The sequence below is a fragment of the Pinus tabuliformis genome, chromosome 9 (genome assembly GCF_031772625.1).
Source record: "Pinus tabuliformis cultivar Carrire ecotype Pingquan chromosome 9, CPIR1, whole genome shotgun sequence".
NCBI classification, from domain to species: Eukaryota; Viridiplantae; Streptophyta; class Pinopsida; order Pinales; family Pinaceae; genus Pinus; species Pinus tabuliformis.
In genome coordinates this window covers 1,207,749,348-1,208,037,705 of record NC_142307.1, presented here as the reverse complement: position 1 = coordinate 1,208,037,705, position 288,358 = coordinate 1,207,749,348, and the positions used below count along the sequence as shown (strand labels likewise).

Sequence of the window (288,358 nt, the reverse complement as noted above, 5' to 3'; positions counted from 1 at the left end):
ATCATGTCATGTTTCCTTAAGGATCTTTCATCCTACTACATGGACATCATGGGTGGAAGATATCCATAGATCTTCCCTTGTCAGCTCTGCACAAGCCCGTCTATATATTTGTTCAAAAATAAGAAATGAACACTTAAATCAAAATTACCTTTGTGATGGTCTTCCATCACGACATCTCCTAATTTGCATTGGCATCCTGCATATGTGTTGACACATCTCCAAAAGATATATACTACCAAGGGTCTCTTTCTTTTCCAGACTTCATCAGAGTCTTCATATCTTTCATGGAGATATCCTTGTCAAATCTTCTAGTCCTTGGATGTTGATTTCCTTTTCCATGGTTGCATATTCCACGATCTCTTCCTTCCTTTCTTCATGTTGGAAAATCATAAAGGAAGTAAAGATTTTATTGATCTTGATAATTATTTTTGATGTTTCTTATTATTACAATTCTTTATATCTTCTTTCTTTGGTTCATCAAGAAATTACCAAAAGCAGCATCACATAAAACAATGACACAAGATGTAGGCACATGCCATGGAAAAACCCCCTCGAGGGAAAACCCAGTCAAATTAATCCTCCCTTACAATAGTATTCTTTGAGACTCTTCACCTTAGACCAAGACCAAACCTTCCCTCCACACCAAGTCAGCCTCCAGAAGTTTGAACTCTTCCCATCAACTTCGACTATGCAGCAACTTACGGCAACTGGCAACTTCCAGTAGTAGTCCAACTTGGAAGCCTTCGGTCTCCCAATCCAGAGCATGAAACATAGAGAGACCACCACAAAAAATTTTATTTTCCTTGTCTCCTTAGTCTCCCCCAAACTTGCATTCACTTTAGCTTCCTGACAACAGACTTCCCACCTTTTCCCAGCTACAAGAGAACTTTGCACTTTTTCCTAGTAATAAGAGAGTTTGAACTTGATGAGAGAGAGATGCTCCAAATGAATTCGATGTTCTTCCTTTTATAGGCTTCTTGTGGGGTCGAATGGGTCCTTATGCCAACTTGATCTTCTTTTAGGCCAACATGGTGTAGAGGTTCCATAATTCATATCTGACTCAATACTAAACCTTTTTACATGATTCAAAAGCCCAAGAAGGGTCTCTTTAAATGTACAATAATTCTATAGACTCAGAATAAATCCTAGAATTCCTCAATGGTAACTTTGACCTAAAACATGGTGACCTAAGCATGAAACCCATGCTTTAATAAGTCACAATAATAATAATTATTATTATTTTCTTTATTCTTTTGACAAGTACATTACATAATGACTCAAGTACATTATTGAAGACAAAACATGGTTACATTTTCCACCACTCCCTCTTAACTAGGGAGGTATTCATAATGTACATATACAATGGAAGATCTCAAACTATATGAACCATGAATAACTTTCGGCACTGCAATTCCATGGACTAGATTCCTGACCAGGAAAATCTATCCAAATAGTCACTCAACAGTTTAGGCACCACAATGCCAAGGACTAGATTCCTAACCAAGGCAATATATCCAGGTGGGACTAAGATGGATTCAAGCTTTCAGCCCCTCTAGGTACCATCAGGCTTACTTGATAACCATCAACCCCAAAAAATCCAAGTGTGTATCCAAAACATAGCTATTTTATTAACACCACCTTTCCAACTTCGAGACCTAGATATCAGCACTAATTTCTAGCCAGATGTCTACCCATCCAATGATTCACTCCAAAGCCTCAACATCCCTAGATCCAGCAAATCAAGAATGTCCAATCTCTCCCAATCAAACTAATTGGTAACCAACATGCTTTCAAATCCTTTGAGAGATTCACTTGTACAAACACAACTCCAATTAATAATATGCTTTTACATGTACATAATCGAAAACAAACCTCTGGGGTCTTATAGACAAATTGATGTTGCTTCTCAATTTTTCATATTAGGACTATCAACTGAATCTTTGACAGAAGATTCCTCAATCATATGTTTTCCTTCCTACTTCTCATGCAGCAACATATCCTCCAAAATTCATTCTTCAATTAACATCAAGCTAAGCCCTCCCTCTCAACCAGGAAGCACCTCTTTATCCAGACTCCCTCTGAATCTCAGGGAAATATCCTCTATTCATGCTTCCTCCAGGAGATCAGCTTCTTCCTTTTCAACATTGGAGAATCTTTCATGGATTCCAACCATTTAATCATAGTTATTATCATCCCCATTATGCTTATCACATCAATGAACATCATTAAGTTGAAGATTGTGTACCTGCACAACTTCAATAGCAAGTACAACCAAAACTATAGAAGCATGATGTTATCCATATCAAAATCACGAAAGTATTTCATATATATATCAGATACCCAAACTTAATTATAAACAAGAGACATATACTCTTCAACATCTTTTCTAGGGACTTTGTCATACACCCTAGACTACTTCAACTTTCATTCCATCTAGAGTTTCAATGTTACTTCCAAAGGTATGACATACCTTCCTTCAACATATAATAAACCCTAGAAACAATTTCACAAATATAGATCTACAAAGTATCTAACAATCTTTCAAAATACATATGTTAGACTTCTCACTAGGGATTCATATAAATCCTAGATTTCATACAAACAAATCAATCAAAGTCAATCACAACTTAGTCATTAACTTGACCAGCTTCCACTAGGGTTAGTTCTAACTCCTAGATTTCTAACCAATCATCAAACTCAACCAAAAATTCAAATTTCAATAATCTCTCCACAATTCTCAAATTATCATATAGTCAACATTCATCAAAGATTTCTACTTCGACTAAGGTTCAACTCCAAAACCCTTGAATTCCATTTTCACAAATTCAACAATATTATACAAATCTCAAATCATCATATTCCAAATATTTTACTTTGACTAAGGTTTAACTCAAAACCATATAATTCCACAATATCAACAATCATTAAATACATAGATCTCAGATTGTTATATTACACATTAAACAATGTCACTACTAGGATTTAACTCCAAAACCCTAGAATTTTTTTATATCATCATCCTAGAATATCAAACAAGGACTTCCATTAAATCCTAAAACTCATGACCATCAATGACTAGGTCCACACATATCAAGGAATTCATAACCATACATAAGCATATCATATGTCCAACAACATTAATACATCTTGACCTAGACCAACCTAGGATTTAAACCAAAAGGACATATCTATATATGCCTAGATTTCATCATCATGCAAATATATTTCATATCATGTGATAGTCAAAGCCAATTTCTAAATAATATCAAATAAGAGTTAGACACACATACCAAAGAAAACATTGTTAAGACAATGTAAGGGTCTTGCTCACACATTCCACCAAACCCCAATGAACTAGGGTTCCAATGTAGAATCACACATTCCACCAAACCCTAATGAGCTAGGGTTCCAATGTAGAAACATAGAAAACCCAACATTACCAAAACTTCAAAGGTTCAGGATTTTAGACCTCATCATTCAACCCTAACAAGTTAGGATTTCCATATCACACCAAAATCCCAAACAAGACATCATCAATAAAAATTCAACTAGCATTTCACAATCACCCTAAGCAGCTTAGGATTTCAGACATTCACATTAGCATACCCTTCGGTTGGGATTTTCCAGAACCCATTGATGGTTCTACATAGTCAATCAATAATATGAGTGGGGTGGGTACATTTATCAAAAGATGAATCACCCAAACAAGAATCCCTAAGATTCAATATAGCTAGTCATAACAAAGTTAGTAATAGATCATCAAATGAATAATCTTGTCAATCAATGTATTCAAATCGTACCTTTGTTCCTTGACTAACCTTTTCTTGAGAGATCCTCTGTCACACGGAATAAGTCGATCTTGCGGACAAGATAGACCTTCCTAGAATCTAAAGAAGACCTAATCACAAGCAAACCAACCAGACACTATCTTTCTCTAAATACGCTTTTATAAACAAAGGCAAACAAGTGTTTTTAGGGCCTACCTTAGGTCCAACGCAAGTTTGTGGATGCCCTCGCTCCTTCGATCCAAATGAGCTCCTTTGTCGCGAATCTACAAACACAAACAAGGCAAACAAATTAAATAGCACCTGAAAATCCAACATCATAAAACATATTTAACATGAAAGTCAAGGAGTCCATGAAACAAATAACATGAGATACTTGTTGAGAAAAATGAGTTTGATTATATTAATTCAAAAGAAGAAGAACTTTAAAACCTGTGCCTTGACGTTGTACAAGCTCCTCCCAGGGTCCAGCAAGAAGTCTCCTCTACTTTGACAAGTTTCACTCTCTTCCCAATGAAGCCAAAAAGGTATGTGATCTCTCCTCTTAAGCTCAACTAGGAAGTATTAATTTCACCAGCATTTACCCTCAAAAATATTCAGCTTCTAACCTCCTCAGCAACCAGCCCAATGCCTGAATTTATAGTGCAATGGAGGGAGGTTACTAGGTCCTCCTTCAAAGGGATAGCTCCTCTCATCAAGGGATTAGCTCCTTCTCTTTTGGGATGCATGAACCACCTCAGAGCGAACAATCCACGTCAAAATTCCTTCTAGAATCCTCTAGAACTAACCCAAAGTGAGTTTTTTAAGATAAAACTTGCACCTTTTGACTTTCACAGGGGTCCGCAGCCACACCTTTAGGGACAGAGCGGGCAGGACCGCAGTTTTTGTAAACAGAAGGTGCGGGACCGCAGGTAAGAGTGAGAGAAAGTGCGGAACCAGAGTTTCATTGATTTTTAATGTCTTTCTCCCATTTTCAAAGCTTGACTTGAAGAGCTTAGGTCTGAGACTTGCTTATGAGGACAGTACAAGTGATGATAGACCCATACTGACTGCAAATAATCATGGTGACGATATTTTTGTGTAACAGATTTCCCCCTAAAGTGCGAAGTCTGTAGTAGATGAGGATTTCATTTATCATTTAGGAAGAGTGAAGTACTTTATCATTTCGAGGATCATCTTGTGGAGAGCCCGGTTGGAACCTGTAAAAACATTCAATGCAAGATATATATATGAGATCATATCATCGCTGAGGTAGGCATTCCCATACTCAGATCAAAACTGACTTAGAAAACTAACTACTGCTCTGATACAGGAATGATCTTGTAAAACATCACAAGTATAGACTCATGTGGACATAGTATGGACGCAGCCATTTGTTTATGAATAGTCCATTATATAATGAATACAAAATTCTTCGCAGACTGGATTGTGGAAACTAGATCCAGGGTCTTCATTTCTACTTCCCAAAACAGTACGATTCTATCCATGCGAATGAATGTGTTGATGTCGAACATGGTAGAAACCACTTGATTACCAGTCAATGATGTAAATTGTTAACAAGTGTGAGAGAAACCACCAGTGATGTCAATGGCTCTCAAAGTACCCAGTACAATCCATGAGATGCGAATAAATGTGTTGATGTCGAACATGTCACGGAATCCTTTGATCGAAGGTCAATGATGCAACCTGTCATCAAAGGCGAGAAACCTGCCATTGAGGCATGCAAATCTCAAGGTACTGACGATTTCCAGATCATCTTTCTAAATAATGAGCTGAAGTCGATAGAAAGTGATCCGTCGTAGGCAAGCCCACAACACGAAATCATAGATCAAGTCGAAGAAATTTAGTTGCAAGGACTGACTCAAGGATGGTCAAGATGGATGACAGATATTTTGCAGATGAATGGCTTATTGGCAGTGACCTCTTAAACACATAACGACACGACAGATGGTTTGGTGACAATTGACCCAAAGTTAATACCCAGAAACCGGCTGAAGACTTTCAATGTGGTTTGATCCACTGTTAGGCAAAGGATTTCCCAACCCAGGTGAATAAAAGTGTCGTGTTCAAGAGCGGTTACAAAGTATGACAAACAGGCTCATTTTTCTCTCTTTTCCCCCACCATTTCTAGCAAGTACCTCTTTATTTTTGACAAGCTTGAGGAGGATAACATTTGCTTGATTATAAGCTCATCCTTCGGATGAGTCCAACTTAGTTTAAATTCGAACCCTAAGAAGGAATGGTTCGTTCCTGTTTGTAATTGAACAGGTCCTTTACTGTGAAATTTTAACGAGTCCAGTATAGAAGAAACTCGGCGTTTTTCAATTTTAGAGAGTCTGAAAAAACTTAAGAAAACTCCAAGGTTGACCTTTTTCGTAAGTTTGTGTCTCCCAAGCCCGAAAAAGTATAAAATAATACTTGAGAGAACCGCTTGATCTTTTACGACCAAGGAGTAATTTTCATCATTAGTGCCCTTGATCCGAAAAAGTAAAAAAGCGATCAACGACACGTCGTTTTATAACCAATATCGAATTTGAAACAACAAAAATCCGGCAACCTTTTCATGTTTTTACGGTCAGAAAAGCGCTGTAAATGGACCGTCTTTTAATTCCGTTTTAACAAGTTTAAAAGAAAAACTCGGCGATCTTTTCATATTTTAGGAGTCAGAAAAGAGCTTAAAGGTGACTCTAAATGTTTTTCCGTTGAAAACGATAGATTTCGCCTGAATAATCCGTTATCCTGAACAAAAACGCAAACATTACTCATACCTGTTTGAAATGGATAAAAATGTCGCAAAAATACCTTTCCAAAGTGAAACATAAACAAATTTGCAATTTATTTACTCAAAAAACTTATAAAAAGGGCCTTCGTCAATTCATTTTTACCGTTTGAGTTTTGGGTGAGAAAATAGTGCTTTTGTTCAGAAAACTTCCCGTGAAGATTGCGGAAAATCCAACCGTCGGAATCGAACGTCGTCTTCTCCAGGTAATCCACATCATCTTACTCTTCATTTTTTACCGTTTCAATTTTTGTTTTAGTCATTCATTTCATTTTTTGGGAGGGTTTTTAGGCTTAAAACCCGCGTGCGGGGGCCTACAGGTTTACCACTGCTGGCCTGCGGACCCCGACTTTTTCTCCATTGGGAAAAAGCCAGGGGTTCGCACCTTCCATGTAGACAAGGTGCGGTCCCACGCACTGTGTCTAACCCGGAGGGTGCGGTCCCCGTCGCAAGGGTTTTTAACCCAAAAATTCTCAAAATTGGACCAAACAAAATAATTTCTAGCATTTTAATTTATCTTTATACTTGATGCAGAGAGTACATCATGCTAGATTGGCGTGAACGAGAGCATGAGGACGTGGATGCTGCCGCATGGAATCATTAGCCTTCACTTGATGCTTTGAGGGCGTGCGGCTTGTACAAATTCTGGGCCATTCCTGGCATGAGGGCTCAGGTGGATTTCTTACAGTGGTTGGTTGACAGATGGAGCATACAGGACTAGTGCTTCTTCATTGGTGGCCACCAGCTCGAAATCGAGCCAGCAGACATATATTTCTTGACTGGTTTGCCTAAGAGAGGCGAAGACTTGACTCTATTTGGGGCTAGGCCAGGTGGCCAGTCTGTCGATAGCCTCCGGCTAGAGTTCTGCAACAGCCAGGCTAGAGACAAAGGGATAGACATAAAGACCATATCCCGTCCTGAACTCATGGTGATTGCGTTTACAGTCACCAGAGTTTGCGGGGTTTCCGCATTACATATTGCCACCGGATCCCAGATGCGTATGGCAGTTGATTGCTTTCGAGGCACCATCTTCAACTGGTGCGATGCTGTGTTGGCCAATCTGAAAGGCCAACTGACCAGGGCCAAAAATGGACAACTAAAGACCTTTGGTTATGGGGCTTTGGTTGTGAGCTTTGGCCTGGAGAGGGTTCCCATGTTGATCCCGCGGCACCTTACTGTTGGAGTTGGGCTTCCTCGAGAGCCCAAACTGATGCGATGGGTCGCAGTTATGGCCAGTCACCTGGACGAGATGACAGAGGTTGCTCGATTCAAACCTGAGTATTTCCAATGGTTGGAAAACCAAGTCTTTTCTATTCAGGACTTCCCTTACGCTGGGGTAGATTTTCGTGGTGACCCAGACATGGCTCTTCCACCAGGAGAGCAGTGGGATGACTCAGGTAAAATCATTTTCAACATTTTTCCTATTTTAATTTTTTTATTATTTTTCCATCGTCTCAAAACTGATAGCAAAAGTTTCAAATGCAGATGTGGGTCCACAGCAACCAGCCGCTCTCCGGCCTTACAAGAGGAAACAACCAGTTGCAGCTGCGCCAGCCCCACAGGACGAATCAGCAGAGGTTTTGGCCGAGTTGGAGGGTCATCTCGAGCGTTTGACAGGAGATATTCCGGAGACCACTATAGATGACATTCCTCGTCGACTTCAGCGCTATGTGATTGGGGTCTCGGGACCTTTTAGGAGGTTCCTTTGCAAGGTGGCCCGTGCAGTGGTTTCTTATCGAGATCATCTGATAGGATGATCGCCTATTGTGGGCACATATGACATTTTTGTTTTTTGTACTTATCATTTTTGCCGATCATAAGGTGTTTTTCAACCTATGATCGAGGACGATGTATTTTTTGACACACTCCTATATATATATATATCACTATTACCAGCTTATCTTGTAAATCATGTTATGGAATGGTTTTAAATTTACATGTATGATTATTGCAAATGTCTATTTAACATTCGAGAAGCAATTGCATCTGCTAATGTATTTAAAGATCTTGGAATATGCTGATATTCAATATAATCAAATTCACGTTCCAAGAGACGCACTCTCAAAAATAATCTTAATAACACTGGATTTCTAATGGCATACACTCTATTAAGCTGTAATACAATGAGTTCAGAATCTAACCTCACTATCAAACTCTGAATCCCAAATGAAATAGATTCAGATAATAACTCAATCACTGCACTATACTCGGCAATGTTGTTCGTTGTTTGACCGAGGCTTACCCCATGCATAGATACTAACTCGTCAGAGGGCGAATAGATAACCCAAGCTGTGGAAGAAATGTTCCGTGTATTACGACAAGCACCATCAGCGAAACCAATGTATGTTTGGAGAGGCATCGACATCTGCAATATCAAGAGTAAAACCAAGATAAGCAGGAATAATGACAAAAAAACACTCTCTAAGCTAAGCACATTGTTTAAACTAAAACACACCAGCTAGAAAGAAAAACTATCCTAACTAAAAATCTCCATACCCATTCTTTAAGCATAATACCTCTTTAAGTAAAGACCATTTCTGGGTTTACCCAAAGAGTCCCCGTCAAAGTCTACCAATTCATAGGCCCCTTTTGCTAGCTTTCGCTTGACAACATAGGGACCATGCCACATAGGAACGAATTTTCCAGCGCCTAATTTATCATTAGCTTGATCGTAAACTAAGACTAGATCTCCTTCCGAAAAATTTCGAGGGGTCACATTTCGATCATACTGAGCTTTCATGCGTTTTGCGTGAGTCTCGATCGCCAATGCAGCATCACGTCGATTCTCATCTAATTGAGCCAAGTATAACAAACGCTTTTCCTCTTCGAAAGTGGCTGGAAGTAACTCGATGGCCATTTGCAGTGACGGGATTTCGCATTCAATGGGTAACACAGCTTCCAAACCATAGACTAGTTGGAAAGGAGTGAACCCTGTTGATGTTTTTACTGAAGTTCGGTACGCCCAAAGCGCTGAAAATAGCATGTTATGCCAATTCGACCGATGAATCCCAATGATTCGTCGGATCATGATAACTAAAACTTTGTTGATGGATTCAACCAGACCATTAGCTTGTGGATAATAAGGGGTTGAACTATCGTGACGTAAACCAAGCTGGCCTGTAAGTTCGGTCATCATAACGTTTCGAAAATGATGCCCATGATCAGTGATTATCACTTGCGGGACACCAAACCTAGCAATTATATGATTGAACACGAAAATTGCAGTTGTCTTGCCGTCTGCCTCAAATGTAGGCATCGCCTCGGCCCACTTGGTAAAATAATCTACCGCAAGGATGATATATGCATGCCCCCCGGCCGAGTGAGGGTTACATGTAATAAAATCGATACCCCATTTGGCAAAAGGACCAACGGCAATTATAGGGTGGAGAGGAGCAGGTGGAGCGCGCATCTTTCGATCAAAAATTTGGCAGTTGTGGCATTTTCGGACCGCCGTAATACAATCTTTAAATAAAGACGGCCAGAAGTAGCCAGCGCGCAATATCTTTTGGGTTGTGGCATACCCAGACATATGACCGCCACACGCTCCAGAGTGACAGTCATTTAGAACCCTTTCAGCTTCCTCGTGAGTTAAGCAACGTCGAAAAACAGAGTCCGCCCCACGGCGATAAAGAGTATCTCCAATAATCCTGAATTGTTGGGACTGGAATCGAATTTTTCGACGTTCTGACCTTGAAATTTCTGGCCGAAAGGATTGGGTCTGGAGATAAACGATGATATCCCCATACCACGGATCTAAAGTGCTGATTAGAAACAAGGATTCGTCCGCAATGGGCTCCTCCGCCACAGTTTCCGTGTCAGCACGCGGGAAGTCACACATTAACTCCGCAAAAACTAAAGATTTCTTAGACTTGGATTTCTCAAATTCCAAGTCGAACTCCTGCAGGATAACAATCCATTTAGAGTACTTGCCCCCTAGCAATTGCTTGGTCAAAATGTAGATCATAGGGTTGCAATCCGAAATTACTGTAGTTTTACGTAGTAAAATGTAGTGACGAAAACGTTGGACAGCTTGAACAGCTGCCAATGCCAATTTCTCCACATGTGAGTATTTTAGCTCAGTTGGATTTAAAGTTCGACTAAGGTAATATATCACATGTTCAGTTCCGAATTCATCTTCCTGAACTAAGACCATTCCAATGGTGGAATGAGAGGCGGCGAGATACAAGAAGTAATCCTGGTTGTAGTTGGGAGGATGCAATAACGGTGCATGGGTCAACGCGTGTTTGAGTGCATCAAAAGATTTCTGAGCTATCTCATCCCAATAGAATGGAGTATTCTGTTTCAACAACCGGGTAAAACCCTTTGTAACCTCGGCGTAGTTAGGAATGAATCGTCGTAAAAAGTTTGCTTTCCCTTGCAAACTTTGGAGTTGGCGAAGACTCGAAGGAGGAGGCAATTTGACAATAGCTTCGACCTTCGAGGGATCGACGCGAATGCCGGCTTTCGAAACTACAAACCCCAGTAATCGACCCGTTTCTATACAGAAAACACATTTGTGTGGGTTCAACCGAATCCGATAATGCCTACACCTCATAAAGATTGCTCGTAAATGGACGAGGTGATCAGCTCGATGTAATGAATGAGCAGGCAAGTCATCGAGATACGGTTGCACAATGTGCTTGATGTCATGAAACGCATAAGACATGGCCCTTTGAAAAGTTGCTCCGGCATTCTTAAGCCCAAAAGGTAACTTGCAATAAGCAAATGTCCCCCATGGACAAATGAAAGTCGTTTTTGGTTGATCGGCAGGTAGAATATTGATTTGATTGTATCCGGAAAAACCATCCATGAAGGAGAATATTTCGCTGCCGGCACAATCATCAATAATTTGATCGATATAGGGAGTTGGGTAATTGTCCTTTGGACAGGCTCGATTAATGTCCCTATAATCGATGCATATTCTTATTGTTCCCTGCTTTTTGTTAACCGGAACAATATTCGATACCCAATCCGTTAACGGGATCGGATAAATGAAACCTGCTTTGAGTAATTTTTCAACTTCTGCTTTAATTGCAGCAGCTTTTCTTGGGTGAATCTGACGCAAACGTTGCCGGACGGGTTTAGCGTCCGGGTAAGTCTTGATCTCATGAACAACAATCGCGGGATCAATTCCTGGCATTTCCTCATAGGACCAGGCAAACACGTCGCGAAATTCTTGAAATAGGGCCTTATATATTTGAATTTCATCATCTGTACACGAGGCACCTATATGAATGTTCTCAACAATTCCAGGCTTAACCGAAATGTCAATAGGAATAGTTCGAGAGATGTTTCCCAAATTTAACTCTGAATCAGGATGTTTCATTGGATTCTGAGGTTCCTTGACATATTCAGTCGTAAAAATTGATGAGAAATCATTTTCAAAACGATCATTCTCGGGTAAAAACGAAGATCTGTGATGGAGATCTTCCCATGGTAAATCATCTACACATAGGATTTCACGAATTTGCTCATCAGAGTGAACAAGTTCAGAAAACGTGATTAAATCCGAGCTTGATGTGAAAAGTGATTCCTCACGGACCACATTCATGAAGTCATTTTCGGTTGAAATGGGTCGGTAAACGATTGCACGGCCTCATACGCAATTTCATATGGACTCAAAGGCATGACATCACCAAATGAGTCTATCTCAGATTCAGAAGGAATGATCCAAGGATCATCATAAACAATGGTGTCTGATGTAATCATATGAATGGTTGCAAATGAAGATGATGCGTTGATCGGAGGAAAAGGAAAAGTTCCCAGTAAACCGGCATCTTTAACTAGTCCTACTCCAACATCCTTATATGGGATAGTCGTTTTACCGACATGCTGAATACTCTCAGAAGAGGCTGGGTCGGATGAAAAGTAAGCCAGCTGGTCTATTGTTACGATCTTTCCATTATGAGGAAACTTTATAACCCGAAAGACCGATGAAACGACCGTTGTCATAGCGTAAGACCAACTTCGACCCAAGAGAAGGTTGTAATCTAGAGGGGCATCAACCACCTCCACATCTAGACTAACGGTTTTTCCTTCAACCCCTATAGGCAAATCCTGTAGAATGCCAAAAGGATGAAACCCACGGCCATCAAAGGCCTTTAGAATCGTCGGGGATTGATTTAGTGAAGGAGAACCAAGCGATCTCCAACACTGTATCGACATAATACACGTTGAGGCTCCCTCATCAATCACAGTCCGATGAATAGGCCTGTTTTTTACTATCACTGGAATCTGGAAAGCCATTTGATGAGGCAAACGCGGTGTACTATTTTCTAGATCGAAAATTATTAGGTTCGAGTCCTGAACGTCAACAGCTCCTATAGCCGACAAAAGTAATTTACGCTGTGCTGGACATGATTGCAGCACTTCCAAAGCCGACATTGCTGAGGGTGAAACAGCTAAATCCTCAACAATGTTATAATTCTGAGCCGCTCTCGCATGTGGATTGAAAGCTGACTTTCGAAGTATACCCTTGGCGGGCGGTTTGATTACCAAGTCTGGATTAGGTTTCTCGATCTGTAGTGGATCGGAACCAGGAGCTGAGGTTGATGAGTTAGAATGAGAAGATTCTGCTTCTTTACCATCAACAGGACTTTTACTACCATGCGATCGAGTCGCAATCCTAACATGGGACATCATCAGTATGGGTTCTTCATTGGCACTCGAGGACGAACCTATCATCTTACTGTCTTGAGCTGGAAAAGGATCCTTCAAAACAGCAGGAGTTTGGGAACCTTTGACAATCTTCGCAACCTCTGCACGATGAGGGCAGTCTCTTGTAAAATGTTCATCGTCACAAATGAGACAAGGATAACGAGGTTTGCGCTTTTCATCATTGGATTCCGATTTTTCAGGTTTCTCCTTTGAATTTTTGTCCGTTTTATTCTTCTTCTTTCCTTTCTTCTTCCCACCGGATTTTGATTTGGCTGTAGATGACTCTACAACGTGAATATCGGTGGAAATCTCTGCAGAAGAATCTCCTGTTGGGGAATCAGGCAAGGTTATGATAGGAGAAGAATTCTTGGAAGATTTCTTCTTACTTTTAGTGTTAACCGTACCAATCATACCATCGATGGCATGAGATCCCGAAGGAGCTGCAGTGATTTGATTTTGCTTGGGAAGATCAGGGATTTTCTTGTGTAACGTACCTGACTGAGTATAGACCAAGTCAAGGTACTGTGCTTGAGCAATTACTTGCTCCTCAGTAACAACTCCGGCTTTAGCTACATCTTCAGTGATCTTTGGCAACAAAGATTTTACAAACCACTCGGCCAAGATCTGATCCGGAATAAAAACCTTCACTAAACGCCGTCGACGTCTCCACTCATGAATATGATCTGAAATGTAAGTGGATGTCGATTGTTTTAATGAAGTTAACAATTTTGTGCCATTGTCATATCGGACTGGCAACTGAAAATGAGTTAAAAACGAGGTAGCTAACTGACTAAAATTATAAAAAGTGCCTCGCGGTAACTCAATGTACCACTTGGCCGCGAGACCAATTAGAGTGCGCTGGAAAAGTCTAAGATGGATTGAATCATCTGAAATGGAGTTAGACGCACACCAGAGGTGGTAAGTCATCACATGGTTCGACGGGTCCTCTCCTGATTTACCTTCGAACTTAGGAATGTCACTGGGCAACTTATTCGGCATTGGCGGCCAAAACGGAAGATAATTAATGGGATCGTTTGTTAGGCGCGACAAGTCAGGTAAGTCCAAAGTTGCGATAAACGGTAACTGACGATTAGGGTCCCTAAAACTCTGGGTCATGAGACCAGCCCCAGGAGGAGGATATCCAGGATAACTAGGAATAGGAATTGCATTTGGGATATTGTATCCTCCCGGAAAACCAGGATTAACCGGACCGTACTGGGGTTGTTGAGGTTGTTGATAAGTGTACCCAGGGTACGGTTGATACTGATAGACTGGCTGCTGCACAGCAGGACCGAATTGGTACTGTCCCTGGTACGGTTGATAAGTAAATTGTGGTTGACTTGTGACAACCGTACTTGAACCAGGTTGTCCTACAGGCATCTGAACCGAAGTTTGAATCGTAGATCCAGACGGTGGTAAAGATGTCTGAGGAGTAGATACAGGAACAGTAGAAACCGGAGCTGTCGATACTCCAGAAGTAGGTGGGGTAGATTGAACAGATGTTGCGGCAGTTGTAGCAGTCGTTTGAGGCGGAGTACGAGGTGTACTAGGCCCAGGCTGAGAAACTACCGAAGGTACAGAAGTTTGAATGTTAGACTGGACTGGTTGCTGGGGTGTACCAGAAACTAAGGGTTGTCCAGTTTGAGATGACAACTGTACATTTGGCTGCAACACCTGTTGAGTTTGCGATGGATCCCACACTATATTCATTCCGGGGTACTGACCCATAACAGGTTGAGAATATTGAGGACCATAACCGGGTTGAGGGTAGGATTGATAATTTAAAGGTACATTTCCCATTCCTTGAACATACGTTTGACCAGAGGGTGGTTGGAAACCTTGGTTCGAGTACTGACCTTGGGGTTGATACCCTTGAGGCACGTACTGATACTGGGGTTGACCTTGAGGTATAAATTGATACTGGGGTTGACCTTGGGGTACATATTGAGTCTGGGGTTGACCTTGAGGAACGTACTGTCCCGTAGGTATGTACTGTCCTTGAGGTTGCCCCCCAGATGCAAATTGGGTACCTTGAGGTTGCCCCCCAGGCGATAATTGAGGTTGCCCCCCAGGCGGTAACTGGCCACCTTGAGGTTGAGGATTGGGAATAGAACCTGACATCATGAGAATGTCTTCTACGCTCAACGGCTTAGTACCATTGCTTCCAGTTAATAACCCTTGCTCAATGGGTTGAGGAGATGCTCCCGAAAAAGTACCAGAAAGTGACTGATACCCAGAGGGAACAGAAGGACCGTCGTACAAAAAGGATTCGGGCGATTGAGTAAACATGGACGACTGCCTTGACATATTTAACGAAGGATAATAACCTCTAGGTGTTGGGTGATAAGGAACGCGAGGTGGTGAAAAACTTAACCCTGGGTTTTCTAAGAAATTAGTCAAAGAAAGATACCAAGTACTGCTCCTAGGTGGACTGTAAAAAATTGATTCACGCTCCCTTAGCTCAATAACAGGTTGATTTTCAGGGATAGGGATGCCTACTTCTTCTTCCGGAGTAGCAAGTTCTTCAATAGCAATAAGTCCAGAAGGAAGATCTTGGGTGATTACTCTTTCTACCCTAGGTGAACCAGGACCACTAGAAGTTGGAGAAGCAAACCCCGATGTCGGAGTAGCAGCAAATTCACTTTCAGGCTCGGATATTTCAGGTTCCTCACCTATATCACTAGTAGATGAAAAGCTACCAGTAACTTCGGAAACAGACACTGACTGTGGATTATAATCTGCTACTAACACTTGAAAATCAGGATGTACTATCAAAGAAGATTCTCCTTCTTCAGGTGACCCAACTCTACTGTCTCTAGGAGTTACGAGGACTTTCAAGCCTTCAAGCTAGCTCGGTGAAAACTCAGGAGGTTGGCCCCGAAGTCTACGGGACTTCCTCGGTAATTCAGCCACAGTTAAAAACTTTTAACTACTTCACACGCAAACAAAGTAAAATCTCAATGAAAACCACCTAAAGCCTCTAAAGAACCAAACAAATTTGAATCACATGCCTAAAGAATCTAGGAGATCAAACACACACAAACAGTAACTTTCCGTACTGAAAACACTAGTTGGTGATGAAATCCAACGTCGCAGAGTTCAATACAGAAATGGCGGTTGGAACAGTTACCCCGGCAACCTGCTTAATGAATAGACTGGCACAAGTTCCTCCACTTAACCGTCTCGAGTGAAGAGAACCCCCCAGAAAATCCAAGTGAGTCTAGCCGACGTCTGCTCCAGGTACAGTGGGATCTTCCCACCACTGTCACCTTAGGAAGAATCCTAAAGAATATGGCCACTAAGGTTACCAACTGAAACAAATATACCTGGGGGAACAGTCTACGATCCGATACGCATGCAAGGGCAGAGTAGCAAGCTCAATCCCCTTGAAGGCTCCTTGACATAATCCAAGGTTTACCAACAAGTGACCCCAGGCTCCTCGACAATGGTTAATCCGAGGTTTACCGTTTTTAATACGTGAATATCTGGCATCGTTCCCAATGAGGAAGGATTGATTCCCACACTGGTTCGGACACGATCTCGTGCTTCTCCTTTAAGAGGAGCTTTCCCAGAGCATAAATGCAACAATTGGATTTCTTCCCTACCACAAGATACAGCTACTTGTTTGTTTTTACTGTCTTGGAGAGTTAATTACTCTCCTACTCCAAGACACTAGCCTAAGCTAAGTTGGTGTATCAGAGCCCTAGAAATAAAAATGTTACTAGATGAATTTTACTTTAAGCGTTATTTTTATTGGTTTTTGTTTAAGTCAAAAGGTGCGGAGATGAAACTCGTGGTATGAAGACTCGACTCAAAATCACTAAAAATGCACCTAAGATGATTTAAACAATCTTTTTCTCTTCGATGAACTTCTAAACTAAGAAAGAGTTTGAGAATGCAAATACTTTTGTAAACACAAATCTTTCTTAATCAAACAAATTAAAAGAAGAGCTTTTTCCTTTCCAATGCACTCAAAACGAGACAACTAGTTATTTCACAAAAATTTCCCTTTTTCGTTTCAAAGCACTCAACCACTACAAAAACAAACTTTTTTCCAAAAAGATTTTTATTTTTTTTATAAAACACTCAAAACTATGGAAATGACTAACTTTGAGATCTATAAATTATAAAAACCTATTTGAAGTCAAAGCCTACAAGATGTCTTTTTTAAGGATGTTTTACTTAGCTAGATGTAAGCTAAGGACCAATTTATGCAGAATCACAAATCAGTCAAGAACAACCAATTTTGTTTTCTTTTTGAAAATGAAAATCCAAACTTTTAAACACAAGCTTTTCGAAATTTTGTAAAGAGAAAACTCAAAGCGGATTCCTCAACAAGGGGAGATTTCATAAATGGTCAGACTCATAAGAAGGCTGGTAGACACCAAGGTGATCTGAAGTCCCTACAACTTCTAAGCTCAGAGCCACTACACAACCAAAATGAAAAACAAGCCCAACAAGCAAAACTCCTAGGAATTTCACCTAAAACCCTAACACTAATGAAATCAACCTAAGGAAAGCTTCTGACAAGTTATATGCAGGTCTGGGCAGTGGATAACAATTTCTAAACAAAAACTAAGCTGACTAACAGAGGAAATCTTAGGTTTTTCAAAATTTTGACAGGGTCCGCAGGCCCACAGTTAACACAGGTGCGGTCCCACTCTGTGCTAAAAGCAAAGGTGCGGATAGGTACGCACTGTGTCAAAAGGCTAGGGTGCGGTCCTCTCCCAAAGCTATGAAAAATGAAAAATAACCCTGGATCTACAAACTCTACCCAATTTTACACACAACAAGCCAAAAACAGAAACAAAAACACAGTTTCTCAGGTCAAAGTAAAAACAAGGAAAACAATCAAGTCCCCAATGGAGTCGCCATTTTGTCACACGGAATAAGTCGATCTTGCGGACAAGATAGACCTTCCTAGAATCTAAAGAAGACCTAATGACAAGCAAACCAACCAGACACTATCTTTCTCTAAATATGCTTTTATAAACAAAGGCAAACAAGTGTTTTTAGGGCCTACCTTAGGTCCAAAGCAAGTTTGTGGATGCCCTCGCTCCTTCGATCCAAATGAGCTCCTTTGTCGCGAATCTGCAAACACAAACAAGGAAAACAAATTAAATAGCACCTGAAAAGCCAATATCATAAAACATATTTAACATGAAAGTCAAGGAGTCCATGAAACAAATAACATGAGATACTTGTTGAGAAAAATGAGTTTGATTGTATTAATTCAAAAGAAGGAGAACTTTACAACCTGTGCCTTGACGCTGTACAAGCTCCTCCCAGGGTCCTGCAAGAAGTCTCCTCTACTTTGACAAGTTTCACTCTCTTCCCAATGAAGCCAAAAAGGTATGTGATCTCTCCTCTTAAGCTCAACTAGGAAGTATTAATTTCACCAGCATTTACCCTAAAAAATATTCAGCTTCTAATCTCCTCAGCAACCAGCCCAATGCCTGAATTTATAGTGCAATGGAGGGAGGTTACTAGTTCCTCCTTCAAAGGGATAAAGCCCTCCTTCAAAGGGATAGCTCCTCTCATCAAGGGATTAGCTCCTTCTCTTTTGGGATGCATGAACCACCTCAGAGCAAACAATCCACGTCAAAATTCCTTCTAGAATCCTCTAGAATTAACCCAAAGTGAGTTTTTTAAGATAAAACTTGCGCCTTTTGACTTTCACAGGGGTCCGCAGCCACACCTTTAGGGACAAAGCGGGCAGGACCGCAGTTTTTGTAAACAGAAGGTGTAGGACCGCAGGTAACAGTGAGAGAAAGTGCGGAACCAGAGTTTCATTGATTTTTAATGTCTTTCTCCCATTTTCAAAGCTTGACTTGAAGAGCTGAGGTCTGAGACTTGCTTAGGACGACAGTACAAGTGATGATAGACCCATACTGACTGCAAATAATCATGGTGATGATATTTTTGTGTAACATCCTCCTTGCAGATGTTTTCCCTAACCAAGACAACAGAGGGAGAAATGTGATTAGTATTTAATATAATCAAAACTAAATGAGTACATGAACCCAAAATTGAAAAGACATGAGATACTTATCTTTGAGATTTGTTGGGAGCTCCCTCCAAAGATTGAGGGAAACTTATAAACTTAAAGGAATACAAAAATGTATTTTCCAAAGATATGTTAAAAACATATAAATTCTAAAATATATAAAACAAGTTATGTAAAGAAAATGACCTAATAGTGTAAGTCCTTAATGTCAGATTATTTAGGCTTGAATTTCTTTGAGTCTCCTTCTTTAGCAAAGTTGGCTTGATTTCTTCCTCTCTTCTTATTCCTTGGATTCTCAAGACAGTCACTCTTGTAGTGACCTTTCTTATGACATTGATAGCACTCTATCTTAGACATGTCAACTTTCTTCCTTGGTCCCTTCGATCTTTTTCCTTTATGATGAGAAATATAAGCATTTGATACTCCTTCAAGATTGGCAACCATTGAGATCATTAATTCTTCATGACTACATGCGGTCCATAATTCTTCAAAGGTGGGACCTACCTTCCAACTATTGAGACCTGAAGCAAATGCACCCCAAGAGGGTGGAAATCCTAATATATCAGTGATCACTAATTCTTTGTCTGGAACAATATCATCGATGGCCAAAAGATTATCCCTTAGTCTAGCTATCTCCAAAAATAAGGTTGCTACAGTATCTTCTTTAGTCATCTTCGTATTCCTCGGCTCATTCTTCAAACTTGCTACTTGACCAATGTTCTTAATAGTGAACAGCTTCGACAAGGCTTCATGCATCTCCTGAGCATGATCGATGTTAGTTACGAATGGGACAAGATTGTATTTTATCCCTTATACCATTAGAGTCATAGCCACCAATTCTAAATCCCTGAATTTCGCTTTGTCAGCATCACTGTAACATTTTGTAGGTTTCTTTACATTTCCTCTTATTAAATCCAATACGTTGTTCTTCTCGAGGATTAGGTCAATCCTCTTTTTCCAAGATCTGAAGTTGTATGTACCTTGTAGTATACCTAGGGGGAATAGTATGGGGTACAGAGGGAGGTACTCAAGGGAATAATGTAAATTATGATGCGATGGGCCATAGTAATAAATAAGGTGGTTAACCCGTATCATGTAAGGGACCACAAGTAGTTAGCAATAATGTAATAATCCCATGGTATTAGATAGATGGTATTGAGGGAAACATGGTAATGACCCATGGTATTGTATGTATGAGGCCTATATAGAGGCTAGAGACTCCCCATTGAGAGATGTCAAGGAATATTGTATGGACAAGCATATGGCTTGTGGAGTGTTCTCCTTCCTTAAGGAGTGAATGTATGGTGTTGCCCTACCTTAAGGGTTTGATCAATAAAGAAGCATTTCTATCTATATTCAGATCTTTTTATTTCTTGGGTTTATTTCTATTATCATATTTTTTGGGTCAAATCTATAACAAGTGGTATCGGAGCACTTTCTTGGGCAAAGTAAAAAAATTTATTTTATTTTTTTTCCGAGGAAATTTTTGGGGCGGCGAGTTTTCAGATCAGATTTGTATGTTATGGTGCAAAATCTATAGAATATAATTGTATATCTGGGTTCCTTGCAAAAAAATACCAAAGTTAAAAAAAAAATCGGCTGAATCGGAGTCTGGATGAGGGAGAAATCATTGACTTAAAAATCAGTTGTGTTGCAGACATTTTTCAAGGCGGCGAGTTTGCAGATCAGATCTGTACGTTGTGGGGAAACATTTGCATAATCTAATTACAGATCTAGGTTCTTTATGAAAAAAATATCCGATTTCAAAAAAAAAGGTCGAATCGGAGTCCGGATGAGGGAGATATCGCTGATTTAAATTCAGCTCTTTTTTCAGAAATTTTTGTGCCAACGGGACAGTGGCAGCGCAAATCTGAAATTCCAATGCCTAGATCGGGATTTCTATCACATGGGACGATGTAGAATGGCTGATCCATTTCCGAAAACATGTCATAATAAGGATTCTGAGCAATATTGATGGAACTGTGGCCATTTGAAATTTTCGCCAAGCAAGTGATTTTTTTTCAAAACCCTCTTCATGGCTTTTATAGGGAAAGATAATGGTCCTACTATTGAAAAAGTCATCAAAGCTCTTAAGAAAAACCATCCGAAATATTGGAAAAAAATTTCTAGCTTGGTTTGAAAGATGAAGCTGCCATATGGTGGAGCTCACTTGACAAAGAGAAGTTGAACAAACTTTCGGATGAAGAATTTGAAAAACTCCTTTTAAACAAATGGTATCATGCAAGAAAACAAGATAATGAGAAAAGTGTGGGGTTATTTTCTATTGGTATCTCCTTATTGCAGGTTCATGGATGTATTCAGAAGGAGAAGATCATTAAAAAGTGCAAGGACCCGACAGGGGGCTCGACTGATAAGGAGAGGAAAGCCATTCAATCAGTTTGGCAGGCAGGAGAGGCTAGGTGAGACACATAAACAGCGGGACAGAGCGCTTTGCTAGTTGTTCAATAAATGGATGGCTGGGTGCGACAGCAGGCTCGACCAAAAGGGACGGAGTCACTCACTATTCATATGGTGAGGGTTTTAACGCTCACTCATCATATGGGTGAGGGCCCTTACTTCTTCATAGGGACGGAGTCACTCACTATTCATATGGTGAGGGGCTCGACTGTTAGCCCCCCCACCCAATAAGTAAATTGAAACTTGAGTTGCTCGACCAACGGGAGAGGATAGCACACTCGACTGCTCCCCTGAGCAGGTCATCTTGAGCAGAGGGTATAGCGTCAACTACCTTCTTTCTTTCTATCTTATGGGGTGAGCGTGCTTGCCTTCTTTCTTTCTTGCCAAGCGCTATAGGGTAGGGTAGTTCTCCCTGCAGGGATTCGCCGAGAGCTAGACTTGCCTTCTTTCTTTAACTGGAAGTATGCTGTAAGGCGCCATATGCTTGAAGTATGCTGGAAGGGACCATTATCGGACCCATGACCGTTTGGCTTGAACTGGACCTTGATCCCTTGGGAGGTTGGCTTGGCCTTGACTTCCCTTTCAACAGAAAAGTTGTACGAAATACGGGGTTTCCAGCAAAACACATTGAAAACACACAAGTTGATAATGAGGATGTTCAAGTTTATAAAGATTTGAAGTTTTCTATGAATAAGTATGCGTTGCATTGTGATTTTTATACTTCAGATATGGATAATGTGGATGTTGTTTTGGGATACCCTTGAATGGAATCTATGGGTACTATCAATATTAATGTGCAGAAGAAATTCCTGAAGCTTTGGTATAAAAAGAAGAAAATTACATTACAGGATATTTCCATCAATAAACAGGTAGATTCTAAGGAGGCTGAAGCAGAAGATGTTCCAGGGACTGACACATCAGATGATGAGCCTTTGATGGTCGACAACCAAACACAAACATCAAACCAGGTACGAGAAAAACAGGTAGAGTCCAAGGAGGTTGAAGCAAAAAATGTTACAGGGACGGATACATCAGATGAGGAATCTGTGGTTGAAGTAATATTGGAAGACAAGCAACAACAGCAGGGACCACAACATGTACTAGATACCAATCAAGCTCCATTAGAGGGTGAATTAAAGAAAGATACATTGTTGGTTAAAATTTCAGCATATCACCACCCACATCACCCCACAATAAAACAACCAACAAGATGGAAACAAATCAGCAACAAGGACAACCACCCCCGCATGACAGATAGAGAGGGGCAACGATCCACCCACAACTCAGCAATGCAGAAGAGCCGCCAGGGTCAACTTCCATCTCAAGCGAGAGAAGCACCATCTAAATCAAGGGTTCACCTTTCTCTGGGATGTCTAGAAGCACGTGCATGGTACCAGTGGACTACTCTTTTGAGTAAATCTTATTATTTGTGTTCTTCTTATGTTTCGGGGACAAAACATGTTTAAGGGGGGTGGAATGTAGTATACCTAGGGGGGATAGTATGGGGTACAGAGGGAGGTACCCAAGGGAATAATGTAATAATGAGATGGGCCATAGTAATAAATAAGGTGGTTAACTCGTATCATGTAAGGGACCATAAGTAGTTAGCAATAATGTATTAAGCCCATGGTATTAAATAGATGGTATTGAGGGAACCATGGTAATGACCCATGGTATTGTATGTATGAGGCCTATATAGAGGCTAGAGACTCCCCATTGAGAGATGTCAAGGAATATTGTATGGACAAGCATATGGCTTGTGGAGTGTTCTCCTTCCTTAAGGAGTGAATGTATGGTGTTGCCCTACCTTAAGGGTTTGATTAATAAAGAAGCATTTCTATCTATATTCAGATCTCGTTATTTCTTGGGTTTATTTCTATCATCATATATTTTTGAGTCAAATCTATAACACTCCTTCAAGTTTGTTCTCACCCTTGGTTGAATTAGACATCTTCCTTGAATACAATAGACTCTTTCCCTAAGATAGTGCCTATGAATGGATCTGCCTTTTTCTTCTTTCTTCGCCAAAGCTCTGAAACCATGTTGGAAAATCAAAAAGGCAGTAAATATTTTCTTGATATTGATAATTAATTGTGATTTTTCTTATTATTATGATTATTTATATCTTCTTTCTTTAATTAATCAAGCAATTACCAAAAGTAGAAGCACATAAAACAGTGGACACAAGAAGTAGTCGCATGCCAGGGCGAAACCTCCCTCGAGGGGAAAACCCAATCAAAGTAATTATTCCTTTCAATAGTTTTCTTTGAGACTCTCCCCCCTAGACCAAGACCATACCTTCCCTCCACACCAAGTCAGCCTCCAAAAGTTCATCCTCTTCACAGCAACTTCGACTATGCAGCAACTGGCAGCTTCCAGCAATAGTCCAATTGGAAGACTTCAATCTCCCAATCCAGAGCACGAAACAAAGAGAGACAACCACCAAAATTTTGATTTTCCTTGTCTCCTTAGACTCCCCCAAACTCACATTCACTTCAGCTTCCCGGAAACAGACTTTGTACCTTTTCCCATCTACAAGAGAACTACGCACTTCTGCCTATTAACAAGAGAGTTTGAAGTTGATGAGAGAGAGATGCTCCAAATGAATTCGATGTTCTTCCTTTTATAGGCTTCTTGTGGGGTCGAATGGGTCCTTAGGCTGACTTGATCTTCTCTTAAGCCAACATGGTGTGGAGGTTCCATAATTCTTATTTGACTCAATACTAAACCTTTTTACATGATTCAAAAGCCCAAGAAGGGTATCTTTAAATGTATAATAATTATATAGACTCGAACTAAATCCTAGAAGTCCTCAATGGGGAATTCGACCTAAAACATGGTGACCCAAGCATGAAACCCATGCTTTAATAAGTCACAATAATAATAATAATAAATTGTTTCTTTATTATTTTGACAAGTACATTACATAATGACTCAATTACATTATTGAAGACCGAACATAGTTACATTTTCCAACACTTCACACATTTCATTCCCAAGAAGTTCCAATCAAAGTTCCTCCAATTATTGTAAACCACCTCATATTACATATGAGGACATATTATGTTGATTTCATCTCGTGAATGTGTGACCAATGCCTTCCTGCATTCTTTTGAAGGAGGAGATCCTTGATCATGCTCTCAAGATAGAGAATTTATCCATGTTTACTGCAAGCATATGACATGACTCTACAATATCGAATGTAAGCATACATACCTAATTTTTCTTTATGTCATCCAGACTTCCTTCAGCAGCTTCCTTGATTGAATGAACTTCAATCCCTTGATATGCTTCACTTCTTTTGTCATCATACCATTATCCCATGAATTCCACAAGTTTGTAATTCTTGATGAAACCCTTGCTTCCTTTTGATTGGTGAACCTTTCGACAAAGATTCCAATAAAGGAACTTGAGTATCCTCATCCAATAGATGTTTCCTTTTGACAGATGTATGATGAGCCTTGTACTAGATGACCTTTTCCTTGTTTTCCATAAGTACCACCTATGTTACAAATGAGGTTTCCAAGAGCTATATCCTTCCATGGGTGATTGCCATAGACTTCAATTTTAACCATCTTTCATGTTTTTCTATGACGATGTCATGAGATATTGATTTCAATGCTTCTATGATGCCATGATGCATCCCATATTTTTTCTTAATGAATCAGGATAGCCATATCTTACAACAGAAGACTTAAGAACAGGGACTATGAAAAGAACTTAGGTGAGCAAGACTATCTCAGTTATAGTAGAGATCTCTTACTTCCCCTTTCTTGGACTTCTTCTTTTCAACTTCCTCCACTTCTTCAGTGATATGGGATTCTTCTCTTCCTCTTTTGATATTGTCCTTCTTGATATTAGGAAAATCTCTCTTGTAATGCCCATATTCTTGACACCCATAGCATTGAATCTTAGCCATGTTTTCTTGAGAACCGAACTTACCTTTCTTTTTAGGAAATGTTTGACCCCTTTCATTTGGTCCTTCATCACTTTTTTCCTTCAACATGTCTTCTTTTATCTTGCATAGAAACCACAAGTTATTGAATGGGATAGAATTCTTATCCTTACAGGCATTTGATACGAGGTTACCTTGTTCTTTAGTTAATGCATTTAGAACAATGGAGACCATTTCTTTATCAGATAGCATTTCTCCTAGATCTTGTAGTTGAGTTATTATTTGAGATGCTTTTGAGAGACATGTAGATATCCCTTCATCATTTGATACCTTCAATTTGAATATATCAGATCTAAGTGATATGACCTTTCTTATCGCATTTTCAAAGAATAGTTCTACCAGCTTATCATATATCTCTATTTATGTCTCTAGTTCTGCTATATAGGGAATGAGGGGATCTTTGACAGGCTCCATAAGAATATCTTGGAACCCTTAGATCCCTTTCCATGAATTCAGATAGGGCTTGACCTTTGGATGGTTTGGATACTTTTCCATTGACATGATCGATGACTTCATTTTCTTTGAGGACTATTTCTATCCTCCTTTTCCATGCAAGGAAGTTCTATGACCCAACCAACTTATAGATTTCCTTGCAAAATGAAGTCATTTTACTAGATTATATTATAGAAGAAAATATACTTACTTGTCAAGTGAAGATGAAATCTTCAACTTGATCCATTTGATTATGATGATTTATGAAGATGTCTTAATGCCTTTTAAATGATCTTCTTCTAGATGAAATCCTTGCTTCAATAAAAAGGATATTTCCCTTTTGATGATGACAACGCCTTTTGATCTAGCTTCCTTTGGATGAATAGTCTTCAAGATACTTCAACTTCAAAATGATTGAGAGCGGATCCTAGGAATGCTTCTTTGATTGATAAAGGGTTTTTACTTTCTTCAAGATGATGATGTGATCTTGATCTTGAAGTGCTTCTCTTGGATGAATAAACTTCAAGCTACCTTGATTCGTAGATCTCTTCAACTTAATGAGGGTCTTTGTGGTCTTTTGATGATGACTAGAGGTTCCCAAGACTTCCTTTTAATGTGGACCTTTTCTTCAACTAGGGTTTTGCCACTTCCTTGTGGATCTTGACTTCTAGATTCGTTTTGATGCCTTCCTTGAGATTTGAACCTTGAGTGTCCCTTAATAAGATGCCCTTCCTTGACTTTGTCACCTTAGCTCTGATTCCATGTTGAGAAATCTACGGCAAAGTAATTAGTGATTTCTCTAGAAAGATAACTGCTTGTAAATGTTTATTACTTATTAGGTTATGATCTTATTTTACTTATGTTATTATAGTGTTATTCTTCATCAAACAGTTACCAATGCATAAACCATAAAGAGACAAGAGACACATAATGTAGGCTATCAGCCAGGGCCAAAACCTCTCCCACTTGAGAGGAAAACCTAAATGAATTCTTCTTCTTATGGAAACTTCAATTGACGAATACCAAGACCAAGACTGTTGACCTATTTGCCTTTCCAAGGCCAAGTCACAAAAATTCATCTTCTATTATTGAGTCAACGATAGTCAAACCCTTTGCTTCTTCCTCTTTCTCGGCTATCCTTCAGAATTTCGGCCCCTTGATTCAGGTCTGCAACTTTCGGCTCTAAATCAGAAACCCTAGCTCATATAGTTGACCAACTTTGACCCTTAACTATCCTCACTTTAGAAGGAGACTTCTTCTTGATAATTCAGCTTCCCTTTGACTTGTCCTTCTCCCATTTGGTTACCTTAGATGATTGTAACCTTCTCGGCCTTCTTGCAGCAGATGATCCCTCTTTTCTTTGCACGTGTGATAGAAGAACAGCCCTAAAACAGGCCCAAAACACCTTTGCTCTTCCTTCCTTCTTTTCGCTAGCTATGAGACTTCTTTCTAGGTGATTTTCGTACTTCTCCTTATTTCAGACCTTGAACAAATTGCTTGCTTATGAAATGAGGCCAAGATACCTATTTAGAGTGGTTTGCCAAGGTAAATAAGTTGACTTAACAGTGTCCGGAGCAACATGTCATTTGGAGAGGTTTCATTATTCCTTCTTAAAGTCGACTTGAAGAAGGTGCTTGAGCTTGGTCTTGGAGGGTCTTTAGACTCTTTCAAAGACACACAAAAATGTAACATGCCCAAGAAGGGTCCTTCATACATGACATTGACTCAATTTGACTTTTATGACTTGATGAAAAAACCTAAAGGTTCTCAATGGGAACCTTAACTAAAAATAAATTCCTTGATCATGAAACCCATGATTCAAGTAATACAAAATAATTTTATTTTCTTCTTTACATCAATTACATAAATCACAATTACACATCATTATGAAGACTGAACCTAGTTACACTTTTCAACGGGATGAACTCTGTACTTAGAGAGAGCAGACAAGATCAGCCTAATTGAAGCATGTTTTGATCCATGATGTAAAGAAGTCAATTGTGACTTCCAATATGAAGATGATTAGAGTGATGTTGATCCAAATTTGTTGAAGATGAGCCTGTGACTTTTCTGCTATGTTTCTGACAAGGGCTGAGGACCTCTTCAATGTAAGAGGGAGTTGATTGAAGAATTGTAAGATTGAAAGTGTGGCACAAGCCTAGTGAAATCCTTGTTGAGGTTGTGGCATAATGGACTATGAGTCCATGGACACTTGCTTGAGGAAAATTTGAAGAAGCTGCGAGAATTTGTTGTTGATTTGATGAATCCTTCTGATTAGATCATTGAACCACCTAGTGCATGGAATTGTTGGATTGGATGTATTAAAGAAAGAAAGAGAATTTATGGGTGTTGTGTTGATCTGAATAACACAAATATTTATGTTTCATATTCTGATGTTTTCCTCTATGAGAAGTCACATATTGATTGTCGGATTCAACCATGGCATAATTTTATGTTGATTGAGCAGGTTGTTGATGTTTGCTTCTATGAGAAGTCACATATTAACTGTTGGATTCAATCATTACATACTTTTCTATTGATTGAGCAGGTTGTTGATGTTTGCTTCTATGAGAAGCCCTGGATGAAGCTGAATGAATAGCTAGATGTTGTTGTCTGCTGGAATGTTTGATCAATTGTTGAAATCCACCATGGCTACCTTTTTGTTGTTAAGCAAGACATTGATGTTTTCTTATGTAAGAAGCCTAGAATGGCTGAGAATTCCTCTTGGAGAGGGAGCATTGATTATATAGCATCATGAATCTTCCTTAGGGTATGGCTGTGAGATCAATGGATTGATCTGAAAGAATGTCACTCCCTTAGGTCAGTTGGCCATAAGACTAGTGAGTTTGGTTGGGGAGATTGGTTCTGAGGCATAGAGTGATCCCATAGGTCATGATAACTATGAGACTAGTTTGGTCGGGGACACTAAGTTTGTGATATCTCCCTTAGGCATTTGTTGTGAGACCTATGGATTGGTCGAGGAGGAGATAGATATTGAGTTCTCTCCCTTAGGTCATGGAACGTGAGGAGACTATATAGTCGGGGATTGAAATGGGGATTCTTCCCTTGGGTTGTGGGCCATGAAACATTGTTTGTGGTCGGGGAGATGTACCTCGTGTATATGGTTGGTTTGGCCTCATTGATTGATCCCACTAGTTAGTTGGGCATTGACCTCGATGTCATCGGATTTTGGCTTTTGGGATGTGTTGGATGTTATGTATCTTTATTTATGATGAGACTATTGATCTCTCCCTTACATTGTGGTTGTGAGACCTATGGATTGGTCGGGGAGATCGATCTTGATAGAGAGAAAGACTTGTACTTGTGATCTCTCCCTTAGGTTGTGGTCGAGCCCTGTGATTTGGTCATGGAGATTGATCTTGAGAAAGAGAATGAAAAGTACCTCTCTAGCTAAGAGGGAGTGTTGGAAATATGGTTAACAATGTAAATTTTGAAACGGGAACTGATACAATTACCAGTTTTGTTGATGTAGCAAAAAAGTGACCCGACTTTGAAAAGTGGTGATGCAGAATACACATTTTTTTAGCATAGTTTTTGACACTTTAAATTTTTTATGTACATTAATTTTTAGAATGTTAGTGATTTGCACGCTGATTTTAAAAAGTGTTGATTCTGCGTCAAACCCTTTTTTTAAAAGACCTAATTTTTTACTTTAAATTTTCTAATGTATTAAATGTGAATAATTATTTTCTAAATTTAACAATTTTTGAAGTGGTCTTCTTCTTCATATTTTCTTGTTTTTATTTTAATTTTTTTTTTTGTAGTGAGGCTTTTATTTTTTTGCATAGTTAAAAAAGAAGGTCGATATTTTAAAGTTTCGATATTCTACATATTTATATATCGTTAATTAACAACAATTTTTAACAATTAACATAAAAATAACCATTTTGAACATAAATATAACTAAAAAAAATACACATTTTAATAATTTTTTGGTTGAAATGACATGTCAAAATCACAATTTTTATAAGAAAAATTTAACAAAAAATGGTTAAATAATAGTTTTTCTATGAATTTCATGTCAAAAAATAATAATAATCATTTTTTTTCAAAAAATAATGATTCACATAAGAATTAAAGCGAAAATCACATAATACAAATATTGAACACATAACAACATTAATTGAATGCTTTTTCTTCTCATAAAATGTCAAAGTCAAAACTTTACAAGTATAACTAATTGATAGTTACAAAAAATGAGCTTGATTTCCAGTGATAACTTAAATTTAATCAACAATATCACGTAATCCAAACTCTTCGTATTCTAGAGTTTCATCATTGTCTTCTTCCACAATATTTTCTGTTTCATTTTGCTCATTTTCCTCTTCTAATGGATCTTTGATGTCTGTGAATCTCCCAATGTATGCGTTTCCGGTCATTCCATGTAATGGTGGTTGAAGTTCCTTTGCCTTTTTTGCCACGCGTGATTCACCAAAATCCCCTTTCTTCAACCAAATTTCTTGCATTGCATCTGGAAGAAATTAAAGAGCATTAATTCTTTGCTGAATAAATTTGCACTGTACTGGATCTTTTTCAATGGCAATGTAATTTCTTCCTTTTTGTAGACAACATGCTTGTGTTGTACCTAATTATCAAGCACAAAAGAAATAATGAAGTAAATTAGTATAATGACATATAAATTAAAAAAGAAGATATTGAAATTCAATTCTATATAATAAAACTTACCTGAGCCAGAAAATAAATCCCAAACCCAATCTCCTTCATTTGAACATATGTCTATAACATAGTTAATCAACGAGTGTCGTTTTTGATAAATTAATTATTTCTCTTTTTGCTTCTTTGTCTTCATATATTAGTTTTTTCACAACAACATCATAAACCAATACTTGGCTATGACTCTTTCTATCTACCCGATTAAAAAGCATAGACATATAGCTATCATATTTTGTTTAACTATCAATATGGATGAACTCACAATCATTTATAAATGGTTGATCTTCACAGTTAAAAAGATTTGACTTTTTCTTGTAACATGAAATAGTAAAACTTCAATTAACTTGTACATAAATGAATTTTTTAACATTAATCAAACATACATTCTCAACGTCTTACCATGTAAGCTGCATCCTTGAGCTTGTTTTTCCCTTCAAGCTTGACAATAACATTTCCAATTGTGTGTCTAAATGAAATGTCACAAATCTCCATAATGGTGATGTTGTGACTTCTACAAATCCTGCAACCACTTTATTAAGATCTTGATAAATATAAGGGTCACTATCATAGTCAATGTTTTGGATATTGAAACCATGGAGAATATCTACAATAACTAGGGAATAATCTCTTTTAAGTATGAGTTTAGCAATGTCTTCACAGTCGCCTTGCATTACTTGATATTGAATAGTGTCAAGCCCATTCCAAATAAAATGAGTAAGGGTTGGATCAAGTTCAACATTCATAAGACGTTGCTTCTTCAGTCTTTTAGTGTTAATTTTTTCAATAAAGGGTCTGAAACTATCTGGTGCTCCATTTGCATCCTTCCTTATCTTTAATAAAATAAAAAATATATGTATAAGTTATAAAATAAAAATAGTATATAGATGAATAAAAATGAATGTATAAATCAACATACCTTTTTAAATGCAAGATAAAAATATTTTAGTGTTGATGTAGAACTTGAATCTAGATAGTTGCGTACAACATCATCCCAACTATCTTCATTCAAAAATTTAACCATTTGTTCTTGTATTTTCATGTAAACTTTGTGATTAAATAGATAAAGTAAAAAAAGTTAATATAATGATATGTATAACAAATACTACCAAGAACAATATGTTATATTTAAAAGAAAATTATAATCTAGAAATAAGTAAAAATAATTCAACAAACTTACTTTTGAAATTCCTCAGACATTTCCTCCAATGATAATTCCCCTAACTTCACACGAGATAATATTGCTTTGACAAGTTTTTCATCCTTCACTCCTTGCAATGCTCTCCAAGGTGTGATAGTCATATCTTCTAGAAGTTGTTTCATTTCAGGACCTGATTTACTGTTGCTACATATCAATGGTTTAGACCTTTTGACCTTCTGGTTTTTAATGTCAATGGTCTCCCACACGCTAAAAATCTCATTAATCAATTCCCATATATCTCCAATTCTAAATGCCAATTGGAAAATGTTATCAATACTTTTGAATATATCAGTATTTACTCTACCGCCTTTTGAATTGATTTTCTCAATTTGATAGCCTATTTCCATACAACATTCCTTTCGGAATTCTACAGTAACATTTATCTTATCCCCACCACATTTTTCTTTAAATTCACTATGAATAAATCTAACCCTTTAGATGAAAGTGATAGACATCCTATATTCATTATCTGAATTATGATTCCATGCCAATAACTTTATTTTTGTATCAGATAAACCAGCATAAATGATACATTTCAGTGTTTCAAAATGTGCGTTATTTGGATATTCCTCCATCAATTTCCTTTGGGCTTCTACAGAATGGTTCCCCCGAAGCACATAATAATTGTATTCAAAACATTTTTACTTATCAAATGCTTCTTTGTTGGGAACTTGAGCTGGATCAACAAGAAGCACATAATTAACCACATGAGCATATGGATTGTACCTCATCAATGTCTTCAAGTTGTGAATATGCAGGTGGTGTGGCTTTCTTATATGATATTTGCATTGTCCTTCACTTGGCTTATATATTTTTCTCACATTAAGTTGAAATGTACGACCACCGTCAATTAAGTTTCTCTTTGTCAAGTTCTGTCGAATGGCATTTTGTTTTGTTTTAATAATTCCATCCTCTAAATCAGCTCCTGGTGTAAGGATTTCCCTGCTTTCTTTTGAATTTTCACTAGAATCTTCACTATTGGTAATGACTACTTGAGAATGTTAATTTTCTTCCTCCTAACATTCCCATCATTAACTAGAACGGAGACATTCCTGGGCATTGTTACTTTTGGTATTTTATGGCTCTTCTCATTTCTAACATCAATTCTAATGTCATTCTCAATAACGGCAACATATTCTTCAGTTTCAGTTTCAACTTTTTCATCTTCAAAAGTAACTTGTCTACCTTTGCTAGATTTATCCACTAGAGGCATTTTTTTTCTGATCCCTTGGATGTAGTTTTGTAGCATCATGAATTACTAATTTTTGCTTGTTTTCCATATCTTCTTCTGACCCTGAGTAGAAACTGCTGACAACATTCATAATATCTTGCTCTATGAAATGAATGCCTCCCAACATAATTGAAAGATTTTCAATAAAATTCTGTCAAACAAAATATCATATGTCAATAAAAACTAAGTTATAAAAATATAATGAGACAGTTACAATAACGCAAAACAAAAATATAAATAACAATACTTACGATATCTTGTGAAATATCATTTACGATTTGTTTACACAACTTTGTTGATACCTTTGTCATGTCATACAATGACAATGATAATTGATATTTAATCTTGTCATGTGACCTGGGCGGTTTTGTAAGTATATAAACAACTTCAGTGTCTAGTATCAAACACGTCTATCACCTTTCCCAGCACCTCATAAATTCCACTATCGTTAGGGATACCAACATATAGATATATCTGAACATCTTCGCCTTCTCTTTCTTTCATGTTTTCTAGAAGCTTCACTTCTTTTGATTTCTTCCAGTATGAAATCGTCTTTTTATCGTTTGAGGCACTTTATAGATTTGGAGTTATCAGCTCAAGTTTGGTTCATTCAACATTGTTTTTTGAGGATCCACCTTTAATTTTAGCAGTCTTTGGTCCAGAAAGATTCACAGAAATCTTCTTTGATGTCATTTTCCTGCAAAAAAATACACATTTATAAATCAGTGAATTACAAAAAAAATAATAGCTTAAATTAACAAACAAAACTATAAATGATAAATAATTTTGTAAAACATAACCTTATATATATATATATATATGTTTAAAAATGCAGCCCCCCCCCATATATATATATATGTTTAAAAATGCAGCCTCCCCCCCCCCCCCCGGCCCCACTCCCACGGCCTAATGGGCCACCGAGGGTGGAGGCCTGATTCTGAGCAGCCCCTCGAAGGGGGTTGCACGCAGCCCATCCCCCCCCACCCGACAACCCCATGCAGCCCTCGGAGGGGGTTGCATGCAGCCCTTCCCGCCCCACCCTGGCAGCCCCACGCAACCTCTCCCGCCCCACCCTGACGACCCATGAAAATCGGGCCTCCACCCCCGGCGGGTCATTGGGCTGCGGGGGTGAGGCGGAAGGGTTGGGCGCTAGCCCCTCCGCCCCACCTGCCACCCCCGGTGGGCCGTTGGGCCACGCGGGTGGGGAGGAGGGGTTGGCGCCCATCGCCTCCGCCCCACTCGCGTGACCCAACGGGCTGATTAGACCGCCGGGGTGGGGCGGTAGGGGCTGCGTGCAGCTCTATCCCACACCTCCCCCACATGCCCAACGGGCCCGTTGGGCCGCTAGGGTGGGGCGGGAGGAGTTGCGTGCAACTCCGTCCCTCGCGGGCCCAACGAGCCAGGGGGTTGGGTACCGCCGGCAAGCACGAACGGGCCCACCATGCCCACTGCGGACGTAGTGGCCTTCTGCCTACCATGAGCTTGTTGGGTAAATCCGGTTCATCTAAATTTTTAATTTCTAAAAAAAAGAATCATTAAACTTATTGAATTTTAAAACTTGCACACAGAAAAAGGGAAACTAACCTTTCAAATGTGATAATCTTCCATTGAATATGTTGTTGATAGCAATGCAGCTACTCAATTCACTCCAAGTTTTTTAAGAACCTCGAAAAACCTTGGTGTAATGTTAGGAATAGCGATAATGAAATTTATGATATAGCAGAAATTACGGAATTGTTTTACCGCATGGTTAATGTGGGATTAATTTGTTTTTATAAAAACTTTAACATGTAAATTTTGTTATGGAAATATAGGGAACTATGATAAAACGAACATTACGGAACATTACGGAATTGTTTTACCGCACAATGAATGTGGGATTGATTTGTTTTTATAAAGACTTTAACATATAAATCTTGTTATGGCGATATAGTAAATTATGATAAAGTGAACATTATGGAATTGTTTTACCGCATGGTGAATGTGGTATTAAAAAAAAAAATTATAATAACTTAACATATAAATCATGTTATGGCGATATAGCTAAAATTTTAAAAAAGCATTCAATTGTCTAGTAAATGTTATATAGTTTAAGTAAAAAAATAATTTAAGTAAAAGATTTAGTTTACAATTTTAATTTAAAGATTTAGTTTAAAATATTAATTTCATAAGAAAATTATGGAGGAAAATGCATGAAACAAAATTTTTGGAGGGAAAAAATTCGGTGAAAATTTTTGGAGAGAAACTTTGGAGGGAAATTTTCATTTTTTAAGCTATATATTATCATTAGGAGAGAGTGCATTTGTATCATCCAACCTCTTCTATTTGAAAGGCATGGATTTTTCTGATAGTGAAGTTTCGTTTTGTGAAGCATCAACATCTTCGTCGCGTAACAACTCTATTCATATTGATGAATATAATAGAAATTCTTCCACTATGAATAAAGAGTTAAATGTTCCACTTAGTCCTAATCCTAAGGACTATGAAAGCAGCATTGATGAAAGACATGATGAAGAAGTTCAAATAAATAAAAAGTCACGGTTTCCACTTAGTCCTAATCCTATGGACTATGAGAGTAGCAGTGATGAAGAGCATGATGAAGATTTTCAAATAAATAAAGAGTTGCGGTTTCCACTTAGTCCTAATCTTATGGACTATGAGAGCAGCAGTGATGAAGAGCATGATGAAGAATTTCAAATGAATAGAGTGTCATGGTGTCCACTTAGTCCTAATCCTATGGACTATGAGAGTAGCAGTGATGAAGAGCATGATGAATAATTTCAAATGAATAGAGTGTCACAGTGTCCACTTAGTCCTAATCTTATGGACTATGGGAGCAGCAACGATAAAGAACATGATGAAAAATTCCAAATGAATAGAGTGTCACAGTGTCCAATTATTCCTAATCCTATGGACTATGAGAGCAATAGTGATGAAGAACATGATGAATTATTTCAAATGAATAGAGTGTCACAGTGTCCACTTAGTCCTAATCCTATGGACTATGAGAGCAGCAGTGATGAAGAGCATGACGAAGATTTTAAAATAAATAAAGAGTCGCAGTTTCCACTTAGTCTTAATCACATGGACTATGAGAGCAGCAGTGATGAAGGTCAGGATGAAGAATTTCCAATAAATCGAGAATCACATTTTCCACCTAGTCCTAGTCCTAAGGACTATGAAAGCAGTAATGACGAAAGACAGGATGAAGCACTTAGTCCTAATCCTAAGGACTATGACAGCAACAGTGACGAAGGGAAAGATGAAGAATTTTCAGTGAGTAAAGAGTCACATGTTCAACGTAGTCCTAATCCTATGAACTATGAGAGCAGCACTGACAATGCACATGATGAAGAATATCCAATAAACATTGAGTCAAATTTTCCATTTAGTCCTAATTCTAAGGACTATGAAGGTATCATTGAAGAAGGGCAAGATGAATAATATCCTCCAAGTCAGTATTTCAAAAGCATAGATGATCATAGTGAGGATAACATTCCTCATAATGATGATGAAAATGCTTATACAAATGATGATCCAATGATAGAGATGTTGCTAGGAAATATTGTATTGAGGAGTAGGAGCAGACCTTTTCGTATCAATCCAAGATGTTCTACTTATACAAGGGGTAGAGGAGAATATCTGACGAGAAGAAGTTCTATCAGTGCTCTCATTTCAAGAGAATGTTGTCAAAAAGATTGCTTGAAACATATGGGTTTCAAGTTTGCATTGGAGAAAAGAAAGAGATATTTGTCAATGAATAAAAGCATGCAAAATTCAATTTTGTGGGGTGCATGCACTCTACATTGTCAGGTTATGATTATCATATTGGGTCTTTATTTATCTGTAGAAAGGCTTTCAAAATGTTTCATTCAATGGGAAATTTTCGTCTGTTAAGAATTCAAGAAAATTTGGAAAAGGATCCCACATTTTATTCAAAAGTACGTCATAAACAACAGTTTGCGTCATTATCACATATTGCAATGTCATGGATGAAAGATTTCTTTCCAAATCATGGAGAGTGTATGTCAAATAGAGAGACAATACATATTCCAGATAATTTCTCAAGACGAGAAATCTACAACTTATACAAAGAATATGCAAAAAGTGCTGAGGGATATGGTCGATTTATTACATATCAATATTTTGTGAAGATATGGAAGAAAGAATTCAATAATGTTTGTATTCCTAAGAAGACAAGGATGGGAATTTGCAGTACATGTGATTCTCTTAAATCAAAAAGGGATAAATGTGAAGGGTCAGAAAGAGGTAAGCATTCATAACTTTAACTTTTAAAATTGTATAGTCATCAACCATGAAAACATATTTCTTAATGACTTTATTTTATGTTGTGTAGATTCCATTGTCAAAGCACTTCAAGAGCATCACGAACAACAAACAAGTGAAAAGAAAAAGTTGTACAAACATCGAAAGAAGTGTTTAATAATCTAAGTAAATATTTGGATTTGATAATTGATGGTATGGACCAAAAGAAAACACTTCTACCACATTTTGTTCGCACACCCAAAAATTTATAGGAGGAAAATTTTATTCAGTATCATTTCGTTGGTTGTATGGTCTTCAATGGGAAAATGTTGCTGAGGGTATACTTCACAGCTCCAAATATTCATAATGATGCAAATTTGACAATAACCATAATTCATGATGTGCTTTCTCATTGGTATGGTAATCTTCCTGAAGTTTTGTATCTACAATTGGATAACACTTGTCGTGAAAACAAAAATCAGATTGTTTTTGGATATCTAAACATGCTTGTTGAATTAAGAATTTTTCAAAAGGTAAAGGTTGGTTTCTTTCTTGTTGGGCACACTCATGACCATATTGATCAGATGTTGAGTATTTTTTCAGTCACATTGAGGAGAAAGGAAGTTGGGAGTTGGCCATCATTAATTGAATGTATTAAGAAATCATTCATGCTAGAGCCTACTTTTAATGTGTTGGAAGAAACTGTTGACATGCGAAGGTTTATTCTGGGATCGCATGGTGAGGAGAAATGCATTGAACAACTTACTAACATTAGCTTCCAACATCAATTTTATATCAAAAAAATTGATTGGAAAACACTAATATGGGACAAGAAGTATTCAACTACTGCAGAATGGACACCGTAATCAGGTTTGGCATTTTTGAAGTTCATTCCAAATCATTCAATATTTGCATCAAATGTATTGTTATTACAATCAGTTGTTGAATTTCATAGTGCACGCAGTCAAAATAAAGATATAAAGTATTCTGATTGCCTAAAAGAAATTAAAAAATTATTAAATATACATATGAGTACTTTGATATTGTTGATTCAGTTTGGTGGGAGTCTTTTTTCAATAATCAAAGTGATATCATTTCAAGAACAACAAATGAAGATATACCTTTGAAAAATCCATTTATTTGGCCACAAAATGTGTCAAATGAACATGATAAAAGAAACATTATTGAACAACAACAATCTCAAGGTATTATTAATTCTTCACACACAGAGGAAAGAGAAATGTATATTGGTTCCAGAAGATCTCGTGCACAACGTGAAGCCATGGAAGACCTTTACAAGGGTTTAGTACAGGATATTAAAGAGGATTGCATGATCCCAATGCTAGCAGATGGAGATCCCAATCGCTATCCATTCTGAGTTGTTAAGGTTATCAAGATCATTACAGAAAATGAAGATTTTGCAGGTTTTGAAGTACATTGGTATGCCACAAATACACACCCATTCAATGGTGTGTATAAGTCAGAGATGGTAGTTGATAAAAAAATGGTCGTAAAGAGAAAAAGAAAGGGTACAAATATAAATCGTCACCGCACAAACCTCTTAAAATTGGAGGATGTTGGCATACTTGTTTATGACTTCAGTTTAACAAAGAGAGGAGCTCTTCGCTTCAAGACGATAAGAGATTCTGAAGAGGTTGTTACCAGAAGGAATAGTGTTGAGATGGGAGTCTGTTGAAACCAGTCGTAGATCCAAAAGAATTTTGAAACCTGAAATGGTGGGCATGCATGTAGACTCAGATGGGGCACTAGTTAATGAAAGAGAAGAATATGGAACATCTTCATCTGCATGAAGTCATTCATCTAAAGATGTAATTCTGATGGTGTTCAAGAAAATATGAGTGATTTTGAATAATTATCTAAGACATTTTATATAATTAATGTTTGCATCATATCTTGAAATTAAAAAAAAAATGATTTCCATATGGTGTTAAATGAAGTTATGAGTCATTTTTATGTTTGTTGGATTATATGTTTTAATTATGATGATTTTTATTGTTTAGAATATCTACAATGCAACAATAACTTAGAGATATAATGTATGTTTCATTCAATCTACAAGTAATGACATTTTGATTAATTTAGTCATGTAATTTGTTCATAATGTCATGGTTTTTTAATTTTATGGTTGAAAATTTTCCAAATTTTTTTGTATCTTTAATGTTATGGTTGAAAACAATTAGAATTTTAGCGATCTTTACTGTCATGTTATTATATGTTTAACAACATGGATGAAAACTGATAGAATTTTAATGTGTTTCAAATCCCATTATTTTATCTTTATCGTCATTACTAAAAAATGTTGAAATTATACCTAGGAAAAAAAATGTTATTCTACCAAAAACATTAGTGTGTTTTTTTCCTCAAAAACAGTTGTTTTTTGCACAAAAAAAAATCGGTTTTAATGCCATTTTTTTTAAATGTTGAAAATTGACCCTAAAAAAAATCATCATTCCAGTATACACACTTTTCGTTTTTAACACTGTTTTTCATGTTTTTTTGGGGTTTTTCGGCTAGAGTTCCCGTTTTGAGTTTATAGTTCTCGTTTCAAAGATTACATTGTTGGTAGTCGTGGTCGGTATTTTCATCATATGAAGAAATAAAGAAATTCAAATTTAAATTTTGCCTCCTAAATTGATCAAGTCAGCGTCATATTGTTTAAGTCAGTTGGGCCCCTTGGAGGCACCTGTTCGACCCCTTTGGAAGACTATAAATATGTGAGCCTTCCTCCTCATTTGATATATCCATGATCTATTCGTTTACCTCTAATGTAGTGAAGGAAGGAAGAGGAGGTTGAATTTCAGGATGAGAGGACACTTGGCATTTATGGAAAACTCTTGTATTGGTCAATTGTTATATTTGATGTCTTGTTTCTAGATGTATTGATGAACTATGAACTCTCTCTCTCACATAGAAATATTTTTGGGTTTTCCCCTTGTGGCTTTTGCCTTGGCCTCAAGCCTAATTTATTGGTTGATATTTTCTTTTGTATAATTGCATAATGATATTGAATGAATTCAATGTGGAATTAATGCGGAAGTAGTTATTTGTTGAAGAAAATTTGTTCTAGCTTGTGTCTTAGGAATATCAACATCTCCTTGTTAAATATGTGAAGTGCCTTTGCTAAACAACTCTCTTGGAACTATTCATCGAAAGGAATTAGTCCATAAAATTATTTAAAAAAATCAAATGTGGACCTGCATATCTCTAAATTTTCCAAGCAAATTAGTCTTTCTAAAATCAGTCTTGCATGGCCTTTTGGTGTATCTTCTCTCTATGTTAGTGGTGCCCAAAGGAATCCTCAAATCCATCAAGATTATCTAGAGATCCTTTCTCTAGGGAGGTGATATGCGAGAAAGAAAATAGGCCCTCATACCTTGGGATAAATTATGCCTTCCTAAAATGGCAAGAGGTCTTCATCTTTGTGATCCAAAATTTCTAAATAGCATTTTGGGGGGAAATTTATGGTGGAGGTGAATCCAAGGTGGTCAGGCGTTATGGAGGAAACTTTGGACTAGGAAATACAACCCCTCTCAATCATGGCAACAGTGATTGAGAGCTCAAAACCCTATTCCACAATCTTCAATATTGAATGTAGCCAATACTAATAAATTCATCGTATAGAAACATTGTTTCTGGGAATTTTGAGAGGAAAGGATGTCTTGTTTTCGACGGACACGTGGTAGTAGTATCCAAAGCTTGGCGGTAAGGGGAAATTTCTTGCTACAAAAGAGCTTATGAAATCTAGAGGGCCCTTGGCAGTGGCTGATTATTGGTACCAGACAACGGAGTGCACCTCGTGGAGAGAACGAAAAAATAAGGTTGACCTCTAACTCTCGATCAAGCCAATATGGACACATTAATGGAAGAAATTCACAAACAAAAAAAACCACTCTGAGGGACAAGACAAACTCCAATGGGGTTATAACCAAAAAGTCAAGTTCACAATCAAAGAGGATATCAACTAGCTGCAGGTCACCAATATTCCTCATCAGCTAATTTGGAAATAGGCTTGGGATCAAAACTTATGGCCCGAAGTTGCCCATTTTATTTGGTTGTTAGTTCATAAAAGAACCCTTTCATGGGATGAAATCATCTGCAAAGGATTTGAAGGCCCTTTCCTCTCTTTTTTTGTAGATCGGATGCAAAGGACATGGAGCACTTGCTTAATACATGTGAGTTTTCTAAAACTCTATAGTCTTAACTCTTCAACTTCTTTGGACAGTGATACAAGAATAAGAATGGCATCATAGAAACGATTGAAGGTTGGGGATCCTCTATGAAAAAATCCTATTGTAAATTGAGTTTGGGCCCTCATTATAGGGTTTTTTTTATGGACATTTGGAAGGAGAGGAACAATCGCATTTTTAAACATCGATCATCAAAAGGGGAGGTAATATGTGAAAAAGCATTATAAAGTGTCCATCAAACATTACTACACCCTTAATCATCATTAGACTAAAAATTTGAAGGTTTGGATGCCACAATTTTGCGTAATCTCCAGTTGTTTGTCTCCTATCGATCCTTTGCCTCCAAGAAGCCCATCTTCTAGTCCTCTGTCCTTCTAGAGCCATCATTCCCATGGGTTCCTTCAACTTAATTTAGACGGCGCATCTAAAGGAAATCCAAATTCTATTGGTGTTGGAGGAATGTTTTGTGACAACCAATGTCCCTATTCGCAAATATTATGGGACATTCAAGTAACAAAGTAGCCAAAGTTGCAACGACGGAGATTGATCTTGTTATAACATCATCGCAAGGTTTCTCCAAGTTGACTGTCAGGGGTGATTCTTAGCGAGTAATCTCAAGAGTAAATAAATTGATCAATGGAGCTTCTCCATAAAAAAAAATCCATAACTCGAGATTGGAAAAATATATCAAACATATTAACCATCTGATCCATATTATTTCCAACCAGTATTTCTTCTCGCATTAAGAGAATAAGCAATAAGGTAATGGGCCTTCTAGCCAACTTGGGTTGCAATGACATTCACCTTCATCTTTTGACAAGCTAGTACAGTGACTTATGGGAGGACAAGAGACCAGAACTTATCGATCTGATAAACAAATATTGATAAACCTTGTTGAAGATGGAAGAACATGAAAAATTGGCTAGCATTGAAGAGCAACACTGAAACAAACCAAAACTTGCACTCCAATCAATGGTGCGGCTCACAAGATATCTAAAAAGAATTGAACAAATGAGAGTAAGTAGATGGCCTAATGTTATCTTCAATGAAGGCATCAATGAAAGAAAGAAAACATGGATGAAACAAAACTACACATGGATGCAAAAATGGAATATCTACCTCAATGTCTGTCCCACAAATAGCAAGGAGCTAAAGAATTTTGTTATGGAAAAGTTTCGTAAAAAGATATGGGGAAAAGAGTTGGGTTGAAAGAAGAAATATTACATTGAGGAATTCAACCCTACGTGTGATTTACAACAAAAAGAATTCAATGGAGCTAGCATTTCGTGGAGGGCAAACGTTCTTATTGCTCAATTAAAGACCAACTCACATCAACTTCGGTGTGAAACGGGACGGCGGAAAAGGCCTAAAGAAGCTTGGGAAGAACGAGTGTGTACATTTTGCACATCTGGGGTTGTGGAATCGGAAAAAAAAAAAAAAAAAAAATTCATTTTGGAATATGATGCATTCAAAGACATCAGAGAAAGTTATGAGAACATGTTAGCATCAGTTTCTTGGCATTTTCTTTTTAGCGAGGGGATTGTTGGTAGGTAGGGTCAGCTCATCATCAATTTGAATCGGAAAATGACCGAATTGCAAAGAGTGAAAAGCAAGGAACTAATGGCCTGATAGACTATTTTTAGTCTCATGGACCTTAAAATATCATTTCATTTCAATCTAGTCATTCCAAGCACCATTCATATTTCCACATCCTCTTGATGGTTTCAATTAACTTATGGTTATTCTACTTTACTTGGCATTTACTAGTACTATGGCATAATCTATTGCATGATGAAGTCTTGGTCAAAAAATCATTTTGTATGTATTTGATTAGTATATGGGCATTTGGGATCAAAGACATTAAATTTTGTTGTTGGTCTAGTTTTCAATCTAGAAAACTACATAAACAAAATTTTAATATCATATAATCTTATAACAGTTTAATAAACACACACACATATATAATGGAAGAGATGTTATAATGAAGCATTAGACGAGAGGTTATAGTAAAGCATTGAACCAAAAAGTAATAATTGAGTCGAGAAACTCATTCTACAATCTAGTACAAGGGACGTGTAAGTATGTCACGTCCTCAAAAAAATAATTCTACAATCCAGTACAAGGGACGTGTAAGTATGTCGCGTCCTCAAAAAAATAATTTTAGCTCATGTCGGCCAAACAAAAAAACAAAAAATAAATAACCATATAAATAAACAATTAAAAATCCATCAACACAACAATTAACTCGGATGTTGATATTTCACATTCATTCTAGTTGGTTCTTTGATATTTGACATTCACTCTTCAAGTAATAAATAAAATATTTGGATGTCTACTTTAAATAATATAAACTTATATAACTTCACATAGACAAAGTAATTTTATATATATAGTAACTTAAATAAAATATTTGATATCCATAGTAACTTTCTCTCTACAAAGTGTGTTTATATGTGTGTGTGTGTGTTAAACTTAGCTCGAAAGGAAAAAGTAATTAAAAGTAAAATAACGTAGTTATTAGGAAAATGTGTAACCCATTCAATTTTTTATATAAAATATTAATAATGATAAAATATCCAAAAATACAATTTCAACAATGAAAAATTACCACTATAGATTTATCTTAATCACATATTAACCAAACACTAAAAGGGATTAATTGACGTATAAATCTTTTTTCAAGTTTGAGATTTGATCCTCTCAGCTCTTTGTAGATCCATAGTAATACAACATAATGTTGACCCATGAGGTGTAGACCAGTTGATTTGTGTGGGGAAGTCTACAGGCCACAAGTTCAAACCGCATGGGAAGGGGTTGAGGATGGAAGCCACTTTATAAGAAATAAACTTCCCAAGGGGCATTCATGCTCAACCAAGGCTCATACAAAAAAGTATTAAATAATAAAATAATAGTCATTTGATTTCAATTTGTTATATTGCAGTTTTATTTTGTTCATAAAATTACAATTTCTTATTTATAAACTTGATAATATGCCTATTACATTGAAAATAAAAATAAATAATAATAATAATACTTACATTCTACAAATGCATGTCCAACATGTATTAATGTATGTAGATCTGTCCAAAAATGAGCAAAAAGCCATCTGAGAACTGTTACAAGAACAAATTACACTTTCTTATTTATAAACTTGATAATATGCCTATTAGTGTATGTAGATCTGTCCAAAAAGGGGCAAAACGCCATATGAAAACTGCTACAAGAATAGATATCCATCCAAGTCTACTCTGTAATCTATCCAAAAAATATAATCACTTATAATGTGCTAATACAAAAAAAAACATACAAGTGTTGTTTTAGTCCGATATATATAACATTGTGTACATCTAACGCTGTGCTATTTTATAATTTCATATTTCAATTTATTTTATAAACATAGAATTAAAAATAAGAAAATTTGTACATATACACGAGCCTCCCCCTTACAAACCATTAGCGAGTAATTATAAGTGGTATGGTTTTCCTTGAATAACAATGATGGGTCAACCTACATTTGCTGATAGCAATCAGCCATAATTGTCCCCACTACTGGTTTGACAACTTGGTTATGATAGATTTTCCCACTATAAAAAAATTAGCGTTGATTCATTAACTTAAAATTTACCAAGAGCTAAAAATCAAATATCTAGATGTAAAATCTTTACACTTCAAAAAAAATTACATATTACATATTGAGAAATTTAATTCCTCTACGCAGACTAAATTTGAAATTAGATAAATCTATATTAATTAGTAAATTTGAAATTCCCATAATTACTATTTCATAAAATAACGTAAATTTCATTTATGTTGAAATAAAAACAAAAATATCAAAAAAAAATTAACATATTTTAGAATTGAATTTAAATTAAAACATATGAGTTGACTATGAAAATAAATTAATTAATTAAAACATATAATTTAGTTAGGCTTATGCAAATGTTAATACCAAAATTAAGAATAATGCTTGTGTGAATTTTTAACCTAAAGCTTCTGTATCTATTTCATTATAATCCGCATGTGTGTAACTTTTGAAACCTACAACTTCGCAAGTGACATACATGAAACCATGCTTCACTAATCGAACTCTTTAAATGAACTTTTCACATTTGAAGTCTCGACATAACAAACATGCTCCGAAAATTTATCGGACTGGACACGCTTCTGAGTGATTTGTGACCTCGTTATTCTGACTGCGGGAAAGTGATGAAGATTAATTAGTTGCCCAACCTGATCCCAGCCCATCAATAAAGCCTCAATCAACTGAAAGTTGACGAAAGCACAATGTATATGTCTGTGGGAGAGCAGACAAAAAAGTTCTGAACAATGTTACAAAAATTATTGGCATTTACTGCTCTCATCTCTAATTTTGCAGATTAAGAAAGAGATGTCAGATTCTGAAAACCATAAACACATCAAAATGACTACGACACAACAGCATCTAAGCCGAATAAACTTAGTTATTTTCAGAATTTGCCTTTAAAATATAATCCTCGGCAAAACTAATTCAACTTGCTATATGTTAATAGGCATAATAGAGAGTGAACTTCATATTCCTAGTTCATATTCCTCAAATAAGGTAGCTTAAACTTCATATAGTGCTCTTCTATAGGTAGCCCCAAGGATAGCTCAGTGGGTCGAGTTTCTGTGGCTAGGTACCTTGTTTATAGGGAGGTCACGAGGTCAAATCTCCTCGACGCCCTTGGGGTTGGGCTTTGCTAGTTTGGCCGACAGATAGATCCCTTCGGGTTGATCTACTTGGATTTTCCCGTGGCGACCACTCAGTTTCCGTGAACCACCTTAAAAAATCCCAAGGGATAGCTCAACTGGTCAAGCTCCTGTTGCTAAGTACCTCAGCTACCAGGAAGTCATGGGGTCAAATCTCCTCGATGCCCTTGGGGTTGGGCATTGCTAGGTTAGCTGACGGCTAGATCCCTTCAAGTTGATCTACTTGGATTTTCCCATGGACGTAGTGGATGTAGCGGCCACTCAGTGCCCATGAACAACCCTAAAATAGTGTTCTTCCATAGGCTGCTGAGTAGCCATTTTCCTGCCACCAAATTCTTCAATTAAAATTATCCGGATTCCAAATGAAACAGTTTCAGCAGTGTGCACAATACTCAATGTTCACTGAAAATATGCGTGCATCTGAGTATTAATCCTTGTTGCGGTAAATGCCATCATGCGTTGGGGAAAATATAACGAAAAAACGAAAGTAGGAAAAAGATTTAATTATAAAACTCCGTTAAGAAAATGAGGCAACCTTTGTACATCAACTAATGCGAGGAAAATGTCTTTTAAAAGATACGTCAGATGGTGTAACACAAGCAACATTCAAAATTGTGAGCATTCACTGTACAATATACCAAAATTTTGCAACCTTAGTGCCCAATATCAACCCTAGTGATAAATATCTGCAAGTATTTTGCATGTCTTGAAATATTACAATTATACATATGTTAGTATTGGTTTAGTATTGGTTATATCTACAACAAAATTGGAATCATCCTAAACAAAGACGAATCATTTTTGCCTTGATTTTTTTGACTTTGCATCTGATGGGCATGTTACTATTTTGGAGGGCGTGATATTTGATTTTCCCTTTTTCTTTGAAGGGAAATCGTCGTCGTCGTCATCATTCCCATCTACAAATTTGCCCTTTTGCTGCTTTCCATTTTGGACAGTATAAATTGAGACCTTGTGAGTTCTTTCATTGGTCGTCTCATCAGAATCAATCTCTTCTTTTGGTCGCCAAATGAACAAAGATCTGTAACCCAATCAAGCAGTGGTGGAAAATTAGAAAGACAAAAAAAAAACAAGTTTTTACAGTTAGTCAATACATGTGTAGCTGACGGGCATTATTTTATTGCCATCAGTGTTGATGAAAAAGAAAAAACTAAAATTAGATTTTAAAAGAAAAGAATAATAATAAAGTACAGTTCAGCAATAAAGGGAAGCCTTGAACATAATCATAATAATAATAACAATAATCCATGAAAAACTGAAGTGGAATGCACGAATATATGAACTCAGAAAGTGAACCTGGAGCTTCCCGATGCCAAAATATCTTCTCGAGGATGCAATTTATTCACAGGGGTGATCGTTGTTATATTTGGATCCATTACTTCAGCAACAAGCTGTCCATTGCTTGTATCGATGAAATCAATTGGATGCAAAGCTATGCCATTGAAATTATCACTTATGTAACGACCAATAACTGCAAGGCACTCGGACGGATCCTGCACACCCCACACTCAATTACAATTTGCAAAAGGAGATAAAAAACAAGCGAGACCTTTTAGTTGTCAAACCTGAGAATGGAAAGGAAAGCAAGTTAGCAAAGAGAGACCTTTGGATCCCATTCGGCACGAAAGCAGGTCAAGTGACGATTAAAATCATGACTATGGACGATCTCACGGCTTGGAGAGCTCAAATCACCAAAGATAGAATCCCATACACGTATCCGATTATCTTGGCAGGTAGTCATGATTTTACAGCCAGTTTTTGGCGAAAAATAAGCAGAGTTCACAACACGTGGGTGTTTCAACTCTCCCAGGAAGGTCCCCGCTTTTAATTGGCGAATATCCCAAAGACGAGCCTACAACAAACAACAAAACTACCCTATATTTATCCAAAATCCTTTTAAATTGGGGTCAAGACTCAACCAGAACAAAGACAAATGGAAATGATAGATAGTTTCTTCATACAACAAGCATCTAATGAATGCAACCAACGTACATATGTGATACTGAAGGAAGGAACACGAGCATAAAACAATTTACTTTACAGACTTAAAAATCAATGAAAAGAAAAATAAAAGCAGCTTTGTGACAGCATTCCTTGTTTAATCAATGGTTCCAATGATGAAAAGGTACTTACAAAATGATCATTGCCACAGCTGATCAGAAGATCTGGATTTAATGGATTGAAATGAAGTCCCACAACTTTAGAACCCTTTTTGTGGATTAGAATGGGTTCCTCTGTTTTCTTATTTGATCGAATGTCTATCCTGCATGAAAATAAGTGTAATGTTAGGACACATTTCATTGCACAAATGGATGAACACATGCATATCCAAAAAACTATTTATGCATATCATAGAAACAAGTTATTTTTGATGTCAAAAACTACAGCCCCATCCTCAGAAAAACCTGATGACCAGAGAAGATGGAACACTCCACAACATGATCAGCACAACTTCAAATCAAAAAACTCCCTTCTTTCCCCGACACAATTTTAATGTTGTCATCCTTCATATATAGATATGCAATGAGACAAAACAGCAATAACCCATCGCCAAGGGTTAGCTCAATAGATGGATGCTTTAGTGCTAAGTCCACAGAAGTCTTGACAGAAAATCTCATCAGGTCCTCTATGGTTACCAGCTACCTATGTGGCTAGCAGTTGATCCGACTTCCACATCCAGAATTCCAGGAAAGAAGGGGAGAGCTACACGAGACCTGGCACAGTTCCATCAACCCCAATATTTGCTTAATTGTGAGGGTGGGGTGCAATTATTCCTTTGAAAAAAAGAACAGCAAAAATCCAAACCAATGTCCAGGAGAGCTTAAAGTGTCTCATCCTTGGAACCAAATGTAGAACATCAGAGATTCAAACATATCAGCAACTTTACAAACTGCAAGAGTACATAAACCTTACCCATTGGTTGGGATAAAGCAAGCTTGACGACTTTTGAGATTTTCTGTGATAAACTAGATAAGTGGTCATAGGAGATGGTGGAGATCCAGATGTAACTAGCAATGGGGTAAAGAAGACATGCATGGAAGATTACTGCATGTAACACTACATAAGAAAACCTTTCACGTTATTCTGAGTAAGGTTGGTATTCTAATCTCGCAAGATTTACCAGCACTTTTTGATACTGAAAGCCATTCAATCAGTTATTACTCCAGTAACTTCAGGGGTTCTGGATTAGCATGAATTGATGATAGCTGGCCCACATCCCAATGGGTTCACAATGTATTTCTTCTAAAGCTGTTGGCACATCATAAAAATTGATTTTATAAAAATGTTGCAATACATCCAACAATTAGAAAGAAACGGAGGAGGCACAAACTTGACCTTCATAGCTCCCATTCACAAGGAAATCAATCCCCCCTTCGCCAGGTTCCAAGTTCCAACACATCTCTCTATGCAATGTTGCATACAAATCATGACTAAAATCATAGAAAATGAACATAAGAAATCACTGACAAAGATTATTTCAGATAACAAAGGAGGATTCATGGAGAACACAATTATGGTGCAAGAAGCCATCAACTCTAGTTGTTTGCGAAGGGCCAAGGGCATTATCATTAAGCTAGAGATGGCCAACGCTTTTGACGGTGTCCGTAATTTATTTTACCTAGATGCCATGCATAAATTTGGCTTCAACGCACTCTTTATCAGATGGATCTCAACTTGCATTAGCAACCCATGGACTGCCCTTCTAATCAACGATCGATTGATAAGTTTTTTCAGAACCAACAAGGGTCATAGGCAAGGATGTCCTCTATCACCCTATCTTTACATTATCATGGTAGAACCTCTCAGCAGAAAGCTGGAAAGTGAAAGAGTAAGAGCACATCTACCTGGAATCAAGATCATGCGAGGAACGAAGAATATTAACCATTCCCAATTGTTAATTTTAGTTAACAATGGTATGTTCTATGCTTGCAACGATTACTTCAATGTCCTTTAGTTAGCCCAATGACAATTTCCAATTTAATTTCCAATAGCAATCACATTGACAATAACTGTAGATAGAACATGAACAATAAAAGCAGAAGACAAGCCAAGACAAGAGAACACAAGGATTTGGCGAATGCCAGGGAAAAACCCCAAGATGGGGAAAACCCTTTGATCAATTCTTCTTATTATAAATATCAAATGTTCAGCAGAGAGAGAGAGTACAATAAAATCAATATTGACTTGCCAATAGATGATCAAAACCACTGTCCAAAACAGCCCAGTCAATTTGTGATTTTCCTGCTTCCAAATAGCAGCAGTCAACAGCCCTAACCAGAAAGTCAACACTGGTCAACGCAGCAGCAAATAGTACTCAATGTAGCTTGGTCAAACCCAGTCAAACTCAGCCTCCTTTGCTGGTCAAAGTCAGCCCAAAACAGTCAACAAAACAGTGGTCAAACAGTCAACACAAGTCAAACAGCCCAGAAAATCTTGGTATTTGTGCCAATGAATGTGGCCTGCCCAAACAAAAAGTTTCCCACAAAAATCGCAGTCAAACTCAGTCAAATAGCCCTTGGTCAACGCTGGTCAAACCCTGCATCAGTTCTGAAATTCGTCCTCTTTCAGCCACACATGTGAGAGAAAAAGAGCTGCTTCTGCAATTTGTATGACCCAATCAGATGAGAGAGAAATGATGAGTTGTGATGATGCCAAATGAGGTTGGAGGTCTCTCTTATTTATACAAGTCGTTGAGGGTCAAGAGACATGTCCATTGGGCTTCATGAGCCTACATGATGATGCAGCCGGCCTTTACAATTTGCACGTGTGGGTTTGGCCTCAAAAACATATTTCTCCTTGTCCAAATTTGATGATCTTTAGGTCAATTTTCGTCCTCTCGAAAAGAGGAATTTAATACAATAATCATCTCCATCAAATGAACTGTCCAAAGTGGAATTTGGCCCTAGTTGTCAATTTTAACACTCCCTCTCAACTAGGGAGAATTCCATTTGCCAATCCATCATGCCAACCTGTCATAATGATCCATCTCTACATCTTGTCTCAACTCCATTGAACATTAATACAGAAAATGAAGAAGAATCGATCGAGAGTGAGGCACAAGTCCTTACCACTCTCCACTGACAAAAGTCAGTCCACATAACTAGGGGTAGAACCCCAATCAAACTTGATCCCAAGTGATCAAGTTGTTGAACACCATGCAATCCTAGACATAGGGGGTACGGAAGCACATGATGTGTCCATCTGTAGTGCTATGGTCCCTATCTGCTTTTCCCAATTCATTGGCCATATGAGAAGTACTTCGCATGAATCTCGGACTACATGGGTAGGATGTATGTTGGGGCATCCATAGGAAAAGGTGAACCACTCATCCTACTCATATGTCATATGAGAAGATGAACCACTCATCCTATGCATATATCATCAGCTATAGGGGAAGGTGAACCGCTCACCCTATGCTCTCATTATATCATCATGGGTATCACAGGGGAGGGTGAACCACTCACCCTATACATAGCATACCTATAGGGGCAGGTGAACCACTCACCCTATGGTTGCTCATAGCTCCAAGTACCCCAAGCCCCTAGGGGCTCCCAGAGCTTAATGTCCAACTCAAGAGGGACCCTCATGGGACAGTCCTTCTAAGACTCCAAGTCTTTCTCAGAAGGCTAGTTATTTGACCTTCCCCAAGGGCTTCGTGAGGATGTCAGCAACTTGCTCATCAGTTTTGATGTGTTGGAGCCTTATTGCTCCCTGTTGTATCATATCCACGATAAAGTGGTACCTGATATCAATGTGCTTGGAGCGGTCATGGAACATGGGATTCTCTAAAAGGCAAATCCCACTCTGGTTATCGCAATAGATAATGGTGGTATCCAGCAGGTGCTCAAACAGCTCACTGAAGTGCTTCCTCGACCAAATAGCTTCATAGCAAGCCATACTAACTGCAACGTATTAGGCCTCGGTGGTGCTTAGAGAAACTAATTTATGCTTCTTGTTCATCCAATAAATTGAAGCAGATCCCAATGAGAAGAACATCCAGACGTGCTCTTTTTATCTACCACAATGTCAACCCAATTAGCATTAGAATATCCACATAGCCTCAAATTCCCGGCAGTGTATCTCAACCCATAGTTGATTGTGCCACGGAGATATCTCAAGAGATTCTTAGCAGCAATCCAATGTATGTGATAAAGCTCAACCATAAATTGACTCAAAGTATTTACAGCGAAGCATATGTCCGGACGAGATTTTACCAAGAACATCAGGGCCCCCACAAGTTGTCTATATTCAAAAGGGTTTGCCAATTCAGGCCCAGCAACACTTCCACATAGCTTCTTGAAGTTGAGTTCAATCGGAGCAGACATAGACTTGCGCTCCACCATCCCACATCTCTCTAGCAGCTTCACAATGTATTTTCCATGAGAAAGGAAAATCTCCCCTGGCTTTTCCCAGACCTCCAGGCCTAGGAAGTAATACATCAAACCTAGGTCATTCATCTCGAACTCAGAAGTTAACTCCCTCTTGCATTGATAAATGAGAGGGTTTGCACCAAGTGAGAAAGAAATCATCAACATAAAGGACCAAAATGAGAGGCATGTCCTTTTCAACCTTGAAGTATAGGTTTATATCAGCATAGCTCCTCATACATCCCAGCTTCATACAATAACAGTCAATCCTTTCGTACCAAGCCCTAGGGGTTTGCTTCAACCCGTAGAGGGATTTCTTCAGCCAACAGACATGTGTCTATTGATGGTGCTAGGCCCGCCAACATTCAGGGGATCACCCCGGTATGAAGTCCCAACTAGACCTCACACCGTTTGGTGTTGGAGTCCCATCCGATACGATGGCCCAGTTGCCATTATCTTAACGATTTGCCTCAACTCTTGCTTGTTAGCACAAGAGAGTGGTCTGCTTTGTCTTCAAGAAGTGAGGTTCGCGTGCCTGGTGGGTGTAAGTGTCACTTGTGTCAATGGTTTTTTCACTGTCGAGGGAGTGGATGAGAGTGAGTCCCAAGTTAGTTGGGAGAAGTCCCAACGCTGCTAGGAACACACAACACAACAGGACGTGCACAACTTCTGGTGGAGCAGTCCACACAGATGCGGCAGTCACAACACACAAGGGAAGATAACACGTATAACACTCAGTGGATTAGCCCACACGAGTGCAATGATTGTTTACAACAAGTTTTATGTGAAAGGTTTGTCTGATGTCCGGGAGAGTAGTCTACACGGCCGAGAGCGTTAACAGCATATACAACACATTTTCATTAATAGATTATGTATTACAACAAGTGAAATAGTTCAAATGTGAAACACAGGTTAAAGCAACATGCATCACAAGTGTTAAAGATTAGTCTTACAACAGTTACAATACATGTGTGAAAACATGTTGCCCTGTTAGCAGGCTTCTGAATTAAGCGAAAGTTCCAAGACACATCGTTACACCATACATCACTAACCCTGTGTGAGGGGCATTGGAGCCACTACTTACTCCTCAAAGAAAAGATTACAAACTCTCTTGGCTATGTGGGAGGAGCTGAGGTGAAAAGTCCTTTGCATGTACAAATGAGGGGGTATTTATAGCCAAGGGTGAAACTAACCCTTGTGGTTGTTTGACTACCCTCATGACTGTTTGACTTCCATGACTTTTCGACTTTACATGACTCTTTGTACAACAAGTGGGTCTCTTGGACTTCCACGTTACATTACATTGATAGACAGTATGGCCCACAGTAGAGATGTGGATGACATGACTCGACATGACAGTGCTGGTACATTCGTGTTGCTGCTGGTGTGCATGTCGAGCTGCAATGTTGTTGGGTGATGGATGTCCTCATGGTGTGTCACAGCTTCACCTTCGCATGGCAAAGTGCGCAGAGTCTTCGATGGTCGTTGGTTCGCTTGATGTTGCTTTTGCACGTTGCTCCTTGCTTGTATGTTGGAAGGCTTGACAGGTTCGTCTGTTCACGAAAGGTGCATGTTCGTTCGCTTGTCCGTCTGCGAGCGCATCTTGCATGTTTGTTCATTCGTCCGTCCGCGAACACATCTTTGCATGATCGTCCATTACAGACACATCTGTTTGCATGCATCATTTGTTCGTCTATTGGTGAACCTATCCCTTTGCATGTGCTCCCCTTCGTTCATCTCGTTCGTCGTCGCGCCATGTTTGTTTGTGTACATGTTCCTACAGTCACTCATGACGAGACGACATCAAATACAAAAACCTCCTAGTCTACCATGATACATGATCATTCCATGATCATTCCGGATGCAGGTGACTGGGAGAGGCGAGAAGGTTGTGAGGTGGGACGTAGGCTCTGGGCACTGCTGATGAAAAATGCGCAAGAATCACTGGGTGATGGAGATGGGCCATCCAGATCGACAGTGACTATCTGCGAGGTTTGGCCCGGCTGGAGGACAAAACTGCACAGTTTTTTAGGGGAGCAGTCCGGGTTACAAGGAGGCTAGGCAGGCAAAATCTGTGTAGTTTCCAGAACGAGCACTGCACAATTTTTTGGAGGAATAGGTTAGGCTGTAGGGAGGCTTGGCAGACAGAAATTGCGCAATTTTTTGGAGGAACCGGCCGGGAGCTTAGCAGCCAAAACTGCACAATCCCTGGAGGGAACTGGCAGCATGTTGTTGGGTCATTGGCAGCCAAAACTGCGCAATTCCTGGAGGGAACTGGCAGTCATCTGCCAGGAGTTTGGCAACTGAAACTGCGCAATTCCTGGAGGGAAATGGCAGTCTGCTGCTAGGAGCTGCTGACGAGGGAAATTGCACTCGTGCTGGGAGGTCGACCTGCTGATCATCTTTGCGCAATTTTTGAGCTCTGAGCGCACTGTTGGGCAACAAAGGGAATGCTCATGAAAACTGCGCAATTTTTTGGATGAGCAATCGGTCGACTGTCGGGAGAAAAAATTGTGCAATTTCCTGAGCGAGACAGGGACGGGCACTGAGTGTTTGTCCGGCCTATCTGCGCAATTTTCTCAGTCAACAGAGCAGGCAATGCTTGAAGCCTCTGCTCAATTTTTCAGGGGAGTCAATGTCGGGGTGGTTGTCGGGTCAAACTCTCCGATTCACCAACATGGACACTGATTGATTTGCTTGCGGGCAACACAGCTTGAAATAGTTTGCTTGGTACTTCTGCACTGTTTTGGGTGACAATCGATCAAGTCAATGGAGGGGTGATGGTCCAGTTGTCAGAGGGGAGTCCGGTCGTCAAAACTTCAGCAAAATGACTAAGTGTGTCAACGAGTGAAAGATGCATATGTGATCTTGCAAACACACACTTGCATGACTCGACGACGAGACGACTCAAACCATCCAAACACACATGTACAACATGACTGACCAACACTGTAAGCGACAAGGGCGACACTTGTGATTCATCGTTGGTTGACCGTGACGATGCTTGCACGACAGCGAATGTGACTCTGTGTGTGAGTGCGACTGATGTTTTCATAGTGAACACAACAAGCACACACGAAGCGAAGACTTTGAACATAACCAGAACATGATCGCAAGCATGACTCTGACATCAACATGCAAGACTTAGTGAAATGAACAAGCAAGGCGAATGCGAAGACTCAGACGAACTCACGAAGTGAACCCGAGTGTGTGCAGTCATGAAGTGAAATTCTCAAGGGAGGCTCCGTAATTGGGTGCAAGCCAAAATTTTGGAGGGTGGTTGTAGCCGCTACAACACTTGACGACACACTGGTAGAATTCCAGCTTCTCTGTTTTGGTTCATTGACAACACAGGGCCTTGGTCTTTCAAGGAGTATTGAATCATTGAGCGGGTTACTTCGGCTTTCCCATTTACCCCATGGACATACATGGTTCACCTTTTGCCAACTCAGTCAAACACAATCAAAAGTTCAGCCTGATCACAGCGTTTCGAATTCAGAAAGGGTATTTTAGCTCGCAAGTTGAAGATTTTCAGAGTATAAGTTTTCATCTTTGGTGTTGCTCCGCTGCAAACAGGCCTGGACATTACCCCGGTGGAGTCACGCAGGAACACACGCATCGCTCCACTGCCAGCGAGCCTAGTCAGTGCCCCGGTAGAATTGCATGCTTCACCTCTCTGAAGCAAGAAGCCTTTCTCTTCTTTCGCCTTTGTATTTTTTTCGAGAGGACTATGCATAGGCACTTATTTATTTTTGGGGCAGAAAAGGGATCTCGGCTTATTGAGAGCAGAAGAGGTTGTTCCTTCAAAGAAGCATGTAAGACCTCTGACATAGGTTTGCTCGTTTAAATTTTCCCCTTCTCCATTTCTACTAGTTGGATGAGCTTGACACACAAAGTAGAAGGTTGGGTGTAGGCATGAGGCTTCCTAGTGTGGACACAGGCTCGTGGTTGGACCAAAACTTCCCTTGCAGACGGCTCGTATTTTCCATCAAGACTTCATTGGCCGAAGGTTGTAACCAAGCATAGAGAAGACAGACACAAGATTGGCCAAGTGCTGCAATGTCACAAGTCTCTTCATATTTTAGCCACATACTCTATTCAAAAGACAGAACGTAGTAGTTGGCAGCACTCATTTCCGATAACAAAAATAGTAATATATCAAGCAAACAAACACACATAAATGAAAATAGCAAGCAGAACAAACAAAGTGAAAACAAAGATAGTAAGCAAAGCAAACAAGATGAAAACAACAAGCAGCAAGCAGACTATGTACATGGCACGGGGCGCGGCCCAGCCTACTAGAAGTAATGCTTGAGATCTTGGCTGTTGACAGGAAGGTTGTCAACCCTCCCGTCAAGTGATTGCAGACGGCATGTGTGTGTGCCAAGTTTCTCATGGACCAGTATAAGTCCACCGAGTTTCACTACCAGAACCTGGTGGTATTCCAAAAGACCTTTAAGTGAAGATGACACCACTGCTTCAGATACTACGTGCAACATAGGCTCAGATGATGGCACGGGGTAGTTGTTTTTATTCCGGGAGCGGTTCAAGTTCCTGAAATCAATGCATAAGCGGATTTCCCCAGATTTCTTACGTGCGAAATTTAAATTAGAAACCCAAGTATGATGACGAACTTTGCAAGTAATCCAATCATCCAAAATCTTAGTCAATTTTTTCTGTATAAGGAGTTCAAACAACATATGTGTTTTACCTGGCCTTTGCTGCAACGACTTGACTCCTCCTTTACCTGGAATCTCGTGTTGGATTGCTCGCGTGTAGTGTGTACTCAGGTCATCATCTGTCCGTGTAGACACATCCCGGTACCGTTCGATCAAGCGGTCAAAGACTTGCCGTTGGTGTGGTGTGTAATTTATACCAAGGCTGGCTACCTTCGAATTATGATCGGTTCCCAGGTTGCTTTGTTTGTTCGTAGTGGTGGCCCTGTGGGTTCTGCTATTTCTTGGCCCTCAACAGAAGTTCTACAAATCATATAGCTCGTTGAGGGAAATCACACCCTTGGGGGTGGGGTCACCTTTCTTGCCCTCAGCTGCAATTTTCAAGTGTTGCTCGTGCTTACCTTCATCAGTTGTTATGTCCTTGAAAGCATCAACACTGTCTGCGGGGTGTAGTATCACTTTGAATGCAAGCACGTTGAGGTTGATGGTCCTTTGTAAGCTCAACACGAGTGCTTCATACTCAGCAACGTTGTTTGTGCACTAGAACTTCAAACAGCTTGAAATCATGCATTTTTGGTTATTTTGGGCGACTGAGATACATCCGGTCCTTGCACTGTCATGTTGTCTTTAATTCGTCAAAATCCATGGCCCACTGCTTGTCTGTACACGGACCATCTGGCATGCTAGTACTGTTGCTGCTACTGCTACTGCTACTATTGATACAATGCATTGTACATGTTTCATTACCATCAGTTGAGCAAGGAAGGAGTCCCCACTGCGTGTCTGGTGAGGTTGGAGCTGGCCGTGCAGGATAACATCCAATGTTATTTCTAAGAGGCAGTTGCCAAGCATGAGTTCTACGAAGGCCAACGGTTCATTCTCACCGTTAAGGGGGGTAACATTGTGCTTTATATACCTCTCGGACAATACCCGGATTTGGTTGCATTTTCCCTTGTACTGAAGCCACATGTAGGACCAGTCTGTAGCAAAATACCTATCCAGCATGCTAGACTAGTCTCTTTCGAGTAGTAGGCCGTATGCTTCCGGTATGTCCACAACAACTATGTTGGTGCATTGGTGGACTCGATTGTCATGAGATAGTCGGATGATCACGTCTCGCAGTTCACCAATGGTTGGTACCAATGTTCGATCAAGTTGGATGATTCGCGCGGACATTTCGCTCCATTGTGCATTGATCTGCTTTGCAATGGAGAGTGGCATAACGTTGGCGGTCACGCCAAAATCAACCAAGCAGTTGTGAACATTGTAGTTAAAGATTTCAAAGGATAGCAAGAATGGAGGGCAACCTGAGTTTGCTTCTTCCATCCGGAGTGTGTTGAGCACAGTAGAAAGCAATCCGGGAGGTGTGCTTGCTCCCTTGCTGGTAGAGGTTACGTTGTCTGTTGTTGTCTGTCCCAATGCGCGCAACAAGATGTCTCGTTGACTCTGGATCTTAGCTAACTCGAACAAACTGATGTTCGCCTGATTTTTCTTCATGTCATCAACAATGTTGTAGTCCAGAGGTGGTAGACTCACCGAGGTGTCCGGGGTAGAACAGATGTTCGTGTCATCTGGCGGAGTGTTCTGCAGCTTGCTGCTCATGGATGTATTCTTGTCTGTCGCTGTCTTCCCAGACTTGTTTTGTGTTTTCTGCTTTGGGGCGGCCGGTGGATCAACCTTCCTCATCAGCAATCTCATTTTCTCTTGTGCTTCCCCAAGTGTAAGGGGAGCCCCTTTACTCCTAAGATTGTAACGATCATTTTGCTTTTGGGGCTGCTTCTCGGTGTTTGTCTTCGGCATTGCTTGCGAGCACTGATACACATTCACCACATGCCCAGAACTTGATGGTTCATCAGGTGCAACCTCTTCGTCGTCATCAGTGTCTTCCGACTGCTCCTGCATATTGTTTTCTGCATCGAGTGTATGACTACATACAGAGTTTGCGACTCGCTTCCAGTCCGAACAAGAGTTTTCAAGGATGTTCTTCATGGAATGAGCAGAACTTGGGATCTGCACACTTTTCGACCTGGAACACAGATTTCTGCATAGTTTTTGAAGCAAACCGGTTGTTGCCTAATGAGCTGCTTGCCTGCCTCTGCCTGGGCGGATGGCTACTTGCAGATGTGTCTGTTTCCATTGTTTGAGCTCGGACACTTCTGTGGTCAAGTTCTTGACGAGGCGAGTGAGGGTTTCAATATCAGTTGCTTCCTTGTCTCTACCCTTGCTCGCCATTGCTTGGGACTTCCTGCTCGCATCTTTGGAGTCCTTTTCTGGTTCGTCATCCTTGATGACTCCAATTGAGCGCAGGTCTTTTTCAACAGCAATAGCCTCATCAACAATGTTGTAGTCCAGAAGTGGTAGACTCACCGAGGTGTCCGGGGTAGAACAGATGTTCGTGTCATCTGGCGGAGTGTTCTGCAGCTTGCTGCTCATGGATGCATTATTGTCTGTCGCTGTCTTCCCAGACTTGTTTTGTGTTTTCTGCTTTGGGGCGGCCGGTGGATCAACCTTCCTCATCAGCAATCTCATTTTCTCTTGTGCTTCCCCAAGTGTAAGGGGAGCCCCTTTACTCCTAAGATTGTAACGATCATTTTGCTTTTGGGGCTGCTTCTCGGTGTTTGTCTTCGGCATTGCTTGCGAGCACTGATACACATTCACCACATGCCCAGAACTTGATGGTTCATCAGGTGCAACCTCTTCGTCGTCATCAGTGTCTTCCGGCTGCTCCTGCATATTGTTTTCTGCATAGAGTGTATGACTACATACAGAGTTTGCGACTCGCTTCCAGTACGAACAAGAGTTTTCAAGGATGTTCTTCATGGAATGAGCAGAACTTGAGATCTGCACACTTTTTGACTTGGAACACAGATTTCTGCATAGTTTTTGAAGCAAACCGGTTGTTGCCTAATGAGCTGCTTGCCTGCCTCTGCCTGGGCGGATGGCTACTTGCAGATGTGTCTGTTTTTCATTGTTTGAGCTCGGACACTTCTGTGGTCAAGTTCTTGACGAGGCGAGTGAGGGTTTCAATATCAGTTGCTTCCTTGTCTCTACCCTTGCTCGCCATTGCTTGGGACTTCCTACTCGCATCTTTGGAGTCCTTTTCTGGTTCGTCATCCTTGATGACTCCAATTGCGCGCAGGTCTTTTTCAACAGCGATAGCCTCTTCACAGCTTTCTAAGAGTGTTGGTTTTGTAACTCGTTTGACGAACTGCGCAATGTTGGTTGGCAGTGCGGACATGTAGTAATCAACGGTGATGGAGTCATGAGGTTTAGTGTCCACTGCAAACTTGTTCAATATGTGTGTAAACCTCTGATTGAAGTCTTTTACTTTTTCTTTTCCCTCCATCCATAAGGTTCCCAATTCTTTAAGTAGCATGGTTGGGGTCTTATCATCAGCAAACTTTTCAGTGGAAGGTTGTGATACCATGCAGCTGCGCGACTATCCAAGGTACATGGAAACAATCTACATGCTACGTCGTCATACCGTACCTCAAGGGTCTACAGCTACAAGTAGAAGTTGTCCAAGTGATCTTACGCCTTCACTGTGTTGTCAAGGTTAAACTTGATGTTCATCCTCTCCGCTCACTTCGGCATCTTGTGCAGAACAGCCAGGAGAGCCAAGGGTCCCTGAGTCATCCACTCCAGATTTGGGTAAGCCATCTCTTCTTCTTCTTCGTCCTCCTCCTCTCTTTCAGAATATGATGGTTTCGGCTCTGAGTCCGTTGGTTCATCTCCGCCTCCACCTCCTTTGTTGCCTTCCCCTCTGCCTCCTATACTAGAGTCAAATCTCAAGATCACAAGAGTGTCTTGCTCGCCTTGCTGAAAGACCAGGGGTTCCTCTCCATCTTCAATAGCTTCTGCCAGACCTTCAAGTGTGGCAAGGGCTACTTCTTCCACCAATGATACAACAACTCCTGTAGGAGTGGCTTTTGGCTTTCTTGAAGCGTATGGAAGATGTTGTATGCCTGGGATCAGTCCGACTGCTTTCGCACACTGGCGAGTGATGGAACAGACAGAGCGAAGTTGATGATACAGAATCTCGTGTTCAATCCTGGGAGATGAGGAGTAACCAACTGCAAAGTCGCATGTAGGTGAGGGGGAGTGCGAGTTACTGGCTTGACCAGATGGTTGATGAATGAGTATCAAAGGATGTTCAGCCATATACAATCGGCTGCCATTCTTCTAGCGCCAGAAATGTTGACGGTGCTAGACCCGCCAACATTCAAGGGATCACCCCAGTACGAAGTCCCAACTAGACCTCACACCGTTTGATGTGGGAGTCCCATCCGGTACGATGGCCCCGTCACCATTATCTTAAGGATTTGCCTCAACTCTTGCTTGTCAGCACAAGAGAGTGGTCTGCTTTGTCTTCGAGAAGTGAGGTTCGCGTGCTTGGTGAGTGTAAGTGTCAATTGTGTCAATGGTTCTTTCACTGTCAAGGGGTAAGAGTGAGTCCTAAGTCGATTGGGAGAAGTCCCAACGCTGCTAGGAACACACAACATAATAGGACGTGCACAGCTTCCGGCGGAGCAGTCCACACGAATGTGGCAGTCACAACACACAAGGGAAGATAACACGTATAACACTCAGCGGATTAGTCCACACGAGTGCAACGGTTGTTTACAGCAAGTTTTATGTGAAAGGTCTGTCTGATGTCCGGGAGAGTAGTCTACACGGGCGAGAGAGCTTTAACAGCATTGTGTATTACATGTAATGAAATAGTTCAAATGTGAAACACAGGTTAAAGCAACATGCATCACAAGTGTTAAAGATTAGTCTTACAACAGTTACAATACATGTGTGAAAACATGTTGGCCTGTTAGCAGGCTTCTGAATTAAGCGAAAGTTCCAAGACACATCGTTACACCATACATCACTAACCCCGTGTGAGGGGCGTTGGAGCCACTACTTACTCCTCAAAGAAAAGATTACAAACTCTCTTGGCTATGTGGGAGGAGTTGAGGTGAAAAGTCCTTTGCATGTACAAATGAGGGGGTATTTATAGCCAAGGGTGAAACTAACCCTTGTGGCTGTTCGACTACCCTCATGATTGTTTGACTTCCATGACTTTTCGACTTTACATGACTCTTTGTACAAGTGGGTCTCTTGGACTTCCACGTTACATTACATTGATAGACAGTATGGCCCACAGTAGAGATGTGGACGACATGACTCATGACATGAATTAACATGACAGTGTTGGTACATTCGTGCTGCTGCTGGTGTGCATGTCGAGCTGCAGTGTTGTTGGGTGATGGATGTCCTCATGGTGTGTCACAGCTTCACCTCCGCATGGCAAAGTGCGCGGAGTCTTCAATGGTCGTTGGTTCGCTTGATGTTTCTTTTGCACGTTGCTCCTTGCTTGTATGTTGGAAGGCTTGACAGGTTTGTCTGTTCGCGAAAGGTGCATGTTCGTTCGTTCGTCCGTCCGTGAGCACATCTTGCATGTTTGCTCATCCGTCCGTCCGCGAACACATCTTTGCATGATCGTCCGTTCATGAGCACATCTCTTTGCATGCATCGTTTGTTCGTCTGTTGGTGAACCTGTCCTTTTGCATGTGCTCCCCTTCGTTCATCCCGTTCGTCGTCGTGCCATGTTTGTTTGTGTACCTATTCCTACAGTCACTCATGACGAGACGACATCAAATCCAAAAACCTCCTAGTCTACCATGATACATGATCATTTCGGATGTAGGTAACTGGGAGAGGCGAGAAGGTTGCGAGGCGAGATGAAGGCTCCGTGCACTGCTGATGAAAACTGCGCAAGAGTCATTGGGTGATGGAGATAGGCAATCTGGATCGACAGTGACTGTCCTCAAGGTCTGGCCCGGCTAGAGGACAAAACTGCGCAGTTTTTGAGGGGAACAGTCTGGGTTGCAAGGACGCTGGGCAGGGAAAATCTGCGCAGTTTCCGAAATGAGCGGACTGCTAGGCAGCAAAGGGCCTACTCATGAAAACTGTGAAATTTTTTAGATGAGCAGTCGGTCGACTGTCGGGAGGGATGCAAAAAAAATTGCACAATTTCCTGAGAGAGACAGGGATGAGCACTAGGTATCTGTCTAGCCTATCTGCGCAATTTTCTCAGTCAGCAGAGCAGGCAATGCTTACAACCTCTGCGCAATTTTTCAGGGTAGTCAGTTCCGAGGTGGCTGCGGGCTCAAACTCTCTGGTTGACTAGCATGGAGACTGATTGATTTGCTTGCGAGCAAAGCAGCTTGAAATGGCTTGCTTGGTGCTTTTGCACTGGTCTAGGTGACATTCGATTGAGTCGATGGCAAGGTGATGGTCCGGCTATCAGAGGGTTGTCCGGTCGTCAAAACTTCATCAAAATGACTAAGTGTGTAAACGAGTGAAATCTTGCAAACACACACTTGCATGACTCGACGACGAGACGACATGACTGACCGACGGTGTAAACGACAAACACGACACTTGTGATTGATCGTTGGCTGACCATGACGATGCTTGCGCGACAGCAAATGTGACTCCGTGTGTGAGTGTGACAGATGTTTTCATAGCAAACACAACAAGTACACACGAAGCGAAGACTTTGAACATAACCAGAACATGGTCGCAAGCATGAATTTGACATCAACATGCAAGACTTGGTGAAATGAACAAGCAAGGCGAATGCGAAGACTCACACAAGCTCACAGAGTGAACCCGAGTGTGTGCAGTCATCAAGTGAAACTCTCAAGGGAGGCTCTAAAATTGGGTGCAAGCCAAAATTTTGGAGGGTGGTTGTAGCCGCTACAACAGTGTCTTTCAATCTTGTACTTCAAACCCCTGAAGTTCTTCCAAGTAGACTTCCTCCTTAAGCGAGCCATGCAAGATAGTAGTCTTGACGTCCATTTGATGTAGGCTCCATCCTTGATTGGCAGCGAGAGCAATAATAGATCGGATAGTATTATATCGAGCAACCAATGCAAATATTTCGTCATAGTCCACTCCTTCCTTTTGAGAGAAGCCACGAGCAACGAACTTAGCCTTATATTTTTCAGCACTCCCATCAGCTCCATGTTTAATTTTGTAAAGCCATTTTGAGGTGACCACAGACTTGTCCTTAGGTCTAGGCACCACGTCCCAAACATCATTCTTCATGATCGATTCATATTCCTCATTCATCACATCTTTCCATACTTGGTGCTTTACGGCTTCTTCGAACGTGCAAGGTTCAACTTGAACAATAGTACTCATAGCAGCCAAATACCCTTGATACCTGTTCAGCTTCTTACTTTCACGAAATGTCCCTCTTGGAGCAATATGTCTTTCAGCATCTTTGAGAGTATCTTTGAGCCATAGTGGTCTTTTCCTTGAGGTAGAGGGATCACTAGGAGGTGGATCAATAGGATCCATCAAACCATCAACATCGAGCATAGGCTCATCCGTCGAAGGTTCATCTTGTTTTTCGATAGCATCATCATCGTCCTTCCTTGGGATAGGGAGATCTTTGGCTTTCCCAAGGGCAGTGTCTTCATCAAAGGTAACATCATGGCTTACTTCCACATCTCTTTGACCAAGTACATATATCCTATATGCTTTTGAATTTTCATTGTAGCCAACAAATATTCCTTTCTTCCCGGAAGCTTCCAACTTATTCCTTTTCTCTTTAGGCACATGAAAGTATACCAGACAACCAAAGATTCTAAAATGAGAAACATCAAGTTTCTTACCAATGAAAACTTCCTCAAGTGTCTTGAAATCCAAAGCTTGATGCGGGCTCCTATTTTGAACATATACGGCAGTGTTGGCAGCTTCTCCCCATAAGAACTTCAGTAGACCTTGATCATAGATCATGGCATGGGTGGCTTCCATAATCGTTCGATTCTTCCTTTCAACAACGCCATTTTGCTCAAGAGTGTATGGAACAATTGTCTCCCTCTTAATGCCAACCTCTCTGCAAAAGTCATTGAATTCATTTGATTCATATTCGATTCCATTATCGGTCCTCAACGTCTTGATCTTCTTCCTTATTTGATTTTCCACCAATGCCTTGAAATAACAGAACCATTTGAACACTTCATCCTTCCTCTTCAAGAAATAGATCCATGTTTTGCATGACTAGTCATCCACAAATGTTGCATAGTGTATATGTATTCTCTCAATGAGGTTACAAGCAGGGCACCAGATAGGTCAGAATGGACCAATTGAAGAATATCGGTCGTCTTTCTTTCGCTAGAAAGGAACGATTCCTTTGTATGTTTCCTAGTTGCACAACCCTGACACACTCCATGGTTCATATTAAACTCTGGCATACCTATGACCATCTTCCTTAACCGAGGTAAAGCTTTATAGTGTAAGTGGGCAAATCTCTAGTGTCATAATTTACATTGAAGAAAAGTATCACTCGCCAAAGCTCCCAAAGGACTTCCACCAACTTGATAGAGACCATCAACCCTAAATCCAAGAGTAAATGCATCTTTAGGGTTTCTATGCCATATACGTACCTTTCCATCAATGAATGCTACCTTGAAGCCTTTATCTTCCATCGCAGAAATAGACACCAAGTTCTTCAAATCGGGCACATACAATACTTCTTGTAGATTAATGGTTTGACCTTGATTCAAGTGAAGAGTCAAAGTTCATATCCCTTTCACAGGCTCGGTGGCATTATCTTCAAGTGTGATCTTTAGATTTGTCTTCTTTTCAACGAAATTTGAGAGGGCCTTCTTGTATCCAGTGAAGTGCCTTGAGGCTCCACAATGAATCAACCAAAGATCCAAAGTTTCTGAAGGAGAGGCAGTAGATAGAGCAGAAATAAGATAAAACTCATCTTGTTTTTCTACAACATTACTTTCATCATACCTGGCATTTCTTGTCCTTTTGGGAGGTCGACCATTTCCATTTCGAGTAGCGGGAGCATTCCTCTTTCCTTTGTTGTTGAACCTATTGTTCCTTTGATTGCCACTGCCTTTGAAATTGTTGTTGTTGTTGTTGTTGTTGTTGTCATCCCTTGGAGTATTCTTCTTGTGAGGGCACTCTCTAGCATAGTGGTTGAACCTGTTGCAATTGTAGCACCTTCTTTTTCTTCCTTCTTTGAATCCCTTCTTAGATCCTTGACCCTGTCTCCTTGAACTAGAATTAATCTTCCTTTTTGCATGAACAGAGAAGGTAGTAGGTTCACTCACATTGGAGGGCTTATCCCTCTCCATTATCCTAGTCTCCTCTTGAGAGCATCTAACCAATAACTCATCAAAACCAGGTATCCTATCATTGTTAAGAATGGTGGTGGTAAATACATCCCATGGTCTTGAAAGACTTCCAAGTGCAATGAAAGTGAGCTCCCTGTCAGCAATAACTTCTCCAATAGCTAGTAGGTCATTCTTGATTTGGGTCATTCTCATGAAGTAGGATTGAATAGACTCCCATTTATCCATCTTGATATCCTTCAACTTGTTCTTGAGAAAAATTATTTGACTTGCATTTTTCACTTTGAACATCCCAACCAACTTATCATATATTTCCTTAGAGGTTCCCAAATCAAAAATATAGGCAACCAAATGCTTTTGAATGGAGTCAATCAAAATTTTCTTAGCTTTGACCTCATCTTTTCGATACTTCGGTCTAGCAGCAGCCAATGCATTTGAAAGAGGCTCCACCACTTTCCCTGCAATCAGTGCAATACTTCATGCTCCTCCAAGGTCAAGTCCAAAGTCATCTTCCATTCATGATACTCAGATTTTAAATTGAGCTTGTCTTCGGTCTTGAAGCAGGATGTAGAAGCCATTGAGACTTGTCCAATAATCATTGACCAACAAATGTCTTAGTGATTGCTTTTCTCTCTTGCTTGGGCTTTGTCTTCACCTGGGCTCTAATTCCATGTTAATTTTAGTTAACAATGGCATGTTCTATGCTTGCAAAAATTACTTCAATGTCCTTTAGTTAGCCTAATGACAATTTCCAATTTAATTTCCAATAGCAATCACATTAATCTTCACATTGACAATAATAGTAGATAGAACATGAACAATAAAAACAAAAGACAAATTAAGACAAGAGAACACAAGGATTTGGTGAATGCCAAGGAAAAACCCCAAGATGGGGAAAACGCTTTGGTCAATTATTCTTATTATAAATATCAAATGTTCAGCAGAGAGAGAGAGTACAACAAAATCAATATTGACTTGCCAATAGGTGATCAAAACTACTGTCCAAAACAACTGAGTCAATCTGTGATTTTCCTGCTTCCAAACAGCAATAATCAACAGCACTAACCAGAAAGTCCACGCTAGTCAACACAAAAGCGAACAGTCCTCAATGTAGCTTGGTCAAACCCAGTCAAACTCGGCCTCTTTTGCTAGTCAAAGTCAACCCAAAACAATCAACAAAACAACGGTCAAACTTGGTAAACATGAAGTCAACACTGTGGTCAAAAAGGTCATGGGTTAATGAAAGTCAAACAACACAGAAAATCTTGGTATTTGGGCCAATGGATGCAGCCTGCCCAAACAAAAATTTTCCCACAAACATCACAGTCAAACTCAATCAAACAGCCATTAGTCAATGTTGGTCAAAGCTTGCATCAATTTTGAAATTCGACCTCCTGAAATTTGTCCTCTTTCAGCGACATGTGTGAGAGAAGAAGAGTTGCTTCTGCAATTTGTATGACCCAATTAGACAAGGAGAGAGAAATGATGAGTTGTGATGATGCCAAATGATGTTGGAGGTCTCTCTTATTTATACAAGTCGTTGAGGGTCAAGAGACATGTCCACTGGGCTTCATGAGCCTACATGATGATTTGGCCAACCTTGACAATTTGCACACGTGTGAGTTTGACCTCAAATACATATTTCTCCTTCTCCAAATTTGATGCTCTTTAGGTCGATTTTGGTCCTCTCGAAAAGAGGAATTTAATGCAATAATCATCTCCATCAAATGAGTTGAGCTATCCAAAGTGGAATTTAGCCTCAGTTGTCAATTTTAACACCAATTCACAGAGAATACTTTATTGTTAGGTAGAGCTTCTTCCATTATTGCATCCAAGTTTAAATTTGTGCTAGAGTTATTTGCTCGGGTCTCGGTTGGTCTAATCAACCACAATAAAGCTCAAATTTTCACCTAAAACGCCTCCAGGGGAATAATGCTCTTCATATCATAGATCTTAGGGTTCAAATATTATGGAATAATGGAGTTCCTTCAGATACCTTGGCATGCAAATCAGCGTGTGCTCCTTGAATTCAGAGTCTTGGCAATCTATACTCAACAAAGTCAAAAGCAAATTTGCTCAATGGGGCACTCATTGGTTAAACCCCTCAAGGATACTAGTGTTAATTAAAGCAATCCTTTCAACACTTCCAATCTTTTAATTTTCAACCTTGCCTGCTCCCTTTTGTGTTAAACATGTCTAAATTTGGGACATTCGGAAACTCTTATGGTACGAGGGTAAGTCTCAAGCCACATCTCATAGAGGGCTTGGCATTCAGGACCCGACTAATGAATATTGCCATAAGAGCTAAACTTCTCTAGAGACTAGTCACGTGTCGCAAAGAGTGGTGGAAAAAGGGCTTGCGTAAAAAATATCTATCATTAGAGAAAGTGTTGTCTCGATCATTCCCCACAAGGCAATAAGGGATCATCAATTTGGAATCTCCTCAAAAAGGCCCTACCTTTGCTACCAAAACACCTATCTTAGATCCCTAGGAATGGAAAAGGCATCAAGTTCTCGCAAGACAATATCCTAGGAAATCCTCCTCTTCATAATCTCCTAAGGTTGACCCCTTTAAAGCGATGGTTAACTAATGAAGTAGAACTCTCTATATGACATCCCTCCATGGGATTAAAGCTTGGGAAACTAAGAAGAATGGCATTTTGGAAATAGCCTGTACTGTCCTCGAGAAATTAATTGTCCAAGAGACGAAATAACCTATCGATCCTTGTAGGCTATAGTCCTTGATAAAGGGGAAAACCCCAATGTACCCAATGTTTGGGTGGCGAAAGACAAGTTTTGGGGCAGTTGGGCAAAGAAACCCAAGTTGAGGTTTTGAGTGAACCTCACTCAATAAATTAAGGAGAAAAATCCCTTCAAAGAAATCTATAAATACGAGAGGGCTAGATTCATTTGGGACATCATTGAATTGGATCATTTGTCTTTGTTCTTCTTTAACCCTGAGGCTCTGAGGGTCTAAGACCCCTTTTCCTCTTTACTAGTTTCAATGGAGGTGATCCCACCCTACCTAGTCTCTTTCTTCTAATTTCAATGGTGAAAGATTCCACCCTAAATAGTTTTTTTCCCTCTTTCTACTTTGTTCGCGCACAAGGAATTATCTTTTTGAGGAAGGACCGAAGCTTTTCAATCCCAATATGTCTCTTTTTTAATTATTCTAGCTACAAGTAACCTACTCTTTGAAGAGGCAGTGAAGGTCATGTACAAGTCTAGATTGGAAATTTGTGGCAAATCAAAGCTCTGAGCAGTTTCCCCCGTGAAACAAGTGATATGGGGTAGGGCAGAACTCTTCTGAAGCTGGACGACACTGCCCTAAGGCCATCCAGGTGAATAGACCAAACCTGTGGCAGATCAGAGTCACCATAAAAAAAATTCAAGGCAATACATGTCAAGGCACTTGTACAGGGGTACAGATGTAGGGTCTAACCCTCCAGTGAATGCATGAGGGAAAGTACCGAATTTTAGAATGTACGAGATTGTCCTGAAACCACCAGTAGTGAATCTCTCCCAACAGGTCAGGATTCTCTGGAATAAGTCGTCGAGCATTATCTAAGGCAATGTGGGTTTGTCTGAGGCATAAGGCAAAAATTCACTGAAATAGATCGAACCTCTTAAGATTACCGTCGGTTATTTCTACTAGACAGTATTCCTAAAAGTCACACGACTATCCTACGGTGGTAAGCGTGGGAAATTCTTGGAGCATTCCACAGTACTTCTAAGTCTATTAATCACAGGACTTGCACGGAGATTTCTGAAGTAGCTCCTCTCCTAAAGCAGATTAATTCTAAAGGGGTCACGTAATTTAAAATAGTATAGTTCGGTTGTTTGATTAGCAGTAGCGAACTATTTTCTACCTATGTTAAATTCGAATTGCTACACTGGAACAAACTGATCAGTTTGGGTTACATTATTATTGGTGAATTATTGGATAATTAATCATGCACTGATTGGACAGAATTGTTTGTTGAAGATTACGTTTGTGCTAGAATGATTATTTATTTTTGAACAGTAAAAAAAAGTTTATTTGAAAACCCTAGTTGCTAAGTCACCAGATTCACTCCCCCCACATGTCATGAATCCAACGTGTTGGACACGATTCTCGAGGGACACATCTCTGATTCGAGGCTAGAGCATGTCACGAAATCGAGATTCGTGTCCCACAGTTGTCTGATTTGCTCCCACAGTGATTGCGATTTTCGGACATGTGTCTAGCAAAAAAACTACTCGCGGGCTTGATTAAAGTCAAAATTGGGCCACTTTTGCTCATTTGCAATTGTGGTTTTGGAGTTGTGGGACTGTGGCAGCAATCAACAAAGGAGATAGGCGTGTTTTGGAGGTGATTCAAGCTATAAGTATGTGGATTTCCCTCCCATTTTTTAGTTTTGCTACAACAGTTTTCCCGTCATTTTGTTTACATTTTTTATTTATTTTTATAGCAGTCGTGGATCAATCAAGGGCAGCAAGGAAGGGGTAAAAAAAGGGAAGGAATATCCCCATTAGTAATGCCCCCCTCTTTCAATTTCAGTAGGGTTTGCTAGGGTTCCATCTATTGGAAGTGGGGTTGCAACAACTTCTTCAATTGTTGAGATAAACATCAATTTAGCAAGACAAGAAGCTCAAGAAAGTGAATATTCCTTGTGGAAGTATTTTACAAGAGATCAAGGGCAAGGCAACAAGTTAAAAAGAGGAGGTAATGTTCTTTGGAAATGCAACTTTTGCAACACTCAATTCAAGAGCACCTATTTCTATGTGAAAGCACATTTGTTGGGCTTACCATCTTGTTGAATTGGAGCATGTTTGCGAGTGATAACATCTAAGAGGAAAAAATAAGAAAGAGAGGCCAATGTTGGTGTGGCAATGGTGGTTGCATCATCTACAAAGAAAAAGGATGAGGAACCCTTTCATTCTTGAGGAAAAGCAGTGCCAGTTATCCATTTGGGGGTTTTGGTGGGGTTGCAGGTCAAGCAACAAAAAGGAGGGCACTTGGTCCAATGGACAAGATATTTCAACAGAAGGGGCGAGAAGAGATTGATATCACCATTGCCTTCTTTTTCTATCTCAACTTCATATCATTTAATGTTGCATGATCACCTTTATTTATTGATATGTGCCGAGCTCTAACTCAAGGGGCTCCATCAAGGTATGTGCCTCCTGGGTCAAAGAGGCTTAGAACTACATTATTGAGTACGGCAAAAGAGGCAGATAAAATGTTTGAGCCTATTAAATCAGCATGGCCAACATCTAGGATTACTATTGTTTTTTATGCATGGACAAATATAGCACACCATCCACTCATCAACTTCATGGCGTCTTCCTTGAATGGACCAATTTTCTTGAAAGCAGTGGATGCTCTTGGAAAATACAAGGATGCACAGTATATGTATGAGTTGTTCATTAAAGTTATTGAAGATGTAGGTGTTGATTTTGTTGAAAAGTGTAACTAGGTTCGGTCTTCATAATGACATGTGTAATTATGATCTTACGTAATTGATGTAAAGAAGAAAAATAAAATTATTTTGTAATGCTTGAATCATGGGTTTCATGATCAAGGAATTTTATTTTTAGTTAAGGCTCCCATTGTGAGCGTTTAGGATGATTCATCATGTCATTAAAGTCTATTGAGTTAATGTCATGTATGAAGGACCCTTCTTGGGCATGTTACATATGTAAATGAGTCATTGTAAGAGTCAAAAGGCCCTCCAAGACCAAGCTAAAGCACTTCTAGCAAGTCTTCCTTTAGATGGAGAAATGAACCTACACCAAGGAGACATGTCGGCATAGAACCCAATCAAGTTGGCCTACAAGATGAAAAAAGAAGCCTATATATAGGGCACTCTGCCTCATTGAAGGAACACACATCAAGCACAACAAGAAGTTCGATTAAGGGGTCAATAGAAGCCTTATATCCAAGCGACAGAGAAAGATCAATATCGAAGGAAAAATCAAAGAAATTGCAGGTCTATTTTGGGCAAAGTCTGTCACACGTGCGAGGAAGGGTTAGGGCATACACATATTGCAGAGAAGCCGAATTGCAGAATTTCAAGAGTCTGAGTTAAGGCAAGAAACTTATCTATACTTCATGCCAAGTTAACATAGAGATCCTCTCTCGTTAAGCGAAGAAATAAAGGACAAATTTTACCCTAAATCTGTCACGCGTGCGAGAAGAATAGTCCACTGTAGAAGGCCGAAGATCAATGAAGGAGGCCGAAAAATTCAGATCTATGTTGGAGGAGTGAAGGCTAAACATTGAAGAAGAAATTGCAGCTGAATCATCAAAGGATTAATTTTCACTTGAAGTAAGTTGACTTGGCCTTGGAGAGGTTGTTGAGTCAAGGGCCTTGGTCTTGGTATTCATCAATTGAAGTCTATATAAGAATAAGAATTCGTTTGGGTTTCCTCTCAAGTTAGAGAGGTTTTGGCCTTGGTTGATCGCCTACATTTTGTGTCTTGTCTCTTTATTGTTTATGCTTTGATAGTTGTTTGACGAAGAAGAACACTATAATAATCTAATGAAAGACAAGATCCTAATCTAAAAAAGTAAAAAGAATTCACGAGCATTTATCATTATAGAGAAATTATCTAATCAGTATGCCCTAGATTTCTCAACAGATTCTTGTGTGCAAATCATTACAGACAATGCACCTGTTTGCAAGGTTGTTGGCATGATTGTGGAAGCTAAATATCCACAAGTATTTTGGACACCTTGCATTGTCCATTCCTTCAATTTAGCACTGAAATCTATTATTTTTTATGTACCTTGGATTGAAACTCTTATTGAGGATGCAAGGCATATCCACAACTTTGTACAAAATCATACCAATGCCCTCACAATCCACAAAGAGTACACACACCTATCATTGTTGAAGATTGCAGATACATTGTTTGCCTCTGCATTCATCATGCTGAAGAGGTTGAGAAAGGTCAAGACCGCTCTTGGGTTCATGCTTATTCAAGTGTTTTGGTCTTTTTGGAGAAAGAGATATCAAGCAACCTCAAAAAGAGTCAAGGACACAGTTTTATATGATGCTTAGTGGGAGAGGATAGATCTTACTATTGAGATCATGGACCCTATCATTATTTTGTTGCAATTCGCGGATACAGACCAACCATCCCAGGAGAGGTTTATGAGGGATGGAATTCCATAATTGAGTTCGTGAGGACCATTAATTTTCAGAGTGAGTGCCCTAAGTATGAGTCATCAACTGAGGCTTTCTTCACCACTATACAAGATTGGCTCACTCATTGAATCCAAAATACTACAGCCACGAGTGGTTGAATGGTGGACCTTCATGCAGAGTCCCACCTCGCATGGATGGTGAGATTTCACAAGGGAGGGAGGATGCATTGAGATGAATATTTCAGGATAGAACAAAACTTGATGAGGTGGAGGATGCCTTTGCAGAATTTTCCACTAGCATTGGGTCATTTGCAGGCTATGGTGTTATTAGAGACAGGGGGGCTAAGAAGCCCTATTCTTGGTGGGAAACTAATAGGCCAACATGCCCTCCTCTATATCAGTTAGCCATGAGGATCTCTCTCAGGTTACTTCATCCTCCTATTGTGAAAGGCATTGAAGCACATATGGGAATCTGTATAGTTTGAAGAAGAGCTGGCTTGAGCAATTTAGGGCAGAGACAATGGTGTATGTGAACACCAACCTTCATCTTATTTACAGGCAGAGGGAGGAGCGGTTGAAGGGAAAGACAAAGATGCGGGATGTGTTTCCTGATGACATGGGTTTGGACAACAGTGTTGCAATGGCATTGGCCAACTTGGATCTTAATGACTCAATGCTAGAGCTTGTCACTTTTGATGATGGCAATACTCTTGAGGGGTCATCCTCCACACTAGCAAATGCAGAGATTAAATTGGATACAGAGGAGGAGGATGCTAAAGAGAGCAATGGGGGTATTGATGTTGATGGCTTTGAGCTATAGGCAACAGGCTACAACCTATGAGATTCTTCCTTCCTATATTACGATTTTGGGTTCTAGTGTCTACCTTGTTTTGTATTTTCTATTTTCCATTGGCATTCCTAGTCTAGAATCTTCAGGACTCAATACCTATGTAATACATTTTGATTTTGATGACTTAATGAGAAAACTGCAGTTTATGGTTAATTTCTAGTTGTAAACTTGTATCATTGATGAATCATGATTGTATGCATAATGTTACAAACTTACAATGTACATGTATGAATCTATGATTGAATTTGTTACTTGTATCATCATAAGAATTTGTGTAATATCATAATATGATGTATCTATTAATTTTTTTAATATATTAATATCATAATATATATATATAGTATATAGTGTGTCCTGTTCCAGGGGGTCTCTGTGTCCAATGTCGGACTCTCGTATTTTCATGTCCTTCATGTCCTGTGTCCTCGTGTAAGGTGACTTAACCTAGTTGTGTAAGAAAACCTAGGGCAAAATTTTGTTGGAACCTTACATAGCCCTCCTCACCTGGTTCATATAGCAAGTCATCTTGAACAAAATTTGCAAAGTCGCAATCCAACAAAATTGACCATCTCATACGCATGAGGCTAGGTTAAATTGAACTATATGTTTTAAACTTTAAACAAGGATATTCACAACTGCTTTCCAAATATCCTATTCATTTGAAATACTCAATCTAGAATAACATCTAGTGCATCGATGGATTAACCAAGATTAACATCTTTTGTTGGATGATGGTCCAAGACAAAACCCTATCAGAAAATCTAAAGAAAAAAAAGCTTTCCTAGACCCAATGGGTGTCCACATTACCTCTCTCATTAAAAAACAACTTCCCATATGTCTGTAGATTGTGCCTTTATAAAACAAGTCTAGTCATCCATGTGGGGCATTTTGGTGCAAAGCTTAAACAAAGCCATTACCTTTGAACAATTCTTTGAAGTGTGGCAATGTCAATATGCAAGAATTCCTTGATTGCAAATACTGGATATTATTCTCCTAACTATTAACAATCTAATTATTTACAACAATTAATGAATAATTCACAATTGCAACCAATATTTTTGGACTGAAAAGTCCCCAGAAAAACCCCCAAATGGAAAACTGGTGCAGTAGATGAGAGTTTATTTTATTATGCAGCAAATATAGATAATTACAATCTGGATGCCTAAATGGCAACCCTCCAACAATATATCTCAATTGGAAAACAATCTAGGAAATATTTTTCCCTCACAGCAACTGGATCTGACCCTCTCTGGCAAATTCACACTTCTCAGCTAATACGCACAGCTCGACTGGAAATGCGCACTATCTGCTCAGAATAATTCGATCTGGATATTATTCTCCTAACTATTAACATTTTTTTATTTACGACAATTAATGAATAATTCACAATTGCAATCTTCACCATAAAAACGTTGCAGAAAATAAAATCAGAAACTAATAAATAGATGCACACAATAAAAACGACACCAATGTTTTTGCATTGAAAAGCCCCCGGAAAAACCCCCGAATGGAAAACAGGTGCAGTAGATGAGAGCTTATTTTATTATGCAGCAAATATAGATAATTATAATCTGGATGCCTAAAGGGCAACCCTCCAGCGATATATCTCAGTTAGAAAACAATCTGGAAAATATATTTCCCTCACAGCAACTGGATCTGACCCTCTCTGACAAATTCGCACTTCCTAGCTAATTCGCACTGTTGGACTAGAAATGCACATTATCTGCTGAGAAATAATTCGATCTGCCTCTGAATCACTTCCAGATGAGCCATCTTGCCCTTCTCTATCCCTAGATCCAATTTGATTTGCTTCCGGGATGTAGATCCATGATCCTACACTTCACTCCAAATCTTGCACTCACACTTTCTAGGCAACTCGCACTACATATTTTTGGCCTCCCTGTTAAATAATTCGACCTCCCTTTCCTAGATCTTGAAACTAGAAAACCCCTTGAGAATTTCTCCGGAAATTCTCCCCGTTGCAAACCCCTGCTACTCTCCTTCCCTAGCTCGAACTACCCCCTCACTAAATCTGCGAACTGGGGAGCTCGATTTGCCTTGATCACTCTAATGCAACTAATGATATCTCCAAGCCTTTCGACCTGCTCTTATAATCTCTTATTGAGTCTTCAATGACCACGATTTAATCTCCATCGACGACTAAGATCAATTAGACTTCATCAATAGAAGTCTCTAGAGAAATCTTGAACAACCTTAATTAATTCACTTTAATTTACCATTTTTCCTAAGTTAAACTTAGGAAATATTTTAATTATGGCAAAGTAATTTAATTAAGGTATTTCTCGAGCTTATCTCGCAAAACCTTTTTTAGGTTTTGGAGATCCAGTGTTCCTTAGCCTCTTAGCCTGAGACTAGAACACCTATCTGATGCTACCATAAACTAATACAATACACAAGACCTTGTACCAAGAAGCCTCCTCTTTAAAAAAATTGGGTAGCTATGCCCAAATATATTTGTTCGAAAGTTTGGCTTGCAAGAAATCATGATATTTTTCGACACACGAAGTCCACACCATAACAAATTGCATCTAGAGCTAAAATCCTCCTCTTAAAGATTCTTACCTCGAAATGGGTACATCTCAATCCTAATTCTGCTCTCAATCAATCAAGGTCCGTGTGTATTCAAAACTTCAATCTCTTTTCCTCCAATTCTTCAATTTCACCTCAATATCAATCTCATCGCCCATGCTGGTAGCTTCATCTCTCTACTCGAGACTTCTAGAAATGGAAATCAAAGCAACCTCTCTTCTCTTTTTTTATGAAGTTTCAAAAAGGAACCCTCAAGTGGCAAGTGCGAGTGTGGTTCTCACAGATCCAAGAGGTACAATCAAGTGCATGTATGCTTGGAGCCTAGGAAGCCTCTCAAACAATCTAACAAAAGCCTACACCCTCTTTCAAGGCATTCAAATGCATCCTTTCCCCAAATCCCCAAGTTGATCATACTGGGAGATTTGCTAATAATAATACGACATATGATCCTTGAAACTATCCGAAACGACTAGAGGGTGTTGAGAAATCTAGGACATTAGAATTAATTGATTTCTCTTCTTTGGTCACTGCTTGTCAATGCTTTTTACTTGATTAGATTAGGATCTTCTTTACGTTAGATTCTTAGTCTTTTTTTTCATCAAACAGTAACTAAGGCAAGAACATAAATAGACAAGAGTGAAGCATGTAGGTTATGAGCCAGGGCCAAAACCTCTCACTCTTTGAGAGGAAAACCCGCACAAATTCTTCTTCTAGAGATTCCAATTGACGAATACCAAGACCAAGACCCTTGACCTATTAGCCACTCCAAGACCAAGACACTGCTTCTCTTGATTGTCTTTTCTTCTTCGTGATTCTTCCTTCGCTTCGACCTTCTATGCATCATTGTCTTCAAGATCTTCTCATCACTGCCTTCAAGATCTTCTTCTCGTTGTCATGGCCTTCATAGTACCGAAATGTATGACTGTGGTACCCTACGAACTGTCTCATCTTCTTCGCTGCTACTGAAATACGAACTGTAGAGATATCTGAATTCCTTTAGACACCCAAACTCTTCCTCTGTCTCATAGACCGAGTTCTGTTCTCATATCTGAATCCAGAGATGTTTCACTTCCAACTGTAGCCTCTACCGAAACATAGATGATCTGAATTCCTTTGCTGTCTCATTTCACCGAAATTTCAGAGATGCAAAGTTTTGGACTTCCCTTCACTGCCTTTTGTTCTCCAAAATCACAAAAAGACCACCGAGCTTCTTCGCTGCCTCTATTCACCTGAAATCTCAGAGGGATGTCCAAATTCACTGCTTTTGTGGAACAGGCCGAGGTCCCTTTATATAGTGGTTAGCCTATGTATATAAGCCAACATGATCATTACGAATGGATGTGTCTATTGAAGTGAGCCGACATGAGATCTTCCATACAGTTTGGAGGCCGACTTAGAAGAGGATGGCAAGTGCTTGTCGTTGGAGGGTTATCTAGACATATTCATAGACTCATACATTTTACATATGCTCAAGAAGAGCTCTTCATATATGACATTAATTCATTGACATTAATGATAAATCCTAAGGCTCTCAATGGGAGCCACCTAAAATAAAATCACTTGCTCATGAAACCCATGAAGCAAGGCTTACAAAACAACAATTGTATTTCCTTTATTACATCAATTACAAAAGTCTCAATTACATGTCATTATGAAGAACGAACCTAGTTACACTTTTCAACACTCACTCTTAACTAGGGAGGTATTCATAATGGCTAATTTCTCATAAGAAGAATTCGAATTTGTAACTCATTTGTATAGCATCATATCAACCAGCATTGTTATATAGCAAGGCCTTGACTAACAAATCCATCTCTCCACAAGATCAAAGCACAATGCTGGTGAGACCAATGATTTATAGACATATTCATCATTGTCTCTCTAGGAACATACCCCACCCGAGTTCACTTAGGATATGCTACATAAGGACTATTATTTTCTTGGACTCCCCAGTCCCACAAAGAATATTGGTCCTCCACGACTACTCTTACTGTTGGATGCCCTATCTCATCCTCGAAGAGCATCGAATGCCAAATGATTACACAATCCTCCATTTTGTCGTCCCGGGTGAAAAACAAAATGACGTGTCTATCTCTCCTTTTCAAACCAGGAGATTTTATTCCATTAAAGGAGTGTACTCATTCCTAGCACAAAGGAATGTACCTATGCTTCCTGCTTAGGAATTTCCCAAGTTTATTCCAAGGAAAGAAACTTCTTCTCAGGGTCCCTCTTAACCAGGGACCTATCGCAGCTCCTTATGTGGAGATCCTGAAACAACCAACTGCTTGAAGAGCTTTTTCTTTCGATGTCATAAATTTCTTTTCTGTTAAGGAGTCTTCATCTTTGGGAACTTCTATATAGGGCACAAATCATCCATCACTTTATTCATGAATTAGTCATGTCTTCAACTCATCAGAAAGTGATCCATCAAAAGTTCTATCTGGCTTTGCTTCATGTCATTCAGCTTTCATACCATATTTTCAGAGGGACATTACATCCTTTTATATGGTCTGCCTGGAGGTCATCCATGGATATTCCCTTTAATAGTCCTACATAAGCCCAACCAGATGTTAGTTCAAAAATAATCAATGAACACTTCAAATCAGACTTACCTTTGTGATGATCTTTCACCATGACATCTTCCTGTAAGTATCAGCATCCTGCATGTAGATTGACACATCTCCCATAGATATTCAGTGTCAAGGGTCTCAATCTTTTTCCGACTTCCATCAGAGTCTTCCCATCTTTCCGAGAGATATCTTCTTTGACTTCGGATGTTGAATGCCTTCTACCATCGTTGCATATTATCACGATCTCTTCTTGTCTCTTCACACACTTCATTCTCAAGAGCTTCCAATCAGAGTTCCTCAATCGTAGTCAACCACCTCATACTTCATATGAGGACATATTATGTTGATTTCATCTAGTGTGACTCATGCCTTCCGACATTCTTTCATAGGAGGAGATTCCTTTCCTTTGATCATGCTTCTCAAAATAGAAGTAGTGATCCTTGTTACCTGCAACCATACGACATGACTTTATAATATTAAATATAAGCATACATACCTCATTTACCTTTAGGTCATCTAGGCTTCTTTCAGCAACTTCCTTGATTGAAAAGATCTTCAACCCCTTGATCTATTTCATCTCTTATGTCATCATACCATCATCCCATGAGCTCCACAAATTGGAGTTTCTAATGAAACACTTGTTTCTCTCTCTAAATCAGTGAATCCTCCAATGAGGATTCCATCTCACATATCCTTATTCAGCAGATGTTTCCCTTTTAAACAGATGTATGATGAGACTTGTCCTGGATGACTTCTTCCTTTGATCTTTCAATGGGGTCACCAAGAGTTATATCCTTCAAAATTAACTATCAGAGATCCTTCATGATTCCTATGGTGATGTCACGAGCTCTTGTTTATAATGCTTTCATGATGCCACGATGCATCTTATTATTTATTATAGCCATATCCTATAAGGTTTAGGAGCTATGACAAGAACTTTTGTGAGGGAGACTATCTCAGTCGAGATCTCTTACTTCCTCTTTTCTTGGACTTCCTTTCTTCAGCTTCCTCCACTTCTTCGGTGATATGGGCTTCTTTTCTTTCTTTTGATATTGTCCCTTTAGGACAATCTTTCCTGTAAAGTCCATAGTCTTTACTTCCATAGCATTGAATCTCAGTTATGCTCTTCTTTCTTTTCTGAGGACCAGAATTTTCCAAACTTCCTTTCCTTCCAGCAAATGTTTGAGTCCTTTAACCTTCAACACTTTTGCCCTCAGCTTGTCTTCTTATATCTTGCATAAAAACTGCAAGTTGTCGAATGAGGTATTTGTTACCTTGACCATTAGTTAGTGCATTTTAGAACAATGATGATTATCTTCTTATCATCTCTCCCAGATCTCATAGATGAGATCTTATGAAGATATCCTTCATCCTTTGATACCTTTAATTTTTGTGTAGATCAGATCTAAGTCATGTGACCTTCTTTACCTAATCTTTAGAGAATATTCTCACGAGTTTATATACATCTCTTTGATGTCTCCAATATTGCTATATGAGGGGACCTTTCATAAGAATCCCTTTCCATGAATTCAGAGGAGACCTTTCCATTGATATGTTCAATGACTTCACTTTCTTCGAGGACTATATCTATCCTCCTTTTCCATGCAAGGAATTTTGATGACCCATCCAACTTATAGATCTCCTTGCAAACATGAAGTCATTTTACCAAATTGATTAAAGAATGAAAGATACTTACTTTGACAAGAGAAGATGAAATCTTCTTACTTCGATGATGGTTGAAGAAGATGTATTTGTTGCTTCCTTGGATGATCTTCTTCAAGGGCAAGGAGAGGATCCTTGCTTGCTTTATAACCTTGAAAATTATGACAATGCCTTCTCGCCTTCAATATACTTCGACTTCTCTTGTAGTGTAGATCATAAATGCTTCTAGGGTTTCGACTTTCTCCAAGATGATGTGATCTTCATTTTTAAAGTCCTTCGAGCTATCTTGCCTTGTAGACAACTTGATGAGGGTCTTTTGTCCTTTCATGATGACTATAGAAACAAAATCTCTTGTTGTTGTAGAGTCTAGACTGCTTCTTTGATCTAGGGTTTGATTCTTCAATGTAGATCTTGATCTTTTGCTTTGGTAACCTTCGACTTGCTTCGATGCCTTTCTTGAAACTCGATCCTTGAGTGTCTATTTGATTAGATGCCCTTCCTTTGACTTCAGCGCCTTAGCTCTAATACCATGTTGAGAAATCTATGGCATTAGAATTAATTGGTTTCTCTTCTTTGGTGACTGCTTTTGAATGCTTTTTACTTGATTAGATTAGGATCTTCTTTACGTTAGATTCTTAGTGTTCTTTTTCATCAAACAGTAACCAATGCAAGAACATAAATAAACAAGAGACACAGCATGTAGGCTATGAGCTAGGGCCAAAACCTTTCACTCTTTGAGAAGAAAACCTGCACAAATTCTTCTTCTAGAGATTCCAATTGACAAATACCAAGACCAAGACCCTAACCTATTAGCCACTCCAAGACCAAGACACTGCTTCTCTTGACTGTCTTTTCTTCTTAGTGATTCTTCCTTCGCTTCGAACTTCTATGCATCATTGTCTTCAAGATCTTCTCATCACTGCCTTCAAGATCTTCTTCTTGTTGTCATAGCCTTCATAGTATCGAAATGTATCACTGTGGTACCCTATGCACTGTCTCATCTTCTTCGCTACTACTAAAATACAAACTGTAGAGATATCTGAATTCCTTCAGACACCCCAAACTCTTCCTCTGTCTCATAGACCGCGTTTTGTTCTCATATCCGAATCCATAGATGTTTCACTTCCAATTGTAGCCTCTACCGAAACAAAGATGATCTAAATTCCTTTGTTTTCTCAGTTCACCGAAATTTTAGAGATGCGAAGTTTTGGACTTCCCTTCACTGCCTTTTGCTCTCTGAAATCAAAGAAAGACCACCGAGCTTCTTTGTTGCCTCTGTTCACTCGAAATCTCAAAGGGATGTCTAAATTACTGCTTCTATGGAATAGGCCGAGGTCCCTTTACATAGTGGTTAGCCTGTGTATATAAGCTGACATGATCATTACGAATGGATGTGTCTATTGAAGTGAGTTGACATGAGATCTTCCATACAGTTTGGAGGCTAACTTAGAAGAGGATGGAAAGTGCTTGTCATTGGAGGGCTATCTAGACATATTCATAGACTCATATACATTTTACATATGCTCAAGAAGAGCTCTTCATACATGACATTAATTCATTGACCTAATAAAATCACTTGCTCATGAAACCCATGAAGCAAGGCTTACAAAAAAATAATTTTATTTCCTTTATTACATCAATTACAAGTCATTATGAAGACCGAACCTAGTTAAACTTTTCAACATAGCGTAGCATCAATTCTCACCCAAACTAGACAAGTGTTGTAGAGCATCCCAGAGGTAAAGCTTTTCCACACTTATCTAGAAAATAATAATAAAATGGATATCCAAGCTAATCTAGCTATCAAGGAAAAAGAAGGTTTTATTAAACTCAATGGCAAGCTTAATTACTAGTTAATCCCCTAAGTATTAATTGTCTCACAAATAGTGTCACATCACAATTTAAAAACCATTTGGCACCCAAGCAACACCATGAATGGCACTTCAATAGCTTAGGAGTGATGCAGCAACCTCACACCTTCAACCTCATGCCAATTCAGTGTCTTAATTATGAATCCAATGCCCCTGGCTCACAAGATGCAGGACAATGCAACTCATCAACCCAAAGAATCGACTAGCCTGATTTATGATTGGAACTAATCAGAATCATAATAACTATGGATAAGGGAGAGGCTTACAAATTGACCGCATGCAACTTGACCTTCTATGTACTCCCCTCGTTTCAAGTTCTCTTCCCTCGTGGTTTGCTTAGTGCACTCTTTCCTCGTCTTCTACATCTTTTTGTGCAAGTACTTTGGTGGGTCTCATTATGGTGTCTTCTCTGTTTGGTGGCTTCCGCAATGGTGTCTCATCGATGGTTCACAGTGGTGGTTTCTCATTTTAGAAGTTTGCTCGGAGGTGGCTCAACAACTCAGTGTCTTCTGGTCACAAATAGTCAACACATGATAGTGTACATAAATCCTCAAACACTGCCTCTTTATGGCTATATCCTTTGAGCCACTCACCTTCATTGGTGCTAGTACCACAGTTATTATCAAACAGGGTTGAAAAACCGAGTAATATTGTTGCCTTCAATGTTGTCTGACCAATCGTCAAAAGACAAAAGCTCAAGTGGAAGCTAGTGGGTTTAATTCCCCCTCCACCTGGGTTCTATTCTCCAGAGACATGTTAGCTCGTGTAGCAAAAAAATTGTACAAGTTCAACAATCGTGAACAAGTTGAACATCCGTGTTGAGAAAAAATCCTATAAGCCCGAAAGGGCAGGAATCTTTGAATATCTTGAAATTGAGGTGAATAGTAGCAAGCGGTGTGATTTGATCCCGAGTCTTGCCCAAATTAGTCCTCCGAACTTCGAAGTTACTGATTCACTGGTTAAAAAACAAAATATGTCTGACCAATCACTACATTAGCCTTCAAAAATTAGTATCAGAAGTTGATTTAGAATAGCAACATGAGGTACTTTAAATATGGTCATATAGCCTGAAAAGTTAGTGTGGAAAAAGTTGGGAAAAAATAGGGATTAAATCCTTAGAATCCAATTTTTTTAGCAAGTCGATTAAATCGGTCGATTTTTTGCTGATTTTTTCACTAACAAAAAAAATCGAGATTAAATAGTAAAACTCCTTATTTAATTGGGAGTCGACCCAAAAAATCACCGCATCTTTCCCAAGCCGCGTATAAGAGGTCGAAAAGGGGAAAAAAGTCACATATTTTTGTTGTTTTTGCTCCCATTCGTCCTTGTGGAGAGAAGAGTTGTTTGTTGTTGCCTAAGAGGAGAAGATTTGTTAGTTTTGTGGTGGGGATTTGGAGATTTGTCCACTGCTCAACGTGAGAGATTCAAAGTGTCGATTTGCTGTTGCCAGGTATGTATTTTAATTTCTCTCTTAGTGTTTGTTACACAAATGGCTTCTTAAATCTTTCTATAATTCTATTAGTTTGTTTTTATCTTATTTTTGCTTAGAATTTTGAATCAAAACATTGTTTAGAATCTAGATTGAAGCAAAACTTCAACTTTCAAGAATCAAATGACAAAAATTCAAACCCTTGTCTAGTGAATCTGAGCGTGTTCAATTGAGTGAGAAGAGGCAATTAAAATCCAAAATCAACAATTACATTTGTGTTTGCTTCTTATGTGATGGGAAATTTTTTATTTTTTTCATTTTTTTTTGTGCCCAAGTTCAAATTCAAGTTCAAAGTTTCAAACAAAATGCCAAGGCTTTTAAACCCTATGTGGGAATATGGTGAACCTAATACTATACCCGAACCTCGGGGTGTCAATAGAATGTCTTTGACTTGCAAGTTGTGTGGCAAGCATATGTCAGGGGGTTTCAACATATTAAAATTCCATTTGGGGGAAATTTCGCGGCAAAACGTAGACCTTTGCCCAAACCATCTCCAGAAATAATCCGGCAGGCCATTCAATCATTGATCGATAAAATAGGAGAGCAAAGACACCAGGGCAACACTAAAAATCCAACTTGTAGTGGCCTCAAGAATGTGGGAAAGTGAGAGTGGTTCTTCAACATCACCTTCCACACCCATATGTCCCAACCCCTCAGCTTTCTCAACTTTTTTTGTTTCTAGAACCACACCTGGTGCACAACCTAGCATCCAATCAGCACTTAAAAAAAGGAAAAGGAAGAAGCTGACAGGTTGGTCAGTAAGTGTCTTCTATGGAGTGATGTTCCTTTCAACATTGTCAAGACAAACCCATTCTACCAACCTATTTTGATGTTGTTGTTGTCGTTGGCCCGAGGTACAAAGCCCCCACAATTGCAGAATTGAGAGGGCCTCTTCTTCAAGATGAAAACACTGATTGCACTTCTAGATTGGAGGAGTTTAGGGCATCATGGGAACACACTAGATGCACAGTCATGTCAGATGGTTGGACTGACCAGAAGGGTAGGACCCTTCTTAACTTCTTGGTTAGTTGTCCCAAGGGGACAATGTTTATGAAATCTATTGATGCATCTGCACACATTAAAGATGCACGTTTATTATGTGAGTTGTTGGACATCTTCATTCAGGAAGTAGGCCCAAGAAATGTTGTCCAAGTCATAATGGACAACGCTGCAAATTATGTTGCCGCTGGCAAGTTGCTTATGGAGAGGTATCCTAACTTGTTTTGGACACCTTGTGCTGCTCATTGTATTGACTTGATGTTGGAGGATATAGGTAAGATTCCTATTGTGAGGGATATTGTTGAATCATCCAGGAGCATAACAAAATTTATATATAATCATGCATCTATGCTTAGCTTGATGAGAAGATTCACCAACAACAAAGAGTTGGTGTGTTCTACCATTACACGATTTGCCACTACTTTCATATCTCTTCGGTCTCTATTGAATTCTATGTGGAATGTGAAGAGCATGTTTCTTTCACAGGATTGGTGTGCTTTATCTATTAGCCGCAAACCAAAGGGAGAGGGCATACGCAGATTAGTTTCATATGATCAGAGCTTTTGGGCAGGAATAGAGGAGGTGTGTGCCATTTCAGAACCTTTGGTAAGGTTTCTTCGGTTAGTTGATGGAGACAAGCCCGCAATGGGCTACTTGTATGAGGCCATGGATTGGGCCAAAGAAGTATTATGAAGATAAGGAAGACGAGGGGTTAGAGAAACAATAGGTCATATGGAAAGTGATTGATGAGAGATGGAACAATACCCTCCATCGCCCCATTCATGTTGCAGGTATCTACCTCAACCCCGCATTTTCTTATGCCTATGGTTTTAGATTTGATGCTGAGGTGATGGATGGATTCTTCACTTGTGTTTAGAGGATGTTGGCATCTGAGCGAGAACATGAAGATATTTCTAAAGAAATGGAGGTATATAGGATGGGAGGTGGCACATTTGGTTTTAACATGGCTATTAAGAATAGAACGACCAAAATGTCAGGTAAGCTTCAATTTGTTTCAAACCTTCAAATTTATAATTTCAATGTTTTAACCTTTTTTTTTATGTTTCTCATTTTTCTTTGAACTTGTAGATGCTTGGCGGACAAACTATGGTGGCAGAGTACCCCATCTCCAAAAGCTTGCCATTTGAGTGCTCAGCAAAATGTTAAAACTTGGGTACCAAAGGACAAGTGGTTCCCTAAGGCTTTGATCTTTGGCTTAAGGAAAAGTGTCCAAATTTATTTGTACTTTTCTCTTAAAGTGATTTTATAAGTGGTAAAGTCAATTTAATTTAAAAGTGACTTTATAAGTGGTAAGGTTACATTTTAATTTATAAGTGGTAAAGTTACATTCTAATTTAAAGGTGACTTTATTAAAGTCAATGAAGAATTAGAAAGTGAAAAAGTGACTATGGAAATAAAAAGCTAAGTGGGTCTTTATTTAAGTGGGTGAGTTAAAAAATAGAAAGTGAGAATTAAATGCACATTTATTCTCATCCCTAGATCTAAATGAATCTCAGCCATTAGATCTTAGGGTAACCCAAAAGGTCATTTCGAGAGTAAAAGGAAAAGAGAAGTGAAGAGATCAATTCATTCTTTCATGAGCATTTGAGAAAAAGAAAAGAGAGAACAAGAAGAAAATTTTTGAGCAGTGAGGAAGTGAAGGAGAGCAGCGAGAAGACATTTCAGCAAATCTGGGCAGCACTATTTATTAGCACGCATCCCAAGGAAAAACCGTACAACAGGAGAAAGGCACAAATATCGAGGAAGAGGGACGGCATAGAAATTGAAGAAGAGGGACAACAACAAGGGCACAAATTTCGAGGCAACCGTATTGCTGGAGTTTGCACGGTCTATACAGTGCGTACAACAAGTTCTAGGCAAATTTTTCGAGGCAAGTCGTACAACTTTTAATGTTGTTTTTATTGCTGTAAAAATTTATGTTTTGGTTGTTTGCTAATTGGCACGAGTTTCGAGGTGGAATTCAAGCACGGAAATCAAGATAAGTTGTAATTTGTGGTTGCTGGAATTTTTACTGTGTATTTCAGTTTCTCTATAAAAGCATTTTCAGAAATAAAGAAGAGCTCTCAAACTGGTTTTCTCCAAGATTTGTAGGGGGTTTTTCCAGGGTCACATTGACCAAAAATCATTGTGTTATTTTCTGTGTGTGGCTGTCATAATTTTGCTGTGTTTTATTTCTGCAATTTCAACAGTTGTGAAATCTCTAAATTTGTGTTTTCAGAAAAATATTGTCATTTGCAGATTTTAGAATTTTTATCATACTTGGATTTAAAACTAAATGCATGGAGTGATAAGGAAAACTGATAATCGGAGTGGGGGTTGAAATTTCTTCACCAAACATGCAGTTCCTATGGGTGTCAGTGCCACTGGAGTGTATTTGACAAAATACACACCAAAAAGCACAACAGGTTAAAAAAAATCAAATTAAATTTTTTTAATTCATTTGGTTATTTTTAATATTTAAATTTTTTAAGTACTAATTTACAATCTATGACCCTAATACAAATTGGAGTTCCAATGCCTCAATGACATGGTCTACGTCTACTACAATGTTCAATTGTGGGTGAGACAACTTTAGAAAGCCCCTGATGTGGAAACCATCTCATTGGACAATATTGATACCACTGCTGCGTGGAGGGTAGAGACTGACGCTGACCATGGACTCGATCCCTGAGTGTTAGATGTGGATCTAGATGAGGTAGCAGTTGCAGGGTAGGGAGAGCCAGAGGTAGAGAAGGAGGAGTAGCATCAGCGTCAGGAGGCAAAGCAGGATGAGGATGATGAGGAGGAGGTGACACCATCTAGGATGGGCAGCGGCAGCATAAGACAGAGGGCACCTCTTTTATAGGCTTCTAGAGGATGACTGGGTCCATTTGTATCCCCAGGAGCTAGGCCTTCTTCCTCTAGAGGAAAAGGCAAATCCATTCCATATTCCCGTAAAAGGGGTAGAGGATCCCATTGACTGATTACTTTATGACATGTAGATGACTCATGATATACATTCATTATATCTTTTGTTGATATTTTGACTCTTGAGAGTTGAGACTTAGACAAGACTCAAGATGCAGGAGTTGATTCACTATTTTGATATGTGATGTAGCACTAGACTTCATATACATATTATATATTAGCTTTCTTTACATGTTTATGTGGAAATGAATTTATTTGATGTTGTGGATACTTTAGATGCTAAAAAAAATTAAAAGAAATGAATATTTTTGTATTTTTTTAATTTTGCCGACTTTTTGCCAATTTTTTCAAACAACTCCTGACTTTAACGAGTTTTTCAATTTTTGGACCTTTGCCGATTTAATCCCAACTTCGACTTTTTCTACATTGCTGAAAACAACACAATGGACAACTCATATCTGCCTTATTTCTTGGCCAATAGAAAGTGCCGCTTACTGTAACTCCAACATCATCTTCTGCTTGCTGTGTATAAACCCTTGAAACATTCACCCTGATGCTTCTCAAAAACGCTGATTTGGGCTTCACAAAATCATAAAAACCGATCTAGAAATGCAGGGTTCCAATTACGTGGTAACAATAAGGAAGAGCAGCACAGGGGACTCTAGTTTTCAACATTTTTAACCAAAACCTCAGCGTAGGTAGAAACGCTCTCCCTGACTCTCCAAATTTTGACACCCTTTCTACTTAAAGTTTCACCATATTTTCCCTAACTAAATTTACAACAGCTTTAACTAAATCATAACAAAAATAAGGGCTAAACCTAGCTCCAAAGTGAGTATATACTATAAAATTATAAATATGGACAGTTCCCTGAGTATTACAGCTTTTTTCATCCCAATCTTCGCCACTAAGCCTTTTGTCACTTGTGAAGAGCTTCTAACTTGGGCTTTGATGTCTACAGGAGTCGTAGGGTGGTAACTGATCAGTGCTCTGGAGAGATTGAGTTCGGTGTCTATGTGCTAGCTGCAATTTTCAGTCAAGTATCTAGTTGGAGTTTATTGTTTCCAAAGTTATTTTTAGTTAGTGCTTTCTAGCACATGATACTTTCTACTCCCATATATTGAATCTTGATTGAATATCTGATTAAAGATATTTGAATTTTGGAGGACTATCAACTTGTTTAGAGCTCATGAGACGCTGTTGTGGTAGATTGGGGCTACAACGATTGAGTAATAAAAAGCCTTTAAGGTAGATTAACATTCTTTTATAGTTAGTTTTCTGCAAACATCAGTTGTGACTTTTGAGAGTGCTTACCACTGATGACCATCTGCAGATCCAATTATGAAAGGGATTGCCAGCTGTAAATGGATAGAAAACTGATCTGCTTGCTAAATAGCTTCAGAAATGCTGCCAAAATCGGCCAAAATATCTTTACATGTCATATTCTGCTCTATTTTAGAGCCTTGGCTATGAAATCAGATATTAATTAATGTCAACAGCATTGTTTACTGTATCTTTTGATTAGTTCCAAATATCTATGTACTACCTAGGAAGTTTATTGAAAACATCTTTTGATTTTCAACTGTGCATTGAGAAAACTTCAGTATATAAATGATTGCATAATTGGTTTAACCGCTTACCTCTGAGTTACTTAAATTAATGCTTCATTTAATCTAAGTTCATCTTTCAGATATGCTATACTCTGTATAAGAAAGTCTAGTCTATAGTTTTTGCACTGCTTCCTTTCAAATACTTCAAATAAAAATTTAATGCTTAATTGTAAACTTTTTAATTGAATGTTCATTTTAACTAGCTTCTACTTACATTATGGCTGTTTATAATGGCTTTTCACTGACTTGAAGTTAATGCATTTTCAGCAGAACACTAATGTAACTAACAAATGGTCGAAGGCCCAAATTCTAGTGTAACTCACCCTAATCCTCATATAAGACATTTGCTAACACATACCCCGTAATCGCTAAGGTGGTCCAAGGCGTGTCCTGGCAGATGAGCAATGTTCCACGAAGTTTCCGGGACATGGAGGCGAGGGATCAGGAATACACAAGAACGGCCTATGCAAAAGCTCCCCACCAATTTTTAGGAAACGTGGGGGGCCGTCGGGGTCTCAAAATTTTATAAATATAAAAATATATGATATATCATTGAAATTTTAATATTTATAATGTAACTGTCTTTATCAGTATATAATATATAAAACTTACATCATGAATGATAAATGATGAATTGATGAATCATATAACTGAAGTCTGAAACAATTTAAAACGAAAAGCATGATATCATATAATCATACATCATTCATGTAAGTTTGTAACTGTACAGTGTAACTACTAACAATGTACAATGAAAATAAATGTTTAAAGTTTTAAAATTTAAACCATATTGAAGTTCCAACTATGAATACTGAATATTGAAATAAAAGTCAAGTCTGATACATCAAGAGTCAAATTTTTATAGAGTCAAGACTCAAGTCTAATATATCATATATCAAGATTCAAAATAAACTAAAGTCTACAACTGAAGCATGAAACAAAAAAGCAAGTTAATAACATAAGAACATCTCAAATCATAAATCATAAATGAGCATAATTGCTCAAGGTAATGCCCCGCTAGTCTCTGCATCCAGCTGTTGCATGAATAAATCAGGATCAACCATGTCACCATCTGAATCAGAATCACTTGCATTCTCAAATATGCTAAAGTGGCACACCATCCAACCCCATCTGTGTCTCATAAAGTCTCTCCTCCGTATCTACCTGTGCATCATCCTCTGGATCAACATCCCATCGTGTTGTCGGTCCCATCAAATACTCAAGTGTCTTCTTATGCTCAAGACATAGGGCATTGTGCACAACAACTAACTTCTCAGCTCTTTTAGAGGTAAGCTTGTTCCTCTTGATAGAGTGGATGAAGCTATATGTGGACCAAATCCTATATGTGGAAAAAAATTGCAATTTTTGTCTAGGGAAACGACCCCTTTCGCCTAGGAAACAACCCCATTTGGAGGATTCGACCCTGAAAATCGAAGAAACGCCCCCTTACAAGTTTTCGTGCGTACCTTGCTTTTTGGGAGCATGGGGAAACGACCCCCAGTCGTCCCCAAGTAACCGAAGCGCGAGGGATCTAGGGAACTCGACCCCCAGGTGGGGGGACGCGACCCCGTGGAACACTGCAGATAAGTGTGTTATAAAGGAATGGTATCCACTTCCCAATTTTACTTTGAGTGCTAATATTAATCAATAAACACTTGATTTGTTAATTCTATTTCATTTATTTCATTTTAATACCAAGTTGATTGCTATAATGACTGATTTGAAGTTCAGTGTTCACCTGATTTTGATCTGATTTGTACATCAAACTCGACTTTGGGAATCCAATCATTGTTAGGAACCACTAGGTTTTAAGAGATTCTCCATTTACAGATTGTGAACAAATCATAGCAGAGAAGGGATTTGGTCAAGCACGTAATCCCTTGAGTAAAACAATAGGCTTTTGACCTAGCGGACCAATACAAAAATCAAAACCAATAGTAATGAAGTTTGGAGAGAAAAGATTGTAATTAAACAGGTTAATAAAAATTTCATTGCATGCACACATCACAAGTTCATGTTTAAAACAATGTTACGAACATCAGCATCAAGATAAAATCAGCAAGGGTCCAGAAAACCAAAAAACGTAAAAATCGGGATATATCGGTAAATATCGGCAAACATCGACAAAATTAAGATACTATAAAAATATCAGTAAAAATTGGCAAACATTGGTTAGGCCAAAAAATCATGATTTTGAGATAAAATTGGGATGTTATCGAGATGTGAGCAACACTGGATTAAAATTTAAGCATGTCTCTAAAAAAACCATTGCAAAGAAAACTGAAGCACAAATATGCATGGACAATGAAACCCATACATCAGGGATCAAAAAAAAAATCCAAAATGAACAAAAAATGTATTCTAAAATTAGGGATGATAACTCAAAATATGGCTATGAAATAAGAAGGTAATTTTTCAAAGATAAAGTGGAACTTGAATAAAATAGACAATAAGAACAATATTCAAGAAGGCAAAATACACCTGATTTGTAAATTTTGTAGTGTCAGAAACTGACACTCATTTTGAATTATTAGATTGGAAGAAACAGAATATTTCTTATTTCATCAGTCCCATATTTAACAATCACAAATAAATAATTTTGGACACTTAAGCATTGTTTAATACTTTTTGTTGAGAAATCTAGGGATGGCTAGATTAGGTGATTTCTCTTACTTTGATAACTGCTTCTGATGCATTCTTACTTACCTTGATTAGCTTCTTCTTTCACTTCATTATAATTAGTGTTTTTATCATCAAACAACTACCAAACAATAAAGAACAATGAGACAAGAGGACACAAGATATAGGCTATCAGCCAGGGCCAAAACCTCTCCTCTTGAGAGGAAAACCCACAAGAACTCTTCTCTTCTTATAGAACTTCAAATGACAAATTCCAAGACCTAAGACCCTTGTCAAAGTCCCCTCCAAGACCAAGTCAACCCTTCCTCTTTGATGAGCTTTTCCTTCCAGCAACTTTGGCCCAAGCAACTTCTGCAACTTCGATGCCTAGTTGCTTCTTCTGCAACTTTGACCCCCGTTAGCTTCTTCTGCAAAAACCCTAGATGGCTCGTGAGAGATAATAATAATGAATTTGCTTCCTTTCCTTCTTTTCTTGGATAGCCTTCTCCTTCTTGACTACTCAGCTTGCAAACTTAGTCTTTTTCACACTTGATTTTGGTCTCCTAAGGTAGCTACAATTTTGGTCTTACTGTTGCAATTGATGCCCAAGTTTTTTCGCACGTGTGAGGTGTAGATGACCCAAAAAACAATCTTTTAAGACTTCCCTTTCCTTCCTTGGTTTCTTCTTCCCTTCGCTAGGCATTCTATGTTATTCTTGTGCTTCCACGAGTTGCTTGTCTTCCTTTTCAAGTGAGGTCGGGGTCTTCCTTATATAGGGGTCTTTCTCTAGGTCAAATTGTTGCTTGTAGACCGATTTGTTCTTTTGATGATGACAAGGTCTTGGAGGGTCTATTGGACACTTTTGACTTTACATAAATTTTATTTACAAGATGTAACATGCCCAAAAGAGTCTTCCATAAATGACAATGACTCGATTGCCTTGTAGACTCAATGACAAGCCCTAGAAGCACTCAATGGGTACTTGACCTATAAATAAATTTTCCTTAGAGCATGAAATCCATGCCTCAAGAATGACAATAATAAAATTATTTTTCTCTTTACATGAAATACATAAAATCATGATTACATATGACATTATGAAAACCGAACATAGTTACATATTTCAACACTCCCTCTTAACTAGGGAGGTATTCTTAGTCCATACAAGGTACTTGGACATTCTCAAATTGAAGAATTCTCATAAGACGAGTCGGATTAACAAGTCATCTAATAAGCTTTATCATTAGCTTATACCAATGCATCTCATTTTACCAACCAGCATTGTCACATAGCAAGGCCTTGAATAACAACTCTATCTCCCCACAAGATTAGAGCACAATGTTGGCGAGACCAATCATGAATAGACACCATCATCATTGTCTCTCAAGGCACATTTCCCACCCGGGTGTTCAAAGGATATGTCTTTTTAGGACAATTCCTGTCTTGAAATAATAGATCCTCAAGGAATTTCCTCTTCGACTACTCTTGCCTATTGGATGCCCTACCACATCCTCAAAGCGTATTGGAATCAATCTCAGATGCTTACCCAATCCTCCATTCTTTCTTCATAACATGAAGACAATAATGATGTGTCTATATCTCCCTCTCAACTAGGGAGGATATGCTCATTCCTATAAAGGAATATACTCAAGCTCCCTCTTAACCAAGGACTAGTCCAAGCTCCCTCTCAACTAGGGACTTGATTCCAACAGCAGCTATCTGCTCTTTGGTGGAGATCATGGTACTATCAACTGCTAGTAGGGCTCCTCCTTTTGATGTCATGAACTTCAACTTCTTCATCATGGAGCTTTCATCTTCTTAGATCTTCTTCATAGGGCATCAGCCATTCATCACTTTCCTTTCAACGAACCATAGTGTTGAACCAATAGTCATATCATCCTTCTTTTCATCAGAAAGTGATCATCCAGTTTACATTTGGCTTTTCTTCATACAACTACCTCTTCCAATTCATGTTTCTTTCAAGATCTTCCATCCAATCACATGAGTGCTAGTTGTAGGTGATATCTACAACTTTCTCTTTGGTAGCCTTGTTTCAACCCAACGAGATGTTTCCAAAAATAGAAATGAACATCAAATCAAAGTTACCTTTTGTGATGGCCTTTCATCATGACATTTGCTTCTTGCAACATCAACATTTTGTACATTCATAAACACATCTCCAAGACATTCAATGTCAAGGGCCTCCTTCCTTTACAGACTCTATCAAGGTCATCATACCTTCTCTATGGAGATGTCATAGTTAATTCTTCTCGAATGTTGATCACTTATCTTATCTTACGTGACAATAGTTGCATCCTTCAGGAACTCTTCTTCATTTCTTCACATATTGATTTCCCTAGAAATTTCCATACATAGTTCCTTCATCTTGTTAACCACCTCATATTCCATATAAGGTCATATTATGTTGATTTCATATTATCAATATTGTGAACTAGTTCAAGTCATATGCCTTCATGCATCTTTCTAAAGGAAGAGATCCTTCTTCTTCGATCATGCTCATGAGATAGAGCATTCAACCATGTTATCAGCAACTATATGATGGCATGACTTAATCTATCAAATATATATACATACCTATTTTCTCCTTTTGGTCATCTAGACTTCCTTCGGCGGCTTTCTTTCCTTGCTTTAAGGTACTTCACCCATCTTGACATGTGGCACTCCTTCGTCACCATACCATCATCCTTCTAAATGATGGATCCCAAGTGAGACGCTTCTTCCAAGTACAGGTGAACCTTCTAATGGAGATTCCAATGGATGATCTTGATTATCCTGATCTTGCAAATGTTGCTTCCTAATGATGATGTATGATAATTTCTTTATTTTCTATTATGCTAGATGACATTCTCCAATCATATAGAATGCTACTTTAGTTATCTTTATATGCTTCCAATGGAGATGCCATGAGCTACTTTCTTTTCATCATGATGACAGCTACAATCTTTCTACTTCAGTCATACTTCCATGCTTTTATGATGATGTCATCTCTATTTCAGCTCTAAAGCATTCTTGTAATGCTTCCTATCATGATAGCTATCTTTTACAAAACTAAAAAGAACTAAGTGAAGGAGATTATATCAGTGATAGTAGAGATCTTTCACTTCCTCCTCCTTTGATTTCTTCTTTTCAGTCTCTTCTACTTCTTTGGTGACATGGGCTTCATTTCCTTCCTTTCTCTTTTTGTTGTCCTTCTTGAGTTTAGGACAATCTCTCTTGAAATGCTCATATTCCTGACATCCATAGCATTGGATCTTTGACATATTGATCTTCTTCTTTTTCTGAGGGCCAGACTTTCCAAACTTTCCTTTTCTCCTAGCCATGGCAACAAATGTTTGGACTTGTTCATTTGATCCCACATCACTTTTTACCTTCAACCTAGTTTCTTCAATCTTACATAATGACCAAAGTTCACTGAATGGGGTGGCTTCCTTCTTTCCACAGATGCTTCATACAAAGTTGCCCCATTCATCGGGCAGTGCATTAAGCACAACGGTGGTCATTGCTTTGTCGGAAATTATTTCCCCTAACTCTTGTAGTTGGTCTTTTATTTGTGACACCCTCATAAGAGATGAGGCTATCCATTCTTCCTTTGATACATTCATCTTGCATAACTTAGTTCTCAAAGATTTAACTTCTCTTGCAGTGCTTACAAAGAACAATTCTACCAACTTATCATAGATTTCTTTTGATTTCTCCGACTTTGCCGCATAAGGGATGAGGGAATCCTTGATTGATTCTAAAAGGATTCTTTGAGCCCTTATTTCCCCTTTCATATACTTCGATAGAGCTTGAGCTTCTTCTTGTGGTGGTTTGACAATTGGACCCTTAACATGTCCAATAACTTCATTCTCTACGAGGATCAAATCTGTCCTCTTCTTCCATGCAAGAAAATTTGATGACCCAACCAATTTATTGCTTTCCTTGCAGAATAAAGTCATTTTGATAGTAGATTCAGACATAGATTTAAAGGTACTTACTTTTCAAGTGAAGGTGCTTCTTTGATGATGATATCTTCAACTTGATGTCTTTCTTGGTTTTGATGATATTTAATGACGATTGCTTCCTTGAAGATGACAATGCTTCCTCTTCTAGAGATGCCTTTCTTCAAATTTGAGATGCGATCCTTTCTTCAAATTTGAGATGTGATCCTTCCTTCAAAGAGAGGGCAATCACCTTGATTTCTTTGATGATAATGGCAATGCTTCTTCTAGTTTCCTTGGGATGTAGAAGTGTAGAATATGGAAACTTCAATATGCTTCTAATGTGTAGTCCTTCTTGAAAGTAGATTCTTCGTGGTCTTCTTCTTGATGTTGCTTCTAGATGGTATGATCCTTGTGATGAGATGAGTAGTTTTCCTTTATGCTCCCTAGATCCTTCTTGATGGTTTGATGTCCTCTTTGATGTCTTGACTTTCTTGATATTCCTTTTGATGGTCCTTCTTCAAGATGCCTTTCCTTCTCTTGTCACCTTAGCTCTGATACCATGTTGAGAAAAGGCAGCTAGATTAGGTGATTTCTCTTACTTTGATAATTGTTTGTGATGTATTCTTACTTAACTTGATTAGCTTCTTCTTTCAGTTGATTATAATTAGTGTTCTTATCATCAAACAACTACCAAACAATAAAGAACAACAAGACAAGAGGACACAAGATATAGGTTTATCATTCAGGGCCAAAACCTCTCCTCCTTAGAAGAAAACCCACAATAACTCTTCTCTTCTTATAGAACTTTAAATGTTGAATTCCAAGACCTAAGACCCTTGTCAAAGTCCCCTCCAAGACCAAGTCAATCCTTCCTCCTTGATGAGCTTTTCCTTCTAGCTGCTTCTGCAACTTCAACCCCCAGCGGCTTCTCCTGCAACTTCAACCCCCCGGCTACTTCTTCTGCAGAAAGCCTAGATGACATGTGAAGGACAATAATGATGAATTTGCTTCCTTTCCTTCTTTGCTTGGATAGTCTTCTCCTTCTTGACTACTCGGCTTGTAAACTTAGTCTTTTTCAAACATGATTTCGGTCTTGTTAATTTTAGATAACAATGGTATGTTCTATGCTTAAGAGCAATTTACTTCAATTTTTCTTATTAGCCCAATATCAATTTCCAGATTAACAATCACATTAACATGATAGTAAATGCAGATAGAACATAAATAAAAAACAGAAGACAAGCCAAGACAAGAGGACACAGTATTTGGCGGATGCCAGGGAAAAACCCCAATGTGGGGAAACCCTTTGATCAAGTCTTCTTATTATTCTTCAAAAGTTCAGCAGAGAGAGAGAGTACAATATACAAAATTCACTTACCCAAACACAGTCAAATCTGTCCAGTCAAACTGCACTCAACAGGATGCCCCAACCAGAAAGCCAACGTTGGTCAAATCAACAGAATTACTCCAAATCATCTTGGTCAAACTCAGTCAATTCGACCTCCAAAGACAATCCAAATCAACCTAAAAGAGTCCTGAAGAAATCGATCAAACTTGGTCAACGCACAGTCAAACCTGCGATCAAACTTGTTGCGGTCAACGTTGGTCAAACAGCACAAAAAATCTCGATTTCTGTGCGAAAGAATGTGGCCTGCCCAAACAGAAATATTTCCACAAAAATCGCAATCAAAGAAGGTCAAATGCTGCCCGATCAACGCTGGTCAAACCTTCTGCAACTTGGTCAACGCAGAAATCAAAAAACCCTAGTCAAACTTTTGCATGTGTGGAGGAGAAGAAGGTTACCTGAAGTTTGTACAACCCAATCAGATGAGGAGAGAGAGAGATATGTGTGAAATGATGAATGTCCAAATGAGGTAGACGCTCCTATTTATATGCAACATTGAGGGTGAAGAGACATGACTTTCAGGCTTCTGAGCCTACATTAGATTGTTGGCCGACCTTGACAATTTGTCCATAGAAAAAATAAATTCATAATTCCATTTATACATGTCAAAATGAGATGATCTTTAAATCAATCCTACACCTCTCAGAAAGTGGAATCCAACAAAAATATCATCTCCATCATGAGTTGTCCAAGGTGAAGTTTGGCCCTAGTTGCCAAATTTAACACTCCCTCTCAACTAGAGAGAACTCCACCTACCAAACCATCTAACAATTTGTACCATCCATGTCATCCCTGCTCTGCTCTGTGGAACTATGAAGAAATAATGAAGAAGAAATTATCGGGAGTGTATCATACCACTCTCCACTGACCCGTAGTTAATCTCCATTGATCCCAAATCAATATCAAACATCCTAGCATAGGGAGTACGGTAATACACGATGCATCCATTAGTAGTACTATGGTTCCTATCCTCATTTCCCAACTCATTGGCCAGATGAGACGTACTTCCCATGAGTCTCGGACTGCATGGGTAGGATGTATCAGCAGGAGAAGGTGAACCACTCATCCTGCTCATATGCCATAGGAGAAGGTGAACCACTCATCCTATGCATATATCAACCATCATGGGGTATCACAGGGGAAGGTGAACCACTCACCCTGTACACAGCGCACCACTAGGGGAAGGTGAACCACTCACCCTATGGTCGCTCATCGCTCCAAGAAGTACCCCAAGCCCCCCGAAGCTCCCAGAGCTCAACATCCAACTCAAACGAAACCCTCATAAGAGGGTCTCTCTACGACTCCAAGTCGTTCATGGAAGGTTAATAACTTGACCTTCCCCAAGGGCTTCGTAAGAATATCTGCGACCTGATCATCAGTGCCAATGTGACGAAGCCTTATTGCTCCCTGTTGTACCATATCCCAGATAAAGTGGTACCTGATATCAATATGCTTGGAGCGGTCATGAAACACGGGATTCTCATAAAGACGAATCCCACTTTGGTTGTCACAAAAGATCACAGTGGTATCCAGCACATGTCCAAACAGCTCACTAAAGAGCTTCCTTAACCAAACAGCTTCACAGGAGGCCATACTAGTAGCAATATATTTGGCCTCAACAGTGCTCAAAGCAAGCGATTTTTGCTTCCTGCTCATACAAGATATCGAAGCAAAACCGAGTGAGACGCAACATCCCGATGTGCTCTTACGATCCACCACACTACCAACCCAATCAGCATTAGGAATAACCATAGAGCCTCACATCCTCGGCAATGTATCTCAATCCATAGTTGATTGTGCCCCGAAGATATCTCAGAAGATCCTTGGCAACAATCTAATGTATGTGATGAGGCTCGACCATAAACTAACTCAATGTATTCACTGCAAAGCATATGTCCAAACAGGAATTCACTAAGAACATCGAGGCCCCCACGAGTTGACAATACTCAGAAGGATTTCCCGAATCGGGCCTAGCAGCACTTTCGCATAACTTCTTGAAGTTAAGTTCCATCGGAGTAGTCACAAACTTGCAATCCACCATCCCAAATCTTTCAAGTAGCTTCAAAATGTACTTTCCTTAGGAAAGGAAAATCTCACCTGGCTTTTGCCAGACCTCCAGCCCTAGTTAATAATGCATCAGTCCTAGGCCCTTCATCTCGAACTCAAAAGCCAACTCCCTCTTGCATTGATGAATGAGAAGGTCTACACCTGTCAAAAAGAGATCGTCTACATATCGAACCAAGATGAGAGGTCTATCATTCTCAACCTTAAAGTAAAGGTTTGAATCAACTTCACTTCTTGTAAATCCCAGCTTCATCAGATAGTTGTCGATCCTCTCATACCAAGCCCGGGGAGCTTGCTTCAACCCATAGAGGGCTTTCTTCAACCTGCATACATGTGTCTTACGATTTTGAACTTCGAACCCCTCGAGATGTTCTACATAGACTTCCTCCTTAATTGAACCATGCAAGAAGGCAGTTTTGACATCTATCTGGTGTAGGTTCCATCCTTGCGAGGTAGCAAGGGCTATAATTGAACGAATGGTGGTATATCAGGCAACTAGTGCAAATATCTCATCGTAGTCCACACCTTCCTTTTGAGAGAAGCCTTGAGCAACAAACCTGGCCTTGAACTTTTCAGCACTTCCATCAGCGCCATGCTTGATCTTGTAGAGCCATTTCAAGGTGACAACAGATTTGTCCTTGGGTCTAGGGACCACATCCCAGACATCATTCTTCATAATCGACTCATACTCTTCGAATGTGCAAGGCTCAGTTTGAACAATGGTGCTCATGGCAGTTAAGTACCCTTGGTATCTATTCGGCTTCTTACTTTCACGAAATGTCCCCCTTGGTGCAATATGTCTCTCGGCATCTTCGAGGGTTTCCCTAAGCCATGAGGGTCTCCTTTTTGAGGAGGAGGGCTCATGAGGAGGCAGATCAAAGGGATCCATTGGTCCTTCAACATCGAGCATCGGCTCATCCTGCGGTTCTCCCTGCTTTCCTGCATCTGCTTCTTTGTCCTTTCTTGGAATAGGAAGGTTACTAATCTTCCCAAAAGCAACATCTTCATCAAAGCTGACATCATGACTTATCTCCACTTCTCTTTGACCAGGCACATAGACTCTATACGCCTTAGAAGTTTCATTGTAGCCCACAAATGTTCCTTTCTTCCTAGATGCATCCAATTTCCTTCTCTTTTCTTTCGGCACATGACAATACACAGGGCAACGAAAAATTCTAAAGTGAGAAACATCAGGTTTCTTACCGGTGAAAACTTCTTCGGGAGTTTTGGAGCCCAATGCTTGATGAGGGCATCTATATTTGAACATGCACGGCAATGTTGGCAGCTTTTGCCCATAGGAACTTCGGAAAGCTTTGATCATGTAGCATGGCATGAGTGGCTTCTATAATGGAACGATTCTTCCTTTCGGCAACACCATTTTGTTCAGGAGTATATGCGGTAGTAGTCTCCTTCTTAATGCTAGCTTCTCTACGATAGTCATTGAACTCATTTGATTCATATTTGGTTCCATTATCGGTCCTCAATATTTTGATCTTCTTCCCTATTTGATTTTCAACCAAGGCTTTGAAAGAACAGAACCATGTGAACATTTCGTCCTTCTTCTTCAAGAAATAAATCCAAGTTTTGCGAGAGAAGTCATCCACAAAGATAGCATAATATAAATATCCTCCCAAAGATGTCACAGGCAACATACCAGATAGATCAAAATGAACCAATTGCAAAATGTCGGTAGTCTTGCTATCACTTGAGGGGAATGGTCCTCTTGTATGTTTTCCTTCGGCACATCCCTGACAAACACCTTCATGTTCTACTTTAAATTTGGGCATACCTGTCACCATCTTCCTCACATCGGGTAGAGCCTTATAATGTAGATGAGCAAACCTCCGGTGCCATAATTCGGATTGAAGTGATGTGTCACAAGACATAGCTCCCAATGGAATTCCTCCAACTTGATATAGGCTATCAACCTTGAATCCAAGAGTAAATGCTTCTTTGAAATTTATTTCCCAAACATGTACCTTTCCATCAATAAAAAGCCACCTTGAATCCTTTGTCTTCCATTGCCAAGATAGATACCAGGTCCTTCTTTAGATCGGGTACATATAGTACTTCTTGTAGATGGATGGTGTTACCCTTATTCAATTGAAGAGTAAAATTCCCAACTCCTTTCATGGGATAGGTGGCATTGTCTCTAAGAATGATTTTCAAATTTGTATCCTTTTCTGTCAGATTTGAAAGAGCTTCCTTATACCCAGTAAAGTGCCTTGAGGCACCACTATCAATCAACCAATTTCCCAAGGTATCCAGAGGAGAGGCAGTAGAGAGGGCAGATATAAGATAAAATTATTTTTGTTCATTATCTACAACATTAGATTCATCATACCTGGAGTTTCTTGATCTTTTGGGAGGTCGACCATTTCCATGTTGAATAGTAGGAGCATTCCTTTTTCCTTTGTTGTTGAATCTGTCATTCCTTTCATTGTTGTTTCCCCTGAAATTGTTGTGGTTATTGCTGTCATCACCCAAGGTGTATCCCTTCTATTAGGACACTCCCTAGCATAGTGGCCAAACATGTTACAAATGAAGCATTTTCCCTTCCTTCCATCTTTGAATCCCGGTCTTCCTTGACATTGCTTCTTTGAACCTACATTGTTCTTCTTTTTAGCAAGAGCAGAGAATGTAGTAGGTTCATTTCTATTTGAAGGCATGTCTCTCTCCATCATCCTTGTCTCTTCTTGAGTACATCTAGTCAACAATTCATCAAAACTTGGAATCAGGTCATTGTCGAGGATAGTAGTGTTGAACACATGCCATTCATGAGGGAGACCTCCAAGGGCAATGAGAGTGAGCTCCCTATCAACAATAACTTCTCCAATTGAAAAAAGATCATTTTTTATCTCGGTAATCCTCATGAAGTAGGATTGGATATCTTCAACTCTTCCCTATTTTTATGTCCTTCAACTTGTTTTTGAGAAAGAGGACTTGGTTTGCATTGCTAACCTTGAACATGCCAACCAACCTGTCATACATCTCCTTAGATGTGTTCAAATCGGAGATGTATGCAACCAAATTCTTGTTAATAGAATCCCTGATGATCTTCTTTGCTTTGACTTCACCTTTCTTGTACTTTGTCTTAGTGGCAGCAATCTTTCCTACACATAGATCATAACATCTAGCTCTTTCAAAGTCAAATCAAGAGACATGTTCCATGCATGATAATCAGACTTATCATTGAGTTTGTCATCAGATTTGAAGTAAGATGTGGAGGCCATTGAATCTTGCCCTTGTCCAACAAATCTCAGTGATTGCTCTTTTCACTCTTGCTTGGGCTTTGTCTTCACCTCAGCTCTGATACCATGTTAATTTTAGATAACAATGGTATGTTCTATGCTTAAAAGCAATTTACTTCAATTTTTCTTATTAGCCCAATATCAATTTCCAAATTAGCAATCACATTGACGTGATAGTAAATGCAGATAGAACATAAATAAAAAGCAGAAGACAAGAGGACACAATATTTGGCAGATGCCAAGGAAAAACCCCAATGTGGGGAAACCCTTTGATCAAGTCTTCTTATTATTCTTCAAAAGTTCAACAGAGAGAGAGAGTACAATATACAAAATTCACTTGCCCAAACACAGTCAAATCTGTCCAGTCAAACTGCAGTGAATGGGATGCCTTAACCAAAAAGTCAACGCAAGTCAAATCAGCAGAATTACTCCTCCAAATCAGCTCGGTCAAACCCAGTTAATTCAACCTCCAAAGACTCTCCAAATCAACCCAAAACAGTGTTGAAGAAATTGGTCAAACTTGGTCAATGCACAGTCAAACCTACAGTTAACGATGGCAAACAACACAGAAAATCTCGGTTTCTATGCCAAAGAATGTGGCTTGCCCAAACAAAAATATTCCCACAAAAATCATAGTCAAACAAGGTCAAACATTGCTCGGTCAACGCTAGTCAAACCTACTGCAACTTGGTCAACGCAAAATTAGAAAACCCTAGTCAAACTTTCGCATGTTTAGAGGAGAAGAAGGTTGCATGAAGTTTGTACGACCCAATCAAATGAGGGGCGAGAGAGAGAGAGATATGTATGAGATGATGAATGTCTAAATGAGGTAGATGCTCCTTCTATTTATATGCAACGTTGAGGGCGAAGAGACGTGACTTTTGGGCTTCTTAGCCTACATTAGATTGCTCACTGGCCTTAACAATTTGTCCATAGAAGAAATAAATTCATAATTCCATTTATAAATGTCAGAATGAGATGATCTTTAGATCAATCCTACACCTCTCGAAAAGAGGAATCCAACAAAAATATCATCTCCATCATATGAGTTGTCCAAGGTGGAGTTTGGCCCTAGTTGCCAAATTTAACAGGTCTCCTAAGGTAGCTGCAATTTCGCTCTTACTGTTGCAATTGCTGCCCTAGTTTTTTCGCAAGTGTGAGGTGTAGATGACCCAAAAACAATCTTCTAAGACTTCGCTTTCCTTCCTTGGTTTCTTCTTCCCTTCGCTAGGTATTCTATGCTCTTCTTGTGCTTCCACAAGTTGCTTGTCTTCCTTTTCAAGTGAGGTCGAGGTCTTCCTTATATATAGGTCTTTCTCTAGGTTGAATCTCTGCCTGTAGGCCGACTTGTCCACTCATAAAGGCTGACTTGTTCTTTTGATGATGACAAGGTCTTGGAGGGTCTATTTGACACTTTTGACTTTACATAAATTTTCTTTACAAGATGTAACATGCCCAAAAGGGTCTTCCATACATGACAATGACTCAATTGACTTGTAGACTCAATGACAAGCCCTAGAAGCACTCAATGGGTGCTTGACCTATAAATAAATTTTCCTTGAGCATGAAACCCATGCCTCAAGAATGACAATAATAAATTTATTTTTCTCTTTACATCAAATACATAAAATCATGATTACATATGTCATTATGAAGATTGAACCTATGTAAATTTTAGGTATGTTCTATGTTGATAGCAAATTTACTTCAATTTTCCATATTAACTCAATATCAATTCCAGATTAGCAATCACATTTAGCATGATAGTAAAATGCAGATAGAACATAAACATAAATCGCAGAAAACAAGCCAAGACAAAAGGGCACAAGATGTGGAGCCGACCAAGGACAAATCCCAATGTGGGGAAACCCTTGATCAATTCTTCTTATATGTTCTTCAATAGTTCAGCAGAGAGAGAGATAGTACATATACATCAGAAGTCAACCTTTTGACTTATCTAAATAAGAGCAGAGATCTTCTCTAAGAAGATAGCATATGAAGTAGCTGATCTGAGCTGAGTTGAAGGCATACTGCTTCCACTGATCCAAGGTGACTCCATCACCATGCTGCACCTCACTGTGTTGCACCCAATCATCATGCTGGACCTCATTACCATGCTGCACACATCATACTGCTGCACCTTATCATCATGCTGCACCTCCCTGTACTGCATCATCATGTTGTACCTTATCATCATGCTGCACCTCCCTGTGCTGCATCATCAAGCTGTACCTTACTATGCCCATCATGCTGCATCTCATTGCAGCATTCATTATCACTGTGCTGCACACATCATGCTACACTACACTTCATCAATATGCCCATCATCATGCAGCAACATTCAACATCATGCTGCACCTTATTGCAATGCTGTCACATCTTATCATGCACTACATTAGTTCACTGTTAGGAGATTCTCTATTTGCTGCATTGGATGGCATTCTAACAGCAGATAGGGCAGCCTTCATCATGGACTGGTTGGGGCATCAAGACAGTCCTATCTAACAGCCCTCCTAAACAAAACACTGCTGTCATTTATGTTTGCATGCTGTTGTTTGCTGCAGACCTGGTTAGGGCACTTACGCAGCCCTAAACATACTCCACAGTTAACAAACCAACCTCATAAGGACTGCGGCCCATCTTGGAAGACTTCCTCCCATGCCACGCTACCTTCTTAGGGCACTGTCCATCCTTGACAGCCCTCACGCAGTCCCTAACTGTGTGCTATGGCCTGTGGCCTAGCACAACAGCCTTCCTGTAGCTTCTGCCTCCACAAAATGTGACCAAGCAATCTCAAAACAATAGCGTACTGCCCTACTAAGACTCGGCCTAGTAGCCTGCTCTCTCAGCCCTTGAAACAGCAAGATTCCAGCCCTCAAACAATCTGCACTTGCCTCAGCTTCGGCCTCCTGTAGCAGACTTCGGACCCTTGCTTCCATGCTGTCCAAGACCCCTCTCTTCCTGCGGCCTAGAACAGCGTTAAGGTCCTCTTCTTGACTGCATTTAGGGCTATGTTAGGGCTTCTCCATGGGGCAGCATTAAGGCTTCTTGAGGCTGAGATAAGGGCTGTCCTCCATGACAGCGTAGAGCTTTCCCATCTCCTAAGATAGCGTAGAGCCTTCTCCATTAGGGCAGCGTTGACTCTTAGGATCTCTCCTCCCACCAAAAACCCAAAGACAAGTGGAGAGGAAGAGATCACAAGAAGAGTGTGTGTCTAAATGACTTTCAAGGCACCTCTATTTATACTAAAACGTTGAGCATAAGTGGGGGCAATTTGGTTGCTGGCCGACCTTGACGAATTGTCCCATAACACAAATAAATTCATATCTCCATGAATACTTATCGGAATCGGATGATCTTTAGATCAATCCTACACCTCTCGATGAGAGGAATCCAAGAAAAATATCAGCTGCCATAAATAAAATGACTAACATGGAGTTTGGCCCTAGTTGCCAATTTTAACAGCTTAGTTACATATTTCAACACTTTTAGCACTAGTGCACCTACATCTGTCTCTATTTTGGTTCAATGGAACATGACAATAAAATTTATACAGTTGAAATGCCTCCAAGCCACATTCAAATCTGAATTCCCTTGGATGGTAGACTTCAGTAGACTAAAGATTGGAATGAATGCTCTCTACTTCTACCCTTTTTTCTCGTCACTTAACCTACATGAGGTCTTATCAAGATCAATAAGCATGAAGAAGATAACATGTAGGGACTATTCCAAAGCAGTGCTTGTCTAAAATGTTTATGCACCATTCCTTTCCATTTTAGGATGCTTTCTCAAATATTTCAATGCATTTCAGCAATTTATCATGGGTGTTCGTGAAATTAATCAATGCACATTGCTCTGAGACACTAACATTACAGGACTTGAAAGAACATAGCAACCTTTGACAATTATACTAACTTCAGAAGAAACTGATTGATAAAGGACAATGTCTGTATGGTAGAAAGTCTCTCAGGGGTTAAATATATCAGGGACTGCTCCTAAAACTCTGCAAAAAAAAAAAAACAAGGCACTATTGCAGAATTATCAAACCAATGTGCAATCCCAATTGGATTCCAACATGCAAGGTCATCCAGCTATTCTGCAAAATCAAAAAAATAAACACCACATCTAGCTAATGCTAAACCAAATCTAAAATTGAATATAGAAACCTCACCCATCTTTCCTTCCTCCCTCTGACCTTTCAAAAAAAAAATTCTCAAGCTATTGCAGTTAAGAGTCAGTTATGGTCTTTTCCATGTACACCGAATCAAGATTATTTTGGTCAATGTTTCAAGCCATACCAGTGTGGCTCATCATCAAGTCTAACAGATGTACCTCCCTTTAACCTTTCAATTTTATTGTCTTTGACGGCGATGTTATCCCTTAGTTAAAAAGCTTTCTAGCCCCTTTTTCTACAATGTGAAACTTCAGCTTTCAGATTTTTTTGTTAAGATATCTTATGGAACCCTGGTTATGACTTTTCCATGTATAAATTACAACATGTGCCAATTTATTTGGCCTCCCTGGTTGTTAAATTTAGAAAGAAATAGAAACAGAAATTCGACCCCTAAAGAAAAGTGAAATTACAGTAAAGCACAGTATACCATTAAAACTGCACCCTAACTTGAACAATGAAATGTTGCAACGGCGAAGTAAAACTGTTCTCTTACTGGTAAAGAATCCCAAAGTTATCCGCAACCAGCAAAAGATCTTTCTCTGAATTGATATCCATGCCATATAGCATTCTCCATGTTGCCGGTCCCTGGTCACAAGGAACAGACAACAATTTATAAGAGGTGCAGTGATGGGATTCACAAGCATATAAAACTGAAGACTTCATCGAGGTGAAAATAAACCATCGTGCAGATGCATTACATTCCATCCATCGGGATTGATGTCCATCAGGAGGATTGGAACTCCCGTCTCAATATCAGTGCAGCTGAGTGTTCCATCAGATCCTGATGTGTATATATATCCATCCTTCACGGGGTGAAATCTGAAACCACAGAAGTTATTTGTTATGGAATTCTGTAAGTCAAAAAAGCCAATATTTCCACTCGATTTTAATTTCCCTAACCATAAGTAAGAACGGAAGAAATACATAAAGAACAAATACAGTGGCAACCTAAGAAACTTACTTCATACTATTCAGAATGCAGGAATGTACTGTATCATAAACTGTCTTCTCTGTCACTTTCTCATAGTCCCAGATACCAATTTGACCTTTCTTTTGACCCCAAAAAAACCTAGATGATCAGCTTAAAAATAACTGCTAGCAATAGAAGTAAAAATGCAATCCATACAAAATCAACTCAAAGTGAATATTTCAAGAGTCCCAATCAACAATCTAATCAAGACCACTGACGAAAAACATAGTGAATTCCACATTTGAAAAGAATTAGAATTCAGACATTGCTTAGCTATGATCTTATAAATACCTTATCTCCTGACATGAGAATATTGTTCCTAGTAGGGTGAAATTCTAAGCAAGTTATACGTCTACTGTGTAACTTGATGATTGCAGAGTCAACCTGGTTGGGAATAACGTAAGTTGGCTTGATCTGCAACATGTGAAAATAAACATGCATTAGCATACAGTAATATAAAACGCTAAGTCAATCTCGAACATTTCCTTTAAAAATAGTCACTTAAATTGCGTAACTGCAATCTACACAAGCTGTGTATAGGAAGTTTTGCCATAAGTAAGCTACATTTGCTGCCAGAGGTTCCGGTTCTCTGGGATTTTAACAGAACACATCGAATGACTTTAGGATGAGCTTTTGCATAAATTTCATGGATCTTGGGCATTTTCCTGTTGACCAGACTTGTATAGCGAAAAATAAATTGAAAACTGAAGTCTGAAGCTCTCCAGGAAGAGCCTTAAACATATTTTTCAGGCCACAGGCAGATGGGATCAACAAAAGGATGGAAAAACAATGGCTAAAAACTCAAAACTAAGCATTTAAAAAGAAAAACTTTTTATTGCACATACATCCGGAAGCCAAATAATGTCTGTTGGGCTGTGGTTTATTATTAAATGATTGAGACAGGGCATCACCACAATAATGAACTAGGTTCAAACCTCAAACATGGGCAGACATAGAACCCTGATCATGTATATGAGCTGGCCAAGTTTGATGGCCCCTACGTTAATGTGGGCTTTACTGCAAAAATGCAGAGTTGGGGTTCATAGATCCCCGTGGATCAAAGAGGCATTTACCAGAAAGAATTTAAAAAAAAAAAGACCAATGGAGAAGTTACATAACTGTTTCTGGAATCCATCATTGATTTCTTGATGGAAGTTGATGGGAGTATGGAAGAGAGTACCAGGGTAAGGTTGTCATAGAAGGATTATCTTACCAAGAGGTGGCTAAACTTGATGAGGCTTTTACTCCAGTGGTTGAAGGATTGTTTCAACTTTCAGGAAGAGGGAGCTGCCATGGATGTGTGGATGCATGCACCACCAGTTTTTAGTTTAGTGTAGATTTCAGTTCATTATTTGATAGATTTGATATATTTGTCTTGGTTCTTTATGCAAATGAGTTCATTATTACAGGAATTCTCAAATGGTGCATAATGCGGTGTGAAAACATTTTGGAACGGTGAAGATGGCATGCAGGAGAAGGGAGGTTGGCAGATAACTGATGCAGTGCTCTGTGTAAAAAAAGGTTTTTACCATGAATATTCTGAATAGAGTTCATATTAGAGAAGGATGTATTGATCTAAGATTCTAAAGTCACGTTTCTTCAGTTTGTTGATGATCCGCCGTTTGATCAAGCCCTAGCAAAGGGGAGATTGTGGATGCAGGGGGAGTATTTTGTGTTTGGCAGAGTACACTTTCCTCTGTAAGAGGGAGTGTTGGGTCACTTGGACTTTTAGTAACTCTGAATGAGTCCAACAGAGCATGGCAGCAGCAAGCAGAGAAGATCTGGGTGTGTGTAGAGAAAGCATGGTGGCAGGAACTCTAACAGAGATTGTGTACAACAGTCCATACAATAGCCTCAATGGCATTAGAATTACACTTGCAGGTATAGGCACATAAAGGGCACAATAAACAGGTTTAGTGAGGGCACAATAGACTAAGTTTTAGACCAATGCTTAGTTGAGGCTGAATTCTTGCTAAAGTCATGCATGCATCACCTTCAGTTAGGTCTAGTTTATTGCGATTTCTAATTTAGTAACTCCCAGCTTCTAGTTTTAGTTCAGTTCAGGACTTTTCCCAATTAGAGAGAAGTCACTGATCCTCTAAGTTTAAGAAGCGTCAAGAAAGTTACATTAGAAAAAAAGAGCCAATGGAGAAGGATGGCCCCCAACTCTACCAGATCCATGGCTGATTTCTCTGATGGTGATTTGTTGATTATCATCAAACTCCACTAAACACTACTAAAAGCTGTCAGGCTAAACGCTGAAATTAGGCTTGTCAATAAAACAGGCACATATAAAACGGAGTCTGTCACTCACGAACATCATCTAAAAGCATCTGGGAAAGATATGAAGCCAATCCCTCCAAGGGATACATGGCATCATCACCCAGCTGCACAACCATTCCTCCATCTTGCTCTTGAAACCTACTAGAGATCTTACTAGCATAAGTCATATGTCTCAAAGCCCCACTATCCACATACCATCCAGCTCCTAAAATTGAGTGCATGGAAACACCAAACACCATGGCAAAGTGAGTATCTAGCTTGGGAGTGAAATCATCTACACTGGAAGCATCTTCATCAAGGTTGCACGAAACTGGGAAACGGGTACGAGTTTCCGAAACGGGAAGCGATACGAAACGCGACCTCCCCAAATTTTGGAAACGGGGAAACGCGAATATATATATATATATATATATATATATATATATATATATATATATATATATATATATATATATATATATATATATATATATATTAGGACATTTAAGAAATATGTGCAATCATAAAGCATATATGATACATTCTAATTTATTACATTATGATAAAATTGTCAATTGTCAATGCATAAACTATAAGTATCTAAATTTACATCACATTTACTCATGAATAATCACATAAAGACAATAGAAATATCCAAAATCAGCCACGAGAAATTTCTAATTTTTTGTCTCGTGCTTGATTGGGAGTTTCCTCCTACATAGTCGAATGACCTTAGTGCTCTTGATTAAATACAAGTTTCATACCCTAGTACCCTACATTCTCTTGATTATTGGGAGTCTCCCCTGCATAGAGGGCTTTGTTCTCTCGATTAAATACAAGTTCCATACCCTAGTACATGATAAAATCCAATGGAAACATTGCAATCCCCCCAATCCTGAAATCCTGAAAAACAGATAAGTCTGCTGGATTTTGAGTGAGATCTAAAATTCTACTTTCTCCATATGAAATCCAATGAGGGCGAAACCACTCTCAAACATCCTGAGTCATTTCATGGTAATGTTAAAAATTTAAGTAAAAGGATGAAAATGAAAAATAAAGGAGAATATCACTTTTACTTTAAGAATTTAACATTACCATGAACTGCATATCAACACTAGGCAAAAGTTCACTTTTATAACTTTAGACAGGCATCTGGAAGCAACCAAAAGTCACTAGGCTAACGTAAGAATAGATTAGAAAACAAATAAAAAAAAACACAAATGCTGAAACGTGGGTCATTCGGCCCTGAAACGCGTTTCAGTCCATACTGGCCACGTTTCAATTTTGTGAAACGTGGCAGTACGGAAACGCGTTTCAGCGTTTCGTACTCGTTTCTGTACGGAAACGCCCTCCTACCCCACGTTTCCTGCAACATAGATCTTCATTCTTTGCAAACTCTAGTTGTTGCTTACCCTTTCCCTTTTTCCAATTAAGACACTAAGGCATAGTGATCGTGTTTGTTGCACCTGAAGCACTCGATATGACGCAAGTGCACTTGATATGGCATCGTCACCCAGCTGCGCAAGCATTCCTCCATCTTGCTCTTGAAACCTACTAGAGATCCTACTAGCATAAGTCATATGTCTCAAAGCTCCATTATCCCACATACCATCCAGCTCCTAAAATTGTGTACATGGAAAGACCGAACACCATGGCAAAGTGGGTATCTAGCTTGGGAGTGAAATCACTACACTAGAAGCATCTTCATTCCTTGCAAACTCTAGTTATTGCTTAACCTTTCCCTTTTTCCAATTAAGACACTAAGGCATAGTGATCGTGTTTGTTGCACCTGAAGCACTCGATCTGACTCAAGTCTTTCTTCCCTTGACATGAAGAATCCGACTCTTCCTCCTTGCCCCTTTAACCCCTCTAAGTTCCTCATTTCCTACTTCCTCTCTTCACATTCCTAATGAGGACTATGTCTAATACACATCCTTGACCTTTAACTAGTTAAGACTTACTCTAGTCTCATCTCCAACACTGAGGCATAGTGATCGTGTTTGTTGCACCTGAAGCACTCGATCTGACTCAAGTCTTTCTTCCCTTGACATGAAGAATCCGACTCTTCCTCCTTGCCCCTTTAACCCCTCTAAGTTCCTCATTTCCTACTTCCTCTCTTCACATTCCTAATGAGGACTATGTCTAATACACATCCTTGACCTTTAACTAGTTAAGACTTACTCTAGTCTCATCTCCTCTCCAATGAAAGCATCCCACAACTTCTCAAAGTCAGGTAACCTCTTTCAACCACAGATCACCTAGACAAAGTCGTACCAAGATAAATTGAAGCCATTCAAAGCAATTTGAACCAATTCATTGTCTTTGACTTCATCACCAGCTGCACCAAGTTGGTCTTTCAAGTTTCAACATTGCTAGCTTCATCAAATAGCTTGCTATTGTATTTGTCCCTCACATGCTAGTCATGGTGAGCACGTTACTCAGGCGCATCTTCCTGGATACGTCCACATTCAACTACAAGGTTCCCAAGGCATCATACATCTCCTTGGCAATGTTCTTCTTAGCAATATGAGAGATTAAAAGATCCTTCACTGAATCCATCACAACTTGCTTTGTGAACACTGCACTCTTGTTGTACTCTGCTAGATCTTTGGGATTTGTACGAGCTTTGACATCCTTTTCCACAAGGTACCAAATGTTAGTTGTTTCAAGGAGTTTCTGTAGTTTGCACATCCACAACACCAAGTTAAAGGCGCCCTCCAACAAGTGACTCTCTCACATACTCAGAATAGCCATTACTGCAACTCCACTGAATTCCATTCACTGGAAAAATGAGGTTGTTACACCCACAGCCCTTCTGAATTCCACATGTCAAACATTGGCATAGATTTGTGTCAACCATTGAAGCTTGGACATACCACCCACTAAAAACTCTCTAACAACTCTCTTTCCTTCAAGGCTAATCTCACTATACATGGAATTCTACCAGGCTCTAGATACACCACTGTTATACCGAATAATATGAGCTAACCTACCTACTTGAGATCAACAAAACACTAATAGTACTAGCAAAACTGTGATCTAAATTTTAGTAGGAACTAAATCACACCAAACTGAAAATTACAGCAGCAAGTATAACAAATCTAAAACTCAAATCACGTTACTGTTTTTATTACTTTCGAAATAGGAAACATAAGAAGCTTCAAGCCCTAACTCTAATCACTCACTACTCACCACAGAACTGAAGGAATAATACTAGAGACCCTGGCTCTTTTTTTATAGAGGAGGCTAGGGTCGTACGCTAAAAATAACCTAATCCTGTGCACCTAGGTTGGATTGACCAACCAGCACATACATGCATGTGTTAGCCTCCTAGAGAGTTGTGCCTAGACTAGAGTAGGCAGGCTACACATTCACCCTCTCCTTAGGATCTCACCCAATCTCTCCAACTCTAGAAATTACTAATTCTGGAAAATTTAAACTGAACCTGAAAACAAAACTAAACTAGAAACTAGAATTTGCAAAATTCGAAACAGCAAAAAATTGGACCTACCTAAAGGTTTTCCATGCATGCACCCTTCACCAAACAGTGGTCTATAACCCTGTCTTCTATGCACTCATTAAAAAATGTTCATTGCTGTTGTAAGGAGACATTGAACATCCCCTCTTGACAATGAACCTTCTCTGCACCTATACCTATAACTATACTTCTATTGTCATTAAGGCTATTGTATAGACCATTGCACAAAAAATCTACATTGGAGTACTTGCACTCCAGCATACTAAATTCAACAAATCTAAACCCAAAAAGCCTCGTCAAGAATGATAGTTCCAAGGCACAATGCATTTCCAATGATGAATTGTCCCGATGTTTGCCACTATGGACAAACTACCACAAATGACAAAGTAGCTCTATTATCCCATATGTGCCAAATCATGACATTGCTGGATGAAATCTTGTTTCACCAACTTTACGAAGATAGAGCTTGGCATATTGTTTGTACATTGTGTGCATGCTAATGGTTTATAATAGAAATTTACATTGTGTTTGCTTCATCTCAAATTTTTTTCATCCATACATGATACAACTTCAACAATCATTTGAGAAACCCTTTTCTGGTTTTCATTCTCTAAGATTTCTGCAGCAATGGTTTTTGCTTCACAGAGCTTTTCTGTGGTTTGGGTCGCAACAGCGCCATCATGGAACCAAAAACAGGATCTGGCCGACACACGGGTTTTGGGATCAACTGTCAGCTTGTCTACAATGGCGGAAGCTACATCATCTGTTTAGGGCAACATTCCCAATGGAGTCGTCATTCTCACGCTCTGGACAGGTATACCACAAGATCTGGAAAATGCCTTTTTTGAACCCATATTTGCTATTGAATCGGATCAGGCAAGTACAGGCCCATTTCTCCGACCCTTTTGGGTCAAAAGCTTAGATCCACGGCACACGCTCGTACAACCTCTGCAAAACTCTATATGGTGCAGATCTACGTGAAAATCCTCCTATTCACACCGATCTGAGTTGGGTGGAGGAAAGAAAGAGCTGGAACAGGAGGACTTTCATATTTTTATCAAGTCCTTAAACGGGAAGTCTTTCTTTTTCTGAGTCACGGATTCAGACTCAATGGCAAAGCTGAAGCAGAGTATCGAGAATTGGCTGGGTTTTCCTGCAAATAAATAGTGCCTTCTTTATGAAGGGAAGCAGCTGAAAGAATACCCCATTTCAAGAAACTCCATCATAATCTTGAACCTGAGGCTGTATGGAGGTGCTTTGAGATTCAAGAACCCTAGAGGTTCTGTCTCCTACAAGGATGTAGCACAAGGGAAGGGCTCAAATCCATCTGATCTGCCACAGTAGAACCATGGACCTTACATTGTTGAACAAATGCAACAAGCCGCTACCACAGAAGAAAATAAATACAAGTACACAAGTATCAACACATACAGATCATCCAAGTACCAATTCAGTTACTTAACAAGTTATTTATCATGTAAATACTGAAAATAAATACAAGTACAGTATCAACACATACAGATCATCCACTGAAAGAAACAAGCACACAAGTGACACCGTTGTTTTTGGACTAATGTCATGGAAAAACCCAATGCAGGAAAACCGGTGCAACTATTCAGATGGTTTTATTATTATGCAGTTTTCATAATACAACCTGGTTGCCAGAAACGGCTCACCCAACAGAGAATGCCCTCGGCAGTAGTACCTCTCAGTCGGAGACAGATATTCCGGCTAAATCACCGAATGAATGATCCCACAGCAACAATGCAGCTTTTGCTGCTCTGCATCACTCTGATAGGAACTGTGTCACCCTAACCAACTCTTCAGCTCCAATCTGCCCCACGAAATCTCTCAGCGTCAGCCTCTAGGATCTGCGTCAGCCTCTCTCGCCTAGCATCAACCTCTCGTGACTCTATATCAGCCTCTAGAGCCTTTGCATCTCCCACGCTAGCCCTCCTCAGGCTCTGCGCAATTCCTGGCTGCCTCTGTGTTCTAGCTCGCTCTGCGTCAACCCTCTCTCGGCTTCTGCGTCGATGCTCTCGGTACTATCTCTGCCTCTCTGCTACTGTATTCACTGCCCCTCAACAGCAACTCTAATCACTCCTTCGATTTCCTCAGCAAGCCCTTCCCCAGAAAATCGAATTCTTGATCAACTCAATGTGTTCTCCAACTAACCCTTAATCCTCCTCTTATAGTTTTCTCGTTGGTCCATCAACGACCGAGATTAAATCTCTAATCAACAGCTAAGATTAGATTTGGCTTGATCCATGACTTTTGGACCATTCTAACCTAGTTTTATATTAATTCACATTAATATTTTATTTTTCCTAAGTTTAGACTTAGGAACTCCATTAAAAATATTAATTATTTTAATATCTCCCAAACTGGTTAGATTCTGCCCAAACCATTTCTGGGTCTTGGAGATCTCATGTGTTTTAGCCTCTCCACCAATTTTCGTGGCTAGAGCACATCCGATGCTACCCCAAATCAACACTCCCTCTTAGCGAGGATTGTGCTCTAGTAATACTCCTCACTGAGTATCATCCAGCATCGGTCCTTGCGCTGATGCTAAGCCTCCCCGCCCAACATCCTCTGCACTGCTGCATCCTGTACTGCCGCCCATGGCACTGCCACTGCGACTGCTACATCTGTACGACAACTCCCTCGACATCCATGTTGTTGTCCATGGCCCTGCCACTGCGACTGCTACATCTGTACGACAACTCCCTCGACATCCATGTTGTTGTCCATGGCCCTGCCACTGCCACTGCTGCATTTGCACTGCATCCCCTCTCATCATGCTGCATCGTGCTACCCATGGCACTACAATTGCTAACCACTGCACAGCAACCCGGTTACTAAAAAGTAAGTAACTGATCCTCCCAACTCTGACATCTCTGACAAGCTAGAAACACTCCCGATGTTGAAGCTCCCTCTGTCGCTGACAAGTGCTCCCTCTACTGACCTTTGCGCTGCTGCAACAACTCCATGCATCTCGCACTGTGGCCTCACGCTGTCCTGAGACTCTTGCATTGTAGCACTCGCTGTCGCTCCATCCGCATCCGTTTCTACCGACATCCGCCAGTCCTTCTACTCCTCTTTGGGGCTCCTGTAGCAAGGTATAATCCAAGAGGTTGGGCACCCCGACGATCCTGCCCCTCATTGTTTGTAGTCCGTCTGACTACAGCTCGATGTCTCCCCACTTCCTCTCAAGTGGCGCATGAGTACTCATGGCACAGTGGTCATCTGTCTCCACTTCTTTCTCCACCGTCGCTGGCGCTGCCTTGGTCTCAAAAACCTCTCCCTTGCTCTTCTTCCTTGGACGTTGGTTTGCATAGTGACCCAGTTCCCCAGAGTGGAAGCACTTGACCTTGGAGAGGTCCTCCTTCTTCTGTTTCTCCTGCTTTCCCGCAGATGCTAGGGCAACATCCTCCTCTTCCTCCTTCTTGATTCTGACCCCCTTGCCGCTGCTTCCCGCCTTGGTCAGTCGTCTAATCTCTTCTTGACGAAGAGCCGCCCACAGTTCCTCCCAATCTGGAAGGTTCGACCTACCCAGTAAGCTCTGGACAAATACCTCCCAATCCTCTGAGACTGCGTTCAGTGTGGTCCTCACCAACATCTCCTCATCCAGCATGGCCCCTATGGAAGTCAGTTGATCCCGGATCTCCGTCAATCTCCCGATAAAGATATCTATCTACTCGCCCCTCTACATTTGATATGACCGCAGCGAATTTCTAGAAGCATCTTCCTCTGCACGGGGTATGCTGATACAACTTCTTCAGGGCATCCCACATCTCATTTGACGTGCCCTTCTCGAGAATATGTCGTACCACTTGATCCTTGACCCTGTCAAGAATGATGCACTTAGCCCTGGCCATTGCCATCGCTATCATTTTCAAGGCGCAGTGTTTGATGTGATACTTGTCTAGAATGGACAAGATCCTGGCCTTCCAGACTATGAAGTTCAAAGCTCTGTCCAATCTATCCTGATCTCTTAGCCCATTCACTGCCATTTCGCTGCTCCTCTTTCGACTCTTTCGAGTCTCTCTACTTCCCTCCTGGAAGTCCTCTGATCGACTCTTGCTGAGTCTCTCAACTTCCCGTCTGGAAGTTCTCGGTTTGACTCCCTCTGAGCCTCGATTTCCCTTCTGGAAATCCCTCTACCAATGTCGAGATGCCCCACTTCGATTGTTTGTGCAGCTACACCACTAATCCGGATTTCTTGGCTAGAAATCCTCAACAGCAACTCCCTCCTCCTTGGTCTTGCCCAGTTAGGTACTATTCTGACCACAATACCCCACCAGCTTCGCTCCGCAACTTACCCACAACATCCTATGAGTTGATATGGGGTAGCATCGGATGTGCTCTAGCCACGAAATTCGGTGGAGAGGTTGGGGCACATGAGATCTCCAATACTCAGAATGGGTTTGGGAAGATTCTAAACAAATCAAGAGATATTAAAATAATTAATATTTTTAAAGGAGTCCCTAAGTCTAAACTTAGGGAAAATAAAATATTAATGTGTGATTATATGAATCTGTGTTAGAGTGGTCTAAAAGACATGGATCAAGCCAAATCTAATCTTAGTCATTGATTAGGGACTTAATCTAGGTCGTTGAATCGTCAACAGGAAAAGTATAAGAGGAGGCTTGAGGGTCACTTGGAGGATACACCAGATGATCAGTAATTCTATTCTCTAGAGCGGGGTTTGCTAAGAGAGATAGAATCAGTGATCGGGAGAGCCGCTGAGGGGCATTGAGTACATAGAAACAGAGAAGGCAGAGATTGTGTCGGGAGAGCAGCACAGCAACCAAGGAGGGTGACATAGATCCAGCAAGGGCTCACCTAGGGCCACGCAAACACAGCCAAGTGATGTGCAGAGCACCAGAGTGGCCAGCATAGCTGACGCAGAGGCACCCAGAGCTGACGCAGAGGCACCCAGAGCTGACGCAGGGCCTCCTGGGGCTAACGCAAACCAAGAAAGGCTGACACAGGGCCAGCGTGAGACAAAGAGAGGCTGACGCAGTCCAAATTGGGCAGACGATGGGGTTGCATGAGCAGTTTTGTGCTGAAGAGCTGCCGAAAGGGTTTTCCGGGGTTTCAACAAAGAGATTTCTCTCAAACTGTGAGGTATAGCTGCTAAGGAAATTCTCTATTGGGTACGCCAGTTACGAAACCCAGATTGTACTCTGATATTGCTTAATAAGAAAACCCTCAAATAGCTGCACCGGTTTTCCCGCATTGGGTTTTTCCGGGGACATTGATCCAAAAATAATGGTGTCATGTGGTGTGTTTGTTCTTGTTTCTTTTAGTTGCTGATCTGTGATATGTTGAGCATGCACTGGTGTTTATTTTCAGTATTTACTTTGTAGATAACTTGTTAAGGAAAAAATAACAAGTAGGTAGGAATAAATCAGATAAAGTGCATGAAGGATTTCTAAACTAAGTAAAGTTAGAAACTTCAACATGGTATCGGAGCGTGATTGCAGATCAAAGGATGACTAAAAGACATCAGCCGAGCGGAGCAATAGCAGCAGAAAACAGCTATCCCAAGGTGACAGAAGTTGTTTCTAACAGCGCAGAAGCCAAGGAAGTGTGACGCAAAGCCAACCAGAGCCACGCAGAAGAAGCCAGGAACTGCGCAGAGCCTCAGAGAGGCCAGCGTTGTTGACACAGAGGGCCAGAGGGCTGACGCATGGCATCCCAGGGCTGACGCAAACCCATCCAGGGTGACGCAGATCAAGCGTGAGGCAGAGAGGGGCTGACGCAGTTCACAAAGACGCAGTTGCTTGGGTCTAGAAGGCTGCAGGAATATTGCAAAGTGGAGCTGGTGAGGTACTGTAATCAGAACAGTACCTGACAAAACAAGGCCAGAGGAGTTGTTAACGAGGGTTTCTAGCCGAGGAACCCAGATCAGCAATGCAGTTGCACAAGACGATCAGAGTAGGGGGCATCTCGACAAGCGGCGGAAGGATTTCCAGGAGGGAAATCAAGACTCAGAGAGATTCCAGAAGAGAACTTCCAGACGGGAAGTAGAGACTCAGAGGAGTCGAACAGAGAACTTCCAGGAGGGAAGTAGAGGAGCGTCATGGCACTACACGGGGTAAGAGACCAAGATAGACTGGACAGAGCAATGAACTTCGCAGTCTGGAAGGCCAGAATCTTATCAGTGCTTGACAGGAATCGTGTCAAGAACATCGCCTTGAAGGTTATAGCTATCCCAGTCGACCCCAATGATAACAACAAGTACGAGGAGGCGATGGCGAGAGCCAAGTGCATTATCCTTGATGGGGTCAAGGATCATGTGGTACCACATATAACCGAGAAGGAAATGGCAGTTGAGATGTGGGAGGCTCTCAAAAACCTGTACCAGCATACTTCTGTGCAAAGAAGAATGTTGCTCGAGAACCAGATGAGGTCGTATCAGATGAAGAAGGGTCAATTGATTGACACCTTCCTCGGAGGACTGAATGAGATCCGAGACCAGTTGACTGCTATAGGAGCGACACCGGATCAGGAGCTTATGGTGTGGACAGCCATAAATGTTGTCTCAGAAGAGTGGGAAGTGTTTGTCTAGAGTATCCTGGGCAGAGGGACTCTCCTACCTTGGGACGAGATGTGGGCAGCTCTTCGCCAGGAAGAGATCAGACGGCAGTCGAAGACAGGTAGCAGCAGCAAAGGGATCAAGGTCAAGGAGGAGGAGGAGGATGTGGCCCTAGCATCTGAGGGAAAGCAGGAGAAGCGGAAGAAGAAAGATCTCTCCAAGATCAAGTGCTTCCACTGTGGGGAGATGGGTCATTATGCGACCCAGTGCCCAAGGAAGAAGAGTAAGGGAGAGTCTTTCGAGACTAAGGCAACGCCAGCACGGGCAGAGAAGGAAGTTTTGACAGACGATGACTGTGCCATGAGTGCACACGCACCACTTGAGCGGAAGTGGGGAGACATCGAGCTGTAGTCAAGCGGACTACAGGCAATGAGGGGCAAGATCCTCGAGGTACCCAACCTCTTGGATTAGACCTTGCTACGGGAGCCCCAACGAGGAGTAGCAGGACTGGTTGGGTGGGTAGAGACAGATGCGGATGGAGCGGCAGAGAGAGCTACAGTGCAAGAGTCCCGAGACAGCGCAGAGCTAGCAGGCTGCAGCAGTGCGAGAGGCACAGGAGTGTTGCACCAGTGCAAGACGGTACAGAGAGTTGTGCAATGGTGCGAGATGCAAGGAGTTGTTGCAGCAGTGCAGAGTTCAGAGAGAGGGAGCACTTGTCAATGGCAGAGGGAGCTTCAGCATCAGTGGGTGCTTCTATCCCAATAGGGAGGTCAGTTGGAGGATCAGTTACTTACTTCTCAGTCACTGAGTTGCAGTGCAGCAGTGGGCAGCACAATGCAACATGATGAGAGGAGGTGCAGTGCAGATGCAATGGTAGGAGGAAGGACCAGCAGCAGCACGAATGCAAAGGGAGCTGTCGTACAGATGCAGCAGTGGCAGTGGCAGAACCATGGGCAGCAGTGCAGAGGATGTTGGGCAGGAAGGCCTAGCATCAGCACAGGGACCGATGCCAGATGATCAGAGTAATACTCAGTGAGGAGTATTGCTAGAGCACATTCTTCGCTAAGAGGGAGTGTTGATTTGGAGTATCATCGGATGTGCTCTAGCCACGAAATTTAGTGGAAAGGTTGGGGCACATGAGATCCCAATACCCAAAAAGGGTTTGGGAATATTCTAAATAGATCAGGAGATATTAAAATAATTAATATTTTTAATGGAGTCTGTAAGTCTAAAGTTAGGGAAAATAAAATATTAATGTGTATTAATATGAATCTGTATTAGAGTGGTCCAAAAGACATGGATCAAACCAAATCTAATCTTAGTCGTTGATTAGGGACTTAATCTCGGCCATTGAATCGTCAATAGGGAAAGTATGAGAGGAGGCTTGAGGGTCACTTGGAGGATACACCAGATGATCAGTCATTCTATTCTCTAGAGCGGGGTTTGCTAAGAGAGATAGAATCAATGATCGGGAGAGCAGCTGAGGGGCACTGAGTACATAGAAACAGAGAAGGCAGAGATTGTGCAGGGAGAGCAGCGCAGCAACCAAGGAGGGTGATGCAGAGCCAACAAGGGCTCACTCACGCAGGGCCACACAGAGGCAGCCAAGTGCTGCGCAGAGCACCAGAGTGGCCAGCATAACTGACGCAGAGGCACCCAGAGCTAACGCAGGGCCTTCGGGGCTGACGCAGAGGCACCCAGAGCTGACGCAGGGCCTCCTGGGGCTGACGCAGGCCAAGAAAGGCTGACGCAGGGCCAGCGTGAGACAGAGGGGCTGACGCAGTCCAAATTGGGTAGACGCTGGGGTTGCAGGAGCAGTTTTGTGCTGAAGAGCTGCCGGAAGGGTTTTCCGGGGTTTCAACCAGGAGATTTCTCTCAAATTGTGAGGTATAGCTGCTAAGGAAATTCTCTGTTGGGTAGGCCAGTTACAACACCCAGATTGTACTCTGATATTGCTTAATAAGAAAACCCTCAAATAGCTGCACCGGTTTTCCCGCATTGGGTTTTTCCAGGGACATTGGTCCAAAAATAATGGTGTCATGTGGTGTGTTTGTTCTTGTTTCTTTTAGTTGCTGATCTGTAATATGTTGAGCATGCACTGGTGTTTATTTTCAGTATTTACTTTGTAGATAACTTGTTAAGGAAAAAATAACAAGTAGGTAGGAATAAATCAGATAAAGTGCATAAAGGATTTCTAAACTAAGTTAAGTTAGAAACTTCAACACTATGCCCCAGCGATCTAAAGGTTAGAGCTTCTATGCTCTACGCACTCCCGGTACCGGCACAATCTGCACCTCCTAGCCACAAGCGTCGATCCTTCCTGACTGAGAAAGATGATCGGGCACTACGTAGGTCAAATCTTCTCCTCTCTGCCTCAGCATTGATCCTTCTCCTAGCTCGAACTAATAGCGCAGGCTCTCAGCGTCACCCCCTTCCTCGCTGCTTTCTGCTAGGAAGAGCTTCTGTCACTCGGGACAGTTGTTTCTGCTGCTTTCTACTAGGAACAGCTTCTGTCACTCGGGACAGTTGTTTCTGCTGCTGCTACTCTGCTCAGCTGATGCCTTCAGTTATCCTGTGATCTGCAACCACGCTCTGATACCATGTTGGAATTTCTAAGTCTATCCGTTAGAAATTCTTCCTGTACTATCTGATTTATTTCTTCCTACTTGTTCAGTTACTTAACAAGTTATTTACCATGTAAATACTGAAAATAAATACAAGTACAGTATCAACACATACAGATCATCAACTGAAAGAAACAAGCACACAAGTGACACTGTTGTTTTTGGACTAATGTCCCCGGAAAAACCCAATGCGGGAAAACTAGTGCAGCTATTCAGAGGGTTTTATTATTATGTAGTTTTCATAATACAACCTGGGTGCCATAAATGGCTCACCCAACAAAGAATGCCCTCGACAGTAGTACCTCTCAATCGGAGACAGATATTCTGGCTAAATCACCGAATGAACGATCCCTCAGCAACAATGCAACGTCTGTTGCTCTGCGTCACTCTAATAGGCACTGTGTCACCCTATCGAGCTCTCCAACTCCAATCTGCCCCACGAAATCTCCCAGCGTCAGCCTCTCTCGCCCAACATCAGCCTCTCGGGGCTCTGTATCAGCCTCTAGAGCCTCTGCATCTCCAACGCTAGCCCTCCTCAGGCTTTGCGCAGCGCCTGGCTGCCTCTGACTACCTCTACGTGGCCTCTAGTTGGCTCTGCGTCAACCCTCTCTCAGCGTCTACGTTGATGCTCCCGGTACTATCTCTGCCTCTCTGCTACTGTATTCACTGCCCCTCAGCTGCAACTCTGATCATCCCTTCGATTTCCTCAGCAAGCCCTGCCCCAGAAAATCGAATTCTTGATCAACTCAGTGTGTTCTCCAACTGACCCTCAAGCCTCCTCTTATACTTTTCTCATTTTTCCATCAACGACCGAGATTAAATCTCTAATCAACAGCTAAGATTAGATTTGGCTTGATACATGACTTTTGGACTATTCTAACCTAGTTTTATATTAATTCACATTAATATTTTATTTTTCCTAAGTTTAGACTTAGGAACTCCATTAAAAATATTAATTATTTTAATATCTCCCAAACCAGTTAGATTCTGCCCAAACCATTTTTGGGTCTTGGAGATCTCATGTGTTTTAGCCTCTCCACCAATTTTCGTGGCTAGTGCACATCCAATGCTACCCCAAATCAACAAAAAGATGGCACACAAAGAAGATGGGACAATGGGCACAAAGAGAGTTCATGTTTTAGAAAGTTCAAATTCAGACAAAGAACTCCCACCAAAGATAACCGGAAGTGATCTGGCAATGGTTCCAGTCGACCCCAACTCAGGGGGATGGTAGAAGGTCCAGAAATAGAAAGGCAAGAAAGATATGTGATTACTATCACACTTAACTTTGCAAGTTTCTATTAAAGTGGCACACAAAGAAGATGGGACAATGGGCACAAAGAGAGTTCATGTTTTAGAAAGTTCAGATTCAGACAAAGAACTCCCACCGAAGATAACAGGAACTAATCTGGCAATGGTTCCAGTCGACCCCAACTCAGGGGGATGGTAGAAGGTCCAGAAATAGAGAGGCAAGAAAGATAAGTGATTACTATCACACTTAAATTTGCAAGTTTCTATTAATTTTTATTCAATTTTTTTCTTATGCACATAAGTCGAGAGGTTGGTCTTACTAAATGTCGTTAGCATCTACAAAATGTAATTTTGTTTATTTTCTTAAAAAGTTGAATAAAATTAAGAGTTTTTTCCCTTTGGAAAACTTCATCAATCATCACTTTGAAAGTAAGATTCAAACTATGAACCACATGTCGTCCAAAAAATATAATCATGCTTGTTCTCAATGACGACACCAACTACTTTGCATTGCACATTGTTTGTGATGACTTGCATGATATTTGAAGGGCCCACAATCTCAACCGTTGTGTTAATTCACCTTAGAGATGGAAGGGTTCTGCTAAATTTAGAAGTGCACTATATTTGGCAAAAGAACCCGCATGTGAAGCTAAGGTGCAGTCTTACTTTCTCTTAGTGTTGACTTAGGAAAATTCTCTAATTTTCATATAGTCAAAAATAGTAAATCGAACTAAGCATGCATGGAGATTTTATCTCAGTTCGACTTCAGTTCAGTGAGGCAGTTTGGCTCGAGTTCAAAAGGACAGTTCGCTTGAGTTCTAGATGTTAGTTAGACTTGAGTTTAATGAAGCAATTCGCCTTGGGTTCAAGGAGCCAATTTGCTTGAGTTGAAGAGCAGTCCAATCCTATAAAGAGAAAAGCGAGACTTGGTGAATCACATGATTATGCACTAGCGAGAATTTGTGTTTTGAGCTCAAGAAAATAGTTTCAGATCAGCGCGTGAAGTCAGGGAGAGCGCATCACCTAAGTAGGCCAAGATAGATTGTGCAAGGAGGAAGTTCAGCCTGTACAATTGGTACAGTTGCGCAGAAGAGAGACCAAATTGGTGTAGGATGTGCAGTGTATTGTGTTGAGGAACAGAGAGAAGGGAATTTTTCCCAAGTGATTTGTAATTAATTACTGAGATTTTTCTTAGCAGCTCAATAAAAACACAAATTAGCAGTGTTTCCCAGTTGGGGTTTCCTCGGTATTTTTCATGTTTTGTTAATTGTATGCTTGTGTATTTATGAATTTATTTTCCATTGCAAATTCATTAGAAAGTGTATTTGATTAGTGAGTTTTGCAATTCAATTTTCTAGTTCTTTCATCTCAAAATACTATTCAAATTAGTTGTTGGGTATTAGAAAACTAACATGGTAACAGAGCTACGAACTTATTAAAGGCCAAAAAGCAATGTATTTTCCTCAGAAGCAGAGTGCGCAATTTACACAAGAGAGCAATCTTTTCCCGTGAAATCAAGCGCACAAGCATTTTTTTCTAGCAGGTTTGCGCAAGGGTATTTCTGAGAAGTTAGAGTTAGAGCATGGCGTACCTGGGTCTAAGATTTGATGGGGATTCAAATTTCTTCTCTTGGAAGAAGAGGATTAAAATAGTATTGGAGAAGCAAGGATTTTGGGAATTTGTGGAGAGTCCACTAGTCGCACCAGCAGATCCTCAGCAACTGGCCCAACATAATAAGGACGCAAAGGCCAGAAGAATAATCCTTGAAGGAGTCAAGGATCATATCATACCTCACCTTTCTAGTAAGAAGATAGCTCAAGCCATGTGGACAGCTATCTTAGGGTTGTACCAGGGTACAAGTGAGGCCAGAAAGTTGGTACTTTGAGATAAGCTCATAAATATCAAGATGACTAAGTCAGAGTCCGTGATTTCTTACTTGACCAAATTCACCCAAGTGAAGGATGAGTTAGTCGAGGTTGGAGAGACAATCTCGGATAGAGACCTTGTCAGTTTTGCATTATTGGACTTTCCCAAGTCATGGGAAAACTTCATTGATGCAGTGAGTGGCAAAGAAAAGCTTCCATATTGAGAGCGACTATGGAGTGATTGCATACAAGAAGAGATCAAGAAACATGCAAAAATCGAGGCCTCATGCGAAGACTGAAGAAGAAGAAAACTTTGCCCTAGCTGCCAAAGAAGGCAAGGCCAAGGGCAAGAAATAGCCAAAAGTTGCTGAGTCCAGCGCAGGAGGCAAGAAGAAGAAAGATCTCAGTAAAGTGAAGTGCTTCTCTTGTCATCAGTTTGGGCACTATTCCACCAAGTGTCCAAACAGGAAGAAGTCCAAGAAGGATCATGTGGTAGCATCAACAAAGGTGGAAGAGTTCACTTCTCAGTTTGAGGAGTTTTCGCTCATAGCTTGCATGGAAAGCTCAGTGGTCAACAACGTATGGTATATTACTATATTGATAGTGGAGCATCTTTTCATATGACTGGGAACAAAGGTTACTTCAGCCAGTTAACAGAGAAGGATATGTAGTTTCATATAGAGATGGGAGATGATGGCAAGTACCTAGTGCAGGGCGTGGGTACAGTCAAGTTTGAGAGGGAGTCTAGAAAACCTCTCTACCTTAGAGATGTCATCTATGTCCCAGGGTTGAAGAAAACCTGGTTTCAGTCTCAACCTCTACAAGCTACAGTTTGAGACAAAAGTGTCCTTAACCAGCAGAGAGTTTAGTGCGCATAGATGTGACCTTAGGGAGCTTTGGCATAGGCGTATGCATCACTTACACCATGGCGCATTGAAGATTTTGAGGCAAATTGCCCAAGTTTGCCACAGTGTAGTGTAGATCAACATGACGTGTGCAAAGGTTGCATACTTGGCAAGTATGCCAAGACATCCTTTTCCAACAAAGACAGTAGGGCCAAGAGCATCTTGGAGTTGGTACATTTGGATGTATGTGGACCATTTTCCTCTCCATCCCTGATGGGATACAGATATTATATTATTATGTCACCTTTATTGATGACCACTCGAGAAAGACATAGATCTTCTTCATGAAGAAGAAAGATCAAGTCTTCTTGAAGTTCATGGGGTTCAAAGCCTTTGTGGAGAACTAGACTGGTGGGAGTATCAAGGTGCCGAGGTCAGACAATGGTGGGGAGCAATGTTGCATTAATCGTTATCAGGATTAAATCGGCGCAAGGAAAAAATCGGAAAAAATCGTAAAAATAGAGAAAAAAAGGGTAAAAATCGGGAAAAAATCATAACATACAAAAATATTCATTTTTTTTCAATTTTTTTAATATCTAAAGCATCTACAACATAAAATAAATACATAAATACATTGACACATAAATATAATAAAAGAACTAATATATAAGATGTTTAATATCATTTCTAGTGCTACATCACACATAACAGTGAATCATGTCCTGAATAGTAAGTCCTGACTCATGACTCCCAACTCAGCCTCAAAATATCAACAAAAAATATAATAATGTATCTCATGAGTCATAATGTCATATACAATGAAATGAACCAAATAACTAAAGTCTAATACTATTGATTTCCTCTGCCCCTCTTGCGAGAAAATGCAATAGCTTTCCCTTTCCCTCTAGATGTAGATGTCAGTGGAGTTGGCAGTGGATTCTGCTGTGCTCTAGAAGCTGAAGAACTAGGAGCTATAGGAGGTAGACCACTTCCTCTATTGGTGGCAGGGGTAGATCGAGTAGGTGGTGTCACCTCCTCCTCCTGTTGCTCCTCCTCCTCCTCCTCCCCCTCCACTACCTCCTGCACTAACCAATCATCAGCAAACTCCATGAGAGGCCTCTCGGCCTCAACCCTCCATGCAACAGTGGTGTCAATCCCATCCAATGAGATGGCCTCCATATCAGGTGTCCTCTCAAGTTGCCTCACCCACAATCGAAGATTGTAGTAGACGTAGACCATGTAATTAAGTCGCTGGGACTCCAACCTGTACAAAGATCATGAAATAATAATTATAAAAAAAAAAATATTGTTTAACGAATTCAAAAAATTATTTGGAAATTTGCAATATTTTAAGTGTTGCAAACTTCTTGTTGTGTATTTTTTCAAATATACTCCAGTTGCACTCACATCCTGAGGAGCTACATGTTTGGTTGAGGATTCGAACAATGTTCCACGGGGACTCGCCCCCACCCCTAGGGGTCTAGTTTCCTCGCTCCCCCGCGCTCCGGGGACTTGGGGACGAGTAGGGGACGTTTCCCCACGCTCCCAAAAATGAGGAAACTCAGGGGGACGTGCCAGGGAGTTGTTTCCCTTTCCTGAGGGGGCGTTTCCGAAAAGGGGGACGAGGGGGGACGTGAGGGGACGTGGGCGGGCGAGGGGGGACAAGGGGGGATGTGAGGGGACGTGGGGGGGCAAGGGGGGACAAGAGGGGACGAGGGGGGACGTGGCACACGTTTATGCAAAAAAAAACGATTTTAATTAACTTAACGCTAAAACTAATCTTTAATTAACAGTTAAACTAAGCGTAGGGTTTTGGAATTTAGCTGTTTCATGTTATAAAAACCGCAGCGTGAACACAGAACAACACACTCACAGCCTTCACTGAGCGCTCCACTCACAGCCTTCGATTTCACTGTTCAGATTCCAGAACTCCTCCCTCCCTCCGGTCGAGCATCGTGCGAGCAGCACCTCCCGTCGAGCATCGTGCGAGCAGCACCTCCCGTCAAGCATCGTGCGAGCAGCGCTGCGTGCGAGGAGCGGACTGCTACAGCCTAACAGGTAAGTAACAGTTCATGAGCATTTGCGTAACTGCGTTTACATCTCTGCGTTCACTTGATTTGATCAAGGATCGAGCTTCTTATTTTAATCGTTATACTCAGAAATTTTAGATGACCGAGACCATCAGATGCAAACAGGCTGCAGAGAGGTAATGCATTGTATTCACTTGCTCAATCCCATCCGCATGACACCGAGACCTTTTCTATAATCAACCTCAACGTGTATTGGGTTGCTATGCTTCAAAGGGGATGAATATGTTTGCAAGTATTAGCTAGTCTGAAGTGCAAAAGCATGTAGCCTTAATGCCACCGAAAATTAGAGTGATCCACCTGTAATACGAAACTTAAGGCCTGATTTGGTGCTTCAATAGAGAACAGAGAAATTCACTTCTTATTTATGGAATTCGAGCTAACAAAAATTGAGCTCTAACTTCAGAGTTCAAGGCCGAAAGCTTGGGACAGACCTTCATCATTCCAATGCTATTCTAGTAGACCTGTAATCAACCAAACAACAAGAATGAAGCCCTAACCCTTAAAAGATTCCTTCATTTTGCTCCTGTAGGGTGATCAAACAGTTCAAATGATAATTCATTAATATCTTCACATCTTTTTATATTTTCATCAAGATACATCACATCTCAATTTATATTCTAAGTAGGAGCAAAGGATTTCTCATATGAACGTTGGAAGGGATTTCAATTTTCATGAACGTTGGAGGTAAAACTTCCTTGTGAATGAAGAAAGAACCATGACTTTAGACTCCCATGTCCCTTATCCAAATGTAATCATGTACTGTAGGAACTTGATATCTGCTGTTGAATTTTCCTGATTTAGGCTACTGTTTTTTTTTTCATTTGTTTTAATTTCTTTTTTTATCATTATGTTTTGAATGTTCACTTTGTTTATAAAAAAAAATTGAAATTGTTTTTGAAACTGTTTTTGTTTATAATTAGAATTTTAAATTTATTATTTTATATGATATTAGAAATTTAGATAATGATATTCATATCAATGATCATGCTTTGCAGCTTTTCAATTCAAACCAAATTGTCATAGTGGACTCAATTAATAAATTATATTTTATATTTATAAGTTTTTAAGACCCTGACACTCCCCCACGTTTCCTAAAAAATGGTGGGGAGCTTTTGCATAGGCCGCTCCCGCGCCCCCTCGTCCCGGAAACTTGGTGGAACATTGGATTCGAAGGGCAAGCTTTTGCAGAAGGGGTACCCTGGCACCATACATTCTCCACCATGCATCTACAACAAAATTACAAATAAAATTTTAAATAAACATAAGAAAAAAATGAAATTTGAAAGTTGAATCAAAGTATGAAGTTATGAACTTGAAGAGACAATGAAATTTGAAACAAACTAAAAAATACCTAGCATTTTAGTCGTCCTATCAGTCACAGCCATGTCAAAGCCAAATGTGCCACCTGCCATCCTGTATGTCTCAATTTCTTTGGAGATTTTTGTACGTTCTGCTGGAGATCGCACCATCCTCTGAACACAGGTTAAGAATCCATCCATGATCTCAGCATCAAATACGAACCCACATGCGTAAGAAAATGCGGGGTTCAAGTAGATCCCTGCAGCATGAATGGGACGATGGAGTGTGTTGTTCCATCGTTCATCAATCACTTCCCATAGGAGGAGTTGTCTCTGAAACCCCTCATCTCCCTTATCATCATAGTAGGCTCGAATGGATTCTTTCACCCTGTCCATGGCCTCATACAAATAGCCCATTGCAGGCTTCTCACCATCAACTAATCGAAGAACCTTTACCAAAGGTTCAGTAATGGTGCACACCTCCTGCACTCCCACCCAGAAGTCTTCCTGGTATGAAACTAGTCTGCATATGGCCTCTCCCTCTGGTTTGCGGCTCATTGTCAAAGCACACCACTCCTCTGAAAGAAACATTCTCTTCACATCCCACATAGAATTCAAGAGGGATTGAAGAGATATGAAACTGGTGGCAAACCGTGTAATGGCGGGGCGCACCAACTCTTTGTTGTTGGTGAATTTTCTCATCAAGCTAAGCACAGATGTATGATTATATATAAATTTTGTAATGCTTTTTGATGACTCAACAATATCTTTGACAAAGGAAATTTCCTTGTGTCCTCCAACATCAAATCAATACAATGTGCAGCACAAGGTGTCCAAAATAAAGTAGGATGTCTCTCCATAAGCATCCTGCCAGCAGCAATATGATTTGCAGCATTGTCTGTTATTACTTGGACAACATGTTCTGCACCCACCTCCAAAATAAACACATCCAGCAAATCACATAAAGTTTTTGCATCTTTGATATGTGCAGGTGCATCAACAGATTTCATAAACATAGTCCCCTTGGGACAACTAACCAAGAAGTTTATAAGGGTTCTCCCCTTTTGGTCAGTCCAACCATCTGACATCACAGTGCATCCTGTTTGTGCCCATGATTCCCTAAACTCCTCCAATCTTTTGGTGCAATCAACCTTTTCATTTTGAAGAATCTGGCCTCTAAAATAAGAAGGGATTTTGTACCCTGGGCCAACAGTTGCAATAGCATCAACAACACGCTGGAAAAATGGATTATTTCTTACAATGTTGAAAGGAATATCACTCCAAAGGAGAAATTTGGCCAACAACTTGTCAGTTTGTTCTTTCTCAGTTTTTTTAAGCATTGAAGTGATAGATGGCTATGAACCAGGTGTGGTTCTAGGAACAAAAAATGATGAGGCAGCTACCGGGTTGGTTGATGTTGAAGTAGAACCAGTGCCACTTCTTTGTTCACCTGAGCCTAACACAGACTTAGATAGTTGCTTCTTCATTTCTGCTTTGGCCTCTCAATTGTGCTCTAAATTTTCCAATGATCTCATGGCTTTTCGGATGATTTCAGGATTTGTATTTGTGCAAGGCCCTACATCAAATCCAGGGATTTGTGCAAGGTGATACTTCAATCTGTACACCCCCCCGACATATGCTGCCCACACAACTTGCAAGACAAGTTCATTCTATCAATCCCTCCATCAGGGTCACCAAATTCCCACAGAGGGTCCAATTTCCTTGGCATGTTTGACTTTGAACTTTGAACTTTGAACTTGAAGTTGAATGGTGATTCGATGAACCTATGGCAAAATAAGGATTACAATTTACAAGTTACAAACTTACAATTTACATTGTACAAAAACTAAAAAAAAAAGTACATACATGAGTAACATAAATTATAACAAAACACATGGAATTTTTGACAATTTAAGAAATTTTAACAAACAAAATGAAAAATCAAATGACAAAAACCCCATCAAGATTCAAATCAATTCAAAAATATTTGATAACCCATTGAATTCTTTTGATAAACAATGGGTTATCCAGATTCCAAACCCAACCAAAAACATAGAAAAAAACCAAAACAAAGTTACAAAACACAAAATGTTGGTGCCCATACCGGTTTGATGGAGAAAATTCGTCTCCTCCTTAGCTCTCACTCCGTTTTTCTCCTCCAATCAGCGGATTCAACTCCCAAACGACCAAGAGGTCACTCCAAAACCCCGTCGCTGCCAGCGTGCCGCTGTCTGTTGTGCAAATGAATTTTAAAAAATTGTGATTTTTTGTTATATAACGCGCTGTTGGTAAGGGCCACGATTTTTCAAGTTGAATTACGATTTTTATGAAAAAATTTCAATTTTTTCATAAAAATCGCTGAAAAAATAAATACATGTATTTATCGCGCAATAATATCGCCAATTTCAAAAAACCGCGATTTTACGATATAATCGCGATTAGTGCAACACTGGTGGGGAGTACATCTCCAACGCCTTTGGAGACTTGTGTGCCAAGGAGGGTGTTAAAATATGCAACTGCGGTCAAATTCCACTTTGGACAACTCATTTGATGAACATAGTGATTGCATTGAATTCCTCTTTTCGAGAGGACCAAGATCGCCCTAAAGATCACTCATATCGGAATATGGAAATGTACTTATGAAGAAAAGCCCACATGTGCATATTTCATAAGGTCGGCCCTAAAGCAAATTGGACACCCTTGGAAGGCTATAAATACAAGTGACCTCAACCTCATTTCTACATCATCATGAGACACTCTTCTATTCTCTATCTTGGTTTTTAGCTCGCACAAATCTGGGGCTCGTCTGCGAAGGATCAGGTTCGCTCAAAGATGAAATTGCAGGGTTTGAAGCTCGCATTTATGTTTTAGGTTTTTGGGCCTCAATCGCAAGCACATGACAAAGAGATCTTAACTACAGCCGCTCACTACCAGGGTCATCCGTGCGACCAAAGCATCCCAATCGCACGCATAGCTCGTCCTTTGTGCGACCAACATCTAGGGTTTCAAAATCTCAGTTGCAGACCGCAATCGCTCACTTGTAGGCTCCAAAGAGTGACTAGAAACTTCTCAGTCGCATGCATGACTCCTCTTCCATGCGACCGGGACCTAAATGATGGAATTTCAGTTGTCCGAAGATTTCGCTCATTGACCACAGTGTTCGGCAATTGACCGCAAACAATGACAGTTCATTACGGGCTTTAGAATCATAATTTTGAGTATAAGCATTGTTGGGTTCATTTCATGGATATTATGTAGTTGTTTTTGCTGGATAGTTGTATGGATGAAGATATGGATCATTGCCCTCTCTTTTGTTGAATCATTCGATCACAATCTAATAAGAAGAAGAATTAAAAAGTGTTTTCCCCATAATCAGTTTTTCCCTGGTCTCCAACCAATCCTGCTATCTCTGTGTGAATGTTTTTCTTCTATTGTTCCTTTATGTTCCGCTGCATTGATGATGATGATATTGTTCTTTCTATATAGTTGCATATTTTGTTGCATAATGATGTAAATCTGAATAATGTTATGATGTTAATGGGTGAATGTAATGTGTTAATGAAGAAATGCAATTATCAAAGCAAAAAACAATATAGCCCTAAGAAAAATTAACATGGTATCAGAGTTGGGCTAAAGAAAAGTCATGGAGATCACCCCTATGATGACACCATTGATGGATGCAAGAGAGGATGGTGGATACCTAAAAGAATTCTAGGGTTTGAAGAAAACCTTAGGCAATTTGTGTATTAGGGTTTGATGGATATTATGAGGTTAGGGTTTGGGAGAAACCATGGTTTATGGCAAAAGATTTGAGATATGCAATCTAGAAACCCTAGCATGGTCAAAGTGAAGATGTTTAAGCACTTGTGTCAAATTTGATGAAGCCCTAGATGGGATAGTCTATGTTAGGCTTGGTTGTTGATAGAGTTGATTGAAATATTGAAGACGACATTGTTATATGGACAATGGACAGTGATGGCTCTTGAAGGTTGGTTTAAGAGGGAGATGATCACTTCTCATTGAAGATAAGTACTTTTTGATTTATGATGCTTCTTTATGTCCTTACTTTTGTTTAGACTTATTGATTTGATTATTGCTTATGCTTCCTTCATGTATGTTTGAGTATTTGGATGCTTCTAACCTCCTGATGAGTTGTGATACGTGGATCCCTCTTGAGGATCATGGCTGGTGCAAGAAGAGGAGAACTAGCATTGGAAAAAGTAAAGAGGCGCCTAATGAAAAGGCAACAAAGTGTTAATAGCTAAGAAGGTGCACAGATATCTACACACTATAAGGTATGCGTTGTATACTTTTTCAAAGTTATGTTTTAGTTGCAATATTGATGGCAAGGTAAGTCCTAAGGTATGATGAGAATGTCTCCTTCTCAAATGGCTCATGCATGCATATGAAAGTGATTTGGATTCGTGTTTCCTATGATGAAATGATGCACTTAGTGGTAAGCAAGTATTTTATCCTTTAGACATAATGAACTTCTTGATTCTATGAAGCTACTTAATATTCATCTTTGATATAGTGGTATACTTTATTTCTGGCTAACATTTATCATTCTGAATATATTGATCCCATAAAGAAGGCTAGCACCTTGATTCCAGTAGACGGTAACTTGACATTATTGATATTGTTTGTAAAAGGCATGGTAGTCGTGATGATAGAAGTATAAAATTGAGATCAATATTCAGGATATTTTGTTGACCATGGTTATGTTTTGATGTGTTTAGTAATTATGGCATATGGTAAAATTGAATGCCTTGACTTGATGGATTGAGTTACGTGACAAAGAAGTAATGTTGTGATCATGATTCTTGAAGTTTACTCCTATTAGCTATTTGACACTAACCCTTGATGACAGATTGATGTCATGATGAAGTAGTTGATGATAACATGATATAACCATGATGAATATGTGATATAGTCTGACTTTATGATCTAACAGATCTGTTGATGCATGACAGTATTATAGACAGGTTGATGACTTGAATAAAGATGACTGAAGTGGATTCCCATTCAGAGGGAGAATATCTCCATAAGATCCTTACTCCTATTACCATTGGCATTATATGTATATTCTTTACTGTTGAAATAAGATTTATGAATAAACAAATATCTGACATTGTTGATCTACAGCAAAGTTTTGATCTGAGAAGAGAGAGTTTTCCCTTACTCTAAGCCTCAATCGCACGGAAGCAAGCTTACAGGTGCGACTGTAGCCTCTTAGCCACACAGAAGTAAGCTCAAGGGTGCGACTGTAGTCTCCCAACCGCACAGAAGAAGGCCTATGGATGTGGTTATGCTTGCAGGACACAAAAATGAAGTTTTGTGCATGAAATCATAAATTCACCTGAAGGATGTCAGTCCTACAGACATGAAGCAGACAACAGAAAGTTCTATGAGCAGGAAAGTTTGAATGTTTACTATAATATGAATATGTAGACTGAACTTGTGTTTGCAGGTGATCGGGATATGCATATAGATATGTCATTATGATTTAACCATTGAAGTTTGTGTTGCAAGAGTTTGACTAGATTTGGTTGATTGATATAGATGAGCAGTGTTTGGAGTTTTGACATGATAATGACTTAGAACTTTGACTTGATGATTGAGATATGTTCTGGACTATAGATCTCACTATGATAGCAAATATGGGATTTGACTTGATGACTAATGATTTGATTTGATGATTGATGATTTGCCTTGATAACAATGCTATATGGGCATAGTGACTTTTAGTGACTAATATTGGTATTCGATAATGGTTTTGTATTAGCCTCCTTGTTCTTAGCACAATGGTTGAAGTGTTGACAGTTGTGATTCAGTGCATGATTTATTCTTGGCATATGCATTTGCATCTAGTGACCTATATTATGATCATGAGAATGACTTGATGAAATTTGGATTGATATTGTTTGGTAAATGACAATTTGTTGATAGATAAAGTCATGACTTGATGAGAGCTCCGCTGTCACCTGGTCTAAAGAATTTGATACTGTGATATTGATGATTTTGATATTAGCCCTGATCTGGTAACTAATTAGATAAGCTGACTTAGTTGATTTGATTGTACAATATTGATTTATGTAAGACTGAACATATTGGTTTGGTAAAGTGTTATGTTTGTAGAGAGCATTGTATGAAGCAAGCTCCTCGATCTTGATGTGTCCGCATTGACAGTTATCTAGTGAAGCTAGGATGATGTGTTGATCCAAACCTCTACTTCAGAAGTGTTCCAAGGTATGATTTTGATTTTGGTTTTGGTTTTATACGCTGACAATCTCCAATTGAGAGGTAATGAGCCTCTGATGATTTAAGTAAGAGGGAGATGGCTTCTAAAGTTTGAAATAATGAATCATAGCATGATGAATCGATTTTTGAAGTTGGGAAAAGAAAATCTATATTGCGAAGCTATTGAAGAAGTGTTGAAAAGTGGAAATGCAAATCCTTGGACACTCCGATTGAATTTCAAGAAGTTATGAAAAGGTATTGTTGAACTTGACTTGACAACTGCCAATTGATTGAAGCACTGATGTTCCGTTTGAACACTCATCCACATATGTTAGCATAGCCCCTGAGTCAATTCATGATTGAGCCGCTTCATACACATAGAGTTACCACCGAGCACCCTTCGATATATTTGCATGGGACGATCTATCTTTGATCTTAGACATTCTTCCTGCGATATATGACTACATGGATGTACGAATGATGTTTGGGATTGTTATTGATGAGCGCATTTGGGTGTTGCCTTAGTATGAGATCTGCCATGATCTTTTGAATGAGAAGTTCGTAGCTTTAAGCACGACCAAGGTTGAGTACGAGGTTGCTAGCATGGCTAGCTATGAGGCAGGATGAAGAAGCTTTTTGGAGAGATGTTTGAGAAAGTTTTGGATATGACATGGATACATTACGATGATAAAGAGTGGGATCCGATTGGCAGAGAATCCCATATATAGCTGGGACTAAAATACCTTCATATATTGAGATAGTGTTGATGTATGAGACAAGCTTAGGCTTGTGGTTGGCACCTCCTTGAGAAGGAGGATGACTATGGTATCATTTTTGTGATATCGAATTTGATGTCCTGTATGAACAAGAGACCAATGTTATTGAGACATGATGATTACCATATATGAGCACGATGATATCTTGATGATCTACTGAGAGCATCGTTGATCGAGAACACTGAGCCAACTCTTCCCCCTTGTCTGAGCTCCAAGGGTGTGGAATTGAGATGGAGTGCTCCTGGGGTTAAGGGATTTCTAGACAATGGGGTCATAGATGTTGCTCCCATATCTGTCACCCATAGGGTCGAAGATGTTGCTCCCCTATCTTGGTCTTTATAGAGTATACCCCAGTTGGCATCATACCCACAAGTTGGGCTTGTTGGGATTACCGCTCCCCGTCTGGCCAACGGGTTGAGAGTGTACTTGGGGTGTACAACCCAAGTTGATTATGATGCAGGTGTTCTACCACATGACTATTGAGGGTCATTGTTGGGAAGATCTGTAGGTAATAGAATGGGTACCTATTGCTCGATATGGGGTCGTATATGTTTAGCTCCCCCATGAGATTCCGGGTTGAGATATCCTCCCTGATGTGGTTCCACGTTGAGATGTTCTCCTTCATGATATGCTCTTCGATGATGATGTGGGTCGTAGATTTAGCTCCCGCTAATGTTTCACGTGTGGTAGCATTGGGCTCCCCACTGGCATAGATTTCAGGAGGTAGCAGCGGCTCCCTAATGGCTAGAGGGTGGTAGATTGAGCTCCCCTACGATGTCAAATTCTTCTTCTTTTAGATTAGAGAATGTTCAGCATATGAGCAGAGACAATTAAGATATAAGAAGGAATAAGCAAGAGATGAATCGAGATGAACAGTGACGATACAACATGATGAGATACGTGTGACTAGATATGATTTGTTGACAAGATACTCATGACATGATGCAAGTGGAATTCTCCCTAGTTGACAGGGAGTGTTAAAATATGCAACTGCGGTCAAATTCCACTTTGTACAGCTCATTTGATGAATATAATGATTGCATTGAATTTCACTTTTCGAGACGAACAAAATTGACCTAAAGATCACTCAAATCAGTTAAAAGTGTACTTATGAAGAAAATCCCACATGTGCATATTTGATAAAGTCGGCCCTAAAGCAAATTGGACACCCTTGGAAGGCTATAAATACAAGTGACCTCAACCTCATTTGTACATCATCACAAGACACTCTTCTATTCTTTATCTTGGTTTTTGGCTCGCATGGGTCTAAGGCTTATCCGCGGAGGATGAGGTATGCTTGAAGATGAAATTTCAAGGTCTGAAGCTCGCATTTTTGTTTTAGGGTTATGGGCCTCAGTGGCAAGCACTGGACAGAGAGATCTCGACTACAGTAGCTCACTACCAGGCTCATCCGTGCAACCGAAGCATCCCAGTCGCATGCAATAGCTCATCCTCTATGCAACCGGCATCTAGGGTTTCAGAATCTCAGTTGCAGACCGCAATCGCTTGCTTGTAAGCTCTAGAGAGCGACTGGAAGAAGCTTCCCAATCGCACGCATGACTCCTACGTGCGATCAGCACCTAAATGATGGAATTTCAGTTGTCTGAAGATTTCGCTAAGTGGTTGTAGTGTTCGACAATTGACATCAGACAATGACAATTCATTATAGGCTTCAGAATCATAATTTTGAGTATGCGCATTGTTGGGTTCATTTCATGGATATTATGTAGTTGTTTTTGTTGGATAGTTCTATGAATGAAGATATGGATCATTGTACTCTCTTATGTTGAATCATTCGATGACAATCTAATAAGAAGATGATTTTGAAAGGGTTTTCCCCATAGTGGGTTTTGCCCGGGTCTCCGACCAATCTTGGTGTCTCTATGTGTGAATGTTTTTCTTCTATTGTTCCTTTATGTTCCATTGCATTGATGATGGCGATATTGCTCTTTCTATATAGTTGCATATGCTACTGAATAATGATTTATGGGGTGAATGTAATGTCTTAATGAAGAAATGCAATTATCAAAGCAAAGAACAATATAGCCCTAAGAAAAATTAACAAAGGGTGTCGGTAGAGAGTTCACTGCACCTCATAACCCTCAATAGAATGGGGTGGTTGAGTGCAAGAGCCGGAGCATTGTTGGACCACCCAAGGCTATATTGCATGACTGGGGGCTACCTATGTTTCTTTGGGCAGAGGCATGCAACACTATGTGAAATTTCCTTAAATTGCAACCACTGGAATTTACTCTTCTAACTGGTTAGCAGTTTAGTACTTTTCTGTTTAATACAGAATAAATCACACTGCAATTCTTCACAAATAAATTTTTCGAGAGCTAAATAAAATGCTAAAACATAGAAAATAGATGTGCACACATAATAAAATTGACACAGTAATTTTTGGACAATAGTCCCCGGAAAAACCTTAAAGGGAAAATCGGTGCAACAAATGAGGGTTTATTTTTATTATTATGCGCAGTAAAATCTAAGTACAGTAATTTGGATGCCTCGCTGGCAATCCAACGACAAATTTACTTGAAAATAATTTGGAGAAATTGTCTCCCCCCTGCAAATAATCTCGGCCTCCCTCAAACCTACTCGAACCCAGCTAAGAAAACTCTGCCTCCAAGACTTTGCACTGCTCGGATTGGGAATTTCACATTGCTTTCTAGTTGGCATAATTTTGAGTATGAGCATTGTTGGGTTATTTCATGGATATTATGTAGTTGTTTTTGTTGGATAGTTCTATGAATGAAGATATGGATCATTGTACTCTCTTATGTTGAAACATTCGATGACAATCTAATAAGAAGAAGATTTTGAAAGGGTTTTCCCCATAGTGGGTTTTGCCCTGGTCTCCGACCAATCTTGGTGTCTCTATGTGTGAATGTTTTTCTTCTATTGTTCCTTTATGTTCCGTTGCATTGATGATGATGATATTGCTCTTTCTGTATAGTTGCATATGCTGCTGAACAATGATTTATGGGGTGAATGTAATGTCTTAATGAAGAAATGCAATTATCAAATCAAAGAACAATATAGACCTAAGAAAAATTAACAAAGGGTGTCGGTAGAGAGCTCACTGCACCTCATAACCCTCAATAGAATGGGATGGTTGAGTGCAAGAACAGGAGCATTGTTGGAACGCCCAAGGCTATATTGCATGACTAGGGGCTACCTATGTTTCTTTGGGCAGAGGCATGCAACACTGTGAAATTTTCCCTAAATTGCAACAACTGGAATTTACTCTTCTAACTGGTTAGCAGTTTAGTACTTTTCTGATTAATATTGAATAAATCACACTGCAATTCTTCACAAATAAATTTTGCGAGAGCTAAATAAAATGCTAAAACATAGAAAATAGATGTGCATACATAATAAAATTAACACGGTAATTTTTGGACAATAGTCCCCGGAAAAACCTTAAAGGGAAAATCGGTGCAACAAATAAGGGTTTAGTTTTATTATTATGGGCAATAAAATCTAAGTACAGTAATTTGGATGCCTCGCTGGCAATCCAACAGCAAATTTACTGGCAAATAATTTGGAGAAATTGTCTCCCCCCCGCAAATAATCTCGACCTCCCTCAAACCTACTCAAACCCAGCTAAGAAAACTCTGCCTCCAAGAATTCGCACTGCCCGGATTGGGAATTTCACATTGCTTTCTACTTGGCTCTAGATGGGTCGTTCTGCCTCCCTCTGCCTCTGGAAAAAAGTCGCTCTGCCTTCCAGGTGATCTCCTAGCCTCCAGCAACTTAATCAACCTCCTTTTTGACACTTTGCGTTGGCTTTCTAGCCACTCACGCTAGCTATGCCACCCTCTCTACAAAACATTCAGCCTCCCTATTATTGTTGATCTATTGTTGGGATCCTCTACCGGAAAACTCTTCTGCTACCCCCTCAATCATTGATGCTCTCCTTCTCTGGCTCAAACTCTTCTTCCTATTGAATCTCTACAACTGGATCTTGATGTGTTTATCTCCATCCCATTGACCTTCTCTTAAAATCTCCCATTGGAGCACCAACGGCCATGATTAAATCGTTATCAATGACTAAGATCATCTTAGACTCGATCCGTGTGAGTCTCTAGAGCTTTCTCGATCTTTCTCAATTAATTTCTTTTAATTAATCAATTTTCCTAAGTTAGACTTGGGCATTTTTTAATTATTAATCAATTAACTTAATTGAGTGGTCTCTAGGTGTTTTCTCCCAAAACCTTATATGGGTTTTGGAGATCTAGTCTTCCTTAGCCTCTCTAACACAAATCGAGGCTAGAACACATGTCCGATGCTACAAAAACTAACACACTACAGTCTTGTTACCACTCAAACTAGCAGGGGTCCTAGGAGGGGATCCTATAGAGCAACTACTAGGTTAAGGGCAACAATGGAGCGATAGCCCACTGTCACCTCAGTTAAGGCTCCCTGCTCTTTATGGACTTTCACCAATGGGAGGAGACCCGGTGTAAGGGGAATCACTAGATGAATGGATCAAATAAGAGGATAAGGAGTGATTCCAAAGGCCTATTCACAAGAGAGACTCAATTATATGGCTTTCTTGCTTGAAAAGCAAGGTGATATGCTCTCTAGGAAGGGCTAAGAGGATTCTTGAGGCTAGGGTTTGGGAATATATCTTGTCAAGAGGTTTCCTAGACCCGAAAATCCTTATGGAGAATTGGCCTTTACGTGATCTTTGTGGAATTAGAGTTGTAAAGTTGCGGGACCACACAGGACCAAGTGGACCCAAAATTAGGTCAAGGGTATGGAGTTGATCAACCAAGGAGGGCTTGACCTAATTAGGGAAGATAAGAGGACCAAAGGACAAATTTTCTTTTGAGATTTGGATGCAATAATCCTAGTGAGGTCACTAACCCAAAATCAATCTAGGGCAAAAAATGGTCTTGTAGCTAGGGCTTGCTAAGTCTTGGGATTCCACTGTCATAATTGCTTGAAATTTGGAGGACCTTTTGAGCAAACTACAGCGCAGTAGTGGACCAATTTTCAAGGGTTTTGGATGGCTACAAATGATTTCATGTGATGCCCTAGGAGACCTTCTGGGTTAGGCCTAGAATTGGAAGAAATGAAGAAAAGAAATGTTATTTTGACCACCAAAGGGATACGAGGATCAGTGCCTTATTGCTTGGGCTTAATGGAATCAAGATACACATAGATCGTGGAATTTCGTGAGCTAAGGAGCCCTAATTGATCTTTGCTAGCCTCTCCAAGGGCAACAACTAGATCAATAGAAATTTATACTTCAAATTTGCAAAGGAGACAAAGTTTCGAGATCTTTAACCTAAGAGGTGCCTCTAGGAACATTCGCCCAATCCCTCAAAGGTCAACACATGCATTTAATCACTTATTCAAGGTCCCAAAAGAATTTTGCATTACATTTAACCCATACAAAAATAAAGATAACAACATACATGCAGTTAACCAGTATGATAACAAGAATACCATCAAAATTTCGACTTACATGAGAGAGAGAGTATATCTATTTATCAACTTCGCATTAGCGAAGCTCCGAAGGCAATAGCAAAATCCAAACATCATAGTGCATCAAGAAAAGCTCCAAAAATTCATCACAGCAAAAAGTGCGAAAATCTCATAAGAGATACTAATCCAATCCAAGTGATGATGATGAAAATGAATCATCTCACTTCTATTTATACAATCCTCTAAGGGATTTGAATGCCCTAATTTGGACAAAGAATTCCCCTAAAATCAAATAATGTGCATAATACCAATATTGTTGGTAACAAGCCCACCAAAATAGCTCAATAAAACAAGAATAAACCTCTCAAGAGCGCAGAATGATCAATATAGTGAGTCGTTGGGCCTTTGAGGAGGCCTAATGAAGTCATAGGGGTGCCATGATGTAAAACTGGACTCCAAACATAGTGAACAAGGGGTTGGCCCCTTGTTTTTCAAGCAAGAACCTGTGGTGCTCCCAAGTGGGTGTGGGGGCACAAGGACATCCTCATGGGTCTCCAAGTGGATCGGAAATGCCAGTAGACCATCTGTAAGGGCTAAGATGATGACACAAGCCCTCCCTCTACAGCAGGAGATATCCTCTGGACCGTGTAAAATCTACCAAGTGTATGGTGCATGTGTTGAGCCGGTTGGACATGGTGAACCAGGTGCATCATCCTCATCCAAAAGGTAGAACACGAGCAATCAACAAGTGGTGTTGGGGGTCCATGACGTACTCTCTACTATGGTGGAGGCCCATGGCTCTCAACGCTCACCCTAAAAGTGTCAATGTGGCCCCGTATAGGGTGACCAAGCCCAATATGGAGACCCACCTGCAATCTTGCTTAAGATCCAATGCGTCCCCTTGCCCTCCAATACAATAAATCATTAGAATAATCAAGTAAAAGAGCTTACAAGTCATGGAATCAATGGGGCACGTCATGGTGGCATGCCCTTCCATAGTGGGCTTTGGCATGTACAGGTGTCTCCAAGTTCAATAAGGGGCTAATCAAGGACCTTATTAGTCGGTTTCAACCTTTAAAGGGGGTGACATATCCATGGTACATCCCTCAAGTGGTAAAATGATATGGTAATGGAACGGGGTGGGGATCAGGGAATTCATCCAGACCACTTGTCATGGTACAAGGGTAGCTATAATAAGGGAAGCCCACACCTGGCTATGTGAGTGTAGGAGGGAGAAAATCGTGGTACATGAGTTACCCCAGCCTTCGATTTTCCACCCTTCTTCATATGCCTTTTGCCTCTGATTAATTTTTCTTCATAATTGCCCGGGCTTCTAGGGGATGAGAGCATGATGTGTAGTATATGGCAGTGGATACCCCCTTAAGGTGGGGCAGTTCATTGCCCATCATGGGTTGGAACAATCATGGGTTCTTTAATGATGGGGGGGCTCATCTAGGGCCCAAGGTGATGGCCATGGATATAGGGTAGAGCTTATGTTTGGTTTTTGCCCACGTGCTAAATTTGTATGTCTCAGACATCTTTTGCATTTTATGGTACATTTCCTATTGAGAGTGACCAAATTATGTTTTTTCTTTTCCTTTTAGCTGCATCAACCTCTGGGCATCATTCTAGGCCTGACCCAAGGTGTGGACAAGAAGAGGGGGAGGCTAACCCTATGTGGACCCAATGGACACATGTGGACCTGGATGGGAAAAGAGATGAATAGGGATAAAATGAGTGGAAGGGGGTGATGTATGTGGTGTCAGGAAGCAAGACCACGCAACCAAAGTCGGGATTTTCCAAGTAGTGCCAACCCTAAAGCTAGTGGTCAATAAAGGAGATCCCATGGGACTAGGATACAAGGCTAACCACAGAATTGGGCAGTGGAGACAAGAGTATAGACCTATCCCACTCTTTCCGCCGAATCCCCCCACCAATCCATGCCCAAAAGTGCCCATGACAAGTAAGGAAAATTACTCAACTACACCAATGAAAAGTTGGCATACCTTCGAGGTCGGGAGGCCCACCTTCAAACATACAATCATAACAAGTGGGCGAGGGACCACATGGCTAGCTCAAGTGGCAGAGATAATGGCACATCTAGCCATCTGGTGGCTGCAAGGGGCTACTAGCTACTGGTTGAGAGCCATCTAGGAGAAAAAAATTCTCTTATATAAACTACCCATAGGTGGTGGGTAACAAGTCTCTTTGCAGAAAAAGAGCCCACACAGGGTGTTAGCTAGAGTTACACTAGAGAAGGCTTTCACAAGCAAGTAGCCTGACGTGTCTCACTTCCGGAGGTTTGGTAGCCTTGCTTATTGCCATGTGTCTTCTGATAATCTAAAGAAGATGGAGCCCACAACAGAGAAAGGCATTTTCCTGAGTTATGGTGAGACATCTATATTCCAGCACTCAAAAAGACAATGATCAAACATGATGTGAAGTTCAAGGAAGAGAGATCTCTCAGGAAGTCCTTGGAGTGTGAGCAAGGTGCAGCACAGGAGGAGGAGCAACAAGCTCCCAACCTGGAGGCTCAACTAGTTTCACGGGTTCAACATAGCCAGTTGTTGGGCAGGGCGACAAGCATGCAATTGAGAAGAAAGCGCAGGAACAAGAGGAGAGAGCAGAGTTAGAGGGGGGCACTCAACTAGAGACTCCCAGCGCAAGGAGAGGACGAGCCAGGTGGGCAGATCAGTTGATTAGAGAGGCTCGGGAGAGAGTTGGAGCTCCCAATTCCACATTCAAACAAAGTAACAACCATAGAGATATACCAGGAACATGGCACTAATGATGGAGGTGATAGACTTTGAGCCTTCATGTTACAAGGAGGCAGCTTCTCAGCGGGTTTGGCTTGATGCTATGGTGGAAGAGTAATCTTCCATCATGCAGAATGATGTCTAGGAGATTGTGCCAAGACCAGTTGGCAACAGTTGTGAGATCATGTTGGGTGTACAAGATTAAGAATGCAGTTGATGGGAGTGTGGAGAAGTGTAAGGCTAGATTCGTGGCCAAAGGATTCTCTCGGGTCGAAGGGATAGACTATGATGAGACGTTCGCACCAGTGGCCCGATATCCATCCATTAGGACTATTCTAGCAATTGTAGCACAGACACCCAATGGACATGAAGACCGCCTGCCTTAACGGAGTTGTTGAGGAGGAGCTAGATGTTAAGCAATCTAAGGGGTTTGAGACTTTCAACAGAGGCACACATGTTTGTAGACTGAGGAGAGCTCTTTATGGGCTCAAGCAGGCACCGAGGGCATGGTATGCCCGAATAGAAAGCTACCTTCTCGGATTAGGTTTCACCATGAGTGAAGCTGAACCCAACCCATACTATATTGTGGTTGAGGGCCAGCTTCTCATTCGTGTGTTGTACATTGATGATTTGATATTGACAGGGGATGAGGAGCTCATATGTGACTGCAAGAGAGATCTTGCAGAAGAGTTTGAGATGAAGGATATAGGGTTGATGCATTATGTCCTTGGGCTGGAGGTATGGAAAGGTGATGGAAAAATATTATTGGGACAAGGCAAATACACGCAAGAGATTCTCAAGAGGTTCCATATGTAATATTGCAGGCCCATGACCACAAATCTAGTCACAAACTAGAGGAAGGGAGATGCCACCAAAGGTGAGCGAGTGGATGCCACTCTATATAAGCAACTCATAGGATCATTGACGTATCTTATGAACACGCAACCAGAGATTTGCTTTGCAGTTAACCAGTTGGGCCAGTTCATGGTTGAGCTGACCAGAGTGCATTAAGTTGCTACTAAGCATGTGTTGAGGTATCTCAGGGGCACAGTAGATTATGGATTGTTGTACAGGCAAGTTGATGGAGTGAGTCTTCAGGGATTCACAAATGCAGATTACAGGAAGAGCACTTTAGGTTGTGCCTTCAGTGTTGGGTCAGCAGTTGTTTCCTTGTTTAGCTAGAAACAAAGACCATTGGCACTGAGTTTAGCTAAGGTCGAGTACATGGCTGCCAGCTTAGCAGCTTGCGAGGCTATTTGGTTCAGGAAGCTACTTGTCGGATTGTTCGATCAAAGGTTGGATCACATAGGCATAAACTGTGATAATTAGAGTTGCATCAAGCTCTCTGAAAATCCAATATTTCATGACCGCTCCAAACACATCAAGGCTGGGTACCACCATATCAAAGATTTTGTTCAAAGGGGTAAAGTCAGATTTCAGTAAATACCTATAAAGGAGCATACAACAAATAGCTTGACCAAGTCTTTGGCAAGGGGCAATTTTGTCTACTTCAGAGATAAATTTAGTGTAGTACAAAACACCTTCCTCTCTAAGAGGGAATGTTAATTGAAGTTAAATATGGAAGGGTTCTGCTAAATTTAGCAGAAGAACCTACATGTGAAGCTAAGGCGCAGTCATACTTTCTCTTAGCATTGAGTTAGGAAAATTCTCTAATTTTCCTATAGTCAAAATAAGTAAATTGAATTGCTCATGCATGGAGATTTTATCTCAGTTTGATTCAATTCAGTGAGGTAGTTTGACTCGAGTTCAAAAGGCCAGTTCGATTGAGTTCTAGATGTCAGTTAGACTTGAGTTCGGTAAGTCAGTTCGAGTTGGGTTCAAGGAGTCAATTCCCCTGAGTTGAAGAGCAGTTCGATCCTAAAAAGAGAAGAGCACAAACTTGGTGAATCACATGATTATGCACTAGGGAGAATTTGTGTTTTGAGATCAGGGAAAATAGTTCCAAATCAACGTGTGAGGTCAAGGAGAGTGCATCACCTAAGGAGGCCGAGATAGCTTGCGCAAGGAGGCAGTGCAGCTTGTACAGTTGGTGCAGTTGCACAAGAGAGAGGCCGAAATTGTCTAGGGTGTGCGGGATATTGTGTTAAGGAACTGAGAGTAAGAAGGGAATTTTTCCCCAAGTGACTTGTAATTAATTATTGAGATTTTTCTACACAAATCACTAAAAACACAATTTAGCAGGTTTTTTGCAGTTCGGTTTCCTAGGTATTTTTGATGTTTTGTTAATTGTATGCTTGTCTCTTTATGAATTTATTTTCCACTGCAAATTCATTAGAATACTCAATATATTTGATCAGTGAAATTCGCAGTTCAATTTTCTAGTTCTTACATCTCAGAATATTGTTCAAATTAGTTGTTCCGTGTTAGAAAACTAATAATAAGTCTCTTAGCAATCCATTCAGCGTCCTTTTCCTCACCTAAAGCATTTATTGTTGTCAAGAGGTATGGACCCAAAGTAAACATGAATATCAGATTTATCAATGGTCTATTGGTCATATCACTCCATCTATCTAAATTATCAATGGGGACCCCACTAGTACTTCAATTAGAAATTAGAATTGCACCAGTTCCCATGTTATCTAAGCATTTGACTTCTCCTTTCATATAATGGTGATGCATACATTTTCAAAGTTTGGCCCCTTGTAACCCTTGGGTGCTTCATTTAGCACTATATGCTTGTGTTGACAATATGGAGATTGAACTACATTAGAGGGAATCACACATGCATATATGCATTGGGAACTCTATTATCTATATTTGTCTCATGCAACCATCAAATATTCTTGAAAAGTGTTGAAAAATGAGCAGCTTTGGGATGACTTTTCCTTGGAAAACCCTACTGCCCCAAAGGAAAACCATATACCCCAAGTAGGATTCAAATGCGGTCAAAATAAGAATTCAGTTTGGACAAAAGGATTATTATTTAATGTGGCAAATAATATTATGAATAATTTGAATTCAATTATTTCCCTCCAAAAATTATATGTCGACCTTCAAATAGAAGAAGTTAGCTCATCCAGAAGAGGTGACCCTTCGCTCAAAAGACTAATTATGAATAGGTGTGAAACCACATCCATTTGATATATATGCAGACTTTTAAAGTGTTTTATCTATGTGGTTCGTGTATGTTTCTTTGAGGCTCAAAGTGGATCGCATTTTGTTGTGGCACGTGTGCTCGCATACCTATCTCTACGATCTCTGTGACTGAATATTTATCTTTGCAATTCATATGATCTTGCTTAAGGCTACCTCTATATTTTTGTGGCTTGATCCGTCCATTTGTGGCATGCACTTTTTCCTATGGCCTCATATTCATAATCATTGGGATAACACATTCATCTAGCCCACATCGCTTGACAGTAGCACGTATTATATTGACTTTGTGGCTCGTCACTTTACATAGTGGCATGTATTATATTGACTTTGTGGCTCGTCACTTTTCACAATGGCATTGATTACATCGCTTAACAGTAGCACGTATTATATTGACTTTGTGGCTCATCACTTTACATAGTGGCATCGCTTAGATCACTTGACAGTAGCACGTATTATATTGACTCTGTGACTCATCACTTTACATAGCGGCATCGCTTACATCGTTTGACAATGGCACGTATTATTGACTCTGTGGCTCGTCACTTTCCACAGTGGCATCGCTTGACAGTAGCACGTATTATATTGACTATGTGGCTCGTCACTTTTACACAGTGGCATCACCTACATCATTTGACAGTAGCATGTATTATATTGACTATGGCTCGTCACTTTACACAGTGGCATCGCTTAACAGTGGCACATATTATATTGACTCTGTGGCTCATTTTCTCTTGCACTCGAATCATTCAATCGCTCGCATATATATACAATAGCTTGGGTTCATGGCTCACTAATACTTGGTGGCTCACATCCGAGGCTTGTAACCTCTGTGGCTCGCATTTATGGCTTACACTCTTACCTTATGGCACGCGTACATATTGTAGTGAGATTAAGAAGTTCATTTCCAATACGTTGTGGCATAATATTTTATCTTTGTGATCATTCAGAGGCTCATTCATATGTATTGTAATTCTCGGCTAGCGTTGTTAACAATAAGGTATGACATTAATTGATATAACAGCAAGGCACATGATATGACAGATAACATATTAAGGTATGACATTGATTGATATACTAGTGAGGCATATGATATGATAGATAACATGATGCAAGATCTCAATACATAGCAGTGATATTGAGTAATCTGGAGTGGCAATAACCTTACATGGAAGTGACAACGATCTACTAATCTTGTACATGGCAATGACCCTAATCTTACTGTGACCCTAATATGACAGTTATCTTATAGCAATGACTTTAATACATGACAATGATCTACATGATGACAGTAACCTTGATTATGTTACATGATGATACATGATGACAATGATATGTTGAATGATGCATCACTGTGATCTTAATAGTTGTGACAGTTACCTTTGGTGACAATGTTCACATGATGGATGGAAGTTTTCTCAGTGTTACTATGATAGATGTGAAATTGTATACGACAATGATATGATAGCAGCGCTCCTAGACTTGTTTGGTTTAGTTCACAAACGAAGTTGTGAACTAACTTAGGTTGGCCCTAGGAGGCCTGATTGATTTATCTTATTCTCATTGTACTTTTTATCTCAGCTGAACAAATGACGAACATCTAATAGAAGAAGAATCTGGTTGGGTTCCCCCCTTGTGGGGTTTTTCCCTGGTCTCTGACCTAAATCCCAGTGTCTCTCATGTGCAAGCTTTTCTTCTAATGTTATTTACTATTCTGCTACATTGTTGATGTTATTGTTTTCTCTACATAGTTGCTAATGATGATATGATGTAATGGGGTGAATGTAATGTAATGATGAAAAGTTTTTGAAAATGCAATTATCTACAGGAGAAAACAATCAAGCCCTAAAAATTAACACCAAGGTCCCAATGTTCAATCTATTCTAGGCTTCTTCGGTGATTAAGAAAACTCAACGCACCTTTTCTTGAACCTACTAGAGCATGTTCATTGCTTACCATTCCTATAATAGCTAACTATGAGTCATAATGATCCTTCAATATAAGGAATTCCAAGCAAATGGGCTTTAAGCCTTCTATATGAAATTGTGATATTTCCCTTGCATTTGTTGCAATTCCATGAGCATCTCCCCCCTTAGTTTTTCTCTTTTTCCACATCTTTATGACATGCTTCCAAACAGAAGAATCAATAGGATATTCTTCTTGATTTTCTTCACCATATCCTCTCTCTCCATGTTAAATTTCCTTGAAACTCTACAACTACTTAGATGAATTATAGAAAAGAAGGCAACTGAAAACTGAAACCAAATTTACTTTCACCAAGATACAGAATTTCTTAACAATCTATAAGCATCTAAAAAAAACCAAAGATAAAAAAACACAATCACACAAATTGACATGCTTGTTTACCCAAGAAACCCAAAAAGGAAAACCTACTTTCTTTGTTGTGGTATTTTATTGATTGTTCTTGAGCAATTGGATCTATTACAAAGCAATTTGTCTCTAAGAAAGCGTTTTGCTTCTTCTCACTAATCTCAGCTGATACAAATGATCTTGGCCCTCTAGCACGCAATCGTTCCCCTGCTGAATAGCCTTGACTTGCCCTGCCTCTTGCCTAATCCCAACTCCTATTTCCTTGTGCACTAGCGCCACTAGTTCCTTGCACACTTCTCCTATTTCCTAGCGCACAAGAGGCCCATATTTCCTAGCACAAATCTACTCCTATTTTGTATAACACAATCTCCTAAATCCTTATGCACAATTGATGATCAACTATGCGATCTCCACAATCAAAGATGGTCTTGCAAACTTGTGTGTATTATGTGCCTTCGTCCTCCTCTTTATAGACCCAATTCGAGCATGCAACTAGGCCTAGCTCAATTTAGAAGCTTGAGTTCGGATTGAGAGTTCACTAAGAGTTAAACTGGTTACCTCTCCAATCAACACTTTTGAGTTTTAACTCGTTCTCCCTTCAATCAAGATTGAAGACTAACTCGTTCTAACTGAACATGTAACTACCACTTCAGTTTGTAGTCAAACTGAAGAAGACTTCACATAACTGAAGCTCCACCTCTACGCATGTCATCTTGATGATCATTCTAGTAAATTGGAAATAAACTCATCCTAACTGAAGTCTAACTCATGAGCTCGTACTCATGCTAGAGAAAGACAAATCGAGGTCTTCATTGGCTAAGGCACAAGCCAAAAGACCTTCACTTGCTACATTTTCAACACTCCACCACTTCTACCATCATGAGTTGCATGGTCAAAGCCTCATTAAGAAGATGAACATGAGGCCATAACAAGAAATAGGAAAATAAGAGAGAAAGAAAGAATAGATGAGGTTTTGAGTGTTGCTCAACATGCAAAAAACAATATCCTCAACTCCCTCCAAATCTACTCTCCAAAGTTATTTCTTTATAATTTCTTGCCAAGTTTTTTTTACTCTAAATTGTTCTTGATTCTGCCCTTCAAATCTACAACCCAAAGTTGTTCTACTCTCCAAAGCACGAACACGAAAAATGAGATGAATTAGGGTTTCTGTTGGAAATACTGAGAAGGGGGGTGAATCAGTGTTTCTTTCAATAATTTTTAATTGTTCTAGTGATTCCCAAAAGCATATATGTATTTGTATATGTATACACAGACCACAGAAATCAACAGCTAGAATTAATGCTTTTATTAAAGAAACGCAAAAACAGTGCAATGAAATAAATACAGTATTAATATATATCTAATTGTGAACAGTTGCCAAGCTCCAACTTGGACTTCAGTGAGGCTCCAACCTCAAGAGCACCAACTCTGTTTTGCCAAGACACCAATCTTGGACTTAGGAGCACCAACTCCCAAGGACTTCAATCCTGTTCAATTCTGAGGCTCCAACCTCTTTGGTATACACTGGTGTGTTGCTGCACTCTTTTCAGCTTCCACTGCTTCTGCTGCCCCCTTTGCCTCTACTGCTTCCACTATCTCATACTTAGGTTATACCATACACCAACAACCATATCAGTTCTCTGTTTTTGCTGCTTTTATACATTCCATGCCTCTGTCCATTCATTTCCTCTTACACGCTGGCTCTTTGGCTTCTTCCTCAGTGGCTATCATTTCCTCTGACTCGCTTGGTCTTCTATGCTCGCTTGACACTTCAGCTTCCAAATCCATGGCTTCTTCTGTCTATCCGGGCGTTTCAATATTCACAAGACACGTTCAAGGGAAAGAGAGGCCGCATACACACATTGACATGGCTTAACGAACAGCCACGTCCCAATCGTAATCATTATTGCCATGAGTTAGTCTCCTGAGCTATCGGGATCCTTATCGAATGCATTTTTGCCTCAGAGGCGCGCGCAGGCCAAATATCAAATTACACAGGAAATATATGAAAAAACAGTCGACAGTGCTAAAGGGCGGACTTCAAGGGTCATAGCACCCGTATCTATAATATATCGGGTCCGCAGTATTCATCGCAATCGGCGATCGCAAAGGGCCGATGGCCGATGGGCCGATCCTCTTTATGGACGCGATATTGCATTGAACCATATTTTATGTGCCCGTCGGGTCCGCTCCCTTATCGCAATTGGCAGTCGCCAATGGCCGATACACCACTGCTCCGATGAACCGGATGCGATATGATATTAAGCCATAATTTATATGCCCGTCGGGTCCGCATATATTGTCGCAATCGGGGGTTTCGGAAGTGACAGCCCTTTGAGACCAGCGACATAGGCGGATGCGATATTACATTGGACCATGTTTTATATGCCCGTCGGGTCCGCATGCTTATCGCAATCGGCGATCGGGAGAGTGTCATGCCTTGGCGACGGATGCGATATGGTATTACACTATGGTTTATGTTCTGCATCGGGTCCGCATTATTATCGCAATCGGAGGTTTCAGTGGTGGCACATAGCTGAACCGCCGATTAGCGATGTCGCCGATATCCATATATATGCCTTTATATATAAACTTCTCCGCCGATAGTGTGTTTGTAATATGTGCCCGCCGATAGTGTTAAGGCATATGTATAGGGGTTTTCTCCTCCGATAGTTGTGAATGCATATATATATGGTTTTTAACCGCCGATAATGTTAAAGCATGCATTCGTGGGTTTTACAAACCCGATGACATATCTATATGAGTTCTGCTCCCGATGGCTCCCGATAGGTTCCCGATAGCTGTGTATGCTCTCGATATCTATTATCTGTGGCATATATGGCTCTGTTTGCTGCATTTGCTCCTCCGATGGCTCCTCTTGCTCCGACATGCTCCGATAGCTCCTCTTCTTTGGTATATATATGGCATATATATATGTGTGGCTCCTCCTATAGCTCCTCTTTGCTCCAATGTGGCTCCTCTGTGGCTCCTCTTGCTCCTTTTGGCTCTGTCTGCTCCTCTGTGGCTCTGTCTCCTCCTCTTGGAATGTGGCTCCTCTGGCTTGGTCTGCTCCTCTGTGGCTCCTCTTGCTCCTCTTGGCTCCGTCTGCTCCTCTGTGGCTCTGTCTCCTCCTCTTGGATATTGCCATATTGACATCAATGACAATCTGTGTCCAACAGTTTCAAGCGCTTTTGTAGAGGCCTAAAGGAATAACAAAGAAAATAGGGGACCCACATCTACCTAGCACCACTCGATTGTGAAGAGGCCATGTGGGCCCCCTCTCCCCTTTCCCAGTAAAAACAACCAACACATTTTTGCATTATTCATTTGATTTTTATGTAAAAGACATTCCTCGTATTACCTAAAGTAGATCCAGTAGCATGTTGTCAAATCTTGGAGATTTTAGCGAAGGTTGAAGAATCCATTTTCGAATCCACACCTAAAATCGATGCAACTGTAGTCAACAAGAATTTCAAACCCCAATGACTTTGTCATCACCCAAATGATTCACTAGTCCACAATGGGAAGGGAAGAAAGTCCCTAAGGAAAAATACAAGTCCAAAGAGCTTGCCTCACGGAAATATCCATATATTGTATTGTGAAAAATTAAACCATGGAGATCTTCACATTACATATACAAATGTCTCCTCTACAAAATCAGAGACAAAATGAACAAGTACATCTCCATAAGAATGAAAGTGAAAGTTGTATCTACCACGTTACCCATTATTCTATGAGGGTAACCTTATACATTTTATGTGGCAAATATTTGAAGATATTGATGGATAATTAACATATATTGATGCCTTTGACAACTACATTGACCTATATTGCGACATTGGAGACTTATGGACAGAACACCCTAGATTATTTAGCATTATTTTACAAGAGAGAGTATTTTGAGGTATAACGAGGATTCTAACTAAGTGCTCATATTTGTGGACACATGTTGAGCACCCACACATGATTTGTCATTATTTTATTTGGGTCATCTATAGTGTTCCAATTGGAAAATTACCCTTAGGATTGAAAAGAGCACATGGCAATATTGTCTCGATATCACAGTGTTTCTTATAATTTGAAACAAAGATGATATTGAATGCACAACAGTGTAAACAAGTAGTTACTTTTACGAACAATAACAATAGTTCATAACAAAATACAAATTCACAATCTTACTCCTAGTGTTGTTACACTAGCAAACTTGGTTGTACAATACTCATCAATTCATAAACAATGGCAATCTTTTATTGAAGGCAGCAACAATTTACATAGGGATTACAACATCAGTGAATCCTATCAACAACATAGTACATTTGGTTGATTCAACACACAAATAACCAACTTACAAAATCATTAGTTTCTTTGCTACCTCAAGAGACATCTTAACAATGACCTTCACTACTTAGATTACACCTTACAAACTTTGTGGCCCCAATAATGCCTATTACCACTCAAACTAGCAGGGGAATCCCTAAAGTGCAAATGCTAGACCAAGGGCAACAAATGGAGTCTTAGCCCACTGTCACCTCAGCTAAGGCTCCCTTTTATTTACGGACTTTCACCTATGGGAGGAGACCTGATATGTATGGAGTAACTAATGAATGATAAGTCAATGGACATGAGTGACCCAGACCCTTTCCCAAAAGGTTTTGAAGGATGGAGCTTGCTTGCTTTCTAAGCAAGGTACTATGCGCTTCTAGGGAAAGGAAGAGGATTTTGGGGGTTAGGTGTATGGGAATAGGCTTTGAAAGGAGTTCCCCACACCCTAAATCCTTGTTAGAATTGGTATCTCGGATGGTTCTTGAAGAATGGTCCTTTGAAGGAGCGGGACCACATGAGGCCAAGTGGACCCGGTCTAGGGTATGAGGAAGGTATGAAACAATCAATGATATTCTTACCCTAGACAAGGTGGGAAGGATCAAAGAAAGTATTTCACTCAATAATGTTGCTTTGACCCTGGGAAGTGCTAGCCTTGGGGATGGCAGGGCAAGTTTTGGTCTCGAAGCTAGGGCTTGGCTTTTCTCCCAACTCCACCGTCGGAATGTCTTCAAATTTGGAGGGCTAGAGGAAAGGCCAGCACAGGAGACCCTAGGAGATTGAATTTTTTCAATGGCTAACTTGTCAGGAAATTGATGCCTTAGGCACCCCAATGCGGCCAGACTTGGGGGAAGGTGAAAGAATAAGTGTTTTGGTGACCATCCTTGGTAGATCAGTGCCTTAATCCTTGGGAGAATGGAGTCTATGTTGATTATGTGTAAGATTTCTTGGTTCCCAGTCAAGGAGGCTTCAAAATTACTTCACAAACCCCTCTAGATCAAGTGAAAGCAATCTTTCAGCTTTTATACTTTTAATGCAGAAGAGGAATGGCTTATCAAGGTCAGATTTATCCCTAGGAGATTTCGCTCATACTACAAGGCCCATACTTGGAGAGAAACGTTATAATAGAGACAATCCCGCAATATTAAGCAATAAATTTGCATGCAACAATTAAGCTTAAAACAACGAAAATCCCAATCCAACATATATGACAAAAGTAACAAGAATAACATCAAAAATTTCGCACTTACATGCAGTAGAGTACATGCAACCATTCACAAATGACAATAGAGAAGCTCCAAGAGAAGATAGACCAATAACCATACATCCAAATTCACACATAAATGCTCCAATTCATCCTCTAGGAAAAAGTGTGAAATTCTCTAGAGAAGAGAGAGATAGAATCCAGAGCGATGGTCAAATATGATCTTACCTCACTTGTATTTATACACATCTAAGGAGTTTGAATTAGCCTCCTTGACCTACATAAGCCCCAAAAATTAAAAAAAATGTGCTAATAATACAACTTTTGGTGACAAGCCCACCAAACTAGCTCATGAATGAAAAGATAAACCTCTCAAGAGGTCAAATAATAATCTATGCATGTCCATGGGTGCCATAATGAAGAATAGAACCCTTAAAAGCAATGGACAAGGGGTTGGCCCCTTGTAATAAAATGTGGTGCTCCAAATGACATGTGGGGACACACAAGTGTTCTCATGGGTCTCCAATGCCTGTAAGTCGCCCTCAAGCTAAGTTGCACGAAACGGGGAAACGCGGAAGCGAAACGAAACGGGGAAGCGAAACGAAACGCGACCTCCCCAAATTTTGGAAACAGGGAAACGCGAATATATATAATAATATATATATATATATATATATATTAAAAATATTTAAAAATTATTATTATATATATGTGCAATCATAAAGCATGAATGATACATTTACTTACATAAACATTTAAACATTAAGATTAAATTTACATCACATTTACTACCTGGAAACCCTAGAAAAAAAAAAAATTAAAAAAAATTAAAAAACAAGTGTTTTTTTGGGGAAACGTGGCACGTACGGCCTGGAAACGCGTTTCCGGCCGTATGGCCAAGTTTCCGTTTCGGGAAACGTGGCCGTACGGCCGGAAACGCGTTTCCAGGCCGTACGGTACGCGGAAACGCGTTTCCGTTTCGTTTCCGTACGGAAACGAACCCTGTACCTGCGTTTCCTGCAACTTAGCCCTCAAGGGCTAAGATGATGGTGTAGGTGATGCCACATCATCGTGGAAGTCTTGGATCATCTGCCAAGTGTATGGTGGAGATCTGGTGCCGACTAGAAATGATAGATTAAGTGCATCCTCCTCATCCAATAGGTGAACCACGAGCAATCTCTAAATGGTTGTGGGGATCCATGGAATGTACTCGGCTGCTGTGGAGGCCCATGGCTCTCAACACTCACCCATTAGGCAAATCGAGTAAATGAGCTTACCTAATCATGGACCACATGCCGGAACTTCACAATGGCCTACCCTTCCATAATGGGCTTTGGGATGTGCTAATGTCTCCTATACTCCGAATGGGTAAACCAATCACCCTATTAGGTGGTTTCTACCTCTAAAGGGGATAATATAGTCAAGGTACATCCGTCAAAAGTGGTGGCATGTGACAGATAGGTGAATGACGTAGGGGATGAGAAGGGGTAGACCTAGGTCACACACTGGGGTACAAGGGTAGCTAATAAGAGGGAAGCCCACACTTTGGGTTTATAATGTGTAGGTGGAAGCAATCGTGGTACATGAGGTGCCCCAACCTTGGTTTTTCCACCATTCTTTATATGCCTTTTGCCTTTTATGATTTTTCTTCGATTAACTGCTCGAGGCTCAAGGTGTTAGAGCATCATGTGTAAGATATAGCAGTGGAATCCCCCCTTTAAGGTGGGGCAGTTCATCGCCCACTAAGGGTTGGGACAATCATGGGTTCCTATATGATGAAGAAAGCTCATAGAACCTGTAGGAACTAGGGTGATGGCCATGATAATCGGGTAGAGCTCATGTGTTGGCTTTTGCCCACGTGCTAAAATGTTTTTGTCCCAACATATTTTGCATTTTGTGGTACTTTTCCTGTTGAATGTGGCCATATATGCTTTTAACTTTCTTTTTTGCTACATCAACCTTCGGGCTTCATTCCAGGCCATGACCCAAGGTGTGGGAAAGGGGAAGGGGCAGGCTAACCCTATGTGGACCCAATGGAGGAATGTGAACCTAGGCGGGAAAAGTGATGGATGGGATAATAACGAGTGGAAAAAAAGGGTAATATTAGCAAATAAGGGAGCAGAATCATGGAAACAAAATCGAGTTTCCCGTGAAATACCATCCCTGAAACCAAATGGTCAATAAAAGAGATCCCACGGGACTAGAATCCAAAGTTAATTCCTAAGCGTCTAGGGGACAGAAGCACAGACCTAGCCCATTCTTTCCGCCAAATCCCCCCAATAATCCATGCTCGTAAGTGTCCATGACAAGCAAACTATAATACTCAATTTCAAAATGACAAGGCATACCTTTAGATTCCGGAGGCCCATCTTCAAACATACGATCATGGCAGATGGCTGGCTCAGGTGGCGGAGAAATGGCACAATGAGCTAACTGATGGCTGCAAGGGGTTGTCTGTTGTTGTCTGCTGGCTGAGGACCATCTTTGAGGAAAAAATTCTCCTAGGGATATTACCCACAAAATGGTGGGTAACATCTGGCTCCAACTGGGATGTGATCTCTCGAAGAGGTGGGGGAAGCTACTCGAATGGAAGGTCACGAGAATTCCAGCAATCTCTTGGTTACTGTAGACCTGTCACCTACACATACAATAGATGGAAAAACACGGGGCAGCATGCTTTCGCGGCGTCTCATGATCGCACATGCTAATATGTTAGGCCATAAAATCAACAGAAAAATAAAGATATGCAAATTTTAATCTAAGTGCAACTAATCTACCATGAGAAATATCATATGATGTTAGTTCTAATGAGAAAATGAACATGCAATGCATCCTATCCTAACATGCATATAGTAAGGCTAATACTAAGTGTAATCATAAAGCCAGTGCAACCAACATATCATCACATCAATATACATATGCCTGCCATTATGATTACTCATGTAGCAACCCCCAAATTGAATGTGGATATAGTCACATGGCGGATGAAGCGGGTGGGAGGCAGGAAAATATGATCTCCATTCAAGGTAAAAGGAAGTCCTAGGAGAAAGAAAATTGGTCAATCTAGAGGTCCCAGACTTTCCTTCTAGGTGCAAAATGTGGAATGAATGATCACTCTTGAGAACTCCTCATCAAAATCATTGTTTGTACTATCATGCTTTGAGTATGTGACAAGGTTGTAATGAGAGGGGAACGAAGAGTGAGAGAAAGAAGGTGTGCAACAAATAGGTCTCTCAATGTGATGGTCACATCAGGGAGGGGAGGTCGCGGAGTGATCATAATCCTGAGGATGGGTCAAAGGAGATAAAGTATACTCAATGAAGGCCTCTTTCTTGACGCCATTTTCAAAAAGGGGAAAAGGGGCATGGACACTCGAGGTTATATCAAAAGAGATGAGAGAATTACTTGAGGAAGACTCAAGGTGGTGAACAAGCAGAAAAGGCAGAGGCGAAGTATCATATTCAACAGGATTTCGTTCCCCACCCTCTAAAGGCTCAAGTGATTTGAATACACAATCATAAGGTGGGTAGGTGGGAGCCTCATTTCTTTCCTCATTATAAGCATCAAAGATTGGGCTTTCATTAAAAGGAGAGTCAAAGATTGGGCTTTCATTAAAAGGAGAGTCAATCACTTCCATCAAAGATTGTCCTTCTTCATGCAAGGGAAAATAATAATTCTCCTTCCCAAGGGTATCGATGGAGACGTTATCGCAAGTAATGCTCAGGATAAAGGAAAAACCAATCTCAATCTCATCTTCTTTGTCAGTGTCATAAATGGGAGCACAATCAAATTGAGCCCCAACAATCTCCCATTTGTCCTTTTCAATGTGAAGATAATCTCCAATGTCATCTTCCAAGAAGCTCATGGGATCACCTCCCTCAAGGTTCTCAAAAGGAGAGTCATCAAAAGTGATAACCATGAGAAAGGTAAGTTCAATCTAGGCCTTACTTTCCACAGCCTCATTCTCCTCAAAGTATGTGCTCTCAGAATCATCCTATCCATCCTGCGACCACAACAAGGGCTCATCTTCGAGATTCTCAAGGTCATCTTCATCCTGGTTGGTTGACAAGTGAGACCTCTCTTCTCCTCTCTTCTCTTGAAGAACAATGGCTAAGGTATTTGTTACATGATTTTGGTAATACGCTTCTAGGAGGGCATTAGTGGGGTTCTCTTTATATTCGCATTTCATCTTATGAAGTTTCACCTCTTCATCATATAAACGAGAGAATATTTCATTAGAATTACATTCCATTACTAACCCCCTGCATGACATATTGTATTCATCCATTCTTTCTTACGTGAATTGGAGCCTTTCAGGATCCAACTCTTCGTCATCCTCAAAGGAGATGTCTTTCACTTCACTACTATTCTCACCCAATTCCATAACTGGTATTTGCTCATGATCCTCATTTTCTTGGTCATCCTGGTCATCCAAATCCTCATCTGGTAATGAGCCAAATTTTTCCTTGATCTTGTGAGACAAGGAATTAAATGCACCAGTATAATAGGCAAGCTCCAAGAAGAGATAATATGTGGGACCTTCTTCATACTCCTGCCTTATGCTGTCGAGGTTTGACCTGCTCTTGTTATAAAAAATGAGTATGAAGTCCTCGTTCTTGTGCTCTATCAGATGATCACAAAGCTCAGACCACGAATCCAATCTTTCCCATAGGTCTTGTTCTTCTTCGCGGCTAATGTCGTGGATACTTTCTTTAACCATTTTTCATGATCTTGCATATAATGCCAAAATGGATTTGCTGGGGTGAATTAAAATGCCTTGATAAATGCTTACTTCACCCTAGAAGCATTAACCTTTACAGTTCAATGAAGAACTAGTGCTTTGCTCTTCCAGTTGAGTTGCCAATAATGATATGTCAATATGTCATATGGGAAGCAAAACACACGTCTCGTGTCCCAGCAACGACGCCAAAATGTTACTGCTCAAACTAGCCGGGGTACTTGAGGGGAATCCCTAAAGGGCAAATGCTAGACCAAGGGCAACAAATGGAGTCTTAGCCCACTATCACCTCAGCGAAGGCTCCCTTCTATTTACGGAATTTCACCAATGGGAGGAGAACCGATATGTATGGAGTCACTAATGAATGATAAGTCAATGGACATGATTGATCCAAACCCTTTCCCATAAGGTTTTGAAGGATGGAGCTTGCTTGCTTTCTAAGCAAGGTACTATGCGCTTTTAGGGAAAGGAAGAGGATTTTGGGGGTTAGGTGTATAGGAATATGCTTTGAAAGGAGTTCCCCACACCTAAATCCTTGCTAGAATTAGCATCCTGAATGGTTCTTGAAAAATGGTCCTTTGAAGGAGTAGGATCACACGGGGCCAAGCGGACCCGATCTAGGGTATGAGGAAGGTATGAAACAATCAATGATATTCTTACCCTAGACAAGATGGAAAGGATCAAAGAAAGTATTTCACTCAATAATGTTGCTTTGACCCTGGGAAGGGCTAGCCTTAGGGATGGCAAGGAAAGTTTTGGTCCCGGAGCTAGGGCTTGGCTTTTCTCCCAAATCCACTGTCGGAATGTTTTCAAATTTAGAGGAGGGCTAAACTTGTCGGGAAATTGATGCTCTAGGCACCCCAATGTTGCTAGACTTGGGGTAGGTGAAAGAATAAGTGTTTTAGTGACCACCCTTGGTAGGTCAGTGCCTTAATCCTTAGGCAAATGGATTCTATGTTGATTGTGTGTAAGATTTCTTGGTTTTGAGTCAAGGAGGCTTCAAAATTACTTCACAAACCCCTCGAGGACAAGTGAAAGCAATCTTGCGGCTTTTATACTTCAAATGCACAAGTGGAACGGCTTATCAAGGTCAGATTTACCCCTAGGAGATTTCACTCATACTACATGGCCCATAGTTGGAGAGAAATGTTATAATAGAGACAATCCCACAATATTAAGCAATAAATTTGCATGTAACAATTAACCTTAAAACAACGAAAATCCCAATCTAGCATATATGACAAAAGTAACAAGATCAACATCAAAAATTTTGTACTTACATAAAGTAGAGTATATCCAACCATTCACAAATGACAATAGAAAAGCTCCAAGAAAAGATAGACCAATAACCATACATCAAAATTCATCCATAAATGCTCCAATTCATCCTCTAGGAAAATGTGCAAAATTCTCTAAAGAAGAGAGAGAGATCCAATCCAAAGTGATGATCAAAAATGATCTCACCTCACTTGAATTTATACACATCTAAGGAGTTCGAATCAGCCTCCTTGGCTTACATAGACCCCAAAAATAAAATAATGTGCTAATAATACAACTTTTGGTGACAACCCCACCAAACTAGCTCATGAATGAAAAGATAAGCCTCTCAAGAGGTCAAATAATAATCTATGCATGTTATAGGGCTCTCTAAGAGACCTAATGAGGTCCTTGGGTGCCACAATGAAGAATAGGACCCTCAAAAGCAATGGACAAGGGGTTGGCCCCTTGTAATAACTTGCGGTTCTCCAAATGACATGTGGAGGCACACAAGTGTCCTCATGGGTCTCCAAACAAATCGAAGATTCCTATAAGTCGACCTCAAGGGCTAGGATGATGGTGTAGGTGATGCCACATCATTGTGGAAGTCCTAAATCATCTGCCAAGTGTATGGTGTAGATTTGGGGCCGGTTGCGCATGATGGATCAAGTGCATCCTCCCCATCCAATAGGTGAACCACGAGCAATCTCTAAATGGCTTTGGGGATCCATGGAGTGTACTCTGTTGCTATGGAGGCCCATGGCTCTCAATGCTCACCCTACATGTACCAATGTAGCCCTCTGGAGGATTAGGACCCCATATATGGAGACCAGACCCCAAATGGAAACCATCTGCAATCCTGCATAAGATCCAATGTGTCCCCTAGCCTTCCAATACAACAAGTCATTAGAGAAATTGAGTAAATGAGCTTACCTAATCATGGACCACAGGTGGGGACTTCACAATGGCCTACCCTTCCATAATAGGCTTCAGGATGTGCTAATGTCTCCTAAACTCCGAAGGGGTTAACCAAGCACCCTATTAGGTAATTTTTACCTCTAAAGGGGATAATATAGTCAAGGTACATCCGTCAAAAGGTGGTGACATGTGACAGATAGGTGAATGAAGTAGGGGATGAGAAGGGACAGCCCTGGGTCACATGTTGGGGTCCAAGGGTAGCTAATAAGAGGGAAGCCCACACTTTGGGTTTATAATGTGTAGGAGGGAGCAATTGTGGTACATGGGTGCCCCACCTTAGTTTTTCCACCATTCTTTATATGCCTTTTGCCTTTTATGCTTTTCTTTGATTCACTGCTCGAGGCTCAAGGAGTTGAAGCATGGCGTGTAAGATATCGCAGTGGAATCCCCCCTTTAAGGTGGGGCGGTTCAACGCCCACTAGGGGTTGGGACAATCATGGGTTCCTATATGATGAAGAAGGCTCATAGAACCTGTAGGAACCAGGGTGATGGCCATGATAATCGGGTGGAGCTCATGTGTTGGATTTTGTCTCGACATCTTTTGCATTTTGTGGTACTTTTCCTGTTGAACGTGGCCATATATGCTTTGAACTTTCTTTTCAACTGCATCAACCTTTGGGCTTCATTCCAGGGCATGACCCAAGGTGTGGGCAAGGGGAAGGGGCAGGCTAACCCTATGTGGACCCAATGGAGGAATGTGGACCTAGGCAGGAAAAGTGATGGATGGGATAATAACGAGTGGAAAAAAAGGGTAATATAAGCGGATAAGGGAGCGAAACCATGCAACTAAAATCAAGGTTTCCCGTGAAATACCATCCCTGAAACCAAATGGTCAGTAAAAGAGATCCCACGGGATTAGAATCCAAAGTTAATTCCTAAAAGGCATCTAGGGGACAGAATCCAGACTTAGCCCATTCTTTCCGGCAAATCCCCCCATTAATCCATGCCCAAAAGTGTCCATGACAAGCAAACTATAATACTCAATTTCAAAATGACAAGACATACCTTTAGATTCGGGAGGCCCACCTTCAAACATATGATCATGGCAGATGGGCAAGGGACCACATGGATGGCTCAAGTGGCGGAGAAATAGCACAATGAGCTAGTTGATGGCTGCAAGGGGTTGTTGTCTACTCGTTGAGGACCATCTTGGAGAAAAAATTCTCCTAGGAATATTACCCACAAAATGGTGGGTAACAATGCCCTAACAAACTTCATTGTCGTCTATAGATGCCCTAATAGGCCTCTTTGTTTCCTAACTGCAAGTCCAAACCCTCGCTATTGCCTTGAGTTTCCTTAAGGCCTTCACAACTGCCAAAATGCATCTTTGTTGCTCTCGGACTGCCTTTTCTCTACCTCAGCAGTGCCCTAACAACTCCTCGTGTCCATAAAAGCCTTATAGCCTACATTAACCCAAAATAGTCCTTTGTTGCCCAAATAGTGACACAGAACCTTGCTACCATAGAATTAGACCTTGAACAGACCTACGCCTTTTCAAAATAGTCGTTCTCTACCCAAATCATGCCACCGAGCCTCGTTGCCACAGAATTAGGCCATGAATAGACCTAGGCTATCCCAGGATAAGCATTCACTGCCTAGATAATGCCACAAAAGCTCGTTGCCACATAATTAGGCCTTGACCTACGTTATCCCAAAATAAGCCTTTGTTGCCTAGATAATGCCACAAAACTTCGTTGCCACAGAATTATCCCTTCAGAAAACTCTTGTTGCTACAAATGGATGAATGATGCATCAAAAATTATGATAAATAGGGTAAAGAGGAAGGTGGATTGGCTAAGGTGTAATCTTTCACCACCAAAACCAACCAGAGAAAAAGGGGTCTTAAAACCCTCAAGAGCCTCAACTCACAAATCAGAAAGGACCACAATCCACGATGATCAAAATGAATCTCCTCCCTCCTTTTTATAAATTTCCCTTGGGGTTTTTCCCTCCTAATTTAAATTTTGAGTGGCTCACAAGTTTCCCTCCATTTGCCCCAAATTTGACTTCTATTGCAAGTTTCCCTCCATTCACCCCAAATTATGTAATGTTACCCCAATGAAATCAAAAATGAGTTCCCCCCTTTACAAAAGACTATAGCCTACGAGTTTAGATAGGCTACTACATCGTCCCTTGGGAATCTAATTAAAAGAGTACATTATATCATCCCCTTGTTCAATGGTTTGTTTGACTGGTTATGACTTGGCACAACAATCATTATATTATTTTATTATTTTGTTGACTTTTCACTATTGGATGTAATCATTTGCACACTTATGGAGGTTGTTATGCCATGGAGACATCAACAAAGAGGATCTTAATAAGGAGGCATCCACCTTTTGGAGCTTTATTTACACATATTTTCATATTTAGAGGGGACATATTCCCTTGGGATCCACACATTCTTCCTACAGTTGGTTGTGTTGCAAAGGTTTTAAGGCAATAGAGGAGCACCCTCCCTTATTTATCATTTCTCACATGTGAAAGATTCAATTATAGCGTTGACTAGTATGTGCATCAAACCCCTAGACATGGCACCTCTTTTTAGCTTTGCCTCTTGTAAAGCAAACCTTTCATGGATCATTTTAGTATTGTCTTGAAGAATGCACTCTAGAAGGAATTATTTTATCACTTGTTGGAGCATTTGCCAAGGTCAATTACCTACATGGAGGAGACCTCCCACCTACTAGAACTCTCTCATACATATGGAGATTTGTACATGTGCCATGGCTATTTGTAATTTATCATTTGCTTGAATTGTCCACTCAAATTAGTTGAGGGGTAATAAGTCTTTATGATTTCCCAAGATAGATCACAAGGATGAATATTACTATTTTATTGGAGAAGGTTTTGAGCCTCCTCATCTAAGAAAAGGAGCTCCTCTTATTGTAATGGTTGTTGAAGGTTTATGGAGACACTTGATTATTGTTTGGCATATTACAGTAACTTGCTTGGATCTTGAGGCTCGTATTATTGGAACTAATTTGCTGAATATAATCTCATCTCTTCAAGTGTGTCAATGGGAGCTTAATCTGGGATTCTAGGTACTATTGTTCCTAAATCAAGTGAATTTAGGGATGTTTAATTTCGTCTTGAAAATTCTGTTTAAATTTAAGTGATATTTCTTGATTAGAACTTGCTGGAATTTATCTTCTTTCAGTTGTAAACTTTCCTCTTGCATATTTGATAAATGTTCCCTCATTGGAACTCTAGATCTGAATTCTGAATTTGACAACAGCAAGAAATAGTTCAGTATAGCATGTTTGTTTCCACAGTAATCAACCTTACTTCTTAGAGAAGGTTGTGCATAAGACCTTGCCTTATAGACCCCATAAGCCCAAAGATGATGTTTAGGCACTAATCTTGCTTTTCAACCATTCAAAAGACTACCAAATCTATACTTTATTTTTGGTTTTATATACCTGGAAATTAGATTGAAAATATCATAATCCGGATTTATTTTAAGTCTAAGAAAAAACTCACAAATGTGTGATCTGTATTAAACTATCTCTTTCATTTAGATATGGAATTTCATACAAGATGTTCATACATTTAAAAACCAAACCAAACCTAAGTCTTCATGACCATTGTATTCCTAATATTTTGCTAGACTTAGACTACCTTAGGGATTCCCCCCCTTGAGTGGGAGAAAAGCGAACCTAAAGAGTGGGAGAGAGTTATTGAGGTGACATTGAATAACCTCTCTGAGTTTCTCTAAGGTCTTCACTTTGTTAATTAGGACTTTGACACCTTGCGCGAGGTTTTGAACAGTAGAACAGCCCAAGATGGCCAATCTCAAAATGGAGTACAAGGGAAGAACTAATAAAAGCACGGCAAATAATGATGGAAATGCAACAATGCAATTTCAAGGACTCTATGCTTCAAGTCTTCTCTAGTAACATCTATAAAATAAAGTAGGCATGTGAGACATACTTGGCCTTGCAATCTCATGAGGGGCGGTATAGCAAAGTGAAACATGGAGATGAATTCCAAAAAACAAACTAAATAAGAAAAATGAAAAGGGAAGAGCTTGAGATTCACATGCAAGACATAAGATAAAAAATTTGGGAGCCCCTTGTAGTGTTTCATCTTCTACATTTTCTAACTAATGCCAATGTAGATCTGTGTCTCTTGACAGAATTATTATTTTTCTGTTGTGCAATCATACATCTGAGCCTTCCAAGTACCCATACAATTAGAATACTTTTTCAAGTGTTGGACAAAATGGAGTATGTTTTCCTAACTTATATAGTTTCCCATCAACATCACTCACATGCTTGTAATTGCTTGCTCGATTGAGTTATGTTGAAATTTCCAACACCATAAGATATTGATCTCATCAAAGCCTCTCTGTTCATTATTGTCTCCACCATAAGTGTTGAGGTGTTCCCATAGGCACGTCATAAAAAGATTACATGTTCAAGTGGAATCTCACTCTATAACTCATTAGAACCAACATGTGCATAGAGCCTTTTGACATTACATGCTCTCCTATAATGTATGTGAGTATGCATTGTGTCTGCCCATTCAAAAGTTTCCATATCTCCAACATACTCTCACAATCACATATCTTGGTTCTCTTGTGTATCGTTGCTCACATTATTTTAAGCCAGCAAGTGTTTGAAACCAATGTTGTATTGGAAAATCAAAAGGCAAAAAGATTTTCTTATCTTGATAGTTACTTGTGATTATCTTTAAATTCATATTATCTTTTTTTATCTTCTTATCATCAAGAAGCTACCAAAAACATAAGTACATGAAGATCAACACAATAGAGACACAAGATATAGGCTCTCAGCCAGGGCTAAAACCCCTCTTCTAGGGGAAAACCCAAAACTTCTCTTCTCTTCCTTTAGAACCAAATCAAATGAGATAACCAAGACCTTTGACCAGACCAAAAGACCTCCTCCAATCCACCAAGTCAACCTCCCAAGATGATTAGTCCAACTTCAATAGTCAACTCTAGTCAAACTGCTTCAATCCTGCAACAAACCCAGATTTCGGCCCTCCTGCTTCAGATTTTCAGCCCTACTGCAGATCTGCAACTTCGGCCCTCCTACAGCAACCCAGAAACTCGCATGTGTGGCAGAACAGAGAGAATTTTGGCTTCCTTTTGCTTGACAAATGTCTCCTCCTCCTCCTTTGCTAGGGTTATCTCCTTTTCTAGGTATTTTGCACTTCTTTCTTCCTCCTGCAATTGCAAATCAAACTTGCTTGATTGGATGTCCAAATGAGGTCGAGTAGCATTGCTTTTATAGTCATTCTGTGAGGTTGCATTCCTTCAATGGCACCAACTTGACTAGAGCAAAGGCCGACTTGTTGGAGGAGTCATAAAATACAATTTTGATTCAAAAATAAATTTCTTTCTTGACATACAAAGCCCAAGAAGGATCTAAACCATAATGACAAGGACTATGACTCATGGCATAAACAATAGAAGCCTACAATGAAGGCTTTGACCTAGAAATAAAATAAATAAAGCATGAAACCCATGCTTATAAATAATTTTTCTTTTACAAGAAAAAATTATTTTCTTTCTTTTGACAAATACACTATATCATGACTCAAGTACAATTATGAAGACCGATACCAGTTACATTTCTCAACATGTTGGCCAACCTTTCATCTCCATAGCATAATATACCAAATGTACGAACAGAGTAGGTGATCTTGGTTGGTTGGGACATATGACTATCATTCTTATATATATTATATGGGGGTCCCAAAGCTAACAGAGATAGGCCTTAGGTACCATTGAGAGGATCGGTTGATCTATGATGAAAACTCTTACAACTACTAGAACACAAAACACTTGTGTAAATGATAGCCCAGTCATAAGAGAACTGACTATTAAAGGATGGTTGCATTGACTAAACAACATGGTTCTTGTTTCATCCTCAAGAGCAAGCAACACCCATTAGTGGTAAAAATTGAAAGGATATAAAAACAATCCTTCTATCTTTCTCACTGTTCCTTGGGCCTGAAGTTTCTTGTGTGGGTAGCATGTGGCTTGTTTCCACTGTTTACAAGGAATTAATCAACTGTCATGATAATTCACACATGTCATTGTACTAGCCAACCACCAGAAGATGCATGTAGCAATTGTCCTTTGAGTTGTAAAGGAATGAGTTAGGTGACATCCTCCATAGCATTTGGAAATAATGAACGAAGGAGGCCCAGATAGCATTAGATTAGGCCATAAGCCTCAACTAAGTTATCAGAGGATGACAACCCTTTTTAAGTGATTGTCAAAAGCCACTTCAATCATATCTACTATACAGGCACCTCGTATTGTTTCATCACAGTGGGGCCCCATCTGCCACACAGTACCTTATGAATAGTGTTGAGTGATATGGCTTGGTGACTATGATCAACTGTGCATTTCCATGGGTTACAATGGTTGAATTTTTATCTCACCTATTATCTCCTAAAGTTGTCCGTAAGAAAAGGGGAACTTCAAAAGGATAGTCTAGGATTAGTACTCCCATCACTAACAAAGTCTTCTACTTTTATATCAGTGCTTCGCTAATTCAAGGGGGTTGTCAACTAGAAAATTTTAGATTCTTCAAATCTGCAAACCAGTTTCTTAAAGCTACTGTTAGATACTTCAAGATTTCAATCAAAAGACCTCAACTCTAAAATTTAACTTGATGACAAAACTCTTCAAAATGTAACTTAAACTTTCATTTTTATGTGATTGGTACTATAATACAGCAAGGATATGATATAAGATGATAAAAGAAATGGAGAAAAACAATAATTATATAATGGGAAGTCCAACTAGGCCATCAAACAACCAGTGTAGATGAAGTTACTACAAATTTAATCTCGAGAACTAAAACCCAAGCCATAAGATTAAATCAGATGAAATAATTTTATTAGTGCTCAATAAATAACCACAATAGTAGGTCAATGGGACTCAAAAAGACAACCAGTGTAAGTATACTGCTGTAGTGCAAACTTCAAATCAACACTTGAACATAATCTCCAAAAAACAAAAAGCCAAAAGGGTGGACAACAGTAAAAGGTCATAATTGCAAGAGTGGGAGGCCATAATGCTTATAAAGACAAGCAAAGAAAAGCATTTCCAAAAGTACAAACAAGCCCAACATTAATTTTAAGTTTAGTAGTAAACTCTGAACTGAAGAAACACATATCTCTTAGATTTCCTCATTCATTGGTTACAAGATTTAATTCAAAAGTATAAGCACAAAACAGTAAGCTGAACTTCAATTAATGAGGTACATACTATAGAAATACATGCAATAAACAACATACCATATTGATATGATTTCTGATTTGCCGTTCAAATACAAAGTCAAAGCCACTCTGGACATATTTGCGAGGGCCAGGGACAACCCCATATTCTGTTGCTATGCGATGTGGGCATGTCATCGTGGTGTGCCCTTAAAAATAACAGCCATCAAATCACATTTAACACCTGATCTATTAATAAATCTTGCAATGGGGTTACAATTAATATACCATCCCCCTACCACCTCTAAAAGGTGAGGTACTTTTTGCAAAAGGGCATTGAAATGAGGCATGAGCATACAACACAACCACAACTTACCAGGCTGTTTACATAAGAAACATGGCTTTTGAGGGCAATCAATATAGGTAGCTCCTTTGAACCCTGCCTCGTGGCCTTTCTGTTTACACACCTGCTCAACAACATAATATGTGAACAATACGAAATAAGGTGGACATGCTTCTACCCAAATAACTTGATCGAAAACATGGAAATCATAGCAATTTTTCCAGTATATCCATGCTCCTAGTTTGCTCATAAGTTTTTGTCAATCAAAACTTACACTATGGCATAAAGAAGCATCTAGCACCATTAAAATGCCTTTGGAAAACTTTAAAACAAAAATATTTAAAATGAAACATTGTGAAGCTAAATAAAATCCAAGAAATTCAGTGTTAAAAAAGTCTATTCTAGGTATCAGGTTTACTAGCAACCCAAAAGATGTCTTTATTGGTCTTTGCACTCTTTAGACACCAGATTTTCAAAAGTATAACAAATATTTCAAGAAAAGAGGCTTCATGGGAGGGAGGGTTAAGTACAAACTCATATGAACTACAAAAGTCCAAACTTGATACACAAAGAGAAAGCAAATAACACAATAACAAGTCAAAGGTTCCAATTCAATCCCAGTAGGCTACCTGTTATAGTTCAGAAGAAATGTAGGTGAGAGATATGAAACCATTGCGGACCAGATAAATCATAAAACTGCACATATACTCATCCGAATTTCAAATTTAAAAAGTAATGTTTGCTGTGGCCTTCAATAACTAGAAGTAGTATTTAGAACTTGTGTTTGCTGTGGACAGGTTACAGTAAAAGCATAGTTTAAACCTACATACCTGGAAGAAAGCAGGAGATTGTGATAAACAGTTTTCAATGCAACTATGGTTTTCTATCCATCAAAAAGTTTTGCATAACTATGCAGGGAACTTCCTGGCGAATTAAACAGTCCTCTACAGCTGATGGTTGGAACTTGGCACAATTAGCCGAAGGGGATTTATTTTGAAAGTTGATTTCAACGGTGGCATACACGTGGTCACCTACGCCAACCTATGTCACAAGGTTCGTCGAACTTTAACCTTGAGGTTCGAATTTTGGCGAACCTTAAAAAAAAATTTGAGGTTCGGCAAACCTCATCGAACCTCATAGCCATTGACCAAGTACATAGATCGAAACTCATAACTTCATGTCACAACACAAGCTTGTAATTTATCCTTGGAGTTTCCATGTCCGTGATAGCACTTTTTATGTTTACTTATGTTGATTTCTTACTAGTTTATCCTATAATTCATTTTAAATTAAGATATATATATATATATAGAGAGAGAGAGAGAGAGACGAACCTAATGGCAAACCTCATCCGAACCTCATCAAAAAATTCGAACTCAAACCAAACCTAATCATTGCCAAACCCGAACCATGTGACATTGCTGCCAACAACTAAAAGTGCAATCAAGTTCCACATATTAGAGAAATCCACAGGTGATGCTGAATTTCTGGGCGCTTGGAATCTAGCAATGTATGAATGTCCTTTATTTCCAACCATGCAAATAAATTCTGCAGATCTTACATGAGACAGCTTCCCCAGCAAATATAATATTTCCAATCAGGACCAACAGTACAGTGTAGACCATGATTTTTGACAATTAAAATCACATTTGTCAGGATGGGCTTTATGTGGTTCATGAAATCAAGGGATTCCATGCATATGAGGTTGAATTTTTGGAGGCCATAAGTCTTGTATGGGTGGAAATGAAGGGTACGTAGTGATTATCGTTTAAAACTGAAGCATCATACTTTTGTTGCTATTATTTCTCAAGCTTTATGCAAATGGTCTCCACAAAAGCAAGCAAGAGGGGCAGATCAATAAAAGAAAAGGAAAAACTCTAATCTGTGTTTTCTACATGAATGCTAAGGTTTGGCCAGACCAGAACTTTGATTATAATGGAACACCTAAAACTTCAGTAACAATCCTAGAACATCTGCATATTGCAAAATTGGAGCCAGGTGATGTAGATGCTTATCATTAAAAAATGTTGATATAATTTAAAGGAAAAATAAGCACATATCTGATTTCCAACTACCATTATTTCTTGGGCAATGGCAATCAGTTCTTATACATATTGACATTTCCAGAATGTGATATAGGTATCGAAATCAATTGATGACTAGTTGCAAAGCAAGGATGGTGTCAAAATTCATTTTACTTCCAAGAGGGATTTCATAATTGTTTTGGAATATCAACATGAATTGTTCATGACTCTTTTTTATCTTGTCATTTGCAATCACCTCATATACGTACTACAGCCCATAGGCAGGCTAAATTATCCTGTCCAAGGTAATTTAAATAATATTATGTGTAGCAGACACCTTGTATAAATGTGTTCGTGATTAATGTAATAATAAATGTAGACACAATTGTGAGACTTGGTTCCTTCGTGAGAGATCTCTCTTATTTTGTTTCTTCTGCTGTGTATTCATATGGGCAAATGCATTATGTACATCCCATAAGCTAAAAAATGATGCAGCCCACACGCAGACTACACTGCTATGTTCAACAAATTTAAATAATATTAGGCATAGGAGACATATTGTATAAATAATAAATATATGTCCATGGTCAATGCCAATGTGGAAAAAGTTGAACTCAGGAATAAATCGGCAAGGGTTCGAAAATTGAAAAAGTCATAAAAGTCGGGAGAAAATTGAAAAAATCGGCAAAAACTCTGCAAAATTAAAAAAGTACAAAAATATTCATTTTTTTTTTATTTTTTTAGCATCTAAAGTATCCACAACATTAAATAAATGCATTGCCACATAAATATGAAAAGAAAGCTAATATATAAGATGTATAAGAACTTAAAAAGTCTAGTGCTACATCACATATCAACAGTGAATCAAGTCTTGAATCCTGAGTCCTAACTCAGTCTCAAGAGTCAAAATATCAACAAAAAATATAATAAATGTATATCATCATCATGAGTCATCTACATGTCATAAACTAATCAGTCACTGAGTTCCTCTGCCCCTTTTACGGGAATAGGGAATGGCTTTTCCTCTAGAGGAAGAAAGCCCTAACCCTGGGGCTAGAAATGGTCTCTGTCGTCCTCTAGAATCAAAAATAGGAGGTCGCATCTATCCTCTGTTGTTGTTCATGCTCCAAATCCACGCCACAAAACTGGTCAAATCTGCTCCTCGGTAGGGACAAATTCCTCTCTCCACAAGGTTGAATCGTTAAGGATTGAGTGCAAAATGAGTTAAAAAAAACCGATTTTTCCTAACTTATACGTGGCCCAGAAAATACTCACGATTTTTGGATCAAATCACGATAAAATCGCGAGTTTATAGTTAAAACGCGATTTTTTCAAGTTTTAAAAATTCCCAAAAAAACTCGGCCGATAACATCGGTGAGTTGAAAAACTCGCAATTTCCTGATTTTATCGAGATGTTATCGAGAGGCTTTCCGCAGATGCAATAGAGACACAATTTTGAGACAGTTTCCTTGTGAGAGATGTCTCTTATTTTGTTTCTTATGTAAGAAAACTAAAATTCACTGTACAAGGCAAATGCATTATGTACAACCCTTAAGCTAACAAGCCACGTCCCAGATGTAGTACAACCTAGATAGTGGCTAACAAAATTTCTATACATAGAGCTCGATTTCGAGAATCAAATCAAAATTTCAGTTAGGACAGTATTAAATGAGAGGTTACTTAACAAACTACTTATTATGCATGTCTTTGACACATCACAAATGCAATACAACCCAAATAGTGACTAGCTAAACTACCATATGTTGCACCCGTTTTCATGAATGGAATCTAAATGTCCTTAGTTTAAAATCTTTAACAAGTGTTTATGAAATTCCCTTTACTTTTAGAATTTAGTGCATCTTTCATTTCCCTATAGCAGGCATTTTTCTTCTTCTTCTTCTTTCTCTAGTCTGCATGTTTAAAAATATATAATTTTAAAATTTTCATTTTATTAATTTTAAAATCTTTTATACACAATTTCATTGTAAAAAAATAGCATTCAGAGGTATTTGCCAAACTCCCATTGCATTCTACCATTATTGGAAAAACAACCTTTAAACTAAATAAGAACCAATATAAACCTACTCTATTACAGGTTATAAAAGGTCTCATTTCTCTTAAAAAAAGGACTAAATTGACTCCCATGCAAGGTTTTCAAACTTGGCCACCTCAAATTTGAATTCAACTAAGTTGTCCTTGGCATGTTTTGACTCGGCCATTTGAACAGTACATGAAACAATTTGGTATTAAATCGATCAAGTTAGTCCAACTCAATTGAATCTGTAATTACTTGGCTAAGTCATACCCTACAAGTCCATGGCGCATATTTTGAGGGTAAACTTCAAAAAAAATTAAAAATTACACCTAACGCCTAATTTCCCTTCCCCTCAACCTTAAAACCTCATTGCAAAGAGTGTAGCATCCCTTTTTTCCGAATGTCAATTACAAGACCGACTCAGTAGCCTATTTCATTCCCATAGGCCATAGGGGACATTACATGATGAGTTTTCATGATTTTCTAAATTGATAATTACTTCCAATGATGTCATAATTAATCCTTCTTGTGTCATATTCATCAATAAGCAATTATACATAGAAAAGCTCAAGCGTAAAACAATAATGACAGCAGGATCATGAAGAGAAAGCCAAACACAAGAGACAAAAATTTACCCTGGGAAAACCCTAACTAGGGAAAAACCCAACAATATTTTCTTACAAAAATTGTCCAATTCAACAAGAAATACAATCTCATTTTCTAGTCAATATATGTCAAACTGACCTCAGAAACAAATGAGTCAAACCTGGTCAAACAGACCAAGATTTCGGCTTTCTTGTTGCTACTTCAAAAATTTGGTCAACCTTGGTCAACAGGGCCAAATTTCAGCCTCTTGTACTTGCCTCAACAACCATAGTCAACCGTGGTCCAAAACTATCAAAAAATTGGTCAAACAAACTGCCTAAAACTTCGTCAAATTGTCAATTAACACGAGTCAAAGAGGTTGGTCAAACTTTGATAGTTGGTCTCCTCTCTTCTTCGCACATGTGAACAGAACCTTAGATGTTATGATGTGATCTGAATTTTCTCACTCCAAATGATGAGGTCGAATGGCAATATATAGTAATTTTACGAGCCCAGATAGGTGTCTCCCTCAACTGGGCTGACTTGACTTTTGGAGGCAATTTTGAAAATTCAAAATTTAAATTTTCCTTCTTTTGTTTTGGAGCCAACTTGAATTCAATTTATATTTTTCATTTCTTTCAATTGTTGTGGACTAATGCAATTTGAGAGACCAATTGCAGCTACAAAATTCAACACTCCCTCTTAGCTAGGGAGGTATTCTCTTTGACTTCTTCAAATGTTCTCTTGTTGAAAAAAAACCTCCATTCCAAGAAAATGTTGAATGAGCTCAGTTATATTGATGAATCATGTTCTGTGACAGAACCATGTGGAAAGCATCCTGCATCAACATCATCCAAAGGGATCTAGTCACCCACTAGTCACATTTCCTTTGCAAAGGATCCAGCCACCCACAAGCTAATTACCCATTAGCTAGTCAGGTACCCCTTGACACAAGACTGGTCCTTGGGCCACCAATCTACCAAGTCATCACTTGGAGTCATGTCAGGAACCCCCTGACCCATGGTGAAACCCTTAGCCCGTTTATCATTCCCACATGTCGTCACATGTTATTGAATGGTAAAAATACTTGCCCAATGCTACAAGGCACTCACTCGACCCACTAGCCAAAACCCATGACAATATGGTCAGGTAACTCCTAACTAGGGAAGCACTCCAGGCCTTAATGCTATATAAGCCAAGCTCTCTAGCCACATTACATGGCCCTCGATCATACCTATGACCTGTCAATATGCTAACTTGGGGAGAATTTCCACCCTTTAATGCTACAACATCAACAATCCCTTTAACCAAGGGAAGCATTCTCAACCACTCCAAGCTTGTCCCTAAAGTAAACAAACTCCATCCTAGGACAGAGGCTTTGTGAGAATGTCAACAATTTTGCTCGTTTGTGGAAATGCATTCGAGCCTCACTGCTTACGTATGTACCATATCCCGGTACTTGATCTCCATGTGCTTCGACCTATTATCACAGTCGTCTCTAGCATCTAATCAAATAATCCTGCGAATAGCTTCTGAAGCCACACTACTTCACAACTTGCCAAATCAGCTGCAATATACTCAACCTCTACAGTCCTAAGTGCGACATATGTTTGCTTCCTACCAAGCAGAATACAAACTGAATCATCATTCTGATGTGCTCTTTCAGTCTTCAGCACTCTCTACCCACTCTGAATCTGTATATCCTAGCAATTGTACTTCATCATTTTAGACATGTACCATGTCGGTACTACAACACATGTTGTGTCGCATGCTTAGCTCAACCATAAACTAACCAATTTCACTGGATGCATCACCGCAGCTACTAAAGCAGATCTTGCTATAGCAATCATGGTTGCTCCCTCTACCACTTAGCTTCTTCAGATTAGTTACCATGGGAGTGGCCATGGACTAGTTGTCCATCAGCGCAAATCTCTGAAGGATTGTGATAATATGCTTCCTTTGGCGAAGGAAGATCTCACCCTGCTTCTGCCACGCTTCTAGTCCCAAGAAGAAATATATCCAACCAAGATCCTTCATCTTGAACTCAAATTACAACCCCCTCTAACATTGAAACAGGTCTTGAATGCTCCCTTTGTCACATGAGTCCTTCTGCTCCCATCATAAACAAGGCATATAAAAACAAGATCATTAGATATCCATCAATACAAGAATACCATACCCGAGGTCTGTACAAAGCTTTCTTCAATCTGCAAACACAGGATTTTCTCTCATGTACCTCAAAGCCCTAAGGTAGCTCTATGTACACTTCTTCTTCCTCAATTACTCCATTGAGAAAAACGGTCTCCACATCCACCTGATGTACTTTCCAATCCATAATACAGGCAACATAAGCAATCATTCTAATAAAAGTGTACCTAACAGTTGGAGCAAACAATTCCTCATAGTCCTCACCCTCTTCTTGGGAGAATCATTGCTTTGTACTTCTCTATGTTGCCATCACTACTGACTTTACATAGATCTCGGTAAAATGACATCCTTCGAACTTTGTCAAAATTGGCAACTAAGGCCAAATTACACTTTGGACAGCTCATTTGATGGAGATGATGATTGCATTTAATTCCTCTTTTCGAGGGGACCAAAATCAACCTAAAGATCATCAAATTTGGACAAGCAGAAATGTATTTTTGAATTTATGCCCACACGTGTGTAAATTGTCAAGGTCGGCCACATCATCATGTAGGCTCATGAAGCCCAAGAGACATGTCACTTCACCCTCAACGATTTGTATAAATAAGAGAGACCTCCAACCTCATTTGGCATCTCACACACATTCTTCTCTCTCCTCATCTGATTGGTTCGTACAACTATTGGGCAACTCTTCATCTCACACGTGTGGTTAGAAAGGAGGACAAATTTCTTCACAGATTACAAGGCCGAAATTTCAGAGTTGTTGCAAGGTTTGACCAGCATTGACTAGGCACTTTGACTCATCCTTTGACTGTGATTTTTGTAGGAAAAAATCATTTTTGGTAGCTCATACTGTTTAGCACAAAAACGAAGAATTTATGGGCACTTTGACCAGCATTGACCGCAATCCTGTTTGATCGTAGAGTTGACTTTAGGTTGACCGAGTTTAACTACTATTTGGATGACTGTTTTGGGTCGAGTTTGACCAGCAAAAGAGGTTGAGTTTCTCTCTCCTTTGACCGAGTTGTTTTGGAGAAGTTTGACCCGACTTTGGTTGTTGTTGACTTTTTGGTTAGGGCTGATTTGACTATTGTTGACCTAGGACAAAATTGCAGGACTGTTTTGGACAGTGATTTGGAAAGCCAATTTTGACTTTGACTTTTGTATTATTGTACTCTCTCTACTGAACATTTGCATAATAATAAGAAGAATTGATCAAAGGGTTTTCCCCATCTTGGGGGTTTTCCCTAGCATCCGCCAAATCTGGTGTCCTCTTGTCTTGGCTTGTCTTCTGCATTTTATTATTCATGTTCTATCTACAGTTACTGTCAATCTGATTTATGGTTAATGCGATTGCTATTGGAAATTGCCATTGGGTTGCTAAAGGGCATTGAAGTAATTGTGCTAAGCATAGAACATATCATTGTTAACTAAAATTAACATGGTATCAGAGCCCAGGTGAAGACAAAGCCCAAGCAAGAGAGAGAAAAGCAATCACTAAGAGAGATCTATTGGACAAATATCAATGGCTTCTACATCCTACTTCAAGACTAAGGACAAGCTCAAAGATAAATCTGACTATCATGCATGGAAGATGACTTTGGACCTGATTTTGGTGGAACATGAAGTATTGGACTCTGAGCAGGGAAAAGTGGTGGAGCCCCGTTCAAATGCACCGGCTGCTGCTAAGACGAAGTATAGAAAAAGTGAGGTCAAAGCAAAGAAAATTTTGATCGACTCTATTTAAAAGCATTTGGTTGACTATATTTCTGATTTGGGAACTTCTAAGGAGATATATGATACGCTGGTTGGGATGTTCAAAATAAACAATGCAAACAGATCCTTTTTCTCAAAAACAAGTTGAAGGATATCAAGATGGATAAAGGGGAGTCTATTCAATCCTACTTCATGAGAATAATGCAAATCAAGAATGACTTGTTATCTATTGGAGAAGTTATTTCTCACAGGGAGCTCTCGCTTATTGCTCTTGGAAGTTTTCCAAGACCATGGGATGTATTTGTCGCCACCATTCTCAACAATGACAGGATACCTGGTTTCGATGAGTTATTGGCTAGAAGCACTCAAGAGGAGACTTGGATGATGGAAAGAGACAAGCATTCAAATGGAAATGATCCTACTACTTTCTCCACTTATGCAAAGAGGAAGACTAATGCTAACGGGATCAAAGATTCAAGAAGGGATTCAAAGAAGGAAGAAAAGGAAGGTGCTACAATTGCAACAGGTTTGGCCACTATGTTAGAGAGTGTCCTCACAAGAAGAATTCTCCAAGGGAAAATGACAACAACAATTTCAAAGGCAATGGCAATCAAGGGAACAACAAGTTCAACAACAAAGGAAAGAGGAGTGCTCCCGCTACTTGAAATGGAAATGGTCAACCTCCCAAAAGATCAAGAAATACTAGGTATGATGAAGGTAATGTTGTAGAAAAACAAGATGAAAATTATCTTATCTCTGCTCTATCCACTGCCTCTCCTCTAGATACTTTGGAACATTAGCTGATTGATAGTGGAGCCTCAAGGCACTTCACTGGGTAGAAGGAGGCCCTCTCAAATTTAGTTGAAAAGAAGACTAATTTGAAGATCATACTTGGAGATAATGCCACCTACCCCGTGAAAGGTATAGGTGCTATAACTCTTCACTTAAATCAGGTCAAACCATTCATCTACAAGAAGTATTGTATGTGCCCGATTTGTAGAAGAACCCAGTGACTATTTTTGCGATGGAAGATAAAGGCTTCAAGGTAGCATTCATTGATGGAAAGGTACGTATTTGGCAAAGAAACCCTAAAGATGCATTTACTCTTGGATTTAGGGTTGATGGTCTCTATCAAGTTGGAGGAAGTCCATTGGGAGCTTTGGCAAGCAATACTTCTCTTCAATTTGAGCTATGGCACTGGAGGTTCGCCCACTTACATTACAAAGCCTTACCTGGGGTAAGGAAGATGGTCACAGGTATGCCCGAGTTCAATATGAACCATGAAGGTGTTTGTCAAGGTTGTGCAGCTGGGAAACTTACAAAGGGACCATTCCCTTCTAGTGAAAGCAAGACTATTGATATTCTTCAATTGGTCCATTCCGATCTATCTGGTATGTTGCCTGTAACATCATTGGGAGGATACCTATATTATGCAATCTTTGTGGATGACTTCTCACGCAAAACATGGATCTATTTCTTAAAGAAGAAGGATGAAGTGTTCAAATGGTTTCGTTCTTTCAAAGCCTTGGTGGAAAATCAAACAAGGAAGAAGATCAAGATATTGAGGACCGACAATGGAACCGAATATGAATCAAATGAATTCAATAACTTTTGCAGAAAGGCTGGCATTAAGAGGAAGACAATTGTTCCATACACTCCTGAGCAAAATGGCGTTGTCGAAAGGAAAAATCGAACTATCATGGAAGCCACCTATGCCATGCTCCATGATCAAGATCTATTGAAGTTCTTATGGGGAGAAGTTACCAACACTGCCATGTATGTTCAAAATAGGAGCCCGCATCAAGCATTGGATTTCAAGACACCCGAGGAGGTCTTCACTGGTAAGAAACTTGATGTTTCTCATTTTAGAATATTTGGTTGTCCCATGTACTTTCATGTGCCTAAAGAGAAAAGGAACAAGTTGGAAGCTTCTGGGAAGAAGGGTATATTCGTTGGCTACAATGAAAATTCGAAAGCATATAGAATCTATGTGCCTGGTCAAAGAGATGTGGAAGTAAGTTGTGATGTCACCTTTGATGAAGATACTACCCTTGGGAAAGCCAGAGATCTCCCTATCACAAGGAAGGACAATGATGATGTTACCGAAAAACAAGATGAACCTCTAACAGAGGAGCTTATGCTCGATGTTAATGATCCAATGGATCCTATTGATCCACCTCTTAGTCATCCCTCTACCTTAAGGAAACAAACACTATGGCTCAAAGATACTCTCGAAGATGCTGAAAGACATACTGCTCCAAGAGGGACATTTCGTGAAAGTAAGAAGCCGAACAAGTACCAAGGATATTTGGCTGCTATGAGTACTATTGTTCAAGCTAAACCATGCACATTCGAAGAAGCCGTAAAGCACCAAGTATGGAAGGATGCGATGAATGAGGAATATGAATCAATCATGAAGAATGATGTATGGGACGTGGTGCCTAGACCCAAGGACAAGTCTGTGGTCACCTCTAAATGGCTTTACAAAATCAAACATGGAGTTGATGGGAGTGTTGAAAAATATAAGGTCAAGTTCATTGCTCGAGGCTTCTCTCAAAAGGAAGGAGTGGACTATGACGAGATATTTGCACCGGTTGCCCAATATACCACTATCCGATCTATTATTGCTCTCGTTGCCACTCAAGGATGGATCCTACATCAAATGGACATCAAGACTGCTTTCTTGCGTGGCTCACTTAAGGAGGAAGTCTACTTAGACATAGAACAACCTCAAGGGTTCCAAGTACAAGATCGAAGGACACATATATGCAAGTTGAAGAAAGCCCTCATGGGTTGAAGCAAGCCCCTAGGGCTTGGTATGAGAGGATTGACAGTTATCTTATAAAGTTGGAATTTACGAGGAGCTATGTTGATCCAAACCTATACTCCACAGTTGAAAAGGACATGCCTCTCATTTTGGTCCTTTATGTTGATGATCTCTTTCTGACAGGTGTCGACCCTCTCATTTATCAATGCAAGAGGGAGTTGACTTCCAAGATCGAGATGAAGGACCTAGGACTAATGCACTACTTCCTAGGCCTGGAGGTCTAGCAAAAGCCAAGCGAGATTTTCCTTTCTCAAGAAAATACATTATGAAGCTACTAGAGGGATGTGGGACGGTGGATTGCAAATTTGTGTCTACTCCGATGGAACTCAACTTCAAGAAGCTATGTGAAAGTGTTGTTGGGCCCGAATTGGCAAACCCTTCCAAATATCGACAACTTGTGGGGGCACTGATGTTCTTGGTAAATTCCCGACAAGACATATGCTTCGTTGTGAATACGTTGAGTCAATTTATGGTGAGCCTCATCATATACCTTGGATTGCTGCTAAGAATCTCTTGAGATATCTCTGTGGCACAATCAACTATGGGCTGAGATACACTGTCGGGAATTTGATGCTACATGGATATACTGATGCTGACTGGGTTAGCAGTGCGGTGGAGCGAAAGAGCACTTATGAATGTTGCTTCTCATTAGGGTCTACTTCAATTTCTTGGATGAGCAAGGAGCAAAAATCGGTTGCTCTAAGCACCGACGAGGCCGAGTATATTGCTACTAGTATGGCTTGTTGTGAAGTTATTTTTTTGAGGAAGCTCTTAAGTGAGTTATTTGAGCACATGTTGGATACCACCATGATCTATTGTGACAACCAAAGTGGGATTCGCCTTTCAGAGAATCTCGTGTTCCACAACCACTCCAAGCACATTGATATCAGGAACCACTTTATCCAAGATATGGTACAACGGGGAGCAATAAGGCTCCAACACATCAAAACAGATGAGCATGTTGCAGACATCCTCACAAAGCCCTTAGGGAAGGTCAAATTCTTAGCCTTTCGAGAGAGACTTCGATGTTGAGAAATCTAAGGGCTTGAGATGTTAATGATTTCTCTATTATGATAACTGCTTGTGAAGTAATTTCAAGCTTTAAATAATTCAAAACCATGAACTTTTATATGTTAGTGATTATTAACTTCATCAACCAACTACCATGCATAATAAACAAAAGAACAATAACACAAGATATAGGCAGTAGCCAGGGCAAAACCTCTCCAAACCTGAGAGGAAAACCCACGGTAATTCTTCTTATAGTTTCTTCTCTTGACAAAATTTCCAAGACCAATACAAAGACCCTTGAGACCAAGTGACTCCAAGATCAAGGCTAGAATCCCTTCTTACTGTTGTCCTCTTCACTTGCTGCAATATGGATCAGATCTGCTACTACACATGGATGATCTGGCTACCTTCTCCCTTCTCTTCCTCCTCCAAGCTTTCCCTTACTCAAGATAGTCCGCTAGCCTAATGGATCTTCTTAACGCTACCCTTGAACAAGATGATCTACCTTTTTGAGATCACTGCTCACAAACCCTAACAGTAGGTCTGAAACTAATACATTTCTTCACGTGTGAGTGATCTCTTGGCCTAGAAGTCTTCTCCTTCCTTCGCTAGGCTAGTAGCCTTCTTCTTGGTATCCAACCGAATTCTTTAGACTTCACATTAGCCCTAATCATGAGGACTTCATGGACTGCAACTCAATCCTAGTTATGAACAGCACCTTCGCACGTGTGGAGGGTTTGGGGCTCTCCTAGCCCTCCTAAGCCTTCGCTCTACCAGCCAGACTTCCTCGCATAAATCTGCCTCCAAAATAGACCCAAAACCGAAATGTTTCCTTGGTGATGAGGGCAAATTGAACGATGCCCTAACTTCGCATGTGTGGCAGACTTTTGTAGCTATGGAAAGGCTTCTCTGCGGTCATGAACAGACTTCTACTGTGGCTGCGTTTCCTCGCTCTCTTGGACAGACTTCTTCGCTTGGAATGAGACCCAATAGACTTTGTGATATAGGAGATGAACCCAAGTCAAGTTGTGTGTCCGAATTGGTATGAGGGGAGGCCTATTTATAGTGTATGAGGCCTTCTTATCAAGCCGACATGACCTGTTCCTTAGCCGACTTGATCATCTATTATAAATATAATATATATGCCGAAAATATATTATTTCTTTTGCATTCGTTTGGAGGGATCATTTAGTAGCTCTTTTGATCTTGCCTTTGAAGGAGTTTTTGCCACATGATTCTAACCTTGATCTTGGAGTCATACTTGTACATTTCAAGTGTAAACATTAATGACACAACCTATCACCTAGAGCTCATAATGAGAGCTACAAAGATAAATACATTTTTTATCATGAAACCCATGATTCAAGTTTACATAATATTTTGCTAGATACTGATTACATCATATGCTTTGGAATGTGACATTATGAAGACCAAACCTAGTTACACTTTCTTCAACATTGGAGTCATGGAAGGACCCTCCCATGAGGGTCTCGCTTGAGTTGGACATTGAGCTTTGAGAGCTCCTAGGGGCTTGCTTGAGTTGGACATTGAGCTTTGAGAGCTCCTAGGGGCTTAGTGTACTTCTTGGAGCTATGAGCGACCATAGGGTGAGTTATTCACCTTCCCCTATAGGTGCGTTGTGTACAGGGTGAGTGGTTCACATTCCCCTATAGGTGTGTTGTGTACAAGGTGAGCGGTTCACCTTCCCCTGTGATACTGCATGATGGTTGACATGTGTAGGGTGAGTGGTTCACCTTCCCCTAAGATTGATGACACATGTGTGTAGGGTGAGTGGTTCACCTTCCCCTACAATTGATGATATATGCATAGGATGAGTGGTTGGTAAAAGTGGATAGGGACCATAGCACTATAGATGGATGCATCGTGAACTGTTGTACTTCCTATGTCTAGGATGCATGGTGTTCAACAACTTGATCTGGGATCAAGTCTGATTGAGGTTCTACCCCTGGACTGACTTTTGTCAGTGGAGAGTGGTAAGGTCTTGTGACTCACTCTCGATCAATTCTTCTTCATTATCTATATCAGTGTTCAGCAGAGTTGAGACGAGATACAGGGATGGTACATGACGACAAGATGGCATGATGGATTGGCAGGTGGAATTCTCTCTAGTTGAGAGGGAGTGTTGAATTGGCAACTAGGGCCAAATTCCACTCTGGACAACTCATTTGATGGAGATGATGATTGCATTGAATTCCTCTTTTCGAGAGGACCAAAATCAACCTAAAGATCATCAAATTTGGACAAGCATAAATGTGTTTTTGAATTTATGCCCACACATGTGCAAATTGTCAAGGTCAACGACATCATCATGTAGGCTCATGAAACCCAAGAGACATGTCATTGCACCCTCAATGATTTATAAAAATAAGAGAGACCTCCAACCTCATTTGGCATCTCACTCACACACATTCTTCTCTCTCCTCATCTGATTGGTTCGTACAGCTATTGGGTAGCTCTTCATCTCACACGTGTGGCTAGAAAGGAGGACGAAATTCTAGGCAGATTATAGGGCCAAAATTTTAGAGTTGTTGTAGGGTTTGACCAACATTGACCAAGCACTTTGATTGTGATTTTTGTGGGAAAATTTCGTTTTTGGCAGGCCATAATGTTTGCCACAAAAACTGAGAATTTATGGGCACTTTGACTAGCATTGATCACAATCTTGTTTGACCACAGAGTTGACTTCAAGTTGACCAAGTTTGACTATTGTTTGGATGATTGTTTTGGGCTGACTTTAACCAACAAAAGAGGTTGAGTTTCTCTCTCCTTTGACCAAACTATTTTGGAGAAGTTTGACCAAACTTTGACTGCTATTGCCTTTCTAGTTAGGGTTGATTTCACTGTTGTTGACCTAGGACATAATTGCAACACTGTTTTGGACAGTGATTTGGCAAGTTAATTTTGACTTTGACTTTTGTATTATTGCTCTCTCTCTCTCTCTCTCAGTTGAACATTTGACATAATAATAAGAAGAATTGATCAAAGGGTTTTTCCCTGGCATCTGCCAAATCTGGTGTCCTCCTGTCTTGTCTTGTCTTCTGCATTTTATTATTCATGTTCTATCTACAGTTATTGTCAATGTGATTTATGGTTAATGTGATTGCTATTGGAAATCTAAATTGGAAATTGTCATTACGCTGCTAAAGGACATTGAAGTAATTGTGCTAAGCTTAGAACAATTGGCCTGCCTGCTTCCTCTAAACTAGGAGGTCTTCCAATCATCAAGCACGATGTCAATACAGTTTCTCTCTCTGAAACAAAAATAATTGATCCTAGGAGAATCATCTTGCCACAAACTTTGCTTTGTTCTCCCAATGCTTCCATCAACTACCAAAGCCTTGGCAGCGTTCAAGATGTAACTGCAACCCTCATTAGGAGGTCATGGAAGAAACGATTATAACCCAACAAAAGAAACAAGGGCAAGAGGCTAACTAATAGTAAAACAATAATAATAAAGGAAGATGTTAACTAATAGGCTCACTCCCTCTTGATATTTGCCTTCTTGCAGAATTCACTGAAATCCATCTACAAACTCATAATCCTTGTTCTCATCTTCAGCGTGTTGCTTTTCTTTCTTTCCTTGCTTGAGCTAGGATTTCTTCTTTCAGCGGAAACATCAATCTAGATCTAGCTCTATGGTTTTATCCACAAACCCTAAGGCTTTCTTATCCATGCCTTCTAGGCTGCTATGGTTTACAAACCCTAGGACTTCCAAATACAAACTTTTTCATGAGCTAATTGGAATATGTTTCTTTATAGGTGAAAACCCCTTTCTCCTCCAATTCAATCTATAACATCAAGGACCAAGCAATGGCACCCTAGCACCAGCAACATATCTCAACCAATACAATCATAACCTCAACAGTACAATACCAGTAGCATATGCAAGGCATCTTTTGCATACTTGACAAGGGCCTCTGCAATAGTCATATTCATCCATAAATGAACACATGTTCTCATCAGCATTCATATTGTTGTTGTGGGCATCAATTGATGGTTCTCAAATCATAGTGAAATCTGACAGAGATTTGATGCCACACTTCAATCTTGACCACTCACAGCCTTGACATAACTTCAAGAATACAACCTAGTCAAATGAATCATAAGACTTTTGGCCACTGATTTTGCCCTGCAAGAAGGTAATATTGATGGCCCTGCAACTAAGTCAATAGGTATTGTTCTAGGGTTTCACAAACCCTTAATCAAGTCTTATCCTTCAGGTCTTCTAGGGTTTTACAAAACCCTAAGTCTAATAGCTCTTCCAAGAATGAGAGAGCCTTTCATCACAGCTCCCTTTGGCTCTTTCAAACGGTATATACAAGACATACTTGTCAAGGACCACATTTCCACAATCTTCTTTCAGGTCTTATCTTGCCTTATACAAGATTTAACACAATTCTTTGAAGTTGCCCAAACAAGCCTACATGTGAGTTCTCATTTGAGCTTAAACTTGGCCCTGTAACTCAAATTTCTAGAGTTTGTTTACCCTTATGTTATTAGTCACTCAAGGAATGCTTCATCTCGGTTAAGCTATCAATATTAATCCAAGCAAATATAGCTTATATTATGCTTCTTTAGCACTATAAAGAAACAACACTTTCCAACTTCCACAAAGATTGAATGCAGACATTGGCTCACAAAAGTTGCAATCATACTCAACAACTTCTCATTTTACTATGCAAGCATAACATTGCAGCCATGCAACCTTAGCAAAATTTTGTCTTACACTACCTTAGTTCTATTATTGAATCGGCCTTTAGATAAATCTAAAAAATCCTTCGAAATGCCCAACAAATATCCCACCAAAAATTTTGGCTCGTGTTTCTTTAGACTTCAGATGTGTCTAAGTGAGGACAGATTCCAAGTCACATACTCAAGGCAGACTTACATATGCATATCAAGTAAACTTTATAAGGTATGTAGGAGCCATGTATTATGAAATTTCTCAAGGATCCAGAGTCAATATAGGGGAATAAATTATCTTAATCTAAGAGCTAAGACTTTGAGACTTTCTTCAAGTTCCTTTTGGATCTCGCCTCCTCACCTTCCATAGAGAAATAGTCAATTTGTTGAATAACTTCATTCATGGGGCTCCTACGTCAAACCAGCGTTTGGCCCTTCCTTCTTTGTCCTTCATTATGGTTCCTTCATGAGATAAGATCTTTGGCTTGTCTTCGTAAGATTAGGCTTCCTTTTGCTCACTGAAATAGAGGATCTCGACCACATCTAGGCTCGAGGCCTCCTTCACCAATTTTGTCCACAACACAGGGCTTATGCGGTCCTCATTTCTCTTCTGACATGAGGCCTTTCAGCCCTCCTACACTTAAGGTTGAAGCCATTCAATATGTGACTAGGGCTAAGGCTATTTGGCCCTAATCTAGGGCAATCAATCTCAAATACAATAGTCAAATAGGTTGGCTTCTTCAAGGCTACTCTTTCACCATAGTTGAGTTTTCATGATTTTCTAGATTGATAATTACTTCCAATGATTTCCTAATTAATCCTCCTATTGTCATATTCATCATTAAGCAATACATAGAAAATCTCAACTGTAAAACAATAATGACAATAAAATCATGAAGAGACAGCCAAACAAAAGAGACAAAAAAATTTACCCTGGAAAAAACCCAGCAACCTTAGAGAAATTGTCCAATTCAACAAGATATACAATCTGATTTTCCAGTCAATATCGGTCAAACTGACCTCAGAAACAAATGAGTCAAACCTAGTCAAACATACCAAGATTTTGGCCTTCCTATTGCTGCTTCAGAAATTCGGTCAACCTTGGTCAGCAAGGTTGAATTTCGCCCTCTTGCACTTGCCTCAGAAACCCTAGTCAACTACAGTCAAAAATTCAGTCAAGTTGACTACTTGGAACTTGGTCAAACTGCTAGTCAACACGAGTCAAAGAGTCTGGTCAAACTTCACTCGTTGATCTCCTCTCTTCTTCTAGTCAACGTGAGTCAAATATTTTGGTCAAACTTCACTCGTTGGTCTCCTCTCTTCTTCGTACATGTGAACAAAAACTCAAAAGTTATGATGTGATCCGAATTTTCTTGCTCCAAATGATGAGGTTGAATGGCAATATATAGTAATTTGATGAGCCCAAACAGGGGTGTCTCTCAACTAGGCAAACTTGGCTTTTGGAGGCAATTTTGAAAATTCAAAATTTAAATTTTATTTCTTTTATTTTTGGAGCAGACTTGAATTCAATTTTATATTTTTCATTTCTTTCAATTTTTGTGGGCTAATGCAATTTAAAAATACCAACCACAGCTACAAAATTCAACAGGGGATCCATTAATCTACTATTGAATGTCTCTTGGGTGGAAAGAGCAACATGAAGAAGCGACAACGAATAATTAAATTAGAATGTGACCATGGAGAAAAATAAGAAAATTTTACAAAGTCACTTTATATTATTATCAAGGTGGAAAAGGTAAAAGAAAAGGATACCCATGGTATTCGGATAATCCATAGTATTCTGATAATCATTGTCAATAAAAGGAAGATCAAAACACACTCTCAGCATGTATTGGATAATTGTGATATTAATTTGGGAGGCTCTCAAAGCTTTGTGTAAGAGTGTGAAACCCTCATGGAGATTAGTTTCAACAGTGAGACATCCACATTAGCTAATCAAGATTAGTTTTGGTGGTGAAACTATCCACCCTAGCAGATCAAGAGGAGAAATCATCCAAATTCCTTACAAGTGCTCAAGTGGAGAAATTTTAATTGCAAGAGATCACAAGAGTTGAAGGAGAATTGCTTCATCATTGCAACAACTCTCATTCTCTTGGTGTTGAATTAATATTGGGAGGCCAAATTCATTTAAATGTCGAATATAATTTGAAATGGTCGAATTTAGCAAAAGGGGCCAAGTTTATTTGTAGAAGCCAAGTATATTTCATGGGGCCGAATTTATTTTGCTAGGCCAAATTTCACTTGTTGGTCTAAATCTATTTTGTTGAGTTGAATTTCTCTTGTTAGGCTGAATTTATCTTATTGGGCAGAATTTCTCTTACTGGATTGAATTTCTCTTGTTGGGCCAAATTTATTTGTTGCGAGGCTGAGTTATTGCAACCACTGAATTTATTTATGGAGAGGCCAAGTTATTGCAGTAGCTAAATTTATTTGAGGAGAGGTAGAGTTATTGTAGTAGCTAAATTTATTTTTGGAGACATCAAGTTATTGCAACAGTTGAATTTACTTGTGGAGAGGCCGAGTTATTACAGCAATTGAGTTTATTTGTTGAGACGTGTTATTCCAGCTACTGATTAAATTTGTGAAGGCCGATTTTATTCTGGGAGGCCGAATTGTCTGGAGGGTCGAACTCATTATGGAGGCTAAGTTTAACTTGTGGAGTCTACATTCTTCCTAGGGAGGCAATTTTTCTCTTGGGGCAGCATTAGTGAATTTCTAGAGCTATTTATTTAAAAAAAAATCTTCAACCAATAGGGACAATTGCAAGAGCAATTCATAGGTTCGAAATTTTGTATCAATGAAGAGATTGGCATGTATTTTCATGCCCCAAACTTAATAAATAAATTAGTTGAGTTATTGTTCTTCATGTACTGAGTAAGGGTTTCTTATTTAAATGCATGCAGAATGTTTGAATAAAAATATCTCTACCATAAAAGGTTTCTTCTTTGCATACAAAGTATTTGAAGAAATGTTTTCATGCAAAGTGTTTGTAAAAATGTATGAAAGAGAATTTTAAGAATTGTTGCAATATTTATTGGAATATTTTGGTTGGGGACATTACAAAGAGAGCCGCTACCCCTCATTTGCCTCACACCTCTCTCATTGAGCAGTTGTAAGCATTTGTGAGTGCTAGCCAATGTAACCCTATAGCACATGCTTCTACTAGTACTACTATGGTAATCACACATGTCCCTAAGAAGTCCAAGGAGCCCAAGCTAGACACTAATGCCAAGGATCCCATTAACGAGTTTGATGATTAATCATTTATCTCGTTGATCAATGATATGTAACAAGCTACTAGCTTGTAGCATGTTATCTTTAACATACACTATATGCCATTTAGAGCCTCAATGATTATTGTTTTGTTTCATGTATGTATTGCACTCAATGCCACTTTGATATAATCACCCTTATATGATACATGAGTAGACTTTGCATATTTTGTCTCACATAATTTGGAATCTTTAAAATATTTTTTCACTAGAATTTTAATATTTTATGTATTTTTAGTAAATCGAGTCATAAAATTCAAATCAATCCAAGTTAGTTCCAAGTACAATTCAAAGTCTAAGTTGACCATCAATTAAATTCAAATCCAGACACAAGTTACATTGCTTCCATGACACTTTCCCACCCTTGAGAAACCACATCTAAACCAAAAAAAAGACTCTACTGCCCTCTTCCAATACAAGTGATAAAGGCCAAATTTCAACTTTTAAAGGATCTATATTGCCCTACTCCATTACAAGCTCCAATAGACCCCATTTATGTTAAACAAAATCCTAATTGATTCCCATGTGATCAGTAAACGAGGGACTTATAGCCTACTCACTTCACCAACATGAATCCTCAAATTAAAGTTTCAATCTCTATTCTATTTATGGTTGCAAGGCTTGTCCCTTTGCAAACTCTACAGTGGATTTAATGGTTGGCTCCTTTCTTTGTGTAACATGCACACAAGACCTAGGGTACGAGGTGATAACCAAATGTATCTTGTTGTCCAGTATGTCAATCAAGGCTCTAGATGTGTCATTGTCGACTTTGTATGTTAGCATTACAACATCCCCAATATTCACTCCCATGACTATTGTTGTGAAATAAAAAAGCATGTGATTTCACATCTAAGAAATTGTATATGGAAAACAACTTCCTTGGTTCCTGTTGACACCTAAAGAATATGTAAAGAATAGATGTCCATCTAATGCTATTAGAAACAAAACTCCTTATGAAATGTGGTAAGGGCACATTCCTTACGTAAAGCATCTCAGGGTCTTTGGTTCCACATGTTATGCCTTGATACCAAAGGTACATAGAAACAAACTTGGTGCAAGAAGTCATAAGTGTATCTTCCTAGGGTATTCAAACACCTCCAAAGCATATCGTCTCTATGATGAAGTCAATAAAAAGTTTGTTGTATCTAGAGATGTAATCTTTCTTGAATCATCCAAAACTGACAATGTTGTTGAGTGGCAACTTGATCGCTTGGATAGATTCGCAAATGCAAAATCATTTCAAGAATTTGATAATCAGATTCCACATCTTGAAGGGGGGATTCCTATACTAGATCAACCTGTGGAATCTTCTTCTGAAGCACTCTCTCCCCCGCATGAAACTCCAACAACGGATGATACTTTGAGTGATGTGATTGACAGAATTGGGAGACTCAATCTTGATTCAGTCCCAACTCAATCAACGGAGCAGCCTGGACCATCTCAGAAAGGTCCCCCAAAGTGGCTGACAAAGACACTTGAAAGTGTTCATCCTGATGAGGTTGGAAAGACAGGAACTAGAAATTCAACCCGACAAAATGGAGGTGATGTAGATGACTCTGATTCACCTATTGATATGGATGTTTCTTATGATTGTGAATTGAATTTGTCTACAGATTTTGAACCAACTTCCTTCAAAGAAGCTGCTTCCCATGATGAATGGAAAGAAGCAATGCAAAAGGAGTATGATGCTTTGATAAAGAATGGCACTTGGAAGCTAGTTGATCCTCCATTAGGAACCAAACCAATTGGTTGCAAGTGGGTCTACAAGAACAAGTATAAAACTGATGGCTCACTTGACAAGCACAAGGCTAGGCATGTCGCAAAAGGTTTTGCACAGAAGGAAGGGGTCGATTATGAGGAGACTTTTGCCCCCACAGCAAAATGGGCTACCATCCAGACACTCTTTGCCCTAGCAACTCAAAACAGTTGGAAAGTCCATCAAATGGATGTAAAAACTGCTTTCTTGAATGGAGATCTAAAAGAGAATGTTTTTATGTCCCAACCTGAAGGATTTGTTGTGAAAAGACATGAACATAAAGTATGCAAACTTGTGAAATCCTTGTATGGCCACAAACAAGCACCACGAGCCTGGTACGAAAAACTAACTGAGCATCTTCTGAAACTCAATTTCAAACATTATGATCTTGATGATGCAACTTTGTTTGTCAAGAAAGTTGGCAAAATAGTTGTATATATTGTGGTATATGTAGATGATCTTTTGATGACAGGGAACAATGAGAGCTACATTGCATCCATAAAGAAGGAATTGAGGAAAGGTTTTGAAATGACTGATTTGGGCTATGTTCATTACTATCTTGGTATTGAAGTAACTCAACATCCGAAGTCCATATTTCTTTCTCAAAAGAAGTACATTAGAGATCTGTTGAGCAGGTTTGGCATGACTGAATGCAATCCTCTGACTACTCCAATGGAACAAAACTTAAAGCTCACATCCATTGAAGGAAAAGAATTTGAGGATGCAACAAAGTATAGATAGCTTGTAGGAAGTCTCAACTACTTGACTACTACCAAACCAGACATTTCGTTTGATGTTGGAATCCTCTCCAGGTTTATGCAAAAGCCTTGTGAGGGACATTAGTCTACTGCAAAAAGAGTTCTAAAGTACTTGAAGGGAACTCAAGACTTTGGACTCAAGTATACACAGGTGGGCAACTTCAGCTTGATTGGATACTCTGATTCAAACTTCGATGAAGACAAAGAAACTGGAGTATCTCCTTCGAGTTATGCTATGAGTCTTGGATCGGGAGCTGTCTCCTGGAGATCACGCAAACAATCAGTTCCAGCAGATTCCACAACAGAGGCAAAATATGTAGCAGCAGCTGAGGCAACAAAAGAAATTGTATGGCTCAGGAAAATTCTGGAAGATTTGCAGGTAAAACAAGTACAATCGACTCCACTCATGATTGACAATACATCAGCAATAAAGTTGGCCAAGAACCCAAAGTTCCATGATCAAATGAAGCACGTCAACATAAAATATCATCTGATTCGACATCATGTTGAGGCCAAAACAATCCATCTTCGCCATTGTTCCACTAATGAGCAGATTGCAGACATCTTCACCAAAGCACTTGGAAGATAAAAGCTTAAAAGATTCAGAATGATGCTTGGACTCACCAACATCCCTTCAGATTAAGGGGGGAATGTTGACACCTAATCATAGTGATTGGGTGAACAACTGTAATTAGTTTAAATAAATAATAGAGGAAATGGAGAGTCATCGGGAGATGAACTAAACAGTCACTCCCTCTTGTATATAATAATGAAGAACCTAAATGAATAATACAATTACATTTGAGGAGTTACCTCCTAGCCTGATAGTTCCTAGCTGGCACACGCTTAGTGCTCAATATTCACAAGCTAGCACATGAGGAGACTCCTACAAATACTCAAGATTTAAATATATAACAAATAAAATAAAAAATACACTAGCCAGCAATATGCAAGAGGCGCTATGTTGCCACCCAACGTGCAAAGAGAGAAAGGATGTCCTACCCAAAGAATTAATTCAACATACCCAATGCAATTAACCAAGCAAAGATGAAATTCAACTAGTTGATTGGAGTCAACTAAGGCTATAACATAAGTCGACCAAGTGAGTGGAAGTCAACCAAGCTAAAGAAAATTGACTAGGGTAAATCCAATCAACCAATAGTAAGATGGATTCAACCAACAATAGCATTGGGTTGATCAACTAGAGTCAAACGATCAAGAGAAATGGAGAATCGACTAGCCAAAGTCAAACAATTCGACCTGAGTGGAACAATTAGACTAGCTAAAGTAGAAAAATTGCATGGGTAAAAGCAAACGCCCCAATAATTAGGGATTCAACTCAATGGTAATAAAATCATCCAAAGTAAGAAGAAGTCAACTAATTACAAGTTGACCAAACAAAGAATTTGAACATTCAACAAATAATTTAAATGCCCCAAGGAAAGAGAAATGAACTATGAATGGCCCGTACTACCACAATGCAAACTCTAAGTGAGAGAGAAAATGTCCAACAAAACAAATTGACTCCAAAAGGCGGAATTACATCATTACACTAGAGTAAGGAAGAAAATATCATAGAAATTAAGAAATCGACTTCTCTTACAGTGGGTTCAAATCACGCATGTTTTTGGTTAACTTCTTGTGGTGAAACAATTGTTCCTACAAGGGTATTGCTTCCCTTGATTTCTAGACAATTTTTCTTGAAAATTTAGCCAAGATGAAACCTTCATCAAGCACCCAAATAAAACCATCAAGGCATACAACCAAAAAGAAGAGAACTAACACCCAAGTGATTGCCCAAGGGTCAAAGTGGAAGGACGAGTTGCTATAGCAAGGCCGGTAATGGAAACTCAACTCAATGTTCACAACGACCTTTTTTTCTATATCCATTGATCTCAAGGCTCTATTTAATGGATGGAGATCATCAAAGTATTGTTGGTTTTCATAGAAAATGAAAATAGGAGAACAATTCTTTTGAGTGTTGCTAGCATAAATACAGTAGATAACATTACATTTCAATCGAGAATTTAACTATAAGGAGCATATTAACACAACGAAGAGCACCATAAATCCATCTTGGCATTTATAATTTAATACAATCATAGGAACATTCAACATTGTAACCATCAACAAAACCAAGTGAAGCATTTCACACACATAGGTAACTTCACACTATGGAGAAATCCAAACAAAAGATGTAATGTTTACCCTCGAAAGCCAAATGGGAAAGCCAGCGTTGTATGGGGTTCAGTGTTTTCATTTCGACAATATTTGGTACAATGCTTTCATGGCATTCTATCCCTCTTCTCTCCTTAATTTTTTTTTTCCTTGACCTTCTCTCTTTTTTTTTCTTTTCATTTAGTTATATTTCCTCTCACAATCATTTTTTTTATCTTATTCAACTTTACAATTACATTGTTTTACATAGTTTACTTAACTTTGGTTAATTGCCAGCTTGTCTTACAAGTAATGAGTCACCCATTCATAGGTTCGAACCAATTTCGGATCACACCTACCCATTGAGATACTTTTTGGTCTCCAAAAGTTCAAAGGAAACCAATCTATATCAATGTAATTTTGTTTACTCCTCTAGAATGTGGCTCTGATACGAGCTCCTAGCTACATCTCTAACTCTAGCTCTGGCTTTAGCTACTCACTCTAGTCCTTCGTTCTAGTTCTTGCTCACTTGTTCCCATAATGCAAAAGTTTGCTCATTGACTCCCAACTCTAAGCAATCTCCAAATCCAAATGAATCAACATCCATTCCCATCTCCATTGCAACCTCAAAGATAGTACATCCAGGCAACCAATGAAGATAGGTCGAACATTAGTCTTCTTGTGCATTGTGACCTCAGCAAACTTTACCATCACATATTAGTCCATCAGAGGGAATTGCAACCTACCTTCTCTTATTGGCATCAGTTGCTTCCCAGCAAGGGAGCAACTCTCTAGTGTTTGCACATGCTTGCAAGAACTCCCCCCACAAAGCATTGACCACGTGCGTCAATCTTTGGCACATCTTCAAGAAGGAAAATTTCTTTTGGAATTTTGTAGGTAGCAAATAGAATGTGGATACCATCATTGTTGAAATCCACCCCTTTACCTATTTGATGGTGATGCTAACCTCCAACGTTACTATCTCTCCTTCAAGCCTGGACAACTTGTTCTCCTTGAAATGGAGATGCAATCAACTCTCTATCTCTATTAGGCTTCAGTTCCCACACTCTCCTCTTAGTTATGCAGTTTTTGGAGTGAAGCACTGGGTGAAGTCGCCAACACTTTGCTTCCAATGTCCACTCAACTTACAGTGGTGGCAAAAGTTCATGTTGTTGTTGCGAGGATTTCCTAACATACTCCTCTTAATGTGCTTCTGAGTTTGTTATTGGATTGGAGAGGTATTCTTACCATTCCTCCTCTGAAGACAATATGTCTTGTGGCATGTGGTTTGCTTCTCCCAACAAGATGCCACCTAATGGCCTTTCTTCCTACGTATTGAACATGTCGTTTCATGCCAACAACTCATAACGCTATGGCGTTTCTTCTCACAATAATGATAAACAAGAGATGCATTGTTTGTTGAAGACCTCTTGGTCTTTTGCTTCGTCTTGCCCTAGATGCTTGGCTTGTTGTTTCTTGAGTGATGGTGCAATTTGGGTCCTCAAGTTCTTCTCATCATTGCTCATCTTCAGTTTCCCACAATAAGGCTGAGATGGTAGTGGGCTCATCTTCAGTTTCCCACAAGAAGGCTGAGATGGTAGTGGGCTACTACCTTCATGTATTGTTGCTCTTATTTTTTATAAGCAGGCCAACTCTGGCATGTTTTCAACTTTCACAAAAATGGTCTTCGAGGTCATGGGTTTGTCCATTATGCCATCAAAGCCTAGGCCTTTATGCTTGACCCATGGTGTGGCTACAATAGGGCTCAAGATGACTTGCCTTGCCAGCCTAGCCCTTGTCCACCGTAGCCCATTTGCCCTAAGAGTTTCAAGCAAACACCCCTAGCATGCTTTTCAAAATCACCAATATGCTCCTGAGGGAAAAGTAACAAAGATGAGCTTACCAATGTGGCTTTGGTCATCGTGATGGCTTGGATAGTAGCATTGGAAGGTTAACTTGCTCATTGAAGCTCTTGGACAGCTAGTTGGAGCCTTACCAAGGCCTCCTCCTTCTCTACCAACTTTGCAACTATGCCATCCTCTAAGTGAGCCTGTCCTCTTGCTAATTATCCAACCAAATGACCTTCTCTACGAGGTGTACAAGCTGTTTTCTATGTTTGTCCCAATATGACGTGACTACAATGGGGGAGTCTCAACACTCCTCAAATTGCTTCTTGAGCAATACCAACAATATGGCAAAAGCCTCAACATTTTGCTCCATCTCTACCATCCTCTTGTTGAACATCTAGACCTGCACCTTCAAGTGTTCATTCTCTTCTCAAAGTTCGCATTGTTGATCCTTAAGTCCTCTATCTTCTCTTTGCTTGCTTTACCCATGTTGAGGTCAATACTATTTTGTTCAAAGTTCTAGCAACTGTCACAATCAAGGATGCAACTGCATTGACACAATCTTATTTGTAAACAAGGGACTTATAGCCCACTCACTTCAGCAACATAGATGCTCAAATTAAATAAGTTTTGATCTTTGTTCTCCTGATGGTTGCAAGGCCTATCCTTTATGTAACCTTTACACTAGATTGAACGGTTAGCTCCTTTCTTTGTGTAACCTACACAGAAGACTCAGTGAGCAATGCGATAACCAAATGTATCATGTTGTCGAATTGTCAATCAAGTCTCTAACTTTGTTGTTGTGAACTTTGTATGTTATCAACTTTGGATCAACACTACAACATCCCCAATATTCACTCCTTAGGATATTGCTATGAAACAAAAAACATATGCGTTCAAACCTAACAAATTGTTTATGGAAAACAAAGTTTGTGGCTCCTAGTTGGCACACAATTAACACCCAATACTCTCACGCTGGAACATGAGAAGACTCCTATGAATGCTTAAGATTAAAAAAAAACAATACTCTAGCCAACAATATGCTAGAGGTAGTATGTTGCCAGCCAACATGGAAAATGAGAGGATGTCCTTACCAAAGAATTGACTCAACGTATCCCAGTGCAATTAACCAAGTAAATATAAAAGTCAACCAAATGACTAGAGTCGACTAAGGTTGCAACATAAGTCAACCAAGTATGCGGAAGTCAACCATGCTAATGAAAATCAACTAGGGAAAATCCAATCAACTCAGTAAGATTGATTCGCCCAACAAGAGCACAGGATTGATCAACTAGTGTCAATCACTCAAGAAAAAGTGAGAATCAATTAGCTAGAGTGGAACATTGGCTAGAAAGAGAACAATTTGACCTGAAGAGAAAGGAGCAACCCAATCCAAGTGTCTACATCCTATATTGCCTCTAAACAGTTGTGTGGTTAATAACAAACGCCACAGCAATTAGGGAGACAACTCAATGGTAATAAAATTGTCCAGAGTAAAATGAAGTTAGCCAGCTACAAGGTAAGTTGACCAAACAATGAATTTGAACACTCGACAAATAATTTAAATGCCCAAGGAGAGAGAAAGGGACTATGTACAGCATACAACTTGTACTACCACCATACGAACTCTGCGTGAAAGGGAAAATGTGTAGCAAAGGGAATTGGCTCCAAATAGTGGAATTGCACTCCAGTGAAGAAGTAACCCACAACAATTAAGAAATCAACTACTCCTACAGTAGATTCAATTTACACATGCTTTTGGTTGATTGCTTTTGGTGAATCGTCTGCTCCTTCAGGGCTATCGCCTCACTTAACTTCTTGTCAATTTCTCTTGAAAATTGGGTAGAGATGAAACCTTCATCAAGTGCGCAAACAACACTATCAAAGCATATGGCCCGAGAGAAGAGGTCTAACACCCAAGTGGTTGCCCAACAATCCAAGTGGAAGGATGAGTTGTTAATATAGTGAGGTCATAATGGAAACTCAACTCAATGTTTGCAACAACTTTCTTTTTATACCCATTGATCTTAAGGCTCCATTAGATGGATGAAGATCATCATAGCATTGTTGGATTTCATTGAAAATGAATGGGCAAAAAATCTTTTGAGTGTTGCTAGCATAAATACAATAGATAACTTCACATTTCAATCTAGAATTCAACTACAGGGAGCAAACTAAACATAATGAAGAGCACCATAAATCCATCTATGTATTTAATACAACCATATAAACATTCAACATTGTAACCATCAACGAAGCTAATTCACACACATGGGTAACTTCACATTATAGATAAATCCAAAAAAAATACAATGTTTAACAGTATCAATGTTGAAAATATCAGTATCAGCAAAATATCAGCGAGGGTCTTGAAAACATCTTATCAGCAATATCGGAGAAAATATCGGAAAATATCAGCAAACATAACAAAAGCAAAAAACAAAAAAACCAAATTTATTTTTTCAGATTTTTAAACATAGCCGATATTTTCAAAATATGGTGATATTTAGCCAATATTTTGAAAATATCGTGATATTTTACCGATATTTTCAAATATCACCGATATATCAGGCGATATTACTAACTTTAACCCAAAAACCAAATGAGAAAACCATCTTTGAATGGTGCTCATTGTTTACATTTCAGCAATTTTGGTACAATGCTCTCATGGCATTTTATCCATCTTCTCTCCTTGCCCAAAAGCCCTCTTTTAGAATGAAATTCATAATAGAAATAGGGAAAGCTGAGTGGTAGCGGGAAATGCCAACACCTGTGCCCCTTCAATTCCCTTTCCTCAGCCTTCTATCTTTTTCTTTTCTTTTCATTTAGTTCCTTTTCCTCTCATAATCATTTTTGGGGGGACTTATTTAACTTTACAATTGCTTTACACAACTTGCCTAATTTTGGTTAATTGCCGACTTGACTTGCATATGCCATATACTGAGTCTTACACATTCATAGGTCTGGATCCATTTTGGACAACCATAATAACACTTTCCCATCATGGGGAAACCGCATCTAAACTAAATAGGAACCTATACTGCCCTACTCTATTACATGCTATATAAGGCCCCATTTCTCTCAAGCAAAGAACTAATTAACTCCCATGACACTTGGTCACAGCAAACCACATTTATACTAAATAAGGAACCATATTGCCCTACTCCATTACAAGCTATGAGAGGCCCCGTTTTTCTCGCACTAATGAACAAATTGACTCCCATCAGATTCGGTGATCACCATCTGGAAACCCCATTTAACCTAAATAAGGAGCTACACTGCCTTACTCTAATCACATGTTATAGAGGACTCTGTTCCTCTCAAACTAAGGATTAAATTGATTTCCATAGCATTCATAACCATTATTGAAAAATCGATGAAGAAATTTTAAGCATCTCCATTTATTGTGTATTTAAATTTTTTGATAAGTACTGCTAATTCTAAAAATATGGTATTTTTTAAAAATATTCAAATGCGAAAAAAAATTATATAATTGATTAAAAATAACATTTTTTATAGAACGATTTTAACTGTAACCAAATTATTAAAATAATATCACTTATCAAACCAAAAAAACCCCCAAAAAATAACTAAATGACTAAAATTTACCCTTAAAATTTTCACTTGAAACCACGGAAGAACCGATACTGCCCTGCCCAACTCAATACAGGCTATAAAAGGGGGCCGTTTCTCTCAAACTAAGGACTAAATTGGAAATTCATAACCCAGCTGACCTGTTTGCTCACAATTACTTAAGCCTGCAATTGCAGTAATACTCGAGGAAAAGAAAATTTAAATGTAAATTGCAAGCTCCACAAAACAAATGGAGGCAGAATAGACCATGCATACCTTACAAACTTGCTTAAGGCTGATAGTTATGGGCTTTCTCTTCCTCTTTTTTATGTCAAATCCATCTTCTTCATGACCATTGGCAACTTCTTCTTCTTCCTCCTCGTCTGACTTAGCTTCATCAACCTGATCTGCTTCTTCAACAACATCTTCTTCTTCTTCCCCTGATGAGCTCCCTTCTCCTTCAGTGTCTGTATCTTGTTCAATAACAACTTTTGGGAAATTTCTTCTCGGCCGGCTCGACATGATTCATGTATTAAGATCGCCAAAAAATAATATTTGTGCGTTGTATAGAGCTTATATGCTATTGAACAAATTTCTCCCCCAGGCTTCCTATACCTCCCCTACAGATGGGCAGCCAATGGATGAATGCAGGTATTCCAGAAGGGTGTAGCTGCACCAACTTCGAAACCCTGGGCCGACAGTACGGAATGAATTAGTGGCGTTTGCTGCCTCCTTTTTAGTGGTTTACAAGTGCCAACGCTGTTTCACCTGTACCACAAGAAAATGGAGGCGGTGGCGTTGTAATTTATAGAGTTTTATTGGAGACCTCCGGGAAAACATACATTTTCTGTCAGGTTTATGTTTGCTCGAGGGTTTAGATCCCCGCGTTGATTGACATGGCTAACGAATACTCCCGCCATTTTTGGCATTAAATGAATCGCATTGTGGGTTCCGACTTCCCTTGAAATTGTCTCGCCATTGGATATCACAAATCCTTCACATGCGCGAAAAGTAAATTCAAGATCGTGTTGTGTCACCCACGCCACCAAACTAATTGGTTTCAGTATGAAGTTCGTAAAATAATTAGCTTTACGGAGGAACTTTGTTAAACTTTTGCGAAGATTTTGCGAAGATATATTGAGATGGGGGTACTAAAGGATCTTCATTTAGCAGCCAACAAAATGAACAACGTGGCATAAAATACGTTGAGAGAAAAAATAAACTTTTAGAGATTTAGAGAAACTTCATACGGAAAATAAAACCCACTTTTTATGGATTTGCTGACACATGTTTTCAAATATCATGGCTATACAAATGCTTTCAAATCTTTTTTTGAATACATGGATGCTTTGTCGGTATATCTTAGCATTCTTGTCACCCGTTCCTTCATGGACAAATTTGTAATCTACTTGTAATCGTTGTTGTAGAGAAACAAATGTTAATCAATTGTCCAAATGGAATAATATAGATTTTAGTGAACAATCCACAATCCTATTAATATTTACTCAAGTTGAGGAAATGCTTATTTGTCTAAATGGAATAATATAGATTTTAGTGAACAATCCACAATCTTATTAATATTTATTCAAGTTGAGGAAATGTTCATTGCTCGAGTTAGCATATCTTGCAAGTGAGACATAGTTGAGGTGGATAATACAAATGTAGTGGTCGTAATACACAAGGGCTTCACTAGAGGAGCAATACCATACCACGTGCATTCATATTGGGGGATATATATTGAGGAAAAAATGACATAGTATATTGGGGGATATATAGGGGATAAAGGGCTTTTATATTGACAAGTATAAAAGATGGAGCCTAATGTTAATGAAAAAATATAAAGGGGTATAAAAAATGTTAATGAAAAAATGGATACCTACAATATCTAGTGAAAGTAGGGGTCTTTTAGATTGGGAAGGTGTATTGGGTTTGTATTGGTAGGGGGTTCAATAATGTGATTTTTAGAGGTATTTTCCATTATGTAGTCAAATTAAGGGTATTGTTTAGTATACCATGAATGCACGTGATATGTCAGAGATTCATTGAGTGAAACCCTTGTGCCATACTATCAGTTTCCCGCTACAAATTGTTTATATAGCAACTTGCCTTGCATGTCGTCTTTCAGATCTTAACATCTTGGTTGTCAAGAGAACTTGAGGAAAGAATAAATGTTATGATTGTTATGTGAGAAAATGTCATGTCATCAATCCATTTCTATACGAGATGCAACATGACAAATATTACAATGATGTCCAAATAGATCCAAAAACTCACTTGCATCTCTTCCAGACGCTTGCACCAATGTTTCCTTTCGCCTCAACTCTATCTTTGTAGAAACTTGCAATTCTTCCACCGCAAAATACCACAGATATAACACACCATGTTGTTGGCCATGGGGAGCAACCAATGTCTTCCTTTGCATTTAGATTGCCTAATACATAATGAGAAATGGAAAAAATAAAAGCATTTGTTCATACTATAAACAGTGCTCCACCAGAGATGACTACCTAGCCAACAATTGGCCTATCACTAATCAATAAGTACAACACATAAGGTTTATTTGACACGGCGTTTCCACTTTATTCCCAACTAGGGAAGCCCTTCCTCACCAACCACACATGAAGAACATCCTACTTGATAGCTATGTGGTACACTTAATGAGATACCATGACAACGGATTCGATAGCCATCCTTGATTCAGATATTACCTCTATAATTTGATTATGTGCCATCAAAGTCAAGCAACAACTACAATTTTGTGAAGTGAAGGCAAGAGCATAATACACCAACCACAATTGAAGAGTTGAACTCCCATCTTAGAGAAGTACCTACAGACAAGATACTAGAACATGTCATGCATTATGGAGCACAACTTCACGAGGCTAGAGCATATTGGACCGTATGAAGGACTAAACTAATAGAAATAGTCACGCAACTTCAATACTTGACAGTTTTTTCACTCTCAGTGCAATAGACACAAAATTGTTGGACTTGCATTAAGTTATGCACAAGGGAAACTAGTTAACCCAATGCTTTGTCGGCAATGGCATACCCATAATATCATTAGCCACCCCCACATTGTAGTTGCATATGTGTACAAAATGTTTTCAATCTTCCATGAAGAGATACTGGAAAGAGATATGTATGTTGTAAACTACTAATATAGGTACATAGTCTATAAGACTTTAGACTACCTCTACTTAACCTCAAAAATATATCATTTCCACTATTCATCTCACATTTCTTTTGTAGGTATGATGGCAACATAGAGGATCTACATATATACCTAGTTTCCTATGGCTTGTTGATGTTCCACACATGGAAACAATGAATTGGGAAACCCAAATAACTATGTTACATCCTGAAATCCTAGAAAAAACCATAATGTACACATGGCTATGCATCAATCCATAGAAGATGACCCTTTATTGCTAGATACACAAGAGACATTTACGTCCAACACATTTGAGGACTATGAACAACTCTTAAATTGAGTTGAAAGACATATAAAGTGCATTGAGAAATCATGTCTACACAAAAAAGGGGCTACCTTTGAATGTAGTTATAAGTTCCCTTGGAAGGTGCAAATGGAATTGTCATTATACATTGATGAAACAAACCAAAATACATGTCAACTAACACACAATGATGAGAACCTTAACATCCATAATCTAAGATGCTCCAAACATGGCAAGCAAATGTTGATTGTGAACCCGTGCTCTCTTGTCATGCAGTTTTGAAATACATTGCCAAATATGCCTCCAAAGCATAGAAGAGATCTGAGACATATCACCATATGTTAACCAATATTGCAGCTACATCACATCCAGATGACTTGCCTCAAATGACTATCCATGTTTGTGCTTAGAAGTAATTGTATATCATGATATAAGCACCCTATAAACTTGCCATATTCTCCAAAAGTTTCCCCTTGTCACATGTAGCCACACCTTCACCAAATTAATTGTTGGCTGCCAAATATTTCGCAGAATCTCTCGTGAATTATCCAACTGCTTAACTGGATCTACTTTCATCGATGCATATTTGATTCCTCCTATTTTCCTACATGTTATATGTTTGCTTGACCTCGCAAAATATTGGACATGTAACCATGCATGAAAATATGAAAAGTAGAAAAAAAGGCACATCCTCGCAATTGTTTATGTATGTCCGCTTTTTACTATAATGCCTTATCTATAAATTGTCATGGATATTCCACTAGATAGGCTGACACACTAGATCTAATAAAACTATTTTAAAAAAATGAAATCTATATTATTAAGGTTTTATTTTTCTTTAGATTCATGGATCTGTATATTATGGTTAACTGTGTATGCATGCAAATTAAAATTATGTAGAAAATAAAGAACAACGAAATAAAAACTCACAAGCCACGATTGACATGAGATATGTGAGTACAAAGAAATATGGCTTGTGGTCCGTGGGCTACTACAGTGCACAATTCATCTTTGTGTGCTCTATCTCCTATCCCTCCCGGCTAATTTTGCTTATATGTGGAGTAAATGCACTGGAAAAAATGGAACCCCTTTTCCTCATAGTGGTGTGGCTATAACACAACCCAATAGCCTACTAGTGGTTAGGTTTGACTACCTCAATTGTTCACCAACATTACAATATGGAATATTCTAGAGTATTCTTCATCATAATCGCATTTTTAACCCCTTTCTCGTGAATAACGGGGGCTGATGTGACATCCTCGCGAATTATGGTGGTGAAAACTGGAAGGTTAACTTATGAGTGGCATAAAATTTTCATACACTATGATTGAGTTGATTTTTGTGCCGTGAGAAAGGTCTTTGCGTTTAGAATATGAAAAAAGGTGATGGGATATAGTAAAAAAGTTTTACCCCCGAAAAAACGTCGTTTAATTCCTCAAAATGCTCCTAGAAGGTTTCAGACCCAGTTATGGTTTGCTAATGTTGAGAAATGGCAACAAAAATTCCAGTTTAATTTGTCCTTGAATTACACTGTGAATTAAAATAGAATTCTTTTCTCATATCAATTTGAAAATAATTAATTAAGTTTAATTAACTTAATTAATTTAGGAAATTCGAATTGGAAGTCTTTTAGAATACATGTATATGTTCTCCCTAACTCATAGGAGTTCACGATGAGTTATGAATGAGTTGTAATTAGTTAACTCAGTTTATTGAGTTAAGTCCAGTTAAATTAGTTCCAATCAGTTTCAGGAACTAATAGTGAGTAAATAGTCAATTGGGACACTACTGACCTAATTAGTGCTACTCTAGTTAACTGAAGATTCCACCATCAGAAACTCATGCATGTTGATTCTAAGAAATACCTAGTTAAGACTAAAGTGCAGAGACAATGTACTATTTGTTTTAGATTTTTCTGAGTTGCACTGATAGTGCATGCATTCAGGAACTTATCCTTGAGGGATTGCGCTATTTTCAGAGGCTTTATTTCCCTTTAAATACAAGTTATTCTTCATAGGAATTACACATTGGAATAGAGACTTGGAGAGCTTTTGAATTGGCTAATATTTGGCCTTAATCTTGCTTATGAGTTGGAGATTGAATTTGTTGAGTGATGGGATTGTTCTAGAGAGAACAAGCATTGTAATTTCATCTTGATTTTCTAGATTAATACAAAACAGATAGTGGGGTTTTGAGTTGTGGATTTCCCCATATATTTATTGTGTTATGTGCCTTTGATTCTCTTCCTCTATTGATTATTATTTTCTCGATGTTTATGGGCTTCCACTATAAAGAGTAGAAGTAGATTCTTGTCTCTTATTTTAGTAGATTACATGAGCTTGTGAATCTACAGGTTTTTCTACATGGTATCGAAGCAAGATTGTTTTTTGGGCTGAGAGTTTGCAGATCAGATCTGAGAATTTTTGTACAAAATTTTTAGAAAAAAAAAATTGCAGATCTCGATTCCTTGGGAAAAGATACCCAAATTCAAAAAAAAAATTAGCTGAATCAGAGTTCGAATGAGGAAGATATCGTTTATTTAAAATCAGCTCCCTAGAGGAGATTTCGAAGTTTTGAGTTTCTGGGTTATAGGTGAAAGTCGAATTTTCATACATACTTCAGGTTCGGCAGATGGCATTCCATGGGTTGAGTATGCCTTGGAAAGAAGCTCAAATTTCATAGCCTGGAGGGACAGGATGGAGGCTATGCTAGAGGATAAGGGCTTGAAGGAATTTTTTGAACAAGCAATTCCTAAGCGAGTAGCTACTGATGCACAGAACTTGGCCAAGTGGAAGAAGTGTGTGGCGAAGGCAAGGCGGATAATCCTTGAGGGAGTTCAAGATCATATTGTCTCGAGTCTCCATGGAAAGGAAACTCTGCATTCTATGTGGAAAACATTGACGGACTTGTATCAGAATAGCAATGATCAAAGGAAGTTGGCACTGAAGGATAAACTTCGTAAAATCAAGATGGAGAAAGGTGAGACGATTCCAAAGTACTTGACCAAGTTCACTCAATGTCGGGATGAACTTGGAAGTGTTGGAATCATAGTTTCCAAGGAGGATATGGTGAGCCTTGCTCTTCTTGGACTCCCAAAGAGTTGGCATAGTTATTAGGACTCTGTTAATGGTCGGGAGAAGCTGCCAAATTAGGAATGACTATGGTCGGATTTGATGCAGGATGAGATCAGGAGGAACACCAAGGATGGCTCTTCATCAAAGACTGATGATGAAGAGAACTATGCCTTAGCAATTAAGGCAAGGAAGGGGAAAGGTAAAATTTCTCGTTCCAAATCATATTCTTATCATGGAGGTAAGAAGAAGGACATGATGAAAGTTAAATGCTTTCATTGTCACAAGATGGGTCACTTTGCTACAAATTGTCCATTGAAGAAGTCCAAGGAGAAGTCCTCAGGAGGAGTGGCGGGTGAGGCTTTGGACCCCCAATTTGAATTGGACTTTTCCCTCATTACATGCATGGTGTCTTCAATGATGGGAAGTGTCTAGTACTTAAACAATGGAACTTCTTTCCACATGACTCGGGACAAAGAGTTATTCAGTGAACTAGAGGAGAAGGATCTCAATATGCATATCGAGATGGGTGATGATGGTAAGTATAGTATTATTGGTGTGGGCACTATTACTTTTCAAAGGGAGCATGCGACTCCACTCACCTTGAAGAATGTTATGCATGTACCTGGACTGACGAAGAACTTGGTATCCGTTGCCATGCTTGAGGATAGAGGCTATGATGTAATATTTTCGAAAGGAAAGGTGTTCCTTCGACGCATAGCCACAGGTCAAGTAAAGAAGATAGGGATTCGATTTCAGAATCTTTATAAGCTAGAGGTAGAGGATTGTGCTGCTTTGAGTTCAAAAGTGGAAAAGATGTTGAGCCGAGACTTTGGCGAGTTGTGGCACAGGCGATTGGGCCACTTGCATCATGGGGATTTGAAGATATTGCAGCAAAATCTCTATCGGTCTTCCCAAAGATACAATTGAGCAAGTTGATACATGCAAGGGTTGTACTTTGGGAAAATACACCAAGTCTTCCTTTGGAGATAGAGACAGTCGAACAAAGTCTATTATGGAGAGAGTCCATTCAGATGTGTGTGGACCATTCTCGACAGTATCCACTGCCAAACACAGGTATTATGTTATATTTGTAGATGATTATTCTCATAAATGTTGGATATTTTTCATGCAAAGAAAGGATCAAACATTCACAAAGTTTTGTGAATTCAAAGCATTGGTTGAGAAAGAGTCAGGCAAGAAGGTTAAAGCTCTATGGAGTGATAACGGTGGAGAATATGTCTCCAATGAGTTTAAGAACTTCTGTGCAACAAAAGGGATTAAATGAGAGTTGACAACACCTCATAACCCTCAACAGAATGGGGTTGCTGAGAGGAAGAACATGAGCATAGTAGGGGTAGCAAGGGCAATGTTGCATGATCAAGGCCTACCACTACACTTGTGGGTTGAGGCATGCAACACAACAGTTTATGTTCAGAACCATAGTCCACATCGGATACTTGAGAGTAAAACGCCAGAGGAAGCTTATTTCAGTAAGAGGCCAAATGTTGGTCACTTCAAGATTTTTGGGTCATTGGTTTATTGGCGTGTGACCAAAGATGCATGGAAGAAGCTTAAGCCAACAACAGAGCGGGGGATCTTTGTGGGGTACACTGATACTCCCCACAACTATCGGGTGTACATGCAAACTAGTCGGATGACAGTGGTTCGTAGAGATGTCAAGTTTGATGAGGAGAAGGCCATGCGAGTATCCCTTGAGCTACATGCGAAGGAGGAACTCTTAGTTCCTAAGGTTGAGGAGCCTTAGATTGAAGTGGAGCAACCACATGTAAAGGTTATAGGAGTGGAGACATCCACTTAGGCAGAGTCTTCCAAAGAGGGAAGAAAGCGCACTAGAGAGGCTGACAGATTGTTGGATGATGCATGGGAGAATGTGGGAGCACCCTCTTCTCAGCACAAACAGAGGAGCTCACTAGAAAGGTACACTGGATACATGGAACTTATGGGTGCATGTGTTGTGACAGAGGCATCTTCTTTTCAGGAAGCAGTGCAACAACCAGTTTGGGTTGATGCGATGGTGGAGGAGTATGACTCCATAGTTCGAAACAGTGTTTGGGATGTGGTCCCGAGACCGAATGACAAGTCAGTTGTGAGCTCCTGTTGGCTTTACAAGGTAAAGCAAACTATAGACGGTAGTGTGGAGAATCATAAGGCCAGATTTGTGGCCCATGGCTTTTCATAGGTAGAGGGGATTGACTATGATGAGACCTTTGCTCCTATTGCAAGGTACTCGTCAATCAGATCTATTTTGGCACTATCAACACAGATAGGTTGGAAGATCCATTAGATGGATGTGAAGATTGCCTTCCTCAATGGAATGATTGAGGAAGAGGTGTACATAGAGCAGCCCAAAGCTTTTGAAACCTTGGATTGTGAGTCACATGTGTGCCATCAAGAGAGTGTTGTATGGACTTAAGCAAGCACCCCGTGCTTGGTACACTAGGATAGATAGCTACTTCACTGGGTTGGGCTTCACGAAGAGTGAAGCGGATGCGAACTTGTATCACATAGTGGTGGAAGGTAAGTTGTTGATCATTGTACTTTATGTAGATGATCTCATACTGACAGGTGATGAGAAGCTCATCAAATCTTGTAAGGAGGATCTTACAAGAGAGTTTGAGATGAAGGAAATGGAGCTCATGCATTACTTTCTTAGCATGGAGGTATGGCAGGGAGATGGGGAGTTGTTTGTTTCTCAAGGCAAGTATGCCAATGAGATACTCAGGAGATTCTACATGGAGAGCAGTAAACCCATGGAGACTCCTCTAGCTGGTAACTGGAGGAAGGAGGATGCTACTTCAGGAGAAGTAGTGGAAGCTACTATTTACAGGCAACTTGTGGGTTCACTCATGTATTTGGTGAACACATGACCAGATATGTGTTATGTAGTTAACCAACTTAGTCAAGCGATGGTTAGGCCTACCAAGTTGTATTGGAAGGCGAAAAAGCATGTATTGAGATACCTCAGAGGCACTACTCAGTTTGGGTTGTGGTACAGACGGACAGAGGGAGTGAAGCTTCAAGGCTTCACCGATGTAGATTGGGCAGGGAGTCCATCTGACAGGAAGAGCACATTAGGAGGGATCTTTAGTATTGGGTCAACTGCAGTTTCTTGGTACAGCAGGAAACAGAGATCGGTTGCACTCAGTTCGGCAGAGGCAGAGTACATGGTTGCAAGTCAAGTAGCATGTGAGGCTATCTGGATGAGGAAGATCCTGGTTGGTTTGTTTGGTCAGCAAATGGATCCGACAATGATTTATTATGATAATCAGAGTTGTATCAAACTCTTTGAAAATCCAGTTTTTCATGATCGGTCCAAGCATATAGATATCCGGTATCATCATCTCATAGATTGTGTATTGAGGCGGATCATGTTGTTAGATTACATTCCCACAGAGGAGCAAGATGCTGACATCTTGACAAAGGCATTGCCAATATGTAAATTCGTGTATCACATAGACATGATCGAGGTAATGGATAATCCCTTTCTTGTTGAGGAAGTGTTGAGAAATGGCAACAAGAAATTCCAGTTTAATTTGTCCTTGAATTAAACTATGAATTAAAATAAAATTCTTTTCTCGTAGCAATTTGAAAATAATTAACTAAGTTTAATTAACTTAATTAATTTAGGAAATTTGAATTGGAAGTCTTTTAGAAGACATGCATATGTTCTCCCTAACTTATAGGAGTTCAAGATGAGTTATGAATGAGTTGTAATTAGTTAACTCAGTTTATTGAGTTAAGTCCAGTTAAATTTTTTCCAATCAGTTTCACGAACTAATAGTGAGTAAACAGTCAGTTAGGACACTAGTGACCTAATTAGTGCTACTCTAGTTAATTGGAGATTCCACCATCAGAAACTCATGCATGTTGATTCTAAGAAAGACCCAGTTGAGACTAGAGTGCAGGGACAATGTACTATTTGTTTTATATTTTTTTCTGAGTTGCACTGATAGTGCGTGCATTCAAGAACTGATCCTTGAGGGATTGTGCTATTTTTAGAGGCTTTATTTCCCTTTAAATACAAGCTATTATTAGTAGGAATTACACATTGTAATAGAGGCTTGGAGAGCTTGTGAATTGGCTAAGCTTTGGCCTTGAGCTTGCTTATGAGTTGGAGATTGAATTTTTTGAGTGTTGGGATTGTTCTAGAGAGAACAAGCATTGTAATTTCATCTTGATTTTCCGGATTAATACAAAATAGATAGTGGGGTTTTGAGTTGTGGCTTTCCCGAGATATTTATTGTGTTATGTGCCTTTGATTCTCTTTCTCTATTGATTATTGTTTTTGCGATGTTTATGGGCTTCCGCTGTAAAGAGTAGAAGTATATTCTTGTCTCTTGTTTTAGTAGATTACATGAGCTTGTGAATCTACAGGTTTTTCTACAGCTAAACTGGGTCCTAATGATAAAAATGGTCCCGTGAGTCAATTCCTCCACTTTTCAACTTTAAAAGCATCAAGATGGATGGCAGACAATATAATGATCCAATATGGATCAATACAAAACAAATATTCCAATGTATTTTGAGTTATGTCAGGGTGAGCAACTCTTGGATAAACCCTTATGCCATTTATCTAAAGACATGGACCTTTCTTAAAAAGGCATTTTGGCTAATTGGGAGAGCATAAGAAATGACCGCCATGCATGGCATGTTGATCTCATCCATGTTCCCACTCTTGTTGACCAAGCATCTAAAGATGAGCCTACTCATGTTAACATACAATCAGATATGGAGATGAATGAATGGAAAGCTTTATCAAGATTGGTCCCTATAGGGAATATCCAATTAGTTTCTATTGACATGTTCAGCCTTAGAGGACTTGACACTTCCAACCCATGGGATTAACCAAAATTCATACAACAACTCCATCCCCCATGTCCTTCTAGAAATACATTATCTACAAATCAACAACATGTGTTGGACATAATCCTACAAGGCCTATGAGTAAGATAACCAAAGGAGCCATTAAATATGATCATCCAAGGCACTCCAAGCATTGAAAAATACTACCTTATAAGTTGGATCAAAGAGGTACTATCTTCTCAAGCAACAACTGGCCATGGCCCAATATTTCTTCATGCCCCTACTAGTGTTGCATCATTTAACATGCATGCAAACACTATACATTTAGGGCTTAGGATTCTGTTGATGGTGCTGGACCTGCCAACATGTCAAAGGGATCTCCACGGTAAGAAGTCCCAATTATACCTCAAACCGTTTGGTGTAGGAGTCCCAACAGTGGGTCATAAGGTAATGCCTTGACCACGATGTCGCACAGAGGCAAGTAAGATAACTCTGTCAGTAGCAAGGGTGTGACTGCTGCAGTGAGTCAAGGAAGGTGTATGAGAGGTTCTAACACATAGGGGGAAGATGAGGGTGAAGGTGAGTTCCAAGTTGAAAGGGATCAGTCCCAACTCGGCTAGGAACACACAACACAAAAGGACATACACAGCTTCCGGCGGAGTAGTACACTCTGATGTAGTAGTCACATCATAAAAGGCAAGATAACACGTACAACACTCATAGATCAGTCTGAACGAGTGCAATGGTTGTTACAACAAGGTTCATGTGAAAGGTCTGTCTGATGTCCGGCAGAGCATTCGACACGGACGGGACAACATTAACAACATATACAACACATTTGCAACAAGATTCATATAATTGCATACGAATCAGTTCATACACAAATACGTAAGTTAAAAAACATATATCATTAAGGCAACCGAAGCAGTCTGACTACAATAACAACATATGCATGAAAATGTGTTGGCTCTTATTATATAAAGAAGTGTAAGTTCCAATCATACAATACATCCATGTAAACCTGCTAACCCCAACAGTGGAACATTACAACCACATCCACCTGCTCCTCCAAAGAGATGAACTAGCTCCGTGCAGTGGAGAAGCTAAGGCATGTTACAATACTGTCCAAGCTCTTTCCAAGATAGTCTTATCAGAAGCTTGGCTGACCAAAAAGCCTATACAATGAGTTATGAGGAACTATTTATAGCAAAGGATGGGGTGACCCTTGACATTCCGCTTTGTGACAGTTCAACTATCCTCATGACTCTTCACCTACTCTATGACAGTTACATCCAACTATTGCCACTTGACTTACACTTGACATGACTCAACATTACAATGCACATGTACTCATGTGAGACAATGTGGCTTCAGCAAGCCATGCAAGACATCACAGACACTCGATCCGTTGTGATGAGACCAACTCTTTGACATGCTTGTGATGGTGAAGGTGGTGAGCTGATGCCAATCTTGGTCGTCAGTGATGGTGTGCATGTGCCTCATGGTGACATCTTACTGAAGCGAACTCTTGCATCCATTTCAACTAGTGCATTGGTTTGGCTCCTTCATCCAACTCGTCTGCTAACATGCGCATGGTCATCTTGGGTGCAGCTGAAACGGCAACACACTGATGCATAGTGTATGTGTTGATCTTCAAGTGTGTGCTAGTGGTCATGTGCATCAACTTGCTGAAGTACATGTTTAGATTCAGTTGGACTTGCTTCTTGTCTTCGCCTTGGTGAGTGTGTTGAATGGGTTGGGTTGAAAGCATGCACACAATGACATGCATGCTGCCGAATGCTTTGCATGCAATCAACAACACTGCCCACCATGTATGCTCCGTGTCAGCTGCGAGGATGGATCTTTAACTTGTACGGGCGCAGTTTCATCCGTAAGTGCACGTTGCACCCACTGTTGTCCCTGATCCTACTCCAACTCATTCATCTGTCTGTGAACCTTCATGTTCTTCCTTGAGTTGTTGCTTTGGCACATGCAACTCCTTCTTCGTTCCATTCTCTGTCTCCGCACAACCTTCATGTCGCGTCATCACCTCATAGCCTGAGTCTCCAAATTTGCTTTCATTATTAGTGGATCTGCTTGAGCTTGCAACTTTGTTCCGCCTCTGTGTTGTCAATAACCTTCCTCTTTCATTCGCTACATTCGTTGCGTTCGCTACATTCAGTATGTTGCCTTCGGCTGTTGTTCATGATGTTGCTCACTGTGATGCTACTGCCTGATGTCCTTGTCTACGAACAACTTGATTTCTTCGTGAGTAGGCAAGCTCATAGACACTTGATCGACTGCATGTCTAGGTGTGATCTGAACGGTGTCTTCGACTCTACTCTCTTGGAAACCATTGTACCTGCACTACTGAGAGGCATATGAGCACCTGTAATACTTGGGGACATGGCAACACTCATGGAAAGAAATTTGTCGGTCGAAAACCAAAATGAAATTTGAGAACTGATTTGCAACATACTTGTGTGACTGATCATGATGGTTGCGCAATTTCGGCTGGGAGGTTGGGTGACCGACTGCCAAGACTACACAAGGCATAGTCTGGACTGCTAGGAGACTGAATGATTGCTGAAACTGCGTAATGCACAGTCCAGTCTAGTTGCTGACTGCTGGGATTGCGTAATGTGCAATTCCAGCTGGGAAGGATTGTTGGCCTAGGGACAAATTTGCGCAATTTCTTGGGCCAAGTAGCCACTGTCCTCCAAAAATGCGCAAAACAGTTATGGAGGCCAGTGCTGGGTAGGAATGCGCAAATCTGGAGAGGAAGGTGATCCTTCCTTCCCCATATTGTGCAATGCAGCCTTGGTGAAGGCAGACTCTAGGCCAAGGTTGGCCCGACTCGCTGACAGGCAACTGAAAGCAACTAAGACAGCAAATGCATGGTGACACTAAGTGATAGGAGAAGTGATTGACGATGCATGCAAAACATGAATGAAAGGTTTAGCAAACAGATCAACATGCATGTGGGTGACGCAGTTCGTCGGTTGGGCGAACGTCCACGTAAAACAATTTCATGCATGCGACAGTAGTGAGATAGAAATGAAAACTGAAATAGAGCTATGACAAGCTAGTATACATGTAAACAACAACACGCATTCAAAGAAATCAAGCAAACAATACTCCCACAAGTGAAAACACAAAAAGCGATAGAAATGCAGCACAAGGCATGAGAAGCGGGCTTACCCCAAAACAGTTGAGCTAAATGTGCTGACTGCTCCTAGATGTGATGTGGGATGTCAGAGTTGCAAGGTTGATGTGAGGAATGAGCTTTGTAGTGTCTGGTTGATGAGTTTTGACAACATCAAGGTTGTGACGCACATGTAGGGGAAGTGACACTTGGTGGGAGGTTTCTGAATGGCTCCTTGCATGTAACCTCCAACTGCTAAACATAGATCCCTGAGACGAGGGATGCCTTTGCATGCTGCCTTAAGAGAAGCAACCTATGCATGCAAGTTTGCTTTGCTCAGTCCAGGAGGGAACCGTCAACTCAGCCGCACATGCAAGAGGCTACTCGATTGCTTGAAGGAAATGCGCATTTCTGGCTGGGAGCTGGGCTGACTGCCCAAGAGATTTGCGCAATTTCTGGGTAGAGCAGCTAACTGCTGCTCAGATTTGCGCAAATTCTAGGCTAAGCAGCTTTGTTGGGGAAATTTACGCAAATGCTGCTGGGAGTGTTGGCAGGTAGGATTGCGCAATCCTGGAGCCCAATAGGCTGCCAGAGAGGATTTCACAATTTATGGGGGGAAGGCTGGTTGACCTCCAGAAATGCACAATTTTCAAGGGGAAGCTACTCAACCTGTAGCTAGACCAAGTCCAGGTGAACATCTTGTGAGGGGAATGGATCAAGTTGTGACTGAAAGGCTACCTTTGTGCAAGAAAGACACTAAAGCTTGTGAACTTGACGAAGTAAGGCAAGCTGTTGTGAAGGTTAGAAGAGAGGCTCCAAAACGAGGCTAAGGCAAAATTTTGGAGGGTGGTTGTAGCCGTTACAACACTTCGTGACACACTGGTAGAACTCCAGCTCTCTGAATGGACCTTGTTCTTGAAAAGCAAGTCTAACACCTCTAGAAGTATTTTTCAGTTCTCAGCTCATCTTGGTTTCACACTAACTTAATTGAAAGATGTAGCATCTTCCAAACCCTTGGTCGATTGAAACACATTCCAAGCCAAGGCAACACAGTTGTTTCGATTAGGGTTGATGGGTATATAGGTGCACAAGCAGTATAGTCATCAGAGTCTTAGTTTCATATGTGGTGTTGCTCCATTGTCAACAGGCCTGGACAGTACCTCAGTGGAGTCACATAGGAACACAAGCATGGCTCTGCTGCCAACGAGCATGTTCAGTACCCTGACAGAGTTACTTACATCACCTCCCTATGCAGGAAACCTTTCTCTTCTTTCACCTTATTCATTTTGAATTTTGAATTTTTTGACTTTTCATTTTTTTTCTTTTCATTTTTCATTGTGCATAGCACTTATTCATTTCAAAGGCGGAAGAGGGATCCCGACTTATTGAGAGCAGAAGAGGTTGTTCCAACAGAGAAGTAGTTTATTGTATCTTTGACATGCCTGTTAAGGTTTTCCCCCTCATCTTACTCTACTTGTTTGGACTGGCAGGGGTTAACCCAAAAACAATCAACTAGAGAAGGTGACACTAGTTAATGCGCAAGCGTTGTGTTTTCACCAAGCTTCACTTCAAACAATACGTATTTTCCTTCGACGTATCATGGAATAAAAGTAACAAGCTCATCATACAGAGGCAAGATGACAGATAACCAAGTAGTAATAGTTGTACAAGACTTCTTGTAGTTTACCCATCTCATTTCAAGAGTCATACATGGTTTCATGCAAAACTAACCTACGAACGAAGCAAGCAAACTAACAAACAACAAAGCAAAGCAAGAGCAGAAGAAAAGTGAAAGCAAAACAAGTAGGCAAACAAGCAAGCAAGCAAGCAAACAAACAAACAAACAAACAAGCAAACAAAGCATGTAAGCAAACAAGCATGCAAGCAGGCAACTGAAAGCAAATACTACTCCTACTCCTACACTAACGGTGCATGGGCCTGATCACGTGAAGTGATACTTCCAATGCAGCCACTGGCACTTTGGTAAACCCATGTTGGCGAAGGTTAGGTCCTCGAGAAACCCAGTTATGCGAACTAGCAAACAAGAAAGATATAACAATGAAGACAGCCACACTTCGTGTTTCAAAGCGCCCACAAGACATAAGTGAGTGCAAGTGCATGACGGGCGGTCCATGGACTTGTCATGGTGTTGTGTGACACTACGTGCAACTTTGAATCATAAGCACATTCTTGACTGTGATAGGCAAGCAAACGAAAGAAATAAAGATAACTTGCGTCGCACACGAGTGCTTGCAATGTAAGACTCCTTCAATGCATGAGAAATGGGATTGTGCAGTTCGAGTGGAGGAAGTGTGATCTGTGAGTGAGATGGATCTTCAATGCATACAGATGAGTGATGAGGAGCCTTGGGTGATTAAACAATTTCATGATCGGAAGTGAGACTAACCCCAAGAGAGCAAGGGCCTGACATAACCATCAGCTCGGGCTAAAGTGCCTCGATAGTCTTGGGTGTATCAACTTCATCATCAGGTAGATCATCATACATCAGTGGCTTCGAAAGATCAACTATGATAGATTCATGACCGTGATAAAAAATGGAAGCAAATGGATCACGATCGCCACAATCAGAAAAATCAATGAATTCTTCGGCATCCTCATGATCAGATGAATCGAACAGAGGGGTAGATGAAAAGCGAACAAACTCATCCTCTGTGTTTCTGGAAAAGATAGATGAAGGATCAAGTGGATTTTCAACGAGTAACATCTAGTGAGTCCTGTGAGTGATCAATAATGGGTGGATCCATGGATGAAGACACACATGCAAAATCATGGATGGAGAGTTCACCAAAGAGGCCAGGAAAGAACGGAGGGGGCTTGGACAAAAGGGAGTCGTCCTTCACCAAGTGTTGATGTTCAAGCTCCCACTCACACTCTTCATGAATGAAAACTCATGTTGGTTGTGCAACACCAACTCCGTCAATGGATTGTTCCTCGTTCACAACAAGTGAAGAGTCCAGAATGGACGAACACAATATAACATCATCCGGAGGAACACCCGAGTGTGAAGACGGAGGTCGAAGAAAAGAATGCATATGAGAGCTTGAAGGACTCACAACCAAATCTATGCGAAAATTGAGTGAAGTAATGTTAGGAGAGTGTGAAGGATGAACAGGTGTGGGAGCATGATCCTCAACATCACTAGGCAATGGTGGAGTTGTTGAATGAAAGGAAGGTGGACAATCAGTCAAGACAGTGATCGCATCCACATGAAATTGCGCAACTCCATCAATGAAAAATGTTGAGTGAGGCTTGATTTCAAACTTTCTCTTGGGACGGGCATATTTCTTAAGGCAATACTTGAACCGGTCCCGAAGATAAGCAAATTTCATCTAGCTCCTCGGAGCTTGAAATTGCAAGTCATGGAAGCGCTACCAAAAATAAATAACTGATTCATGCGAAGCCCTCTGTTGTTGTAATAGTTTCCGGTCAAGTTGGTCTTAATCAAAATGATAGAACGTGTCTTCAATAAGATCACAGAAGTGCTCGAAAGAGTGCAGAGTGTCAGCCGGTAGGCTGAACACCCAATGAAATGGTGATTCACGAAGTGTGTATGCAAGCAGAAAACTGGCCTATTCATCAGAAAACTCATCTTCCTCATGAATCATGGAAAGAAAGTTATGTAAGTGCTCAAGCCAGGCCACTTTGCCTTCACCATCATATGTGTGAGTGGATAAGAGATTGAAAAGCTTCCCCGTGATGGAGACATCTTCATGATTCGAAAAACATCACGGGGGAAGAAGAGTGCAAGGCTCCATGAAAGATGTGCAAAGGTTCAAAATTGGATGAGAGGACACAACTTGTCATTAGGCCCTCCTTCTAGTGACAAAAATGTTGATGGTTCTGGACCCATGAACATGTCAAGGGGATCTCCCCGGTAAGAAGTCCCAATTAGACCTGAGACCGTTTGGTGTAGGAGTCCTAATAGTGGGTCATAAGGTAATCCCTTGACCGCGATGTTGCACAGAGGCAAGTAAGATAACTCTGTCAATAGCAAGGATGTGACTATTGCAGTGAGTCAAGGAAGGTGTATGAGAGGTTCTAACACATAGGGGGGAGATGATGGTGAAGGTGAGTTCCAGGTTGAAAGGGATCAGTCCCAACTCGGCTAGGAACACACAACACAAAAGGACATACACAACTTCCGGTGGAGCACTCCACTCGAATGGGGTAGTCACATCATACAAGGTAAGATAACATGTACAACACTCACAGATCAGTTCGAATGAGTGCAACAGTTGTTACAACAAGGTTCATGTGAAAGGTTTGTCTGATGTCCGGTAGAGCAATCGACACGGACGGGACAACATTAATATCATATACAACACATTTGCAACAAGATTCATATAATTGCATATGAATCAGTTCATACACAAATACGTAGGTTAAACAACATATATCATTAAGGAAACCGGAGCAGTCCAACTACAATACCAACATATGCATGAAAATGTTCTAGCTCTTATTATATAAAGAAGTGTAAGTTCCAATCATACAATACATCCATGTAAACCTGCTAGCCCCAATAGTGGAACGTTACAACCACATCTGCCTGCTCCTCCAAAGAGATGAACTAGCTCCATGCAGTGGAGAAGCCAAGCCTTGTTACAATACTCTCCAAGCTCTTTCCAAGATAGTCTTATCAGAAGCTTGGCTTACCAAAAAGCCTATACAATGAGTTATGAGGGACTATTTATAGCAAAGGGTGGGGTGACCCTTGACATTCCCCTTTGTGACAACTCAACTACCCTCATGACTCTTCACCTACTCTATGACTGTTACATCCAACTATTTCCACTTGACATGACTCAACATTACAATGCACATGTACTCATGTGAGACAACATGGCTTGAGCAAGCCATGCAAGACATCACTAACACTCGATCCGCTGTGATGAGACCAACTCTTTGACATGCTTGTGATGGTGAAGGTGGTGAGCTGATGCCAAGCTTGGTCATCCGTGATGGTGTGCATGCGCCTCATGGTGACATCTTGTTGAAGCGAACTCTTGCCTCTGTTGCAACCGGTGCATTGGTTTGGCTCTTTCATCCAACTCGTCTGCTAACATGCACATGGTCTTCTTAGGTGCGGCTGAAACGACAACACACTAATGCATAGTGTCCATGCTGATCTTCAAGTGTGTGTTGGTGGTCATGCACATCAACTTGCCGAAGTACATGTTCAACTTTAGTTGGACTTGCTTCTTGTCTTTGCCTTGGTGAGTGTGCTGAATGGGTTGGGTTGCATGCATGCGCATAATGACATGCATGTTGTTGAATCTCTTGCATGTGATCAACAACACGTCCCACCATGTCTGCTATGTGTCAGCTGCTGGGATGGATCTTTATCTTGTACGGGTGCAGTTTGATTCGTGAGTGCACATTGTGTGCATTGTTATTCCTGATCTTGTTGCAACTCATTCGTCTGTCTGTGCAGCTTCGTGTTCTTCCTTGAGTTGTTGCTTCGACACATACAACTCCTTCTTCATTCCATTCTCTGTCTTTGTGCAACCTTCATGTCACGTCGTTGCCTCATAGCCTGAGTCTCCAAAGTTGCTTTCATTATCAGTGGATTTGCTTGATCTTGCAACTTTGTTCCGCCTCTCTGTTGTCAACAACCTTCCTCTTACATTCGCTACATTTGCTGCGTTCACTACATTCATTGTGTTTGTTGCCTTTAGATGTTGTTCATGATGTTGCTTGCTGTGATGTTGTTGCTTGATGTCCTTGTCTACGAACAACTTGATGTCTTTGTGAGTAGGCAAGCTCATAAACACTTGATCGACTACATCTCTAAGTGTGCTCTGAACGGTGTCTTCAACTTTGCTCTCTTGGAAACCATTATACCTGCACTGCTGAGAGGCAGATGAGCACCTACAATACCTGGGGACATGGCAACACTCATGGCAAGCAATTTGTCAGTCAAAAACCAAAATGAACTTTGAGAACTGATTTGCAACATACCTGTGTGACTGATCATGAAGGTTGCACAATTTCATCCAGGAGGTCGGGAGACCGACTGCCAAGACTGCACAAGGCATAGTCTGGCCTGCTAGGAGACTGAATGACTACTAGAACTGCGCAATGCACAGTCCAGTCTGGCTGCTGACTGCTGGGATTACGCAATTCCAGCTAGGAAGGACTGCTGGCCTAGGGACAGATTTGCGCAATTTATTGGGCCAAGCAACCATTGTCCTCTAGAAATGCGCAAAATAGTCCTAGAGGCTAGTGATGGGCAGGAATGCGCAAATCTGGAGAGGAAGGTGAGCCTTCCTTCCCTAGATTGCGCAATGCAGCCTTGGTGAGGGCAAAGTCCAGGCCAAGGTTGGCCCGAATCACCGACGGGCAACTGAAAGCAACTAAGACAGTAAATGCATGGTGACACTAAGTGATAGCAGAAGTGATTGACGGTGCATGCAAAACATGAATGAAATATTCAACAAACATATCAACATGCATGTGGGTGAGCCAATTCGTCGGTTGGGTGAACGTCCGTGCAAAACAGTTTCATGCATGCGACAACAGAGAGATAGCAACAAAAACTAAAACAGAACTAGGAAAAGCTAATATACATGTAAACAACAACAAGCGTTCAAAGAAATCAAACAAACATTACTCCCACAAAGCGAAAACACAAAAAGTGACAGAAATGCAGCACAAGGCACGGGAAACGGGCTTACCCAAAAACATCTGAGTTGAACGTGCCGACTGCTCCTAGATGTGATGTGGGATGTCAGAGTTGCAAGGTTGATCTGAGGAATGAGCTCTGCAACGCCTGGTTGATGAGTTTTAATAATATCGAGGTTGTGACGTGCATGCCACAAATCGAGGGGAAGTGACACTTGGTGGGGAGTTTCTGAATGGCTCCTTGCATGTAACCTCCAATTGCTAGACATAGATCCCTGAGACAAGGGATGCCTTTGCATGTTGCCTTAGGAGAAGTAGCCTATGCATGCAAGTCTACTTTGCTTGGTCCCGGAGGGAACCAGTCAACTCAGTTGCACATGCAAGTGGTTGTTCGACTACTTGAAGGATATGCGCATTTCTCGCTGGGAGCTGGGCTGACTGGCCAGGAGATTTGCGCAATTTCTGGGTAGAGCAGCTCACTGCTACCCTAATTTGTGCAAATTTTGGGCTGAGCAGCCTTGTTGGGGAAATTTGCACAAATCCTGCTGGGAGTGTTGGTAGGCGGGATTGCACAATCCTAGAGCCCAGCAGGCTGCCATAGAGGATTGCGCAATTTTTGGAGGGAAGGTTGGTTTCCCTCTAGAAATGCACAAGTTTCAAGGGGAACCTGCTCAACCTGCAGCTGGACCAAGTCCGGATGAACAACATGTGAGGGGAATGGATCAAGTTGTGACCAACAGGCTGCCTTTGTGCAAGAAAGACACTGAAGCTTGTGAACTTGACAAAGCAAGGCAAGTTGTTGTGAAGGTTGGAAGGGAGGCTCTAAAACGAGGCTAAGGCAAAATTTTGGAGGGTGGTTGTAGCCGCTACAACAGATTCCTATCAAAAACCTGAAAACTTTAAATGGTTAATCCCTTACAGTGTTCCATGAAGAGATGAAACATATTCAGTAAATTCTAATTGATGAGATGAGTTTCATAGGATTTAGATTGTTTGTGCAAATTGAGTTGTTTGCATGAGGCATTTCCAAAAATAAATCGTTCCTCATTTGTTTAGTGCTCAATAATTCTTGTAGGGGACTAGGCCAACTTCCACCATATCGATAGGTAGGAGAATTCCCCTTGCAAATAGTGGGTATTGGCCCAATCAGGGTCCCAATTAGATCCCTATTCGTTTGGTTTATTTGTATACTCTCCAGAACAAAGGCTTGATTACCTATTCTATTCTAACCTAATGTAAATGCTAAAAAAATAAACTAAATTAGAGAAAAATATATGACATAAATTAATATTTACAAGTAACTATAAACAAATATACAAACTGCTATGTGTGGTTGCCCGTGGGGCATTAATTGTTTTAACAACATGGGAGGCAAGGAATCACCCAAGTGTAAAACTTAAACAATGTTGTAGATTGTTTGAAATACTGACTACCTTTGATTGGAATGTTGGTCCAATTTGCCACTTAATTGATCTTTTAGGCTTTGTTTAAGGAGCTTATGGAAGATGGGGTTTGTTTTTATGTTTTATTTACATGCAATTTTCAAAATTTAAATGACAGAAAATAAATATATCTTCATAGCAAGAGCAAGATTGCTAAACTGTCTTTTCAAATATTAGAAATGAAAATTGATTTACTTAAATTAATCAAATACTAAATTTGTATTAATAAAATACTCAACAATGCATATACATTTTCATTTCAAAAGAAAGGATATAAGTACATTCCAACATTCAACATGTGCCAATATAAAGGAAAATTGATAGAGGAAAATACCATTAATGACTTTTAAGAAATTAGAAGATCATACAATACTCATGTCTCGCCATTCAATAAACATCAATTCTTGATTGGTCTTCAAAAAATTGACTTTAAATGTTGATTACAAAACCAGAGTCTTAAAGTGCAACAATTTTCAACACCTACTCCAACATAAAGGGTTGTATAAATAACTAAAATAAACGAAAGATAAGATAGGATGTACTTTCCAAAGATAGAAAATGTGGAGATTTTATGACGTGGAAGTAATAATGAAATTGAATCTTATTGATACATTACTATTCATCCTAATATTTGGGTAGGTTGTTTCAACTTTCTTCCTAGACTTGGGTGATTTGCGTTGAGTCGTCTAACAACTTGCTAGGAGCATTTTCCTCGATGTATCAGGATCATTATGTGAATTTCTTAGATATCCGCGAAAGATAGATGGGCATGGAATTTTCAATGCTAACTTCGCATATGGACATGAGGTTCTCGATGTATCTCTTTTACTATTGTATTTAGATTAAAAATTTGAAATTATTTTAATTTGTTCCCATGGAAACTGGAAGAACCTTTGTATCTTTTATTCATCGCATGCATTTACTTCTTTGATTGTTTGTGCATCCAATGTCCTATTCTCTTCTATTACTAGTTGATTGGTTACTCTTGGTTGCATTTCCCCAAAAGCTTGAGGTTGAGGTGTATCAAATTCATCTGTGATATCAAGTCTAACATCCCATACAACATCACAAATATTGATAGCTTGTTCAATCCATTCTTTAATTTCTTTACAATTTAAATCCCTTTCTGATAATGAAGCCCACATGAGCTTCTTATCATCTTTGGATAATTTCTCTATATTACTGGGATTGAATTGTTTTTCCCAATATCTGATTGGTTAACTTATCATCCTCTCTTAATGCATAAATCTTATCAGTGAGGGATACTAACTCATGAGAGAACCTACAAATTTTATCTATTTGGTTAAAAATTTAGTTTGTACCTCTTTGAGTTGTGCATTGATTTTCAAGGCTCGTTCTTTAAAAACATTGATACTTGCAGTAGTTTCTTGGATTTATTATGCTTGTTGTTGAAGAGATTTTATTTGATCTTCATATGCTGATGAAATGGTTTGAAAATTGGTATCTGAATCTTCTTTTAGGATTTTGATTTCATCATTATGAAATTGTTCTAAAGATTCCATCTATTGGCCCTTTTTGTTACTTAGTTCTGCCAATCTATTTTGCCAATTTTGTTCTAAATCTATTTTTTCATAATTGCATTTAGCCTCAATTTGTTGTATCACCAAAACGAATCCTTCTTTGAGTTTTGAGGCATGGCCTTGCCACTGTTGTTCACTAAATATCTTGCATTTGTCCAATTGTGCTTCAAGTTCTTTAATTTTGTTTAGCTTTTTCTTAAATTATCGAGACAAAACTTCAATTGAGTTTTGAGTGTAATTAACGAAAGCTCCCAATGCTAATACTAATTCTTGTGTTTTTTATTGAGGGTCTCTTATAGCCTTCCAAATAAGTTCAGTCATTGTTTCAACAAGTCATGCTTTCATTTCCTTGATCTCTTAACAACTGATTTAGTATGAGAATTAAAACAATATTCACTTAATGATGATAAAGTTTCAATAATAGGTTCAACCTCATAAACTTGTTTGAAAATCAAAGAAGGAAAAGGAATACTAGTAAAAATAGGATTAATTGATACTTCCAAAGAAATATCCTTCATATCCTGTATTGAAGAACTTGGTTTTCGTAGAATATCATGAACTGGGTCTTAATGCATGTCTTGAGAAATAGTAATAGATTATGGGACAATTTGTGTAGAAACGTTATGAACTTTTGAAGATGGTGATATTGGGTTATCTCGTATCTCCTTACTGATGTCCTAAACAATCATCAAACAGTTTCCTTAGCCTCGATTGTTTTTTTAGCTTTTTGATATGAGATCTTTACTTTGACGACTTTAAAGCGAGTTGCATAAAGAGCATGAAATCACCATAAGTGCCACACAAATGAAGAAGAAACACATGAATAAATGACAATATGGACAACTACACCACAACTTGATAATAGAGTTCACCCAAAACATGTGACCTACATCTTTGGGCTCTGCTCAACTGCGTAGCCACTTCATTAGTTGCTCTTCAATAAGGCTCTTCTTTGTCGACACAAGAGGATTGAACTCTCCCTACAAGTGGAAATGTCTCTCCTTAAAGGAGACATTCTCCTTTGACAATACAAAAGGAATGCATTCTCACAAACAAGTGGCATAAATTGTTCTCCCTTTCTTCAATTTAATGGGGATGGACTCTCACATAAAGCGGAAAAGATCCTACCTGAATCTGTTGCATAGATCTAAGCATATTACAAATACATGTTCTTCGTTTTACAAATATAAAAAAGGATAAAACCAATAATACATGAGACTTATATTGATTTCCATGCCAAAATGATCCATCGGATGCTCAAAGAACATCAAACATAGCACTGACAGGTCTGTCTTGTCATTTAGCAACTTTTGACTTTAAACACGACCAACTTCTAAAAAGTGAATCTCTGTATCGAAATTCATGCCAAGCATTAATGACACATGTGGGCTTCTGTCATGAGCCCTTAGATCCAAATCATGAGTACACTAGTGGAATCGTCTTGAAAAATCGTGAAGAATGACTATAAACTTCATATGGTTATGTCACCATCATCTTATGATCCCTCATGGATCCATTGCCTCAAGAAACATGCCATATAGATGTACCATCTATCCATTAATTGTAGACTCTGTCTCAAAATTTGTGCCTGGGAATGGGCGCTTTGGTCGGCTCTCCTCTTGTGGGCCCCTCTGGTAGATGAATAAACAAGGGTTAAATAATGTGTGGGGCAAATTTTACCACAAAATTTGTTGGAGCCATATTATAAATATCATATATAATAATATATGGTGTACATTTTTTCTTCAACCATATTTTAATATGGCTAACAACAATTTTTAACCAGATTAAACTTTATCATTATAATAGTCATTTTGGGGAGGGGTGCATTAGACTATTTGATGACTTGTGCATTGGTACATTAAATATAACCCAACCAAAATATAATCAAACCATAACATTCGACCCCACGTGCATTTGGTTGGCATTGGGATTGTCGTTTGTGTGGTGGATGGGTAGAGGTCCCAACGTCAGGTCTGCGGGCCTCCCCTGTATTTGATTTCATACTTATGACCAGGCATAAATATAATATTCCCACAAACTATTATAACCACTGCCCCTAGCTTATTGGTAGGTTGCCTGCATACCAAGCCAAGGGTCATCGGGTTGAATCTAATTGACTCCAACCACCAACTTATTTTGACATCAAAATTTTTTGGCCATTCTTGAGGTGTCATGTGGCACTATGTAATTCGGCCACGTGTCACTCGTAGATTGGTCCATGTCATCGCTCACTTGCCTGCCATGTCATGTTGATATACTTGTTTACGTCAATGCCACATTGTGTTGACTGGATTCCACATGTCACTCCTAAGTGGTGCCACATGGGCTCTCCTCGAAGTGCCACATGTCACTTGCCAGTGCCTTCCTTTTTAAACTATTTTTCTAAAACTTTAGATGGCCACAAATCCCTCATACAAAGGCCTTTTGAGGTGTTATTCACACCATTGGGAAGCTCTCATCGAGTTCTATGACTTGGCACCATTTCCACTGAGATTTGAGGAATTTGAATTTTGAGCCTTTTTGGATCCTCTTGGATCAATATTCCCAACTAAAGGACTTTTGAACCCCAAAAGTTACATATAGTGATTAGACGTGTCTTCTTTGATTTACAAATGAACCGTACTCTTTGTTATCCAAGAAAAGGCCAAAATATCACTATGTTGCATACTTAAGCAATGTTATACCATTCATCACTTTTACGAAAAAAAATTCATCCATATATGGGGTCTTTAAATGCAACATGTGATTTACAATGGTCGTCACACTCAACTACTTAAAAAGGCTACCCACATCTTACCTAACCAGGATAATGGGCTCTCTTCCTGTAGTCGTCTTTCTTGCTGTGCGGCTTCCTAGAGGGTTACAATGAGCTCCACTTTCTCATATGTTGGTTCCTGCACAAGGGTTGTTTTCTTCACAATTGTTTGCCCAAACTCCTTATCCTTCTTTGGATGGAGCTTCCAACGAGTAGCTCTTTGGTGCCCACTCTTGTTGCAACAATTCACTAGTTTTTCAACATCCATACTTTCTTGCCCTTCTTCTTCTCCTGTTGTGGAGAAGGGTCTTGACGTCCTGGCTTCTTCCTAATCAAAATAACTTTCCTTGAATGGTTGTCTTTGGTGCATGTAACACCCCACCCCACATTTACCCACTTTTACAAACTCTCCAAGGTAAACATGAGTTGAGTGTCACTATGATATGACCCGGCCTCCATGTTCCAATTATGGAAGTGGGGCTTACATACCCGAAGTAAATTGACATCCCTCAGAGAATGCAGATCACTCAGGAGCCTACCAACCACCCCTGGTGATCAATCCCCAAGTTGGAACTCCTTTTCACAAGGTTTACACTCCAACTGCACTCTTGACACATTGTGTGTGCAGTTATGAAGCTCCAACCGCACCCATAAGCCTACTTGCATGCGTTTGTGACCCAAATTCCTCTGTTTTGTGCATGGAGTTGCAAGATCTATGCCACGTTTTCAAACTATCCCCTAGACAATTTCCCATAATTGTGTGTAACTTTCTAGAATCATGAGAATGATGATAACAATGTTAAACCATCAAAGCTTGAGCAAGAACTTGACCTAGTTCGTCAAACATATAGTAAACATATGCATATCTGATTATAAACTTTTGAACTTCATCTGAAATTCACCAAGGCTCAATGCCCTCTCAAGCCAACTACAACGACATTTGTTAGCCCATGCATTCAACAACCATCCAATAACTTATCAAATCATGAACAAGAGCCAGAGCTAGAGCACATCATAAAACCATGCATATAACCAACATATAACCATAATCAAAACTATGACAATTCGACCATAAGGTCACCATAATAAATAGTACAAGTACTCATAGATCACAGTAGGAAAATAACTCATATTAACATATGAAAATGCCAACCAATTCAAGGACTTCCATGTACCACCCAACCATAGATTGGGTTGAACCAAATCTCTCTTTCGACCAATCACCCTGCACCATATTCCAAGCATGAATGTGGGATCATAAGGGTTAAACCAAAATAGAACCAACTAGGGCTTCTATAGGCCAAACCATCTCAACCCTCAAGCACAATGATCTCACCTATACAGTCCAGAAATCACTAACATCAAGCAAATCGATCTCTACCCAAGCTGTCCAGGGCTCTAAGAACTAGTAACTTAACCCACAACCTCTAGGGAACCCGATATGTTTTAGGGCTCTAGAGAATTTGTCCCAACCCATAGGATCCAGGGACTAATAAATCAACTGACAACCTCCAGGGAATCCAAGTTGTTTCATGGCTCTAGAGAATTTGCTCCAACCCACACCCATAGGGAACCTGAGAACCAATCAGAAAACCAAATGGGAATACCCACAAGATCATGGTTATCCAGGAAATGGCAAGGCAAGGCTGAAACTAAAGTCAATCCATGAAAATATCCATGCTAATGACCACATATAACCAAGGAACCACATGCATATACCATGCATCCAAAAATCGCAAGGAAATCACACATGCAACTTGTTACCGGCAAGGTAAGCCTATTGTAGTTGTTGATCCAACTGTATACTTATGTTTCCTCACTTTCCTTTGCTTTCTTTCTCCAATCCAAGTGAATGCTAGAGTTCTCCAAGAATACTATAAGAATGCTCTAAGTGTGCAAGAGTGTATGAAAGAATGAGAGTGTGGAAAGAGAGAACCAACATTGAACTGAAAAAAGCCGTGAATTGTTTCTTTGATGCCTTTTTATCATTGATGTCTCATTTTTCTTCATTTTCCCTCTAATTTCCATTGCATGCAAATATGTGTCTCTTCACCTTCCTTTTCTCTTATTTTCATAATTAAATTCCATTTATTGTCTCTTTGTTTTTGCCAACGCCTTTGCCAATTTTCATAGTCATTATTAATCCACAAGTGATGCCCACTATAATGTTTTCCTACCATTCGACTTGGAATATGTGTCGCATGACCTTGGTCTTATTTTATTTACATGGGAAAATCAACCAGGTGTTGTTACAAACCCCTCCCCCTTGGGGGAACACTGTCCTCGGTGTTCAATGATGCTTATAACCAATAAAACATGCTTCCCATGGAGATTTATAACATAACTCGATGTAGCATTTACATCATACCAAATGACTGAAACCATGAACACCATACTGTTTTTTGGAGCTTTATAACACAATTCGATGCAGTATTTACAATACATATATAAATATATAAATATTAACCAAGACACATAAATCAAACACATCTGCTCAACCAACAAATAAAGAAGGATACAAAGCTCGCATATGATCAATTATCTCCCATGTAGCTTCATCGGGTCCAAAGTGCTTCCACTGCACTTTAACTTTCTCTATTGCTCAGTTTCAAAGCATGAGTTGTTTCTTCTGTAAAATGCACTGAGGTTTTGGCTGGAACTCTCATTCTAGTTCCATATGCAATGCAAACTAATCAATCACATGACCAACATAATAGGCATATCTCTTAAGTAATGAAACATGGAAAACATCATTGACTTTCATTGTTGGCGACAGTGCAAGTTGGTAGGCCACTTGTCCAATTCTCTCAAGGATTTCAAAAGGCCCACAATACTAAGGTGCCAGCTTGGCACATGACCCAATCCTAAAGGAGATCCTCTTGGGCTTGATGCGCAAGTACACATGCTCTCTAACTTGAAACTCCTTGAATGCTCTATGTTGATCCACATAACTCTTCTACTTGCCCTGTGCCACTCTTTAATTCTTCTTAATAACCTGCATCTCCTGCTCCAACTCGGCCAACACATCCGATCCAATCAACACCCAGTTCATTAGATCACTCTAGCCTATAGGAGAATTACAACTTTGCCCATAAAGAGCCTCAAATGGACTCATCCTCGAGGCTTCCTGATACCCATTATTATATGAAAACTCCACCAGTGGAAGATACTCCTCCGACTTCCTCTAATGATGCATGAAATACATCCTAAAGAACCTTGTTAACCCTCTTTATTTGTCCATCTATCTGTAGATGATAAGTTGTGATGAAAGCTAACTCTGTTCCCAAGCCTACAAACAACTCCTTCCAAAACTTGGAAAATAACATGGCATCTCTGTCTGATATGATCTTCTTGGGAACACCATGCAATATCACTATCTCCTTGATGAAGATCTAAGCTACCTCACTAGCTAAGTTTGTAGACGACAATGAAGTGAGCTACCTTACTCAACCTGTCAACCAAAACCATAATGGAATCATGTTGTCTCGATGTCCTCATAAAACCTATAATGAAGTCCATGGAAATGACCTCCTATTTCCATTATGGAATCAAAATAGGCCGCAATAAACCAACTGGGTGTTTACACTCAGCTTTCACTTGCTAATAGTCCAAACATCTAGCAACAAACTCAGCCACCTCTTTCTTCAAGTTCGGCCAATGATAGAAATTCTTAACGATTATCAAAGTCTTTTGGTATCCCATGTAGCTTGAATACGACTTAACATAAAACTCCCTCAAGATAAGATTTTTCAACTCGCTGTTATCTGGCACATAAATCATGTTCCTGAATCTAACTAAGTTGTTTGCGGTGAGGTCATACTCCTCATCCCTATCGTCTTCACCCTGTTGCTGCAATCTTTGCTTCAGTTGTTGATACCTCTCATCGTGTTTCCTTGCATGCAAAATCCGCTCCTATAATTTGTCCCATAAGAGCCCACAACTGAAATATGATTCACCTACACTCTCTTACTGAGAGCATATGCAACCATGTTCTCGTTTCCCTTGATGTGTCTGATCTCAAAGTCAAACTCACTTAGGGTATCCAACCATCTAGCTTGCTTGGCCATCTGATTGGGTTGGTCAAACAAATACGTCAGTCCACTATGATCACTCATCAAAACAAACCTCCTATCAAGGAGATAATGTCTCCACATCTTCAATGCATGAATGATAGTTGCCAACTCAAGATCATGAGTCACATAGTTATGCTCATGCTTATTCAACTTCCTTGACTCATAGCATACCACATGCCCTTCTTGCATCAAGACCCCACCAAGTCCTTCCTTACAAGGATTTGTACATACCACGAACACCATATTAGGATCTGTAATATTTAAGATTGGATCATTTGTAAGCAAATGCTTCAACTGCTCAAAACTAGCTGCACACTCCTCGGTCCATTCAAACTTCTTCCCTTTCCTCTGCAAAGATGTGATAGGATAGTCAATCCATGAGAAGTTCCTGATGAACCGCCTGTAATAACCTGCTAGTCCCATGAATGATTTGACCTCATCCACATTCCTAAGAGTTGGCCACTCCATGATAGATTTAATCTTTTTTGGGTCCACTGATATCCCCTCCTTGGAAACAACATGTCCCAAGTAATGAATATGAGACTGAAATAAACTGCACTTGCTGAGCTTGGCATACAACTGATTCTCTCTCAACAACCTCAACACCGCTACCAGGTGCTCTACACGCTCTTTCTCATTCTTGGAGTATATCAATATATCATCAATAAACACTATCACAAACTTGTCTAGGTAAGGACGCAACACATTGTTCACCAAACACATGAAGGTGGTTGGAGCATTGGTAAGACCGAAAGGAGGCACTATAAACTCTTAATGCCCACACCTTTTACATAATGCAGTCTTATAGATGTCTTCTTCTTTAATGTGCACCTGATGATATCCTGATCTCAATTCAATCTTTGAGAATGGTGCAGCTCCCTTCAACTGATCAAACAAGTCATCAATCTGCAACAATGGATACCTGTTATTGACAGTCACCTTATTCAATTGCCTGTAATCAATGTACAACCTGAGAGTACTATCCTTCTTCTTTACAAACAATATTGGTGCACCCCAAGACGACACACTTGGCCTTATGTATCCTTTATCAAGTATTTCCTTAAGCTACAACTTCATATCCACCAACTCTAGACCACTCACCTTGTAAGGTGTTGTTTATTCAATTTAGTGTTCTAAATTGCTTGCATGAATTATATTCAAGTGAGGTTTGTAGACTAATGAAGTGTGATGCGCTATGTGTGCTGAGTTAACTTTTCTCTTACTTCATTGTTTTGTATTTTTATGTTTGTTTTGGGCGTTTTTGTTCTCTGGTGTCTAAGAATATACAATCTATGAGAGATTTACATGGATCTAATGAGTTTTAAAAGAAATGATAGGTTCCTAAGTTAGTCTAAACTCCTAAAATGGACTAAGAATCACTTTTAACCAGTTAGGAGCTAATAAGAGAAACATAACATCTAGTTTATCTACCATTTAGTCCTAATCCATGGATCTAATTCTTACAACCAAAAAGTAATAATGATGCAGAAGGTAAATCAATAATTTCATTCATTAGCCATTCAACCATTCAATTTTGGAACATGATAGAATCAATCTCCTTGAAATGATCTTTTGGAATGTCAAGTGATGCAACTAGGTAATGACCTGGAAACAAAAAGAAAAGATGAAAATTTGTGAAACTAACAATGTGCTGAGTAAGTTCAATCACTGCATGCATTAGATATTCAACCAATTAAGTTAGAATTGTCATTATTTCGAAATGGTTGTGAGAACATCTATTAATACAATTAATTGACAGTTCTATGCTAAAATGAGTAATCAAAAACAGTGAGAAGCTAAGCAACTGTGTATTCTCATTTCTCCATTTTTCATTCAATCATTTCTCATACAATATCTTAGAAGAATAAGACTTGCACAGTTGTGATTTTTATCCTCACACTTTTGGTTACAAACTGAAATGAAACAAAACTAAAGAAAATGGACTTGCAGAAAAAACAGAGTAGTAGAAATTAAAATGAAAACAACAAGTGAAAAACCTCCTTCAGTGCAGGGGCCCTTTGCAACTGATGTGGCTGGATAACAACTAACTAAAGATGCACTTTTAAACCACCATTGACAAAATAGAGTTTGTATTATCAACCAAACGAAGTCTGAACAGAGTTTTGTAACAAAAAGCCTATAATCCTTCCTTAACTTCTAACTGCTTCTCGGTCTCATTTAACCGATATTTATAGAAAAACAACATAACTGTTTAAGAGAAAATCTTGTTATAGGTGGCTTAATCCGAATCTATCATGATTGTTTATAGAAAGACATGCTACAAATGTCTTAGTTCGAATTGTAATGAAACTGTTAGACTTCTGAAGAGCTACAAGTGGCCTGATATGCATTAACTCTTCAACTCCTGATTAGCTACAAGTGGCTTACTCTGCATTAACTCTTCAACAAAACCGTTAGACTCCTGATCAACTACGAAATATCAAGAGTCTTACTGCTACTAGATAACGTGTTTGACTTCTTCTTTGACCAAGACTTTAGGCATGATTTTCTGTCAATCTAGATCGAGTGAGTAAGATAGAATCCATGTAGAGATGATTTTGGAGATGCCCATGTGGCCCAGTTCTTCATTTGACACCTGTAACCTGCCAAATCATGAGAGTAGCTACGGAACCCACAGTTAGCTGCAGAATAGGCTGCATTCTGTAGCTAATTTGCAAAAATCTATTAAAATAGCAAGAACATGAAAATATAACATGGTGATCATTTTCATGTTTTCCTAAGACAAAATCTAGCATTTATCATTGATTGGATATGTAGTCTTGTAAGAAATCAAGAGAAAGAGGTGAGAACAAATGTCAAGGGGAAGGTAATTATGAGGTTCAACAGGTGTCTTAGATGTTGGTGCTACTCTCGACATCAACTCAATAGAAAAGTCCACCTCTCTATGAGGAGGAAACTCTGGAATCTCTATAGGAAACATATCTTGAAACTACTGCAAAACATGATACCTCTTCTAGACTTCATCATCCTTAACATCCTTCCCTTTATCACTATAAATATGAACTGCAAACAACATGCATCCCTTCGAAAATTGTACTTTGCCTGCATAGTTGTAACTGTTCTCACTAATATAGGCTTCTTCTTTCCCCACAAGGCTCTCCTTTCCCCATCATCATCCAGGCACTCAATAGTCTTATCATAGCAGACCACTTTAGTCCTATGAATGAACAACTATTACATGCCCAGAAGCATACTATATGAACCAAAAGGAAGCACATTTAGATATGTTGATGTAGGCATACCATTAAGATCAAATGCATAAGATCTCACCCATTGATAAACTCTTCTCTTGGTCCCTGTAGCCAATTGCACCAACCAAGATTCTACATGCACTTATTTATTCAAGCAACACTTATCCACCAGGTCGGGACTGATATAACTATAATTAGATACAAGATCAATCAAAATGGAAAAAACTTGATCATGGAACTCACCTTCCATCTCAATAATGGATACCTAATGATCTGCTTGCCTATTATCCACTGCTACATAAATCCGAGGAATACTCTAACCAACATCTCCAACTATATGTGCCTCTTGAGCACTATAAATATGAGGCCTACCACCCTAGTGTAATGGGAACTCACTCCTACGATGCTCTCCACCACAAGTCCAACACCTCAAAGGATTTCTTACATTACCTTGATTCTGCTCCTCGGGCTAAAATCCATGTCCTCTATCAACTACATTGAACTTCTTATAAGGTGCCACATTCTCCTTGTCACCTGCATCCTGAATTATTCCTCGCTTCTTAGCCCACTTTCCTTTAGTCTTCTCATTACCTTTCCAATCCCGCTTAGGCTCAAACTTGCGCTTTGACTGCTCATAACAATGCTTCAGCTTCCCGATGACTTCCTCCAATGACCGAGGCTCATCATACTCAATCTGATCTTTAAATGCTAAAGGCAATCCACTGATGAACCTTTGGACCTTTGTCTTCTCATCCTTGAGGTAGGGAACATACCTCAACAAATCCAAAAACTTGGTCATGTACTCTTCATCTGCCATGGAACCCATCTTCAACTCATAAAATTCCTTGGATTTTCCATCATAATATCTCTCAGACAAGTACTTATTCCTGGAGATTCTTTTAAGCTCACGCACCCTCAACTCCTCTAACCTAATGCCTATGACATGCTTTACATCTTCCCACAAGATATTTTTTTCCCTTGACATTGAAGATAACTATCTTGGCTTTCATATTCTTTGAATAATCATGAAATCCGAAGAACTTCTTCATCCAAAGTACTCATGCTTCTGCATCTTTTGATTTCTTCACATCACCATCAAAAGAAGGAGGCTTGGCTTTCTTGAACTCCTCTGACAAATATTGCTTCTCACTCATCCTATAAGGCTGATGGTGATAATGACAATGATGTCTCTCAGAAACATAACTAGAATAAAATCCATGAGTGTTAGCCCACCTGTCAAGTGTATCCAAAGATCTACCACCTCTGACCGTATCATTTATGTCCAACATGTATCTTAATCAAGAGTTGTTAACATATGCCCCATTAGTATTTTCCTCCTATCCATGACTGATCCTCAGTTGTCCCTGCTTCTGCAAATATGAAAGACTCTAAAGGATGACTGCATTAACATCTGCTTTCTTTTCTTGAGCCCTCACAAGTCTTTCTTGTGCCTCAATCAACCTGTTATTATCTACCTTACAACTTCTTATTTATGCCTTCAAACTTCTCAGTGTATCTACTATATCAGGAGAGTACTCCTTGTTATCACCCTGTAATTACCTCTAGGCTGAAAAGAGGATCACAGGGGTAACCACAACCTCTTGTAGGCTAAGGTCCAGCCCCCCTAGCCTTGGAGAGGGTTCTCTCACTGTCTCGTGCTACCAATCACCTAGGGGACTGATAGGATCTGGGTTTTAGGCTGGCTATGATGATCAAAAAATGATTTTTGGTTTGATTTTTGAAGGTGGGTGCAGAGGGCAAGAACTACTTTGGATCAGAGTTACAAATCCAAATGAATAAGGGATATAATGCAATTTGCAACAAGGGCAAGATAGGCAGACTTACTGGTGATTAATCAAAGTTCGTTGTAGTGGAAGGATGAGTGGGGTAGGAGAAAAAGTGACAAACTGAGCATCAAGCCACAGATGAATTCAGATTTTCCATAGAAGAAAAGTAACACATATGATCAGTTGAAATTAAATAGAGAAAATACATGAATTTTGAAATAAAACTTCTTTCAAGCTGAGCATGAAGAACTTATACAGTATGAAACTATATTTTAGAAACAGATCTGAAAAGAAAATACATATGATTCACAAAGGGAAAACAAACCAATAAGCATGACACAAGTATCCCTGTCCAAATAGCATTCACCTTCTTCTATTCATTTGGAAAAACAATATATGCATACAAAATAGCCATAGCCTCTCACACTTTAGACCCAATAGAACCAATTTTTATTTCTTGTCCTCCTTAAATATAATAATGAATTTGAAATTACCACTAGGTGTTCGAATTCTATGCATAGAAACTAAATGACTAGATACCATGCATCTGCAAAAGAAGATTGAGACTATCCCAATTTAGAAACATCATGATTTAAAACTTAAAGAAAAATGCATCAACATCATGTCTATAAAATCATAATCTACCTTATCCACACCTATCTGATCACTAACATACTTCTAGAAGGTCCATAAAAAAAATATGAAAAATATGCCTGACCGATATAATTACGCACAGTGTGAAATGGGTTTTCAACTTAGCATGGTTGCAGGTTGTACTGGATAAATCTGAGTTAATGGGTACACTTGAAATGGTGTTGTACTAGTGTAGAACCCCTGAGATATCCTCTTTAGCCTTTGCAGACCTCCCAACTAATTGCATACCATTTGCATAGCAGAAAAAAAGTTTCTAAAATTGTATTAGTAGCTCCTGCTCCAAACTGATTATAATGATCGTCCAAACATCTCATTCATCCTTATAGAACCTAACAAACTTCCAATGAACCAAAATTTCCACATTTTCAAATCGAAATTCAAAAACATTTCAAAATTATGTCAGCAAGAAATTGTGGAAAATGGGTCCCCAAGTGATGCCTGTAATTCCCAAATCGTAATGCATGTGCACAAACTAAGTGAGGTTTTTGTTATTTGGCCTATTCTCGAGAAAAACCTCTTTTAGTTTTGAAATATTCACTTCCTATTGTTAGAAAAATGTGTTGAAAAACAATGACTGAAACAGGAGGAAAATGCTTTCTTTTTTTTTTGAAAAATATGCCTTCAAGAGCGTTGCATATCTCCAAAACCAAAACACCTGTGCAGAAACTAAATGATTTTTTTTCTTTATCCTGTTCTTGGAAAAAAACTCTTTCATTTTTTTGAAATTCGTTTCCATTTCGTCATAAAATTCTTTTGAAAATGATGGCTAAAACAAACAATTTTGCAGCAAATTCGTAGCAGAGTGTGGCAGACCTCCATGGTTGATATGGTTGTAGATGGTTAGCATATGTGTTTGAGATGACTTGGTGATGATGTAGCACCCTCTGAGTGCTACCCTCCATGCTTGCAAACCTCCATAATGGTTGCTCAAAATTTGCACAGTGGTTGCACAACGACCTCTTTCCTTCTGAGTTTTCAAACACTAGCTTTCAATTCTGAACTTCTTTGAGCGCAGGGTGCAATGAGATGGAAATGAGCACAACTTTCTAAAAATTTTGAATTTAGTGCCTCCATATGCCTTGTTTCATGTCATAAGGATGAATGGTTGAGTGGAGGAAGAGTGGGGTGACATGAAGATATCCTTTACTAATGAGACCAATGATGAGAAGTGAAGATCACTAATAGACTTATGATAAATGAAAACACCATGAAATGACCCCTTGAACCCTCAATAATTCCTTTTCCCTCCATGATTACGCATTTGAATTTATGACCTTATGACCTTCTCATGACTTTTAGACTCGAAAATTTCAAAAAATTCAGCCTTAGATTCAAAGACCTCTTTATGACATGAACCTTTACAATGGGGATGAAAACCCATGACACACACAAACCCTTTCATATAGAAACCTTTAGACTATGACACCTTGTGATTCATAGGCTAAATTTTACAAACAGACCTCCAGAATGGAATAGTAAGATAAGAAAACACTATGATTCCTAGACTATAGGACCCTAACATTAGCTCCAATGGGGATGGCAACCTCCTAGTGAGGTGCTAAGAACACTGCATACTAGCAACCTAGCCATTGGGAAATGGAGTCAAAGACAAAAAACTAAAACTCAATTGACTAAAAATATATTACAAAGCTGAAAACTTTAAAGGAAATAAGAAATTTGACAACACATCACCAAAGTCTTAGGGCCTTCTCCTCGGGCTTCAAACGTTGATGATAGTTGTCCACACCTGCAAATTTGAACAATAATAACAAACCGTTGAAAGGAACTACTGGAAGCTAGCACCCTTCTGAAAAAGATTCTCAAACCATTGAGTTTATTCATACTGATATCTACACTAACTGTTGAATAACCTGCTCACTCAAGCGATACAAAATTTCCAATGAAGCCAAGAAAAGAGATGGCCATTTACTAAAATTCTGCTCACACCCTCTGTAAGCAGACAAAAATATGTAAATGCTGGCAACTTAAAATGAAACCTGAGTCCAAAACTTGTGCTGACGAACAAAACGAACTCCACCTTTTTCTGATGCTTCCAACAAACTAACCAAAGGATCTTGAAAAACATGAAGGATTGCCTCTTGTTGATCAACAAAAGGAGAAAAATAAACATCATTCCTAACTGTTGGTTGTTCTTGTTCTATGTCATCAGTTTCAAGACCACTCTCAAAATAAATGGCAATAATTTTTTTATCATCCTCATTATTAATAGCAAGGAGAGACTTTGTATATTCTTGAACAGATTGAAAAAGGAAAGCCACATCATATACATCAACAACATTAAAAGTTAACCCTTCATGTGATTATGTTTGAAGTGTGTCATATATCAGGTTGTTGCTTTCTTGTAGCTCTATGATATGTGATGTTTGAGTGTCTAAAGTTTCTACACTTGCTGCTTTAGAAAATTGATTCAGACCAATTTGTTCTTGAATGAAAGATTCAGGAAATGAACAATATGAAGAGACATATGGATGACTATCCTCATACCTTTGATCACAAAAATATTGACAAGACTGCTGCAAATGTTCATCAAACTCAGAGGATGGAACATGATTGTCATATGTAAGCATTGATTCTTCATTATAATTGAGCTGATTGTTCTCTTGTTCTTCTAAAATGTCTAAAGGCTGTTAAATGTCATCAACAAGTTCAGGAGAAAGCACGTCATTGAAATGCAGATTTATTTCATTTTCAGCCAGGGGAGAAATAACTACTTGCTGAGAATTTTCTTGAGTGTCATGGCAACCAACTTCTACATCTTCTTCCTGGTTAAAAGGGTTCTCATGAAAGGCCTCTATAATCTCATCATCCATAAACTGATCATCTTCATAAAAAATTTCCAAATGCTTAATAAACTTTTCAAAATATGTACAACAGTCTTTGACCAACAACAAGGAAGGATGACATTCTTTATACCTCTCATAAAATACAACATGAAAATATCTAAGAGAATACAAGCAACCATTTGGCAAGATTTCATACCATGATTGTGCATTTCCCTCCAATGATACCATGAAAATCTTCATCAGGCAATCCTCATGAAATTGAACCTTAAGTCTACGTACATGCATGTGAAATTTGACCAAATGAAGAGCAACATCATCTCCTACCTGATCTTTGAATTTTGGCAAAAAAGTTTGCCAATCTACATGAGGCATGTGGTTTGGAAAACCTGGAATGTGATCTCGTTTTAAAGGAGCATACATTACAGATATAGAACTCATCTTGAGCCAGCAAAGTCGCTAGGTGAATAGTTCAACCTTCATATGTCTGATTGTTGTCCACCATCAACAACGAGATCTGAAAATTTGATAATATTTCCTGGAGAATATGAAACCTTTCGTTCCCCGGAAATGATGCCACTATGTTATCACCCTATAATTACCTCTAGGCTGAATTACCACTATAATTACTCTGCAATTACCATCGGGGATTGAAAGGTCATATTTTCCCTAGGTGTGAACGACAAGGATCAAATCTAATTGCTGATGGTGAACAAAAATTGGACATCAAAAGGCTGTATATTTTTCACCAGGCAACTCCATTGTCAGAGAATCCAGGTTGCAGAACACTCATGACGACTCCACTGTCTGAAACATTCAGAGCTTAAACTGTTGATTCGGTTGCTTATTAAACAAGATGACACGGTATGTGGCAGACCCTATTTCTATTGAAGGTTTCAAAGAATACTAGGATAATTTTGATGATGATCAAATTGACGATGTTTTCTTAATTTTTTTACCTATTTATTTAAAGTCATGCAAATGTTGGTCTTGAATGTAGCTCTGAAGCCGAGACCAACATGTTAGAAGAGTTTGATGAAAAACTTGAGAAAGATCTTCAAGCATTAGAAGTTCAAATTCAATCCCACAATTTCCAATGTCAAAATCAGTCCTTTGAGAACCTTTGTCAGCTGAAACGAGAAGTGGTAGTGCTGCCTTTTGATATTGAGATTGAGGAGTGTTTTGAGAATGGGTTTGATGACTCACAACTGAAACTGTATGATGGCAATGAAAGCATATATGAATTGTCCAAGCATGATGATCAATTTGCAGAATACTTTGAAGATCAACCAATAAGTCATGTCTTTCATGATCCCATAGTTGTCTATATGGAGGAATTTTTCACTACAGAGTTTCGATCATGTTTCAGCTGTGAAGATCAAGCCTACAATCAATTTCCATTGCCCTTACATGTTCCAGTTTTGATTCTGCTGAAGCACAGTCAAGAAGCCACAGTTGAGAAACTACTGGATTGGTTGCATTGGCATTTTAGTATCACCTAATTCAACTTTTCAGAGATCATCTTAGAGTAGGTTTCTCTGTATATAAATAAGCTCATAGGAATGAGCACGCTTTAGTTTTTAGTTGCAGTAGTGTCTTTCTAGTGTGGATTTTATTTTCAGTCTATATATTGGTTACATTGCAACAATTTGGCTTCAGTTGGAGAAGGTCACAGGTCAGAGCAGATTGCAGTTAGACTCCATTGCCCAATGGATCAGGCTACTAGTCTACGGTGTTCTTGGCACCTCACAGGGAGGATGCCATCCCCATTGGAGCCAATGTTAGGATCCTATAATCTAGGAATCAATGTGTTTGCCTCTTACTATTCACCTAGGAGGTTTGCAGGAATTGGAGAGATTACTTAAAAAGTTCTACACCATCACACATACATTTCAATCCTACCCATTTGATCCATTTTTCTAGAGGAGGTGTGCAAACATGCAGAGCATGGAGGGCTACTTGGACTTGCTACGAATTTGCTGCGAAATTCACTGTTTTTTTTCATCATTTTCAAAAGTCGTTTCCGACCAAATGGAGTTGAATTTTGGAAAACTGAAAGAGGTTTTTTCCAAGCATGGGAAAAAGAACAAAAACATCCTTCAATTTCTGCACAGGTGTCATAGATTGGAAGAGTCAAATGCATCTTTACATTCTATTTGTCAGGTTTTGGCATTTCCTGTTTTAGTTATGATATTTGGGTGCAAATTGTGAGGATTTGGAGAGGAATTTTTTGAAATCGAGGGATTTTTATCTCAAGGACACTCTTATCTACAAAAACCTCTCTTGGTTTTGCAACAACTATCCGTATTCAGGATATATGAGCTAGTTTTGGACCCCTTTTTTTTCAAAAATTCAATCCCTGTTTCGTAGTAGACTTGCTGCACAAACATATCAGTCAATGTTATTTTGGAAAATTTCGAATGTTGAAACTTCTAGAAGTCATATTAGTTGTTGGATAAGTGTTGATAGGTTTAAAATCATGTAGTTTGAGTTGTTAAACAAAGATGCATTGTTTGAGTTGATGTTTCTAAATTGTAATAGCAGTTTCTATTTTTTCTACATAGCAAGTGAAGATGAATTGCATCTAGACCATTCGACTTTTATGAAGTGTATTTGACCACCTAGAGTGGTAATTCAAATTCCTAAATGTATATAATGATGTAAAGATATGGAAATAGTGCTAGTTGGTCAGATTGGAGAGGAAAGAACACTGTGCATATTGTAATTTTTTCTGAGTTTTAATGAAATTGGTGGATCAGAAGTACTTGGTTAAATCTCTTCAGAGATTCATGTGATTCAACTCTCTTATGTGAGTGTTTCCTATTTTGTGTGTGTTATATTTATTCCTATGATGTTTAAATGAAAAACTTGTTTCATAATTCATCTATTTAATGGTGCTTTGTTGCAGTCATTTAGACATTCCATATGTTTTTTGTTGCCATAATCATTTTAAGATTCATCCATTGTTTGATGCCTTGAGATGGTTATCTACTTTATTTATTCTTCTCACATCTGCAACTATTAATTGGCATAAGAAAGTGTTTATATCTTGCCTCTGAACAACTTTTCCCAATTCACCGAGATCCCACCACGTCATTGATCTCAATTTTTACTAACTCCATGCCCAATGGGTTTTTCTTTGCCCTGCCACCACACCTATATACTCTTATATTTGCCAAAGATCTAGCCATTGTTCTTCATTGAAACCAGTCTCCAGTGACTGAGTTGAAAGAGAGAGCCCTTTCTGGGGTTGGAAGGGCTAGTTTCTAATTCCACAAGTGGTTTGTCGTTACCTCTAGGTTTCCTTCATACAACCAAAATGATCCGGATTTAAACAGGAACACAACAAATTACAGAGATAACCATAAACACAAAGATGCAGCGGAAATAATACTTCATTTCATTATTGTAAAATACTAAAATATACTTACAAACAGAAATGGAAATAAACCAGCTAGGGCGATGGTAGCTTATCTCTGAGAAGAGATGTGGCCGCTGTAATTTCCCTTAATAAAAAATAATAAAAAATATTAAATAATAAACAATAAATAAAATAATAAATACTAATAAATAAATAAATAATAAATTAATTACATGCTTTCAATAAATATAAATAAAAGAAATAAAACAAGAAAAAAGTAATAATAATAAAATAATAAATTAATTACATGCTTTAAATAAATATAAACAAAAGAAACAAAACAAGAAAAATAGTAAAAATCAGTAAAACTATCAAAAAGTAAAAACAAAAGAATAAAACAAGAAAGCAGTAAGTTGCATGTTGACACATGGAGAGTGTGCATGTGGTTCCCCTTCTAATGTTTGCTATATTTAATAGATAGTGAGGAAGATGAGAAGCATTCCATCATTCCAAGATTCTATCATTCATTCTCTTGGGAGAATAGTGTTGTAAGACAGAGGAGTCACTGGCAGTAGTACGTTGATTGAGGCTCGGGGGTGGCCAGTTGTAGCAAGTCCTTGCGCAACTGAGCCTACGGTTGGGTGGAGAGTCGTCCCCAAAACCTTGTTGCAGTAAGCAGACTTCAACCACAGGTAAGTACTATTCATAGTTTGAACTTGATGTTAATTAGTTGATTAATTACATATTTATTTTGGGCTGTTACATATGGTATCAGAGCTAGGTTCAACCCTTAGGGCCTATGGGCATCTTAAAAAAAAAAAAAAATTGTTTTGTTGGGATTTATTTAACTCGACTTGTTTTGAAAGTTACAGGATCGTTACTTCTGGGAGGCCACATGTCTTTTATGGTTAATCCATTCCTCTTTTATGGTTATTCCATTCCTCTTTTCTGGGTATTTTAACCTTTTGCTGAGCTATGGTTTTGTTGAGATGGATGTTTCGTAATTATCAGATTATCTCAATTTTTTTTTTAGAAGGTAACACTTGTTCTATTTTTAGCCTAATTGTATTATGTCATCCCAAGCTTCAACATCATCGAATTCTGGCACAGGCCAGCGTTTCCGCCATGCTTCAAAGAAACTATGTAAATTAAACCCAATTTCATTTCTAGTTATGGCCTATGCAGGTCTCGAACCTGCGACCTTTGCGTTATTAGCACGACACTCTAATCTTACTAGAAGATGTTTACTGACAGCTGCAAGCGGATGAATAGAAGACCACTGCTTTCTAAAGTTCTTAATAATAATAATAATAATAATAATAAAATAAAATAAATAAATAAATTGCAAGATCAAACTGATCATTTATTATGGCTAGACTTGCAAGCTCTACACTAAACTCATCTCTACCAAACATTATAGGTGCTGGTTGTACCAAATATCTTGTTCTATATGAGAGATAGTAACACCTTCTTCAACATTTGCCTCTTCAAATTGATTTAGTGCTTTGTCATATAGCTGAAGTGCCTTGCTAGAATTACTGCGCAATTGAACCTCTAAGGCACGCTAAGTTATTTATGCTTTGGTAAGTTTGTTTTTTGATTGCCCTGCTTATTAGCAATATAGACAAGATAGTTTAGACCAGTTATTCTCTGCCACAACCTTTGTTAATAGATTATATCCGCCCGAATTAGGGAATCTAATAATAATAATAATAGCATTATAGCAGAGATCCTAGATCCAAGACCAACTCTTTTAAATGCATTGTACTATAGATTAATGGACCGTCATGCTCTGAGAAACTGTCAGTTGTTTGCGTCAAAGTAATCTCATCTTCATATTTCTTGATAAGGGATTAGAAAGATTACTCCCAAAATTCAATTAGATAAGTTCGACTGCATACAACCATTGAATCATACAGTGTTGGAGTTCTGGAGCATGGAAAATACTGCGTGGGGAATTCTGAGCCTTTGTTGAAGGTTAGAAGTTGAAACCCATCATAGGCAATAAAGCCCGTGCGTTGCATTTGATTAGACATTCTCAACGCTTCGTTGCCGGAGTCCTTCTTTACTTTTAAATCATTTCAGCCATTGTTTGCTGCCTCCATGTGCAAATCTCTATATATAAAGCTAAAAATTATCTTATTTCTAAAGGTTTAATCGCTGTGATAGAGGTTTGTTTTCATTTTGCCGGTGTCACCATTATCTCGGTTAATAAGGTAGATTTCTGGATGCATGTCAGTTCTTTGGGTTTAAAGATCCTGGGGAAATTCCAGATAATATAGTAAACTTCAATACTAACTCGAACTTTGCCAGTTTGGTATAAATTAAACTAGACATTCAAGGTTCTATGAGTTTTTACAGTTAAATTTCATATTTTGTCATTTGTGCACTTTTATATTGGTTAGATTCTGAGTCGTCAAATCGTGTAGCAAACAGTCTTGTCCGTTGAGCAGCTTGACAGAATCCAATATTGAAAAATCACATTTTTGTTAGTAAAAATTTGCGATTTAATAAATTCTCAGATCTGAAGTGGATTTCTCAACTCTCATTTTCAATGGTGCAACTCCACACTGTAAACAATCTCACGTGAAATTTGAAAAAAATTAAATATTACCTGGTACTCGCGGTTTTCCATAATTCTCGATAGATTTTTTTTTGTGCAAGGGTTTCTTTGTTCTTTTAAATTGATAACTGGATCGGAGATCCTGCATACCAGGCGCCAAGATAAAATGATCATAACCACGATGAAGGAAACAGGTGGCATGAAATACAGATATACTTCCTTGAAGCAAGAACGACCATTGATTATGCAAAAGAGCATACTAAGTTCTTTAACACGAAAGTTCATATGTTGTGTAATTTTTTCAGGCATATTCACGCATGCCTGTTGTGAGAAGAGTGTTTGAATAATGAAATGAAGTCTCTGTTGGCTTTTAAAAGCGGTTTGCATGATCCTGTTGGGCGTTTAGCTTCATGGAATATTTCACCCGGTGGAAAAAGCTTTGGAATTTAGGTTTTGTGTAATCTCCTTGTGTAACATCCAGGTTACAGCTATTTGCAGATAAATATGAACCACAAGGTTACCTCAAATGAAGTGCAAAGTCCAAGCACCAAAAGGATCTCCTTCTCTCGTCAAGAATTCAAAGTGTTAAAATCATTATAGCTAAAATGTATTGTAGCCAATAGGTTTGTTCAGAGTTCCTGGTTTTGTTTCGATCTTTATATTGTAATTAATGAATGTAAAACCCGGTAGTTATTAAGGCTTTGTTAAGGGTTTGATATGGTGTTGCCTTCGCAGGTGCGCTTGCAGGTGGGCCATCTTATTAATAAAATGATTTTATTTTGTGTTTTGGGGAGGGATAACCTTCCCAGTCATCTGATCCGGTTTTGGGTCAGGTGGCGGTGTCTCTTCTTGTTTATGGTGTGTTTCTGTTGGAATATTTATTTGGTTGTTTGACTTATTAAGCCCTTAGAGTAATCATTTAATGGCCATAAGAATCTCAAGATACATAAATTTGTTAACGATTTATTTTGTTAAAGGCAGTCCATTTAATTTTTATAACATCTTTCCTCTAACATAAGTTATGATTGCTGAAATAGATACTCAAAATATTTCACTCTACAGCACAAAATTTCAATTTATCCTAGCACATAAGGTCATGAATCTGTAGACTTAATATTGGTGTGACATATGATTTCAAAAGTCACGGTGAATAATTTTTCTTTCAGAATTCAAGTACCTTCTTAAAACAATAATGCCACCAATATTCTTAAGCTTTACTCATTTGAATTTTGATTTTATGTTGAGACAATTCTCTAAGTTTTATTCAGACATCATTATTACCTTCCAACTCATGTTTTCCATGATTTAATACTAAAAAATTAGTGATTATTGATAATTTGCATGATCAATCAAACAGTTTCAAAATTAGCAATGGTTTGATTGCATGCCATGCAGTAGGGGAAAAATATATAAAACAGTAGATTGAAATGAATCAAGAATCTTCAAAACTTTGTTGAATAAATTTGGCATGGTTAATACATATCTGGTTAAAAATTCACTGCATAATTATCACAACAATAATCTAAGTATCTTGGCTCTTATTTTATGCTTCTTCAGTGATGAATCTTGATATTGAGTGACTGATAATATTATTACAATGTTTGGTTGCATTATTCTAGTAGTGTTTTATTTCTCGTACAAGGCCTCTATATCAATCTTATCTTTTATTTATTTATTTATTTTTATTTTTACAGTTCATCAACTTTCTTTCTCATCACATTTTGATAACTGATCTGGCTTTGGTAGACTGATATACTTGTTAAACTAGCTACAACCAACTTATTTCTTTAGAATCATTACAAAAGTCTGATATTAAATTATGGAAGTGAGACCTGAAATTCCAGGGGTATCACCATTTGTTTTGGAGGATCAACTGTAAGTGTTTGGCTATCATTGCATGCATATGCGGGTGACTTGATTTCACTGTTAGAAATCTGATATTTTTCAGAGGTCGGATATAGGTCTGATCTTGACATTACAGTGATATATTACCTTTGCATTTGGCACTAAGCTTGAATCTAGATCATTAGTACTCCTTATCTTGCATTCAGTGATCATTTGAGAAGTGATTTGGTGGACTGATTGGATCATCTAGTGACTCACATCACATTGCAGTTTTGCTTTAATTAGCTAATGAATTTTGGTATCTAAGGACTAATATATTCTTGGCAATAAACTTAAGTTTGGTGCATTCATTAGTTCCTCATTGGTTTTCTCATGCATCATTGTGCCATTTTATAGACAATAGATTGATATTTGCATTAGTATTGGAATGAGCCTCCTTTCTTATTTCTTCTCTGGTTTGGATACCGGCCTTTTCCTTTGTGGTTCTCTGCTCTCATTAGAATCTCATTGCATGGTAAAACCACTGATAGAAATCTCATTTTCTTGAGTTGTTTGTACTTGCAAAGGATGCATTTGTTCTGAGCAGGCATTTGATTTCTCCAAGATCGACTTCTCTGTTAACCGAGTTATGAGTGCCCAACTTCTTGAGTTTCCCCACTGTACCAGGAGTTAATCTACTAATATTTTATTTCTAGTGGAGGTACATCAAGCTGGTGTGTGACTAAGCGTGACGATGTATAATTCTCTGAAAGATCGGTATATTTTCTGTCTATCAGCTTATTTTCACATGAATTTTGCCTTGAGAATCCTGTGATACCATGCTATGATGTTAAACATATCTTGAATGATGGTCATTTCCGAACATTGTAAACAACTGAACTTCACATCCTAAACATTCATTTCTTGTGATTGAACAATACACCAACTGACATGATTCGATCCACATTGGATGGCATTTTCCTTAAAAATTTTGAGCACTATTGATATGGTATACTGGCATGTTTTTATGGAGGAACAAATCTTTAATGCTGGTGTAACTACTCACCACCGGTTCATTTTACAGCACAGTTTACATAGCGCTTGAAGTATTTGGATAATTGATGTTGAAATTTGTCACCAATTGAAGTGCTCTAAAATAGTGAAATTTGTTCCAATTCACAATGGTATAAACTCTGATATCTTATTACCTTTAGATGATCATTGTTCACTTGCATCTGTTCATTATTTTATGGTTCAATCTGATCTAAAAACACAGAGATAACATTCCTTGAATGTTGAGCATATTATTCACTAATTATTTGGGTTGGATTGTTGTTCTCATTGTCCTTTAGCGATAACAGTTGCTTGGTATTTCTCTAGTCTATTATTGCAAGAACACAACTCTCTGAATATGATCTTCTTACGATGATAGCAAATCCTTGATGATTAAGATGTTGTGAACTAATTAGGAGTGCTTACTTAGCTAAGACAGATACCTTTTATGGAGCAACTAAATCATGTTTTATTGTTTGAACGTTATGATACATCTAAATCGTACACTATGATTTTAGTTTAGTTTAATTAACTATTACAATGTGGAGTATAATGTTACATGAGGTTTCATGATTCAAGGTTAATTGCATATATTGGATAAAGTTGTCTAAGGAGAAATGGGAAGGAAAAACTTGCAAATTTTCTAATGATGATAACTAATGATAGATCATGTGATTATGGCCAACTTGGTGCTAGATAGATACTTATGGTGATTGAGAGGAAGTGTCACAACAAGGGTAAGAAATCAGTAAGAAGAGGCAACCTATTTTAGAACATAATGGAAGAGTTTGGTATAATCATAACATGGTACTCTAAAGGTATCACCATAAGGTCTATCTAAGGATGATGCACATAAAGAAGAAAATATTGACAATCAACTAATGAAGTTGAATAATCATGGTAATAATGAAGGTCATTTTTAAGGAACCTGGAAGGTATAATAAAATAGAATGATTAGAGGAGATAAGTTGTGTGCATGACAACATCTATAATAGTTTTCCCTCTAATGGGAGAGCCACATTGTAAAGTTTTCCATAAGTATATGAATTATGGATAACAAGATGTATGATCAGGCAATTTTATGTCTTAAAACAGGAAATGATAAACGGATTACATTTGGTAGTCATCTTAATGAATTTATTTATCGGGTATTACCCAAGTTGGGGAATAGTAACAACATTTCCAAAGTATATCAATGCTATGCTTTTAAGAGAGGAGGAAAAGAAACCACAATGATTGGAGGTGAGAAATTAAAGTCAAATGAAGTGAAGAAGTTTCCATTTTTGAAGCTAGTAGACATGGAATATTAGGAAATTAAGGCTAGGAGAAAAATAAAAATATATCTATGAATATCTGGTAGGAGGAAATGAAGGGATGTTCTATCAAGAAGAAAGTTCTTTTAAGGGTATTGATGAGCGGAGCGAGAAACATGAGTGGTGATGGTCATAATGATGATCTACATATTTTAAAAATGTAAAGATATGAAGTTGAGAATTTTCATAATGACCAGTGATGATAAACGAGGAAGATGTTTAAAATAATAGTGAAGTATAGGAAGGAATGTTGCTAGAAATTTTATAAGGATACCTTGAGAAGGATTGTGTACATATTGACAAAAGAAGTGAGAGTCAATTAATAGAGGTTGTACTTGACTGATTTTCACTCATTGTTTCATGAGTAGGACTTCCCATAATGTTAAAAGAGGTTGTTTCCACATAACACCTCACAGTTAAATTTTTCATGGACAATGATGGTAGTAGTGTTTCCAACTGTTTCAAAATCTACTATTTAATGAGAAAGAGTCTCTTGTCCAACTTGAAGAAGGGTGAATTTACAATAAAGCAATCAAGTGGTATTGAGATAGGAACTTGAAGAGATAAGAAAATGTTTTGTTGGATGAAAATGATAATGGTTAAGTGATGTATGTATAAGTCAACATGGATCAACAAACCCTCATGCAAGTAAATTAAGCATGATATAAAATTAAATCATGATGACCTAGTGTTTATATGCAACTGCATATAGCGGTATTGGAATCGGTAAGCCAAAGGGTAAATGGATGTAAAACCAAGGGATTTTAATTTTGAGATAGATGATTTAAATAATGATTGTATAACTAGTAATATCTCAACAATGAATTTCACTAGAATTTCCTTGGGGAAGGAAGAATATATGACGAGAGATTAAGACTCAAGATGATGAGGCTCATGTGAAATTTAACAATGTACTTAGATGATTATACCTATGGTGTAAAGGGTCAACTTCCTAGTTGAAAGAAGTGGAAATGATTATTGAAAAAGTAATTGGTATCTTGATGAAAACATAACACTAATAACACTGATGAGATAACAAAGATCCTAGATGGATGTTGAATAATCTTAGTTCATAGTTGAATGTTTGTAAAGTAAATGAAATTGATTTTTTTCTGATGAATCATGATAAGAATGCTTATAGAGTATTATTCTATAAGTATTGAGATGTTCTCATATTGATGATGTTTCATGATATGATGGTATGAGGGTGATCATGCACATGTGGTTCATATTTATATAGTTGTTACAATAGTGATGATGTATCCTTATGACGATGATGATATGCATAGGCATTATGATGTTATGTCAAGGTATATTGACATATTCATTTACTACGTGATGATATGCATAGGAATTATGATGCTATAATATGAGGTTTATTGACATGTGGTTCATTTATTATGTGAAGTCATGATATGTCCTTGATGCAAATATGTTAATGTTATAACTTATGATGGTATTTCCTGAGGTGAAGCATGTGATAGTTGTGTACAAATTTATGACATGCATCAGCATGCAGTTCGTTATTATTCATAATGTTGTGATTAACAATGATGAGTGTTCTCATGATGACATGCAAGACTTGGCATGTGGATTATTTTCTATGATACTATGATGGTATGGCTAATGCATTGGTTGCATGTTGAGGTGTGATGATTCACAGGACTCCACAAATGGGCCGAGAGGGCCGGTTTATTTAATGATCTCGTGCGAGCCCATACGCACGAGAGAGAATAAGTAACACCATATGGGTTGGGGACAGACTCAATCAACACTACATATGCCAGTGGTTCCTTTGTCTTGTATAGCTCTTAATGGATAGCTTTCGAAGGGCTATGGGACCATCTTGAGGAGGCCAAGTGCCTGATGTTCTAGACTAGGTGCCTAGTATTGTATGGGGATGCCGAAGTTTGGTGGGGTTGTAAGGACTTCGATGCCTGGGGTTGTGCATCTTAGTGAGTTGTGGAGGGAGTGGGCCAACCTTGCGAGATGCCAGTGACATTGAGCACTGTATCGGATGCCTGCCTTGGGGCAGATGAGGTCTGAGTCAGGCTCAAGCCTTGGGGCCAGCCTTGGACTAGGATACAGACCGAGGAGGCTTATGCCTGATTCCGAAAGTGGGAAAAAGGACAGAGATTCCTTGGGATTTCCCGGGTGTTGTGAAACTTTCGATGCCTGCTGGTTATACTAGTTCAACAGAGGGTGTCGGGACTGTTACATGACGTAATAAATAACAAAATAAATGTAATGTCCCTTAATAATAATTAATTAATAAATAATAAAAATAACAAATAATAAATATTAAAGAATAAACAATAAATAAAATAATAAATTAATTACATGCTTTAAATAAATATAAATAAAAGAAATAAAACAAGAAAAATAGTAATAATAATAAACTAATAAATTAATTACATGCTTTAAATAAATATAAATAAAAGAAATAAAACAAGAAAAATAGTAAAAATCAATGAAGCTATCAAAAAGTAAAAACAAAAGAATAAAACAAGAAAGCAGTAAGTTGCATGTTGACACATGGAGAGTGTGCATGTGGTTCCCCTTCTAATGTTTGCTCTATTTAATAGATGGTGAGGAAGATGAGAAACATTCCATCATTCCAAGATTCTATCATTCATTCTCTTGGGAGAATAATGTTCTAAGACAGAGGAGTCACTGGCAGTGGTACGTTGATTGAGGCTCGAGGGTGGCCAGTTGTAGCGAGTCCTTGGGCAACTGAGCCTACGGTTGGGTGGAGAGTCGTCCCCAAAACCTTGTTGCAGTAAGCATACTTCAACCACAGGTAAGTACTATTCATAGTTTGAACTTGATGTTAATTAGTTGATTAATTACATATTTATTTTGGGCTGTTACAGCGGCTACATGCCTCTGAACTATATTACAATGAGGCTCGAAGGCCTATTTATTGTTGAGAAACAATGGAAAACCCTTAACATCCAAAAACCTAACCCTAGAAGATGAAACGCCAAACTGTGGGCCCCATTTGGGTAAATTGGTACATCAACTTCCCGGGGTCGTAACTTTAGCATACAATCTTCGTTTGACACGTACAATATCTTGTTAGAAAGATCTATCCGAGCACTACAACTTTGGGAAGAGACTTGTGTCGCTCCCAGATTTCCCCAAAAACGTCGTTTAGGGCCTCAAAAAGACTCCGGAAGTTCAGGACTCGAAAAACTGTTAAAAATACTAAATTGTGCTACAATTACAGAAATTGAAAAACTGAAAGAGACAGTTGTGGGGGTCCAAGTGGGATAGGTGGGTGGCCACCAACATCCACCTGGATCATTCCTCCCCCCTTAGGAAGCAATGGTCCCCATTGCATTGAGTTCCTCCATCTGCTGAACTTGGTCCCTGGTGAGCTGTTCTACACTCTCGGATGTGTCCAGTAATGGTGGGAAGCATGGTCGAGGGCGGTACACATTGAACACTTGGTGCCTTCGAAGGAATGGAGGAATGATGTGCTCCAAAGCATTGTTTCCCACAGCCTTGGTAATGCTGTAAGGACCATGTCGGGGTAGTCTGAGCTTCTGATGGGTTCTGGTAAGGCGTTCTTTCTGCCGATGCAACCAAACTTTGTCGCCCACCTGTAACTTATGTGGTACCCCTGTGGGTGAGGAGAAGTTGTTCCTGTGTTCTTCCATGACCGTATCCCCCTGTTGCTACTGCTGTGTGGAGGAACCCTTCATGGGGGTCATGGATGTGTTGACGATCTTCCCCTTACTTTGGGAGCGAACCAGACAGAAAATGAATTTCCTAGTCTGGGAGATGAGCTTGTTACCTTTCTTAGTAGAGATCAAAGAGGTGGCGGTAGGTGGGGCTACCTTTGGTATCCTATATAATGAATTACCCAAAGAAATAATAACAGCGCGAGGCCTTGACTCATACACAACATGTCGCCTCCATAAGTATGGTTGGCCTAATAAGACATCACAAACATCAAGCGGTGCAACATGACACAATACCTCATCTGTGAAGGGCTTGACACTGTAGGGAAGGAGGCATTGTTGGCAGACTCGGAGATCTCGTCCTTCCTGAAGCCACCCAATACTATACGGTTGCGGGTGTGGTGTAATCGGTAGGCCCAATCGCTTCACGACCTCTGCTGAAATGAGGTTCTTTTGGCTGCCATTGTCGATAATGAATTGCAGTGGCGAATCCTTCACCCAAATATGTGAGTGGAAAAGACGCTCCCCCTCCTTTGGTTCTTCGGGCTCATTCTTCTAGATCTTGGCGGTGGCAATAGTAGCGCTGGGCTCCGCATCAATGATTTGCTTCCCTTTGTCATTCCCCTTGTCGGGTTTTGACTCAGGGTCGGAACATGCATCTGATTCTAAAGCCTTCAACTCGGCCACCAGCAACTGCTTGGTCCGACACTCACTTGTGTTATGAGTGGGACTCTTGTGGAACTCACACCACTTTCCTGTGTCCTTTTTCGATTTCGTGGTGTTGTTCTTTTCCTGAGGCTTCGACGGGTTGTCTTGGGTTGCCCCGTCTTGGCCTTGTCCTTGGTTTTGCGACTTGGGGAAGCCTTTCGCTTGCTTCGGATTTGCAGATCCAAAGTCTCGCTTCTTCTATTTAAACTTTTGCTTGATTTTGACAGTGTATCGGTATGCCGTGCCGAGCGAGGAGATGTTCAGGAACTCCATCTCTTCCTGGATGTATCTGTGTAGGCAGCCGCGGTGTTTGAGTACCAGATGTAGCACATAATCTTTGATACCCAACTGTGTGCGAAGGGTATGAAAAATGTTTATGAACTCTGGCACATCTTGTTCCCTTCCCTGCCACAGCACGGTCCACTTTATGTATTTGTCCTCATAGCTTTTGACAGGGTAGTATTGCTCCTTGATGGCATCCCGGAAGGAATTCTAAGTGGGCGTGGCTGAAAATAGTGAGCCTGTACTTTAATCCTTCTCCTCGCAGTTGGTTTCACGAGTCATTGACGTGGGGGGCTGCTTTGAGAAGAGCGGAAATAATCTTTTCCCGACTCGAAAAATCATGAACAAAAAAATACCCTTCTAGCAGATTTAACCATTTATCTACGACATCTGTGTTTATTTGACCCTCGAAAATGCGGATTTCAAAATTAACTTGTACATTAAAGGGTGTAGTATTTCTAGAGTAGCTGTTAGAAGCCGATGCGTCGCCTCTGGGTAGCCGCTGAAGGATCTGGGCAAATCTGTCCATCATCGCATTCCTTTGCCACTCGAGGGCTTCTTCGAGCAAGATTTTGATAGGATCTCCTGCCCCCTCGTCTTTCTTTTCATCCGCCATGGGAGGCCATCGGGATTTGCGAGGCTGATCTTACAAAGGTTCAACCAGATCAAACCCTAACTCCTTATATCCAGACCTCGTTGGGGACATGCAAAGAAAAACAGAGAAAAAGCAGACAGCTTTGATACCACTGATCCAGATTTAAACTGGAATGCAACAAATTATAGAGATAACCATAAACACAAAGATGTAGCAGAAATAATACTTCATTTCATTAATGTAAAATACTGAAATATGTTTACAAACATAAATGGAAATAAACCAGCTAGGGCGATGGTAGCTTATCTTTGAGAAGAGATGTGGCGGCTACATGCCTCTGAACTGTACTACAATGAGGCTCGAAGGCCTATTTATTTTTGAGAAACAATGGAAAACCCTTAACATCCAAAACCATAACCCTAGAAGATGAAACACCAAACTATGGGCAGCGTTTGGTTAAGTTGGTACATCAACTTCCCCGGGTCGTAACTTTGGCATACGATCTCTGTTTGACGCGTACAATAGCTCGTTAGAAAGATCTATCAGAGCACTACAACTTTTGGAAGAGCAACATCAGTCCATGGACCCGCGTTGCTCCTACATTTCCCAAAAAACGTTGTTTAGGGCCTCAAAACGGCTCCAGAAGTTCAGGACTTGAAAAACTGCTAAAAATAGTAAATTGTGCTACAATTACGGAAACTGAAAAACTGAAAGAGATAGTTGTGGGGGTCCAAGTGGGATAGGTGGGTGGCCACCAACATCCACCTGGATCACAAAGGGAATTATGGAGTGTTAACACTCTTCTCCTTGTTCCTCAACTAACCTATCGCATTCCATAGAATTCACATCAGACCTGTAAGGGGAGTCATATGAATTGTATTCCACCATTCTTCTCTTCATCTTTAATCTTCTATGTCCTGCAAATGTATCATGTTAGATAAACCAAATAGAGACATAATCAAAATCATACCTCAGTGTATTTAAGGGGAGGTTATCTCATCTACACAATCAATCCAGATTAGCATGATATATATACATAATGACATCAACATATCAAAGTCATGCATGGTAAAAAAACCTGCAATAATGTACACATGCAGGATAACCATAAACATCACAATGCATGCATATTAGACACATATACAATTAACATACACACATAGCAAGATGTATTTAGCCCATCGACTACAAATGTTTGAACTTGAAAGCTCTGATACCACCCTATGGTATCAAATATCACACAAAGACAATGCAACCCGCTCTAATACCACCTTGTAATGCCCCACCCCACATTTACCCACTTTTAAAATCTCTCTAGGGTAAACATGAGCTGAGCGTCACCATGATATGACTAGAGCTCCAAGTTTCAGTTATGAAGTGGGGCCTACAAACCCAAAGTAAACTGACATCCCTCAAAGACTACAGATCACTTAGGAGCCTACCAACCACCCTAGGGGATCAATCCCTGAGCTGAAACTCCTTTTCATAAGGTTTACACCCCAACTGCACCCTTGACACACTGTGCGTGCGGTTATGAATCTCCAACTGCACCCATAAGCCTCCCTGCATGAGGTTGTGACCCAAATTTCTCTGTTTCGTGGATCCAGGCAAGGGATCTATGCCACTTTTTCAGGCTAGCCTCCATACCACTGCCCAAAATTGCCTGTAACTTTCCAGAATCATGACAATAATGATAACAATGCTAAAGAATCAAAGCTTGAGCAAGAAATTGACCTAGACATGCCTAATACTAGATAGACATTTCGTTAGACATATAGTAAACATATAAGCTACAGGTCATGAACGCATATATGGAGTTCATCAAGAAGGCTCAATGCCCTCTCAAGCCAACTACAACAACACTTGTTATCCCATGAATTCATCAACCATCCATTAACTTATCAAATCATGAACAAGAGAAACATTTCGAGCACATCATAAATCCATACATATAACCAACATAGAACCAAAATTGAAACTATGACAAATCAGCCATAAGGTCACCATAATAACGAGCACAAGTGCTCATAGATCACAATAGGAAAATAAATCATATTAACATATGAAAATGTCAACCAAGTTAGGAAATTCCACGTACCACTTGGCCATAGATTGGGATGGACCAAATCCCTCTTTCAGCCAATCACCCCCACACCAAATTCCAAGCATGAATGTGGGATCATAAGGGTTAAACCAAAATAGAGCCAACCAGGGCTTCCAAAGAACAAACTACCTCAACCCTCAAGCACAATGATCTCACCTATAGGGTCCAAAAATCACTAGCATCAACCATATCGGTCTCTACCCAAGTTGTCCAGGGCTCTAAGAACTAGTAACTCAACTCACAGCCTCCAGGGAAACCAATCTATTTTAGGGCTCTAGAGAATTCATCCCAACCCATAGGCTCTAGGGACTAGTAACTCAACCCACGACCTCAAGGGAACCCAAGTTGTTTGAGGGCTCCAGAGAATTTATTCCAACCCACAACCATAGGGAACCTCAGAATAAATAAGAAAACCAAATGGGAAAACCCACTATATCATGGTTATCTAGAAAATGGAAAGGCAAGGCTAAAACCATTGTCAATCTAGGTAAATCTCCTTGTCAATGACAACACATAACCAAGGAACCACATGCATATACCATGCATCCAACAACCAGTAAGGAGATCATACATGCAACCTGTTACCTTTAAGGTAGGCATTTTGTAGTTGTTGATCCAATTGTCTACTTGTGCTTCCTTTCTTTCATTTTCTCTCTTTCTCCAATCCAAGTGAATGCTAGAGTGCTCCAAGAATACTCTAAGAATGCTCTAATTGTCCAAGAGTGTATGAAATAATGAGAGTGTGGAAGGAGAGAAACAACATTGAACTGAGAAAAGTTGTGAATTGTTTCTCTAATGCCTTTTTATCATTTATGTCCCATTTTTCTTAATTTTCCTTCATTTCCCCTCTAATTTCCCTTGCATGCAAATTTGTGCCTCTTCACCTTCCTTTTCTCCTATTTTCCTTTATTTTCATAATTAAAGTCCATTTATTGCCTTTTTTCCTTTTCCAATGCGTTTGCTAATTTCCATAGCCATTATTAATCCACAAGTGATACCCACTATAATGTTTTCCCGCCATTCATCTTGGAATAAATTTCCCATGACCTTAGTATTATTTTATTTACATGGAAAAATCAACTAGGGGCTATTACAGTGCACCTCTGGTTAAGGAGATGGCTTACATTCATGATCACTAGAAATATGTGATGCGCTCTTAGCCTGCACTAATTCAAAATCGTTACTTGAAGACTCTCTTGCTTCTGTGACTATTTCATCGCTGGTCATGTAGGATGCTTCATCTTCCTCTCTTCCATAGACTAATCCCGCATATCGAGGTAGTTCTACCACCTTAGTTGTTGATTCTAGATCGGGTGAGGATGTCTTCGCTAAGCCTTCATTACACTACAACTTTATTAAGGCCTCTTCTATGGCTTGTAACTTAGTTGCAATCTCTGCTTCTTGTAGCAATCTCCTCAACTTGGCATTCTCTGCTTGAATGCTATGGTTGATTAAATTTGCTTTCAATTTTTTCTTTTCCTTCTTTGCCACTCTCTTTCGATAATATGTAAATAGTTTGTCTACCATGTCTGACATCCAGTAGAAAGATTTTTGGAAATCCTTGTCATTCTCTGTATAAATGTCTTCATCCTCCATTTTATTTCTTCTAGTTGCACTTCCAATTTTACAGTTGAAAGTCTTAAGTTTCCCTTCACCCTCTTTGAGCTTGGCCTTGGTAAGCATTCACTCTCACAATTCACATCAAAGAATATTATTCTAATACCAACATGATCCAAGATATTTACTTTGATGAGTTTAAAATAAATTTCATAAAAACATTAAAATTGACATAAGTGGAACACACACGAAGAAATGAAAATATGGAAAAATGCACTAGAACATGATAACGAATATCACCTACAATATATGAGCTACGTCTCCGGGCTCTACTAAAATATGTATCCATTTCATTAACTTCTCTTCAATAAGGATCTTCTTTGTCAATACAATATGATTAAATTCTCCCTACAAGTGGCAACAAAGAGAAGTTCTCTTTCGACAATACAAAAGGAATGAATTCTTACAAACAAGTGACATAACTTATTTTCCCTTTCTTCAAGTTAAAGGGCATGTAATCCCACATAAAATGAAAAATATCCTCCATGAATATATTGTTGAGACCAAAGCATATTTTCAAATACAAGTTCTTCCTTTTGCAAATATAAAAAAGGAACAAATCAATAATACATGAGATTTACTTTGATTTTCATGCCAAAATAATCCATCGAATGCTCAAAATTCACCAGACACAACAATAACAAATTTGTCTCATCATTGTACAACTTTTGACTGTTAACATGGCCAACTTCTGAAAAGTGCATATCTGTCTCAAAATTTGTGCCAAGCATTAATGACACATTTGGGCTTCTACCATGAGCCCCCAAATCCGTTGCTCAAATCCAAATTTTGATTGCACCAGTTGACTCATCTCGAAAAATTATGAAGAATGACTATAATCTTCATATGGTTTTGTTACCATCACCTCAAGACCCTCAGGGCTCCACTGCCTCAAGAAACCTGCCACACAGATGTACCATATCTGCATTAATTGCAAACTTTATCTCAAAATTAATTCTTGATACTGGAAACATTGGTCAGATATTCTCTTACGGGTCCCCCTGGCCAATGAATAAACAAGGGTTAAATGTGGGACAATTTTTGCCACAAAACCCATTGGAGCCATATTATAAATGGCATATATAATAATATATGGTGATTTTTTTAACCATATTTTAATATGGCCAACAATAATTTGTGACCATATTAAACCTTATAACCATGGCATATCATTATAATAGTCATTTTGGGGAGGGGCACGTTGGATTATTTAATGACTTATGCATTGGTATGTTAAATATAACCCAACTAAAATATAATCAAACCATAATGTTCAACCCCACATGCATTCAGTTGGCATTGGATTGTCGTTTATGTGGTGGTTGGGTAGAGGTATTGGCGTCCGGTCCGCAAGCCTCCCCCACCTTTGGTTTCATACTTATGACCAGGCATAAATATAATATTCTCGCAAACTATTATAACCACTAGTTGTGGCTTATTGATAGATGGCTTGTATACGAAGCCAAAGGTCATGGGGTTGAGTCCAATTGACTCCAACCACTAAATGATTTTAACATCGAACCTTTTTTTCCATTCTCGAGGTTCCACGTGGCATTATGTGATTGGGTCATGTGTCACTCACGGATTGGTCCATGTCATCGCTGATTTATTTTCCATGTCGTGCACATCGATGTCACGTCACGCTGCCTGGATACCATGTGTCACTCTTGAGTGGTGCCATGTGGCCTCTCCCGAAAGTGCCACATGTCACTTTTTAGTGCCCCCTTTTATACTGTTTTTCCAAACCTTCAAACGACCATAACTTCCTCATACAAAAGCCTTTTGAGGTGTCATTCACGCCATTAGGAATTTGTCATTAAGCTCTATTACTTGGTACCATTTTCACTAAGATTTTAGGACTTTGAATTTTGGGGTTTTTTGGATCCTCTTAGATCACTTTTTTTTGTATGATAGGAATCAACTTCCATATGATCATCATGTTGAGTTTTTTGCTCAGGAGATCCAACATATATGATCATTTTTTTTTGGAAGAGGAGTCCCCTATTTTTGAGCTGCTATCTACTCCACACTTTTAGAACACCCTAAAGATTTTGTTTGAATGTGAGGTTTATCCATCGGGATAGAAGAAATAGGTAATTCTGAAATATTCAAACCCTCAACATATTCCTCTTGTGTAGACTGGTAATCAAATTATGGAGGGATTTCTGTAAAACAAAAGTTAATACCTTCAAGAAGCTTAAATATTTCAATTGATACACCAAAATTTAGACTCCTTTGTCTCAGGTAATAATCATATGTTTCTTCTTTAAACTTCTACAACTTGACTATCTCCTCACTGCGCACAAAACGAGATTTTGATGTCACTTGATCAAAATCATCATAGTTGATGAAAACATAATCAAAGAGTGGTTATTGATGATTATAGGCTTTTGAAAGATTGCTTGACTTGTAATGATCAACAATAATATTCTTTGGATCATACTTATAATGGGGAAGTGAATGCAACCAAAATTATTGTAGACCATTAGCTTCTGCCATAACATGACCTCTATTTTTCAATACCATTTGGCCAATTTTGATGGGAAACTTGGGCCACATTTTCTTTTGCATTTGTCCAAAAACTTGGTAACTCCATTTAAAGTAGTTTGAATTGCAATTTCTTTGATGTCTAATTTTCCTGGAATGAACCGAGGCAGGACATGAGGTCCTACTTCACTTTTGTATATTCGAATGTAAGAAAAAAATTCTTTGATGAACCAATCCCCTATTTAAGATAGTGTAGATTGGACTTCATTTTTCACCTTGGGTGGAGTATTTCCAAACAAAACCTCATAAAAATATAACATAACATTATTGTAGATATCATAAAAACGGTTCTTGTATTTGGTTTTCTAGAGGACAAAACAAAAAAGTTGAATGGTTTATGTATGGCTTAGAGAGCAACTCCATTCCATTAACAGGAAAGAGATTGCTGCAATTATCCATAAGGTATCCTAATATAAAGAAACCTTGAAACTCAGAGGTGTAGCTAAAGAAAGATTAAATTCTTATTATATATTTTGAGACAAAATATCAACCCAATTAAATCTTTTTTACTGTTTAAAGACGAAGTAGATGAATGGAACCCATTCTACTTTACAATGTTCAGGATTAGGTTCACCATATAATCTTGCAAGCATTTTAATCACAAATACTTAAGGGATTTTAAAAAGAGCTATTGGAAAGTCTTTTCCTATTTTGATTTTAGCACCCTTAGGGTCATGTAACCATTTCTTTATAACTAGGGTGTAATCCCTTTAACCATTTCTTTATAACTAGGGTGTAATCCCTATTCTTCTTACTTAGTACATTGTTTTGGAAATCATTTAGAAATTTTGTATTCAGAAGAATTTAAGGAGAATTAAGCTTATAAATGGACCTAAGAACTTTTGGCTTCCAAGAAGCAGTCACATTTTGATTATGGTCAACAATAGAGAAAGTTTGAACATGAGATTTAGAGATAATCCATCTTACCATGTCATAATATGGAAACATGGTTGGCTAGGTAGCAAGTTTGTGCAATTTGGTCCAATTAATTGCTTCGTATTTAACAACTTTATCAAACGAATTATCATCTGACTTTTCAGGATCCTTCCATTCACTGTGTTCGAATAAATCATAGATTCCTTCCAATGGAACAGAGCCTACATCTTTGGTCTTGTAAATTGTATTCGATATAAAAGGCGAATTGAGGTTTCTTTCATGAGGCATTGGATGCATTACTTTCATTTTCGTTTTGATGTTCTGGATTGTAGGCCTAGAAGCTTTTGTTTTTACCTTTTTTCCCATTTTAGCTGTAAATAACGATGAAAGCATGGTAAGATATAAAAAATACATAAATTTGAAATGCAAATTTAAAGAAAAATATATTAATACTAACTAGGAGAGCTTGAAATTATGAAAAATTGATATCTTTTAATAAAAAAAGGGAGAAAAATTCACACACAGAGCAAAAAATAACTTTGATCGTAAAATTTAGATTGCAAAGTTGTAATTGGTTTTTTAAAAACTAAAAGGTTAATTTCTTAAAAAACTGATGGAGTTGATAACCTGAAATTGCGTAAGATATTCGTTAAGTCTTAATAAAATCAGTAATAAATAACCAATTATTTGTCGTTTCAAGTGGTGGAGAATGTAGTCAGGCGATCAGAAGGTCGGGTTGCTTATTGATTTAACATTTAAATTGACATCGCACAACCCATATATTAACTAATTAAAATGGTTGGTTTTATACCAACAACACCATGTTCTGATAAATATCTGCATAAAAGGGCAAATGTTTGAAATGATTGCTCTCATTGACTCAGGAGCAGATATTAACATTCTAAATATGAAAAATATTCCAGCAAAATATTGGGTGACTGTAGAAAGAGAAGTGGTAGGTTTGGGTAATACAAAACTCAATTATGAAGTACCCAAAGCATTTGTTTGTTTTGATAGCCACTGTATTTATTTGAAATTTGCAGTAGCTGACATTCTGGTAGACTGCATACTTGGTAATGTCTTTCTTGCAGCAGTAGAACCTCATGGGTCACTCAGACTCAAAGGAGGCAAAGATGGATATTTTATTTATGTCCCCACTTCCAAAGGGACAAGAAAGAAAATTGAACTTCCATATATCTCCAATCCCAGAATTTCTACAATGGTACACACTATGCAAGATCTGGATAGAGCCGAAGCCAGACTAACAGATCTAAAAGATCTAAAATCAACTCTAAGAGTAGAAGAGCAACTTAAATCGCCCTAGGTCAAGGCCAGAATTGGAGAATTGAAGAAACAATTAATAGGAATGTTGCTCAGAGGAACCTAATGCCTTTTGGCACAGGAAGCAGCATTTTGGCACAGGAAGCAGCACACAGTCGAACTCCCTTACAAGGAAGGATATGCTGGTAAGCCTTGTAAGAGCAGAGCTATCCCAATGAGCTAGGAGTACAAAAATCTTTGCGAGAAAGAAATTCAGCAGCTCCTCAGCAGAAGATTGATAAGAGAATCTGACAGTCCTTGGAACTGTTATGGGTTTTATGTGAACAAAAGAGCTGAACAAATTAGAGGCATCCCAAGGTTAGTCATCAATTACAAGCCCCTAAATTTAGTCTTAGCTGATGACACCTATCCAATACCACACAAAGGAGATTTAATCAGAAGGATAGCTGGAGCTAAGATCTTCTCAAAGTTCGACCTGAAAGCAGGATTTTGGCAAGTAGCCATTGCTGAAAAAGATAAATTCAAAACTGCCTTCAGTATACAAGCAGGACATTATGAATGGAATGTCATGCCTTTTGGGCTCAAGAACGCACCATCAAAATTTCAAAAGGTAATGGACAGTATTTTCAAGCCATACTTTCACTGGCTAATTGTATATATTGATGATGTATTAATATTTTCCAAGAATATTTAGGAACATTTTAAACATGTAAATATATTTAAGAATTTAGTTAAGCACAATGGCTTGGTGCTTAGCAAGAAGAAGATAGAGGTCTTTCAGACCACTATCAAATTTTTGGGTCATACAATCTGCAATGGGCAGATATCTCTGTAGAAACATGCTTTAGAGTTTGTAGACAAGTTTCCAGATGTCATATCAGATAAGAACCAACTGCAAAGGTTCTTAGGATGCCTCAACTATGTCAGCAATTTTTACCAGGACTGTGCCAGTGACAGAAGGATACTGAACAAAAGGCTAAAGAAGAATCCTCTAGAATGGACAGAAGTCCATACAAGAGCAGTCCAGAATATCAAAGCAAAGGTAAAATCCTTGCCTATCTTGTATGTTGCTGATGATCTTTCGTACAAAATTGTTGAATCAGATGCAAGTAGTATTGGATGGGGTGGAGTCTTGAAGCAAAAAGTTGGAAAGGATGAACAAGTTGTTCAGTTTTCTTATGGAGTATGGAACCCAGCCGAATTAAATTACTCCACAATAGAGAAAGAGGTCAAGGCAGCATGGAACTGCATCAGTAAGTTTGAAGTTTATCTTATTAATAAACCTTTTTTATTAAGGACTGATGCATCTGCTCTGCAGAAGGTGTTAACAAAAGACATCAAGAAAGCTGGAGAAGCCAAGTTTGCCAGATGGCAAGCTTTATTTGCAAACTTTGATTTTCAGGTAGAACATATTAAAGGAAAAGACAACAATCTCCCTGATTTTTTAAGCAGAGAATACATTGAATCAAAAGATCATGTCATGATGATCATCACCGAGTGGGACCAGCACTAGAAACAAGAAGTCCTAAGGACCATCCCAGACGACCAAGACTGGGAAACATATAAAAGAAACTGGAGACCCACCTGGTAGCTGAGGAATACTAAGGTCCTAGATGCCCACTTACAGCCTCATACTGACATTCAACACTTTGTACCCGAAAGGAAAGTGTACCCTAAAGGAGGTAAGTGGATTCATGATATGATATATGACAAGGTAAGACGAGATGCTGACATTGCACAACGGGCATTGGAGCAAAATTTTCATGACATTGCCACTATTTGGTACCATGGTGGACCCAACATAGGAATTCATGAAAGATATGTCTGCATATACAGGACAAGAGATCTCTGGAATGAGCCAGGACATATCAGAACACAACCTGCTGCTAGATGGCCAAGAAATGATCCCAAGATCATTTTTCCAGACACGGTGTACAATTTTGCAGAATACAAGCAGCTCTGGTGGGATTTCCTGAATGTCGATGATAAGGTAGGAACCCACTACACCAAATTAAAATTCAGTGCCATTGGCCATTATCAAGGATATCAACAATGTAAGTGGCTCAGAGACTGGTGGACTGATTATGGTGTAAGTAGGACCGCAATGGACCCAGTATGGCATGAAAAATATTGTAAGACCCATTGTAATATATGTAATCATCAAAATATAGAATGTATGCATCCTGCCTACAATACTGTCAAAGAAATGACAAAAAGAGAATGGACGACCTACAGGTCATCTCCCTATAATAAATCCCTAGAAGAATATATGAGAGAACATATGGAGTGGCTTGTATTAACTAAAGTCCAATATCAGATTATACTAGGGAAACCGATGATTGTCCGCAGGATTTATACAAAAGCCTGGGACGAAATGTTGTATAAAAGAGGTAGATTCCCTGATTTAACAGTATTTTGACGGTTCTCATGGGATTTCCGATAAAAGTATCCATATTGTAAACACAAGTACCAGTCACAAGGGCTAAATTGTGACCATATTTCTCGTGGGCTTTGCTGTACTAAAGCCTCCACTATGTAAATAATTCATGCACTATTTTCCCTTGGGCTTTTACGAAAAAGCATCCACTTTGTCTTGTCGGGTCTATCTTTTCTCGTGGGCTTTGATAAAAGTATCCACTGTATTCTGTCAAACCCACTTTCCGTAAGATTTACTTTTCGGACGAGAATCTACTATCAGATTTGCTTTGGCATTACCCGAAAGCAATCATTCCATCCATCGGATTGGAATCCTTGTGTGGACGTTGCCCTAACACTATCTAAAAGTTATGATTCTATCCACCTTTCACGAATGGCCTACAGTAATGTTTGTGACCCCTCTCTTCCTATATAATGAGGGTAAGGCTCATTGTTGAGGCATTCACATTTTGAGTTAGTTAGAGTCTTTGTGTGTTTTGAGTCAAGTGCCTCTCCTGCTCTGCATCTGCGGACATTTTGTCTGATCTGCTTGCAACACGAGAAGAACTCAAGTCTTTAGGTGATTTGGGAGCCTACGCATCAGTTTGCTCGGCACTGGTGAGAACCTAAAGTGGCCGAATCATTTAGAGAGTCGTCCAGTCTGTAAATGAGTTGTGTCATATTCTGAGGCAGAGCCTATCTATCGCCAGGTAGCCTTCGGTAATGCTTGTTCCTTGAGAACGACATAAAGTCTGATAAATGCGAAGATAGTCTATCTCTGTAAAGAATCTCTTTGTAATCAGTTTATCCATTCTGAAATAAAATGAGTACACCATTCTGCATCTGAATACCTTGTCTGCACTTTAGCATTGTCTGCTGTGGTAGTAGTTGTCTCTGTGCTTTCATCCGAAGTTCGCAGGAAGTTCGCCAAAGGAACGAAGGGACGCCAAGGCCATTGTTAGGCGAGGAAGCCGTTGTTGAGGCCATAAGAGCGTGAAAGTTCTGAGTAGGTTCACCACTGGTTCACCATTGGTTCACAAGGAGTTGGCTATTAGAGCCGAACGAAGAGATGCAGCAAGTAGCAAGCTCGTGACAGGAGCCCCTGCTTAAAATTGGTATCAGAGCCAGTAACGTCTGGTTCTTAAGGTCGGTATTCAAATCCTTATACTCATATAGAATGGAATCTTTCAAGAAATCCGTGTCTTTCCGAGAATTAGAAGAAAGAGATTCTAAGGCTGAAGAAAACCCTTTACGGGATATGTTTGCTACTAGTTCCAGTAAAGTTTTAAATTCTGTTGAAGTTTCATATGAAACCCCAGCCTTCGGCCCGATGGGAACTACTAGCTATAGCTCCCTTAGAAGTATATAGTGACCTTTCAGCTTTCCATGTGATAGCCGCTACTAGGATAAGCATTAAAGAGTCTGTAAGCCAAATTCAGATAATATACAGACTATATCTCTGTTGAAACCTAAAGAATTACAGGCAGAGGCAAAGAAACTAAAGACAAATTATTTGCACTTAGGATGCATTCGAGTAGGGATCAATGCCTTAACACTTAAAGGCCTAAATACTTTTGTGCTTGCTACTATCAGGGATATGACGCACAATAAGTATACAGATTCCCTAATAGGTGGGATTTTTGCTCCTCTCTTTGATGGCCCAGTCTATTTCGACTGTTACCCAAATTTCTCTGTTTATACCTTTGACGAAACCATAGACCAGATTCTGCAACTCCAAATTCAGACTACTAGTTTTGATATGAAAAAGAAGAGAAATAATATCGCCATCCAGACCAAAGGTTGTTTACGTCACACCAATACCCTTTGGCCAGCCATCCGCCATACACCCAGCAGAGACTCAAAGTCAAGCATAGTTGTCCTCACAGATGCTAAAAACCAAAAGATTGAGCATCAAACCATCCGTTGGGAAGACTTGACGTTTCCAGAACACTAGGTTGTAAATAATCCTAAGCCTCTCATTCTGAAGAATGTTACCTTTATTGATATTATAGAAAATATGTCTTCTGCAGTTATATCATTCCCCAGAAGATCTACCATTGACAGGCGATGTATAGAGTTAGCCTGTAAACCATCTAAGTATTACAGAGATCCTTCCACTGTAGATACAGCTTGTTCTACTTCATCTTCTTGTAGACATAATTCTTTATATGAATTAGCCCAGCTTGTAAATTATTGTTCTTTAGAGGTCAAATGCCTAGATTGTCAAGAACATGTAAATCTGCTTACTCTGGTAGAATCTCACATCCATGCAAATCATAATCCAAGGACTAGTATAGCCCCACCTTCCACATCTGTAAATTCATGCCCAAATCCCAAATGCTCAGACATCCCTTTCCCCCATGAATCGGATTCCAATTTTCAGCAGGGGCTCCTGTCACGAGCTTGCTACTTGCTGCGTCTCTTCGTTCGGCTCTGATAGCCAACTCCTTGTGAACTAGTGGTGAACCTACTCAGAACTTTCACGCTCTTATGGCCTCAACAATGACTTCCTCACCTAACAATGGCCTTGGCGTCCCTTCATTCCTTTGGCGAACTTCCTGCGAACTTCGGATGAAAGCACAGAGACAACTACTACCGCAGCAGACAATGCTAAAGCGCAAACAAGGTATTCAGATGCAGAATGGTGTACTCATTTTATTTCAGAATGGATAAACTGATTACAAAGAGATTCTTTATAGAGATAGACTATCTTCGCATTTATCGGACTTTATGCCGTTCTCAAGGAACAAGCATTACCGAAGGCTACCTAGCGATAGATAGGCTCTGCCTCAGAATATGACACAACTCATTTACAAACTAGACGACTCTCTAAATGATTCAGCCACTTTAGGTGCTCACTAGTGCTGAGCACACTGATGCACAGGCTCCAAAATCACCTAAGGACTTGAGTTCTTCTCGTGTTGCAAGCAGATCAGACAGAATGTCTGCAGATGCAGAGCAGGAGAGGCACTCGACTCAAAACACACAAAGACTCTAACTGACTCAAAATGCGAATGCCTCAACAATGAGCCTTACCCTCATTATATAGGAAGAGAGGGGGGACAAACATTACTGTAGGCCATCCGTGAAAGGTGGATGGAATCATAACTTTTGGATAGTGCTAGGGCAATGTCCGCACAAGGATTCCAATCCGATGGATGGAATGATTGCTTTCGGGTAATGCCAAAGAAAATCTGATAGTAGATTCTCGTCCGAAAAGTAAATCTTACGGAAAGTGGGTTTGACAGAACACAGTGGATACTTTTATCAAAGCCCACAAGAAAAGATAGACCCGACAAGACAAAGTGGATGCTTTTTCGTAAAAGCCCACGGGAAAATAGTGCATGAATTATTTACATAGTGGAGGCTTTAGTACAGCAAAGCCCACGAGAAATCTGGTCACAATTTAGCCCTTGTGACTGGTACTTGTGTTTACAATATGGATACTTTTATCGGAAAGCCCAAGAGAACCGTCAAGATACTGTTAAATCAGGGAATCTACCTATTTTATACAACATTTCGTCCCGGATTTTGTATAAATCCTGCGGACAATCATCGGTTTCCCTAGTACAATCCAGGGAAAATTTTAAGAACCCCCCCTAAATTTATAAATATAATAAATGGGCGAATCTCCATGGTATATAGGAAAAATGGAAGGCGATTTTATCAATAATATAATATGTATATATAATTTTTTGGCGAATCTCTCACCAGGCATGGCGAATATTTTACTCAATTCTAAAATCTTGTAAGATCTTGGCGAGTCTTTCACTAAATAATAAAACTTTGTAAAGTCCTAGTGAATCTTAGCATAGGCTACATGCTGGTTTAATTCCCCCATTTAAATAGGCTACATTACAGGTGAATACCATGGGTCAATACCATGTGCCATTTTGGTGAATACCATGGGTCAATACCATGTGCCATTTTTATTTTTATTAATTCTAATATTAGGGTTAATAATGGTTTTTTGCATGGTATTAATAACAATCTAGTCCATGGTATTTGTCCCATAGTATTTTGGCCATAGGTTTCACCTAATATAACCCATTTTTTGAGTGTTCGTAAATATAAGGTGACTTATGGAGTAAATATAAAAAAATGTTTTATTTGTTTACCATACCTCTTGTTTATTTATATTTTTATTAATTTACCATACCTCTTTTACAAATATGGTATTTGGCCCATAGGATTCACTTAAATAAAACCTCTTTCTTGAGTCTTCATAAATAGAAGGAGGGTTATGGACTAAATATAAAAAGAGGTTTTATTTATTTACGATACGTCTAGTTTATTTACATTTTTATTTATTTACCATACCTTTTGAGTAAGTATAAAAAGACGTTTTATTTATTTACCATACCTCCACTTTACTTATATTTTTATTTGTTTACACCCTTACATGTATATAAGGTGACTTATGGAGTAAATATAAAAAATGTTTTATTTGTTTAACATACCTCTCATTTATTTATATTTTTATTAATTTACCATACCTCTTTTATAAATATGGTATTTGGCCCATAGGATTCACTTAAATAAAACCTATTCTTGAAAATGGGCGAATGGATTCACTTAAATAAAACCTATTCTTGAAAATGGGCGAATGGAAGGTTGTAAGTCTTAATTTCAAGGGCTAAATTTACCTTTTTTACCCTCTCCCTTAAAATAAGGTGGGCTATTTGAGGTGATTTGTAAAAATGTACTATGATACAAAATATTCGCCCACTAAAAATTTAGAACCCCTTAATTTCGCCAAAGGGCGAACATTCGCCCCTAAAACTATCCTTGGTACAATCTGATATTGGACTTTAGTTAATACAAGCCACTCCATATGTTCTCTCATATATTCTTCTAGGGATTTATTATAGGGAGATGACATGTAGGTCGTCCATTCTCTTTCTGTCATTTCTTTGACAATATTGTAGGCAGGATGCATACATTCTATATTTTGATGATTACATATATTACAATGGGTCTTACAATATTTTTCATGCCATACTGGGTCCATTGCGGTCCTACTTACACCATAATCAATCCACCAGTCTCTGAGCCACTTACATTGTTGATATCCTTGATAATGGCCAATGGCACTGAATTTTAATTTGGTGTAGTGGGTTCCTACCTTATCATCGACATTCAAGAAATCCCACCAGAGCTGCTTGTATTCTACAAAATTGTACACCGTGTCTGGAAAAATGATCTTGGGATCATTTCTTGGCCATCTAGCAGCAGGTTGTGTTTTGATATGTCCTGGCTCATTCCAGAGATCTCTTGTCCTGTATATGCAGACATATCTTTCATGAATTCCTGTGCTGGGTCCACCATGGTACCAAATAGTGGCAATGTCATGAAAATTTTGCTCCAATGCCCGTTGTGCAATGTCAGCATCTCGTCTTGCCTTGTCATATATCATATCATGAATCCACTTGCCTCCTTTAGGGTACACTTTCCTTTTGGGTACAAAGTGTTGAATGTCAGTATGAGGCTGTAAGTGGGCATCTAGGACCTTAGTATTCCTCAGCTGCCAGGTGGGTCTCCAGTTTCTTTTATATGTTTCCCAGTCTTGGTCGTCCGGGATGGTCCTTAAGACTTCTTGTTTCTGGTGCTGGTCCCACTCGGTGATGATCATCATGACATGATCTTTTGATTCAATGTATTCTCTGCTTAAAAAATCAGGGAGATTGTTGTCTTTTCCTTTAATATGTTCTACCTAAAAATCAAAGTTTGCAAATAAAGCTTGCCATCTGGCAAACTTGGCTTCTCCAGCTTTCTTGATGTCTTTTGTTAACACCTTCTACAGAGCAGATGCATCAGTCCTTAATAAAAAAGGTTTATTAATAAGATAAACTTCAAACTTATTGATGCAGTTCCATGCTGCCTTGACCTCTTTCTCTATTATGGAGTAATTTAATTCGGCTGGGTTCCATACTCTAGAAGAAAACTGAACAACTTGTTCATCCTTTCCAACTTTTTTCTTCAAGACTCCACCCCATCCAATATTACTTGCATCTGATTCAACAATTTTGTAAGCAAGATCATCAGCAACATACAAGATAGGCAAGGATTTTACCTTTGCTTTGATATTCTGGACTGCTCTTGTATGGACTTCTGTCCATTCTGGAGGATTCTTCTTTAGCCTTTTGTTCAGTATCCTTCTGTCACTGGCACAGTCCTGGTAAAAATTGCTGACATAGTTGAGGCAACCTAAGAACCTTTGCAGTTGGTTCTTATCTGATATGACATCTGGAAACTTGTCTGCAAACTCTAAAGCATGTTTCTGCAGAGATATCTGCCCATTGCAGATTGTATGACCCAAAAATTTGATAGTGGTCTAAAAGACCTCTATCTTCTTCTTGCTAAGCACCAAGCCATTGTGCTTAACTAAATTCTTAAATATATTTACATGTTTAAAATGTTCCTGAATATTCTTGGAAAATATTAATACATCATCAATATATACAATTAGCCAGTCAAAGTATGGCTTGAAAATACTGTCCATTACCTTTTGAAATTTTGATGGTGCGTTCTTGAGCCCAAAAGGCATGACATTCCATTCATAATGTCCTGCTGGTATACTGAAGGCAGTTTTGAATTTATCTTTTTCAACAATGGCTACTTGCCAAAATCCTGCTTTCAGGTCAAACTTTGAGAAGATCTTAGCTCCAGCTATCCTTATGATTAAATCTCCTTTGTGTGGTATTGGATAGGTGTCATCAGCTAAGACTGAATTTAGGGGTTTGTAATTGATGACTAACCTTGGGATGCCTCTAATTTGTTCAGCTCTTTTGTTCACATAAAACCCATAACAGTTCCAAGGACTGTCAGATTCTCTGATCAGTCTTCTGCTGAGGAGCTGCTGAATTTCTTTCTCGCAGAGATTTCTGTATTCTTGGCACATTAGGATAGCTCTGCTCTTACAAGGCTTACTAGCATATCCTTCCTTGTAAGGGAGTTCGACTATGTGCTGCTTCCTGTGCCAAAAGGCATTAGGTTCCTCTGAGTAGCATTCTTCTTCTAATTGTTTCTTCAATTCTCCAATTCTGGCCTTGACCTAGGGCGATTTAAGCTGCTCTTCTACTCTCAGAGTTGATTTCAGATCTTTTAGATTTGTTAGTCTAGCTTCGGCTCTATCCAGATCTTGCACAATGTGTACCATTGTAGAAATTCTGGGATTGGAGATATATGGAAGTTCAATTTTCTTTCTTGTCCCTTTGGAAGTGGGGACAGAAATAAAATATCCAGCTTTGCCTCCTTTGAGTCTGAGTGACCCATGAGGTTCTACTACTGCAAGAAAGACATTACCAAGCATTCAGTCTACAAATTTCAAATAAATACAGTGGCTATCAAAACAAACAGATGCTTTGGGTACTTCATATCTGAGTTTTTTATTACCCAAACCTACCACTTCTCTTTCTACAGTCACCCAATATTTTGCTGGAATATTTTTCATATTTAGAATGTTAATATCTGCTCCTGAGTCAATGAGAGCAATCATTTCAAACATTTGCCCTTTTATGCAGATATTTATCAGAACATGGTGCTGTTGGTATGAGATAGTTAATAGTCTCATATCTCTGAATCCAAAATTTGGATCTTTCATACCCTCAGCAATTTGAACTTCTTGGTTACTACCATATGAGGCAGTATTCCATGGCTGATCATCATCTTCTTCTTTTGCAACATGTTTTTCTTTTCTCATTTCTGCAATTTGAGTTTTTATTGCAGAAATTTCTGTCTTGAGATTATGAATCTCTCGACTGACTTCTCCTAGAGTAAGTGATCTTACTCTATCAGGTTTCTGCTGATGCCTTTGAAATGATTTTGTGTTACGTTCAAAAGAAGCATCAACAAATAAAGATTTCTTACCTGAATTATTTGAAGCTTTTGCTTTGAGCTGATCCATAAAAGCTTCAGTCAGGCGGTTTTTCATCTCTCCATCCTCCATGGCACGGATCTGGGATAGGATCTTCAACTCTTCTTCTTCTGTTGCGGCCATAAGGACTTTTTCTTTTTGGGGTTTAGGCTTTTCCCCTTCTTCATAACTGGATTCACTGAAATATTCAGAATCAGAATTATATTGAATTTGACAAGCACATTCTTCAGAGTCAGAACATAAACATTCTGAAGAACCAGAGTCTGAATATTTTTCCATATAAGCATGGAGTTCTTCTACAGATGAAGAACTGAAAGAATCATAAGAAGATTCTTCTATTTGATGCTGCTGAGCTATATCTTTGATTGTGACATTCGGGCAACGTTCTGTGCTGTGAGCATGAGAACCACATTTCATGCACATGATTGGTCTTCTTCCTTCCTGTTTTACTTGTTTGTTTCTTTGGGAAAAGATTTGGGATTTCTTTCCCTTGTTTAGCTTTGACTCTTCACCCTCTGGACATCGGGAGGAAGTGTGTCCAGTTTTCCCACATAGCCAACAAGTAATTTTGTTCCATTTTTCCTGCTTATTAGTGTGCAGGTGGATGTCAGAGGGATTGTAATAATGTGTTCTGGGAATGTATTTATAATACCCTCTTTTTATTCTGGAGGCTTGGCCTTGCCTCGGCTTTGAATATCTCTTTTTGGTCTTTGGATAATTTCTTCGGTTTTTGTAGAAAGTTTCTTTAAACTCTCTTCTGGCTCTTTTCTTAGCCTTCCTTCGTTTTACCAAAGGATCATCCAATGTTAATCCATACTTACTGCAGATGGATTTCTTGTCAGGCAGTCTGGAAAGCTTTTCTAGAGACTTATTTACCTTTGAGCTAGTACAAAGACTGACCAATGTTTTTGTAATGAGAGCATATATCTCTCCCCATGTATATGACTCAAAGGGTAATTGGAAGACTTCTTGCAATCTAATGTAATCAACAAATCTAGAAGGCAGGGCTGCCAGGTATACCTGTTTCCATAACAGGTTCTTTGAATCTTTTACCTCATAGATTCTCTGCATCCAGTCTCTATGGAAGTCTTCATATTGGGACATTTTATGGCACTTTAGATTCATCAAAATAACTTCATTTTTATCAGCAATTTCTGTTTCACTTCCACACCAATGTTCTAGAATCATTGATGTTAATGCCCCTATCATGTTGCTGATAACTGAGCCATCAGAATTATGTATTACATCTCCTTTCTCATCTTTAAGAACTTCTGCTTCCATTGTTTCTATGAGCTTTGGAGATGATTTTGTCTCCCACCACCTGAGGAGTGTTCCTGTAAAACACTGAATAATAGTCCTGCAAGCATCTATTTCAGATTCCCCCCTGAGACACATGAGTTTATATTCTGTATACATCATGTCAATCATTTGGCGTATTTGGCCAACACTCATGCTATCTATATTCCATTCTCTATGGGAATCTGCAAAAAATGTGTGTGCTTCAGGAAGCTTTCCTTTTCCTTCTATGTCAGGTGCTGGATATCTGGTGAACCTATGTTCAAGAGGTTCATATATGGGAAAGATCTGGGTATCTTGTTGTTTCTGTTCTTTCCCTGTATCTGATTCTTCATCCTTAAACAAGGATGCAATAGTGATTTTATTTGTAGCCTCTGAATCTGAAGATGTGGCTACTTCTTTTGGAAATAATGCTGGAAATTTATCTACAGATTTTACAGGATCTTGGATTCTTATGCTTCTTTTTACCAGAAAGGAGTTTGGCACTGGTTTCTCAGTTTTAGACAGATTCAACTTTTCGACTTTGTCTGTTAAACCAGTTATAAGCTGTTTAGTTGTATCCAAATGATCAACTAACTTTTCTTCGACTCCTTCTATTTTATTCAAAGAATCTCTAGCATAAGAACGAATCATACTAGATTCAAACTGTACATTGTTCAAACATCTATTTACATCATTAATTGACACTTGGACAATATCAATTTGTTCCTTGACTTCTACTGATTTTGCAACATTCATTTCTAAGCCTTTTACTGCAGTATTTGTCCAATTTATTTGTTCACTGGCTTTCTGTATGCGGCCATCAATGCCTAAAGCATTGTCATCTTTCTGCACCAGTGGGATGGCTTTGGCTGCATTTTGATTTTCCCCTATAACAATTCCTTTGTAAGGAGGAAAGGTTGTAGGAGTTTCAACCTTGGATCCATCTAATGCAGTCCAAGCATGTTTTCTTGCTGTAGTACTGGTAGAACCAGTAAAGACATTTAATGGAGCAATATTATCTTTCCATGAATAGAAAGATATCCAAGTGTTATTCATCTCCATATAATGCTTCCAATCTTCAGCAAACTGCTTCTTCTCTATGGGTGTATAATTTTGATCAAACTCATCAGCTTGAGGATTAGTGTATAGATCCCAATTTAACATGGCTTTCATCCATTGGGCACTAATCTTGGATTTCAAGCATCCATCCATAAGAGAGAAAAATTTATGTATCTCCATTACTACAGGCTTTTTGCAGTCAGAAGGAACAGGGCGAAATCTGCAATCTGGAATCAGGCCATGTGCCTGCTCAAGGTATCCCAATCCATATCTGGGCTTGGCTGGTCTCATTGAACACATCATTTTAGTCATCCTTGGATGTTCTCCTTCTACAGTAACAATTTCATGCATCATGAGCACATGATCAGCATCCGGTTCATGCGGGAAAGGGATGTCTGAGCATTTGGGATTTGGGCATGAATTTACAGATGTGGAAGGTGGGGCTATACCAGTCCTTGGATTATGATTTGCATGGATGTCAAATTCTACCAGAGTAAGCAGATTTACATGTTCTTGACAATCTGGGCATTTGACCTCTAAAGAACAATAATTTACAAGCTGGGCTAATTCATACAAAGAATTATGTCTACAAGATGATGAAGTAGAAAAAGCTGTATCTACAGTGGAAGGTTGGTTTTATTTAAAAATGTGTAAACAAAAAAAACAATAAATCAATGTAAAGGAGTATCAAATACTTGAGAATTTGAGGGAGTCGAAAGTTGGGTTAGTCGGAACGGTTGAGAGTCGAGGAAGAATAGAAAATAGAGAAATTGGTAGGTCGGTAGGTATTAAAAAGAAAGTATTAACGCACAAACTAACCTTCAACCTATTCGACGTAAAAGTTTATTATGACTAAAAGAAAATTATTTTATTACTTAGGTTTTTTTATAAGGTTCTTAATAAACATTATTTTTTTTAAAAGGGACCTTATTTTTTTTTAGTTTTTAACAAAAATGGGGGCTTGTTGTATTCTTAACAACACACTGATAATTGACAAACCACTTTATGCATGTGTGACAAACCACTTTATGCATGTTTTACTCCAGGCAGGAAATTTTGGACAACTTTTGCTGCTATAATCAATTTGCAAATAATGTTTTGACAACAAGGAATTCTTGGCACCTAGGCCCACTTCCACCAATCATCGACAACAATTCACAATCCTACACCAACAATACATATTTCGAACCTCCTTTATTCTAGGACTAACTAATTATTGTTTATTGAAGAGTGCCAAATATTAAAAACTTCAATCCAACTCTTTGCAACAAACATTCATGTTGATAGCCATAACAAGTCCATTGTCGAATCCTTACATATGCTAATTGCATAGAGTATTATAGAATTAACAAATGGCTCAGAAGCACACCAGCATGATGATGACCAGCTGGAAAAACAAATATTTCTATGTATAGGCCAATGAGTTAAGTTATCTTGCAATTTATGGGTCCAGGCGAGATTACCAATGGTGCTCTCGGAACAATCATGTAAATTGTATATGCACCATGACATAACCCTCCAATTTTACTGTCGTATGTTATTCAGGCTTTTGATAAATACATTGGCCTTCCATGGAACCAAGCACAATCAAAGTATTTACCAATTCCACCCATACAATGGAGTAACAATAAACAAATCCCCCTTAAGATGGCTTGGGAATTGATCATACATATATCTCTAGAATGATGTTAACAAGGTCTACCCTTAACATTGGTAACATTGTGTTATGAAACCAGCTCAAGAAAAGATAGAAAAGAAAGATCAACGCCTTAGAATTCAGCCTCTTCGAGGGGGCAACCTCCTTTACATTACATAAATGAACAATTCTTGGATGATACAAATGACAAAACCTCCTTTCTATATATAGGAGTCTAAGGAGTCACAATATAATCCAGCCGACCTAACAATAATAATATAAAGCCACAAAAATAACAATAGAGGGATTCTATGGGGCACAGAAATAACAATATGGGGGTAATAGGGGCACAACAATATAAATAAGGGGTATAACTACAATAGTAATGGGGTAATCACTAGTATTATAGGGACCCAACATGCCCCTCTCCTTCAAAAAAGTGTTGTCCTCAACGCTTGAGCAGTTCTGGATACTTCTGCATAAAATTCTCATCCTCCCATGTGGAATCTTCAGCGGATAAGTTCTTCCACTTGATAAGATACTCTGAAATTGATCGATTTCGTAGCTGTCGAGTTCTTGTTTCTGTGACTGCTTCCGGTTCCAATATAATTTTTCCTTCCTCGTCAAGTTCTGGCAATATTGTTTGAACTGGGAGCTTGTCGCCTATAACCTTCTTTAAACATGAAACATGGAAAACTGGGTGCAATCGAGAAGCTGCAGGAAGCTCCAATTTGTATGCCATAGTACCAATCTTTTCCAACACCTTGTACGGACCATAATACTTTGGTGATAATTTATTATCCTTCTTAGCTTGCTTTAGGGACATTTGCTTATATGGTTGTAGCCGTAGGAATACCCAATCACCTACATCAAAACTTCTTTCACTGCGATGTTGATCTGCCTGTTGTTTCATTCTATTTTGTGCCAACACGAGGTTATCCTTTAAGAGTTGGAGGACTTGTTGTTGATGTTCGATGTGATGTTCCACTGCCTGAACCTTAGAATTTTCTCTTAAATATGATGTGATGGATGGTGGTTGATACCCATAAAGTGCCATAAATGGGGTCATTTTTGTTGCTGTATGGAAGGAAGTGTTATACCACCATTCAGCCAGAGGCAACCATTTGACCCATTGTGTCTGTTTATCAGATACAAAGCAACGAAGATATCCTTCCAAACATTTGTTTACTATCTCAGTTTGCCCATCAGATTGAGGATGATAAGATGAGCTATGAGCTAACTGAGTACCAAGACAAGAAAATAATTCTGTCCAAAAATTTCCAGTGAAAATGGGATCTCTGTCACTTACAATAATCTTTGGGTTTCCATGTAGCTTTTGAACTGTTTCCATAAATGCAGTAGAAACTGTACTGGCTTTAAATGGATGTGATAATGCACAAAAGTGTGCATACTTGGTAAGTCTGTCAACTACCACCATGATGACACTCTTTCCCTCAGACTTGGGTAAACCTGTGATAAAATCCATTGAAACCTCCTCCCAACGTTGGCTTGGAATGGATAAAGGTTGTAATAGACCTGGTGTCTTAATTGTTTCAACTTTATTTTGTTGGCAAACCAAACATTCTGCCACAAACTTTTGAATATCTGATTTAAGGCCATCCCAAAAAAATCCTTCTTAACCCTGTGGTAAGTTTTTAAAAATCCTGAGTGCCCTCCTAAGGGAGAAGTGTGCAATTCCATAAGAATCTTTTGTTTTAGCTGGGAATTCTTACAGAGGTATAAGCGATCTTTGTACCATAACGAATCATTTTGCCAGCTAAATGTATCAGAAGTACTGGAATCTTGTTGTAGCTTTCGAATAAGTGCCCACACTTCTTCGTCATTCTTCCATTCCTCCTTTGCTTCGTTTATCCAATCTGGTTGGATAATAGAAATGGCACACAACAATGCTTCCACATCCTCATCCTTTCTTGAGAGTGCATCTGCCACCACATTTTGCTTCCCTTTTTTGTAGATGATTTCAAAGTCATAACCCAACATCTTTGTGACCCACTTTTGTTGCTCTTCAGAGGATAATCTTTGTTCTAAAAAGTATTTAAGGCTATCATGATCCGTTTTTACCTTGAAGTGTCTTCCCATTAGGTAGGGTCGCCATTTCTTAAGTGCATGGAGTATTGCCAACATTTCCTTCTCATAAATAGCTTTGCTTAAAAACTTTCCCTTGATTGGACGACTTTCAAAAGCAATGGGTCTTTCATCTTGCATTAGAACAACACCAATTCCATTTCCTGAAGCATCACATTCCACAATAAAGGTTTTTGTGAAGTCCGGTGTAGCTAAGACCGGTGCTTGGCACATTGCCTCTTTAAGATGTTTAAAGGCCTTTGTTGCTTCCGAAGTCCATGAAAATGAATCTTTCTTCAATAATGTTGTTAGAGGTGCTGCTATTCTCCCATAATTCTTAACAAACTTGCGATAATACCCTGTCAACCCAAGAAATCCTCGCAGATGCTTTATGGATGTGGGGATTTTCCATTCCTTAATGGCTTTAATTTTGCTAGGGTCTACCTTAACTCCTTCATGAGATACAATATGACCCAAATATTCCACCTCCTGGACTCCAAAGAAACATTTGGATCTTTTTGCATATAATTGTTTCTCCTCCAATAGTTGTAGCACCTTGTCAACATGTTCAACATGATCCTTCCAAGACTTGCTGTAGATTAGTATATCATCAAAAAATACTAACACAAATTTTCTAAGGAATGGTTTGAAAATTGAATTCATCAAACCTTGAAATGTTGAAGGTGCATTGGTAAGGCCAAAAGGCATGACCAAAAATTCATAATGACCCTCATGAGTTCTAAATGTTGTTTTCGGAATGTCTTCAATCTTCATTCTGATTTGATGATATCCCGAACGAAGATCCAACTTGGTGAAGTAAATTGATCCATGCAATTCATCCAGTAATTCATCAATGACAGGAATGGGGAACTTATCTTTAATAGTGAGCTTGTTGAGCTCCCTATAATCTGGACACATGCGCCATGATCCATCCTTCTTGTGCACCAATACTACTGGAGCTGAGAAAGAACTTTGACTCGGTTGAATTATACCAGCCTCTAGCATTTCTGCAACCATACGTTCAATTTCACTTTTTTGGACATATGGATATCTGTACGGCCTGATGTTTGGAGGAACACTTCCTGGAATCAGATGAATAGCATGATCATGATCACGCATAGGTGGGAGACCTTTGGGAGTCTCAAATACCTTGGAATGATTGTCCAGGACTTTTTGGAGATCTGGAGAAATAGATGATTCCAATGTGGAAACATCTAGCGAACATAATTGTGCAATTACACCTCTTTGCTCCTTTTTTAGAAGCTTTGTCATGCCATTAGAGCTGATTATCTTTCCTGGTTTCCCTGCAATACCCCTTAATTCAACTTCCTTTCCTTCCACAGAAAATTTCATGAAAAGTTCTTGAAAATTAAAAGCTATTGTACCCAAGGATTGTAGCCATTGGACTCCTAGTACAACATCAGCACCTCCCATTGGAATGGAAAGCATTGGGCTAGTCAATACATATTCTCCCATGGATAGCTTGATATTATGGCACTTTCCAGAACAATTTATTGTTCCTCCATTTGCAATCATCACTTGACACTCTGGTGCTGGATATAGGAAGCAATTCAATTCTTTTGCTACCCTACAATGAATAAAATTGTGGGTGCTTCCTGAATCAATCAACACTATTACCTTTTTCTTCTTGATTTGTCCTTCTATCTTGATGGTTTGAGGAGTGGTAATTCCCGCCAATGCATTACAAGATATGGTCGGATTTATTTGTTCTTCATCTAGGCTTTGTTCCTGGAATATATCCTCTTCTTTTGACCTTTCTTGCTCCTTTTCTTCTTCCTCTTCACAATCTATGTAGAATAATTTCTTCTCAGCACACTTATGACCTTTTGTGTATTTGCTATCACAATTGTAACAAAGCCCTTTTGCTCTTTTTTCTTCCAATTGTTGTGGTGTCAACCTTGTAGGTTGTGGAAGACTATGGGCAACAACACTTCCGTCTTTATAGTTGTGAATGGTATGCTTCCTAGTTGCCATAATTTTGCTTTCCATTTTTCTTGCTAACCTGAATGCCTTCTCTAATGAATCAGGTTCCCAAAGGCGCACATCATGTTGGATATTATCCTTTAAAGACCCTATGAACACATCAATCCTATGCTCCTCTGGAATATCTTTTACCCTTATGTTCAATTTTTGGAACTCCTCAATGTGCTCCATTATTGAACCCTTTTGTTTGAGACTTATCAATTGGCTAAAAAAAGTGTTGCTTTTTGTATCCTCATAATGTGCTATCAATTCTTCCGTAAAAATTGCCCAAGTGATAAATTGTTTACGAGAACAAAGCCATTGATACCATACAAACTGATTTGGTTCCAAATATAAAGTTGCCATACGTACCTTTTGTGTGTTTTGCACATTATTGAGATCGAAGAATTGCTCCATCTGTAATATCCATGTGGCGGGATCCTTGCCATCAAACTTCCTCATATCGATTTTTGGAATATGGTGATTCTTCGATCCAACATTAGCGTCTATGGAATCATGATTAACATTTCTTTTGTTCTCATCATGAGTTTCCTTTACTACCTTTTCACCATTAGTAAGTATTTCTTGTAGAAAATTAGTCAAATCTGTCTTCAAATCTGTCATGCCTGTCTTCAAATTTGTGTTCAAATCTATCTTCAAATTGTCCATCTTAGCTTCCATGCCATTCATCTTAGCTTCCACGCCATTTATCTTAGCTTCCACGCCATTTATCTTAGCATCTGTTAACTTTTGTGAGCGTGACATTTGTTGCACTTGTTCTTGTAATTTTGATATATCATGTAGCATTTCTTCCTCTTCTTCATGAGTCATGCTAGAGCTTTCAGGTTCCTTACTAGGTGTTTGCATTTTCTTTCCTCGGGGCATCAGTTACCGATAATAATGCTCTACTATGCCCTTTGAATTCCTTCAAAATAAATTTTCAACCCAAGCTTAAGCAAAAATTTAAAAAAAATCTACACACCTTTTTTCACTTTGTAGGAGCTCGATATTGCCTCTGATGTATCTCTGTACTTTCCAATCATCTAGTTCTGAAATTGTGACCTGTAGTAGCTCTCTGTGTCCTCTTTCCAATGCCACAAGTCTGACCCAAATTGGATTCTCCAAGGAAGAGTTATGCGAAATCTCCCACAGTGACTTGATTATAGACTAGTTCAGTAGAGCGAACTTGTACGACGTGCCACGAGTCACTGTTTCGACCTTTGGATCTAAAAAACACCCACAAGAAACTACAGTCCATCCTCTTTCTGTACCTTCTTACGAAATTTCAATCTGATCCCTAGAGAGAAAGTTATGACGATTTTCCCCAGGTCACCTGTTTTGAATGTAATTCAGGAGTCTGCAAAAAGACCAACTTCCTCAGATCATATCTCCGCAAATATCGCTTGAAAAGCTCTGAAATTCGGACCCAAGGTTCAGCGCGATTTCTTCTCAAATGGGGTTTTTTTGCGACTTCTGAAACGTCACAGAAAAAAAGTTATAGCGAAAATGCCACGATGACCTGTTTGGAGCAGCGAAACCCTAGAATCCAAAGCTCTGATACCAAATGTTATGAAACCAGCTCAAGAAAAGATAGAAAAGAAAGATCAACGCCTTAGAATTCAGCCTCTTCGAGGGGGCAACCTCCTTTACATTACATAAATGAACAATTCTTGGATGATACAAATGACAAAACCTCCTTTCTATATATAGGAGTCTAAGGAGTCACAATATAATCCAGCCGACCTAACAATAATAATATAAAGCCACAAAAATAACAATAGAGGGATTCTATGGGGCACAGAAATAACAATATGGGGGTAATAGGGGCACAATAATATAAATAAGGGGTATAACTACAATAGTAATGGGGTAATCACTAGTATTATAGGGACCCAACACATTGAACATCAAGGCTTGACCTTCACAACAATGTCACGCACTACTAATCGAGAAAGAATGCTAATAGCACCATCATTCTCCTTTGAATGCTCTAAAAAAATGAAGGATATTGCCTATGTATTACTACAAAATAAAAAAGAAGCACACTTATATGCTTTGTTGCTCTCATTATTAAAACACCAATACTCACCCCTACCATTTCTTGCTGCCATAGGTGTGGACACAAAATCCTTCTATGTTGTAATTGTAGTTCTATACATTAAATGTTTGCACTGGTCTATTATTTTATATGTAATAGTATTTGGTGATGTTGTTAAAAATTAAATTTTTCTTTGTTATCGATTTTAATTGAATTGGATAACCAATAGAGAATCCATTTATTGGTATCCATGAATAATGTATTAAAATGATCTTTCATATGGTTAAGCATGGTTTCCATTGAATGTATATAGAAGAATTTTTTAGGTGAAACCATATTCTCATTGTTGAAAAATATAGTTCGAGAAAGAACTTCCTACACAAGTTAAATGTGAACATGTGAGAAGTAGTTAGAGACAAATTTTAGTGATGACTTAGTAAACATGGGAAATAATTAGGTCTTGTAATTTCCCTTAACTAGCAATTGCACCAGATATTGCAAAGGAAACACCGTAAGTAGGTAGCATTTGGAAGACGACAATACATGAAGAGAGATGGATATGTTATGTGATCTAAATGTAGCCAAGTTTGAGCGAAAGAGAAATCTTAATGTTTTTGATATTAGATAACATTTTATAATTAGGATCTGTGTCTTTCCTTTATTACGTGAAAATTAAATTAAAGAATTAAAAATTTTAAAAATATGAAACTTGAAGTGCAAATGTAAACTTATGTTGTTATTAAATTAATATACATACTTGAATTCATAAAAGTTTCTTATATTAATTTACAAACACAACTCTAATCTATCACATTACAAACCTCCTAATTTGTTTCCATTTGGAAAACTAATTTGATCTTGGCAACATCATCATCAATTTATAGATATGCAGAACATAACTAATTTATCTATGTGATTATCTTCTTTGAATATAGATTAGTAATTTAAAAATATTGTATAAACTTATGTTAACCCCTTTGTAATCGAATGATCAATGATATATAGATCTAATATTTACCATAAATACAGATCCAAGATTTATGATAATTGGGAAGATTAAAAATTAACTCCAATCCTTAGTCTAAAAAAATGTCATATAGACATGATTTATGAGAATATTCTTAGTAGTAGCCACAAACCAAAGGTTGAGATTTATCTCAAAAGTAGATATGCCCCTTTTCCCCCTTTTAATTAAATTGTTTAATTTAAAAAAAATGTCGCATGAACACAAGTTATGGTTTCTTGTTCATGTGGTATTAGTAAGCCATGGTATTGATGTGTGTTATTGTAACAAAGCCTATTTACAAGTAAATAATCTCCATTGTAAATTGCAGGGGAATTTCCATGGTTAAGAATCTTATTATATGTTTTTTTTAAATGTATATATATGTTTAACTTTATGCAATGTGAGATGTATCATGCTTTAAGTGTTTTGATCTATAAGAATTTATCAACTATTTACTAGAGTAGATTTCATATTTTGAATCAAATAAGACTTTTTCAAGATGCTAAATCAATTTATACATTCAAAAACACAATTTTAATAATGAAAATTATAATTTCATTATCTTAAAAATAACAAAAATATTTAAATTCATTATTTTATATAAAACATATTTTTAAATATTAAAATACAAATTTTATTCTATTAAATTTCTATTTCATTCTATATCAAACTACCCTCATATTTTACTTGATTACAATATCTCTATATTTTTATCATAAAATATTTACAAATATTTAAATCAAATTTCCATGGTCTTCTCTCTTTCCTTTGTACCATCGATCTCCAACTTTGATTTCAAACTACCCTCATATTTTACTGGATTACAATATCTCTATATTTTTATCATAAATATTTCTAAATATATATCAAATATTTGAATCTAATTTCTATATTCTTTTATCTTTCCTTTGTACACATGACCTTCAACTTTAATTATGTGAGGAAAAAAGATACTAAAAGTTTTAAACTTTATACCAACAATGAGAATAAAAAAAATTCGCTATTTAAAATAAAGGATAAGGCTGTCACTTTACTAATATTAGGCCAACAAAGAAACTCAAATGTTTTGCTCTTTCAAATAAAGAATTTCAACTTTACTATTTCAAATAAAAGAGAATGATACCACTTTACTAAAAATTATCAAGGTTATGGCAAACTCTCATAGTATTTTTTCTTCCCTTTATGCTGATCATTTTAAACTTTGATATTAGGCGAACAAAGAAACTCAAATTTTCTGCTCTTTCAAATAAAGAATTTCAATTTTACTATATTTTTATCTACAACAATTTTTTGTGGCAAAAAAATTAAACACTCTTTCCAACTCTCCAACAAATAAAAAATTATACACTTCACAACATATTTCACTCACATCTTAGAAAATATATCTTTACAATTCATAACATGCATGCAATAAATTTCTTGTAAACCAAAAAGTACAATTAATGAATTCTTATTGTTTTCTTAACATTATAAATTATAAGGTTTTAAACCCCATATAAAAGGGATACTGTCCATTTCAAACACCTGAAAGCCTTTCCATTGTTTTCCAGTCTTCCTCTACATTTGTGAAATTGTCAAGTCACCCACTTGAATGGCCTTTTTCAACTTTCTTGGTGTTGGATAGTTCAAAACATTCTTGTGGCAAGATATGGCCATCAATGGTCCACTCAATGATTTCACAATTCAACTTCAAAGCATAATTTCTTAAGAATTACCCAC

General features: G+C 39.1%; 1 protein-coding gene across 1 annotated transcript; it reads right to left on the bottom strand.

Moving 5' to 3' along the window:
* Positions 1-46,847: 46,847 nt before the first annotated feature.
* Positions 46,848-203,131, bottom strand: LOC149152884 (protein DAMAGED DNA-BINDING 2-like). The gene is made up of 11 exons (XM_089440683.1): positions 202,316-203,131; positions 171,639-171,729; positions 171,344-171,471; positions 108,947-109,069; positions 108,647-108,735; positions 108,384-108,504; positions 108,179-108,270; positions 48,511-48,640; positions 47,981-48,229; positions 47,674-47,870; positions 46,848-47,398 (listed from the first exon to the last, which is right to left on the bottom strand). Exons 1-11 carry the CDS (start codon positions 202,559-202,561, stop codon positions 47,155-47,157), a joined length of 1,710 nt encoding a protein of 569 aa, XP_089296809.1. The 5' UTR covers positions 202,562-203,131; the 3' UTR covers positions 46,848-47,154.
* Positions 203,132-288,358: the final 85,227 nt, after the last annotated feature.

Excerpts from the sequence above, each read along its gene's own strand:
- LOC149152884 (XM_089440683.1), bottom strand. The coding sequence starts at position 202,561 with ATGTCGAGCCGGCCGAGAAGAAATTTCCCAAAAGTTGTTATTGAACAA. Across the intron at positions 109,070-171,343 it reads TCAGAAATCATATCAATATG|ATCAAGCCAACTTACGTTAT; the intron begins GTATGTTGTTTA and ends CACATGTTGCAG. Across the intron at positions 47,399-47,673 it reads TTGGCATCGGGAAGCTCCAG|ATCTTTGTTCATTTGGCGAC; the intron begins GTTCACTTTCTG and ends ATTGGGTTACAG.